The sequence below is a fragment of the Numenius arquata genome, chromosome 23, assembly GCF_964106895.1.
Source record: "Numenius arquata chromosome 23, bNumArq3.hap1.1, whole genome shotgun sequence".
Classification (NCBI taxonomy): domain Eukaryota; kingdom Metazoa; phylum Chordata; class Aves; order Charadriiformes; family Scolopacidae; genus Numenius; species Numenius arquata.
Window position 1 is genome coordinate 7807839 of NC_133598.1, and position 272893 is coordinate 8080731.

Consider the following 272893-nt stretch of genomic DNA (forward strand, 5'->3'; position numbering starts at 1 on the left):
TGCTGCCAGCACCCCTCGGTGGCGGTGGGTAACGTTCAGCCTGGACAAGATGCTGGAGTCCAGGCTGAGCCTGCAGGGCTGTGAAATTTAAATCTTTCCTTTTTGTAGCAGGAACCCATTGAGCCAAACTCCACCGGAGGTGCTGGCTTGATCTGGGCACGTTGCTCTGGTGGCTGGGGTCCCTCTGTGCTGGTGACAGCAGCGCTGCCAAGGAGTCCATGTGATCCCAAATAACCAGCCTTTAGCAGCCAGGCCCGGGACGTTCATGTTTCTTGCTCTCCGGAGATGTGACGCTGACCTCTCCACATTGTGTTCCGAGTCGCATGTGCTGTGTGTAACCTGGCTGTCCTTGAGTCAGTCTGTGTTCTTAATTAAATTTGCTCCCTTCTTAGGAAATGGCTGATGTGACATTAGATAAGCCTAAAACCAGCCTTTTTCTTTCCAAGGCGCTCCTGGCAGCGATTCCCTGTGCTTTTTTCAGCTTCCTACTTAGTTGCTTAATTACTGAGAGGAGGAGGAAGAGTACGTCCCCTGTTTGGAATGGACATGGTATAAAATTCCTTCTTCTGCACCCTCTCAGCCAGTTACAGGAGGTCACATCCAGCCATGCCTGTGAGGTCCCGGTGGCATCAGCTCCCTGTGCCGGGCTGTGCCGCAGTGTTGGCAGGCGCTGCCGTGGGGCAGTCCCAGGGATGGAAGAGCCGCTGGTGCTGCTGCCCTGGAGGGGACAGATGCTCTCCGGCTGTTCCCTCTGTGGGGGACAGGGCAGTTTGCAGCTTGCGGTGACGTAAGTTCCCCCCGGCAGGTGACACAGAGCCTTTGAATTGTCCCCTGAAACCGGCTTCCTTATCTTCATTCGTTGCTGCACAGCTTTGGGTGATGTAATGGTGGGATGGGGACACTGAAGCCAGCCCAGAGCTGCTGCGTGGGGCTGCTCCGCCATGAAAGCCCTGGGGTGCCGGCTAGATGAGGAGCCGTAATTAGACTGCTGTAATTAGACTGCTCTGAGGGACAGAGTGTGTGGCAGCCTCCAGCACCGCTTTCCCCTAAACTGCAGCACTCCCACCTCCCGGTGCTGCGGGCGCTCCTGGGGCGAAGGGACGGGTGGGGGGGCCTGTGTTCGTCAGGGGCTAAAACCCCCCCCAGCACCTCCCTCCCCTGCCTGCGCCAGGGATTGCCCGCCATCGTTGTGGGACGGCCGAGCCCTTCTGGTGGGGGTTCGGGCATCGCAGAGTTTAGAACCCCAAACCCAAACTCGCTGCGCTCCCCGATGCGCCGTCACGGGCACGGGGCTGCGGCACCCTGGGGTGCTGCCGAGCCTGGCCCCACGGAGGGGCTCGCCAGGGGAGGTGGCTTTTCTGCGGGGGGGCTGGTGTGGCCCCCTGCCTCCCGCCTGTGGCCACTCTGAGGCCGTTGCCACATCTGGCCACCGCGATTAGGGCTCGCTGGCTGGGGCGAGGCAGAGCCCCGGGGCTGGTGCTGCGATAAGGTGCTATCAGGCCCTGCACAGGCGGGTGCCGCTGCTCGGGGAAGGGGAAGCACCGAGAGGGTTTTTGTTGAATGCAGCTTGTTTGGAGCAAGGGTTGGTTCAGTTGATAAATTTATATGTTGGGATAAACTTGCAGATGGGTTACATCCGAGGATTTCCTCAGCCCAGAGTTACAGAAGTTATCTAGAGCTGTGGCTGAGGTTTGGGTGGCAGCTCCTCTCCCTGAACCACGTGTGTCAGGGCAGGGAGGGACTGGGCAGGAGGGGCCTGGGGGCTCCCATGGACACCGGGACACCCACGAAACAAGCCCTGGGTGGCTGCAGAGCCCTCCTGCTCTGACCCTTCCCGGGACAGCTGCCCTGTGCCTCCCACCCCCTCTGCGGGGACGCCTGCCTTTGGACCCCTCCCGGCCCCTCTGTTATCCCACCCCAAGCTCTGGGATGAAAACGGACAACTCCTGGCAGGGCTTGATGGAGCAAGGAGCTGAGCAGGGCTTTGATTCATGATCTAATCCTGAAGAGAGCAATTACGCAGTCCCCTGTTCTCTTCCTGGCAGCCAAATGCAAGTGAGAAATGGGTTGCGTTGCCTGATTGCGGCGGTTCCTCAAAGCGAAGGGCTGGCGCTGCCACCCGCAGCCCAGAAATGTCACCCTGATAACGGCCGGGGAGCTGCGGGCACCATGGCATGCTGCAACTGGCAGCTGATTGCGGAGCAGGAACCTTCGGATTTGGGGCCCAGCTGGCTCCAGCCGGGAGTCCCGGGCCGGGTCAGAAGGGGACCCACACCCCTGCCTGAGTTCTACCCCCCTGCCCCAAGCTCACGGCATGGGACAGCATCTGGGGGCAGGGGGGGGTCGGGGAACTTCTCAGGCCATTCACCAGGGGGGTGTGGGAGGGTGGCAGCCAGAGCAAACGCCACCCCGAATTTCCTCTCCTGTCTGTGGGGGCCTCGCCAGGACTGGGACACTCCTCTGCTCCTCTGGGATCCTCGTAGGCGTCTCGTTTCATGATGAAAACACTTGATAGTGGGGCAGGAGCCTACCAGAGACCGAGCCGAGATCCCTGCCCGGCTCCGTGTCTCTTGACGAAGGGCTGGGGCTCCCTGCCAGCCTGGGCAGCGCAGGGCTCCTGGCAGGGACCCCCGGAGGGGGGGGTGGCTGCAGAGCAGCCCGCGGGGGCTTGGGCAGTGTTTCGGCTGTCCAGGAGCCCTGCCGCTGCTCAGAGCTGCACTGGTTTGGTCTCACTGCCCAGCTCGGGGCTGGCCACCCCTGGGCCCCCATCACGGACGTGCTGGGTCCATCCTGCAGCTCCTGGGCCAAACTGGGACCAGTTTTCTCTCTTCAGGGTCCCCAGGGGGACAGTCCAGCTGGATGCCCCTGGAGCATGCGTGTGTCCCAGGGCAGTGGGAGCTCCTACCCCACCCAGTGCCAGTTATTGCCCAGGACAATCTGTTCTCTGGTTTAATTTGGGAAGCTGTCGGTGTGCACCAGCCGGTGCTGGGGTTGCTCCTCCGGCGGGTCCCACCGCAGCCCGAGACACTGGGTTCCTCCACTGCCGCAGCTGCAGAGCCAGACGCTGTGCTGCCCAACTTGTGGATCAGGCTGAGGAAGGACCGAAATCTCCACCTCTGCTGGAAACTGTAGTCAGGGCAGGATAAAAATAAAAGCAATTACTTTTTAAGCAGGGCGTTTTTTAAAGCTGACACATTACGTGAGCAAAAGCTGCAGCCTTGTGTCCTGTGACGGGTCTGGGGGAGAGGCCGAAGGGGCCAGGAGGATGGCTCTTCACACGCCTCCTCCCGCCCTCCTGGGCTGGGACAGGGATCACCTGGCTCCTGCACGGGCTCCTCAATTTGCGCAGCCAGCGAGATGCTGGAGGAGAGAGCTCAAAGAGAGTGGGAAAGCCCAAGAGATGCAGCATTGGAGGCAGGAGAGGGGGTATCAGGGGTGCACCCCTTTCTGGCGGTGGACCCAGTGAGAAGCTGCAGGTTCTGGGCAGGTCTGGGGCAAGGTGCATCCGAACAAAGCCCGTTACTTGGCAGAGCTGAGTCAAACTGTATCACATCCTACAACACCAGTGTCTCCTGTGGCCGGGCCAGCACCGCACCCATCTGCCCTGGCCTTTTGTCTCTGGCAGCCCCGGCCGCCCGGTGCCCTGGCCTCTCCCACAGGCAGAGCCCTGTGGCGTGGCCGGCACCAAACACATGTCTTTCAGCCGGCAGTGGCTCTTCCCCCGGGACCGTGCCCCCATGCACGCTCTGGGTAGCACTGGGCTGGGTGAGGATGCGGTCGCTGCTCTTGACTCATCAGCCCATGCTGCAGGCAAGTGGCTCAGCGGGGAGACGTGGGTCAAAGCCCTTCCTGGGAGGTGGCACCCGGCTCCTCGGGTGAGCCGGAGAGCAGGGCTGGGTAAGCGGGGTCACACAGGGGGAGCAGAGCCGGCCTGCATGGGGGATCGGCGCTGGGACACCCAGCCGGGCCAGGGCTTCCACAGGAACAACATTTCATTGAAAGCTTCTCCTTCCTCACGGTGGACAGGGGGGATTGTGGGGCTGCGGTGGTGGGGGATGTGTCCCACAGCAGTGCTGCAAGTCCAGCAGCCCCGGTCACCCAGTGTCACCCTGCGAGCACCAGGTCAGGGTTTGAGGAGGACTTGGCTGTGGTCCCAAGTCGATCCTCTCCTTAATGTTTCCTGTATCGTTGAGCAGAAACAATCTGACCTCAGGGAAAAGAAATTAGCGCCGGCCTCAATTGCTTTGTGTTTTGTGTAAACAGCCTCACCGGGTAGAACAACCTCCTCCTTTAACCTGGAGAGACAACAAGCTCTTGTCCGGGTCCTTGGCTCGCGCAGGGCTGACACACACCTTCGTATCTTCCTATTGCCATGACCCTAATTTCAGGATTTCGGACTGCAGTAAACCCGGAGAGGAACGGCTGCCGGGGCCGGCGCAGGCAGCGCCGGGGCGATCCCGCAGCCCGGGGCGCGGGACGGGGCTTCTTCCGGACGCGTTGCTCGGGACCCCCCAGGCGCTTTCCTGCGGCTGGTCTGAGGCTGTGTCACCCGCCCGGGGCTTCGGTCAGAGCGGCCACCTCGCCCGGAGCCCTGCAGGGAGAAGGGGCTGCCCTGCGGGGAGGGGGGTCTCGGAGCCCGCGGGTCAGCGCGGCGCCGGGGCTCGGGCGGGAGCTGGGCAGCGTCCCCCGGGGGTGCCCACGGTCCCCGCGGCCGGGACGGGGTGCGGGGGTCTCTGCCCGCAGCTCCTGTCTGCCGCCGCAGTGCTGGGCGCCGTCTCGGTGCCGGTGCCGGTGCCCGGTGGCGGGGCCGGTGGCGCAGCGCTGGCGGGGGGCGGTGGCCGCGCGGGGGCGGTCCCGGGCGGGGCGGGGGCGGTGCCGCCGGGCGGGGCCGCGGCGGGGTCGGGGCCGGTGCCCGGTGCGGGGCTCGGCGGTCGGCGCTGGCTGCGGGGCCGCGGCGGCACCAGGTGCGAAGCGGCGCGGGAGCGGCCGCCCCGGGCCGGGCTGAGCCGATGCTGGCGGCCGAGCCCGCCGGAGCCATGTCCCAGCCCGAGGCGGAGCGGGCGGGCGGCGGCTCCGCGCCGGAGCCAGAGCCGGAGCCGGGGCCGGGGCTCCCCGGGCGGGCCCCGCACCGCAGCCGCGGCCGGCGGCCCTCGGGGCGCGACTCCCGCCGCCCCTCCTTCCGCTTCAACCGGCGGAGCTCGGCCGAGCTGGAGCTGCTGGGCTACCCGGCGCCGGGCGGGGAGCGCGGGGGGTCGCCGCCGCCGATCGCCGCCGGTCGCCGGGAGCCGGAGGAGACGGAGAGCGAGGAGGTGGAGACGCGCGCGGTTGCCACCTCCCCCGACGGCCGGTTCCTCAAGTTCGACATCGAGATCGGCCGCGGCTCCTTCAAGACCGTCTACAAGGGGCTGGACACGGAGACCACCGTGGAGGTGGCCTGGTGTGAGCTGCAGGTATGGCCCCTCCCGGGAGAGGGGGCGGCGGTGGGGGCAGTTGGACCCTTCTCCGTCCAGTTTCCCTGGCGTGGGCAGAGCCCCAGCCCCCGGCCCGGCGCCCCTCTGCCCGCTGCTGCCTGCCCGGGCTGCCGTGCAGGAACTGCGGGGCATCTCCCCGGGGCTGGAGCTGATGCCAGAGCCCGCAGGGACCTGGGATCCCCCAGTTCTGCCAGGCATATCGGTGCCCTTCTGCAGTCGGGCTGCAGCGGCAGAGCAAAGCAGGGCAGCTTCAGCCGGGCTCGGGCCCCCCTCGCTGCCCTGTGCCCACCTCTGCGGGTGCCCGGGTGCTGCGCGGGGCTCTTGGCCCGGGCCCAGGCTCCTGCTCAGCGCTGCTGCTCCTGGCCCTCCTGCCCGTCACGTGCTGTTTTCCATTTGCCTCCTCGCTGCCTGCGCTCTGGAGCGCACCGAGGCGCTCGTGCTCCCGGTGCCAGTCCCCACTCCGGGGGTTCACAGGTGGATGCAGGACGGGCTGCTGGGGCCGAGCACCCCGCTGCCTTCTCCATGCCCATCAGGTTGCAGTTTTCCCTTTGGAAGGGCAGTGAGGGCAGGGGTGCCCTCTTCTGTGCCGACCTCCGTGTGCCAGCGCTGGAGCTGGCCCCGCGGTTTGCTGCGATAGCCCTCGGCATGCCCTGGGGCACGTGCCCGCAGTGCGCCTGGGGCTGGGCGTCAGTCGGGAGCTGGGTACGGCGCGACCTTGGTGCGCTCTGGCTGCTTGTCCTTGGCTGAAGCGGTGTCCATGGGCACCTGCATGTGGCTCCTGCGATGCTGCCAGGGGCTCTCTGCCGGGAGCACCTGGACCTGTGGTTTTCCAGGTCCCTGAGCAACGTCCCCATCTCCTCTCTGCCGCCACACTCCTCCATCCCCTTTGCTGCCCCACAGCCTGGCAGCAGGATGCTGAAAGCAGGATGCTGAGGGCAGCAATGAAGGTGTTGCCTCTGCAATGCCTTCTCCCTCTTGTTGCTTTTGATGGGCCTGATCTTGTCCATGGAGGCACAGAGTGAGGGCTGTGCTGTGGGGCTCCCGTTTCTCCTTGGAGCCCCTGGGGAGGGGCTTCAGCAAAGTCCAAAGTTTCCAACAGGCTCCTAACCCTGGGGTAGCTGCTGTGTCTGGAAGGTCCAAGTCCTTGTTTACACAGAAAAACGTGTTTTGTGAGTTTGTTGTCTCATTCCTAAAACCCTGGTGTGGCTGCAGGCGGGTGCCCGGGCCAGGTCCATGGGGTCCTGCAGCTCAGCAGTGCGAGGAGAGATCCTGAGACAGTGGCGGGGGATTTCTGAGGGGCCGATGGTGGCCTCTTGGTGAGGAAGGTGAGGTCTTGGGCCTCTGCCTGCCTTCGTGGTTTGCACAATTGCTTCGGCTGGCGGCCGAGAGGCGGCTCAGTGCTCCCTCCCTCCTGCGGCCCCACGGCTCCATCCGAGTGCCCCTGAGCTCCGTTTGAGTCCCATGTCCCTTCGGGCGGCAGGGGAAGCAGAAGCCCAGTGCTGGCAGGGAAGGGCTCTCCTTGGCGAGCCCAGGACCTCCTCTGGATGAGTCAGCTGTGCCCAGCGTTCCCCTCCTGGCCCTGCTCCGTGTCCCTCCCTGCAGGTCTCAGCCCTCGCTGTGGACGTGCCCCAGCTCCCTTGCGCTGGCAGCTGGCACGTGTGGCTCCCTCCCTGCCCTCCTGCTTGTCCCTGCAGCCGGACACTGCTGTCCTGCAGGGTCCCTGCCCCCAACTCGCTGCGTCAGAGCAGCTCCTGTGTCTCTGCTGGGGCTGGATGTGGTCCCTGGTGCCTGTCCTGAGGCCCAGGGCAGGGGCTGCCTGCACTCGGGGCTCTGTTTGGCAGCGGTGCAGGCAGCAGTGCAGGCAGGGCGCGCCTGTGGCTGCATGGGCAGCTCTGGTGTCTTGTGAGGTGGCTGCAGGGGGATGCGGCTGCACCCTCCTGGGTGGAGGGAAGGGGGTGAGGAAGCAAAAAGGTTCCTGTACCCCGAGTCCAGCGGGCACATGCCAGCCCTGCGAGCCTACCGGGCCGGCGGGGGCTGGAGCCACAGAAGCTGTTGGCCTGTCCCACAGGGAGCTGGTGGGGACCATCCCGTGAGGCTCCCCCAGGTCTGGGAGACCCGGCAGCCCTGGCTCTGCTTCGCCGCCTGCTGTCACCCTCCGGCTGTCGGTGAGAGCCCCTCGAGGGCAGCCAGCATGAGCAGCCCCGGCCCCACTCCCACCCCATGTAGCCCCAGTGCCAGCCCCCCATCACTCCCCCCAGCCCTCTCCTCTCCCCACCCGGCATTCAGCCCCGTCCCACTGACAGCTCTTTATCCAGTGTCTCTTGTCCCAAAATCCATGTCCCACGAGGGGCTGAGAGCACAGAAGCAGACTTTTGAAACTTTGGTTTTTTCAGCAATCATGCAAAGAATCAGACACTGTGACACAAATATGGGATTTGGAACCGCAAATAAAAATGGTTGTGGTTCTGCCCTTTTAAAAATAGCTTTGTCCTGTGTCTTTCACAGTTCTCCTTTTATTGCCTTTCAATTCTAAATGAATACCTAACCTCAGCCCTGACCTGTTCCGGTCTGGAGAGCCTCGTCCAGCTGCCGTGATGGCTCCTCATCCCAAATCCCAGTTCTCCGTGCCGTCCTTGCCCTGCCCTTCCCTCCCCAGTGCCTGGTGACCTGGAGGCCGTTTTTCCTGTCCCCTGCCTTCCTGCGGGACCCCTCTGGGGACCTGCCTGTCCCTGTCCCCCTGTGCCACTGCCCCCCAGTCCTGAATGTGGTGTCTGTCTCTGCCTCCTGTCCGCGTCCCGCAGCCTGGCCATGACCTGTTTGTGCTTTCCAGCTTTAGACTGGGACTATTTCTGTTGATAGATGCTGCGGGTGGCGGGGAAGGAGGAAGCAGGGAGGAAATTGGAGGCCCGGAGTGGGATTGAGCTGTAAATACCTGCCCGTGAGCGGTTTTCCTGTGGGTCCCCTCGGGCCTGGCCGGCGGGTGCTTTGTGTCCCCCCAGTCCCTTGCCCAGGTCGGGCAGGTCACCTTGGCCAGCCACCCCAGGGGCTGCGGGGCACATTTCTTCCCAAATTCCTGCCTCTTCCCCAAATCCTGTCCATAGCCTGCCCAGCCCATCCTGCCTGCGCTGTGTTTGGGAATCGTGCCGTGATGGAGCCTGGCTCAGCTCTGCTCGGGGCTGGGGGCTCCGTCTGTCCAGGAGAGGGACCAAGGAGACTGGGGGGATTTGCTCGACAGGATCCTGTGGGTTTGGGAACAAAAGTGTGAGCTCGAGCACCTGCGAGCGTGCACAAGAGGTCACTGCTGGCTGGGCAGTGTGGGGCAGACCCACGGGGAGCAGCGGTGGGGTGCAGGCACCCACTGCTGCTGTAGTGCCGGCTCCTCGGGCAGGGGCTCAGAGCCTCCCTGCGACTGGAGGTGCTGTGGCCGTGGCCAGAGGGAGGGCACAGGGTGATCTCCAGTGCCTGCCCCACGCCCACCATGGCGTCACTATGAATGTTCCTTCAGTGCATGAGTGTCCCCCTCTTTCCCGGTGCGACAACGGGGCTCGCACAGGCTGCCAGGGGCCACTGTGCCCAGCCCTCCCTCCTCCCGTGCTGGCCCTGGCTCCTGCCGCTGGCCGTGCTGGGCTCCCCAGCAGCCAGCTCCTGGCTGGGACGGGGCTGGACCGCTGCCACCCAGCTCCTCGCCGCCATCCCCAGCGTCCTCCTCTGCCCTGCACGAGGTGCTGCTCGGAAAGGACACGGTGTCCCTGCGTGCCATGCGGGGCAGCAGGGCTCTGCTGGCAGTGCTGCCTGCCCTGCCCTCCCTGCTGCCCACTCCCCATCTGGGGCCGGACTGGGCTCCGCTCCCCGCTGCTGGTGCTCAGTGGGGAGTGTCAGGCCAGCCAGCCACTGTACTGGTGGCCACTTTGGAACAGTGCTGGGCGAGCCCAGCAGTCCTGGCACAGGACGGGGGGTGAGCTCGGCTCCCCCAGCCCTTGCTGCAGGCACCAGGGGAGAGGTGGCCTTGTGCTGGGGGGTTCTGCCTGGGGTGGGGGGTGGCACAGCGGGGGCTGCACTGCCATGACTGCAGTCCCCTTTTGCCAAACTGGGAGAGCTGCGGCCACCTGTGACTCCCTCCTGCTGTTCATAGCCCATGTTGGCTTCCCTTGTGCCCTTGCAGCTTTGCGGGACACAGTGAAGCCTCTGGGCTCCTCAGTGGCGAGTGGGGGCCAGGGCATCCGAGGGTGGCCGTGGTGCAGGGCAGGGCAGCCGGTGTGCTGCTGGGCTGCACAGGGGCTTCGGCTGCTGTTTTCCTCCTCGGGAATGAAAGGTCCCATTCATCCCGCTGCAGCAGGGCTCAGGTTCTCATCCGGGCTGAGCCGGGTCCCTGAGCGTGCGTTAAAAGCAGAGGGGATTATGGAGCGGCTCCAGCCCGGCTGTGGGGCCGGCCGTGATGCAATGAAAATATTACGAAAGCTGCCGGGGCTGATGGATGGCGGCCGCCAGCCAAGGAGCTGAGCTCGGCTCTGGCAGTGCCTGGCGGTGGGAGCGTGGTGGCCGCCTGTGGCAGCTCCAGGTCCCTGGATGGGGGTCCCAGCTGGGCAGCCCCAGGGTCTGGAGTGGCCGGGCCCTGCGGGGTCCTGGGCTGCGGTGGAGTCATTGCAGGGGATGCCCCTGCCCTTGCCCAGGGCTCGGTGCTTGGAAGTGCCCAGGCTCGGGGAAGGACCTGGCTCCTTCTGGGTCTGGCCGGCTCCCCCCTTCCTGCATGACGGGGCCGTGTTGCCCCAGGATGAGGGGCCTGTGTCCTCCCCGCTGGCCCCAGCCCCAGCTCCACTCAGTGCCCGTGTCAGCACTTGGCTTCGGTTTCCACTTTAATTAACTCGAGCAGGAGGAACATGGAAAAACCTGCGCTGGAGCCTCCCCCGCCCGCTTTCCCCAACAAAGGCCCCATTGAGCTGGCCCGGCACCCTGCCATGCTGGTGCCCGGTGCTGGAGCCCGTGGTGCCCCGGCGGGGGGCAGGGCTGTCCTGGGGGGCAGAGGGGCCGTCGGGGCTGCAAGGGGCAGGCTGGCAGGCAGCGGGCACTGCAGAGCGTCCTCTTGGCTGGGGGGCTGCAGGCTGGGCATCCCTGTCCAGCAGAGGGGTGGTGGGCACTGGGGGTGAAGAGCAGCCAGAGCGGGAATGGGCAGCCCTGGCACAGGGCGACTTTCACAGCAGGGAAGGACACGGACGTCTTGGAGCACAGTCTGTTGCGGGAGACTTTGGCCGTTTCTCCCTAAACTAGAGCGGCTCCATCCAGAGCAGTGCTGCAGAGAGATGGGGTGAGGGGACCAGCCGGGTGGGGTGACACCATGAACTGGGATGGCCCCAGCCCCACCTGAGCCCCTGTGCTGGGGGGCAGCAGGTCTGACTGCGGCTCTGTGCTGCGGTCACAGCAGCCCCTGCTGCCTCATACGTAGGGAGTGGGGACATGAGGGTCTCTTGTAAGCCAGGGCATCCCCCTGTGTTCACTGGGGACTCCGCGTGCCCCCCTCACCTCCCCGCTGGCCCCTGCAGACACGGAAGCTGTCGAAGACGGAGCGACAGCGGTTCAGCGAGGAGGTGGAGATGCTGAAGGGGCTGCAGCATCCCAACATCGTCCGCTTCTACGACTCCTGGAAGTCATCCATCAAAGGCCAGATCTGCATCGTACTGGTCACAGAGCTCATGACGTCTGGCACCCTGAAAACGTGAGCAGGGACCAGGTCAGGGTGTGCAGGGGAGGGGACGGGGTCCCTGCGGTGACAGGGAGGTGAGGGACAGGTCTGCATCCCCAGCCTGGGCACTTAATGTGGGGATGACGGGCTGTGGTGGGCTCAGGTGGGATCTGGGCTGATGATGGGGCAGGGCTGGGAGCTGGAGACAGCCCCGTGGATTCTCCTGGCAGCTACCTGAAGCGGTTCAAGGAGATGAAGCTGAAGGTGTTGCAGCGCTGGAGCCGGCAGATCCTCAAGGGGCTGCATTTCCTGCACACCCGCTCGCCCCCCATCATCCACCGTGACCTCAAGTGTGACAACATCTTCATCACCGGCCCAACCGGCTCGGTCAAGATTGGGGACCTGGGCTTGGCCACGCTCAAGCGAGCCTCCTTCGCCAAGAGCGTCATAGGTGGGGTCCCGGCGCAGCTGCAGGGGCTGCGGGTGGGTGGGCACCCCAGGAGTGCTGAGCCCACTGCTCTCCCCAGGCACCCCCGAGTTCATGGCACCAGAGATGTACGAGGAGAAGTATGATGAGGCAGTGGATGTCTATGCCTTCGGGATGTGCATGCTGGAGATGGCCACCTCGGAGTACCCCTACTCCGAGTGCCAGAATGCTGCCCAGATCTACCGCAAGGTCACCTCGGTGAGCAGCCCCTCGGCTTGGGGTGGTGGGCCGGGGGCCGGGGTGCGGGGCTGGGGCCAGTCAGATGGCGCTGTCACCCTGCAGGCTGTGCCAGCAGCTAGAAATAGCCTGGGCGGTGAGAGGGAGCCAGGGTGGGGGGACATGGCTTGGCCAGACCCTTTGTCCCTCACCCCACGCCATGCGCTGCCAGTGTGTTAATGGGGTGGAACGGGAGCAGGTGGCTCGGTCACCCCCTGCCCCGGGGCACTGTGGCTGCCCTGGCCGGTCCTGGCTGCCTCCTGCCCACTGGGGTGGAAACTTAGAGCCCCGGGGCCTCCTGGCGTGGGTTCCCGTGCAGGAATGCATGGACTGGCCACAGGAGCCATGGCTGGCCAGTGGGGCCCTGGGCTGGGAGCCTTGTCCCCACGTGTCCCCCACGGCCAGAGAGGCTGTGGCTGGGGACACTGGGGGCTGCGGCTGCCTGGGGAGGGTCCGGTGGCCCCACAGAGCCGGGGTTCAGCCCCAGGCCCTGGGAACTGGGTGCTGCAGCAGGGTCTGGCACAGGAGACACTGACGGCGTCGCCCCCAGGGCCTGAAGCCCAGCAGCTTCTACAAGGTGAAGGTTCCGGAGCTGAAGGAGATCATCGAGGGCTGCATCCGCATGGACAAGAATGAGAGGTGGGGGGGAGTGGGGGCCTGGGAGGCAGAACCCCTTCTGGCCCCCAGCCCCGCACTGAGCTGTGCTCCCCGCAGGTACACCATCCAGGACCTGCTGGAGCACTCCTTCTTCCAGGAGGACACTGGGGTGCACGTGGAGCTGGCCGAGGAGGACGACGGTGTCAAGTCTGGGCTCAAGCTCTGGCTGCGCATGGATGACACGAAGAAGTTGCATGGCAAGTACAAAGACAACAACGCCATCGAGTTCCTCTTCGAGCTCTACAAGGATGTGGCGGAGGAGGTGGCCCAGGAGATGGTGGGTGCAGGGACGGAGGGACCCTGGGTGCCTCAGGGCCACAGTGCCCAACGTGATGAGCCCCCTCCCATGCAGGTAGTCCTGGGCTTCGTCTGTGAGGCCGACTACAAGCTGGTGGCCAAGGCGGTGCGGGACCGCGTGGTCGCCATCAAGCGCAAGCGGGAGAAGGTGAAGCGCACCCAGGATGTGCCATCACCTGCAGAGCCGGAGCAGCCGCCGGGCGTCCTGCGGCTGCTGGAGGAGCTCAAGTCCCCACTGCCACCTGGTGCCCCTGCGCCCACCGTGGCCACCCCCGGCTCCGGGGACTCCGTCTTCAGCAGCACCTTCCCCCCAGAGCCTGAGGAGCCCGAGGCTGACCAGCACTTCGCCTACCGGCACACCAGCTACTCCTCAGCCACCTGTGCGTGGGTGCCGGGCAGGGGGACAGCAGGGTGACATGGGGTGGGAGGTGGGCGGGGGGGGGTCCTTCCCCACTTCCAGCCACGCCACACAGCCAGCCCCAAAGTTGTTTCTCAGGGGTGCAAGCTGGGAAGGGGGCTCCAGCTCTGTCCGTGCTTATGTGAGCTCTTTTCCCACAGCTGACTGCGAGACGGATGGCTACCTGAGCTCCTCCGGCTTCCTGGACTCCCCGGCCCCGGCCCAGCGTAGCTCCTCAGCGGGGGACCCCACCAGCCCATCCCCTGCCCGTCCTGCACGCTGCTTCCCCACGGTGAGCAGGGTCCCATGGGGCTGGGGGGTCGCGGCAGCCATGGCGCCAGCTCACACCACTCTCTCCCTGCAGAGCATCGCAGTGCAGCTGCCCACCGAGCGCCTTCCCCCCGCCAGCGGCTTCTCCTCCCCAGTGGACAGGTTAGGCTGTGGGGGTCAGGCAGGGGCTGGGGGGAGTGCAGCAGGGAATGGCTGCACTGATGGTCTGGCACCGGGGCTTCCTGCAGCTACGCCTCAGACGTGGCGTCCGGCATGAGCGATGGCTACGAGGGGCTCTCGGCTAGCGAGCGGGGCACCGAGCTGCCGCCCAAGCGAGCCTCGGGGAAGCTGCTGCGGCGCCGAGCCCGGTCCCGGCTGCGCATCACCAACGTGAGTGCCATGGGTGGCAGGCGGGCGGGCAGGTGGGGGCTCCCCAGGCTGACCGGCCCTGCCACGCTCAGATCTCTGACAAGAATGACCGGGTGGTGGAGTGCCAGCTGCAGACCTACAACAACAAGATGGTGACCTTCAAGTTTGACCTGGATGGGGACAACCCGGAGGAGATCGCGGCCGTCATGGTGAGCATGGCCCGGGGGCATGGTGGGGGCTGCCTGCCGTGCCAGGCACTGACCGGCCCCTCTGCCCCCAGGTCCACAACGAGTTCATCCTCAAGTCAGAGCGGGACGGCTTCATCCACCGCATCCGGGACATCATCCACCGCGTGCAGACCCTGCTGTGCAAGGACGGCCGCAGCGCCGCCGAGCTGCCTGAGAGCCCCGAGGCTGAGCGCGGTGTGGGCAGCCCCGTGAGTGCCCACCCCGGCCCCGACAACCCCGGGGCAGCTCTCGATGCTGAGCGTGGCTGGGGGTGCTGGCTGGCCCCGGGGAGCTGAGTGGGGAGGGGGACGGGGAGCAGGGTCCTCCAGCCCTGTGCCTGCGGCTCCGGGTTGCTTGCTCCCTCCTGCAACAGGTTGTGGTGCCCCCCTGCTTGGCAGAGCTGCTGGCTCCTGTCCCTGCACGTGGTGGGGCTAGTCAGGGGGGCTTGGCTCAGCCTGTCCGGGGTCTCTGCCCCAGCACTGGGCTCAGCCACGTCCCCCTTGGCAGGCGGATCTGCAGCTGCAGGAGCTCTCGCGCTCCATCTCCTCCTCATCCTCGCTCAGTGGTACGTCCCTACTCCTCTGCGGCCCTTCCAATCCCCCCCAGCCCCATGCAGGGCGGGTGACAGCCCCAGCTGAGCCCGGGGGGTCCCATGGGGCACGTCCTGCCTCAGCTAAGCGTCGGCTCTCACCCCTGTGCCGCAGACCTGGGCTGCACCAGTCCCAGCCTCTTGGTCCAGTCGCCCATCCTGCTGTCGCGGAGCAGCTCCTCATTGGAAAACGATGGTGCCAGCCCCACGGGGCCACCGGCAGCTCCAGCCCAGGAGCTGCGGCCGATGCTGCCAGGCTCCCCCGCAGGTACCAGCCCTGGCAGGGCCAGGCACTGCCGTCCCTACGGGTCTGCTGGCTGCAGCCACCGTGCCTTGGCTGGCCCCTCGCCAGCATGGGGCTCGGAGCTGCCTGGGCAGAAGGCAAAGGGGGCTCGCAGAGGGGCCGCTCCTGACACTTCTCTTTCTGCAGGCTCCGTCCAGACCTGGCCCCTCGTCTCGACGGCTTCCTCTTGGCTGCCAGCATCGCCAGTGTTCCCGCAGACCCCCCCAAGCACCCCGGGGGGGCCCGTCCCACCGGCCCTGCCCCAAGCCCTCCTGTCCCCACTGCCGCTCCCCACATCCCCTGTGCCCAGTGAGCCCAGCAGCCCCCTGAGCCCCCCTGTGACCAGCGCGCCCTGGTCCCCCACTGCCCCCCTCCTGTCCCTGGCCAATGTCTTCTCCCTGGCAGTGATGAGTGTGGCGCACACGCTGCTGCCTGCCGTCTCCTCCATTGCCAGCTCGGGTGGGCACTTCTACCCCCCACTGCTGCCGCGGCCACAGAACCTCATCCTGGGGCCCCCGCGCTTTGTCTACCCTGACCCTGCCAGCATGACCAAGCCAGCCTCGGCCTCTGGTGGGACCCTACAGTCAGCAGGGGCCAATGTCCCTACTGCCGGGGGGCCCATGCCATTCCATCCCCCAGCACTGGCCCCACCATGCCCCACAGGCAGTGAGGCCATGGGGAGTCCCCTGCCATCGCTGACCACGTCCATGCCGGGGAGGCCAGAGGGCAGCATGGTGAGTACAGGGTGGCAGGGCCTCCCCGGGGCGGCTTGAGGTGGGGCTTGGTGCTGGGGGGACTGGGTTGTTGCTGCAGATGCTGCCCTGGGGTGGGACAGGGAGCCCCATGGTGTGGGGAGCCCCTGGGATGGAGGGGAGTGTTGAGCGGGTGGTGGGTCCTGGGGCACAGGAGCAGCCACGGGGGGCAGGAGACGTGGGGGGACCTGGGGTGGGGCGGCTGATGGTGCTCGGGTGCCTGCAGGTGCCACCAGGCTCCCCCAGACCCAGCCACCCCCTCATCATCTCGGAATCGCCAGCCCCCGGTGTGCCCAAGGCCCAGCTCTCGCCCATCAAGGAAGGTGAGGTGGGGAAGGGCCGAGGCTGTGCCACGTGGCCACAGCTATGCCGGGGCACCGCGATGTCCCCGCCAGCCCACATGCCCCGATCCCCACCAGCTGCCCCCTGTCCCCAGCAGAAGCCAAGCCCCAGATCCTGGGCCGGTTCCAAGTGATGCCGATCCGGGACGCAGCGGTGACCTCCCCGGTGCCGGGCAGCAGCGGGGGCAGCAGCGAGGGCGAGCAGCGTGGTGCGGAGCCAGCAACGAGCGGCTCCCCCCTGCCCGTGGCCCCCGACACCGAGAGCAGCTCCAGCAGCGACTCGGACTCGGCGCTGGAGCCAGCGCAGCAGGACGCCGAGGCCGAGGAAGGGACGGTGGCGCCAGCAGAGAGCGACCAGGAGGGTGGCGGGGAGGAGGGCACGGAGAGTACACCCCAGGCTGTGCTGAGCCAGGTGTGGCTGAACTACTCCCGCAGCTTGTCCTACCTGAGCAGTGACGACACTGAGAGCGAGGACGAGGAGATCTGGGAGGAGCTGCAGAACCTGCGCCAGAAGTGAGCAGCCCCACGGCAGGAGGGGGATGGGGTGGGGGGCTGCAGGAGGGGGACAGGACGGGGGGCTGCAGCAGAAGGCAGGAGGGGACAGACCTTCCCCCCTGCCCCAGGTGGGAGGACGGTGCCCCCTCCCCAGAGTCCCAGCTCGACTGCAGCCCCTTCTCCTCCCCAGGCACCTGGCTGAAGTGCAGCTGCTGCAGAGCGCCCAGAAGAAGGAGATCGAGGAGCTGTACCTGCGGCTGGGGAAGCAGCCGCCGCTAGGCATCGTCTCCCCCGCCGCCATGCTCTCCAGCCGCCAGCGACGCCTCTCCAAGGGCAGCTTCAACACCTCCCGCCGCAACAGCCTCCAGCGCCTGGAGCTGGCGCAGCCCCCAGGTGCCAGCCCCGCTGCCCCCCTCCCGGGCCCCGCGGGCTGGGCAGGGGGTGCGGGACGGGGACCGCTGGGGCTGGAGGGGGTCAGGCCTGCGTGGGGCACAGCTCTGCGCCCCTGCCAGTGCCCCCTGCTCAAGGCCGGTCTGTCTCCACAGGGATCATGCGCCGTAACTCACTGAGCGGCAGCAGCACGGGCTCGCAGGAGCAGCGGGTCAGCAAGGGGGTGACCTTTGCTGACGACTTCGGCCGGATGGTAAGGGATGGGGGGGCCAATCCTGCTGCCAGCAGCCCCATGGGGCTCCCAGCGGGCCCCAGCTCACTGCTGCTTCTCTCCCCAGTAGCCAGCTGGCCAGGAGTGACTTCATGAACTACCTCAACCAAGTGCCTGCTGCCCTGGGGGCGGGCAAGAGCCCCTGCAACCCCTGGGAGGGCAGCGCCAGCTGGGGGGCAGCCAGCACCCTCGGACGAGCCAGCTGGGTGCCCCCACCAGGAGCCCAGCTCCCCTCCTTGCCCCTGTGCCTCTGTCAGCAGGAGGGCAGGCCTGTCCCACGTTTGTCCTCCCATCCCCTCCCTCCTTGTGCCCCCAAGCCCCCTCCTGCTGTTCCCAGCCCATTTGCTGCCCCAGCTGCAGGATGCCTGTGAGGCGCTGCCATCCTCCACGGCTTTATCCGAGCTGAACCCATGCAGCCATCACCCCACCCTAAGCAGAACCAGCCCCTCTCCGCATCCCTGTCATGATACCTCCCCACCCTGCCACCATGCCGTCCTCCAGCTCCGCTCCCTGCGTGGGGCCTGACCCACCGCCCCGGGGCTGCCCTCACCGCTGCCCCTGTCCCACTCTGCGCAGGGAGAAGGAGCTGGCTGTGGAGCCCTGGGCCCCATCAGGTGATGGGGCTGGCGCAGCTGGAAGGGCAGTGGGTGCACTTTGTTACGAACTGATGCCTGGAAAGTGTTTTCATAAATACAAATTAAATACAAAAGGAGTCCGTCTGTGTGTGTTCAGTGGGATGTACGACACCATCCTTGCCATTGGCTCATGATAAAACAGAAAATTTGGGGGAATTTTCCACCCATTCAGCAGAGACCTGAGTGGGTGGAAAGACCCTGAGCTGGGCTCTGGCCACCAGCTGCTTTAACAACAGGCGTTGACAGGGTCTCCAGACAAGGTATTTATTGTGGAAAGCGACAGGCACCTGGGCACCCCTGCCCTTCCCTGGAGCAAGTCCCAGGCCGCTGTTCAGGAGAAAAGCAGCTGCCTGCAGGGGAGGAAGCCCTGCCTGCAGGGGAGCCCCCCAGTGCATCTCCCAGGACCACACCGAGCGCTGTGCAGGCCCAGACCCCGGCTAGGGCGGCTGCCCCATGCTCAGGGCCAGGTGATTCCCCAGTGCTTGAGGCCCGTCGTGCCCCGCGGGGGCTGCAGCTCGCTCGCGGGCTTTACCGGGGCTGGGCCGGGCGCTCGCCGCTCAACTCGCCGCGCTCTCGGCCCGCGCCTGTGCCCGTGCCCGCGCCGCCTCCGCCTCCTGCTCCAGCTCATCCAGAAACCGTTCCTGCGACACCGAGTAGAAGGTGTACCCGTCTGGGGGGGTTATGTTAAGGAAAACAGCGGGCGCAGCCCCGGCGCGGCCCCCCCGCCCCGCCGCGCTCCGGCACGGAGGATACAGATGCCAAACACCACCGCGCCGATGCCGAGCGCCAGCAGCGTGTTGCGGCCGCGGAGCCGCCGCTGCAGAGCGCGATGACGCTGGGCGCGCTCCACCTGCGCCATGAGCTGGCGCTGCTCGGGGCTGAGCCCCGGCTCCCGCGCAGGGTCGATGCGCCGCGCGAACGCAGCCTCCCCGCCCGGCTCCCCCGGCGCCGCCATCTTCCCTACCGCCACTTCCGCTCAGCGCGGCAACGTCACATCCGTCAGGGAGGCCGACCAATCGGAAGGGGGCGGGCGAGGCGGGCTCGTTACGCGCAGGCGCAGTGGGAGCGGGGCGTCGAGTGATTGGCTGGGGCCCGGCGCGTGGCTGGCCGCGCAGGAGGCGCGCTCTGATTGGTGGGGCGGGATCCCGTGACCAGAAGGCGCTGAGGTGGGGCGCGTCCCGCCCCCACGGCCCTGGCTTCCGCGGGGGTGCCGCGGTGGGGCCTGCCCTGTTGGCAGGCGGGCAGCGAGCGGGGCCCGTTCCTGACAGCAGCCTCGCTGCTGAGGGGTTGTGGCTTCCTGGTTGCGCCTCTCAGACCTGAAGGCCAGGCACTGCGGGGACTGTTGGGGCCCTTTCCCACCGGCGGTGAGGAAGCACCGTGCCGCCCCGGATTTAATTACTCTCATAAGGGTCTCTGACCTGAACTGCCAAATGGGGACTCAGGCGCGAGCAGCATCCCGGTACTGCGACCCAAGCCCCATCTTTGGCGAGGTCGCTCCTGAGGTTATTGAGGAGACGCTGATCCATCTGGCCACAGAAAATGAGCAATACCTGAGCGAGCTGTCAGATCAGGCCGGATGCTTCAAAGAGACACGGACAGTGGGTGAGGCTCTTTTTCTCAACTACAGCTAACTCCTGAGGCAGTTAACAGCTGTATAATTAGCTTCAGTTGACTGAATTGAGTGATTGTCCTCTTTTGCAGAATTTATATTCCTTTTGTCTGAAAAATGGCACTTGGACCAGTCAGCAAGGTACCAAGCGGTAGAGTTACTTGAAAGGTAATACATATCCCGAATGCTCAGTGCATTTCTCATTTCTCTCACGTGGTTACGCTGTGCATGCTCTGTACCACCCATTCAAACAATATATAATGGGTTTTTTGCCTATGTAGAGCTTTGTCTTTTTACTCATTTAATTCAAATTAGCAGCTATCCATATATTCTGAGTACATGCAGAATTGCTCTTCTTTTTTTTTTTTTTAGCAGAAGAGAACTGTTTTCTGATCAATTGTGGTTTTTGTAGGTTTATGATCAAGCAAGTAGAACAAATCTGTGAGTCCTCAAGAGAGAACGTTAAAAGCCATGAACAAGAACAAGGCAGCAGCAGGAGCTCTCTGAAAGATCAGATATATGACACATTTGTCCTGCGACTTGTGTCGTGCATTCAGCTTGCAAGCAAACTTTCCTTACACTATAATGTAAGCCAGCTAAACCTTGTCCTGTAGCATTTTTTAGCAGTGTAGTAAATTGTCTGGTGTATTAATCTCTCTTGAAGAAAAGATTTCCTCTCTGGAAAACACTAGTGATAATGAAATGCAAAGGATATTGAAATGGAGACCTAAATCTCTTCCATTTTTAATTAACTGTCACTCATCCAGTGGCAATTTGTCAGGAAATGTTCCCAGTACTGGGGAAAAAAGTGCAGGCAGCGGGGAAACTTGGCCTGTGGTTGTAAACAATTGTGTGGCTACAGCGGGTTCAGTCCTGTCTGGGGAAGGTTTGTGGAGCAGGGGAAACCTGTGGGAAAGAAGGTCCGGGCTGGATTTCTTGTCCCAGCTTAAAGGCCGAGTTGGGTTAAGGGGTTAGCGGGCAGCATCAGCACTGCGGGGCCTCACGCTTAAATTCGGTGGGAGGAGTAAAGCAAGAAGTGCTTTGTTCTTAGCAAGTTCCTTATTGCCTAGGAGATACTTTGTCTCTTTTTTTTCCTCTTTAGATAGTTAACAGTGACACGGCTTTAAAATTCCTACAGTCCTTAAAATACTCGTACACTAAACAGGAATTGCTGGAGTCAGAACTTGCCATTTTAAAAAGTCTGCACTTCCAGATCAACGTGTCAACTCCCTTGGCTTACGTGGAATTGCTTCTCGAGGTTTTAGGTAAGAGTATTAATAGGAGAGAATGAGAAAGAGTTTTTTAAGAGCATAATAGAGCTATTACTGATCTAAACCAGAATGTCTCATATTACAGATTTTTGCGTTCTGTGAAGGCACATGAAACTTCAGATTGTCCAGGGCTTTACTTTTCAGATGAGAACTTTGTCCTTAGTAGAATCTGATGAATGTTGTTGGAGAGTTTGTCGTGACTCATTCATTAAAAGAGTTTAAACCCCCCAAAATCTAGTGTAAGGCCACATTTTCTACAATGACTTACTGTTTTCTTTGCCCGGGTCTGACAACCTGAATTTCAGAATGAGTGAGATCATACTGAGATTGAGGAAGACCTGTGGTGTTCAGAGACAGAGGGCTGCTGTCACCAGAAATCTGCATCCCTCGCTGACAGTAACTAACGCTTCTTTCTAACTAGTGTAATGACTCAAAACGTACAGCTGATGATCTGTGATCTCTGTGCCAGGACACAACGGCTTCCTGCTTCCCACAAAGCCATTGCATCAGATGTGTTTGCAGCTCCTGGACTTCTCCTACCTTACCAGGGATTCCATCTACGACACTTTGTTGAAGGTTGCCATTGAGAATTCAACACCGAGCAAACTGCAGGTGTAAGTAGCTTACATGGCTGTTGCTTAAAATAACTAGTTTAAATTAAAACTCTAAAAATCCCTAAGAAATAGCAGCATGATTCCCAGTATGCCATTTTTAGGAGCATGTTTTAAAAAAAATTAATTTTGGGGTCTTTCAGCATTGTTTATTGATCTTAATACACCAGTTCAAAGGAACAAGCTTCACAACACTTGCTTTAGGGGCAAGCTAGGAGAGCGTTTAACTGAATTGTAAAAACCCAGCTTTAGTGCTGTCAGTTAAAGTTAACAGTCTCAGGCTTTATTTGGGCTGAATAAGCTAACCTGTCCATGGGCTGTATAGCCATTACAGGTCTAGGTGCTTTTCAACTGTAAAACTGGCATCATTTTACACCAGAAGATGCTTTTACTTCTGCAGAGCAAAGTTTTTGACCGTAAAGGAAGATTTCATGCTCTTGGCTGTTGGAATCATCAGCACAAGCGTGTTCATACTGAACCCTGGGCACTGGAAGCAGGTACAGTCGCTTCTAAACACATGAATTCTACATGTGAAATGGTGAAGTTGTTTGTATGTTTAAGCAGAGCAAGAAGAAGGGTAGGCTCTCCTGGGAGCAGCATGAGGGGGGTGACATCTGTCAGGTTTTTGAGTAGGAAGCACGTGTACTGTTGTAAGAGTGTTTTGGGGGTGCACGGGTAGTTGTGCAGGAGGGCTCGGGCTTGTACCAGTGCCAGCTTATCCTCGTGCCTCAGCTTCCTCGCAGCCAGAACAGCCCCCCGGCAGCCTTTCGTTGCCCAAACTGCTGCTGAATACTATAACAAACATCCTATTACAGATAGTAGCTTTTTCGTTTTACTTCTTTAGTGAAAGCAATTAAATTTAAAAAAAAAAAAGGTGCAAACCAAAGCCCCAAAAAAGCAAACAAAACCTAACCAAATAAAAACCATAGCGAGAGGCTTCCACTGTTGTTGAAGTATGCACATGGAACACTATTATTCTCATTAGATTTGAAGGGTTAAGAAGTATGTCTGCAAACTAATGTCTCTTAGGCACTCTATCTTAATTATTTTTTTTTTAAGGTTGTGGAGCATTTGAACTGTATCACTGGCATTACCTCACAAAGTATCTTAGAATTTTCTTATGCAGTGCTGAAACACATTGTTGGCAGCACCAGTCCAGAGCAGCACTATGGGAACTGTGGAACAAACCCCCCAGAGAACAGGATTCTGCCCCTTAAATAGAACTATCTTCTGTGACCAGTCACTGGCGTATCAGTAGCAAACTGTTACGCTGCTGATAATAGTCCCTCCTCTGGGGTTCTGCAGAGGGCACCCAACGCAATTTAGTTCTGCTTTTGGTTTTGAACACCAGCTGTTCTGTAACATTTTGTGTGTTAGGTATTAATTAGAAAAGCTTGTCCTTTCAGGCAGTGCTGTGAAGGGGGGCACAGAGGAGCCAAGTTGCATTTAGAAACACCTCTTTCAGCACTAAAAGATTTAAGACCTACATGTTTAAGTTATGAATATGTTTCCTTTGAATAAAGAGAAATCCTTAAGAAGAGTCATGTTTTGAGAAGGCATTAACGTGCGCAGTGTTCTGCTCGGCAGCTGGTATCGCTGGAAGCAGCTCGCAGGCCCAGCCGTTACAAACGGGCTGTACTTTTTCTCCACTTGCTGCTTTTTAAAAAAAATTAACAATTGTCTGGGGCAGCCTGCTGCAGCTGGGCTGCTTTTCCTGTGCTTTTTGCCTGCGCCCCAAGAGAGCTGGCAGCTGAGCTGTGAAAGGGACGGAATCCCACCTGTTTTGAAAACGATGCAATTGTTGGAACAGCAGGTGCCTCTTTGGCATGTCCCATAGGTGCCGAGGGCTGTCCATGCTCTGCCGGGTGTATGCCAGATGAGAGCACTCTTGGTGTAGAATAGTGTTTTATTATTTACTCAGCGCACCTCTGTGCGAGAACAGGCTGCAGGAAGTATTACAAATAGTTAATGTCATCAGAGCTAACAAGATTTTGAACACCGCCAAACCTTGTGAAGTTCAGTGGCACAAAGAAGTGCTCATAAGACTTAGAAAATACTTTATTTCAAGCTGTAGTTACCCTTTAACGACCAAGCAGAGCTTCTGCAAGTTCTGTCACGTTATTCCTGTTTGTAACACTTTGCTTTTCTAACCCCTGTGTAGCAGACCAGAATAGTATCAAAACTCACTGTTTTGATGATGCTAATTTATACACATATCTATAAACCCCAAAAGTATCAGTTTAGCATCTATTCAATAGCTGATTATTTTCTTTATTCTGTTCAGCTCAGTGATACAACTTTACATATTGCTTTTCCATATACTACTTGTAATAATGGTAATTTAAATAAAGTGTCATGTGGATTTTTGGTATTGTAAACATTTTGTACTGGTTAATATTAAGAGACATCTTAATTTGACTTTCTCCAACGAAAGGCAGACACTCTGCAGCTGCCAGGCCGAGTTCTTTACGTGGTTACTTGTTATAGAATTGGGATGAGACCCAGGCCAGACCCCACTTCAGGTTAGTCAGCATGAATTTTAGGGCTTTTGTCCATTGCTCCTCAGAGTTAAACTGCGTTTTAATAGAGTAAGAGCCACCACTGCCACCTGTATCTTCAATCTTTCCTTTCTCCACGTCCATCCTGTATCACACACAAAGTTTTGTTAGTGCATTAGTATGGCAAGCATTTAATCTCAATATGACATCAAGTACTACAATTTAAATCTGACGTTCATATTATTCTATGTAAGAATACTTAGTGTTTAACAGAAATATAGCAAGTCTCAGGACCACACCCGAGGCTCTAGTTTTAGATTTCACTTAAACTAAGAGCAGGTGTGGTAATCCCGTACGTTATAACGAACACGGGATGGTTCCAGGAGGACAGTGCTGTTGGCTGGTCCAGGGGAGCGTCAGCAGTGTGGGAGAGCACAGGAGGTGTCGATTTGACACGTTATACAGCAGCACTCACCTGTAAGGCAAACAAAACCGAGTTTCGCCTTTTTCCACTTCCTCTTTAAATTGCTGCACGCAGTCCAGGAAAGCCACCATCGCATGGTCGAACTTATTGTCCCAGAAGAACCTCAGGCCTCCAGAGCAGTACAGGGGGAGCTCCTGGAAAAGAGACTCGTTTCAGGCATGCCGAGCGCTCCAGCTCAGATAAGGTCACAGCAGCTCTTCAGTCTTGTGCCCGGCTTAAATTTGTCATAGGATGCTTAGAAATGGTTTGTGGCACAGAGTAAGTGTGACTTGTTTTGTGGCAAGTGCCTGCCGCGTGCAGGTGTGGGTTCCTGATCACCGACCATCACCCCAACGACACCACCTTCCTCTGGCCATGGGGTGTAGGTCCAGAGTCCTATTGGTTTTAACGCTACTGGATGGGGAGTGAGCGGCCTGACATAAGGTACTGAGCGAGATGCTGTTACATTGGAGAAGTCAGGGCAGCTCCTGTTCCATAAATTCCTGAAGAGCGGAGTTTGTCTTCTGCGTCCCCAGCGTGACTGGGGCTCTGTGACATTCAAGGTCAATGGCCTCCCATTTGTGCAGGGTCTCTTACCTTCGATTTGTCCGTGAGGGACTCTAGATAGGAGTGGTTGCCATACGGTACCAGACGGTATCTGAAAGGAGATGCGATTCACAGGCAGATGAGTCTGACTGTCTTTATCCGGGTGACAAGTGAGCTGTGCATTGTATTGCATGTACCTTTGGAACTTGAGGCCCATTTTGTTGGCCAGGGCGTGCAGCAGCAGCACTGTCTGCCCCCAGGCAGCGTTGATCTCGTTCCATTCCACGGGAACACTGGGGAGGCGGCCAAGTCTGAAGTTATTTATTGTGCCAAACTGCCCACTGTGCCTGCGATAAGAGGAATTATAAATAAGTACACGGGGGCAGGAACAGCTTCTCGCACTCAAACCAAACAAGGGCCCCGTGCTAACGAGTGCGGAGCACACCGCTCACCAGGCAGCAGCAGGGCTTGGGGGCTCTGTTTAAAAAGTCTGTATGAATACCAACCCGTTATTCTCTTTTTATGACAGTTAATTTAAAACCAACCAACCAACCCACCAAACCAAGCCCCCAGCCCCCTGAGCTACCTGCTCTGTGAAGCTCTGCCCTTGGCTGGCGCAGTGGGTCCTGGTTCATTAACAGCGTTAGTGACAGACCCGTTTCAGTTACACCTGGGCAGCGTCACAGACCTCTCCCAGTGCTGCCGGGAGCCATCACGAGCAGCTTTGCTGTGGGTAACTATGGCTTGGCTGCACCGCTCCTCCCAAACACAGCATTCCCTGAATGCTCCCATGCCGCAGATTCCCAGCGAACCGAGGCAGTTCCCAGTGTCTACGTTACCAGATGTGAAACGTTGCATTGAACACGTTAGTTTTCTTTAATTTATCCAGCTGCATCTGGGCATAGCGCATCTGGTTGTCCACGCTTTTCAGCTCGTCATCTAGCTCCAGCTGTTGCCTCTTGAATTCGCAGTATTCTTTCTGGTACCTTTTAATAAAAGCAAGAGGAGGAATGCTACGTGCAGGCTTTTACAGAAAAGCCATCGCTCACACGGTACACAGGCTTTTTTGGTCTGGCCAATTTCAGTTTTGCAAAGAACAAGCCGCTTGCATTGGGGATTATTTGCAGCTTTTCCTGGGTTGTAATCTCATTTGTCTGTTACCTAAAGTCCCTGCCATAACCTGCGGTTGTAGTTCACTCACTGAGCTTCTTCCTGCTCCAGCCGCTCCGCCTCTGCCCTCACTCTCTCGAAGTCTTCAGCCACCATCTTGCGGTTCTTCTCCACGTCCTCCAGCTCCTGAATCAGCTGCTCTTCCTCCAGCGCCAGCTCTTTCAGTTCTGTCTGCAGCTTCTCCTTGTCGTCCTCGTTCATTTGCTCCAGTATCTCCAGACACCTCCTGTGGGAGAGGGATGGGGTTACCCCCGCTGGAGCCCGGGAAGCCCCCGGTTCCGTGACAGCCCACGTGGAGCACAAGCGCAGACTGGGGCTCTGCTCTCACGTGCACCTCGTTTACCCCCAGCTCTCCACATCAATCCTGCACCGGGGCAGGAACGCGCAGGAGAACAGGGGAGCGCGAAGTGACCAAGGACTGTTGTTGCCCACCAGTAGCCATCGCTCTGAAGCCCTTGCCCACATAGGAACGCTGCCAGGCGGGTGCCATGGGCTGGTGTCAGCCGTTCTGAGGGGCTCACAGACCTCAGCTGGAGCAGCTGTGTACCACGGGATTCTCAAAAACACATTTTTCATCTCATTCAAACCAGGAAGCCCGAGCGCTGGTGTCGGGGCTGTCGCTGGCTGGTGACGAGGGCCAGATCGGGGCCGGCTCTCCCCCCAGGCCGCAAGGGACCGGCCACCCCATGTCACTCACTTGTAGTTCTGGCACTCGTTCTCGGTGATGTTCAGCTGCGTGTCCAGCTGGTCCAGCAGCGTGTCGGTGCACTCCTCGCACAGAGGGTGATCCACGTCCGTCTGCCCCGACATAATGTCAAAGAGGTCGCCAGTGACCTGCGGGAAGAGCCCCCCCTGAGTTCCCGGGGAGCCACGGCTGCTTTTCAACAGAGGGGTTTGTGCTGCTTGGACGGGGAGAGCATCCTTTGCAGGCCGAGTCTTGCTTTGAAACTGAAGGTTCAGATTTTACTGACATACTCCCCCGCAGGGCAGGCAAGGCCAGGGCCCCCCCGTGCCCCCACCCGCCTCTACTGGCGTCCGCAGAACTTGCCTTCAGTCTGCGGCTGAGGTTCTCCATGGTGCCGCCATCCGAGGCCTCCCCGATCAGCGTGAAGCTGTTGGCGCTCTCTGTTGACATCATTCTTGGAGAGAACGTGGTGGGGAGTTGAGTGCGGGGGCAGGGGGGGCAGGGAGGGGGACACGGGGGGCGGGCAGCCTGCGCTCCCGGGGGGCTCTGCCGGGACCGCGCTGGGCATCAGCCCGTGCCTATTAAGCAGCGTCCCGAATGCTGTGCATTTACATATATGCAAATGGCGGCGCCGCCTGCTGAGGAGCCGGGGGGGTCGGCAGAGGGGACGCCCCGCGGGGGCCGGTGCCCGGCGGTCGGGGTCGCGGCGGCGGCCGTACCTGGCGGGCGGGATGAACCGCCGGGAGACGCCATCCTGCCGGTTCTCGGCGAAGGCCTCCTGTGGGGCAAGCGGACACCGTCACCGGGGGGGCAGAGGGGGGAGCAGGGGTCCCGCCGCCGCCCCCGGCCCCGCCGTACCTCCGTCAGGGCGCTCTCCTCCTCCGGCGCGTCCCCGGGCCGGGCGGCGGCGGCGGCCAGCAGCGGGGCTGCGGGAGAGGAGGCGTCAGCCGGGCCCGGCCCCCCCCGCGCCCCCCGCCCGCCCGCGCCCCGGTACCGGTGAGCTCCTGGATAGTGAGGCGGTCGAGGATCTTGAAGGAGGTGTCGAGCTTCAGCGGCTGGCTGCAGCGCTGGCAGACGAAGCTGACCTGCGCCGTGCCGCCGCCCGCCCGCGGGCCCTCCATGCCGCCGCTCAGCCCCGCGCCCGCCCCGCCATCGCCGCGCGACGGACGTGACGCGGGCGGCGGGGCACGGTCCTGGCAGCGGTGTAGGGGGGAGGCGGCGGGGGCGGCCATTTTCCCTCGCCCCGCCCCGCGCGGGCCGCGTTGAGCGGCCAGGACCCGGCGGCGGCGGTCACGCGGGCGGCGGGCGCGCGCGGCATTGGCGGGCGCGCGGCGTGAGGTCAGTTCCGGTGGCGGCGACGCCGGTGGTGGGGCAGCGGCAGCGCGGCCCCGCGCAGAGCCCGCCCGGACGCGCCCGCTGCCGCCGCCGCCATGGCCTCGCTGCTCAAGGTGGACCCCGAGGTGAAGCTCAAGGTGCGCTCCCGCCCCGTCGCCGGTGCCGCACCGCGCCCCGGGCCGCCGCCCGGCCCTTCCGCCCTGGCCGTTGGTCCTGCGGGCGGCGAGCGCGGCCCGCCCGCCCGGCTCTGCTCCCCCGCCGCCCCCGCTGCGCCGCGGCTCCCCGGAGCGCCGGGGGGCGGGGACGGGGCCGCGCTGCGGCCGCCCCTGGGCCGTTCCCGGGCGGATGGTGGCTGCGGGCCCGAGAACGGCGGCCCTTTCTCCCCGCCCTGGGCGGGAGCCACTCGGTGTGCGGTTCCCCGCGTTCCTCCGCGCCTCTGGAGTGGCCTCCGGAGCCCGGGCTGTGGGCTGCTGCCGGTCGCGGTTCCCGGGAACCTCCCGCCGCCGGGGGCGTCTTGCCAGGCCCGGAGCGGCATCCGCGGAGATGAGGCAGAGCCCGCAGCGGCGGGGCGCGGTGCCGGCTTGTGCCGAGCCCAGCTTCGCGAGGGGGGGCTCTGAACTGTCCCTTTTGTTCCTCTGCAGGTTGACTCCTTCAGGGAGCGGATCACCAGCGAGGTGAGTGTCCCACTGCCCAGGGCAGGAGTCGCCGCTCGGCCGGGTCTGTCTGACAGACCTGAGTGTGATTGGAGCCTTTCCCGGGGGCTCAGCTGCGCTCAGAGCATCGGCCACCACCCGCAGTGGGGTTAGGCAGCCTCATGGCTCTCCTGGCACCTTCTCCCCTCGACTTGGCCTGAGGGTTGGAGCGGGCAGAGCGTGTGCTCTCCTGCTTCCTGCCCCGGCACAGTTGGTTTCCCCGGTGTTCTTTCCTGCTGGCAGGAACCTCACAGTGTGTTTCACGTCATCATCTGTTCTTTCCCTCACAGGCTGAAGACCTGGTGGCAAACTTTTTCCCAAAGAAGCTGCTGGAGCTCGATGGGTTCCTCAAGGTAAGGTGTACCCTGTCTGCTGTATCCTTTTTCATTTTCAAGCTTCCTGTTGAAAGCAACATGGCAGGTCGTGGCCTGTGTATTTTCTTGTGTATTTCACCTTGTTACAAAGGCCCGAAGTGGCAACTCATAGCTTGCGTGCATTTGAGCGCTGTTAGCTCTAGAGGGGGTGCTTGCTTTCTCAGTTTTCTTTGTGTGATCGCCACATTTATCTTTCTTAGGCATTCGGCAACTTGGGGCTGTCCTTGGCGATGCTGTGGTCTCGCAGGGCCTCCAGCATTGCGGGCCGTCGATAGCTTTGATCCCAGCCTGGAGCTGGCACGCTGTTCTTGGGTGGAGGGGGGGCTCGTCACAGGCCTATTGTTAGGCTTTTTTTGGTCTTTCATCCTTATTTTATGGTCGGATAAGAGGGAGGTCTGAATCTTTTGTCTGCTCATTGTGTTTGGTGTGACAGAACTTGTTAGTTTGTAATTAAATAACAAATCTGCTTTATTTTCCAGGAACCTATCCTGAATATTCACGATCTCACTCAGATCCATTCAGACATGAACCTCCCAGTGCCTGACCCAATTCTGCTCACGAACAGCCACGATGGACTGGACGGGGTAAGGTTACTCTCTTGGCTGCGGTCCCTGCTTTGGTTAATTAAAACTGCATGGCTTGCTCTGCGCTGGAGTAGGATATTCTTATTTAATAACAGGCTGTGGCCCTCCCAAAGCCTTTAGGAATTGGTCTCTCGAGCCTGGAAAGGCTGCTGGAGGTAGCGCCGTGCTCTGCAGGCCTCCTCTGTTTGTAAAGAAGGATGCTTAGAAACCAGGAGCATAGCAGGGGCTCTACACTTTTTCTTATTTCCTTTGCAACACTGTTATAGCTTACGACTAGTTTGTGAGTAAAACATTTTGTATATTTTAGCCAAATATGAAAAAGAGGAAGCTGGAAGACCGCGAAGAGACCTTTCAGGGTAAGAGTCCCCCAGTCTCTTGTGTTGCTGCCTGCCCCCTGAACCGGTGCTGTACCTTAGTGTGAAATCACACGAGCCCCACTTGTCCTGTCCCGAGAGCAGTTGCTGCTTGTGCAGGCCTGTCCCCGCAACTGCTCAGAGCCTGACCCACGGACATTCTGTTGGGGAGGAGTCAGGTTCCAGCTCTTAGAAGCATAATTAGGATTTCTCTGATAGACATAAGTAGTACTTGCTTGAGCTTGGCCTGTTGACAGAGGCAGCTGATCTCCCTGTGCTGAAAGCTCTCCTTGACTGGAGGAAGATGCCAGGCTTTGGATTAAGCTGCGGCAGAAACATCTCATACACGCGCATTGGGAAAATCCTTTGTGCCCAGCCTCAGCAGCCTGGAGCTCTTCAGCTCTTGTCTCCGCTCCGCGTTTTCTCTTTTCCCTCCTTTGTGGGAATCGCTGTTAGCCCATGTCAAATTTCCCCTTCCCCACAGGTTAGCTGTAGCCTGGCTCGGTGGCCACCGCTGGCCTTTGCGGGAGATATGATGCTCAGGTGGACCTTCAGGCTGATCCCCTGGTGTAGCCATTCCTATGAGTTGCTGATGTGGTGGTGTTCTCCTCTGCCACCAGGTACCAAAGTGTTCGTGATGCCCAATGGGATGCTGAAGAGCAACCAGCAGCTGGTGGACATCATTGAGAAAGTGAAACCCGAAATCAGGCTGCTCATTGAGAAGTGTAACACGGTGGGTATGAGCTCTGGAGCCAGCGGAGAGTCGGATGCTTTTGCTCCTGGAGAGGCAAAGCTGCTCTGGGTGGAAGGAGCGGGTTCCCCTGTGCTCGGTAGATGAGGAAGGGCAGGATTCGTAGTATGGTGTCTAGAAGCGGCTGGGAGGTAGGTGCAGGGAAATGATGCTTTCTGAGCCCTTGGGGAGCTCTGGAGTTCCCCTCCTGAAGGAGGATGCTGTCTGTTACACAGGGTCCTTCCTTGAGGCTCTTCTTCACCCTCCTTTGCACAGCCACAGAGACCTGCTGAGAGCTTCCCCTGGGGAGCTAGGCTCGTGGTGGCCCAGCCATGTGGGAAATGATCTCCTCGGGGGCATTGTGTCAGTGTGAAGGACCTGCAGGAGTTTATCATGAACTGCATGGAAAAGACAGCATCCTGGGGGGCTTTTGGTAAAACATTAAAGAGGTCTCTGTGGAGATGTTGGCACTGATCAGCGCTCTGATCTTTCAACTGCAGGTGAAAATGTGGGTGCAGCTTCTCATCCCCAGGATAGAAGATGGAAACAACTTCGGTGTTTCTATTCAGGTAAGGCAGCTGGCTCTGTGCCCTGCTGCGGAGACAGCTCTGCTCCAGGGACGTGGATCTCGGCTTCCTCTGAATCTTTCATTTGATGGTATCCAGCAGCTGCAGTCGTGGGGTTGGTTTAGGTTTTGATGCTGCTGAGACGTGTTGCTGTCAGAGCCCTGAGGCTGGCTGCAGTCGTGTGAAGCTGATGGCTTCCTTCTCTTCCCTGCAGGAGGAAACAGTTGCTGAGCTTCGAACTGTGGAGAGTGAGGCGGCGTCCTACCTGGACCAGATTTCTAGGTAGGCACGCAAGAACAGACCTCTTCTTTGGGATCCACTTGGGGAAGGTCCCCCAGCTTTTCTAGAGCTGCACGGGCCTGGAAGAAGTCTTGGTGCTGTCTATCTGACCTTTAGTCTCTCCCTTTTCCTACCAGATATTATATCACAAGAGCAAAGTTGGTTTCCAAAATAGCCAAGTACCCTCATGTGGTAAGTAAATGGGGAAGTGGAGGTTTACATGTTACACACTGCTGCTTTTGGAAACTCTTTGGGCCACTTGATCACTGTCCTTTTTGAGCTGAGGGTCCTGGGGGAAAAGGTTGGGGATCGTACAAGAATGCAGAATATCTGTGTTAGAGGAGGGTGAGCTGAAAGGGGGGGTTCCTTTGTAAAGGGACCTTCTCTTGGTGTGGGGGAGGCACAGTTGAGCTCAAGCCACTCAGCATCTGCTCTCTGCAGGAGGACTATCGCCGCACAGTGACAGAGATCGATGAAAAGGAGTACATTAGTCTGCGCCTGATCATTTCAGAGCTGAGGAATCAATATGTAAGTGAAAAATGGAGCTTGTGCTGGCTCCCCGCACAGCAGCGGAGAGAGCCCTTTCGACCCTGCTGCTGCTGCTCTCCCCATTCCCTCTGAGCACTCCTAGTCCTGGGAGGAAGCCGGTCTCCCCACTCCACTTTGGCTCTAACCAGAGGAGCCGGCTGGTGGCTCCTCACCATCTCCCAGAGGTGCAGGTGTCTCCATCTGAGCGGTCACAGGAGTCTGGCACAAAATACTCCTTCCACCCCCATGGGAACCTGTGATCCTAAACTCTTCATGCAGCCCAAATAATTCCTGGGATCTGTAAAGTAATCTCTTTTTGGCCTTACACGCAGTGGCTTCTGTAAAGTCTGGCTGAAGGAAGCCCCTGGTGTCACTAGCGTGTGGTGCTGAGGCAAGCCATGCTGCTGTCACCAGTGCTCCTGGTGAAAGCTGGACACCGGGTGACTTTGTCCTTCCTGTCTGAGGCCCATTCTTCCTTTTTGCAGGTCACTTTGCATGACATGATCCTTAAAAACATTGAGAAGATCAAGAGGCCTCGGAGCAGCAATGCTGAGACCCTCTATTAAGTGTCAACGTTTGAACTTGAGAACTGTTCAGTCAACTAAAGACCGTCATTGCCTTGGTTTGTTACGTGACTATCGAGATGGGAAACTGGCTGGAAATAGTATCGTATTCTTAGTTAAACTCTTAAGAAATTATCGCCTAGTTTTGTGATTGGTTTTGTTCAGGTCTCAGGAGCTCTCCCTCCCTCTAGTAACTGGTAACGAGAAGGTCGCGCTGCTGTGGGGTGCCCTAGAGGCTACTGCAGAGTGAGAGCAGCAGCCAGGCAGGAACATTCCTGATGCCTTTCTTCCTACCTGAGTGGGAAGGACACTAGAGACCAAGCCCTCATCCTGTCCCACCTTGGCTGGAGGCTTCTCGGGGGTCTCTGGGGCACGCGTCAGCAGGAGAGCGAGTGCGGGCGGTGGGGAAGGGGTGGAGAACCTGGTGCTCCTCCCTGCTACCCCTGCGAGGATGAGGGGACCTGTCGCTTCTGGGCTGGTGGCAGCTCTGGTGCTGCTGAGCGGTCTGCACTCCTTTCCTGGCTCTTCTGCCTCGGCAGGGCCTGCCCCGGCACCCTCTGTGTCAGTGCAGAGCGTAAGGTGCTGCTGGTGGCCATCCTGGCTGCTCCTGGGCTCAGGTGGCTTCGCTCCTGTTGGCGATTTGACTAGAGCCAGTTTCTTGGCTAAAACCAACGTTACTTCATGTATGTCCTAGTGCCCCTTCAGCATGAGATGCTTCTGCTCCAGCCGAGAGAAGGGGGTGGCCAGAGGTCCCCCACTAAAGCCCTGGCACACAGCCAGCCCGAGCCCTGCTGTCCCCGGGCAGAGTGGCCACGGTGCTCGGGGCGAGGGTGGCCGGTACCACGGCAGACCTGGTAGCCTTTCCCCTGCAAAGGGCACATTGCTGTGCCTGGTGACTCCTCTAAGCCGCCGGAACGTTTCATGGTCATTACAAACCCCTTTGGGAATGACAGGTTGTGTTGCGTCAGTTTTTGTGTGTGGCAGGTGGGCCCGCAACACTGCAGGCTCCAAAATTTTCTTATTTATAGTATTTCTACTTAAGTCCCCTGTTCAGGGAACATTAAATCATTTGTTTCAGGAACCTCGCTGTTTCCCGGGTCTTGCTGTTACACCCGTATATTCTTATTGTGCAGTAGCCTTAATAGTTGTGTTAATCTCATTGTAACAACAGTGACAAATGGAATGAACTCTCTCCCCTCCTTTTTTTTTTTTTTTTACTTTGTTTTTGTTTCTTCTGCTTCCACATCTAAGAGCCATGTTGTCTTTTGCTGGTTTCCCAGGGATCTGCCTGCAGTGTGGAGGGCCACGGCCCTTGCTATAGACTCTTCTGTTGTTGTTTGTAGTGAGTCAACTCTTAGTCTTCCCGCTAATAAATATTCAGTAACAAACCAACCGCGTTCTAGCTGCTGTCTGGAAGCAGCACTTCCCCTCGTGTTTCTTTGTATGGATTCCTTTTAATTTGTTCGGCTCTCTTTGCCAGATGGAAGTATGTAAACTTTTACCTTGTCAAGGAATTAAAATAAGGTACTTGGACTTCTTTTAAGGTAGCCCCTTGTGTGTCATGCTGAGCCCTGAGGCTGCGCAGTGTTAACGTCTGTTCCAGTCCTGCCTTTCTTGCGTCCCTGTGCTCCTTCCCCGCACGTTCCTGTCTCTGCTGTGAACCGGGTGCCGCTGTGTAGGTGTCTCGGTGCCTTTCCCGTGCCCTGCCTCGGGCCACGCTCCTGGCTTTGGTGTCACCCGTCCCGGCTCAGCCCGGCACTCCGGCCCTGGGTTAGAGCAGACCCTGGGGATGTGTGTGGGGTTTCTCCGAGTCTGCGGCGGCTCCCGCACCTCCCTCCCCCGCGCTCCCCGCCCGCAGCGTCCTCTGCTCTCCCCGGGGATCCTCCTCCTCCCGCCTGCGCTTCCTCCGGTCCCTGCTGCGCTCCAGCCCGGGGATCCGCCGTCACCCCCGTCGCTCCGGTGCCGCTAGGGGGGGCGCGGGAGCCGCCGCCGCGAACGGGGCTCGGACCGGCTCCCCCGGCCGCCCCGGAGTGCGGGCCGCCGCTTGCGGAGGGACTCTGCCTCCCGCAGCCCCGTTGCGGGGAACGTCCCGCCGGTGCCGCTGCGGGAAGGTGGGGGCCGAGGTGCCCGGAGCCAGAGCGGGAGGGAAGGAGCCGGTGGCAGGACGCGATGGGGCAGCACAGGGGGCTCCACGGGCAGAAGCAGCCCATCTCCCGGGAGGAGGGAGCACCCCGGGCGGTGGTGGCAGCAGCGTGGCTCTCCCGCGGGAGCAGGGGAGGGCTCGCTGTCACCCCGGGTCTCGGCGCAGGGGTTTCTCCTCTGCCCTCCAGAAGTGGCATCGCGCTGTCACAGGCTCTGGGGACGTCCCAGCTTGCATGCAGTGACCCATAAAACTCTGAGAGGAGGATGAAGGCACTTGGATGCAGGCGCAAACGCTGCCAGAAATGCAGCCAGCGCAGGTTTCCCACCTTCTGTTTGACACAAACTGAAGGTTTGCTGCCTGTGAGATGGGAGAGCGGGAGTCAGGGGTTTCTGAAGCCTGAGGTTTGCCTTGGGGAATGTTTAAGACTTTCCGGTGTCAGGAGAGCTGGCAGGGGGTGTCTGTACCGTGCTCTTTACCCAGCCGTCTGGCAGTCACTGACTCCGAGTTTCCATGAGCCAAAAGCTGTCTGTCTCTGGTTTTGGTTTCCATAAATTTCACAGACTATTTTTTGCCACCTCTACCTTTCTGTGCGAGGGAAAATCAGCAAGCTCCTCTCTTCCTTGCTTTGTTTGGGAGACGTGGGTAATTTAGCAAATATAAGATGTCCTGATGGGCAGTACCTAAAAGCAAGCATGTAGCCAAAATAAACACGGGTAGATGTGAATTTTCCGTGTGAGGTGCGGGATGGAGCAATGGGCTAATGGGGCCGGGGAGCCGAGCGGGGGGAAGGGGTTTGTGCACCAAACAGGCCATAAACAAGTCACGCTGCTGTTAGTGAAACGTGTAATTTCTTTAAATTCTAGGTTAGCTTTAAGCGGTTCCGGGCTTCTTTTGGAGAAGGTACACGAGAAATGCAGTGGTACGTGTGGCCCTGAACGATACCTGATCGCTTTCCATCAGTAAGGTATTGACACAGGCCTCCTGGCTCTGCGGGCTCAGTTAATTACTCTGCTTCCTGACATTTCTGCTGCAAGATGGAGACGGATTTAGGGCTGTTCTGTTTATTCTGAAACAGAGCTCCCAGAAAGCACAGGCTGATTCCTGTGTTGCTTGTAACAGGCTTTAAAAGTCCCCAGCTTGAAAAGTACAGCAGAAATGGATGGTGTTAAATAACGTGGTACTGGATGTGGCGTCCATGGACAGACCCAGCCGCGGGGCAGAGGCAGCGTGGGAAGTTCCGTTCATGTCCTCTGTACCCGCAGAGCTGGGGCGTGCGCTGTGGGGTGGTTTCTCCTGAGGCTGTCATTACATGTTAGGGCTTCTCTGCTCCCAAACGCCCGACATGCACAGAACTGAGAGTGTGCCCACACTTTATTTTCAGACGTCTCCCAGGGAAGCTGCAGGGTGAGTTGTGATTTGTGGGGCAGTAAGGCCTGTGGAGTTTGTCCAGTTCTCCCAAATGACTGCCGTGCTGCTTAGAAACTGACCGTCTGTAATTGCAGCCTTGACCTTTAGGGACTCGGGATGCAAAACCAAGAGGTGAAGTCAAAACTGAGTGATCTGCTCTTTTTGTACTTCTTTAAGGAAAGGTCACCGTGAGCGTTGTGCACAGCCGTCCCAGCTCAGGCGTCAGGCGCCTGGTGCAGCAGAAGGTTTGTTGGATTCTTGGGGGGCAGGTCCCATGTCTCCTCTGAACCTCAGCTGGGGCAACAGCGCTTTCTCTCTGAGGGAAACGGATGCCGTGTTCTAGGCTTACACCAAAAGGGAATTTTTCTTTCAAGCCTAGCCCCAAATAATCCTCGAAGCCTTGTTGACTTCATGGACTGAAATACTGACTTGGGAGCTGGGGCTCCTTTTCTTAATTTGGGGCTACTCAGAGGCATCTGATTGTTCCCCTGGGGGGATGTCGGTGAGAGCTGGGCACCTCTGAGACTCGTAGCTCTTGTGTCCCGTGTAGCCCAGGCTCTCTTCTCATCCGTCCTCCCTCCCCTGGTTTGTGTCTGTGCCATGAGCAAGCCCCTCTTTTGGCACAGTGGCCACCTGAACTGGCTGCTGTGGCCCCGCAGGCTTTGCTGGCAGCGATGGCGTGTGCTGGCATGGGGGGGACACGGGTGTCCCTGGCCTGTGCAGCCAGAGCCTGGGCTAAAGACGGTGGAGGCTGCCAGTGGTGGTGAGGATAATGGAGTGTGTCCTATGGCAACGTGGCCTTCTGCCTGCGGTGTGGTGTCTGGTGTGGCCGCAGACCACAGAGCGGCTGAGCCCAGGGCAAGATCTGCTGTGGAGGAAGAGCCGAGGCAGTGCTGAGGCTAGGGGGGTGTCTCCCACCAGGAAACTCTGACGGGAGGAGGAAGAGAAGGCCAGGGTGAGGTGAGGTGAGGCTGGCAGCAGGAGTGGAAATGTTGGGTTGACTCTCCAGCCCTGGTTCTCTTGGATGCCTCATGCCTCTCGGCACCGGCAGAGGGGCTGGCAGGGACTGCAGCTCACACCATCTCATCTACCCCCAGCATCCGCCGTGTGGCAGATGGAGCGCTGCATCCTCTCATCCAGCCACCTCCCTCTGCCCAGGCCTCTCAACAGCGCTGAGGGACCAGCAGGGACACCTTCGGTGGGTGGCAGAGGGCAGTTGTCACAACCTCTAGTAGGAATCCTGGCGGCGGCTGCTCAGCCCGGCAGCATGGGGACAGCGGGCACCGCCACGGCTGCTGCAGGTGGGGGTGGTTTTATCCTTGGGGGACCTTCTCAGAAGCTGCACCTCAGTTTATCTGTGAGTCGGAGGCAGAGACAAAAGCTGTGTGATCCTCTTTGGGGGGAACGCTGGGGGGTTAATTAGCTGATAGCTGCTCAGAGAGGCAAACCAAGAGCTGGTTATTCACGGCGCATTGGGGCCTGAATCTCACCCTGAACTGCATCTTTCCACGCCTGCCAAAGCTTCTCTGCTGCTACACAGATGGATGTGTTTTCAGAAAGGCTTCCGTGTGGAAGATTTAAAAAAATAAAATAAAAAGTAACTCCAAGCTTGGAATCGTGCTGCCAGGGAGAATGTTTACAAGGAAACAGCCTGATAAACAAGGATATTCGGTGAGTTGCAAAGAGGTGAAATTCTACAGTGTGGCAACAATTCCCAGTTTGTCAGAGCTTCACGCTGGTCGCAGCCACCTCAGGCTGACTACAGGATCTTCGTTTTTACAGGCAGCCTCAGGAAGCCAGGTTGGACTGAAAAAGTAACAGAATTATGTGAAACTTGTCTGAGTCACTGACCCTGCATCTCCACCAGTTCCTCCAGGGCACTGCTCGAGGAGGAGACGGAGAAGGCTGCAGCTGGGAGAGGAGATCTGCCCTTTCTGGTCACCACCAATTTCAGATCTCCTCCCCTTGCCTCTCCCAGTCTTTTGTACTTTCCGAGCTAATCCATCCAGCGCAGCGTGAACTGACAGCGGCAGCAGCTGGAAACCCTGCTCCGAAAGCTGCTGTGAATGCCCCAGGACCAGCAGCACCATGCACATGAAAACGCTGCTCATCCTCCTCGTTCTGGCATTAGCCACGATATTTGCCCTGGTCTGTGTGCTGCTGACCAGAGGAAGAGCCCCCAGCGCCTGCCAGCACCAGCCCCCAGGGCAGGAGGACACCGATGACGGCCAAAGCCTGGTCTTTGCCGACCTGAGCCCCGAGGAGATGGTGCAAGTGGTGCGGTACCTGCAGGGAAACCTTGGGGTGCAGCTGGTGGACGCCTCGCGTGCAAAGCCCTCGGACAACTGCATCGCCTCCGTGGATGTGCAGGTCCCCGCAAAGGCTGAGGTGCTGCGGTTCCTGGATGGTGGGGGGGCTCGCCCCCCCCGGGAGGCGCTGGCCGTGCTCTACTTCGGCAACCAGCCAGACCCCAACGTCACCGAGTACGTGGTGGGGCCGCTGCCGAGGCCGGTGTATCACCGGGACGTGACGGTGCAGAAGTACGGGGGGAAGGTGCCGTACCACCGCAGACCCACACTGGCAGTTGAGTACCAACAGATTGGAGGGTTTTTAAAAAGCCAAGTGTTCCCCACAGCTCCATCTTTCATGCATCAAGTCATGGAGTATGATGGAGCCAATCTAGCAGCCCTGACGGCTGCTCCCCGTGGATTCCAGTCTGGAGATCGGATCACCTGGTTTGTCTTGTTTCAGAATGTGAGCGGGTTCTTTGTGCACCCGGTGGGGCTGGAGGTGCTGGTGGACCACAGCAGCCTGGACACCTCCCGGTGGGCAGTGAGCAGGGTCTTCTACAATGGGCAGTACTACCGGGACATGGTCCAGCTGGAGAGCGCCTATGTCCAGGGTCGCATCAGTGTGGAGAAGGTGAGGAAGGCGCCGCAGGACGGGGACTTCTCATCCATGAAGCCCCGAGCATCTTCGGCTGCGCTGTTCCCTTTGCAGTACGAGCCCCAGGGTCCCCGCTACAGCATCAGGAACAACCATGTCCTCTTCCAGGCCTGGAGCTTCGCCTTTGGGATGAGCGTGAACACGGGCCTGCGTCTGTTTGATGTGCGACACAAGGGGGAGAGGGTCGCCTATGAAATCAGTGTCCAGGAGGCGATGTCAGTGTACGGCTCCAACTGCCCTGGAGGGATGTCGACGAGGTACATGGACGGGAGCTTTGGCATCGGGCGCTACACCTCCCCCTTGGTGCGAGGGGTTGACTGCCCCTATTTGGCCACGTACCGGGATGTGCACTACCTTGCTCATTCCCAGGTCTCTAGGATTACTAAAAATGCCCTTTGCATTTTTGAGCAGAACCTGGGCTCCCCACTGCGGCGCCACTTCTCCAACCTGCAGTCTCTCTACTATGGGGGGCTGGTCAACTCTGCTCTGGTCGTTCGCTCCATTGCCACTGTGGGTAACTACGACTATGTGTGGGACTTCATCTTCTACCAGAACGGGGCCATCGAAGGCAAGGTCCAGGCCACGGGGTACGCGAGCTCATCCTTTCTCCACGGGGATGGTCTGAGATACGGCAATCGGGTTTGGGAGCACACACTGGGAACGATACACACCCATTCCATCAACTATAAGGTGGACTTGGATGTGGGAGGTAGGTCTGGGTCTTCCTTTAATGTCTGCTGTTATACTGTAAACCCTGGAGCTCTGGGGGGATTGCCTCCCTTCTGTAGACTCCTTCATAACTGACACCAGAACTCTGCTTTTTCTCTCTCTTATCCTCTTTTTTAATTGGAAAATTATTTTTCTGTGTATAAAATAGTCCGTCAAGGTCATGCAGTTGAAGGCAGTGTGAATTGTCTGGGAGCTCTGTGTTCAGCCCAGGGAAAGTATGAAAGGTAGCAGCTGAAAAATGTTTGTGTTTCCTTGAGGCCTCCCGTCTGGCAGAGCCCGTGTTGCCTTGGGCATGGCCGGGCGGCGGGGAGCACGGCCCCGTCGCCGCCCCGGGCTGGGAGCCTGCTCCTGCGCCCGACGCCGGTCCCGGTGCTCCGCCGAACTCGGGCAAGTCCTTGTCGCTTCTCGGCTGCCCGGCACAAAGCAGGGCGTCGGGGCTGGTGTCCGCAGGGCTGAGCTCCTGCAGCTCCATCCCCGCTCCTCTTTTGAGGAAACGCTTGTACGTTGGATCCCGAGCCTGGGCTCCAGCGCGGCTGCAGAGAGCCCGTGAGTTCCCTGCTCCCGCACAGAGCCACGCTCTCTGGCACCGCAGCCCTCGGAGGGTTATTTGAGTCCAGGAGCAGCTCCCTCCGGCCGGGGAAGCGCCGGGATGCTCAGCCCAAAGCTTTGCTTCCCCGCAAAGGCCATTGCGGTAACTGCAGCCCGGGAAGGGGCAGGGGCAGCGCCGGGGACACCGACCGGCAGCGTCAGGTGCCTGTTACTGAGACCTGCTCCTGTAAAAAGTCGGGGAAAACTGTTTTACATGCGCGCAGGACCAGAGAGGTCGCTAGTAGGCAGCGGATGCGTCTGTACCAGCCCAGGAAATGCAGCTCCGGTAACCCCCGGTGTCCCCCGGGCTGCGGGGAGCCGTCACAGAACTCCCTACCTCGGGCTGCCGCTGGCGCCGGTGCCAGCTCCGGTACCGGCACGTGCCCTCTCTCGTACCCGCCTGTGTGGCCTCGAAAGGTGCTGGTGCTGTCGTTATGGCTGAAAACGGGGCTGATGCTGGTTCCCTTCCTGTAGGCAAGGCTTGAAAATGTGCTAAACTGCGTTTCCCACGTGGTGGCAAGGTTCTTCTCTGTGACTGCTGCACCCCTTGGTGCCCTGCTCTGTTTACACCCCCTGAGCCCTGGCTGCTGCAAAATGCTCTTGAGAAGAGCTCTATGAATTCCCAGACGTGTTCCCTTAGCGAGGGAGGGGGGCCCTGTCCCTGCAGCAGCGCCGGGGTGCTCCACAGGTGCTCTGCGGGATCCCTGCCTTCCGAGCGCAGGGAAGGCAAAACTGGGTCATCTCTCATGCAGGTTTCTTGGATGCTGGTCTGAAGCTGGCGTGGGACCTGCAGGGGAAAAGGGCAATTATTCCCTGGCTGGAAGTGAGAATGAAAACATAAGTTCCTAAATTAACATCATCGCGAGAGTGGCAAATGGCTCCAGCGCTGCAGTGATTTCAGCCCCTCCTGCCCGTGCCTCACACCGTCTCCACCAGAAGGGGACCACAGTCCCTGGACAGCCCTCCTCGGCTGTGGGTGATGTGTCGCTGCTGCCGCAACGGGGCCAGCCTTGCAGCAGTGGGTGGCCGTGCAGGAGGGATGGCCTCACAGCACAGTGAGGTGGCCCGGGTGCCCTGGCCCCGTGGTGGCTGCTACCAAAGGGCTGCTCCCTCCCTGGGGAGGTCCATGGCGTGGTCAGCAGTGATGAGCAGGACCCTGGCAGTAACCTTTTCTGTCCGTGACAGCTCTTGTTTGAGGCTCGTGTCCACTGGAGTGGGGTTGGGGTGGCTGAATGGGGACAGACATGTCCTGTTCATTGTCCTGCAGCCTCTGCTCTACTGGTGCAGCCACTCCAGGGCTGTCTGTAGCTTGCGGTTGCTGCCAGGGCTTTGGTGGGCACTGCCTGTTCTCCCCAGGGAGCTTCATCCCATCCCGTCTCATCCCCTCTGCCCACAGCTGGAGCCACCAGGTCCTTCTCTCAGGGCTGGGGAGGTGACAGGGAGAAGAGGCACATGGAAGTGCTGGGAGCCAGCAGGTCTTGGAGTCTCCTGGAGCTCCAGTCTTGACCAACCCTTCAGGGCAGAGGGGCTGGTCTCAGGGCAACAGGGTGCAGGAGGAGCGGGGGCTCCTACATGAGACAGGACAGGGTCACCTGGGAGAAGCAAAGGCGCTTTCAGCAGACCAAGGCTGGGACTCTTCGTGGTGTCACCCTGCAGCAGAGAAACCCATCAGTGGCTTTGGGGAGTGAGTCAGGCACCAGCTCCCCCACTGGATTCCTCGGAGTGTCTAGGGTGGGGAGGAAACAGGCTGAACTGGCTGGGGCCTGTGATCTGCTCCTGGAGTCCTATACAAGCTCCAGGCTCCCTCCCCACCTCGCCAGCGACGCCTTTACGCCTACAGTCGGGAAATTAATGAAGAGCCTGATCTGCGAGTGAGGAACACATTCTGGAGCCCGCCGCCAAACGCCACGCACGGTCTCTGACTGGAGAGATGAACCCCAAACTCCCCTACGTCCTCCTGATGGGGGCTGGGGTGATAATATTCATTCTCTCCTGCATGCTGCTGAGCAGGGGGAGGCGATCACCGAGCTGTGAGTCCCAGCCCCACATCGTGGAGAAGACTGGGTCCACAAGCCAGAGCCTGGTCTTTGCCGACCTGAGTCCTGAGGAGATGGTGCAAGTGGTGCGGTACCTGCAGGGAAACCTTGGGGTGCAGCTGGTGGACGCCTCGCGTGCAAAGCCCTCGGACAACTGCATCGCCTCCGTGGACGTGCAGGTCCCCGCCAAGGCCGAGGTGCTGCAGTTCCTGGATGGTGGGGGGGCTCGCCCCCCCCGGGAGGCGCTGGCCATGCTCTACTTCGGCAACCAGCCAGACCCCAACGTCACCGAGTACGTGGTGGGGCCGCTGCCGAGGCCGGTGTATCACCGGGACGTGACGGTGCAGAAGTACGGGGGGAAGGTGCCGTACCACCGCAGACCGATGCTGGGCAGTGAGTACGAGCAGCTGGGAGCATTCTTAGAGACAGTGGCCTTTGCTGCAGCCCCAACCTTCCTGACAGAAGTGTTTGAATATGACGGCACTAACATGGCGTTCCAGACCGCAGCCCCTCATGGGTTCCACTCTGGAGACCGTAAGTCCTGGTTCATCATATTTCAGAATGTGAGTGGGTTCTTTGTGCACCCGGTGGGGCTGGAGGTGCTGGTGGACCACAGCAGCCTGGACACCTCCCGGTGGGCAGTGAGCAGGGTCTTCTACAACGGACAGTACTACCGGGATATGGTCCAGCTGGAGAGCGCCTATGTGCAGGGTCGCATCAGTGTGGAGAAGGTGAGGAAGGCGCCGCAGGACGGGGACTTCTCGTCCATGAAGCCCCGAGCATCTTCGGCTGCGCTGTTCCCTTTGCAGTACGAGCCCCAGGGTCCCCGCTACAGCATCAGGAACAACCACGTCCTCTTCCAGGCCTGGAGCTTCGCCTTTGGGATGAGCGTGAACACGGGCCTGCGTCTGTTTGATGTGCGACACAAGGGGGAGAGGGTCGCCTATGAAATCAGTGTCCAGGAGGCGATGTCAGTGTACGGCTCCAACTGCCCTGGAGGGATGTCGACGAGGTACATGGACGGGAGCTTTGGCATCGGGCGCTACACCTCCCCCCTGGTGCGAGGGGTCGACTGCCCGTACTCAGCCACCTACGTTGACACACACTCTCTGTCCAAGACCCTGAGCCCCATCAAAAGAAAGGATTCTCTCTGCATTTTTGAGCAGAACCTGGGCTCCCCACTGCGGCGCCACTACTCCAACCTGCAGTCTCCCTACTACGGGGGGCTGGTCAACTCTGCTCTGGTCATTCGTTCCATTGCCACTGTGGGCAACCACAACTATGTATGGGACTTCATCTTCTACCAGAACGGGGCTATTGAAGGCAAGGTCCAGGCCACGGGGTACGCGAGCTCATCCTTTCTCCACGGGGATGGTCTGAGATACGGCAATCGGGTTTGGGAGCACACGCTGGGAACGATACGCACCCATTCCATCAACTATAAGGTGGACTTGGATGTGGGAGGTAGGTCTGTGTCTGTGTCTCTCTTTTATGCCCTCCCTGAGTACTTTTAGACTTCCCAAAGTTGATGTTTTTTGGTCCTTGTCCGGTTTTTTCATTCTGTGTGTGGGGTAGGATGCTGTGCTGGCACAGAGCTGCCTCCCTTATGTGTTTGGAGCAGTGAAAAGCTGTTGTCCCTCAGGGAGAGGTTCCCCCTCTGTCCCCTGCAGTTTCCCTGACGGGCCATGCAGAGCTGTGGCTGCCTGGGCTGGCTAAAGCCAGCACTGCCTTGTGCCTCCTGCCCCTAATGGGGAGGGTCCTTCCCCTCCTGCCCGGCAGGTGGACCCACTCCCATTCTGCCTCGATGCCCCCGGGGCTCTGCAGAGCTTGGGATTTTTCCTTCCGTGCCCTCCCCCTGTCCCGAGCCCCACATGACAGTTGGAGTCACTCAAGCTGGTTTGTTGGGATGTGGTTTCCAGCTCACATTCCTGCTTCCTCCAGTTTTGCCAAGCTGTTCCTGCTGCTCTTGTGTGAGCAGGGCTGGGGGCTGCCCCCCACCAGGGGCTGTGGGCTCAGGTGGGTGCTGGGCTGGTAGCCGAGTTAGGGCCGGGCTGCTTTGTGCCAGGGCATTGGGGAGTGGCGGCTGCGGTTTTCTTGGTCTTCCCCTACCATTTGTGCCATGAATCTCTCCTCACGCTGCTGCTGAAATTGCATTTGCTGCACGCTCCTGCCATCTGTTAAAAATACCCCAATTTCCTTTTAATTGGGAAACACCCAATTCCATGTGGTTTTAGGATGGGGTTTGAGTACTTAGGTAAAAATGGGGCATGGCAAAACCATGAGAACAGGGAAAAGGCAGATGAAGTCAGAGTGTGACTGCTGTCACTGGGAGGGGAGGTGTGGGGTTGGAAGTTTTTGGCACATTGGAAAAGGGAAGTGAGTGGCAGTTGCTGGATGTGGATCCTCGTCCATGGGGCTCGGGCTCTGGCGCTGCCTTGATGGCAGCCGCGGGGCTCAGGCCCAGGGGTGGCCAGATGTCCAGCTCCAGGATGGCCTTGGTGCGAGCTGGAAACTCGCCTGGGGCGAGGGCAGCGGAGCGGGGGGTGTTACTCCATTGCTGTGGCCAGGGCGGGCAGCGGGGGCCGAGCACTGGCCCCAGAGCTATGAGCGCTCTCAGCCAGCCCTTTGCCATCGCGTCCCCGGATTTCCTTGCTCTTGTGCCCCTCCGGCCACTCAGAGCCTCTGGCTCATGACTCTTTGCTGTGGAAGGACCTGAACATCGTGGCGCTGCTCCAGTTCTGTGATGTGCAAATGCGCTGGGAGCCTGCGCCCTCCCCAGCTCTCAGGACACAGGCTGATGAGCCCAAACACCATGTCTGGGCCATCACACGCTTGGGTTAATTAGGCTGTGCCTGCACTGGGGAGCAAACCTGTTCTTCTGCACTGGGACGAGGCTCTTGTCCCTCTCAGAGGACGAGAGTCTCCATGGATTGTGGTGTCTGCCACAGCGTGTTGTTGCCTGGCTTGGCCAAACAGTCCTACAGCCATGGATAAACGTACACGTACAGTCCTGCTGCCGTGGAGCTGCGGAGCAGTGGCTGCTCCCGTGGGCAGGAGCCGCTGCTCGGATTCAGAGTCTGGGAGGGGGGGATGGGGACAGCAAGCTCTGGCCGCAGTGATGTCCATGGGGAACAGGGGATACTCCTCAGTGATTTTGCTTTTTCTTCACAGGGGTGAAGAACTCCTTGGTGGCCCATGACATGGCGTTTGAGATGACACGGGCTCCCTGGAGCCCAGAGCAGCAGATAGAGCGGCCACGACTCACCAAGAAAGTCCTGGACACGGAGGACCAGGCTGCCTTCCGGCTCCAGTCGAAGATGCCCAGATACGTCTACTTTGCAGCCAACAGCAAAAATAAGTGGGGCCACCAGCGTGGTTACAGGATCCAGATCACCAGTTTTGCAGGGGATCACATCCCTGAAGCCAGCTCCATGGAGAGGGCCATCAGCTGGGCAAGGTCAGGCTGCTCGGATTGGGAGGGCGGGTTCTCAGAGATACCCCCAGCCTCACTGGGGAGGGAGCACATGGCTGTTCCTTGATGGGGAGGCACAGGGCAGGCACTTTCCTGGGCTGGGGTTACTCCATAAGAGCAGGCTTGTGCTCTGCAGGTTCTCTGGGGAGTTGGCTTCCAGCCCTGCCCTGCCCCGGGGGCTGCTCCCATCTCTCTCTTTGTCCTCAGGTACCAGCTGGCTGTCACCCGGCGCAAGGAGGAGGAGCCCACCAGCACCAGCATCTACAACCAGAACGACCCCTGGACGCCCACTGTTGCCTTCTCCGACTTCATCAACAACGAGACCATCACCAACGAGGTGAGCCAGAGTCCCCTGGGCTGGAGCTGGAATACCCAGCGCCGGGCGCAGCGGGGAGAGCAGCAGCCCCGGGGGAATGAGGGTTTGAGCATACCCTTTTCTGTGCATCTGCTCAGCGCGTGTAGATCAGAGTGCAGAGCAGGAGCTCGTTTCTCCCTACGGAGAAATGCTGGCAAAATGTCAGGAAAATGTCTGTGAGGCCAGGGCTTGGCCACAGGGGTCAGGGCAAGGGCCCTTCTGCAGGTCTTTGGGGAAGGGAGGGGATCTTTCCCAGGAGGGGGGAGCTCGGCATGTGAGGACGTGGCCAGGCTGGTGCCTGGGGAGGTCCCCCCCTGCTCTCCTGCATGGGTTTCGGTGTCTGAAATAACCATGGTCCTGTGGCTCTTCCCTGCCTAGGACCTGGTTGCCTGGATAACCGCTGGTTTCCTTCACATCCCACACTCAGAGGATATTCCCAACACTGTGACAGTGGGAAACTCAGTTGGCTTCCTCCTGAGACCCTACAACTACTATGACCTGGACCCCTCCATCTACTCGCACGATGGCGTGTTTTTCACCAGCGAGCAGGACGTCACAGCGTGTGAAGTCAACCCCATCGCGTGCCTGCCCAAAACCGCCTCTTGTTTGCCAAACTTCCCCCCATTCACCTTCGATGGTTTCCAAAATACGAGCAGGCTTTAACACTACAGGACGGTGTTAGGAGACACAGTCAGAGGCACCAGGTTGACTCTTCTGTCTCAGATTTTCAGTTTTTTAGTGAAGTTGTCTCCATTTCCAGTTGTGCAATGACTTCACTTCTTATCATTGCTTTTAAAATAGCGCTTTTTAAAAGGGAAGCATAATCTTCTTGGCATGATGCTAGATGGGAGTTTATGTTGCCTCTGTTAATTGCTGAATTTGAGTTTGTTGCAGGAGGAAGGTGAGGAGAAAATCCCATTCCTCTGCTGTAGAAGCAAGTGCTGTGTAGTGCCTGTCTCAGGTTAAAAAAAATGAAAGTTATTCTGGCCCAGTGCTCTCTTGAGTGTCTTCTTCTTATGACTTACAGCAGCATCTGCCCCGTCCGGGCACAGGGTGGGTCTGGCCGGAGGGCAGGAGGCTGGGGAGTCCTGGGGCTCGGGGGGACATGCAGGCGGGCACTGGCACCATGCTCTGGGTGCTCAGGGTGAGGCTGGGGACAGCCAGGACCTGCTTGGGCAGCAGCTCCCAGGCACTCGCCGCTGGGTGCAGGAGAGGGGAGTGGAGGGGACTATTGCGGGGAGGGGCCTTGCTGTCCCTGCGCCAGCGCTGTCCCCACATGTGCCTCTGCGTGAACCTGTGGGCCTGTGGCAGCCCCATCGATGGTGGCCAGGTTCACGCCAGAGCCTTTCCCCAGGCTCAAGCCAGAGCACCGGAGCCACGCAGCCACTGGCGGAGCCACAGGGCCAGTGCTGCCGCCTGTTTGCCAGGATGCTCGGTGGGCTCTGGAGCCCTCATCTCTCTCCTCACAGCCCCATCTGTGCCACGACATAGCCCAGGACCAGGGGACACCTTTGAGGGGGGGACAAGCATCCCCTGCTCCCGGCTGCAGGACTGGTGCGTGTGATGCTGCGATGTCTCTGCATAGGCTGCAGAGCCGTTGCTGGTGAAGGCAGAGCCGTGGCAGCATGGGGCCATGGTGCTGCGCTCAGTAGTGGTCTGCACCGAGGAGCATCATCCCTGTGGTCTCCGCTGCCTGCCTGGCTGTTTGCATCCGCAGGGTTAAGAGGAGGAGGTGGAGGGAGATGCATTTGTTTCCTCCAAGTGGCTGGATCTGTCCTCTCTAAGGTCTGCAGCATAGCATGTGGGAAAAGAGTGGAGGCACAGATGCAGAAGTATTAAGTTTACTTAAAATTATGACCCACTGGGGGAAGCAGAGCAAAGTTGCCTTTTATGGTTCCCAGCAAATCCCGGGCATGTCTGAGAACATCCCCCTGCACCCTCCCTGCAAGCTCCTCTGGACTGTTCCCTCTTGAGAAAACGAGGGAAAAAAACAACCCAACCAAACCCAGCCCCTTCTGCCGGCGGGTCCCTGGGAGGATTCTGCAGCTGGAAACTCGACTGCGGGAGCGCTCAGTGCCTCGGCAGACATGAACATGAAAACGCTGCTCATCCTCCTCGTTCTGGCATTAGCCACGATATTTGCCCTGGTCTGTGTGCTGCTGACCAGAGGAAGAGCCCCCAGCGCCTGCCAGCACCAGCCCCCAGGGCAGGAGGACACCGATGACGGCCAGAGCCTGGTCTTTGCCGACCTGAGCCCCGAGGAGATGGTGCAAGTGGTGCGGTACCTGCAGGGAAACCTTGGGGTGCAGCTGGTGGACGCCTCGCGTGCAAAGCCCTCGGACAACTGCATCGCCTCCGTGGACGTGCAGGTCCCTGCCAAGGCCGAGGTGCTGCAGTTCCTGGATGGTGGGGGGGCTCGCCCCCCCCGGGAGGCGCTGGCCGTGCTCTACTTCGGCAACCAGCCAGACCCCAACGTCACTGAGTACGTGGTGGGGCCGCTGCCGAGGCCGGTGTATCACCGGGACGTGACGGTGCAGAAGTACGGGGGGAAGGTGCCGTACCACCGCAGACCCGTTACCGGCAAGGAGTATGTGGACATCAGTGCTCTCATCCAGCGAGAGCTCAGAAAGGCACCACGCTTCCTTGCCGCCTGCTGCGAGTCTGATGGGACTGACCTGGCCATCCTCACGACGGCCCCACGGGGCTTCAAGTCTGGTGACCGTGCGACCTGGTTTGTCCTTTTCCACAGCGTGGCTGGTACTGGCTACTACCTCTCTCCGGTGGGGCTGGAGGTGCTGGTGGACCACAGGGACCTCCATGTCTCCCGCTGGCGGCTGCGCAAAGTCTTCTACAACGGCCGGTACTTTGCCAGCACGGGGGATCTGGAGGATGCATTTGTGGACAACTTGCTGGCTATGGTCAGGATCAAGAAGCCCCTGGCTGAGACGGTGCTGGGCTCGATGAGACCCCAGCGCCCCCCTGGCTCCCCAGGACCACTGCAGTACGAGCCCCAGGGTCCCCGCTACAGCATCAGGGACAACCGCGTCACCTTCCAGGGCTGGAGCATCGCCTTCGGCATGAACCCCAATTCCGGCCCGCGCCTCTTTGACATCAGGTTCCATGGGGAGAGGATTGTCTACGAGCTGAGCCTCCAGGAAGCCATAGCCCTGTACGGCTCCAACTGCCCTGGGGGGATGTCGACCCGCTACTTCGACGGGAGCTTCGGCATTGGCAGATTTGCCTATGAGCTGGTCCGGGGCCTTGACTGCCCCTACACGGCGACCTATGTGGACCGGTACTACCTGGCAGAGTCAGAGACCCCCAAAACCAACCAAAACTCACTTTGCATTTTTGAGCACGATGCTGGCCTCCCTCTGCGGCGCCACTTTTCCGACTCACAGTCCTTCTACTACGGCGGGCTGCGGAAAAACACGCTGGTCATCCGTGCAGTCTCCACTCTCATCAACTATGACTACATCTGGGACTTCATGTTCCACGGCAGCGGGGCTGTGGAGGTCCGGGTACACGCCACGGGCTACATCAGCTCCTCCTTCCTCCACGGCCGAGGCACTGACTATGGCAACAGGGTTGGGCCCCACACGTTGGGGACAATGCACCTCCACCATATCCACTACAAGGTGGACCTGGATGTCGACGGTAGGTCTGGGTTCCATCGTGCATGGCTGCAGTTCGCTGTGGGCTGCAGCTCTGCCTGGGGCACAGAGCTCGAGAGGGTTTCCCTTCTGCTTCGCAGGGCAGCTGAACTCTCTGGAGACCCAGGACATGGAGTATGAGCTCGTGAAAGACCCCTGGAGCATGCAGAACACCATTGAGCGGCCATACCTCCGCAGGGAGAGGCTGGAGAGGGAGGATGAGGCAGCGTTCCCCCTCAACACCCCCATGCCCCGCTACCTCTCCTTTGCCAGCTCCAAGCCCAACAAGTGGGGGCACCCGCGCAGCTACCGCATCCAGATCATCAGCTTCGCCGGGGAGCACCTACCCACCAGCAGCTCCATGGAGAGGTCCATCAGCTGGGGCAGGTGGGTGCTGGGGCTGGGGCATGTGTGGTTGTCCTGTCGTCCCCCCCTCCCCCACTGTGTCCCTGGCTGCTCCTGCCCCATGGCAGAGGGTGCAGGGAAGGGTTAAGCAGCAAACATGTGGGGTTTTTTTTGGGTCTGAACATCCCTTGAAAAGTTGCTCAATGACATCTGTTCATAATAGTTCACAGGCAGGAATCTGACCCCAGATAAGATTAATTTAGAGCAATCGTGCTTTTTCCCTGTGAGGGCAGCTGGGCTGTACGATGAACTCCCAAGGGAAGCACTGGCATCCCCAGGTCTTGACATCTTCTTGTAAGGACAGAATGTCTTTTGGAAAGTGCTTGGGACAGATGCAGAGCTGGCTCACTGCCAGGGAGACGTGAGGGCTCCCGTCCCAGGGGGGCTGCAGGAGTTAGCAATGGCTGTGGCCACAGCGAGTGTGTTGGGCAGAGAAGCAGCCTCTGTGCCTGTATGCATTCGTGTCTCTGGGCCGTGTCGGTACCGCACTGGCCTGTGCCAGCCCCTTCCCTCCCAATACAGGACACACCATGTCCCCGGGCACACGCCAAGGGTGCACCCAGCTCCGGTTTGCTGGGGCATCCCCTGGCAGCGATGCTGTGGTTGCCAGCCCCACGCCGGCATGGACGAGCCCTCTGTTCCCATGCTATCAGGTACCAGCTGGCTGTCACCCAGCGTAAGGAGGAGGAGCCCACCAGCACCAGCGTCTACAACCAGAACGACCCCTGGACGCCCACTGTCGTCTTTGCCGATTTCATTGACAATGAGACCATCACCAACGAGGTGAGCTGGGGTTCCCTGGGCTGAGGGGAGCCGAGCACCGTGGGCACCGCCCCGGCTCCTGCCTCGGCCAGAGACTTCACCCATCCCACGGCCAAACCGGGTGACCACTGGGCTGGAGGGTCCTGCTCAGCCTGACGGGGTGCCCGGCTCCCCTTCTGGCCAGGACCTGGTCGCCTGGATCTCTGTCGGGTTCCTGCATGTGCCCCATGCTGAAGATGTCCCCAACACGGTGACTGTGGGGAACGGTGTCGGCTTTTTCCTGAGACCCTACAACTACTTCGACAAGGACCCCTCGGTGGACTCGCCCGACAGTGTCTACTTCAGCAGTGAGCAGGACACTGGAGTGTGCGGGGCCAACCCCCTGGCCTGCCTGTCCCCTGCCGCTGCCTGTGCCCCCCACCTCCCCCCCTTCCACTACGGGGGCTTCCTCAACCTCAGCCTGGCCCCACCACCCGGTGGGCTCTGATGGGACGGGGCTGCCGCTGCTCCATCCCCAAGGGTGCGGGCGGTCAATGCCCGGCGTCGGGCGCATCCTCGGAGGGCTCCGGTGGCAGTGGGCTTGGGGGCTCTGCCACCGCACCGGGACCTACCCTCCCCATCCCTGGGACGTGACATGCTCAGGGTCAGGTTTTCAGGGGAGCTCGGCTCTAGTTTCAGGACCTCAGTGCTGCCAAAGGCAGACTCAAACCCTCTGAAAAACAGCCCCGAGGAGTGATTTTTGGAGACTGCATCCAGGAGGCTACCCAAAGGGCTGTGGGGTGCCCACGGCTGCTCTCCTCCACTGGGACCGGGGCTCCTACCGCCTCCCCGAGGTAGGTGGATGCACACAGGGCAATGGTGCCGGCAGGGCTGGGTGCTGCTCAAAGCTGCAGCTCCCTTGGGGCCGTGGTCTTCCCTGAGGTCTTGCCCAGGGTGGTGGGAGCGGGCAACGTGGCAGCCACCATGGCCTGGCCACAGCTCAGGGGCATTGAGCCGTAGGGAGCCCAACACACCCACCCTGGCCCCACGACCACCGCAGCTCCCGGGGCCCAGGACACGCTGAGCTCTGGCTGCTGCTGCGGCGCCGAGCCCTGGGGATGGGGATGGGGACGGGGACGGGGACAGTGCGCTGGGCAGCACCGGGAGCCCACGACAGACACTCCTGGGCTGAGCTGCCTGTGTCCACCCTTCCCCAATAAACGGGCACTCGGGTGCTTTTCCTGACCACACTGTTGTGTAGTTCATGGCTGCTGCTGCGGCTGCCGTGGCTGGTGCCCTGTGTTGGAGGGTCCTGGCTCGGCTCTGGTGCTCGCAGGGGTCCAAGGGCCACGGGGCTGGTTCAGCACCTGGCACGGCTGTGAGAGCGTGCTCCAGCCGTGCTCTTGGCCCCCGGGTGCTGGCAGGAGGCTCCTGATGGGGAATATGGGACAAACAAGGGAGTTAATGTGTAACGGCTGTTCTGAGCCGCATTAATCACTCCTGGCCTTGGCTGCTGCCCAGCTGCATGCACATCCCTGGGCTGCGGGATCCCACAGCCTCCAGCACCCATCCCTGCTGTGTCAGGGTCATGGAGGGGCTGCTGAGGGCGGTTCAGCTCCAGCCCCATGGCCCAGCCCTGGCATGTGGCTGTAAATGCCAAGTACTGGCCAACATGTCCCTGGGGGCATGGTGGGCATCCATCCCCTCTGAGCCCTCGCTGGAGGAGCTGGGTCTGCCCAGGGCCATGCTGCAATGGGCTCGAGAAGCCCTAATGGCAGCAGCGCGTCCCCCCAGGAGCTGGCTTGGCTCGCTGCAGCGCAGGGAGGGGGTGTTGGGCAGGAGTGGGCAACTCCGGGACATGGGTCAGTGCGAGGCTGCCGTGGTTCCTGGGGTGACAGCAGGAACCGTGCCCCAGAGGCACCTCCTGGGACTCGGGGGGAGCAGGTGGGATGGTCCCTGCGAGGAGGAGGTCGCCGCCAGCCGCTCTGAGCGTGTGTTTGCGAGCGCTGCCCGGACTCTGCCCCGGCGCTGACGCAGGCGGGGGCAGGCGCGCTCCTGCACTGGCAGTGTCACGGCTCGCTGGTGGCCACAGACCCTGCCGCAGGCTGGGAACTTTCTGGACGAAGCATTGGCACTGCGTGTGGCACACCACGTTACAGCACATGCGTGTGTCACGCCTCCGCAGCTGCATTCGGCACCTTGGGAACCGCAGGGACACCATGTCCTGGAGCCAGCTGCTGTCACCACTGGCACATGGCCCCTGGCCTGCCAGCCCATCCTGGGCTCGCTGCGCACAGACCCCCCCCGCAGAAATAAAGCCCCCCCAGCCTGGCCCCGTTCTTCCCCTGGAAAAGCCACCCTGGCCAGTGGTGCTGCCGGCGCAGCTGCCCGGTGCAGGTGACGAGCTGGAGCCTGGCACGGCGCTCCTAGAGCCAGTGGCCAAATTGGCCAGTTTGCAAAATCCCGTGGTGCCCAGGAGGTCAGCAGCCCCCACTGCCCCGGCTCCACATGGTGGCGACGAGACCAGGGATTCACCCGAAGCGTGGGGCACGGAGCTGGGAAACCTCTGCTGCGGGACCCTGGCAGCTCCGGCACAGACCTGCCCCACGGCACGTGTGGCCGGGCCACTGCGCAGGGGATGCTGGCACAGACTGTCACACCCTGGCTCCATCGGCGGCACCTCGTGCTCACTCTGGCCCCGGCCTCTGCCTGGCTGGAGGGAGGAGGCAGCCACTCCTGTCCTGTTTCCCAGACTCTTCCCGCTGTGGCCCCAGTTTTCCTGCAGCGACTTTTTCCAAGGCGACCAGAGCACATTTGTCCCCATCCCCCAATACCTTTTGCCCCTATTTTCTGCTGTGAAATCTCTCAGGGAGAATTTATTGCTGACTGTTTCAAAATATTTTTGAGGCGGAAGCCAAGTCTGTTGCATTCCTTCACGCTGTCCAAAGCCGCTCTGGGTTGAGGACCCTGGAATGAGCTGTTGGAGGATTTGTTTTGCAAGAGTAATTCCATTTCTGTGCAAATTTCTGCTTCGTTGGGTTTTTCTGTCAGTTGGGAGCTCAGCCTGGGGCTGGGACGCCTGGGTCCGTCTCCCCTGGTCGCAGCAATGCTGGGCTGGGAGGGACGGGGAAGGATGTGCCTGCGGCTGGGGCTGATCCTGCAGCGTTGGCACTGCTTCCTCTCCTTCACGTTCAGGCAGCTGGGAAATGGCACAGACTGGCGTGAATCCCCCCCAAGTGCTGCCTCCCCCCACGTGCTGCCCAGGGGCTCCCCCGGCCCCACTCCCCAGCACAGTGAGGATGCTCCGGCTGCACTCCAGCCCCAGGGATGGAGTTGGACCAGGTCAGCCTGGGACAAGGATGCTGGGCGCAGGGTCAGGCTTTGGCTGCGCCCACGTTTCCCCGTGCGCAGGAGCATCATCCCCACTGGGAAGCAGATGCCGGGAGGGGTCCTGGACACCTACAGAGCGCACGTGTTGCTGGTCAGTGCCTGCAGATCTGCCCTGGCTGCCCCAGCCCTTGTGGGGCAGAGCTCTAATCACTCAACGCTCTTCGGAGAGCAGGCATTTGCAAGTACCATCCCTCTTCCTCGGCCCAGCAGCTCCAAGAGCCTGTGCCTGTATTCCAGGGAGGAAGGTTTGCCATGTTTTTACCTTTCAGACCATGTTCTGGCAACGGGGCAGGATGGTGCCCGTGGCCCTGCTGTGCAGAGCTGCTGTTTGCTGGCAGGACATGGCGCTGGACACGACCTCCGCCTGCTCTGCACCCTGGCAAACAGCACAGGGGCAGCGGTTCAAGGATCTTGACCTGAACTTTCTCGAGGAGGGAGATAAGTGATGCATTTTCACTGGCTGCTAATCATTAACGCCTCCTTGCAGGGGCAGCTGCCTGTTTTGCTGCGGCGGGCGCTGCCTGGGCACCCCACGCCGCTGCTGTGGGGCTGCGTATCCAGAGCTGGGGAAGGAGGTTCCTCCTGCCAGGCTGACCCTGTGTCCTCGGGCTCCTGGAAATAGCTCTCCATGTTCCTTGTTCACCAGCACCTCCTGGGGAGGAGCAGGACGATGGAGCTGTGGTGCCGGTGCTGCTGCCAGTGACAGCGTGGCTGGGGTGGGGGGAAAGCCCACGGCAGGGATCCGGCACCGGTGGAACGGACAGCATGTTCAGCTCGGTCTCCGCAGCTTTGTGCAGGAGGGGGTTAACGGAGGGGAGCCACGCTGGGAGGAATGCCTTCCCTCCCAGGGGACCTCATTTGTAAAGGTCCTTTAACCCCGCACCAGAGATCAGAAGGAGGTGGCTGGCAGCTCCCCAAGCTTTGCTGCCTCAGGCTTTGAAAGTTTCCCATCACGCAGAGCCCGTGTAGATCAGCCTGGCGAGTGCCATGGCAGCAAGGTGCTTTTTCATCAGCTGGAGGTTTCAGCTGCTGTGGGGGTGGTGGGCAGCCTGCCCCCACCTCACACGCAGCCCAGTCCCTGCTCCTGGGCATCCTGTGATGCTCCGGTGGTGCCTGGGGTGATGGCCGAGGGATGGGAGAAGCATCACAGCTTGGGCTGTGGCAGCTCTGCAGTGCTGGTCATGCAGCGAGCGGGTGCTTCGGTCTCCGCCCCAGTAACAGCAGATGCTGGGGTGCAGCAGGAGCCGCTGAGCTGCTGTGTGGGACAGGGGCTGCAGGACCCCCCAGCACTGCGGGGAGGGGATGGTGTGGGGAAGGGTTAAGGTGCTGGGGCTGGAGCAGCCCATGCTCCACGTGCCCTCGAAGCCTGTTTTTCCCTTTTACGTAAGGTGTTCCAAACATGTTTGTAACAACCCCCCGGTGATGCACCTTTGGCAAAAGTGGTTTTGGGTCCAAAGATCGGTGCTGGGACAAGCGACCTGCCTGCGGCAAACAAGAGCCCGCAGAGTATAAAACCCCGGCGGCGCAGTGGAGTGCAGGGGAGACAGATCTGTTTCAAGGGGCAGCGGTGCAGGGGAGGATGGAGGCCAGCATGGACCTCCTGCACGACATGGGCATCCAGGCGACGCACTGGCTGCAGGAGCACTTCCAGGGCTCCCAGGACTGGTTCCTCTTCATCTCCTTCGCTGCCGACCTCAGGAATGCTTTCTTCGTCCTCTTCCCCATCTGGTTCCACTTCAGCGAGTCGGTGGGCATCAGGGTCATCTGGGTGGCTGTGATCGGCGACTGGCTCAACCTCGTCTTCAAGTGGTGAGTGGCCCCGTGCCACAGCTCCCTCCGGGCATGCTGGCACAGCTGGACTAATGTGGGCCAGATGTGCGCTCTCAGCCTGATGCTGGTGTAAAGCAAAGCCCAGAGTCGGTCCCCAGCTCGGCAGTGGGAATGGCCGAACAGCAGCGGCTCTTCCCCCTCCCCAGCAGCCAGGAAAGGACAGACCCTCCTGTGAACAGACCCCTTCACTGTCGGCTGGGGCTGCAGTTCCGCACAGGGGCTGCTCAGAGTGTCGCACCCTGGGAGGGCTGTGGGGGGCCTGGCATGGCTCTGACACGTGGGACGAGGGCTTGGTGCTCCCTGGATCTTTCAGGCCGGTGTTTCCCGTGGGTGAGCCAGGACACCAACATCCCCTTCCTTTCCATGGCTGGTAATGCTGACATTGCTGCTGCAAAGGGAGCCATGGTGGGGAACACATAAGGGTCCCACCACTGCTCCAGGCACAGGATGGCCTCGTTGGCAGCGCCATTTTGTACCATGGGGCTGATCCACCCTGGCACCATGGCCCGGCAGGGTTCAGTGCCAGCCGGTAGCCATGGGTGCCATCTCCACAGGTGCTGGGCTGTGGTATCGGTGGCCGCAGGGGCGTTGGGCCAGCACAGAGCCATCCCTGCAGCTACATTCCTGTGTCTTGAGGCTCTGGGGCTCCCTGCACCCCACAACACAGGCTGCACCCCACGTCCTGGCAGAAGGACCCCGCAGTGTGGTCGGGGCTGTACTGGCCCCCTCAGCTCTGTGTGTGCCCCCACTCACATCCCCTGGGATGCCCATGCTGCCAGTGCGTGTGGCAGGGAGGGGTGGCCTCTGCCTCTGGTGCCACCATGAGACAGCTGCTCTGTGCCTGAAAAAGACTCAGAGGGAGCAGACTCTGTTCCTCTTTCTCAGAGCATTGACTTGCTCCTGGGAAGTTCTTGCTCTTCCCCTGCAGGGGCCAGGGCTGGGGGGACGGACGGTGCCGGCTGCCGGGACCAAGAGACCAGCTGGATGCTGTGTCTGTCGGGACGCTCTGAGCCGTTCATGGGTCCTTTGCCTCTTCCAGCTCCCAGGCTGGAGCTGGAACTGCAGCTGTGCCCACCTGCTCCAGTGCCCAGGACCCCTACAGCCCCCGTTCTTTCTTTTCAGGATCCTCTTTGGGGAGAGACCGTACTGGTGGGTTCACGAGACGGACTATTACAGCAACACCTCCACCCCGGAGATCCAGCAGTTCCCGCTTACCTGCGAGACCGGCCCCGGTAGCGTCCCCCCAGCCCCAGTAGCATCCCCTGTCCCCAGTGCTTGCCCAGGGGACCTGCACAGGCAGCTCCCACCCTGGGTCTTGGTCCCCGCAGGGAGGGGGGTGCTGGCATGCCCATGGCTGTGGCTGGCAGCCCACCAGCAGCACAGGCCCCTGCCAGCTCTCGAGAGGAGGCCGTTATCTCCGCGCTGCTGGGGCCGCCAGCCATGCCGTGGCGGTGGAGGCAGGGCAGCCCCTGCGCAGACCTTGACCCTCGGTGCAGACGTGGCGGTTCAGCACAAACCCCAGCCCGTGCTCAGCTCAGCCCTGGCCCGTGCTAGGGCCACACTCAGCCCACAGCCCCAAACACGGGCAGCTGCTCCGTGGGGAAGGGGCTTGCCTGGTTCTGGAGCAGCTCTGTCTGTGCTTTGCCCACAGCATTCCATGGGAGCCAGGGAAGGGCTGCAGCATCCCTGGCACATTCAGCATGAGCCTCCAGGGATGGCCAGTGCCCTCTGCCCAGTCTTGCCACTGGGGGATGGGTGCCGTTTCCCATCCCAAACCCAAAACATAGCACTGTACTGGCTGCAAGTAACAGTTAATGTTCGTTAATTCCATCCCAACTGAAGCCATGGCTCCACGCTGAAGGAGGGATCTGACCTGGGTCTCCCTTCTCACCCAGGGAGCCCCTCCGGCCATGCCATGGGCGCAGCCGGCGTGTACTACACCATGGTGACGGCCCTCCTCTCTGCTGCCATGGGGAAGAAGCAGTCGAGGACACTTAAATACTGGTAAGCTGTGCCAAACCCTGCCGTGCTGGGCAGAGGCTGCTCCAGAGTCGACAGATGCGCAGCCGAGCCCATTGTGGCACAGGGCTGTGGGCAGAGCACCAGACCGTGGCACCCCAGGGTGGGGGGGTTGTGGGAGGATGGGCTCAGTGGGTGGCCAGGCACTGCTCAGGGTACATGACAGCGGTGGCCCGGGCAGCAGGAGCCGGCCCTGGCACCGATGTGGCTCCTGCCCCTCGCAGGGTGCTGTGGATAGTGCTTTGGACGGGGTTCTGGGCAGTTCAGGTCTGCGTCTGCCTCTCCCGCGTCTTCATTGCCGCCCACTTCCCCCATCAGGTCATCGCGGGGGTCATCTCAGGTGAGTGCCTCGGGCCCCCGTCCCCTTCTCACGGCACCCCCTGCAGGAAGGGTGCACCTCCTGTGCAGGGTCGTGACGCAAGCTGTGTCCCTGGCTCTGCAGTCACTGCCCCCATCGTCGCGAGCAGGATGCCCCCGAGGACGTGCCTTCTCCCTCCCATTTGAGGCAGGAGTCCCGGCCGGGCAGGGCAGTCCCGGCCACTGCTGGGCTCTGAGGGACAGAGCCTGAAGGCACAGGCAGGGCAGGCGTGGGCTGTGAAAGGGCCGTCACCGGCCGAGGGAGTAGAATCGGCCATGTGTGAGCAGCGGGGCGCAGCGGGGGTCATTGGGGCAGTTGGCACCGCTCAGGAGCACCCGGGTACCCAGGGCTGGGGGTCCACTCGGCTCCTCCACCCCGAGGCAGGCAATCCCTCACTGATAAGCGCCTCCTCGTCTCCTGTTTTGTTACCGTCAGGGATGGCTGTGGCCAAGACCTTCCAGCACATCCACTGCATCTACCATGCCAGCCTCCGCCGGTACCTGGGAATCACCTTCTTCCTCTTCAGCTTCGCCATGGGCTTCTACCTGCTGCTGCGAGCGCTTGGTGTGGATCTGCTCTGGACGCTGGAGAGGGCACAGAAGTGGTGCGCCCACCCCGAGTGGGTCCACATCGACACCACCCCCTTTGCCAGCCTCCTCCGTAACCTGGGCATCCTCTTCGGGCTGGGGCTGGCCCTGAACTCCCACATGTACCTGGAGAGCTGCCGGGGCAAGCAGGGCCGAAAGCTGCCCTTCCGCCTGGGCTGCGTTGCCGCCTCCCTCCTGGTCCTACACCTCTTTGATGCCTTCAGGCCACCCTCCCACATGCAGCTGCTCTTCTACATCCTCTCCTTCTGCAAGAGCGCGGCCGTGCCGCTGGCCACCGTCGGCCTCATCCCCTACTGCTTCTCCCAGCTCCTGGCCACACAGGACAAGAAGGCTGTCTAGGGGCGTCCCCACAGGTATCGCTGTGCCCGGGCTTGGGGGCCACCACTGGACCACGGGTGCACCCCAGGTACTGTTTGCTCCCTGCTGAACCCACAGAGACTCCACTTGGGAGCAGACCACGAGGGCCAGGCTGCCAGTGCTGCTGGGTGGCTCCCGCGGCACAGACCCACAGGGCCAGTCGTGCCGTAGGCTCAGGCGGTCTGTGCCCAGCTGATGGCACAGCGAGCCCCGTGCTCCAGGGGCTCCCCCGCTGCCCTTCCCGTGCCCATGGGCAGGGGTCATCAGCCCGGGACCCGGTGGCAGGAGGGGGAAGACCCTGCACTCCCCTGCAGCTCATGGGGATGTGCCACCTCCGTGCTGTGGGGCTGGGGACAGCACCGCCGGGAGCGGGGTGCTCCCCCGTGGGGGCGCACGGTCTGCTGGCACAGCGGCTGTCACAGGAACAGGTGGACACTGCCATGGGGAGACAAAGCACAGGCTTGTGGGACCCCCCAGCCCCGAGGTGTTGTGTTCACTGCGGTGCGAGGTGTGGGGCACACAGGGGGATGTGTGTGTATACATGTATGATGCGTATCTATATACACATATACATATGGGCATGTCTGTAAGCCAGGCATTTTATTAAAGCTGAGCCTGTCTTCAGCTGGTGAGTTTGACATCTCCCTGGCTGGCGGGATGGGGCATCGGCTCCCGGGCACAGGGGCTGCAGGGTGGGTGGCTTTGGGGGGGCAGCTCTCCCGGGGCTGCCCCACCATCACCCTCAAGGCACTGTCTCTGTTTGTTACCAACATCTTGCCATACCATCTCCAGCAAGAAGGGGGAAATTTCCCAAATTACCTGTGGTGCTTTGTCACGCTGTGGCTCCACAGCGCCCTGTAGTCTCTGCAGCTGAGATTGCAACAGCAAATTTCAGCAGCAAAAGCTTGATTCATTTTCTCTGCACTTGTTGGCAAACATCATACCCAAACCCTCTGTGTCTTACCAGTATTCTGATTTTTTTAAATGCATCCAGCTTATTATAAATAAATGTGCTCACAAAGCAGTCACTCCTCAGGAACTGGTACAAAGTAAAAAGCCACAATGTAAATTGCAAATGGGAGGACGCCCTCTTGGCTTTAGGAAGCCTATGAAATGGTTAAATAATGACTACTTTTAATCACTGAAGAACGTGTACCGTTTGTCTGGAGAAAGGGAAGAACCCCTGCAGCAAAGCGTGGATGGCAGACCCCCTCCCCGTTTTCCATGAGCACCAACAGAGCCTGTGCACACCCGCTGCTGGTTTAGCTCTTTATTCTCTGGGAAAACAGCCCTGCTTTGAGAATTGCTTCTCACGCTTCAGGGCTCCGGTGGCTGAGGAACTCCTGGAGCAGAGCCTGCACTTCTCCCCGCTGGCTCATCTTGGTCGCCTTGCCCTGGAAGCGGCCCTGCTTCCCGGCTCCTTTGCCCCCCAGCAGCTCCGCCACCCTGCGGGAACAGCAGGGGCTGGAGGCCACTCTCTCCCAGAGGGGAGAGCAGCCTGTCCTGAGCGTGCCCTAATCCTGCTGCTCGGCTGATCAGTCTGCAACACTAGAATTCTTACTAATTTTAAAGAAACCATAGAACGTGTTACCTGGGTCCTAAATTCTCAACTGCTTCAGCAGGTCCCGCGAGAAGGAAGAGTCCTGCTTCTTTTTCGTCTCCCACAGTCAGGAACAGCAGGGTCTCCTGCGGGCAGAGAGACGGACCTTGCTGCAGAATAACCAGTGCCCTCCTCCTCCAGGCAAAGGACACGGACACTGGCCACATGCAAACGATTCAGAAGTTTGTGTGCATTAGTGAAGCAGAGACTCAATTTGAAGCAAGTAAAAGGGAGGGGGGATTTTAACCATTTACGCTCAATCATATGTTGTGGGGGAGAGAACGGGCGCTGGGGCACCCTCAAGAAAGGACACGGTTGGCAGCTGGAGCAGATGATCACTGTAGGGCCCTTCCAACCCAAACAGTCTGTTCTACTCTATTCTAAAACAGCCGAGGAGGTTCTGCACAGCTCTTTGGTGGATAGGCTCTGAATTTTCACTGATGTACTTCTCGAGGGTTCCCCCACAGGCTGAGGCCGGGGACAATGACCTCGTGTAGCTGGTGACCAACAGGGGCCCGGCCCGTGCTAGAGCCAGAGTGAAAGGGCCCATGGTGTCGGGTCTTCCTCAGTGACTCACCTCTGTCCTGATCTCATTAGCGATGATATTCATAAATTCAGAGTCACCCTCTTTCCTGTATGGATGGGTAAAAAAAACACTTCAGAAAGAGCAAAAGTCCCCTCTAGAGTCCAAAATATCAACCAGAAACCAAAGGCCTGATCAGGCCTGGGGTTTTGGCCTCTTGCTGTTAGGATGGAGATTAGTTTTTTCAATATATATAAATCCTCATTGTGCATTTCTGCAGACTTATTAGGAATTATTTAAGTGTTTATCTTTAAGAAATAGAGCTCCTCAGTTTTATTTGAAAATACTAAGGGCTGGGAGAAATCAGACAGTTATTTCTTAGCTATAAAACCAGAAGAATTTGGTGACTGAATTACCAAAACACCCCTTTGACTATACAACCTTCCTGCAGGCTGAGGCAGTTTAATGTTCTGTTCACCTTGTTTATATTCCTCCTTGAGAAACAAGCCTGAATAGGTGTCAGAGAGGCACAACTGCCACAAAACGTCTAAGATTCCATTTTCCCTGAACTCCCATACCTGTGTAACACAAAGAGCTGACTTTGCACAGGTTTGCTCTTGAAGTCCCGGGCTATCAGAACAGCGATGTCTCTAAGCAGGTTCAAGTTATTCTGAAAGAAAAGGAAACGAGCTGTCCCACAGATGGAGGAGTGTGTGAAAACCGAGTCGTGTTCCCGGAGACGGAAGCAGTTTTCACAAAACCTGATGTCTGCAATTCAGTCCCCAGTTACCGTAACTAACGCTCAGGTTGACGGGAAGCAGCCAAAACGTGCTTTTCTCCGCCACCATCGTACCTTCTGAAGCAGCTTCACAGAGCTCTGCAGCCTCTTCACAGCCTCTACGTGCTCACCTGGGCCATTTCTGAAAGAACAAGGAGAATCTGGATGGCCGCTCTGAAGGACAAAGAAAGGATTTCTTAAAGGAGCAAAAGCAGGTAACATGATAAAAGCACCGCACAGAGGTACCCTGAGGCTTATGGGGTATTTGTTAGAAGGAACAGTAAAGACGAAATAATGAAAGTGGAAAGGGAATTACTTGAGCAGTGAGGTTAGAGCCTTCTCTGTACTGTGACTTTGCTCGATTGACTTCAGGACTCTGTTTCCTGCCAGGAAAACCAAGTTGGTTTTGTTCTTTTTCCCTTTTTCTGTGCCAAGGAGTTTAATAACCTTAAAAAGAAAATCACCCTGGTCAGAACAGTGCTTTGGTTACACTCACACAGAAGGTCAGTTCCTGCTAGACTAGTTGTGAATATTGGCTCTCTGCCAGGGAAGATAAACTGATTAAAATCAGCCATGAGGTCAACATACAAACACACACACATAAAGATGGTGATACAGTGGAATTAACACAATTTGCTAGTGAGGGGCTGCACTTTGCAGTGCATCTGGATGTCTCTGCTGGGACATGGACTCCAACCAATGACTGAAAAGACAGAAACACCAAGGCAGCTCAAGAGTTCTATCTCCACTCAAAAATGTCAGAGCTTTAAGTAGAGGGAACAAACAGCTACAACCCAGCAGTGCACCCCCAAACCAGCAAAGTACCAGGGCAGCTCAGGAAATGCCACAGACAAGGGCTGGGCTCTGTCACAAAGCAGGAAAGAGCCTGACTTGACACGGATGCCAGCCCGTGTGCGGCCCTGGGGGGGCTCGCCCTGCGTTGGGCTCCTGATGCCCCCTTTACCATGGGCACAATTTCCAGCAGACCCTGGATGCGCTGTGCCAGGGCTGAAGGGGTGGCACAAGGCTCTCACCTGCAGGTCACTCAGGTTGGAGACGTGAGTTCCACAGCACATGTTGGAGTCTATGCCTTCAATGTCAACCACTCGCACTGGCCCCGCGTGGTCATCAGGCAAGCCACGGCTTCTCACCTAGCAACAGGAGGGCAACGGCAAACAGGGTGACATCCTCGGCACAGTTATTTTGGTCCCACCGGTATCATCAGGTCTTTCCCCTCCACTCACCGTTTCAATTTCAGGGTCATCTGCAGCCAGTTCCCGCACCGTCACAGGCACCCTCTCCCGGATTTTCTCATTCACGCTCCTCTCCAGGGCCTCGACTTGCTCTGCTGTCATGGAGGGGGTGTCCAGCTCAATGATGCTTCGCTGGCGGCCCAGCTCCCTGCACCGATGGAGAACATCTGCTGCTGTGGCCAAGAGCAGCTGGAAGGTCCCTCTGTGCGGCACCATGTGCTGTCCCGCTGCTGGGAACGTGGTGACTGGAACAAAACACACTTCCCTCCTCCCCCTGGTATCTGCAGAGCACCAGACACTTGGAGGAGGACAAGACAGAGCCAATACTTTTGCACAGCTTCTCTCCACTTCAGTCGCCTCTCCCAGCCCCTCTGAATGAAATGTCCAAGGGCAAACTGCTTTTGCTTTACTCAGCTCCCTGTGGCCCAGCACGCCAGCACATGCCAAACAAGGTAAGGTTGGGGCCAAAAGGAGCCTTTTCCCTGCTCACCATGAGGTTGTCTTGAATCCAAACATCTGTTCTGCGATGGCAGTGATGAGATGCTGTCCTGGAAGAGATGTGCAAGCAACAGCTTTGAGTGCACTGGGCACGGGAAAAGAGGTTTTCACTCAGACTGTATTTTTTCTGCCAACAGGATGTTTGCAAAGGCCCAGCATGTGTTGGGAGCTGCAGAGCTCGTGCTTCGGAGCAGGCAGAGGAGACGGCCCCGGCCCCGGGACCCCGAGAGCACCACGGCCCCGCCAAAGACTTTGAAACAGGTTGAACACTTCCTTCTTGGGCTGTTTGCAGGGGATTTGGTCACAAGCCGAGGAGACCCGCAGGGGGGGCGCCTGCCGGGTCCAGCGCCCGGGACGGGCCTGCGGAGCTGTGGGGGTGTCCCCTCCCCCGGGCACCGGACACCCCTCCCCCGGGCACCGGCCGCCCCCCGGCGCGGTGCTCCCGTCACGCACCCGAGTGCTGCTGCATGTGGTCGAAGCGCCGGTCCCAGTCCAGCGACAGCAGAACGTCGGCGCCCGGTTCCAGCGGCGCCGGCACGAAGTGCACGGCCTCGGGGCCGCGCCGGGTCACGCGCAGCACCGGCACCTCGCCGATGAGGCCGCGGTCGTCCGGCTGCGGGCACGGGGCGGGGGGTCAGTGCCGCCGCCCCTCCCCGGGCCGGCCCCCCTCCCCGCCCGGCCGGCCCCTCTCCCCGCCCGGCCGGCCCGTACCTGCCCGCCGCCCTCGGGGAAGAGGATGGTGTCCTCCAGCACCACCTGGAACCCGCGCACCGGCGCCCCGCCGCCCTCGGGCCGCAGCTCCGCCGCCTGGCACGACACCACCCTGGTGGCGAACTGCAAAGGAGGCGGCGGGCGCCGTGAGGACCGGCCCGCGCCGCCCCCGCGCCCCGCCGCGCCCGCCCCGCCGCTACCTGCCGGGCCCAGCTGTCCCGCTGGCACCGGAACGCCATGGCCGCGCCGGCGGCGGGAGGCACGGGGCTGGCGGCGACGGCGGCCGCGGGGGGACACGGGGCTGGCGGCGACGGCCGTGCCGCAGGTGGGCGGGACCCGGGAAGTGACGCGCGGTGCGCGCGCTCCCGGTGGCGGTGGCGGTGGCGGGTCAGTCCGGCTCCCCGGCGGCCCGACAGACAGGAGACAGCGGCGGCGGCGGCAGCTCACGTTTATTGCCCCGTGCCCCGCGCGGGTAACGGGCACGGGGAGACCGGGCGGCTCCCGTCGCGCGCGGAGGGGAACCGGCGGGGGCGGCTCCACTGCCCCGGCGAGCCCCGTCTCGCCCCGTCTCGGCGGTGCGCGCTGCCGACACACCGGGCGGCCTTCCGCGGCGTCCCCGGCTTCACAGCTCGTCCTGCGGGAGGGAGGAGCGAGGTGCCAGGGAAGGGGCAGCCCCGGCACCGGGCGGACGGCCCCGGGGGGAGCCCCGGGTAGCACGGTCCCGGCTGGCTCCGGGCCGGGCTGCCCGAGGAGAGCAGCTGGAGCTGCTGCCGGTGGCCTGGGGCCAGCGGAGGCCTGAGGCTGGGCTCGACGGGGGTGCCAGGGAAGCAGCCGGTGGCAGTACTTACATCCAGGTCGTCCATGGCCGGTGGGGGGCCTTTGTCTGTCACCTTCTCCAGGAGCTGGATGTGAAGCAAACGGCTGTAGGAATGCCCAGCTCCCCCCATCCCGAGCACCCACACCCTGCACACCCCGGGACCCCGAGGGCTGCGGCTCACTGGCTCCCAGCTCACCTCTGCGTACTGCTCCACCATGGCCCTCTCCACCTCTTCATCCCCTTCCCAGTCTCGCCAGTTGTCGAAGTCCACAGAGAGCCAGGCTGGCTGCGGGCAGAGAGAGCATCTCCTGAGGGAAGAGCGGCACGGAGGGGACCGGGCAGCCCCGTCCTGGTGCTGGTCCCAACCCTGCCTGTGTCAAGGGAAAGGGGTGCCCCGTCCTTCCCAGAGGGCAGAGGTCTGTGAACTGGGGGTGACTGTGAGGTCGAGCTCTTTGGGAACTCTGTGTTGGGGTGTCCTGGGTGGTCCCTGGAAGCCCAAGGTGTGGCAGTGGGGACCGCACATGCGCTGCCAGGGCCCACACACACCTTGATGTTCTCCTTGGTGATGCGGGGCCAGGCCACTTTCTCCTTCCACTTTCTCATGAAGCACGTGATGGAGCGGTCGGAGCGCTTCTCCCGTGAGTCCTGCCAAGAGATTGAGGGTGCCTCACCTCCGTGTCTGCCCGAGTCCCCTCTGTAATCCACTGCAGACACGCACGGGATTCAAGCGGAGGCACATGCAGGCTGTGGGATGCACAGACCCGTGGAGACGAGCTGTTTCCGGCCCCAGGCAGCACTGCGAGTGCCAGGCCCAGGGTCAGGGATTGCGCTCACCCCACTCAGGCTCTCGGAAAATGGGCAGGATTCAACGCGAAGCGGCGTTGCTCAACCTGCACAGGCTGGGTTTAACTCTGAGCCTGATGCAGGCTCTCGGAGAACGTTTGTGGGGGGAAACCTCACCTTGGAGTTGACCCTGGCGTACAGGTTGATCTCGTTGTAGAACTCCATGCCGTCTGCATTTTTACAGCTGCCAAAACACAGTAACAGCCTGGCTTAGACAGGGCTGAGGCCACGTGTGCCCCGCTCTGACAGAGTCCTCCCTGTCCTCGGACCAACCCCCCGTTCAGGGCCATGTCCCCAGTCGCCGGGGCAGGCTCACCTGAACACCAGCCGCTGGTCCTCAATGACGACCTTAACATCCCTGCTGTCCTCGACGCAGAACTCCAGGTAGACGTACCGCGGCCGGTCGTACCACAGCGTCTTTGCCGGTTGCCTGGGGAAGGAGCGGAGCAGCGGGTGGGCGTGCGGTGCCAGCAGGGCCGGCGCCAGGCTGGGACCGGGCACCGGGGCTTGGAAGGAGCCCCCCGCATGTACCCCGCCTGGCCCCGGCCCTGCCCTCGCCCTCTCTTGCCGTTCCCGGCGCCATCGCCCCGCTGCCCGGGGCGGGGGGGGGGTCCTGGCCGGCAGTGCCTCAGGCTGCGGGCCCTGGGCGGGTGCCCGAGCCCCGACCGGGGACTGCCCCGGGACCGGCGACGCACAGGGGTGCCCGTCCCGTCCTCACCTCGCCATGGCGGTGCCGGCCCCGCCCCGCGCTATTTCGGGCCGGGGGCGCGGCTGTCGGAGGGGCCGGCCACAGCGCGGCCACCCCACCCCGCGGCCCGGTCGCCGGCCCAGCGCCGCCCCGTCGGGCCCCCGGTGGGCGCGCGCCGCAACGGGCCACGCGCCCCGAGACCCCGCGACCCCCGGGACCCCGCGACCCCCGCCCCCGCCGCGGCCGTCCCGCCGGGCCGCCAGGGGACGCGCTGGCGTCCCGCGGGCCCCGCCCCCGCCAGGCCCCGCCCCGCCCCCCGCCGCGCCGGCAAGATGGCGGCGATGTGGCGGCGCCGGTAGCGACGGCCATGGAGACGGAGGGCGGCCCGCTAGGCCCGGGGGAGCGCTGGGCGCCGGTGGGCGCCGTGTCGGCGGCGACGGCCGAGGAGGAGGAGGAAGAGGAGGAGGAGGCGGCGGAGGAGGAGGAGGAGTCGGGCGGCGGGTCGGTGCCGCGGCTGCGGGCGGAGCGGCGGCGCCTGCAGGGGGCGCTGCTGGCGCTGGCCTCGCACTTCGCGCAGGTGCAGTTCCGGCTGCGGCAGGTGGCGCGCGCCGCGCCCGGCGAGCAGCGCCGCCTCCTGCGCGAGCTGGAGGAGTTCGCCTTCCGCGCGTGCCCCGCGCCGCGCGCCGCGGTGAGTGCGCGCGCCCGGCGGGGGGCGGTGCTGGGGCGGGGGGGGAGAGAACAGCGCCCCCCCCTTCCCCCCCCGGGAGCGGCCCCGGCGCCGGGGCCGGACACGTACCGGGTGTCCGGGCGGCCGCAGCGGCGCTACCGGGTCCCCGCGGGGGGCTGGAGGGGCCCTGCCCGTGACAGCGAGAGGTGTCGGGGCTGTCACCGCCCCGCCGCGGGCAGCACGGCCCGTCCCCGCGGGGTGCTCGCGGGTGAAGGAGACGCCCCGCGCAGCGTGGCAGGGGTGGAGGGGACCCCTGGAGAGCATCCCGGCCCGTCCAGCCCCCCCTAAGGCAGGCTCACCCCGAGCAGGTGGCACAGGATCGTGTCGGTACCGTGGCCCCATTCTCTGGGAGGAGGCTTTACGGTGAATTTCCTGTCCTGTTTACGGGTGACTCTCTCTCAGAGTGAGCAGGAGAAGCAGGAGCAGACTGAGGTGCAGAAGGAGAAGCAGAGAGAGCTGATCCTGCAGCTCAAGACGCAGCTGGATGACCTGGAGACGTTTGCGTACCAGGAGGGCAGCTACGACTCCCTGCCACAGTCTGTGGTCATGGAAAGGCAACGGGTGAGGCTCCCAACCCCCTCCCGTCTGCTTCATAGAATCATAGAATCATCTGGGTTGGAAGGGACCTTCAAGATCATTTAGTCCAACCATCAACCTAACAAAAACCATCACTAAGCCATGTCCCCCAGCACCATGTCAACCTGCCCTTTGAACACCTCCAGGGATGGTGCCTCAACCACTTCCCTGGGCAGCCCATTCCAAGGCATGTGAAAATGCCTTTCAGTGTAAAAATTTTTCCTAATATCCAACCTGAACCTCCCCTGGTGCAACTTGAGGCCATTTCCTCTAGTCCTGTCGCCTGTGACTTGGGAGAAGAGACTGACCCCCCCCGGCTACACCCTCCTTTCAGGGAGTTGTAGAGAGCAATAAGGTCCCCCCTCAGCCTCCTCCAGGCTGAACACCCCCAGCTCCCTCAGCCTCTCCTCATAAGACTTGTTCTCCAGACCCCTCACCAGCTTCGTTGCCCTTCTCTGGACCCGCTCCAGCACCTCAATGTCTTTTTTGTGGTAAGAGGCTTAGTGTTCCTGAGCTCACGGACTGTAGGAGTCAGTCAGCCCTTATTTCTTGCCGGCAGCTGTAATAGAGTATCAGTAGTTCGTCTGCATGGTAAACCTGTCCCATGTCGTCTCTGGCAGGGTGGGCTGTTCCCGGGGTGATGGGGGGCAAAGGGGTACTTTGAAGCTCATGGGCAGCAGTGCCAGGCGGTGAGATCGTGCAGCCGCCTTGTGTTTTGCAGATGATTATAAATGAGCTGATAAAGAAGCTGGACATGGACCTGAGTGAAGACGTTGCAACGCTGTCTCCGGAGGAACTGCGGCAGCGTGTGGACGCTGCCATAGCACAGATCGTTAATCCAGCCAGGGTGAAGGAGCAGCTAGTGGAACAGCTGAAGACACAGATAAGGGACCTCGAGATGTTCATCAGCTTCATTCAGGGTCAGTGCTGAGTTTTCAGATGAGCAGATTGAACTGCTTTGTAATTCCTTGACAAAATTCTGAGACGGGATGTCACCGATGTCAGAGGATGCAGGAAGGGTTTCTGGGTCACGGGGAAGTACAGGTCTCTCTGAACTGGTGGTGGGGAGAATGAGAGACTTGCAAAAAAGATGCAGAGAAACATATTAAGGCATTGACCATGATACTTGGGATATGCAGCTTAATTTCACACGTGTGAAATAATACTGTGAAGTTCTTGTTGTAGATGAAGTTGGAACCTCTGGTAAGGCCGAAGACGGACACTGTGAATGTGCAGGCAGAAAAGATGGCGGTGGCTCCTACAAACCAAATGCACGTCCTTCTGGAAATCGAGGTGGGCACAGCTTGGCTCGGAGCTTCTGGCATGTCATTTTAGGCTCAGCAAGCACAATCCAGCCCCCAGCCACGCTAGGCCACTTTGCTTCTTTCTGGCAGGTGGTTTCTTTCCTGCTCCCGCTGACAGAAGGCCTGTGTATGGTTCCTTTACCCCTCCTCCGCGGGGTCGTTAGAGTAGTCACAGAACCTGAGCATGCGGCAGAGGGTGGGATTGGTCCTCAGCCAAGGTTGGGAGTAGAAGAGGCTTCTGATAGTGCAAAATTCTGACAGACTGAGCTGCCTTGTCTTGTATGCACCATGGGGCTGCGCTGTAATTAATGCTCTTTGAGTTCTTAGTTCTGTGAACGGATACAGGGAGCTGGATGGATCCAGTGTCTTTATAATGAGACTGGTCTGCTTACCACAGGAATTTATTGGCATCTGTCACTAGTCAGAGATAGGAGACTGGCCCAGACGGACTTTGGGTCTATACCCACTGTGGCTACTCTTGCAAATTGAATTGAATAATGGCATCAGGAGTAAGCAGTGCATGTCAGCCTGCTGAGACAAGGCACTTCTTGAAAGCAGGCAGTGATCTCCTTCAGCAGAGGTTTTGGTATCTCCTAATGACCTTGTGTGTGATATCACCATCTCTAAGGAATGATCTTTCCTCCCTGTGTGTGTGTCCACTAGGAAAGTTGCTGTCAAGATCAGGCCATGCAAATGCTTCCTTTTCTGGTTGGCTTCATTGCTTTGAAACTAGAAAAAGTAGCATCAGTTCTAGTGACAAAAGGAGACATTTGTGCTCCCTTTGTGTGCACAAAAGAGCAGAGCTGTTGATTCCTTAATAAGAGGTGGGTTTTTTTTCCTCTTTTCTGATCTGATCAGTGAACCCAGAAGATGCCAGAAGGATGCGAGAAACAGGCCTGCACCTCATGCGTCGCATGCTTGCTGTGCTGCAGATATTTGCTGTCAGCCAGTTTGGCTGTGCTACTGGTCAGATTCCTCGCACCCTCTGGCAGAAGGACCAAGCCAACAAGGACTATTCGCCCTTAATTAAGAAACTGGAGTTGTCCGTGGAGCGGGTGAGGCAGCTGGCTATGAAACACCAGCAGGAAGACCATGTTATCAGTTCCTCTGATCTGCAGGACATCCCTTTAGGAGGCAGAGATGAGCTGACTCTCGCTGTGCGGAAGGAGTTGACCATTGCTTTGCGAGACCTGATGGCTCACGGGCTCTACGCCTCGTCCCAAGGGATGAGCCTGGTGCTGGCACCCATCGCCTGCTTGATTCCTGCCTTCACCTCGTCGCCGCAGACCATGCACCCCTGGGAGCTCTTTGTGAAGTATTACAACACTAAGAACGGACAAGCCTTTGTGGAGTCCCCAGCTCGCAAGCTTTCCCAGTCCTTTGCCCTGCCCGTGACCGGAGGAGTGGCCATCACCCCCAAGCAGAGCCTGCTGACAGCCATCCACACGGTGCTCACGGAGCACGACCCCTTCAAGCGCAGTGCAGACTCGGAACTGAAAGCCCTGGTGTGTATGGCACTAAACGAGCAGCGCCTGGTCTCCTGGGTAAATCTGATCTGCAAGTCTGGAGCTCTGGTGCAGTCCCACTACCAGCCATGGAGCTACATGGCAAACACGGGCTTTGAGAGCGCCCTCAACGTCCTCAGTCGCCTGAGCAACTTGAAATTCAACCTCCCAGTTGACCTGGCTGTCCGGCAGCTGAAGAACATCAAAGACGCCTTTTGATGTATTTTTGTTGTAGTTCATCCGTTTTCCACAAATTAGGCAGCTGTTGGGCTCAAGAAGCCTGGCTTTTTTAAGACCAAGTTTGGCTCTTTCAAATTGATACTTGCTTTTAGGGAAATCTTATGGTGACTTGATGCTGGAAATCTGTGTTTTACAGGACTGTCAGTGGGAAGCTGTTGGGGGCTGTGCGCTGTGCAGCCCCTTGCCCTGCCCGTGGTGTGTGGCTCTGAGGAGCAGACCTGCCTCGCTGGTGAGCAGGTGCCAGCGAGTGTCCTGGCTGCCTCGGGGCGGCCCGAGGGACTTGCCCTCCGCAGCACAAATGTGTGAGAAAACGGGGGCAGATCTGCTGAGCACGGGTCAGGGGCTGCGCTGCTCCAGCCCCTTGGCCATCCGCAGCTGCGCTCCGCAGGCAGGTGGGTGAGGGGCTTCGCCCAGTGACCCCCGAGCTCCTTTTCTGAAGTTTTTGAGCGGTGGCCGGCACCGCGGCGGCCCGGTGCTGTAGAGGGGATGCATTAAAAGGCTTTGGCAAGTGTGTGGGAGACGCCGGCCCCGTGACCGTGTTGTTTGTGTTCGTCACTGACCTGTCTGCTGCGGCCTCTGCCGTGTGTAGTCGGCCTTGAGACGGCTGCCCCTCCCGCAGGGTCGGGGCCTGGCTCCGCGCGGGGGAGCAGCGGGGCCCGCCCTGCCGCCGCCACCGGGGGAGGCCGCGCGGCCGGGGTGTCCGGGGCGGGGGGCGGCCGGGACCGGGGGGGGTCTCCGGGACGGACGGACAGACTGACGCCCGGCGGCGGCGCCTGTCGCCCGGCAACGGCGGCCTCGCCCCGCGCATGCGCGAGCTCTCCGCGAGAACGGGGCGGAAGTGACGTCGGGTGACGCGAGGTGAAAGGTCGGAGGCGCGGCGGCCGCTTCCTTTTCCGGTCTGGGCGCCATCGCCGCGGGAGCCTCGGTGAGTTACCGGGACCGGCGATATCCGCCGCCATCGGCGGGCGCGGCGGGCCGGGGGCGGCCGGGGCCGGGCTGTGACCGCCGCGCGGTGTCTCCGCAGCCATGGGGAAGTTCATGAAGCCGGGGAAGGTGGTGCTGGTGCTGGCCGGCCGCTACTCGGGGCGCAAGGCCGTCATCGTGAAGGTGAGCGCGGGGCGGCCCCGCTGGGGCTCTCGGGGGGCGGCCCGGGGCGCTGCCCGTTTGCGGCGGCTCCCGCGGGGCTGCGCGGCGGCCGTCGCTCCGGTGCCAGCGCCGGCCGCGGTCCCTGTGTTCCAGAATATCGACGACGGCACCTCGGACCGGCCGTACAGCCACGCCTTGGTGGCGGGCATCGACCGGTACCCGCGGAAGGTGACGGCCGCCATGGGCAAGAAGAAGATCGCGAAGAGGTCCAAGATCAAGTCCTTCGTGAAGGTCTACAACTACAACCACCTGATGCCCACCCGGTGAGTGTGGCTGCCGGGAGCCGCCAGCGCCACCGGCTCTGCTGCTGGCGGGGCCGGAGGGATCTCCCCTGCTCTCGGTGGCCGTGGTTCCGGTGGTTGCTTGTCGGTGGGTGCTGGGAGGCACTCGGGTCTTTAGTTACGGGGCTGGATGAACCCGGGGCATCCGCTCTGCCGAGACGGGGAGGTGGGAGGTGTGAGGCTGAGGGGAAATGTCTGACTTTATGAAGTGAGGCAGCTGGCTTTTATTTCAGCCGCGCTCACTTTCCTTTTCGTGAGGGGGTGTCGGTAGATGAGCCTTTGGGACAGTGATGAGGGTCTGGGGGTGCTGGTGGAGCTGCTGTGCCCAGGGAGGTCTCTCCCACTCCCTGCGGAGCTCCTGCTGGCCCAGGCCACTAAGTGCGGCTTGTCTCTCATGAAGTCATTAGCCGTTTTTTTTGTAGTCTGAATTAAAAGCCTGAATTGTGCTTAGCCTTAATAGGTGCTGTAGCGCTTTGGTGATTTCCAGAGCCGAGGCTTTAAGAGCCCCGGTCCCTTAACCTGGCACCAGCACCTGCATTTGGCGGGTTCGGGCTGCTCTCTGGTTTCCTGCCTGAGCCGGGTACCGTGTCTGTCTCGAACCTCGCTGCTCTCTCGCCCAGGTATTCCGTCGATATTCCGCTGGACAAGACAGTGGTCAATAAGGATGTGTTCAGGGACCCCGCTCTAAAGCGCAAAGCCAGACGTGAGGCCAAGGTGAAATTTGAGGAAAGGTGAGTTGGAAGCTCCTCTCTTCAGTGGTGGCAACAAATGTCCCCGGGGCTGGGACTGGCTGCGGTTGTGCCATAGGATGGCTGAGCCCTGCGGTGGGCACTTCTGCCCTGGCTTTTTCGCTTTTTTGTATATGGTTTTGGTTAAGTGTATTCCTCCTCGCCGCCTGTGTGCGTCCACACAGCTGTCTGCCCGGGGAGTTGGTGGGATGAGATGGGAACAGTTTTCCAAGGGCCGTGGGCTCGGGCTGAGGGGGCCTTGCGGGCACCTGGTGGCGACGTGGTGTCACGCTGCCACTTCACCCGCTGCCTGTCATTGGGTGTAGCGGGACAGGGCAGCACTTTGCCCAGCAGTGTCAGGGTTAACGGACCTTCTGTTCAGTTTTCTGTTCAGAATCTCCTTCAGTGGCAGGAGCTGTGTGGCCGCGGCGGGTACAGACCCGTCTCTAACTTTTGCGCTTCTCTTTCAGATACAAGACGGGGAAGAATAAGTGGTTCTTCCAGAAGCTGCGATTCTAAAGGTGTAACAAGGTTGCATCAATAAATGTTTACTAAAAACCATTTTGTTTTGCTGTATGAAAGAGCGTTGCTGGTCTCTTTCCCTAGGGCGCGGAGGTTATGTTGTGTGTCCAGGAGCGGGGAGAGCCCTCTGTGGCCGGGGGGGATCCAGAGCATCTGCACAGCCCCCTGTGGCCCTGGCCCTGGGGCTGTCCCCAGCAGCTCCTGCTCGGCCCTGGGGCTGTGGCTGCTCCTGCCCCTCGAGGAGGGGTGATTCATGTCACCCCTGTTCCCACTGGAAATCTCTCATTCCCCAGAGAACGGGGGTGGGAGAGGGGAGGTGAATGGTTCCTGCAGCGACTGTCAGGGGCATGGGATGGTTGGTTGCCTTCTCACAAGCTCTTGGTGCCAGCGATGCCCTTCACCGGGCATGGGTGTCAAATCGAAGGTGGGTGCGTGGGGCAGGGGGGGGCAGACCCTTCGCTGGCTGGGGCTGAGGGGGGTTGGGGTGTTGTGGGGAGGGGAGCTCTGCGGGGGGGGGTGTCGGGTGGGAGCAGTGTCCTGGTGGGGAATAAGTGGAAAGATGGGGTTTTTTGAGCTGTGTTGGTGGGGATTGTGTGATGGTGCAGCACCTATCCACATGTTGAGTCTGTGTATCAGCCCTTTTGGGTGTGGGTGTCTGTATTTTACTGGATCCGACTATTTCTGTGTGGGGAGCGGAAGGGGTCCCTGCTGCCCCTCGGGGGGTGCCCACAGCAAAGGGACCCCTGTCCCCGCAGCCACAGACTCGGGTGGGGGGTGCGACTCCTCGCATGGGGCATTGGTACCGTCTGTGTTTGCACTTACGGACAGACAGATATCTGGATTTAGGAAACCCTGTAGTGAGTTAGTGTGAATCTTGTCATTCTGGAACCTGGTATTAAGTCGCTAATTGATTATTCTATTGAATCACTTTGTTAATCCTTAAATTGGTTAATGATTAAGTGCTGCTAAAATTCAACCTTGTGATCTACCTCCAATCATTAATAAATCTTAAATGGTTCCTAAATCAGACCGTGTCAGATAGTTCCGTTCCCGACAGGTCGCACTGAACGGGGCTCCCCCCCGCCCCGGGCCCGCGCTCGGGGACCGGGGGGGGCGGGGCCGGGGCGGGGCTGCGGGACCGAAAGCGAAAGCGAACGGCGGCGGCAGTCGCGAGGTCCCCCCGGGCCGGACTCTGGGCTCCCCGCTGCCGGCGATGGACTCGGAGGAGGCGAGTGAGGGGCTGAGCCCGCGGACCCGCGGGGCGGGGGCGAGGGGGGCGGGGGCGAGGGGAGCGGGGCCGGGCGGCGGGGGGGGTTGGCCGTGGCTGAGGACCCCTCCTACTCGTAGGACTCCTTCATCCGGCTGCCGCCCCCCGAGGACCTGCGGGACGGGACCCCCGAGTGCGTCCGGCGAGAGATCGAGCGGTGCCAGGTACGTCCCGCCGCGGCCGGGGGGGTCGGGGCCAAACAACCCCCCCCCCCCGGGACGCGCCCTGGGCCCGAGCTTGAGTTTCTTATTTTTTTTCTTGAGCTGTGAGTTTCTTATTTTTTCTTGGACTAAAAACCAGGAGTGGTGGAGAGGGGTTACCGGCAGGGAGGGGGTGTCTCGGGGTTTAATGGCGGGGAGGGGTGTCCCGGGGTTAACGGCGGGGTCTCGGGGTTAACGGCGGGGAGGGGATGTATCAGGGTTTAACGGCGGGGAGGGGGTGTCCCGGGGTTAGGAGAGCCTGTGCTGGGGTGCGGGGCTCGGCGGGGGGGCAGCCCCCCGTTCCCCAGGGAGCAGCGTGAGCCGGAGGGGGGGGGGGGCAGGCAGCAGGGAGGGGCCAGCACCCGCGGGGTCTCGCTCTCCGATGGTGCCTCTCGCAGGAGCTCTGTCGTGCTCTGGAGCAAGACCAGGAGAAGATACAGGCGGCCAAGGAGGATGTGGAGCAACGGACGCGGGAGCTGAGGGAAGAGGGAGAACTTCTTCATAAAAATCTTGAGCAGCAAATGTGTTTGAACATAGACAAAGAGCGGTCCTGCCAGGTTGGTGGTCGTCTTGGGCCAGGAAAGGTGGCGGTGGGTGGTGGGGCTCGCTGCCCCGAGACCCCTTTGCCCTGCGTTAACAGAGATGCTCGTGCGAAGGTGCTGGGAAAAGGCCTGAGTAACCATCCCGTCTGGTGCCAAACGTCGTGTGTGTGTGTCCCCGGAGTCTGTCACTGCTGGGACCGGGTGCCCTCGCAGCGGGGAGGGGACGAGCCCCCAGTGCCCCTTCCCCCTCCTCATACCCAGACTCTTGCTCTCCAGCGCGCTCCCTCCTTCCTCGGGCTCCACCCCCGCTTTCCCACAGCAGAGTTTCAGGAGTTGGGTTTTATAAAAGCAATGTAATTGGAAGGTGCAGCAGCGGGCTCAGCCCGGGCTGGGCGCCTCCAGGGAGCGACGAACAGAGAAATCCCTGGGAAATTACACCTTTGCTGTCTCTACACCTGCCCCTCACGCTGTTCACCTGTGCAACGGTGATTTTTGGTCTGGGGTCTCCTCACCCTGCTCTGTGCCCCGGCCGGCCCTCGGCTGCTCTTGTCTGGCGGGTTCCCAGTCACCGCCGAGGGCTGGAGCCTCCTTATCTCCTTATCTTTGTGCTTCTCGTGCACCTGTGCTCACTGCCAGAACACGGGGAACTGAAAAATCCCAGACTTAGGGAAAATGCTATCTAAACATGGGTGTGTTATCGACATTTTTCTCATGCTAAAAGGCCAAACACAGCTCGGCACCAGCTGCTGGGGAAATTACTGAGAAAAGTAGCTCTGTTGTGGCCTGAAGGCTTCAGCAAATCCAGCTGCTGGTGCTAAGCAGAGCCAGGCAAACAGCATCAATCACGCCATATTATAATCCTAAGTAATTTATTCTAACTAAAACCTTCTTATTTAAGTTAAACAACTAATACCTCTCAACCTCTGGACCCGGTGGAGGTTTCATGGGATGTCACATCAGGCCTGTGCCAAGAATTGAGCGTGCGCGGGGGGTGGAGGCTGTAAGGTGGGGGGCCGGGGCAGGGCTGGGGGCAGCCAGGAGCTGGGAAATGGGGCGTGAGGAGCCGTGTCCAAGAACTTGGTGCTGAGACGGGAGGACGTGCTGCAGCCCCTCGCCCCTCCTTACTGCCCCCTCTTTCTTTCCTTCCAGATGGACTTTATTTTAGCAAAGGAGGAGAATAACAGACTGAGGCAGGAGAAGCAGATGCTGAAAAAGAAACTGGAAGAACTGAGGAAGAGGGTTGTCGGGGAGGATCTGGTGATGGTAACGGAGTGTTTGGGCACCGGGGGCTGTCGCCAGCCTGGCTGGAGGGGCTGCAGCGAATGCAGCTGGGCACTGCATGACAACTGGCACCGCTCCTCTGCTGGGGCCGGGAGCTCCAGTTGTGGCTTTGGGACCCCAGGCACATCCAGGCCCCAGCAGAGACTCCACTGGGGCTCTCTGGCTGTTTGTTTTGAGCCATGAACTTGTTTCTAGTCCGTGGACTGGCAGGGACAGGCCCTCTGCAGGGTCTGGTCTCCTCCAGGCGCTGTCTCTGTACTTGAACCTAGATGCTGCCTGCCTTGCCGGAGAAGAAAATGGTGTTTAAGGGACTTGTGACAAACAAGGAGGACATGAACAAGCTGACGCTCACCCCACTGATCCGCTACCCTCTGCTGGGGGGCTCAGCTCTTGTCACCTTTGAGAAGGCAGAGGGTAAGAGCGAGAAGCGTGGTGCCACAGCCGGGTGTCCTGGGTGATGGACTCTGGGTCCTGCCCTGCATCCCCCTCCCCGGTCCAGGGCTTGGAGCTCTGCCCCCTCCACCGGTGCTGTGCAGGGTCTTGTCCCCTCCCCAAAGCTGCCCCATGTCCTTTCCCACGGCGTGCTCGGCCCGGTGTCAATCCCCGGTGCTGGGGGCTCTCCCTGCTTGCAGTGGCGCAGGGGATCGTGGAGGCAAAGGAGCACACGGTGGAGCTGAGCTTCGGGGAGGAGCTGGAGGAGCTTGACCGGTGCAGGGTGCGGGTGCAGGCGGCGCCGGTGGACCTGCTGCTGCCATCTGCCCTGGAGGTGGGTCCCAAAGGGCTGCTGCTCCCCCAAAGCACTGCAGAGCTGCCCTGGGCACGCACCAGCTTGGCTGTGCTCGGCCACTGCCCACACTCGCCACAGTGCTGCCCTGCTCCCCCAAGCCCTCGCTGACTGCCCCGTGGCACCCCCAGATCAGCCTGACGCAGAGCAGCAGGACTATCCTGGTGTCCGACCTGCCCCACCTGGGCATCCCCGACGAGGTGCTGCTGGACAAGCTGGAGCTCTTCTTTAGCAAGACCAAGAATGGGGGCGGCGAGGTAGAGAGCAGGGAGTTCCTGGACGACTCTGGCCAAGTGGTGCTGACCTTCGCGCAGGACGGGGGTGCGTGGGGCGAGGGGGGAGGTGCCCCACTGGCCTGGGGGGGCACAGGTCTCCTGGGAGCAGATGGAGCTGTGTCTGGGGGGAGCGGGGAAGGCAGGGTGAGCCCGGGCTGTCCCGTCTCCCCCGGGACTGTGCTGATGCAGGTGAGCCGGGGCTGGGCAGTGCCAGCCTTGGTGCCTGTGGCAGGGACACAGCCTCCCCTGGAGCTCAGTGGGGGCCCCGGGGGGCTCAGGGCTTCCCTCTCCATCTGCAGTTGCAGAGCCGCTAATTGCGAAGGGCCACATCCAGGTGCTTATTGGGAAAGGAAAATACGATCTCAAAATATCACCGTGCCTGAGTGGAGACGTCGCTAACCTGCAGGTAAGGACCCTGGTGCCAAGTGGCACCTGCCAGTACGGGGGGGGGCTCCTGAAGCGCCGCGCCCCCCTTGCCGTGCAGCCTGAGCCGAGTGAGTGCTCCCGGGGGCTCCCTCCCCTGCGGGGCCACCGCGGCTCACCCCGTCTCTGCCCAGCTCCAGCCCTGCCGCTGCCCCAGGACCGTCCTGCTCTCGGGGATCCCGGACGTGCTGGGCGCGGAGCCCATGAGGGACACCCTGGAGATCCACTTCCAGAAGGCCAGCCGCGGTGGGGGCGAGGTGGACGCCCTCGCCTACGTCCCGGCAGGACAGTGGGGGGTGGCCGTTTTCACGGAGGACGCGGGGTAGCCCCGGGCACTGCCATCAGTCGGTGTGGCCGCTGGCCCCTGGCCACGGTGGCAATTAAAGCATCTGCCGGGAGCGGCGTGTCTGTCGTGCGGGGACGGGACGGGGATGGGCGCTGCGCAAGAGCCGTGGGCGCGGATGGGCCCTTCCCGGGCCGGGGGCCGGCGGACACCGGGGGCGGGCGGCGGCGCGGAGCGGGGCCCGGCGGGGCGGGGCCGGCCGAGGCGGGGCGGCCCCGGTTTCGCTTTCGTTTCCCGGCGGCGGCGGCGGCGGCGGGGCCGGGCCGGGCCGCGGAGCCGGGGCCCGGCGGGAGCGGACAGGAAGGGCGTCCCCGGCGCGGTGAGGGGGGTCCCGGGCGGGTGCCGAGCCCCGCGGGCCGGGGGGGCTGCCGGGGCCCGGGCCGGGCATGGCGGGCCGCACGGTGCGGGTGCGGGGGCTCCCCGCCGAGCTGCCGCCCGACAGGGTGGCCGACAAACTGACCATCCACTTCCTGCGCTCCCGCAACGGCGGCGGCGAGATCGCCGACCTCCGGCTGCTGCCCGGGGACCCCCCCTGCGCCCTCATCACCTTCGAGGCGCCCGAAGGTAACGGCCGCCGCCAGCCCCGTGTCCCCGCCCGCCCCCGGCCCGTGTCCCCGCCGTGGGGAGGGCCGGGCCCCTCGCACCGGGCCCCTCGCACTGACGCCGGTGGCTACTGGCTTTTCCCATCCAGTGGCCCAGAGGATCCTGAAGGCAAAGAACCACACGCTGTCGGTCGGAGGGAAGAAGTACCCGCTGGAAGTGACGGCGCACGTCGCGGAGCCCAGCCTCGATGAGGTAGCCGGGAGCAGAGGGCTCCTGGCCACGCGGCGGCGACAGCTCGGGGCGGGAGACCTCGCTCTCTCCTTTAATCTTAATTAGACTTAAAACAAACCCATTCTTCTTCATATTCAAATGAGGAATTATTTTTTTTCAGTGCTAATAACACGGGGACAGCCCGGCAGGCTGTGCGTGCGGCTGTTTGGTTTGTGCCTTTCACAGCAAGGAACAGTCAGACTGGAGGGAAGGGGCACTTTTCCCCAGCCCATCTGGTGCCACACGAGGGATCCTGTTAATGGCTCTGCTGTGTCATTAGCTGGACACACACAGTGGATTTTTCCTCTCTCCTCAGGAGAGCTGAGGAGACAGACATGCTGATGTCTCGGAGGCTCTGGAGAGTTCTTCCGTCTTTCTCCAGTTTCAAGAGAGTATGGCAGTAGCCACGTCTCACGTTTTTGTGTCTGAGCACTGAAAACAAGGGCGTGGGAGTTGACCTGGCACAGCAGACCTTTCTGCGAGCCTGTAGTGTCAGACTGCTTGAAGCTCTGGGAGAGCAAGAGGGCGACTGCATGTCAGGTGCAGAAGGGATAGGGGGTTTCTTGGGTTTGGGCTGTTTGTAGAGCTCCCAGTATGTAGAAGTGGGGCCGCACCTCTGTGATTTTCCCCTCGCTTTCCTTGTTTGCAGAAAGCTTTTGACTACGTGAGCAATGTCCAAGAGTGGCTTGGGCTGGCTGGGTCTTTCGGTCCTGCCTGTGTGGTGCTCCCATCTCGTTTGAAAGCAGGATGCTGAGGGAGAGGTGGCGGATCATGTCATTTCTGCTGTCCTAATAACACAGGGGCTGTGGCAAGTGTCAGGTGCATTTGCTTCCCCCTGTGCCTTGGAGGGGGTTATTTTTGGTCCTTACTCTCTCACTCCCTTGCTCTCTACTTGCAGATCTTCATAGACGCTTGTGTGATAGTTGACTATGGCAAGCTTTCTGCTGGCAAAACCCTCCTGAGGAACTTGCATAAAGGCTACAGCAACGTGCAGTTAAACTTTGACTCCAAGAACACCCACTGCATTGTCAAGGGACCATTCACAGAGCTGCAGGCCTTCAGCAGAGACCTGCTGGGCAGCCTGAACCTCAGGAACCAAGCTGCTGGAGGGATCGTCCTGCCCGGTTCCAGCCATGAGGCCAAGGAAACTGGAACACATGACCACCAGGAAGTGCCTGACACGGCTGAGTCAGCCCAAGAGATGTCAAACCTGCCAAATTGGGACCAAGTGTGTGAAAAGGCAGCTAAAGTCCCATCACCTCGGGAGCCAGTGGATGGGGAAGCTGTGGAACAGCTGGAGGACTTTTCCCTGGTGATGGACTCGGACATTTACCTGTACATGCAGAGGTTCTGTGCTGCTGAATACCAAGGGGTGCTGCACCAGCATCACGTGGATGTGGTGGATATTAGCAGCGATGGCATCGCCATACTGTACCTCCAACCATCTGCGGGTACGTCGGGGGACATGGAGGCTTTGCGAGAGGCCCGCCTGGCCCTGCAGCAGCTTTACCAGCAGCTGGAGGTGAGCTTGCGCAAGGAGAAGATCACCAAGGGAGGAGTGTGTATGGACAGCCAGGCACTCAGGGCTCTGATGCACGAGCTGCGGGAGCTGTATCCCCAGTTGCTCTGCCATGAGGACGAGAAGCAGCTTTACCTTATCGGGAACCTCGTTGATGTGTCCCAGGCCAAGCAGTTCCTTCAGGGCTCCAACACCAGGAGGGGTGCACACGCGGTTGGCAGCTCCCTGCCCTCACACCCAGCGGCCTCCCGCCCCACAGGGGCTGCGCTGCACAAGCCCAAGGCACCCGTGGACCCCGCCAGGCTCAGCCCAGTCAGGCCGGAGCCGAGAGTTGAGCCCAAGCTGGCTGCCAACTTCAGCTCCCTGAAGGCTGACGGGGCTCGGGCCAGCCAGGGCCTCTTGCTGAATTGGGACTCGCCACCGGTGGGACAGGCACAGCTTTTTGGAAAGCACTTGTCCAAGAGCGATGCTCTCGGTCCAGCTGACCCAGCAGCACCCACCCCGCAGCACCAGCCCGATGTCGCTACCACAGATGTGGTTGTAGATGCAGAGTCTCAGCAGAAGGACCCTGAAGAATGGGACCATGTGAGAGGAGGTGTCAGGCTCACACGACACAGGGCTCTGTCTTCCGTTGGGGACAAAGAAAACAGCACTTTGCAGCATCCTGGGGACTCCGAAGGCTCAAGTCCCATCAAGCACCACCCACTCGCTACCACATCTTGTGCCTTTGCCACGACAAGGACCTCTTCGGATTTAGAGTCTAAACCCCCTGAATCCAGGCCTCTGCTGCGACGTTCCAGCAGCTTCTCCCTGCCAAGACCAAAGAACAGCGATAAGTCCCCGGCGGCAGGCAGGGCAGGCAGCGGGGTGAGCGAGGAGATGAGCCTGGACTCCCTGCAGTGGTCCTACCTGAGGGACGTTTGCGGCTCCGCCGTTGCGGAGCTGTGCGGGGATGGGGCAGTGCGGGTCTCGGAGCGTCGCGCTGGGGACTGCACGGTGCTGACGCTGCGGGCGGCCGACCCAAGCAAGCTTCTGCAGGCCAAGTGGAAGGTGGAAGCTCTTGTGCAGAAGTGTCCGGACCTTGTGTGCCAGAGCATGAGCTACGCCGAGCTGGCTGTGGAGGGCCCGGATGACAGTGCCCTGAGCGAACTGTGCAGCCTCGTGCGAGGACACTGCCCCCAGGTTGGGCTCAGCAAAGACAAGCACAGCCTGTATCTCGCCTGCCCCAAGGAGGTGCTGCCGGCAGTGGCTGAGGCCTTCCACGTGTTTTCCTCCAGGAGGCTCCGTGCCCTGAAGTCTTCATCCTTGTCCCCAGCACCAGAGAGCGCAGGGCTCTCGGGGGCCAGCCACTCGAGCAGAAGCCGGGACACGGCACTGGGTGCAGCCCTTCCCGGCAGCCTGGAGCCCCTGCACCTGGACATTAGCAACAGAGTAGACCCCACAGAGCTGCTAAGGGCTCCCCGGCTGCCAGAGGCTGAGGACAAGAGGTCCGGCAGCCCTTGGAGGTTCCAGCAGGCACTGGGTCAGGAGGAGGCCAGTGACCATGTTGATCCTGGGGCTGTGCAAGGAGGAAGCAGCCTTCTGAGCCCTAGTGTGGTGGATAAGCCGAGTCCTGCTGGCCTGAGGGCATCCCAGGAACAGACAAAGACAAAACTCTCTGCGGGGGAGCCCGACATTGCACGGCTGAAGCAGGTTTTGCCGGACAGATTCCAGTTTGCAAGGGACAAAAGCAGAGGAGGCCACACTGAAGCGATGGGTCAGCGGCGCTCACCCGTTCCCATGGCAGACGGAGCTCCTCGCTCCCTGCCCACGTGGCCGTACAGGGCTGCAGCTACTGAGCCACCCGCAGCTGCAGCCGAACCATCACCGGCAGCCAAGCCCGGGGGCCAGGAACAGGCCCTGCTCCCCCCGGGCAGGAGCGATGTGCAGGAGGAGCCCAACCCCTCCTCATGGCAGAGGGGCCCCAGCCTTGGACAGGAAAGCATCCAGACCCCTCTGGCCCGGTGTGACGCTTGCCAGGGCTCAGGTGTGACCTGCCAAGCCCCCTGCGGTCATGCCTTGTGCAGGACGTGTTTCGCAGCGGACAACACGCGGCCGGTTTGCTGCAGCTCCTCCTCGGTTGCCCCAAGCCGTAAGATCTCGGGGACGTTCAAGATCTCCTTCCTGTCTCAGAGTCTGCCTGGCTACTATCGCGACCTGACACTCCAGGTTGCCTACACCATCCCTGACGGCGTGCAAGGGGTAGGTACCCACCTTCTCTCGGGGGGTCTCGGAGGGCAGCTGCAGCTCCGTGCCACACAGGCAAAGCAGCAGAGGTGCTGACCTGGGGAAGGCAAAAAGCTCCACACCAGGTTTGGGGGCAGCTTGCTGCTATTGAACAGTGCGGGACCTCTGGTTTTGGTTCAAACAGACTGTCAGCCCACAGGGGCCACACTCAGTGCATCTTCAAACTGGACAGAGTCTCAGAAGGCAGCTCGGAGGCACAGCGCTCGGGTTGTTGTTTAAAACGCTTTCTTCCTGTTCTAAGGTTGGCGACCCCTGCCCAGGACAGCCTTACAAAGGGGGGAATTTCTGTGCCTTCCTGCCTGACAACAGGGAAGGGCAGAAGACGGCAGTGCTGCTGAAGAAAGCGTTTGAGCAGGGGTTGACGTTCCAGATCAAGTCCTTTAATGGAGAGGAGAGAGTGACGTGGGGCCTTATCCCACACAAAACCTCCTGGGATGGAGGCAAAGCCAGGTATGGCCCAGCTCACCCCAAGCTTCCAGGTGCAGGGTTGAATTTTTTTTTTTTTTTTCAGTAATTGCAGGAGGAGAACCATGGGCTCCGGCTAAACAAACCCTGGCATGGGTGGCTCTCCCAGGCCCTCGTGACGGCCGAGTTGGTGCCTCCCTTTGCTTCAGCTCCCAGGGCAGCTGTGGTATGGGAGACCAGCCCTGGCACCCTCCAGCTGGAGCCAAAGCCCTTGCCCATCCCACACCCATAAATTCCCTGTGGCCAAGAATTCTGGGCCCTGCTCCCTCACAGCTTTCCTGGCTTTTCCCGTGGCAGGGCTCTGCAGAGCAGGTCCCTGGGAGCAGGACTTCCACCCTCAGCCGCCGGTGAAGGGATGGGGCAAAAAATAAACAGCGGCTGTCCTCGGGGGGTTTTAGCACTGTCAGCAGGATTGACAGCACTTCCCTCTGCCCACAGGAACGGTTATCCAGACGCCCAGTATCTCCACGAGGTTTGCACGGTGCTGAAGAAACTGGGCATCGCCTGAGACTCCCTGCCTGAGCAGCCACAGCCCATGCCTTCGCTTCTCCTTCCTTCCCAGCTGGTAAAAACTGCAGCTTAACACAGCTCAGCAAAAAAGGAGGTGTTTGTCCAAGGAGCCCTTGTGTCCCCAGAGGCAGCCAGAAACCTGCACGTTAGCGACAGCAGCACCCCTGTCCCTGCCCCCCGAAAGCCTCAGCATGGACCAGAGCTCCCCTGGAACTCCAGCCCCTCCTGGACGCGTGTCCTCACCAGGCAGCTCATTCCCACGCCAGCTCCAGGCTGAGCTTTGGCTTTCAGCAGCATCACCCCAACCTGGGCAGGACCCCCCCCCCGGAGCTCAGCCCCATCTTCTGGAAGCCTCTTCCCCCTCTGGCCCCTACAGGCAGGTTCCAGCTCAGCCGCTGCCGGAGCCTGTGCTGGGGCCGGGCTGTCATTAGTGTCAGCTGCTCACCCAGAAATTTCCATCCTGGAGCCGGCAGCCCTGGGCTCCAGCCCCTCCCCAGCACCTGCTCCGGGGGCCGCAGGTGACCGGGTGGTCTCCTGGGGGGGACGAGCAGCTTCCAGTGCCGAGGGCAGCTGCCTCCCACCAGAACATGCTGCCGGGGATGGGCGCTAGTGAAGCAGCACAAATAAACACAATTTATTCCCCACATCTTTGAGTAGTGGTTGTTGATGCTTTGTCTTACCGTCACCCCAGTCCCCTGGTTCAATCCCAACTGGGTCCAGAGAAACCCTGACACAGAGCAAAGTGTGGGGGCCAGGGAAGGGCTTTGCAAACAAAAAATCACCATAGCTGCCCTCCAGGACAGGGTTTAGAAGATCAGTGCACCACTCGAGGCAACAATTAACAGTTGTCCTTGAGAGCAGAGGCATGTTCTCACCCTGGGAGAGTTGGAGTTTATAAACTGGATGTGTCCACCCACTGACCGCCCAGAGAAGCAACACGAGTGCCCCAGAGGCTGAGCTGGGGGCAGAGGGTTCCGTCTCAGCAGAAGACAGAGCAATACAGCACTGAGGGTTTTGTTATGCTTTTAATTAACATTTGACACACATAAGGCATATGGTAACATTAGACAGGAGCATTACACATTATAGTCATGTAAACAGCATTGGCACACGTGCTTTCTGTCCAACTTGGTTACACGCACAAAGCAGAATATATTTTTTAAACAAAGATTGTTGATGTGTCTGTAGGATGAGTATCACTCACGTCACAGATCTGCAAACGAACACGACTCAGACAGTACAGACCAGACCATATGTTGTAAGAGGCTCAGTCTAATGCGTGTCACATCACACTCACGTACTCCTTGCCAGCCACGCTTTGCCATCACCAGGGCTTCGCACACTAGAGACCTCATTAGGCAACAAGAGTGGTTTTACACCTATGACAGCAGCTGTACATGGGCCAGGATCCTGCACCAATTAAAGCCTGAGGCCCACAATGCTTCTTACTTCTCCCCAGTCAGTCAATTCCCAAATGAAATGTCCAGTTGAACTCCTTCCCCCGTCTCAAAGCCCTTGGCTGGGGTCATGCTCCCCTACGAAGCCCAGGCTGATTTGCAACACTGAGAGAAACCAGAGAGCCAAAAATGTGACAAAAACTGCCTAGTGATAGCAAAGGAGCTGTGTTTTGTCCAAGAGGCGACTTGGGAAGGCGACTGCAGTAACAACATGGGAGTCACTGGCCTGGGACCCCCTGTGCTGAGCAGCCCCCAGCCGCAGGCAGGGATAGGGACCAGGACCCCGCTCCTCTGCCTATGAGCTCCTCACTCACACTCTCCTTGGGACTCCTCACGGCACAACCTTGGGGTCAGACAATCAGTAAAATAAACATTAAATTGCACTTCTGAGAGATAGAATGGCACACGCAATTCAAGCACAGGAACCTCCCCTTTCCTCAAGAGCACAACTGCGCCCTGAACAGTTAAGCAACATTGAGTGGAATGATTTTATCCTAGGGTTTTTGTTGTTTTTTGCTTTGGTCCTTAGTATACAAACCTGCTGGTTAACTTTGAGTTAAGACACTTGAAGTTGTTTTACATAGGTTCTATACTTATTGGCCCATAAAATATTTGTTCATTAAAAAAAAAAAAGTAAAAAAAAAAAGCAGAACCAAAAAACTGACCAGCCACGACCACCTGGAGCAGAGCACTGACCAGGGAGGCAGAGAGGAGCAAGGTTAGGTTTAATCTCGGTTTTTCTGTAGAAAACATTGTTGCTACCAAGGGACATAAATCAGTCAGTGCTGAACTCTGAAGGGCAGTAACTGAGCCCCAACAAGGGCCCCAGGAATTCACAGGTAGAAGAAACAGGAGCTACCGCCCAGAGAGCATCAGGAGCCTGGGCTGTTTCCCAAGAGCCAAGGCAGGAGCAGATAAAGCCTTGGGAGCAGATAAAGCCTTGCTCGAGCACCGGCTGGAGCCACACGGCCACCCTGGGGGAGACAAGGGCTCTGCATGGGCTCTGATGGATGGGGGAGCCCAGAACCACCAGGACAGCCTGGGAAAGGCTGCGAGACATGGAAAGGGACCGTCTTATTCACAGTAAGGCAGACGACACCGGTGTTCACAGAACGGAGCTCACCAAAGTCATAGCAGGGTTTTGGCAATACTTTGAAAGGCCAGAATGGAAAAGGCTCCGCTGACTTCCCAGTGTTCCCGGGCGTGCAGAAGGCACTGAGATGCTGTTTTCTGCGGCACAGCAGAGGCAGTGTCAGGGTGTCCATGGGGGGCTGCGAGACCCCACACCCTGCTGCGGTGGGAGCCCAGCTGCGCCCCCTGACCCAAGGGCACCCACGTAAGGCACCAAGCACTCGGCTGAGAGCAAAGCAGGGGGAGGATGTTACTTGTGAAACAGTTTGATGGTTTTCCCCTTTACAAGTGTGCAGAACCTGGAGAGGCCCAGGGCTGTGTGCCGTTTGAGCATGCTGCTCTTTCATCAAGGTCAAGTCCAGTTTCTTGAAGGAACAGGTCCAGACTTCCCATTTCAGCAATTTAGACAATCCTGTTGTCAGACCTGGCAAAGCAGCATTAGACACTGTTGGATTTAATCTAAATTAGCAGGATAGGGCAGGTGGAGAGGAGGAGCAGTGAGATTCTGGATTCAGAAAGGTTAAGATTTCTGCTTGCGAGTGTCTTCAGACCACGTATCAAGTGTGAGAGACAGACTGACAGGGATCTGTGACAGGGCTCCAGCCTCCTCTGAAGCCGTAGGGAATGAGGTGGTTTAACACTTAAAGGTGCCCAGGGCAAGTCCCCTGGAGGCTGTGCCCACGTGTTTCTGAAAGGCGGCAGACCCAGGGGCAGACCCAGGCACCCGAAATACAAGCTGCGCTGACAGGAAGGAGCCCTGCTGGAGGATAGAGCGGGCTGAGGAAGGAGCCATGCTCCTCACCCCCACAGGAACCCCCTGCCCTGCGCGGAGCTTGGCTGCTCTCGAGCAGCAAAGGGGCTTCACACATGGGGCCTGTCGCCCACCCGGCGCCTTCCCTCCTGCAGACTCCTGGTAGTGAGGTTTGCTCCTGCAGCCTGAGCTCCTCCATGATGGGCAGCTCTTCTCAGCACCCTCAGGTTTACCTTTTCAAATCCAAAATGAAGTCTAAAAGCCTGACAGCACCCACAACCCATGACAAAGCCTCAAAGCAAGCACAAACAGCACCGCAGTCACCCAGGGCTGAACACGGAGTCCAGCAGGGACAGAGGGCACCACCCCGGACACAAAGTGCTCACAGAACTAGGTTTGGGTCTCTGCACAGCTACATTTCCAAATGCATGGAAGAAAAGAGGAAGAGAAACTGAGTTCTGGTCTGGGAAGAGCACCCCGAGCAGCTCTTAAACCTTTGGTGCTGGAAGAGAGCCCAGGGGTCCCAAGACTTGCAGTTTCAGGGGAAGAAGAGTCAAGCTTTTCTGCAGCACTGAACCACGAGGTGGGAGCTGGTCTGCGCTGACATCTACCGAGCTCGCTAGAGAGAACAGAAAGCACAACTTAAACTACTCAAGATGCCCAGGCCAAAAGTCTGACACAGCTGGGCATTTGCCCTCTACACTGGTGACAGCTTTGCTGGGTGCATGGCACAGAAAGACCCAGCCCAGGCTCCCGGGAAGCTCCGGGCTCACAGGACTGGCTCTTGCAAGTTCCTTCCCAAACCACAACAGGGCACAGCACAAAGCAAGCACTAACAGGGGCTTATTTTGTTCCCATCTTGCTGAAGTCTGATTCAACACTGCAGCCCTTGGAAATACAAACACGAAGGTGAAGTTCAGCCTTAACAATACCAATTGGAGCCCAACATTAATAAAGCACAGAGCCAACACCAATTGTTCCAGTCATTTGAGACACAGTTGAGTCCTTATGGTCTCTAGAAATCAGACACAGTTTAGGTCTCCCTATATGGTTTGGAATCAGAAAATGGACAAGATCAAGTTACCTAATTGAAACTTTTCTTCTGTGTTCAGACACAGCCCATCAGGTTATTTGCTGACTGCACAGAGAAGTGACTGTAAATTAAGTGCAATACGCCATAGACTCCAAAAAGCCAGGATGGTTATTCACAAGGCAAAGACAACGTGACCTGTTACTATCTGACTGGTGTTAGAGGCCAACAAAAGCAGAGGGGAAAGAGCAGCCCGTGCTAGAATTAAACCAGGCCAGCAGCTGAGGACACATCCTAAGGTGGGTCCATTCTCCTGCTGAACGAGTTCTCAACGGCGGCAGCACAACTGCTTCAGCAGGGCTGTGTGTGGGGAGATACTTGGCAGTTGGTACAGTATGTTTGTACAGTGAGAGGCTCTGCAGTTGTTAATCACCAACTGCCTGGAAGCTTCAGCTGCGCTGCCAGAGAAAAATCAGGTTAGTTTGGAAATTCAATAGAGAAACAAGTGATTAGAAAAACGTATGAAATAAACAGGCTTCAAAACAGAGAGCTAGGGCAGGAGGCATGTCTGGCAAAGGGTCAGTCACAGCGAGAGCATGCAAACCTCATCTGAACCTTAACCACGATGTTCTTGTACTGGTGAACTGAAGATGGAAGCTACTGATCTGTCCATTTCCAGGTCCCAAAGATCAGGGAGTTAAACCATGAATTCACAATCTGCACACATCTCTTCTCCTTAGTTCTCCTCTTTTTTGGATTCTTCCTTGGGTGCCTCAGGAACCAGGATGACCTTTCCAACATTCTTCTTCTCTTGCATCTGCCTCATGGCATCTGCCACCTGGAAGAACAGGGATCTGGTGAGACCCACACCCGTCACCCAGTGCGGTTATGCCCTTCCTGGGCCCCTTGGTCCACCCACACTAGCCCAGGGCTACTCAGGAGGCAGCTTTCCTGGCAGACCAAGGAAGTGCCAAGCATTTGGGTGCCTCTGCACGATGCATTTTGGACAGAGTTGGGCAGCTACCCCAGCCTGCCTCTGCCTGTGGGAAACTCTCCTCAAGAATTCACAGACCAACTGTGACATACACAAGAATGTTCTGCTACACAAACTGTGGAAGAATGAAGTGTGTCACCACAGGTTCCTCTCCAAACAGAGGAGAGCACTGCAGAAACCCAGTCAACATCCAGAAGGACAATGCTTCTACCACCTTCACAACCACAGAACAGATTTTTATTATATTATCATTATTTTTTAAGCAAAACAGCACCCGGGCCAGGCCTGGAATCAACAGTTTTCCTTCAGCATTTGTATCAGAGTAGTTCTCAGGTACTAAGAGCACCTGATCATTACCAAGTCCTTTGCTCCCCTGCAATTAGTCCTACCCCAGAAAGGATTTCCAAGAACCTGACTCTGCCTGGACACATCGATGGAACAACACTGAGCAGAACAGAGCTGCTGAAAAACCTGCCACTCCCTGCCATCATCCTCATTCTGCTTCACTGCCTGGGCTCTTTTTCACTCCTGGAAGGGCAGCAGCAACCTTCCCAGCCGTCTGCTTAATTACAAAGCGCAGACGCAGGCAGTCTCCAGCCTGATGCACAACCCAGCCCCTCCATGGGCAGCTGCCACCCCCAGAGCGCAGCTGAGCACCCCCCCTACTCCCCAGGGACGCTGTCTGGCATTGCCCAGCTCTGTGCACTGCAGCAGAAGAGCCCGGCCACTTCACTCCCCCTTAATATCTTAAAAGGAAAAAGGCACTGGATGTCTGAGAACAGATGGTTATTAAACATTTGCAACAGTTCAGCCTCCATGAACAAGGTGCTCACACCGATCCAGAGCTCACTGTGCAGAAAACAATCACCCAGTAATTTCTGGGTGCTGCCAGCCTATGCGTTAGCTCAGACTTACCTGATCAAAGGGCCACACAGAGTCTATTTTGGGCTTGATTTTGCCTTGACTGTACAGGCTAATCAGCTTGGCTACAACACCTCCGACAAGCTCAAATTCTTCATCCATATATCCAAGGTGGTAGCCACATACAGCCTTATTATGGTGGAGGAGCTGCAAGGCATTGATGCTGAACTGGTTCCACCAAGTTTTAGCCATAGCCATGAGGTTCTTTTTCTGCCCAGTGAGCAGGTTTGCTACCCCTAAAAAAGAAGACAAGCCGCAATGAGCTGGAATCAACACAGCCCGAGAGGCAGTGGGCATCCCAACAGCTCAGACAACACGCAGGGCAACAGCCGCTCACAGCGATGGAGGAGAGAGGCGAGAACTGGATCAGGATATGTCCAGTCAACCTTCAATGGAAGCAGGTACCTGCCTCAGCCTCAAGATATGCAGAATTTGGATTATCGGCACCCATATATTGCAAAAATATAGAGCAACAACTCTTAGGAGGGCAGCAGCAGCGCAGCTCGACTGGAGCGTGGGTAGAGGCAGGCAAGGGTTACAAGTCCCATCCAGGCTGTCGGGACAGCACTGCCCTTCTGCAGCCAGGCTTCTCCAGGGGAGCCACACGCCACAGTGCTGGGACAGCAGAGGCCACACAGTGGTGCAAGTGTCTGGAATCCCGCTGGGGGCTGTGTGAGGGCTTTGTCTACGGGACAAAATCACAGTGTTTCAGAGCTGGGGAATGGAGAGATAAGTATTCAGTAGCCTCAAACCTTGTCACCCACACATCCTCTAGGAGAAAAGCAAGGCTCTATTAGTGCTGTGCATTAAATCAGCCTGGACAAAGCAGCTGTGCCAGTGTTCCCCCGTGAGGACATTCCAGCTTCCCCTGTGGACACCGGCTCACACTCAGAGAGGGATCTCACCATGGGAGGGCAGAGCCTTGGGGCCCATGACCAGAGCTCTCAGGAGAAGGCACAAATCTCGTTCCCCTCGGTGCCTCACCCAGGCAAAGCATCCTAAAGCCTTTGGGAAATAACCGGACTACAGCACAGAGAGAGCAGTCAGCAGCAGCCCCGCTCCCTCACGGCTGCACGTGCAGGCACAAAGCGCTCCCATGCGGATCCACAGCCACCCTGCCACCACAGTCCCTCCTACGCTGGGGCTCGAGCAGCTGCTCACACTCACCGTACGTGATGAGTTTGCCCATCGGCTTCAACAGGTTAAATGCTTTGGAGGTATCGGATCCTCCCAGGGGGTCCAGGACAATGTCAACACCTGGAGGGAATTTAAAGTAACTAAAAGTTTCTTTCCACTTGAAAGAAATGCAGGACAGTTATAGTCCCCCACCACACAGTACCTTTGGGAGAGATTTTCCGGACCTCCTCTGCATAGTCCATTGTTCTGTAGTCAATGGGGTGATTGACTCCGCTCTCCTTGAGTGACTCGTGCTTGGAGGCAGATGCTGTGCCAAAAATGGTGACATTTTCTACAGTCTTGCACAGCTGGATGGCAGCAGTTCCCACACCACCTGAAAACCAGCAGTGAGAAAGACTTAGAAGCAAACAGCCCCAGCAGTCAGAAAAGCCTCTGGACAGGCAAATCACCCCTCTCTGTACCCATCACAGAGCCAGGAGGGTACAGAATAAAGGTTTTGTTGGGGCAGGCTGACACCTGGGACACGCTGGGGGAGACCGACCCCAGCTGCTGGGAAACGGGTTCAGCATTTGCCAGCGCCTGGATCAGCGTGAAGGCACCTGGCAGGTGACACTCTCCCAGTCCAGCCCCGCTCCGATCGCTCCCCCACCCATGTCACCCACTCAGAAGCTGCACGTTGAGACCAAGAGTCTTGGCACAGGCTGGGAAGAACTATTTACCTGCAGCCATGTGGATGAGGACGCTCTGGTTGGGTCTCAGGTTCCCAAAGTCAAACAGGATCATGTAGGCAGTGATGTAGTTGACAAGAAGAGCAGCCGCTTCCTCAAAGCTCATCCCCTCAGGCATCAGGAAAGTCTGACTGGCCGTCACGTTCACGACTTCTTGCCAGAGCCCTGATCTAGCCAGGACCATCACCTTATCACCAACCTAAAACCAAACAGAGGACAAGGCTGTCTGAAACAAGCCCCAGGTTAGCAGAAGTCATCACACCCATGCCCTCCGTAGGCCAGAGTGGGTACATATGGCCATTCTCTGTGCAGAGGGTCCGCAGGGACTCAGCGCCCCTGGGCTTGGGCAGGAGCCACAGCCTGTGCTCCGCTTGTGGGGCAAACCGCCCCACAGCACCTCTCCCCACAGACCTGGACACACACCAGGAGCCTTAGAGGAACCATGGACGCCCCAGGCTCCAGCTCTCACCCAGTGTGCTAACCCACTGCCAGCTGCCCCCCCAAGAGGGATGGGGCCCCTGTCCTGCCCTCCCTGCCCAAGCTGGGAGCAGGAGTCTGAACACCACGAAATATTACTGCTCCCCCCCCCCCCCCCCCCGGCAAGCATCATTCTGCCAACATGCAGGAGGCTCGGGGCAATGCTTAACAGGATCAGCCCTGGAAAAAGCATGTCCAGCCTGAGGAAAACCTCCCAAGTCTAAGCCTCAGACCTGAAGCGTGAGGCATCCCCCAAAATCTGTTCTTATCCCACTGGGCGAGGAACATCTGCTCTCTTTGTAATGGGAGGGAGAGAGCAAAACACCAAGCAGTCGTACCAGCGAGCAGAGCCAAGGCAGGGAGGAGAAAGGCTCCTCGGAGTGTGGGTTTGGCATTTACACTTGAATAAACCAAGATGTTTTCCTGGAGGGGAGGGAATCATCTTTGACACTGTTGCTTTTTTTGAGACACTTTGTTTTTCTAGTTGTGCACCCAGGAATCATCTTAAAGCCCCAAAATTGCAACAGCCATAAGACCCAAAGGTCTGGGACACACAAAGCCAACTCTGTCCTCCCGAGTTGGCAGAAATGCAGCAGCCAAAGGCTCGCGGCCCACAAACCCAGCACCAGGAGCATCCCACCTGCTGGTGCCCACCCCTTGCCACCCTCAGAGGGCTCTGGACAGCTCTGCAGCGGCTGGAGCCATTTCCTTTCATGTTCGTGCAGTTTAAGAGCTCGGTCACAAACGTGTCCAGAAACAGCTCAGTCACGCTTTGGGCCAACATCCCACCAGCTCTCGTTGCTGACACAAAAACGTTGTACACGCAGATACACCTGCCGGTCCCCGAGGAACACGATGGCATCCAGCTTGTCCCCACGACCACAGAGCCCGACAACCCCGGCCCTTAGTGCGGGCAGGCGGCGAGGGCAGCCGGGCCCCGGGAGGCTAGGCGGGACGGGACGGGCGGGGACGGGCAGGGACAGGGACGTGCAGGGACGTCCTGCCCACGCAGCCCAGCGGCCCCTTTGTCCGGGGGCTTTGTCCGCCGCCGCGGGGCTTCCGCGGGCGGGACCGCGACGGGCGCTCCCTGGACAGGGAGCGGGGCTCCGCCGCCCGCCCCGACGGGGACCCCGGCCGAGGGACGGTCACCCGAGCGCCGCCGCCTCCCGCGGTGGAGCGGCCGTGCCGGGGGTGCCGGCATCGGGCCCTCTGGGCGTGGGGGAACGACACGGGGGACGGGGCTCGGAGCCCGGCGGGGACGGGCGGGGCCCCCGCAGTGCGGCGGGGCCGGGCCGCCCCTCACCTGTCGGTCGCTGACGCCGTCGCCGACGGCGCGGACGGTGCCGGCGCACTCCATGCCGGGGCAGACGGGCGGCGGCGGCAGCCGGTCGTACAGCCCCTGCCGCGCCATCAGGTCGGCGAAGTTGAGGCCGCAGGCGCGGACCCGCACCGAGACCTCACCGGGCCGGGGGCCGGCGCCGCGCCGCGCCTGCACCTTCACCTTCTCGTAGCCGCCGAAGCCCGTCAGCACCAGCGCCCGGTGCTCGGCCGCCTCCCCGCCGCCCGCCGGGGGCTCGGGGGCCTGCTCGAGGGGGGCGGCGGCGGCGGCCGGGGCGGGCTCGGCGGACATGGCGGAGCGGCGGGAGCGGCGGCGGCGGCTGCGGGCGCGGGGCGGCGGCGGGCGGGGAAAAGCCGGGGCGCGGGGCGCGGCCGGGGGCGGGACGGGGCGGGCGGGGCCAGAGCGGAGCGGCGGGGGGGGGCGCGCCTTCCCCGGGCGCCTCCCCCTCCCGGCCCCGCTCCCGGCTCGACGGCGGCCGCCCCCCCGCAGCCCGGTGTCCCGGCGGAGGCCCTGCACCGCTCCCCCCCGCCGCTGCCCCTCCCGTTGTCGGTTCCCTGGCGGGTCTGAAGCTGATGCCGGGGGAGAGGAGCGGGGGGGATTTGCTCGTCCGGCCTCCGCCGGGCCGCCGCAGCAGCCTGGGCGTTAATTACTGCGTTAATTACTCAAGCTCCCGTAGGCCGCAGCCCTTGTCCTCTGCGCTGCGGCTGCAGCTTTGCGGAGCCTGCCCCCCCGGCCGCGCTGTCCTGCGCATCTTCCCCCACACCACCTTCTCTTTCTTTTTTTTTTTTTGGTTTTGCTTAATATTTCCTCTCAAGCAAAAAAACTGCTTGCATCTTCTCTGGAGACACGTTTGAAATGGCTGTTTGGCTGGAGTGTCATCTCGCTGAGTTACTTCTACAATTTATTGTAACTGATGTCACTTGCTGGGAGGTTTAATAAACATCTGTCCGCTCGTAGCCCTGAAATGGCTGCGTGCGGCAGAGATGAGGCAGGGACTGGCTCGCAGACAAGAGGGAGGAGTAGAGCTCTAGTCCTGTAACTAAAGACAGATAAATAAGGCAGGGTGCGGAGACAGATCAGTGCATCCAGCCTCTCTTCCTGCTCGCGAAGCATCCGCCAGCAGACAGCAGCCCCCGCCCTGGCTGGGATCGGTGCTGGGATCTGTGTCGGGTATCACACTTGCCATCAAGACTGCTGATTCAGTGCAGGTTTGCGTGTGAGGAGCGCAGTCAGATCCACGCCTTGTTTGTCCGCTGCTTGGTGATCACCTCCTCTTCCCTAACAGCCCCCAGCCATTGCAGAGTGACCACTAAGTCAAAGAGCCCCTGAAAAAGAAAACATCCACCCCAAAAAAGAAAGCAAAGACCACCTGCAGGGTAATCAGAACATGTACTGGGGAAGTTTCTGTGTCACTCCAGTGCTCCAGAACTCCCAATCCAAGCAAAACCCGGCATGATGCCCGCTCTGGGCAGGGCACTCCCAGCACTGCTGGCAGCGTTTTATGTAAGGCTCTGGCCAGCCTGCAGATTAGCCAGCCCCCGTGTTTCCAGGGGCTTTGTTTGCGACAGCAGCCCTGCTCGTCACACGAATGCAGTCTGCTGACCGAGGCCGGCAGGAGCTCTGCATGAATGTGGCCTTGTCCTGTGGAGCCACGCTCCAGGCTGGCCCTGGAGCTGTGCGAGCCAGGCTGGGGCTGCTCAGGAAGCGGAGCACAAAGGCAGGAAAGCAGCCAGGAGGGCAGGGGCCTGGGGCCGGCTGCATGTCGTCTGGCTCCGCCGGGTGGCAGATTTATGGGTGTCTGGGTGGCTGCAGTGGGAGCGCAGAGGAGGGTCACGTTCAGCTGCATGACAGGACCACAGCCCAGCTCCGACAGTTGCTTTACACCCTTGTTTGCTGTTGCCCAGCTCTGAGAAATACAGACGTGCCTTCCTGCTCTCTGGGCATCTCCCACGCCCCAAATTAGGAAGAAGCAGTCAAAGCACAACCCTCTGTCTCTTACTGCTCTTCCTACGACCTTTCATAGCATTTGCCCTATCAGTGAATTATTTTCACAGTTGTGAAAATAACAGCTCTTGTGGTGGATGAAAGGTGCTGGTTGGGAGGGAGCCCCTACGGACCCCTGAGATAAGGGGATGACTCCCAAAGGCTCAGAGAGTGGCAGACGAAGGCAGAGGGTTTGTGAGTCAGACTCCTCTTCTGCTAGACCGCTCCAGCTGTAGGCAGCTCCAAAGAGGATTAGTTTGGGGTATTTTTGCACAGTGGCAGGTCTGTTTGATTGGGCAGGCGGCTCTTGCTGCCTTTGTCTCTTTTGTGCTCCTGAGTCAATCTTTCGCTATCAGCTCAGTTTAGTAACATTTCCCTTGTAAGTCTCATGTTAGCCAGTTCAGTTTGTGTTCTGCTGTGGTAGTTTTCTCACTGTATTTAAGCTGCAGATTTGAGAGGGATAGTTTTGTCTGGTCACTGCCCTGTGGGGGTGTCGGTGGGGGGACGTGCTGCCGCTGTGGGAGCTGTCAGGGAGGTGCCGGTGTCAGTGCTGGGGCCGGGCACTCGCTGCTGCACACTCTGAGCTGCGGATCAGCGACCCCCAGCACAGCACGGCACTGGCCACTGCTCCCCAGGATGGGCCGCTGCCATGGACTACCAAGGGGAACCATCGGCCAGAGAAAACAGCAAGTTTTCCCAGTGGAATTGGTGCTCACTCCTCTGGCCCGTTTTTTCAGCCAGCTCTCCAGATGTGGGCTTTCATTGCGCAGGGGCACGCAGCCGAGGTGCTGGGGCCATCTGAACGGACCGGGTTTGTGATTTACAGCCAGAAGTAGGCACAGGCCACTGAGGGAACTCTTCTCACTATCTCTCCCCTAGGGCTCAGCCCCGTGCCTCCCCCTGAGATCCCTCCCTGCTTCCCCAGCCCCTGGCAGGGCCGAGGACGTGCCAGCCTGCCCTGCCCGGCTCCTTGTTCCACCTCCCTTTATTTTCACACAGGGCTCTAGCGGTCCCTCTCCTCTGCTCTCAAGGACACCGGAAAAATGAACAGGCAGGAGATAAAGCCTGGCAGCATTTGCCAGTCAGCAGCCTGTGGGAGCTCGGCCTTGGCCCCCAGGCTCACTTAGGATAGACCTTGGGAGCCCACAAAAGCCTTCCCTCACCAGGGAGGCTGCTGAGACCCCACTGGGGTCTGGAGGATGGCTGCCCACTGGCTGGCTGCCTGCCATGGCACCTCTCCACACCTGGATGCAGGCAAAGTGCTCGGAGATGAGGTTTCCCACTCCTGCGCAGGTCCTGAGCTGGTGCTGCCATCTCCCTGCTCTGCCCTGCTGGTGCTGCCCACGCTGCCTGGGACCACCCGCTCCAGTCCCCAGCCCAGCACAGGGGGTGGCTCTGGAAGGATCTGTGGGGCTGTGGTCAGACCCCACGGGCTGCCGGGGCCCACAGTGAAGTTTTCAGGGCTGTATGTCTGAGCATCCTGGATCTACAGCAAGTGTCGACCTCGATCCATCTATCTGGGTTTGTCGGGAAGTCAAGGGAAAGATTCCTCCTGCCTCTGTTCTGCCTTTTCCTCACCGGCATCTGCAGAGCGTTGGGATGCACACAGAGGCAGACACAGACGAGATCTCCCAGCTGCATCACACGTACCAGGAATGCTGTGCCTCCTGGGTGACACCGTGCCTGTATCACAGTAAATTACATTTAGATTTGACAGGTAGAGCAGTGGGTGGAAGAGATCTGACACAACCCCGCAGACGTACCTGCCACTCACAGCCACAGTTCCCCGCGTTGCTGTTTTGATCACAGAGACAATGGAGATGATTGTCAAGTGGTAACTGATGCTCAGTGAGTGTCAGCTCACTCTTGGTGGTGACAGCAGACTGGAGAAATCCTACCAGCGCTGACTATCATTCCCACAACGAACACCGCCGGGTTGGGGCTGCCCCAGCACCGTTCCCCGCACAACCCCAAACAGCGGAGCCTGGGGAAGCACAGCACAAATGCGCAGCGCAGCTGCTGCCGGGCCGGTTTCCAAGTGTGCACAGAAGAGCATCCCACCAGGTCCTCCTCAGGAGATGGGCACCTTCTGTACTGCGGTCTTCAGAGAAATCCTGTGAAATGAGAATCGTTCTCCTTAACTTCAACCTTCCACCACAGCATCAATAATTTGCTGACAATTATAGTCCCAAAATTACAGACTTGGCACATCCACATGCTGTGCACCCATTAGAAGCCGATTATTTGGTCAGCATGTCTCGCCTCGCTGAAAACACACAAACTCCCCTCAGTGTGCTCATCGTGGCTTTCAAGGGATCAGGTGACTGCAGGACACGCAGGACTGGGTCGCTCGGTGTGTGTGTTGCAGTGGGAGACGGTTTTCTCTGCGCCACTGAAATCTCTGCTGCTGGTTCCCAGCGCATCCCTGCAGTGCAGCGACAGTGCCATCTGCTCATCGCTCCCCCGGCTCAGCCTGGCACCAAAGCTGCTCTGCAAGGGAAAGCAGCCGCAGCACCCAAACACTTCAGGGTGCAGGAGCAGGGCCACAGAGCCCAAGACCCTCACCTGCACCCCCCCCCCGGGGCAGCCCCCTCCCTCAGCCCACGCAGGGACTGTCCCACAAAGGTGGTAAAGATCACTCCTACTGCTGGAGAAACCATTTCCACCGAGCACCTCTGCCAGGGAGCATCCAGCCGGGCTCGCTCCATCACCCCAATGGATGGCACTGTGTGCCAGAGCAACTGGTGCTGTGTGCCGCAGCTGCTGGCACTCTGTGCCGCAGCCGCTGGCAGCCCTGGCTTCGGGGGCGCAGTGGAAGGACGGAGTGGGTGCTGCACGGCCTCACCCAGAGCAGGGCGAGGGGAAGCCAGTGCCGCAGTGGAAGCTGCATTTCAAGTAGCTGGATCCGGCATGGGAGGGGACGTGTGTGACAAGGAGGTTTCCACACCCAAGGGGACAGAATGAGAGAATCAGCCATTTTCCTCCTCCCACCCTGACCCTCTTTGTGTGCCTTCGTGCCGCCAGTCCCTGCCCCTCCGCAGAGCCTCTTGCTCCCTGCAGCGGAGCCATCACCCGCAGCCAACCTGTGGAGCCCCCAGACGCGCCCCCCCCGATCTCCCAAGCTGGTGCTGGGGCTGATGAATCCTAAGTAGAAGTGTTCAGAGAGGAGGGGGGGAAATGGAGCTGCTCACCTCCAGAGGAGTGTTGTGGAGGCTCCAGCTCACTTTCCCATTACAGAGAAATCCGCAGCAGAAATGGAGGAATTGTGCCCCCTCAGCCTGTAACACACATGCTCTGACTGCAGTCTTTCCAGCAGAAGCCTTGTCAGTTGAATGCCTCCTTGCTTTAATCCCCAAGATTGCTGAGGGATGCTGCTTTCATCTGATAGCATTTATGGACTGCTATAATGAGCTTTGGCTTACTGAGATAAATTAAATTGCTCACCCAGAGGTGCAAACTTCATTAATGCCAGCAGTGAGTCAGATCAGCGTTATTCCAGCACAGAATGTAAACAGGATGGACACATGAAAGGGGATTTGGCTGGGATTTTTTTCTCTTTCGTTTAACCTTCCTAATTGCTGTTGATTTGTATCTTTTTGCTGTGTGTGTTCAAACTCTACTGTTTCTTCACCTCTTCGTCTTCTAGGGGGAACCATCAAATAACACACCATTCAGGGCTGAAGGATTTAACTGCCAAGTGTTAACAGTAAGCAATACTCGCTGCAGTTTTGCCTGGCAACCTTCTAGATCTTTCACGTATTTGACAAGTCCAAAAAGATACTTAAGAGTAGATCAGATGAGAAATTAAAGTGTGTCCCTTACTTCTGTCCCAGTTTAGAGGCTTACCAGTGGAAATAAGATGTTGCAGACCAAATGGCACAGAAAAGATAGGTATGAAGCTAACAATGCACCCACCATAAAAATCCAGAGAAAGTGTCACTGGACAATGTGACGGGCATGAGCTCTGCGTCCCCAGGGGTGACACTCAGGCACCTCTCAGTAGGTACATGCCTGCATCTTGCGGGGTCACAGCCATACGACAGAGTACAGGAGACTCCTCACTCCTTACATTCACCTGCTTTGTCACGTCTAAAATTCGGCTCGGAGCCTGTGACTGGCTGCAGAGACCAGACCCTGAGGCACAAGAACAGAGTGTCACAGGCTCCGGGGTTTCAGGTTGTGGGTCCTTCCGTAAAGGGTGGTTTCTCCGTGAATTTCTCTAGTACAGGTCCTGAGGATGTCTTGTAGCTTCTTTGTAACACAATAAAGTTACTTCATAACAGCAATTAAAATCCCTCAGAGCACAGACCAGCAAGAGAGGATCTAGCCACTGGAGAAGCATTTTCAGGAGCAAATGTGTGGGAGCCATCTGCTGCCTCACCAGACGTGGCGATAGTCACAGCATGTCTCTTTCTGCATCCTGCTCTGAACACTTACACCGCGGCTGGAGGTTGCCTGACATATTTTGCAAGTGTTGCCTGCCAAAAGGTGCATTGCACCAAATGGGACAGGAGGCTCAGAGTGACATTGCCCCAAGCGGCTCTGAGCAAAAGGCGCTCTCGGCTGCTTCCCCCCCGCACCCCACCCCCCGGGGAATCAAACGCCTCCGGCGGGTTTGCGAAGGTCCTGAATATTCACTACAGAAAGTTTCCTGCTTCAAAGGAAGCAGGGTCACAATAATATGTTGGTTGGCAGCAAAAAAAAATAATTCCTATTGAAGAATATGGTGAAAAGCTCCCAGAAGAAATGTATTGGCCGGGGGAACAGCCCGCTCCAGGTGACACCTACGGCCACCCAGCACTCCTCTACCTGCAGTCGCAACACAATGAACTTTTCTTTCCCTTCCTTCACATAAAAGTTGAGCGACACACGCATATAAGGCGGCCAAAAAACCCTACAGGGTTTACAAAACATGACACACTGCTGCACAAGCTCCTTTCCCTGGGGAGGGTGGAAGGAAACGAGCATGTGACAGTTACTCATCATCGCTTAAGGCAAGGCTGGGAGGCACAGAGATGCTGCAGCAATGCACATCGCAAAGCTACAGAAGGAGGAATTGACTGACAGCAGTTTCCTGGCCCTTATAATGCAGGAGCCAGAGCAGGCGAGGACATGAGCTACACTACCGTGGTTCCAGGACAGCCTCGTCCCCTCAGCGCACCCTGACTGGGGCTGATGTGTCCCCGACGGTGCTCGGCTGGCAGGCCCAGCAGGAAGCGAAGCAGCGCTCAGAACCGCTGGGTACCTGTGTGGCACCATGCCTTGCACCTCGTCTCTGTTCTTCGCTCATCCCAACTTCATGCACAGCACCAATATTTATGTATGAAAAATGGCTGCGACTTCAGCAAAAACAAACTGCCCCCTCAGTCCATTAATAAATCCGGTTTCACTGCCAAAACGCTTTAATTTTCACTTCTTCCGACTTGCTTTGTCTTCGGTGTTTCTATTTTTACTACATTTTGTGACAGACAGCTTTTCTATGACAAATGAAAGTTTGCCATTACAGTAAATCTTCCTCCAGGGTGGCCAGCAAAATATTAGCAGTAGAGGAGCCTTTCCTTTTTCAATAATTCTGCTAATTAAAATCACTGTCTGTAATTTATAGATGCACTGTCAGTGCTCAGGGGGAACGGAAAGCAGGAACCGCTGCCCACTTTGCAGGAGGCTGCGCCGCCAGGCCCGGGGGGGGCAGCCTGCACAAGACGGGGCTCCTGCCCCCCGCGATGTAACCTGGTCCTGGACACTGGAGATAAAGGATCCTCAAAACTCCCGTAAAATGCTGGGTGTTCCCATTTCTGCCAAATTCCTCAGGGGAACGAGTCCCGTTCCAGCAGTGCCGGGCTGGGAGGCAGGAAGGGGGCACCTCCCGTGCGGGGAACGGCAGCGGCCGCGGCCGGTTTCCTCCCCCGTCGGTCCGGAGACGGGCCCTGCCGGGGGTGGGTGCCGGGGGGCGCCAGCCGGGGGTGGGCTCTGGCCGCCCCGGGCCTCCGAGCTGAGCCCTCTCGCCGCGATGCGGTGGGAGGTGCCGGGCAGGGCCGGTGGGGCGGCGGGGGCAGCCCCTGGCGGGGCCGTGCCGGGTCCCGGTCCCGGCTCCGCTCCGGCCTCCGCGGGGCTGGCGAGGAGCCGCGGCCGCCGGCGGGGGGACGCCCCGAAGGGGCGGCAGGGCCGGCGGGGGGCGGCTCCCGGGGCCGCGGCCGGGGGCGGCCGTGTCGGCGCGGCCCTGCCCAGCGCCGGCTCCGCTCCGCGCCTGGTTGGTGCCGTCGGGGCCGGGGGCGCGGCCAGGCCGGGGCCGTCCCGGTAAAGCGGCGGCGCGGGCGGCGCGGCCCCGCACCATGGAGGGGCACCTGGCGCGCTGCAAGATCGTGGTGGTGGGGGACACGCAGTGCGGCAAGACCGCGCTGCTGCACGTCTTCGCCAAGGACTGCTACCCCGAGGTGCGGCGGCGGCGGCGGCGGCGGCGGGCGGGCGGGCGGGGCCGGGCCGCGCTCACCTCTGATCTCCCTCCCTCCCCAGAGCTACGTGCCCACCGTCTTCGAGAACTACACGGCCAGCTTCGAGATCGACAAGCAGCGCACCGAGCTCAACATGTGGGACACCTCAGGTGGGCCGGGGGCGGCGCGGGGGGCGGTGGGGCCGCGATCGTCCCTGCGGCCGAGGGTCTCCCCCTCCCCGGAGCTCCGGGGCCGGGCAGGGGCTGGAGCAGCGGCCCCGCAGCCCGCCGCCGCGCCCGTGCTCCATCCCGCATCCCGCGGGCTCCCCGGGCGAGTACCGGCCGGTCCCGGGGTGGTTCCCAGGCACGTCCGCGCCGGTCTCCGCTCCGGCAGCCGTGCGGCCCCCCCGGGGCGGCTCCCTCCCTGCCCGAACGGCCCCCCCGGGACATCTCCATCCCTGCCCGTGTGCGGCCCCATCCCTGCCCGGGCGGGCACAACCGGCTCCGGGGTGCGCGGCGAGGGCGGGGAGGAACGGGGAAGCGGCAAAGGAGCAGGTTGGGAACGAAGACCTCACCTTGGGGAGGAATGCGCTGTGGGAATGCGCTGTCCTTTCATCACTCTCTGACAGAGCATCTAGGGTTCTTTGGGGTTTTTTTGTTGTTTTGGTTTTGGCTCTGTGTGTCCTCAGCTGTGATTCTGCATGAAGGTGTCCCAGCCCATCGAGACCCTTCCCATACTTAATGCTGTCTTTCTGTGAAGGTGCGAGTTGCAAGTGAAGTGCTTGATGCAGAGTTAATAAAAATATTGGCACCCAGCAAAGTTCACGTGCACCTTTTAATTTACCTCTGAGAAGCTTTTTGGACCGCAGTGCACACACGGTGCCTCTGAACGCTGTGTATGTGGTGTGCCTACATCACAGCCTTGCTGATGCTGTTTCCCCATAATTTCTGGAGTCCTTATGACAAATGAAGTCCTCTCAGTGTCCAAGAGCAATAATAAATTAAAACATGACCTAGGACTTTCTTTGCTGTTGTACTCTCAAATTCCTTGCTATAATTTTACATCCATCAAATTACAGCTGTAGGATCAGCACAGCTCTGCAGTGAGTAGTGGCTTTACTGAGTCTTGGACTAGCTCTAATGTTTGAAATTCATTTACTGAGTCTTCTCTGGAGCTTCCTGACCCAGGAGATCTTGCTTTTGCTGCTTTTGTTTCCCTGAGACGAAAAGGAGCCTTTTGCTTTGCCCACACGATCTGTGCTGTGCTGTGAGCCACAGGGATGCTGGCTTGTGGGGCAGCTCTTGGTGCTGGAGCTGTGGATGGAGCGTTGGCTCTCAGCGCTTGCCTGGCAACTGGGCTTGAAGCACAGAATGGTGGCTACGGTGTGAAAGCATTGCATGGTGGATGGTGCTGGGCAGACGTGTCTATGTGAAGTCCCTCAGGCATGGTGACAGCGGAGCCATCCTGGGTGACCGGGGCCTTCCCTGTAGAGGGTCCCTGGAGCTGCTCCGAGGGGGTGAGTCCAGACCGGGGTGCACTGGGAGCAAGGGGTGGCTGACCCTGTGTGTCACTGTCGTGCTTGTCGTACACCCGCAGCGTGATCCCCCCCATGGCCGTGGGGGGCTCTGAACCAAAGGCAGCCTGTGAAAAGGGACAGGGTGGGGTATCTTTGTTGGGCACCGAATGGCTTTGCTCTGGGTGTCTGTATTTGACATGAAAAACTTCACCTTTTGAGGGTGCGGAAGCATGTTTGGTGCATTGTCTGCTTTTTAGGAATTCTCCAGAGTGTTTGGCTTTGATCTTACAAATGTTTAAAAAAAAAAAGACATGATAAATAGTCTTTAACACTGTGTATATGTATCCGATACCTGCATCTGATGCTGTCACGTGTTCATTTTTACCCTTTTCAACAAAAGATAGAAGTTTGTCTAACGTTTATCTCTAGAGCCAAGAGGAAACCTACTTTGATTCTTTCTCCCTTTTCCTTATGAAAAATGTAAGACCTTTTTAACAGCTTTGTTGTAGATAGAGTTTGCTAGATAGTTTTCCAGATAAATTCCCTTCTATTACAGCTTTGATTTGAAATACACAGGAGCTAGTTCTTCAATAAACAGTCCTGCCAAGCAATATACAGTGATTTTCCCTGGTAATCAAACTGGTATTTTCAGCTGTAGACTGCAAGCTGCTGTTGAGTTTTCACTACCCTTCAGAGTCACTTGTAAACAGGAGCTTTGGTGGTAAAAGAAGTTCTGCACAATAGCGAATTGAGCAGCTGAGCTGAAGGGATTGAGTGTGGCCAATTGCCCTCCTCATGCAAAATGACGGGCACTGGGGTGCACTTTCCCTTGTCTCTGTGCTGCCTCCTGTCTCTTTTCAGCAGCCTCGAACTCAGGGGCTTATTGTTCATGATAAATTCCATCCCAGCAGGAGCGGGGAGGGAGGTGCTGGGAAACTGCTCCCCTCCTCCTGTCAAGATCACCCTTTATATTTTAAATACCATCTCTTAGATAAGTAGTTGGAACTGAAGGTCTCCTCCTGAAATCAGAGGAGCTGGCTATTGATTTATTTAATTTTTTTTAATTCCCCCCCGCCCCATAGTTAGTTGTGAAAGTGGTCAGAGACTCTGGAAACTGCGCAGGGTGAGCTGAGCATCCTCCAGCAATGAGCCGTCTGCCTGGAAAACTCCCTTTATTGTGACCGAGCGTGGCCACGGCCTACCTGGCCACTCGGAAGTCCGGTTGATGGTCTCTGTGCAAACCGGGATGTTTTCTGATCCCCAGAGCTTGTGGCACCAGCTGATAGAAGTGCGTTGGAAAATGCAGCCTTTCAGGGTGAACTTGCCCCTGGTGCTAAGTGGCAAATGCAGGCTGTGCCATCAGCAGCTGGCAGGCAGGAAATCTAGTTAGAGAAATACTGCCATAGGGTGGACAGAAGTGATGGAGAGCTGAATGGCTCCCAAATTGTATTGGGACCTCTGATTTCCTTTAAATGTCTTTTATCCCTTTGTCCATTGATTAGTTTTTCTGAGGCTGGAGGGTGACTCTGGAGAGTTTCCAGCACTGAGAGTTCTTCACAAGGATGAAATCTGTGCTCAGGGCAAACGCAAGGACTTCGTACTGTCTGAAGTGCCTTAGATCTCAGAACCTGCCGGGGAGAAAAGTGAACCAAGTTTGAGATTGACCCCTTGTCCATCACCTGCAGGTGCTGGTTGCATTTCATGTTTGTTTCTGTTTAAGTGGGTCCCACCTCGGGGCACACTGCAGGAGTGAAGTGGCTTCAGGTGCCATGTCCCATCCCTCCTGTTCCCCTGGAAGCCTGCACTACGTGCCATTTTCTAAAGCCTCCATTAGAAGCAGTTTGACATCTTTGTGTGTGAGGCAAGGGGTGCGGAGCCTGCCCGCCGTACAAGGCTCCGGGAGCGGCCGTGCCCTGGCACCTCTGCTTGTCAGCCTGACGGAGGACACGGCGCTTTGCTGCTCTTCCTGCTCCCGTTCTGGCAAATTCTTTCTTTGCTGCCTGTGCTCGGCACAGAAACAACTCCTCTGCATGGCGGGGGGAAACTCCTGTTGGATGAGATGCCTGGTGGCTTGGGAGTGCTGCTCCCCAAGGGCTGGGTGCTCCCGGACCTGCCGTGCCGGTGCCCCAGACCTGTCAGAAGAGCTTTCTTCCTCCTGGCCAGGTGGAGGAAGGGCGGGTGGTTTGTCGATCGCTGGCAACGCTTTGCGAAGAGTAGGCGAGTTTCATCTCCGTGCTTCAGAGGTGTCAAAGGGGTGCAGTTACCACGAGAGCTGCCCGTTTCTGGTAGGGGCATCTGTGTCACCTGTGCCTAGGCCTGGCATTGTGCCTTGCACATGATCTCTGCCCTCTTGGAGAGCTGCTGGAGGGGACTTTTCTGTCCTTTGTGCCACGCTGCCCCTCTGTGCTGCAGCTCGCAGCAGGGGAGTTGCACGGCTGCCGGCCCTTTGCTGGGGCTTCTGTCTCTTAAGCAGATGTGCTTTTGAGACAAGAATAACATTGTGAGTTGTAGATCCCCCTCTGCCTCCCTCTTTGCCTGTACTCAGCAAACAGTCTGCCTTGGTATGGCCTGTGTGGGAACCTACAGGCTGCGATAACAGATCCTTCTTTAGGGGAACTGCCCAGGAATGTTGATGAGATTAGAGAGCTGAAAGGGCCGAGTTTAGCAATGGCATCTCCATGGATGCTGAGGCTGTCTGTGCCTGGATTCCCAGCGTGCGGCTCCGGGATTGCCATGGCTGCCTCTTCCAAAGTGCAAGAGCAAGTTCTGTCTTGGGAAGAGTTCAATGCCACTTGCACTCTGAGGCAGAGAAAAAATGTGGAGCTGCCCTTTCCATACCAAAATAGCTCCTCCCATGCTCCCTGTAGAGGCTGGGAGCCTGAAACCAGCATACTTGTGTTCTGCCTCAGCACAAATACGTAGTTAAGCCTAAAAATATGTGCAGCTGGGTCACATTCTCAGGCAGGTCAGTAACCAGTTGAACAGAGGTTTGAAGAATTGCAGCAGAAGCAGCATCAGAAATGCTTATGGTGGAGTGGGTGGAGGATGGACCTGAGAAGACATGACATGACATGACATGACATGACATGACAGTCCCTGGGAGGACCATCTCGCTGGGCTGGGTGCAGGGTGGGGGTGCTGCGGTGCTGTGTGGCTCAGGAACGGAGGTGGCTTCTCCTGCAGCAAGGGCAGGTGCCCCATGGCAGCATCCGTCCTTTCTTCCCTGTGGGTTCGGGAGGCTCAGCCTCTGCAGGGCTGTGGAGTGTCCTGGCAGTCACGGGTGTGCTGAGCAGGAGCAGTGCCATTAGCGACAACCGGCCAACCCTGCGACCTTGTAGGCAGGGAAAGGCTTTTGCGGGGTGGGTTTGTTCCTGGTTCAGACCCTGAACATCATTTGTTCTGATGCAGACCCTTCCCCGCAGGAGGGGACCCGCTCTCTCCTGAGGGCCAGGACAGCACCGCTCTGCTCTCCCTGTTTCTTCTGCCAGTCTGGCTGCTGTGTGGCACCTTCTGATACCACTTTAATGCATGTTTAGGGCGAGTGGAAGCTGCTTATTGGGGTGGTCACATAGACCTGCAGAAACTCCCTGGTGCAGGCAGTCATGCCCTGTCCTCAGCCAGCGCGGTGCCAAGGAAGCCTCTCGCCCCCCCCATGCCATGCTGGTGTGCTTTGGGATGGCGGATGGGGACAGCAGGAGGCTTTGTGGGAGGGAGAGCTCTGAAGGAGCCGGTTGGCGTGTGCCCCAGGCGCTGTGTGTGCACTGAGGACGTGGATCCAGCTTTCCTTTTGCCCCAGATTCTGATGATAAAATCTCTACTCAATGAAACTTCACAAGTGTGCGGGCCCAGCCTTCCCTGTGGGGAGAAACCTTATCTGGCACAGAGCAGTCAGGGAGGGATGTGCTGCTCATGCACAGCAAACCTGAAATGTGCAACGCTGCATAAAGATAATTGTGTTCGCTCAGCCCTCGGACCTGTTCCCCGGAGCCGGAGTGTGTGCTGGCTGCGCCGTGGGAATCTTCTGCCGCTCCCAGTCCTTGTGCCCCGTGGGAAGGATGACGGGCAGGTCGTGGCAATGCCAACTGCCCTTGTGACATGTCAAGAGTGCCAGGAAGGGACTCCTGGCTCCCATTTGTCTCCCTTGTCAGCTGCACAGGTGTGATTTCCAGCACACTGTGGGCAGCCCCAGCCCTCCCACCCCAACACTCAGGGATGCCCCCCCAGAGGTGCCACCAGGGACCTCCACAAGGAGCCCAGGGACTTCCAGAGTGGCCTCTGGAAGCGAGGTCTGGATCTGACCTCACTGCTGCTGGAGTGAGGACTGGATCTGAGCAAGCTCCTCTGAACCCCTGCAAGCCACGTGTGTGAGACAGGGCACAGGGACTGGGTAAGGCAGCAGCACCCCGTGCCTGCCCGGGTGGGGGATTCCTCTGCCGGTAAATCCAGCAGAACAGCCTCCTCCTGGGTGACAGGTTTCCAGAAATAAGGTCTGGAGAGAGGCCCGGAAATGCCATCTCAGCCCGTGCAAATACCATTCCCTTCATCCTGATCATGTCTGTCCTGAAGGTATGCCAGCTGGGCTGTTTAGTAACGTACACGTTTTTGTATGTGCATCATAAGAATTAGGAGCAGAGGTTAATTGTCGAAGCTGATTAGCTGTTGTTTCAGTCATGCACTTTCCACACGATTGCTTGTTCCATGTCATGGAACTGTTTCCTCCTTTACTACACTTCAGGGGTTTGCAGTGATGTTGGACAAGCAAGAGAAATGTCACGGTCCAGTCATGAGACTTGTGAAAGTCCTAGGCCTGATGGCCGTGCCATGTTTGGTCCCTCGGAGCAGTGGCCGGCAGGTCTCTGGTGCTTTCTGTCTCCCTCCAGCTTTGGTGGGATGCCTCGTCTCCTTGTTTTTCCCACTTTTTCACTGGCAGGCAGGGATTTGTGTCATTTCACGACAGCTCTGCTGCCCGTCAGGGTCAGAGTGTTGGGGCTCTCCCCATGGTGCGGCTCTCTCCTGCTCTGACTTCTGAAGAACAAATTGTGACCTTCACTTGGGCAAAGCCTTCCCGAGGCTTTGCCTGTGGGGCAGCTCCTGGTTATCAGCCCGGTTGTGCCACAACAGCCAGGTCTGAGCTGCGGGGTGGAACCTGGCACCATGGCAGCTCTGACTCTATTTTGCCAGGTCTGTTTTGCTCTCAGTGCCACTTACTGTAATCTCTCATGTCACTAATTGCTGCTTCTTCTGTAATGGTGACCCTGGAGTTATCGAGTCTGGGGTTCGGACTGCTGCATTGCCAGAGCCCGTCGTCACCAGTGCTTTAATTCCTGTCTCTGCCACTTGTCACTCTTCTGGGCTGGACTCTAATGAGCACTACATTACTGTCAGAAACATGTTTTTTTATATCAGTGGGATCTGCATTGTCCTTCCCTTCCAGACAGTGACCAGCCAGGCAGGGTCAGGGATCCTTAACCTGTCTCCGAGCCCTGGCTGAGCGGGTCCTGCAGGTGCTCAGGAATATTGCTGCAGTTTATCAAGCTTCAAACAAAAAATTCCTCTGATTTTCTCTCAGGAGAGAGGGTCTGATTTCACACTTGGAGGATGAAGTCGGTCTCTGAACTTGTGATGGTTCAGATCATTGTCTCCCCGATGTGCAGCTATTGCAGTCTGGGAGGCTGCAATGGCCAATTTCCTGGTCTCCTGTTTATAAAGCCCATCAGCATTAATGATACCAGGAATGAGGAGGGCATTTGCATATTCTGGTCTGTCCTATGCTGGGCACCACGAGGTATTGCTCGTTGCCTTCTGCCTTTACAAAGGCAACTAAAATCCTCAAGGCAAGGAGCTTGCCTTGAGCTTGCAAGGAGCTGTGTCTGCAGAGCTGACCGTGCTCGTGGCTCCTCCTGGGTGAGAGATGGTTGACGCCTGTTCCTGGGCTCTGGGGGGCCCTGTCTCCAGCAGGTGCCTTGCAGAGGAGATGGCCGGGGAACAGTGCAAGCAGGAGGCACCCACAGAAACCCGGGAGCCACTGGGGCCACGCCGCGGGCCACACCGGAGGTGGAGGTGGCCGTGGACATGGCAGCTCCAGTGGACATGAGTGACGGGTTTTGTCAGCGTGGGCAGCTTCATCCTGGCAAGGGAAGATCTGGCCCAAGGTGTCCCCACTCGGGGGGCTCCTGGCCAGGTCCCTGACCTGCCCCTTCCCACAGGCACTGGCTGGCCCTGGTGCAGTCGCTGAGTTGAGGACCACAGAAGAAAAACTCCCTTCCTGGTCTACCCGCAGCAGGATAAAGGGACTGGGCATGACCTTTGGGGCTGTTTAACTGCTGCTCTTCTGTGTTCCCTGAGGCCAAATTCCTCTTTGCCCACTGCCATAAACTCTGCCATTGTTTCTCTGGGCTGATTTCCCCTTTTCTAGCAGTGGGAAATATTTTAGGGTGACTCCATGCCCTCTTCTTGCATCTGCAGAGGAAGCAGCAGCTCTGGAGTGTCCTGGACATCTCAGAAAACCAGCTGAGATTTTTGCGCCTCACCATGGGGACCGGCCTCTGCAGCGGGCGGCTGGGACGGCTGCCACTTCGGGCCTTTCATGCACAGCCAGGGTTTCCATCAGCACTTTTATGCTTCCCCTCGGTGGGCCCTGGGAGGGGACAATGGCTGGGCTGTAGTGGGGGCTGTGGGCTTTTCTGATGCAAATGGTGCCTGCGCTGGAGACCCCACTGGTACGGGGCTGGGCCAGTGCTGCTGGGCTCCTCCTGGCCCCTTCCCCGGCCGCAGCTTTGCCCATGGCTGCGGATCCATCCAGGAGCAGCCGTGTGGGTTGTTCCCTGCCCAGCACCTCTGTGAACCAGACAGAGATTTCATTTTCAGTCTTAAAGGCGTGATATAAATAAAACATATTATTATTATTGTTATGAACACTTTCATCATCTGCCGTAGCAGAGGAACAACTGATTGTAAAAGCTGTCACATGGAGTGGCTCCTCATGTAGCATTAACTGGTCCTGGAGCAGTGGCGTGGGGGGGAGCACATGGTGGTGGGACACGGGCATCAGCTCCCACACCGAGATGCTGCAGCTGCAGGGGCAGCCCCTGCCCGGCCGGGGCGGTGACGGGGGGCTCAGAGCCATGGCCTCTGCCTTTGCCTCTGGTAAGCAGTCACTTGGATAAATTTCTCTGCAACAAAAGGCCATTGGAGCTGTGAATTCAGCTCCAGAAAGCTCTGGTTCACCTCGGTAAATGCTGAGCACATGCTGGTGCGCGGCAGCTCCAAAGGGATGGAGCCCCCGTGTTGGGGAGCGCTGGGAGGACACGCGGCTGGGAAAACTCGGTGATGTGGACCCCCGGCAACGGACGGGAAGGTCTCCTCGTGTCTGATGTTGTCTGAGAGGCGGTACAGGCTCCTTGCCATGCATGGGGAGAGGATACTGAGACAGACACACCGCGGTCCTCCTTTGACAGCTCTGTCCTCTGGACAAAGGCTTGGCTGAACTGGCAGTGGGGTTTGTCCTGCAAAGAAAACACCCTCTGTAGTCTCCAATGGCCGTTGCTCATCTGGCACCATGGTGCAGGGAGGTAACACCAGCCTCTTTGAGCTTGTCGATGCAACACTCCAGAAAGCTGGGATGAATTTCTGCTTCATTCTGTGAAGGATGTTCTTGGCTGTCCCTGCAGAAAGCAGCGTGCGCCGCAGTGTTGCTGGCTCCATGGGGAGGGTTACAGTGAGCCCTCCGAGACAAGTGCGATGCAGAAAAATTCAGGTCTTGGCAGTGCTCGTCTCCGTTTCGAGCCAGAGCTGGCTGGGGCTGCAGGAGCCCCTTGCCGAGCAGATCATGGCTCTGCATGCCTATTTGCTTTCCTGGTTTGTAATGTGCTGTTGTTGGATGGAGGGTGCCCATGTGAGGAGGCTCATTATCACCCAGAACAGCTAATAAGGAACAAATGAAGATGAACACTATGTTGGTATAGATGAAACAGCACATTTCAATCCCCTGCCTGAGAGCTGGGTCTCTGAGTCACAGTGCCAGGCGCTTCACGGGGCTGCCAGCTGATAAGGAAGGGGCAGTATCTGCCCCCGAATTTCAGACAACAACCACATGGATTTTATTTTTAAGCTGTTTTCTGGCTTGCTCCAGTTTTCTCTCTTTAATCACAAACAGATGCACGTAGGTCCTGTTTCTTGCAAACTTGGGTGCCAAGTGGGAGAGCAATTCATGCGGTAAAGGAAGGCTGGGTCTGCAGACACACAACCTTGGGTGCCTCTGTGTTTGGAAGTGCCAGACTGGGTCTCTGGGGTGTCTTGCTGGATTATCTGAAAGGTGGTGAGCAGTCAGAATCAATAAAGCTCAAGACCTGGAGCTGAGGAAACTGAGACTGTTTTGGGTATTTTTTTTTCAATTGTTGTACTCAATGAAAAAGTAATAGATGCAAAAACCAGAAGAATAGAAATTTGCTGCAAACAGAATTTGCTGATTCAGTAACGACATCTCCAAAGCAAGCCAGAGGTTACCTATGTTTGGAGGACACAGCTCTCCTGCCCTGCTGGGCAGCACTGGCCGTGCGTCTCCAGTGGCCGAGGCCAAGAGCCCTGGCTGTTTCCTGCTGCCAGAGCAGCTGGTGGGTTGAAATACCAGCGAAGGTGCCAGGGGCGGCTCCTGTGCTTTGGAGTTGGAGCAGAAAGTTAATGAATGTGAAGGCAATTTTGATCTCATTAACAAAATTAGGTTCTTGACCCAGTGCATCCCTTCCATCAGCTCCTCCCACCAGTACAGGGGTCTTTCCTCCCATGGTCCCAAGTGGTGAGAGCTCGGTTGCTGGCACCGGGGTGGGGGCGATGGTGGTTTTGGGGGGTGACTGAGGGGCTTGCTCAGCTGCAGATCGGTGGCGAGGAGCGGTGGCGAGGAGCAGTGGCTGCGGAAGGGAGCAGCAGGTTGCTATGATACAGTTTGCTGTGGCAATGTCTGTGCTGAATGGAGCCAAAACCACCTCTACAAAAGGAGCATTCCTGGGCTGGGAGGGGGCAGATTTATCTGCAGTGTTTATGTAAAACTGAGGAGCTGCAGGGAGAGGATGTGTGTGGGAACGCTCTCCTCCAGCATGTGCCGGGGCCCCTGTCTGCAGGCAGATGCCCTTGTGTGCATGGGGGAGAGGGCATGGCTTGGATAAAGCACACAGCAAATCCAAGCCTGCAGACCAGTCCTGGATCTCACATCCCGGCCGGTAAACCCACACCGGGCACGGGACTGAAAACGGCCCAAAAGGGAGATCTGCGCTGCTGAGCTTGGTTCTGCTTCGGAAGCGGCCCTGTCCCCGGCGGGAGCTGCGTCCTGGCTGTGCTGCGGGAGCACGGAGGGAGCGTCGGCAGTGCCAGCGCTGCCAGTCCTGAGCTGAAGCAGGGTCAGAAATCTCCTGGGATGCAGGGTCGCCCTTGGTCACTGTGCCACCTTGTGCACCAGCCCCCATCCCCAGAACTGGCCAAGGCACCGTGGGGACTGGCTCCTTTCCATGCAGGGAACATGACTTTCCCTCTGGGAAGGTGGCCGGGCTCTGCAGAAGATCAGGGTCTGATTTTTCTGTGCTGGATCCTAGCTGCTTCTGGTCCCAGTGACTTTGCAGGGACAGAGACCGGGGCTGCGGCTTCTCTCGCTGCTGGGAGCAGGGGATGCAGGTGCCTTTGCTCCCAGGGCTGGCAGCAGCGTGGCTGCCTGTAAGAGCTGCAGATGCCTGTAGACGATTTTGCTGTGAATCCAAATGCGTGTCGAATCCCTGGTGCCTGCCCCAGGCCCCGTGAGAGCGGTGGGGGCTGTGGGGGCACGGCGGGGGCTGAGGGTGCCCTGAGCTCTGTGCTGTGGCGGTCCCTGTGGGGGCTGCTCTTGGGACCTGCTGTGAGCTGGTGTCAAGGGGATAGTGCCTGGCCAGTCTCTGGAGCCACGCAGGGTTTGGGACGGCAGCGCATCTCCTCTGCCTGCCCTGTGGGCTCTGGGCAGCCGCGGCCAGGTCTGCTCTCCTGGACGAGTCCTGCAGAGGGCCCCAGGGTGTTTGCAAAGCACCCGCCGTGCAGAGCTGTGCTGGAGGGGCTGTGCCCCCTCTGTGCTGAACATCAGCTGTGAGCCCCCCTGCAGACAAGAGCCAGAGTTGGAGCCCCTGTGGAGAATCAGCCTGTTCTCCTCTCACGCTTATTCCAGACAGATTCCCATCCTCCTGGAAACATAAGCCACCATCATCCATAACTCATCAGGTGCTGAACTCCATCAAGGAGCCACCTGACACCCGGCCGGGTCCCCCACCCTCCTGCTGGGGTGGGAACGCGACGGGGCCGGGGCAGGATGCGCGTCCGGTTCCCTCGGCCTCCGGGTGGGCAATCCTTCCTTCGGAGGAGGCGGATTCAACAAGGACTCTGGTGTCTCTGCTTCCCCTTTTCATAAATAAACATCTGCTTCTCATCCCTCCAGGAAGTTTAAGCCATTGTAAAGCCAAATACAAAACTGAAACAGTGTTTTTAAGTAGCAATGAGCTGATTGCTCCATTACTGTTTACTGAGGCATCTACAATTGCACACAGAATGCACTTCAAAAAAACTCCATTATGGGACAATGACTTTAATGCCTGAAATTTGCATCAAAGGTGCGTGTGTGTGTGTGTTTGTGCGCATGTGTACGGCAGGAGCTGTGCAGGATCCAGGCTGGGCTCTCTGCCTGCTCTCTGAGAAATCCTGCAGAATATGAAATCATCCCCTCCAATTTACAGCTTGCTCACCGAATCCTGTCATATCTTTTATGCACAAAAAAGAATCTGCCTGCCTTCTTCCATCACAAATCTAGAGCAAAAAGCAATTCTTTTTTTACCTGCCTTAAATTCTCACAATCCATGTGAGCAAGCTCTCCTGTATAAAGATATCAGAAGAGGATAAAAAAATAGCAGCAGCACTCCCTGTCTTCTCTCAGCCACACCTTTCACTGTCAGTGGTGCAGCGCCGGCGTGACGAGCTGTGGGATACAGGCGCAAGTGGCGGAGAGGGATATGCTGCTCCGCAGTGTCACAGCCCCGGCAGCACAGCTCCAGCTCGTACGTGCCAATTTGTACTAGGGAGAGGGATGCAAAACTCACATTTATTTCCACTCTGCAAAGGGATAAATGTAAGAGCACAAGGACAAAACTTTTGATTCTCATGCCTAAACAAAGGGACCAAATCCTCAGCAAACCAAACTTTGCTGAACCTGGTGGTGTTTGGTCACTGGTCGAAAGCTTGGGTCAACATTCTTTATTTCTGACAGAGCGTTGCATTGTGTGGCAACATCTCCAGGTCTCCAGTTCTTACTGGAATTAAAGATCTCTGCTTGGCAGAGAGGGCTGGGGTCCTACCCTGCCCCTCCGGGTGGGACAGGAATTCCTGCTCACCGCTCCCCTCCCACTCCTCTCTGCAGGCTCGGCGTACTATGATAACGTCCGTCCCTTGGCCTACCCGGACTCGGATGCTGTGCTCATTTGCTTTGACATCAGCCGCCCAGAGACCCTGGACAGTGTGCTCAAGAAGGTGAGTGCCCGGCGCACCTTCCAATGGAGATGGTCCCCTGCAGCGGCTGCCCTGGGGCCCCGGCTCCCTGCAGCTGTCGTCAGGGCTAAAAGCTCTGGCCCTGTGGCCAAGCCATGGCTGGAGTGTGTGTGCTCAGGTGAGGATGGTCAGCTGCTGCTGATCCCTATCTGGTCTGTGCAGAAAGCAAGGTACTTCTGTTTGAAAGGAGCCCAGTGAGCGGTGCAGCTCGTGGTCCCTTGCAGCATGGGGGGGGGTGGTCTGTGTGTCTGCACGTACAAATGTGGGGACAGAGAGAAATGTAGGGCATTTGTTCTGTTTTTCATTAAGACCTTGGGAAGTGTTGTGCACCTCTCGTTAGCAGAACCAGTGTGTGTGCCATGGGTTGCTTGCAGCAGTCGAGACGTGGCCCCTGGTGCCTGTTTCCATGCAAGTAGAGAATTTTGAGTAGAGAGTATTTTGGCTCTTCCCTCAGTTCAGCATCTGCACAGTAAGAAAGACAGCAATTGGTTCCCTGTGGCTTGACAACAAGAATAATGAGCCGTGGCGCTGAATTTCAAGCTCATGAATGAAAAAAATGAGATGGCAGAATGCCACTGGCCTGGGCAGCACGCGGGGCCCCGAGCACCAGCCGCCCCGCAGAGCTGCCCAGCCATGCTCCACGCACGCAACTGAGAGTTTTCTACCGGCAACTTTGCGCCTTTCAGCAAAGCAGATGTTTCCAGCTGATGGGTCTGGCGGGTTCTGGGGAGCCCCACAGGGCTGGGGGTCCGCCGTGGAGCACCACTGGCTGGTGTCCCAGCAGGTCCCTGCCTGCCACGCTCTGGGGGAGTAGGTGGCTCCCGGGGAGAGATTCCCAAGCAAGGCTTTACCCCAAGATGGCGTCAAGTCCAGCAACTTAGGAAGCTGCACGGGGAGAGGGTAAAAGGCCTTCTGGCCATCTGCATCCCTTGGTCCTGGCCGTTCCCTGCCTCCTTCCATGGAATTCAGGGCGCCCTCACCGCTGTGCAGCAAAGCTGCAGAGAGCTCATGGCGGCTGCATCCTGTCCCAGAGGCAAGTCTTGGCTGGCATCTCGTTTGTGAAGCTCTCTGAGACACCGAGGCGTGAAAAGCACTACAGAACAGTGACTCCTGTCGCTGCCCTCCCCAGAGAGCCCGGAGCTGCTGGCACTGGACTGGCCACTGTCTGAACAAGTCACATTGTACTGACTGCCCTCTTGGCCTCTCCACGTTTTGCCAAATGTTGTGCCGAAGCAAGTGCCTCTTACTCAGCTGCTGGGAGGGCTGAGAAGTGGGTCTGTGTCTCAGCAGTGTCCTGGTGAGGGGACAAAGACCCTTCAGATAACGCGGTCAATGGCTCAGTGTTCGTTTCCAAAGCAGGTCCCGGGTACCAGGCGTGCCGGGTGGAGGGAGGCGTGTTTCACGGGGACTGAAAGAATTCACAGCTCAGCTTGGGAGTCAGCAGAATAATAATGCAAGCAAATCACTTATACCTTAATGAGATGCAAACCCATCAATAATTAGCTGGGGTTGGGATTTGTTTATGTCTCTGCACACACTTGGTGTGAGTCCGCCCTGCTCAGTGTCTTCCCTGTGCAGCCCCACAGATGCTTTGAGCACTGTTAGGCAATGTCTTTTTGATACGGTGACTTAAAATAAACCCTAAATCACAGGGGATTTCTTAAGTGCCTCTGAGTAGATGCCATGTTTCCTTTGGTGCAGGCTTGCAGCCTATGGAGGTGAAGAAAATTCCTAAGACACCATGAAGTTGAAATGGGTTTTAGTTTTTAATATAAGGCAAATAAGTAAAATAACACTACCTATTCAAGCCTCAGGCAAAAATGCTAATTCAGCAGTGGAAATCTTTATTATTGCTGCCCTTCTGATGCCTAGGCTGCCTGTACGGCATGCACAGTTGAAGGGAAGGAGCCATCTGAGAGAACACAAACAAGCAGCTCCTCATTTCATATAAAGCGGGTTTTCGTGGGGTGGTGCCTTCATTCTGACAAGCCTTGATAGTGCAGCCAGGGCTAATCGCTATTTATCATCTGCCTCCTACTGCAGACACACGAGCTAAGTAGCCAGGGTGTGGACACGCTGATGGGGCTGTACTGGGAAGGCGATGGTTTTATTTACTGCCACGGACACTTAGCTGCACCCTGGGCATTCATTTCTGGAGCTTTGAAAGGGACCGTTAGTGCAAAGGATGTGGATGTTTGCCCTGGCCTTCTCCTTCCACTGCTTCAACTCTTTATCTGCCTGGCTGCAGCTATGCTTTGAATCTCTTAATGTTTTTGACATGTGGCTCCCAATAATAAGCAAATAATGAGTGTGCTGTGCAGAGAGCTCCCCGCTGACCGTGGTTCAAGAAGTCCAGCGAGGTTGACCTTTGCAGTCCCAGATGTGTGCACCAGACTGTGCTGTCATTATTTTTCCGCTGTCGTACCCAGGAGGGGTCTCCTCTCCCCTGGCCCAGCGCAGGGACTGCGATTCAGGTTTGGCAGGTTTGCAGGGCATGTCTGGAACAAGAGAGCATAAAGTTATCCGGAGGCACTCTGGCCATTCCCATCCTTGCCTGCGGCAGTAATTAAAGTGCCCTGATGAGCTAATCAGTCTCGAAACAGCTGTGACCCCTGTTTGGAAAAGTCACACACACCAGAGTGCATGGTCTGAAGCCTGCTTTCCAGCCTGGTCCCATGAGAGCCTCGTGTTCTATTCCCAACACCGAAGGCAGCCATCCCTGTGCTTCCACCTTGAGCTCAGCCTCCAGAGCTGCTCCTGGCTGTGTCCTCACTGGGAGCCCCTCACCCTGACCATGGTGACCGCCGTTGCCTGTGCCCGGCCCCTGCTCCTGAAGCCTGGGCTGCAGCCATTGTCCACTGTGGCAGAGGGAAGAGCCGGTTGCTGGTGGGAGCAGGAGAAGCTGGTGGGCTCTGCTGTGGCAGTGGGCAATGGAGGTGCTGGCTGAATGATGCTGTCTGGTAGGAACTGATGGCATGACTTTCCTGGCCCATCCTCCCATCCAGGGCTGGGGGGTCTTGGATGGGGTCTTGGCCTGGTTGGACAGGCTTGGGAGCGACGAGCTGAGACCCTGTGATTGCCTTTGTTGTTCCAGCCTTGACCCTTTTCCAGGCTGCCTGCTGCCAAAATCAACCTGACGTGGAGGTGCCACTGGGCCCCCTGAGCACCTTCTCCCTCTTGTCTCCTCCACAGTGGCAAGGGGAAACGCAGGAGTTCTGCCCCAACGCGAAGATTGTGCTGGTCGGCTGCAAGCTGGACATGCGGACAGACTTGAACACACTGCGGGAGCTTTCCAAGCAGCGCCTCATCCCCGTGACGCACGAGCAGGTCTGTCTGAGCAGCCATCCTGGGGGCTCGGGGAGATGAGGAGGGGCATTTCTGCAGGAGCTACTAGTGAAGGAAGCTCAGCGGCAAATGACCCACTGTGCCCAGGTCTTGGTCTGAAGCTGGTTTAATCTTGGCTCATGGACTCTGAGCTGCTTGTGCATACAGCACTCTTTTCCCAGCTCTGGCAGACCTTGACTTATTCCTGATGCTCCACTGAACAGCCTCCTGGCTAGTAATTGAGCAGTCTTTCCTCAAAGGTGGTGGAGATGCCTGATTTGACAAGTTGGACTGGTGAAAGGAGGGTGTTGTGCTACTGCATCTCCTAGTTCAGTGCTTCTCTTTCTGCTCCAAGTGACTCTCCTGCTGGGGTTCTGTGTTGGGGGAACACTGTGAGGGGGAGAAGCCACAGCTGGGGGATCTGAGGGGCTGCTGTGGCCACCGGGGACCCAGCAGTATCCAGGCTGGCCCAGAGACCCAGTCTCGGGTGCAGTGCAGAGGCGGCTGCGCTCTGAGCTGCTCAGTGCCCAGCTCCGTGCTGCACTTCAGATGTTTGCACTTTATTTTCAGAGGTGATGAGTGAACATTGTGAGGGAGCTGCTCCTGTCTCTGCCATGGAGATCTGACAGGGCTGACCGTGATGTGAAGGGATGCTCCTTGCAGACGCAGTCTCCTAACCTTCTTCCCTTTTCCTCCACTCTCTGGCCCGCAGGGCAGCGCACTGGCGCGGCAGATCGGGGCAGTGGCCTACGCAGAGTGCTCCTCCAAGGTCTCGGAGAACAGCGTGCGGGATGTGTTTCACGTCACCACACTTGCCTCCGTCAACAGGGTGCACAAGAACCTGAAGCGCAGCAACTCCAAACGGGGACTGAAGCGGGTGTCACAGATGCCTGGCAGAACGGACTTACTGAGTGACACAGAGATCAGGAAAGACCGAGCCAAGAGCTGCTCCATCATGTGAAAAACAGGCTGTAAATAATGTGTATGTGTTGTCCATTTTGTACAGTAACTGGCTGAGACAAGGGCATGGTGCTGGCTGTGGGAGCCAGCCCCCCCTTTCCAAAGCCTTTCTCTCAGTCTCTAGGGCTGAGCAAAGGTCCCAGCTGCAAACGGGGGTGCACGAGTCACCCCCACCGTGGAGACTTCTGGGCTGGCTGGTGCTGTGCAGATTGCTTGGGGTGAAGGAACCACTTGGCAGAGTGCTGGAAGGTCTGTGGCTGGGTGAAAAAAAAAACGCAAAAGGGAGCAATCTTGTGTGTGCCACCCTCTGGTATCCGTGGCCCAGCCCCTGCGCAGCGACACGGCACGCACAGCGTGGGGACACGGGCTGTGTGGGACCTGGGCTGGGGGTGGGGGGGAGGAGGTGTTGTAGCAGCAGAGTGGGATCAGGAGAAGGTATTCTTCCAATCTTCCTTTAGAAGAGAAATGATGATTGAGGTGGTGCTGCCTTCAGCTGGGTGGGACAGTAAGTCATCATGGAAGGTGAAGGTCTGGGCCGGAGCTGGGAGGGAAGGCACCTGGGAAGGAACCTTACCCTGTCAAGACACCATGGTAGTCCACCTCCTGCAAAGAAAATAGGTAGGTGGCTCTTACATGGTATTTTGGATACTTGAACTCCACTTGAAATGCAGCAGAGTGGATCTGGCTCCAAGGGAGAGGTCTATCCCAGTAGATGCATCCTGAGAATTGTGGTTCCCTTCAGCAAGCAAATGCGACTCAGGAGCTCGTGTCCCGCTGCCGGCAGCCTGGTCACTCGTCAGGCTGCTCCCTGCCACGGGCAGCTGCGCATCCCAAACAGCAGACTGCAATAACTACCCATATCCTGCTTTCCACCCATTCCCAGCTGCAGATTGTGTTGCATGGTGCTGTCTTTGTCTAGTACAGAAAACCAAAAAGATGATGTGCGCGTCTGCACCCTGTCCCGGCTGTGGCAGCGGGAGGGAAGGTGCCCCCTGCCCCTCTTGCCTGGCTGCACAGCCTCCTCCAACACCTCCCATTGCTTCTGCTGCTGCCCTCTCTAAATGCCTTTGACTACAGTGTTAGCCTTGACTTAATGTCACATAGACACTTTAAGGAAAAAGGAATCTGCTCCATTTCCAGATCCAGCTATGTCAGTGGGCTACAGAAACAAATAAACATCGTTGGAAAATGCATAATGCTCGACTCTGTTCATTTTTATAGTCAAACCAGGCATCCCCTCAAAATGTCATACTGCCTAACTTCTGTTTGTGTCCTAATGTGTCTCTCTAGCTCTTGAAATACACTCAAACATATACTTGAGTGAAAAATGCAGAGGACTTGGCTGCATGTATTCCTTTTGGAGCTGAAACACCTCTCACTCCATCCTGAATCCTGAAACACTGCGGAGCCTTTGCGGGTTGTCTGTGCCTGACCTACCAGTCTGAGCTGGCATGAGCTGCCCAAGTCCTCACTGTGTCAATAGCTGCAAGTTAATACAGCCTTTGACTTAATATTTTGTGTCTGCTCTCCCTCCCAGGTCTTAGACTTCAGCTGCACCATGAAGAATCTTTGGGGAGTGGGAGCAGCTGAGTAGTTACCAGCATGAGAAAAGCTCAGGCAATGGCTGAGAGCTGCTGTGGGGCTGCAGGAGCGTGAAAATGCCCATCTGCAGTCTGGGAGGGAGGAAACTGAGCAAGGCACGATGCCAAGAGCAGCCTTCAGCACCGTACTACTTTTCTTGCTCTGCAGGGTCCCCAGAGCCTTTGCAAATGTTATGAACAAAACCGTGTTCCTGCTTGATCAGTAGCAACCAGTGGCTCCCAAGTGTCACTGCCGAGTCCTCTCGACCCACATTTGTTCTCGTCATCCTCATGAGGTATAATCACTCTGTCTTCCTTCTCTCCACGTAAGCACAGCAGTATTTGGCAAGCACATCTCCCTTCTATCATCCAGCATCTTTTAGACTTTTGAATCTTATCTGGCAGTCTATACAAATCCAGTTTCTGGTCCACCGGTTAGTTTAAACTGCCAGTGGCCCTATATCACCTTGCTAGGTCACCCTATAAGCAAATCTCCAGCACTGGATGGCAGTTGTCAAACCTGAGGCATGCTGAGTGTAGATATATGAAGGAGTGACATCCTCGCTGGGACGTCAGCTGGGTGCCTGTCCCCCTCCAGCTCCTGCAGGTCTGGAGAGATGCAAGAAACCTGGCAAAGCCTGCGGCTGCACTGCGGGTGTCATGCTGTCTAACTAGGGTGGCCATAAGCAGGAGGGGTGACGACCAAACAGACAAGTTTGGCAGGAGAGAGAACACCCCATTTGCCTGCAGAGTGGGCTGGGAAGCTGCAGGACTGAGGTGCCAGGGCTGGCGGCTCACCCCACTGCCAGGGGCGGCAGCACAAATCCTCCCCTCCCGGGCTTTGGAGGAGATGCTGCTGCTGACGGCTCTGGGATGGTCCTCAACGGGGACAGGCTGGAGAGGCCCCGCAGTTCCCCAATGCTCTCCTGTTCCCCTGGGGCATTGGTGTGGAAAGATACCTTGGCTGTTAGCTCTGCTGCAACCACAACGGTGTCTCCCTTGCTGCTGCTGCTGATTCTCTTTTTGTACACTGAACTTCCCAGGCTCTTCCTGCTCAAATGGCCCTCGGGGATGGATTGTGGCAGTGTAAAGACACAAGTCCCAGCAGCAGCTCTAGAAGAATGAGTCAGAATTAATGGCAACCAAAACCTCTCAAGAGGCTAAGGCAAGTGAAACAGCCTCCAAGACCATTTGTCATGAAGTATCTGAGCTGGATCCTTGTGCAGGGTGAAGCAGAGATGTTAAAGCCCATGGGGGCAAGCCCTTATATCCTCAGTTTCCATCAGCAGGCTCCTTTCTTGCAGGCACATGAGCATTTCTGCTGCTGGGTCACTGCTGACAAGCAAAGCTTTATAGAGCAAAAGCAGCAGGCAGGAAAGAGCCTGACCTCTGTGAATCAGGGATGGGGCTGGGAGGGCAGAGGGTGGTGGGAGCCAGCCATAATAACAGCTTTCAGACAGCAGCCTGTCTTTCCACAGCCACAGAAATCTGGAGAAGGAAGGATGCCAGTGGTCCTTCCCACCTCGTGGCAAGCAGTCAATACTCTGCTGCCACCTCTACAGCATGTCGAGTGCCTCTTTGCCCCCTAAGTGGGAGGGAGCAGGGAGGAGAACTGTGGGGCTGTAGCGGAGGGGCACGAGAGCATTTAGAGGGAGCCTGAGCCCCTCGACTCCCCCAGTGCTGCTGCTGCCTGCAGGCACCGTGTTTTCAGAGCACTGCAAAGGCTGCATGGGTGAGTGCCTGAATGTGTTGCACTGGACAGAAGGGACTAAACTCACGGGTCGTCCATCAGCTCTTGCCCCTGTGCTTTGGAGTGGGATGGGGGAGCAGCATCCACCCCCGCTGCTCCGAAGCAGCCTCAGCAGGAGCAACTCAGGCTTATTTCCGCACTTGGAAGTGATGGTGGGGCTGTGGCGGGGACATCATCCCCTGTGAGCTGTGACAAAGGGACAGCGTGACGCTTCCTGGGATCTGTCCTGAGGGGCCACAGCTGACAGCGGGGTTGCACAGGGCAGCTTCCCTCCACCAAGGCTTCAACCACATGCATTGCTGCAGTGTTTGTGCAGCACAACAGACTAAACTGCCCAAAATAAGCCTCCCAAAGCACACCTTGTGGAGATGTGGGGGCCACAGCATCACCTGCCTCAATTTACGGAGCCGTTTCCAGTGTGCTGGATGCCATGCTGGTATGGGCACAGTGTTTACAGTGCTGTCAAGACTGGAGAAAACAGAACAAATGTGCTGATGAAGACTTGCAGCTCAGAAGCAGTGGGCTGCATGAACAAGGTTTGTTACAGTCAGGGGAATCTACAGTGCCCACCCTCGCAAGATCCCCCCATGTGAGGGAAGGAGGACATGAAACTCAGAATTGCCTCTGCAAACAGGCAGCTGTATTATATATGGTCTCCCCTCTGCTTTGCACAAGACACATTCAGGTGACATCTCCCAGGTGAAGCTGCAGTGCCAGAGAAGCAGCTGGTGTTTGGGGTTACACAAAAGTGACAGAATCTTTCTTGAGAGCTTCTGGTTCTGGTTTTGTGTGTTTATTTTCTGTACTGAAGGGAAATGTCATTGCTATCCCCCCCGCACTCCTCACTATAGCACTAACTAGCTGGAGGCCTGTGGTATGAAAATAATGATATTGGAATGAAAGTAATTTGTGCCCAGCTGCTTCTAGAACAGACAAAAAAGACTAAAATGAAAAAACATGTAACAGCCAAAAAAACATGCATTCTGGCAGAGCAAGCAGGACCAGAGCTCAGCTGCAGACCTTGCCGGAGTGGAGCAAGGCACAGAAATGTACAGCCTGCTAGAAACTAATGAAACTCAAACTGTAGATGCTGCCACAGCTGAACTGAACCCAAAACATGCGTCTGCCACGCTCATATACAACCCAGACATCAACCGTTTGAAGCCTTCTTTGAAGGCTTGGGCTTGTGTCTTCAGAGTGGGACTGAATTCTGTGCAAATGAGCATCCTGTCCCCTTCTCGCCTCCGAAGAGGGCTGTAGGGGCTGCTCTTTGCAGTCTCCATTCAGTCTGCAGCTTAATATTCTGGCACTCGCTTCTCCACCAGCTTGCTTGACTATAAAGAGTATTTGGACTCCCACAGTGGTTCATTTAACCAGACTTTTCAAAAGAATCCCTCTCCCTCACTCTCCTTCTCTGCAGAGGAATAAACAAGATAAAACAGGAAGCAAAATCAAAAGAAGTAGAGAAAAGGAAAAAAAAGCATGAAGGAGAGCTACAGACACAGAACAGACCAAATAAAACCATTGTTGGGTCCCTGCTCCTCCAAGCCAAGCCAGCAGCTGGCCTGGGAGCAGTTTGAGAGGTTTCTTTTGGATATATAAAAGTGAGTAGATGGCTCCAGCAGGTGTGAGGAGGGCAGGACCGGTGCTGACCGTGAGCTGGATGACCTCACGGTCGGGTGGGGAGGGGGATGACTTAGGAGCTGGGAAATGCCAGACTCCTGGAGGAAATCAGGTTCCCTGAAAGACTCAACTCACCGAAGCTGCTTCTGGTCTAAACAACAGCACAGAGACCTCTTAGTCAGCTGGGGGAGCTGGACCTTGTGAGAGCTGTCTCTTACACGGCTCCCTTGATGAACACCAGCTTCACACCTCGCCCGCTCACCCAGCACAGACCTTGGGCTCACGGCGTGGAGCCGCCAGAGCCCCCAACACGCGCTGCAGGACAGTGGCCACCGGCCACCCCAGGGGTCTCCAACACAGGGGGGTGGATTCCGCAGAGGAGTCAGCACCGAACAGAGAGAAACAAAAACAAGCAGATGAAAGAAGTGGAACTGACACATGAAAGACATAGCAAGTGAGGAGGACTTGGGGCCCCTAATTAGTGCCTGCAGAAGAATTAATGAGCAACACTGCCAGTGCAGGTGTCCTGCCTAAAAAAGCATTCCGTATCCACAGGGTATGATGAGCAGAGAGCTGTCTGGGACAGACAGCTCCGTCAGTCTGCATCATGGCAGAAAAACTTTCTTGTCTTGAGAGTGGTGACTTGATAATTCTCTTAAAGCCCAGATCCCTCCCAGGAGAGCTCTGCACCAGCTGCTTCTGCAAGGACGGAGCCCCACCACAGGAGCTGCAGCTTCTAATGCCCACCAGGGGAGGATGCATTCCGGATGCATCCGCTGCACGGACCCCGAGGCTAGGGCACGGAGGGATGGCTCAGGTGACTGAGGAGCAAGAACTGGCAGCTGCTGGATCCCACACTCCTGTGACCAACTGCAGTAACTGCACGGCCAGGGAGGAATGGGTGCCTCTTGCCAGCCTGCATTAGTAACCTCGGCTGCCTGCCCATCTCCACAGCAGGTCTGTTTTCCTGTTGGGGTGGTTTCTGCATAGCCGCAGTATCTAGGAGTAAATTAACTTCCTCACAAAATATGTTTATACCCTGTGTACGTAACTGTCTCATTGCTCTTGTAATTAGGATCTTACTACAGGGAACAGTCACAGCTCAGAAAAATAAGGCCAATTAGGTCTGCTAAAGAAAAGGCAAGATCCCACCTGTAGGAAAGGAGAGGACATCTATACCAACAAATGGCCCATAACTATTAACGTCCTGTTACTGAGAACACCTGAGAGGTAAATGGGTTCCTTGCTCCTCATTATGTATCACTATTTTATATTACTGAGCATCAATATTGATCTCTGAGATTTTCACAGTCCCAAGCCTGTAAATGAATTAGTGTGTGCACCGGTATACATGGAAACAGGCCCTGTCCCCAAAAGCAATCCTCTTTTATGAATGTGTAGAGACTTGGAGGAATTTTATGCTGTGTTAACAGAACCCTGAGGGTCTAGTCTTTCCTGAGGGATCTGGGTGAATGTTGTCCTCTGGCTTCTTCTGTGTCAGCACAGAGATGGATCTTTTAATTTGTTCTTGGAGCTGTGGGAACACAGGTAAGTCAAAGGTGCTTAACGCTGCCAAGAAACAGAAGGGAGTTTCAGCACGTACTGATGGATGAAGGAGGAGTTGCAGAGAGAAAATCTGATTTCAGGTCACGAGCATGTGTATGGCAGAGCCAGGAGAAGAAACTCTGTCCCCAGAGTCAGCCCTCCCCAGTCCAGCACAACACCCTGTGGTTTCTCACTCCCGCGTGTGGCTGAGCCCGGACCGTGTCCCCAGACCCCAGCAGGTACCAGTGCACAGCTCGGCCAGCGAGGCTGGGACAGGGGAATTTCAGGCTGATCAGTGGCGGTGCTTGTCGGGGAGCCCTGAGCTCCACTGGACTGTCTGCAGACATTCTTTGGAGCACAGACCGGGCAGTGGGGTGGCCCCGCTCCTCCCACCCGAGTTCTGCAGAGCTGGAAGCCTGTGGCTCGTCCCAGGGACAGACCCAGCACTTGGCCACCGGACCCGCAGGTTCCCAGGGCTTCATCACTGAAGCACTTTTACCAGGCACAGGATGCTGCTTCTCTCGTCTCACGGTATAAGACTGGCAGGTATATAAATAGTTAATTATTGCAAGTAATGGGAAGCCTGATGTGAGAAGTCTGGGAGCAGGGAGCTGCCGGGGTCCCTCCCGCGCAGGGGGCAGAGCGCACCCCCTCCAGATAACAGCCCTTGGCTGCTGATGGGCAAAGGCTGCGAGCTCTCTCTCACGCTGAGAAGAGCCCGTTTGTGTGAGCTGGACTCATTCACAACAGCCCTATTGTCCGCAGCCCCCAAGCCCAGGCTGCCGGAGCTAATTAGCATGTAGAAATCAGCATTCTTGCTCTACCCCTAACGTCACCCCGGGAGGAGGGACACTCTGCAGAGCAGCTTCCCAGCGCTGTTCCTGCCCCCAGCCGGGAGCCAGGTCTTTTCTCCCTGCCTTTGTGCAGCACAGGAGCTCCTTAGGCACACTAGAAGCAGGTTGATTAGGACAAGCTGCTGGTGCATCAGTGGGGGGGGGGGGGTTTCACCGAGCTGCTCCCCAGACACCTGACCCAGAACACATACTGCAGCCAGCCATGCAAGTGGGGAACCTCTAGCCCTTGTTTTCCCTTTGTCAGTCCACTACTGCTGACGCCCCAACTCTTATCGGACATCAGGATGGCTGCTGCAGTCTGCCAAATATGTTTCTTTTTTATCCCAACTGCATTCTGCTTATTTAGCTTCTGCTGGGGATGCACAGATCCGAAAACAGTTGATAAAGCATTGCAGCACCTATAGGTGGATTCAGAAGCTGGCAAGGTCACAAGAAAAGCACAGCTGCAGGTTTCCATAAGATTTCTACTTCCTAAAAAGACTGAAAACAGGGAACGTAGGAAGAAAAAAATTTTTTCTTCCAAAAAGAGAAGCTCCTAAACCTCCACAAGCCACTAAGAAACTTGCAGCTCCGTTTAAGCATTAGGCTGGTATTTTATCTAATTCCGAACATCTCCGTTCCCTTTACCAACCACCTCTTCCCACAAGGGCCCCAAAGAGCTGGAAGGACACATGACAGCTCATGGAGGACCTGTGCTGCAGCCCACCTGTTTAATAAGTCAGAGCAGCTGCAAGACATTTTAATTGCAAAATCAGGTGATACTGATTTTCTTATAAACTCAAATAACAGGGTTCCTATGGGTTTACAAATACTTTGATCATCATCATCTGAGTTCCAGACGACCCTGGGCTGAATCTTAAGTTTTCTGTCTAAAACACAGTATTTTTTGAGGAATTCACAAAGACAGCAGCCTATCTCTCCATTGAAAAGCAATGGAAATCAGCCGCCTTCTGCATCAACAGATGCGCTGTGTCCGCAAGCCCTTTTCCAGGAGCACCTTCTTTGCTGTTCACAAGCTCTCAAAGTATCTTTCTTTTACCAGAATCTCCAAGGGCCTACCAATATGGCTCATAATAATAAAAAACTATTTTTCTCCTACAGAAAAAGCAGCAAGGTGTTATGAACAATCAACAAAGAGGTGTTTTGATCCATCTGGTTTGGACTAGTAAATAAAAGGTCCTAAGGACAATTAAGGGTATATTCCTGACACACAAAACCACCAAACTTCCTAATAGTGTGTCAGCTGATATGGTAAGGAGAAACCCATAATTCTGTCTGATATCCACAGCCTTTAGGAAGCCCTAAATAAAAAATAATGGATATTTCCTTCAATATTAAAGACCTATGACGCACATTGCACATCTCAATCTGACCCTAAGTAATAATGAAAATAGAGATTCCAAAGAGAAAGAGTTAAATCACTGGATTAAACACCAGAGATATAATTAAATCTGACACAATGTAGCAATTGAAAACAATTATTGGATTATAAAGACACCGTGAATGAGTCACCAGGAAAGATACTACCGGAAAATGGTAGTAAATGGTAGGGACATCATTCGTTTGGTGAATTACTAAAGAATTTTGATGGAGAACACGAAAAGAAACTCTGATGTACATTGGATTTCTGAGGCTCAAAATGTTGCACTGTTTCTCGGTACAATACAGGATGGTTCCAGACCCCACGTGGCTGTGAACAGGACAAAATGGTATATTCACTTTCAGAAACCAACCTGAATTTTACCATTATTTTCAGTTAGGCCTAAGAATGAACCCTAAGGGTGTGATGTCCTGCCTGGCAGCCAGTTCTGCAGCAAAGAAATGTCATGGGTTTGTCCAGAGTTAAGTTGGCATTGTTCAATGAAACTCTGCTTTAAAAGCTAAACATCACTGAGTTAATAGATCAGTATCTGCCATTATCTGACACATACGTTAAATACAGCTCTAAAAATCATTTAGGACTGTAACATACTGGAAATATTTCTCTCATGAAATTTCACTATTTCCATAGACTTTGGAAAAGGTGATATTGTAAAGACACTGATTCAACAATTGGGGCTTGTTAAAAGGTGTCTCTGCCATTTTCAACAGGGTTACTTGTTTTTAACAGTTCTGGACACTCACTGAAAGAGATTATAAATATAACAGGTTCCTTGACGATGAGGTTAAGTGCAGTTAATGAATAATCACATTCCAGGGCAGTAATGGGTTTTATCTGCAGGGCCCCAGTCACTTGATAATTTCCTGTGCGGCAACATTTTTCTGGCTCGTGCCTAGAATGTGAATTTCAATGTCAGAGCAGCTCTTGAGCTGCCACATGCGCTTGGGTTCATTCCCTGTCTGTGCACCCAGTGCAACTCATCCCGTGCAATTAATTGTACAGGATTTAAGTTTGGCCACAAAAGCCATGCAAATTTCTCCACTGGGAAAGGCAGGAAAAAAAAAAATCAACTCCCCGTGGTTAGTCTGGATGGGAGCGAATATGACCTTAAGGTTTGCTTTGATAAGCCCACGTTACTCTGGAAGCCCTCCGAGACCTCTTCTAATGGCGAAGTCCATCACCAAGAGACTCAGAGCAAACCTGTTGTGAGCTTCATCAGGACTCCAAGTTTCCTCAAGGACGAGTTTATGGTCTCTGGAATGAGCTCAGGTGATCTTTACTTCCGAAAAGAAAGAAGAAAGAAAATGCCAATTTAAGGCAAAGAAAAGAGCTTGAGATAAAGGTGCCTCGAGCTGTCTGAACCCTGCCTTGGTGCTCCTGCTGACTGGGACACCGAGGTCCTCCTCGGGCTGACGCTGCCACCAGCCCAGCGAGCGGCAGCTGTGTGGCGCGTGCCACTGAGGACGGGGCCAGAGCAGCTCCCGACCCCTTGACGGGGGCCAGTGAAATGTCTGTGCTGGCAGCAGTGGGTCATCTGCTCTGCAACAGCCCTTCCAGTCACTTTGTTGATGAGAGATAATTAATCAGTATAAGTGAGAATGGCAAGAACCATAATAAAACTCTTATGATTCCAAGTTGGGATTTAAGTGGTAATTAATGGGCACCTTCCAAGGCAGGATAAAGTTACAGTGACCATTTCCTGTCAGCAATCCCATCTTTACTAATTAATCTGGTATTTAGTGTAATAGTATTGACCATAATGAACTTACATCATCGAAAAGAAATATATAAAGCCTTTATTAATTATTAATACCATCTTCCTGGTGTATTATTTTAATAAAGTTCCATGACCTGTAAGGTTAACAATGAGAGGACCCAAGGGAAAAGGAAGAATGGATGCTCAAATAGAAAGAAATGAAAAGCATTTGAAGAGTTCATGTCTTCTGTTTCAGTTTACTTTCAGGCTCATGAATTTTATACCTCTTTATGAAGTCTTAAAGTCTTTCCAGATTTGACCACTAAGTTAGGGTCCCATTGCATCAGGAGGAGATGCTACAGTGGGACTGCTGAGTTGCAGCACACCTAATGTCTATTTGAATATAAAATGTCTTTTTGCTTCTGATAGTGAAGTGAAACTCTCACAAACTCTTCAAAGGGAAATCTCTCACAGCTCACGTGCAGCCAGTCGTCCCTCTTGACATCACACACACAGCTCTTTATGGCAGATCCTATGTTTTAAGCACGCTATTCTCTCAGTACAAGAATCCATTTGCCTTCAGTATATTTTGTAATGTTTATATCCACTTCCAGACTGTTTAGACCTCCACCCTTCCAGGAATGAAATGAGATCATTCGCTCCAAAACCATCAGCCTCACATCTTTTGCTCTGATTTGACCTTGCAATCTCCAAACTCTGTTATTTAGTGATGTATTTTTCAGTAGGGGCACTGTGAGCAGATGCCCACACGTTTCTGGACACATGCATTACTGTAAGTTTTTATTAGTCCAATTATTACAATACCTGGACAAATCAGTTTTGTTATGCAGTGTCCCAGTTTTTCAATTTTTGCATGGCAAAGTGTATATGTTTTATAAAAGCACATTATTGTTATTTCTTTGGAACTCTGTGGTCTCCAGGTGAAAGTAATAGTGCCTTGATTTTCCCTGCTTGGTGTGTGTAACGTCTATGGTTGTTGCTTTACCTCTATTAGGCATTCTGCCTTTTTTGGAGCACTAGTGCACTTTTGAATTAAACATTACCAATTTTTAAATATGCAAGTGTCCAGGTTCCCTTAAGCTAAGACATCTGAAAAAACATCACATTTTCAGCAGCCACTGGCCCCCTGCCTTGCAAAGCAGCATTTTCTCAGTTATTCTGCTCCACTTTGCAAGGATTGTGTCAGGAAACGTCCCATTTCAGCTCTGCCCTTTGCTCACTGCCTGAATGATCCGATTTCCTTTGGCCAAAGCGTTATATCATTATGTACAAATTGACTACATACTGCTGTTTAAGGGACAGACATACAGTGCTTTTACAAGGAGTAAACAATCTGGAAATGTTGAATTCCCCTAAGTATTTAAAAGAATCAACACGGAGACAGGAAAACAAATGAGCTAGCACAGAACACAGAGATGCTTCACGCTCAGCTGCCCGTGGGCTCACCAGTGAGAAACAGATAATTACCAACAATCTTTGTCTCTATAAAATATTTCACAAGTAACAGGAGAAAATAATCTCTGACAGATCCAAGCAAAACACTGATATCTGTACCCCCGGTACACAAATACCCACACCCTCTCACAGGGTCTCCATCTCCATCCAAAGAGAGACAGACCTGTCACATTCCGCAGAGTGGCACCGATGCAAACCTTTGTACTCAACAAGCATGTTCAGTCTTTGACACTCAAGCAGGAAACAGCCAAGGCGTGACATTTCCTCCCTGTCAGCCTCCCAGTTTGTATTTCATTGGTATTTCTCAACACACTCCAAGCAAATTATTCAACAAGCCAGAAGCCTGTGGAGAGAGGGTGTATGAAACACCTCCCTCGCCGGGGGACCATCAATAACATCCCATGTGGATCAATGAGTATTTTTCATTAGTGTCAGTCAGCCTGTGATGAGGAATGGAAGGAGAACAAGGATATTAAAATTATTTTCTCAAGCAGTGTGTGACACGGAGCATTGCTGAAGGGCTGTCTCCTCGCTCGACCCACTCACCCGGGCACAGGAGTACAAAGACAGTGCAAGGCCTGGGCTCTGTTTCGAGAGTCCAAAGGGTCAGAGAAAAAGCTTACTACATCATTTCCTCCAGATATTTTGATTTGAAATCTTAGTAAGCAACTCATCCTGGCCTCAGGTTAACACATTCATCTATCAGCTGCCACCGTTCCTATTTAACGAGATCACAAGAACCAGAAATGGAAAACCTGAGGACTTCATTCTTATATGTGCTAATTCCTGCTTATGATTCTCTGACATAAAACCACACCTATAGCCCATCTGAGCCTCTCTGATTCTACAGGAGAGCTGTCATGCAAATGTAATTCAGACCCGATTTGAACACGCGCAGTCACCTTTGCTGCTGTGGCAGGATTGTGCCCCTCGGCGTTCCCGCACCCACCAGGGGTCCCTACTTTGGGGGCAGCTGCACGGGGATGTTCCTGCTGCGGAGAGATGATGGGGTGACACGGAGCAAGTGCAGGCTGATCCGCAGAGCACAAAGCACCCTCTCTGCAGCACAAGGCAGTTCTGAAAACATGTTAGTGATTCAGAAGTCAATATTTATTACCGGTGATCAGCACAGCAAAGTACAGGCAGCAAAAATCACAGATGGAAGACTCAATTATTTGCGAGTTGTTTGCTTTATCTCTTTAGTTTATAACAGAACAGCCTTTTGAGCAGTTTCCAAGTGTAACAAGCATCAATAGTGTGCCTCGGTCGAAATGCAAGAAAATATAACTGAAGTCAGGCGTCCCGCTGCATCCCACTCATATGGGATCCCTGATAAGCTTTAATTATGGATTTGACCTCGGTCTTTGTCTAAAGAAGGAATATAAGTATGAGATGCTGTGTAATTGGTGTCAGAAGTCATTTAACTCATCAAATGTCTACATGAGGAACCTTCTTCAGTTCCTGATGTTGCCTAGTGGGCTTTAAGGAAATTAAAATCCTAGTTTTTGTAATCAGCCTTATAGCCAGTTGGGTGATAACTAATGAATGTATCTGACATCATTAAGCCAGTATGTATTCCTCTGCATGGCTAGTCAGCATTAATTGTAAAGGTGGCATAAAGAACAGCACTGGAGCATTTGAGCAGGAGCTGCTGGAACAAGGAGAGAGCGGAGGGCTGCAGGAACCCCATGGACTGGAAAACACCCAGCGCTTTCTGCTGATGAACGGGCAGCGTCCTCTGGAATGTACCCAAATCACTGAATTTGTTTACAGATGTCAGTGGCCCCTGCTGCTGACCATTGCAAAACCATGAATTTATCCTCACAAACCATCCTAAAGGTCAGGAAATACAAGTGAGAATGGATGCACATAAGGACGTGCTCAGAGTCAAAAGAAGAATTAGCGTAAGAATTAGAAACAAAAATAATTATTTTTTTCCCCACACAATTGAAGTCTTCCCCGCAAAGATAAAGCTGGTTTCAGCATGAGATTTTCAGGAACTTGCCCGAGACCTTTGGAAAGCCCCCAGAGATAACAGTGAAGGGTGGTGTAACAACCTGAGCCGCGTCCCAGGGATGTGCTGTTCACCAGACCCATCTCATTGTACCCCCAGCTTGCAGGATCCACCCGGCTGCAGCCGGGACATCCCGCAGTGCCGTGTCTGTGCAAGTCTCCTCTCTGCACGGAGCAGCCCATCTGAAACCCCAGGGAACAGCTACGGCCGGTGCCTCTTCTCTACCCGTTGTGCTCAGCGGCAGTGCTGGTGTTTCTCCAGCCCCGAGTGTCTGCTCCCAGTGAGCAGAGAGCACAATTTCAAAGGGTTGCCTGTAATTCATTAAACCAAGAGTTGTGCTATTGGATCTGACAATAAGGAATAACATGGTGATTGTTTTTATACAGTAGCTTGGAAGTGAGCTAAATCAAAGAGAATTCTGACATAGATGAGGTGATCCCTGAGATAATTACTGAGTATACTGAACAGAATACTGTTTACCTACATATTAATTTGTCTACCCATATATTTATCTGTGAGATTACCAGACACTCTCACACTGCCCTCTGCTTCTTCTAGGTTCGTGCCTGACAGTTAATGCTTGCTCATTATGCAGTTTCTCAAGCTGGACTTTTACCTTTCCACCCAGCCTACCTTAGGACTTAATTCTGGGGCCAAGGTCTCTAATTAGCCAGCGGTAATTTGACATTTACATTAAAAATGCCTAATTTTCTATCAGAACGAAAACATTTCTATTCCATTCTAGTGGTAGGAAAGCTCTTCAGGCAAAGATGGGCAGCGCTGAGGTTCCCACTCTCACAATTCATTTCATGGCCTCTTTGAGGGGCGGGGGGTGGGGTTCACTGCCATTACCCCTTACAGCCAGGGCTTTCACTCCTGGAAAATGGCAAGTTCAGAGACACCGACCTGGCTGCCACCCCCAGGAGCGGGGCCGTTGCTCAGCTCTGCCAGCTTCAGTAAAAAGCCCAATCTTACTCCAAGGTTTCTTCCTGCTCTCGCCTCTCCAGCACCCAGGCTCCCTGAGCCGCAGGAGCAAAGCCAGCCCCCAACGCAGCCAATGCTGGCACCTCGGCACCACGCAAAGGAGCCAACTCCGAGCAGCAGGAGTGCAGTATAGTGCTGTGCACCAACACCAGCCTGAGCTGAAATGGTGCTGTTATCGAGCTTACAAACTGCATTTCAGCCAGGTTCATTAGCAGGACACAGCCACACACCAATCTTTGGCTCTCCATTCGGTTTGTGAGGGCTTTCTGCTCAGTAAAACCTGGCACAACGTGACACGTCCAACTTCCCAGCCTAACACAGACCCGCTACAGCGTACCCTGACAGCGCTTCACCCGCTCTAAATTCGGTACCACCCCTTCAAATCTTCAACAGCCTGCTAGAACAGAGCCCACAGACAAACCAGCCACAGCCTCCACCCAAGTCCAGCCAGGAGAACTGTCCCCGGCTCCAGGACAGGGCACTGGTGTGAGTCTCTGGTGCAGACGTGTCTTCATCAGCTCGCCTGGAAACTGCACGGAAACACTGTGAACTGACTGCTGTACACATCTGCAAGGTGCACACATGGAAACTCTTTGGTAATGATGCAGCATTAGTATTTATGGACATTTTGGTTCACAGGGAAGAGAATTTAGAGGTTGCTTGAGAAATGTCTCAACAGACACAGTCTCAGATTTCATTACCTGATAAATCCACAGCATCCAGGAATCCATCTGCTGCGTGGATTGTGACTAACAGAAACAGAAGGGACTGTAACGAGCGTGAGTGTACAGGCGACGTGCCCACCCTGTCTGACGGGCCTGGGAACCTGTGCATGGTGGGCACAGCAGCCAGGACCACCAGCACTCCAAAGGCAGCAGAATCAGCTGTGCACCCCAAGAGCAGCTGTGTTCAGCAGGTACAGGGAAGCCATCTCTCATTGTTGGGTACCATCCCCACAGGGAACTGGAAGGAAAGAACTGTTTCGCTGTGCAGCTTGGTCCAACTGAGCCCAGTCTTTTTGTGCTTTTCATCCAGGAATTGGGTACTGATCAGGGAAGGAGAAATAAAACAAACCACCAACCAGTCAGACCAAAGTTTGCTTTTCACAGAAAGAACTTGTCAAATCTCTGTACAACTCAGTACTCCATTTCAAAGCCTGCAATAACCAGACTTGCAGCCCATGAAAAAAACCAATAATGAAATCCCAGCAAGTTTCTCCTGCGACGTTTTGACTTCAAACAGCAACTTCAGTACTGGAGTTATTCAGCTGCAGGCAGCCAGCATTTCTCCTCAACACCAAAAATCCATGTCAAGCCAGATGCCCATCTTGAGTTGCATTCAGATCTCCTGCCTCTCAGGGCTAAGCCTAGCTATTTAGCAGGCACGGCAGCGAAAAATGTAGAACGAAGAGCCTGGTTACTGATTTGACCAGGTACGTGAAGATATGATTGTTTTGCATTCTGCTTTAGGGAAAAAGACTGTATTCTAAAAATTTGAACTTTACAGTAAATCATCTCCTGAAAGCTTTTTTTTTTTTTAATTAGATGTTGCAGCAGCAGCACTCAACACATGAATAAGTCACAGCCTGCAGAATCTGCCTCCCTCATGTGCCTGTGAAGATAAGTACCTGTTGCCTGCCAAATACTATCATTCCAGCATTCTGCACATTAAAGACTCAGAGCCTGATGAGCTGTGAATGTGTTTGCTCCACAGCAGAACAAGGAACTGCTTTGGAGAAGTGCTCTTTACATCAAAGAAACAAGCAAACAAGAATTGATGCTTTTCAAGTCTAAGCTAAGGCTTATGAGCTGCTGGTAGGCACATAATAAATAGCACATCCTTTCAAATAGAGAGGAACCTGCATAGATGAGTTCAGCGTCTGATGTGTGTGTGACTGGAGAGCGGCTGTACCACCCTCCTCTAGTCTGTAACCTCCTGGTAACATGCTGGTCCAAGGCGACAACTACCTGCCTCAGATCCTGCCCCTTTCATAGACTGCAAGGAATAAAAAAATCATCTTCAGCCCTCACCTTGCTGCTACCCAGCCATGAGCTGCGACTGAAGGTGGACTGTCCCCAGGCTTTGGGCAAAAGACAAAGCAAGAGACACTCTGGCGCTCCTGCCCAGGGCCGGACGGAGAGACCAGTTCACACACAAATGCTTAGAAGGACTGTCAGCACCAACTGCTTCTCTGCTTTCCTTAAGCTCTCCTACACTCAGACCATTGCTTGTGGGAGAGGTGGCTGAGGATCAACCAGCCTTCTTTGTGTGTTGGCATCTACTGCATGTTGGCTGTTCTATCTATGGCAATGGCCCGAGAATCAGATGGGCAGCACAAGTGACAATCCACAGTTTTGCTTTGCTCCAGAAGCTTTTACAGGATACGGTCACACTGCCACCACAGAAATCAAGATTTCTTGACCTTTGGACAACACGCTGCTGTGCTTCCCGGGTGAATGACTTGTTAAAGCAAAGACCTGGTGTGCAGACATTCTTATACAAGACCAACACGGCACCTTCCAAACTCACCCCTAAACTGCAGAAGGGTCTCTAGCTGCCCCTAGCACCCAGACGAGCCAAGCCCATTCCCTGCCCCGCAGGCAGCCCCTGCGCATCCCCCACCGTAAGAACGAGTCTCGCAATCCCTTCAGAAAAGCCCTTCTCACCTCTTTCTGGTGAGGTGACTGGTCTTACTGCCTGTTCAAGAAAATTTATCACCTATAACTTCAAACAATTAACATTATATCAAATTCATCTTCTTCAGCAGACTCCGCTTTGAGCCAAGCTAGATGCTTAACACACATCTTCAGCAAAGGCCGGCGCGCAGAGCAACTTGCGGTAAAGAATCCCTGCACAAAACCTGGGGAGTCTGAACAGCCCTTTTGCAGCCTCAGGATCACATTTAAGATTCTAGAGGAGAGCCAGCAAACACCCAGAACAATGAGGGGGAGGAGGACGAGCCCGTTCCTTCACTGATTGCCTCAGCTCGCATCATCTGTCCTGTGAACCAGGTGAGTTCATGGGCGTTTTCTACCAAGATGGATTTTATCCTTTATGCACAAGGTTTTTATTCATAATATCAGCAAAATAAAACTGTCACCAGATCCAAGACGAAAACAATCCAGCAAATCACCAAGAATAATTATAGGAACATACTGAATATTTCTTTGATTTACCATTAACTCTAGTAATGAGTCAGACAAGTGTCCTAATTGCATTCATGAATAAGCTGCTCTCTTATAAATGGCTTCAGATCTGCAAGGAAATAACTCTCAGTCTATGGATCCAAATGCAGAGGGAGGATTTTAAAGAGTAAACTACTTCAGCAAAAAGCTACACATGTAGTCATTGCTGCTCTTCAGCAGTATTAGTAGGTCAGGTACCGAAATACGTGCAACTTTACAGAATTCAAAGGGAACGCTACTTCAAATTTAAGGCACCCACAGAAAAGTCAGCCTAAGGCAGCAGAATAAAGTTGTTGCAAAATATACCTTTGTTGAACAAAGCCCTACCGTCCCAAGCCATCACCAAGCCCTTGTCAGACTCCTTTCACGGGGAAGGAGCAGTTGGTCCCTGTCTCAGGCTGGGATGCCTCCAGCCTCTACACAAAGATGCTCCTGGTTTACCTAGGACCAGAAAGAACTCAAAGTAGGGGCACCGATATCTAGCCTCAAGCAGAAAGAGAGAAGAGGATCAGTCATATCTAATGGAGATCCACCATTCCATGTGGTTGCTGCAGGACTGACCCTTGTTGCCTGGGCAGAGCCCGTGGTCCGTGAGCCAGCGTGCACCAGCCCCAGTGGGGAAAAGGCTCAGGCACTCTATAAACCAGTGAGGTCTCCTGAATCTGTGGGGCTGTGCAGAGAACGGCCCTGGCCAGACAATGCTGCAGCCCCCCTGGAGCCCAGCCTTCCCTCTGGCAGCCACACCAACACCCCAACCTCTGCCACCGGTCCCGTGTGCGGGGAGCTACAGCCCCTTTGGGGAAGGAGGAGACAAGCTGGAGTTCCAATAAATTAAAGATGAGATGCACTTTTGCAATACAGTCCCTTTCCAAACAATAATGACAAAGTGAAGGGGCAAGGTGGGGAGCACAGGCTGAAGAGCTGCCCCCCTCCAAAACCCCGAGTAGGAAGGAATGAGGGAGATTCTGTACAGCCCCCTCAGAGCAGAGCCTGCGGTGGGAATCCCAGCTGCCCTCTCCTTCCTTCGCCTCCTACATGTTAAATGGATTTGCCACTAATACTCTTTTAGAGCAAGCCTCAAAGAAGTTCACTTAAAATGCACAACTACAGGGCTCTGCTAGTAGATGCATTTAAAATCTCCACATTATAGCACAGGCAGCAAGCCCCACTTCACCTCTTTCTCGAGCAGAAGCTGCCATCCATAACCTGTCAGGAACATAAAGGGTGTCCCAGGCACCACCAGCACCAATCACCCAGGGTAGGGGAGTCTGCAAATCAGGATGCAGAGCCAGAGGTGGAAAAGGCAGTGTGCTGGCACCATCCTGCACGTTCAGGTTGTAGTAAAAACTGACATAATTTGGCAGCTGTAATAAAGGGGATTCTCAATTATACCCCAGCCCCTACTGCTTTGCCTTCTTCAGGCGAAATAAACCCAGTTGGAATTTCTAGCATGTGGACTCTTCCAGCATTTCAGTCTTCAACATGCCATGCAGGTATTTCCAGTATCAGCAGCAGCTGTGGTGGCCCCAGACTCTTGCACTTTAAAGAGTCCTGGGAACTGGACCAAGGAGGGACCAAGAGGAGTGACAATATGGTTCAGTCTCACCCCTTATGCGGGAAGTGTCTGGTAAAGCAAGGAGAAAGGCATCAGAGACACTGCACGAGTATTTTAGATACACATGTGCTGCACCGTGTCCCGGGAGAAAGTCTGCTGTTTTGTTTTCTTAAGGACCAGAAACTCCCTTTGAGAAGCAATAGAATTCTACATCAAAATTCAGTATTGCCAAATGCAAAGGGCTTTTAACTATTGAGTAATATTTTCACTTTGATGACTAATTACACCCTACAGTCCACAAACCTCTCCCCGTTGCTTCAGTCTGCAGCCGCTGCAGTAGCTATGAAGCAAACAGCAATTACAAATTTAATCCAACATTAGTGTAAGCCGAGTGGGCTCTGTCAATGCATAACTCCCTGCTGCCTAGCAGCAAATGTAAAGGACAGTCTGAATTGGTACCAGGCTGCTTGCTCTCTGCTGACCGCCGCATCAGCATGGCTGATAAGGATGCAAGACAAAGCTATACCTAATTAACATACATGAATTTTAACCAGGAATCCATTCCCATATGTTAGAAAATAAGCCCTGGACAGCTTCTGCCCCCCCATGGCTTGTTAACAGTTTCTCTGGTGAGACAAGGCAGCCCAGCAGAAATCCACCTCAGGATGGCTGGTGAAAAGGCAGGAGCCCCAGAGCAGCTCTGGGGGCACGAGGCTCTGGGCTGTGCCTGCCCCGGGCGCTGCAGGGACACGACGATGACCCCGACACATCGATGCTCTCAATGACCCTGAATGGTGCTGCGGCTGCGACTCCTGCGCTACACAGCTGAGGGCTTGGTGACCTAAAGAACAACAGAGGCCGTGTGTGGCACAGCCGGGCGTCAGGCAAAAGGTACCACCCAGAACCAGATGCTAAGGATTCCCAGCCACCCCTCACGGGGAAAAAGGGACGGGCTGCAACAACAGCAGTGCAGGGCTGCCAGAAAAGCCAGGCTGCTACTGCCCCAGAGCAAGGTCAGCTCTCATTGCACAGGATGCACTTTGTTCCCCAAGAGGAGTAAATTCCTCTCCTTTGCATTAGGAGTTAGTTAGCATTTAACAGCCTTGAGAAAAGGGGAAGGAAAGAATTCGATTGCCCCAACCCCTCACGTAGCTTTGAAAACTTCCGTACAGTAAAGCATCAGGCTCCTACCAATTCAGAGAGCACGGCCAGAACAACGTGGAGAAGGCAGGGACCAGAGAGAGGGGTGAAAGCTGCGCCCCAGGGTCCCTCCTGCAGCCAGAGAGTGCAGGGGCTCCCCGAACAGCAGAGCTCTGCTTTCTTCCAAGTTGACCCTGCTGCATTGAGAAAAGCTCCTGTTAAGTTACAAAAGCAGAGCAGTTTTAATTACAAATATAGTACTTCCCTGATGGCAAAGCCTCAGGCAGACCTGCAGCAAGCGCCAGCCTCCCCTTTGCTTCTTCCCTCGCTGCAGTGAGTAGGATGAAAGGCACGTGCTGCTGATCGAGGATGGTGTGCACGCAGCCCCCTTCACTAGCTCTCTAATGATGTTTGATTCTGCTACTCATTACCCTCAGGTAATTACTGCAGAAGGCACAGCATGGCCTAGTCACCTCTCAAACATGCATTCACCTCAGAGGCTTCCTACCCTGGGAAGTGTCATAAAACAAGCGGCTCTCATGTATGAGTGAACAGGGAGGAAATGCAGCTTGATCCTCATGTATAAAATGGCATTTCCGACCCATGCAGTGGCTGTGAAGCTCCAAGAGCTGGGGCTCTATTACTGAAGCCAGAGCTCAGACCGGGGAAGTCAGCATGGATTCCATGACAGAGCCACCTCTGCTCCCCTCAGACTGCCTCCCTCTGGAAGCACAGCCTTCCTTTCTCTGGCTATTTATTCAAACTGTTTCATTTCCCTCAAATCTTAAATGAGATGCAGGTTACTACAGAAGTCCACAGATGATACTAAATGAAAAAGGGAGTTTCTGCAGATCCAGCCTGGTCACCTCCAGGGAAGGGCAGTGTCAGCAGTGCCGTTCCTCCAGACAATTAGCCAGAGCGAGATCCTTACCTGCTAGAAAGGGCAAGCTTTGTACCAAGATCTGAGGGACAATTTCTCAGTGGCAGATGCAAAACAGATGCTGGGCCTCTTACTTGCATCTAACAGGCAGCATTTACCCGCCCCCTCCAGCTATCTTCCGAAATGTAGGTTTAAAAAAAAAAATAAAAAATACCCACCCACCCCCCAACCAACATGGGCTCTAGAGGCAAGAGACATCAGTCTGAAGGTGAGGCTGTGTTGAACAGTCTCAATAGTTATGAAATATTGTCACATAAAAGAAAACAGTAACGTACGTCAATTAAGCAAGTGCTTCCAGCACTTACGCTACCAGTAGCAATCCCAGTTAGACCAGCTGCCTCCACTTGGCAACTGCAAGATGCTTGATAACACATTCGCTTCTCAGGTTGATGGAAATTACAATTCTGATTCCAGCTCCGAAATTCTAATTTACATTTTTGACCTCCTCCACTAAGTCTCCACTCTCCCCATTGCAAGAGGATGGACTTCAGGTATTTTTTTTTTTCATACAGACCTCAATGCAGAGAATGAGTGACTGATTCACGTAAGAAGAGCTAAACAATTAAGTAAAATGCTTGCCAAAATAATTTTATTTCCTTTGAGCATTCCAATATTTATAAACACACTTTTTATAACTTTCCAAGACAACCTAGCAGCATCTGCGCACCAAACAATCCTCTGAACTTAGCTGCTTTTTTTTTTTTAAACAACAGCTTTATGAGAACAGGTTCTCTTTCTGCTCTGAAAGTACAAAATTATTTATGAAGTTGAATTGCTTGGCACCAGAAACAAGCAACATATTTTCTTCCATAAAAAACAATTTCTTTTCTTTGCAGTCTCATTTTGCAGACAGGGACTATTAGGAAGCAGATTCTTCTACGGCTTATTACAGGTCACTGGGATACTAAAGTGCATCTGTTTATTGCCTCTTCATAGGTGCCATGAATGCTTCTCAGAAACAAGACCCAAAAAACACTGTTATAGGCTGGTGCTTTTAAGGACTGGTTTAAGTTGAGAATCAAGTGTTGGCTTTCCAGGGGCTGCACTTGTGGGTGATTTTCCTGGTTAGGGCGAGTTGGCACTTTTGTATACAACAGGAGAGCTGTTCATATAGTTTAACACAACTACATCCATGGCCTGAGACTAACCAGGCTGATGCATTAGTAATTACAAAATAATATTCCATCGTATTGGTATACACCCTTATCCAGGGTATGTATTTATGCAAAATGAAAATGTGGAGGTTACTTGGGAGCACAAGTACATTTTAATTCAAGCCCTGAGCCAAATATTACTCTTTTAAATGACTGTCCCCAAAATGTCCTCAAGTATATAAACAGGAACTGGCTGCAATGGTAAATAATACATCACCATTTCTTTGAGGAGGCTGTTCTACATTTTCTAACTTTTAAAATTTGACATTAATTTAAAGGACTATTTTGAAATTAGAAATGTTAATTTTCAAAGAACAGTGGGTAATTCTGTCTTCATATGGTAATGCTGTTTAAGTAACTTTATTGTTAAAAAAAAGTAGTTATTTTACCCTGAACAAGAACACCACATGCACATAATCTCTGCATGAGTGACTTAATTCTCACTCCTTAAAATAATTACCAAACTCTCAGCACTGATGAGACTTTCTGAGCAGTGGAAAGAGAAGCGCAGCTGACCCTCAGGACACAAGGTAAGCTTCCAGCTCCTGGCACTGGTAGCAGGCAACACTGTCCAACACCCACTCTCGAGTCACCATGGCAACGTTGTTCTTTCGCTGGATTGCTGCAAGACAAAGACACAAACGATAAAACTGTTATCAATGACTCAAAGCAAGCTTAAGGTGAGCTTACTGATGTCTTTCTAAAGCTATTTGCTTTATCTCTGACATTTTGAAGGCCTTGATAAAAAACAAGAGTCTAAAACCAGGAATGTGGCACTACTATTCCTTTTAACAATGCAGATAATATTGCTGCTCCTAAAAGAATAGCTCTTTGGCAAATGGTCAGGCAGGAAGTTATGAACCCCACAGAATAAACACTAAAAGCAAAGAGTCCTTGATATCTTCTAATTTAGGACCTCGGTGACAGAGCCTCAGTTCCTGTCTGCTCACGCACACAAGTATGTGACAAGCAATGAATCTCATTAAGAGAAGCAACAGAAAATTACTGAAGTGCTCCCAGACTGTTCTTCATGATTTCAGGGTCTTTTCCTTTATCTTCTCATTTTCCCAGTGCCATGGAAACAGCTGTTGTTTTTACATCATCCTCCTGTTCCATTTCTTTGTTGAATTCCACTACAGCCTAACTAGCTCTCATCCATCCCATAACTCCCACTATTTCACTTAAAAGTTTAGTCTGGAACACTTGCACTTTCAAAGTCTCATGGTTTCTCTGGAGCACATTGAAAGGGGGGGGGCGGAAGGCAAAGCTGTAACAGTCAACACCTTGTAGCCAGATATTCTTGTCCCATTTGAGGCTTTTCTCCTAGATCTTACTGGTCCTCCAAAGGCATGCTTCCCCACCTTTTAGAAACTATCTGCAATCAGAAAAGTTTCTGTAAAGCTGATGATATGCAGGGCAACTGAGCCAAGAATAGGATTTGCCTGCCAGACTACCATTTAAGACTCTACCGCTGATTCTTCAGATAATACACTTGTCCTTCCAGATTTTTCTTCCAAGACATACCTCCATCTCCAGATGTAGTTGGATTTTATTTCAACTCCTCTACAAACCTCTCTGATATTTAACTATTGAAACGACTGAGATGATAAAGACACTCAGTGTGTATTATAAAACAGTTCATGACTGTGTGTTGTTTTACCTCTATTATAATTTGTGTTTTCCATCCAAGCATCTGGCTGAACAACCACGACAGCAGTAGAATTCTAGGATTTCAAGATAAGAAGATGAAAATGCTAGTTATCTGTTTGTCATTAAATCACTCTCACACCTACCTGCAGAGAGCAGTCACTGGGCTAACTCTGCTTCGGTGCGTCACTTCAGGGAGGACTTGTAAGCAGTAGTAGAGGGACAAAGACATCTGTTTCTAAGATTTTTCTCTGATTTCTCTTCAGGAATGCTGTGACCAAGCTAAGGCGCTAAAGGCTTTTTGCACTGGAAAGTGAGGCTCAGTGCAGATTTCAGGAGAGATCAGCTGTCTGGCCCACACAGAGCACTCTGACAGCTTTGCAGGCAAGTCAGCCTGTCTTCTCATCCAGAGCGGCCAGCACCAAGAGCAGAACTGCTGCCCTGCAGTTTGGCATTGTTACTGAGCACACAGTTCTAACACACTTGTCTGCATCAACCTCTGACAAGCCCGTAAAGGCCAGGAAATCCTTCAACGTGATGTGTAGCTCCAGACCGTTCACCACGTGAAGTGCAACGCTCGTTAGCACTCACCGCTGTGTGTGTGAAGAGATGAAGCTGCTTCACCACAGAGGCACCACAAAGCTCCACCATCCATTCCAGATGTTCTGAAGAAATCAGATAAACAATGTATTACTTAAATGTTTTATATCACATTGAAACTGATACTGTTCCCTAAGCCCTCGTGTGTTTGTTCCACGATACAAACTATTTGAATGAAATGGAAACCTTAGGAGAGAGTAAGTCCTTTCACTTTCTAGCCTGCTGAGGAACAGCCACTCGCTCACACTCTGGTCAGGGCTAATCAAAACACAACACAAAGCCCTGAAAAAGCAAAACACCACATACCCAAAACTTAAGAGAAAGTCACTACTAACAATTTATTTCCTCTTATCATAAGGAGTTAAGACATGAAATTAAAATTAAAAATCAGAAGTTAGAACTGTGTTATCTCTCATTAAAATAGTAGCCAAAGTATTTAATTCCCACCAATTTGCTGAATTGATAGTGAAGAAGATAAATAAGTCTCTCAAGTGTAAGAGCTGTAATAGATGATCACTGCAGCAGGTGAAAGCACTGCATCCTCTGAAGTAATTACTGTAAATGTCAAGAGATGTGAGGATATTTCACCCAGTCAAAAATAAAGTTATGTTGGACAAATCAGAAAGTACCTGCTGAATAAGACATGAAAATGGAACGAGAGGTACAAATATTTTAAGTAGAAAAATTCTAGCTTAAATTTTCAAAACTTCTACTATACTTTATTCAATTTTAAACTAGCAAAAAGAAGGTATTCTGCCCAGCTTTTTCTTTGTGTATAAACTTCTTTGTTGTGCGTTTCATTTTTAACATCATCTGCTAGAGAGAGGAAATTACACTGAGGATGTGCCAACTGCTGGAAAAATGATACTTGGGAACTGTTTACTAAGACAGAAGAAAAAATGCTCAAATACAAGTGTTCAATAGCACCTAAAGCAACTACCAGACAGCAAGATATTAATACTTTTCCTTCATGGGTAGAGAATCTGAGATAAACTAGATAAAAGGCCTGTTTTGACATAGAGCAAAATTGCCAGAACAGTTCCTGTTCTCTCTGAAGATAGAACCAGATAAAATTCTTTACCTACATTATACCTCATGTAGGTATTCTGAAAGTTTCAGAGTAAAAGAGGTACAAGAGTATCCTAGAAGAGGCCAAATGTAGAACTGGTGAATACACACAAGCTCCCTCAAAATATTTTCTATGCTAAGAGTTCATTTAATTCCGCTAAAATGACACACCTGTAGTCATATCAGTGAAAGGCCCATAGCAACAGATCTCAAAGCCTTTAAAGATCTGAAAAACAAGGAACACGTTAACAGAGTACATATGGTATCTTTAAGGACACTGGTCTCACTGCACTTCTAGGACTGGTTATCAAGCTATCACTGTTTCACAAAGTGTATCTGAAGCTCTTTGTAACCTACAAAACAAAAGAATATTAGCAAAAACCCCCAGCCCTACATTATCCCATCCTGATGGTATAAAAAAAGATAACATTCACTCTAAGCATAGCGAGCGTATCTGCTCTGCTGCTGGCAGAGCTCACCTTTCATGTATAAAAACGCTTAATTTGCTGCTCTGAATATGGAGTTGCACAGAGAAATGGGAAGAATTAAATCCAGATATCCAGCTAGCACAGCCATAATACCTGAAACGGTCCCAGCAGGACAAGATTTTCATCCCTGACATACTCATACCTTTTCAGTCAGAGACTGCCTAGCCCTCTTAGGACCTTGGTGGTTTCTCCCATTGATTACATCTCCTTGAACTTCGAAGTTCTCCTGGAACACAGCACAAACAAGCAATCACAAGTTAGAGACTGAGAACACTCTCCTGGTCAGAGTTCTGCATCACAACAGGAAGAAGTTGTTAGATTTCAGAACTGGAAATCCTACAATTAAATGTCTGCCGAAAATTAATTGAAAGGCTTTTCAAGAAAAACAGTGAGGAGCAGTAATGAAACCCCTGCAGCATCAGACAATTTTTAAAGAAACAAAGTTATAGTCAAACTATATAGTCTAGCAAACTGCATAAAAGAAGGGGCATGCTCCAAGACTATAATTAACTTACCAGTAGAGTCTCATTTGATAGAAATTAATTATCAATACATAAGCTCTAGATCTTCAACATCTATTTTATTTCAATGCATTCACTTTTTATATAGATTAATAAAATAGTGCTGCATTTGATAATTTCAGGCCTACGTCTCAAACTCCCACATCTCCAACACCCTCTCAAAGATTCTCCAAAAATTCCATGCGGTCTAACCTGCTACAAGAACACCTGCATATTTTCGGTTTACTTGAAAAAAATTTGGTTTTCATTATAATTGGAGGCTCTTCTTCATGCTTAAAGCAATGTGAGAGCATATGATAATGTTAACAGCTGTCCCATGTTCCAGCATTCCCAGTCAATGCTGTAGCAGCTTCCTCGTGTCACCCCAGCACAGGAGGGTTTGTCACCCCCCTTTCCTGGGGCCTTGTTGGGGCCAAGATTTTTCTTCTTCACCGTTGGCTTGGCAAAGAGGCATATGGATTTCATACGAAAAAGTGGGCATTTCCGCTTATTAGATGTATGAAATCCATGCTGTGTCACTAATATGACATTGTCCAAAAATCTCTACTAGAGAATGAAATTCCAAATACTACCCAGGAACACAAAAATCCACCTAAATCGGAGTCATCTCAAATAAGCCATTTCTACTAGGAAAGGTAGTAAATGCTGGAATGAGTTTTCAGTAGTTCGCTATTCTAAAGTTTAAAAAACAAAACAAAACTATATATAGAGATAAGTTCCAACATTATTTCCTTAAGCAAACAATAGATAGTTTCCTCTATGCTGTAATATATCAATATTAGTAGGAACACTTATAAAAAACCATGCCTATAACCTGTTCCAAAAAACAATAGGTACCCATTATGTCTTCAATAACAATGACTACATATAGTCTACAGACTACTATATGTAGTCTATAGACTACACATGACTCGTGGCTTTTGGTCCTAGCATTTGGTAAAACTAGAATCCCAGTTTCCAGAGCCAAATCTCTGTCTATTAAGTGGTCAGAGAATATCTGAGGCTACTAATAGGTCTCTCAATGTAACAACATTGCTTACACATTTGACATTTCACTCTGAAGATAAAAGACCTACCTCATCCAGTATCCTTCCTTCCTTAAAAGACTGAATTACCCCTAAATAAAAAGAGTAGAACAGGACAAGTCATTTTATCCAGCAAAATTATTCTTCCACTGCCAATACTCTGACTCCATTGCTATATTAAACTGAAGGTATTTGTACTACGGGAAACTGAACAGTGTATGATGCCTGAAAAACCTTAAACTTTTTGCACTAACTGATGTATGTGTCTCAAATACTTAAATTAAGAGGGAGGAAAGACTTTGGTCAGGGTGGGGAGAAATCCAATGTGGTTATTTGAAAGCAGGGAAGTATTCAGAAAAGAAAGAAGCTTGATGCTGCTGTTTGTTTGGGTTTATAAAATAATATTGTTTATTTAAAAGTATTTAGAAGAAACTCTGCAAAACATCAGATACCAAGACATGAAGAGATCCTTTTTTTTTTTCCCCTGGAACAAGCGAGGACTACGTTTGTGGTAAAAAGGCAGAGACCACTTAGGCCCAAAACAAGTTATACTTACACTGATAACTAACTACCCATTTTCTTCCTGCAATACCCAGAAAGTACTTCAGTGTCCGTTCACACACGAGCTCCTTATCTGCAGAGCGAACAAGAATAATATCTCTCTCAGTTATGCCATTAATGAAAAAAAAACACAGCTCAGGTTATTTGTACCTAAAAGCAAAAGTTTTTTGCCAAGTGCAGCAGCAAAATATCAAGACCATTTATAGAAAGATTCAGAAATTCTAATGTCCTCTAAACATACCCTCACTCTAATTCTGTGAAATAGAATAATAAATATTCCCAAGTTTAAACAAAAAAAAATATGATAGTGAAGAACACAATTCATACCTTCTCTTCAAACTTAATCAAATTTATTGCTGAACTGTCTGCTTACTGGTCAGCCTAGAGGTGAAGATCTATATGGTGTGTAAGCACAGGATTTGTTCACAAAGCTCCCAACAAACCTGTTTTCATTATGACATGGGTTGTTTCCTCAGTAATGTGATTAGATAAAGTGCTGTGAGTTTTTCTCGCAAACTTCTGGACCACCAACTGAAAAGTAGTTAAGAAAATTAATAGCTAGTAAAACACATTAAAACACAACAACTCCAGTTTACAGGAGTATAATGTAATAAGATAGTTACTTTAAAGTAATGGTTAAATTTGTGTTGGCACAGGATGCACATTTCCTTAAAAGTCAGTAATTTTGGCACTATTCAATAGGCTAAAGAGCTCTTGGTCAGCAATTTATAACCCAAAAGCCATATCCTCCTAGAAATGGATTATAGAAACAGGTTTATTAGCAATTCTGAATAGATTAATTACAGAAATGCTCACTATGGACTAGAACTTGGGTAAAGCAGCAGCATCTGAGAACATTAAGGGAACCAACCAACCAGTCCCCTCCCCTCCAAGGTTTTCTAGAAATAAAGTCCTCTTTGGAATAATGTGTTTTTTCCCCCAGACAGTAGGCAGTAATTTAAAAAGCTCAAAACTTCACTAAGCTTAATAGTGCTTTTTACAGGCAAAATTCTTAGTATTGTTAGGAGTGAAAAAGTTTGACTTGGGTTGCTGTATTACTAATCTGCAATTTCTGTAGGATTAGTTCCATTATACTTTGATCCATGCTGAGGACTATAGTGGTAATCAGGAACAATTAACAAGTGATCTCTAAAACTTCTGAAATATACTCACATGTTCACTTTGGTTCAAACCCGATGCCACAATTGACATTTCTTTCCTGTTAGTCACAACTGGACTTGTAGCATTTTCTTTCCCAGCCGCATTGTGCGGAACAGATATCGGAAAACAAACATTTCTCTTCGATGTACATTCCCGAGCGCAGCTTTTCTCAGCATTCTGAGCTGCAACAGAACGATTCACTGCTGCCGCAGTTGGAGGGTTAAGCAGCCTTACAGAGGAGGGAGAGTTATTTGGACTCCTGGTCACATTTCCAGAGAGATTTGATAAGACAGATGCACTGTTTAGCCTGGTCCCAAATTTCTGCTCATCTGCATTTTCTGAAGGAAAAGAGAAATTACCCTTTGAAACAATTTCATAATTCTTGCGGTCACGGTGGAAGGCTTTTAAGTTTAAATGCTGCAGTCACTTCCTCTCCTTATTTGTTTATTACTCCACCTTTGCCTCTATCATTACTTTTTCCTGATCCATAGCTGAGACACTAGAACACCTGTGAAACTGTTGGTAGCGTATCTGCCAAGAAGTACCAATTTATACGTGAGACAGATAATAACTGCCATTGCTGTCAAAATGCTATCCAGCCCAGTCATGATGGGCTACCAAACAAAACCAGCCAAACAAGTAACATCTTTTTAAATTGATCAGGAATATATAAATTAAAACTCTTAATTTACAAGAAAAAGTTGTATTTTGCCGATACGTGAAAATATGAAAAAAGCAGGAAAAGAGCAGAAATAAAACTGTGTTGCATCCCTCTTAAACATTACCTGCTTCAAGCTGACACTGACTATATTCTTGCATTGCTTCCTGCACAGGTTTTGTCTTTTCGGAAGGAGCTTTGCTCTTCAGAACTTTGTCACTCTGAAAACCTTTCTCCGAATCTGGTCTCTTTAATGAACTGGATTTAGAAGATGGAAGCAACAATTCTGGAGACCTTGAGAGAGGGAAATTGGTTTTAATACCTTTTTTTACTCTTCTAAATATCAGAACCATATAGAAACAGCTAAGCTATTGTCATTGCTCAAAACCTGAGAGGCATTTATTTCAAGATTTTTAGGGAGGTCTTTTTTCTTTTTTTTTTTTTTTTTTTCAAATACAAGATTAGAAATAAAAGTTAAAAAAAAACCCCAAAACCAAAAACATTTACCTTTCTTTTTCTAACTCTTTGATTTTACTGTCGAGACAATCACTTGCCATAACATTGGATGAAAATCCCTTTGAACTTCTGCATTGACGATTCTCAAAGTTTCCTTCAGAGGTTGACTCTGCCCCTTTAAAAAAGAAAAACAATTCTTAAACAAGTGAAATAAAAGCAACTGTTCTTAGTTGTTTCTTCAGGTAAGAAGTCAAGCATCTGAATCCAGATACACTTTAGAGAGGGAAGTGTCCCAAAACAGAAACCTACACAAAACACTAAGCCGTTTGAAGCACGGCTAACAACCACATTTTATTTCACATATTAAATCTACAAAACGTGCTCATTTTACACCCCACTGCGGGCACCGTCCTCTCCCACCCATCAGCCCCCGTGCACGGGGTGTTGCTGCTGGCAGCCAGGGGACACCTCACCTCCTTCCCATCTCCTTCCTCAATATGATAAAGTACAGTTTCTGCCACAGCAACAGACGCCAAGTCCCAAAGGGTGTTCAGCCATGCTCGCAGTCCCTCACCCATTCCAGCAACAGAAAACGAGCACAACTAGAGCTGCCAGAACAGCGAGGTGAGGTACTGCCACGCCACGAGGCTACTCACTACAACTACACCATGTAATCTCACACGGAACTGTAACTGGAGCTTTTTTTAGACTAGGCATAGTACCTAAGTTATAAATAAAACATGTATGTCTCACTGAACAGCTGAATTTCGGTAAAATTCTGCTATTGTATCAATTGTAAATAAACACTGTAATTTGTAGTAGAGGGAAAAAAAAAAGAAGTAGTAATAGTCACACTAGTCTTTGTAAGAAAGCTGAGAAAGGTTTTTATTGCTATTTACCTCTTTCTTGTCTCATTTGTTCCATTCCAAGTGTTCCTTCACTACTGGAATGTGGCAGTTTCCTATGGATAGGTAGAAATTCCTGACTTCCGTGCTGCTTTAGCACTGCTTCAAGTGCAGCCATTTCTTGCTGAAGTTTTTTTAGGTTACTTTGCATAGCATTCTTCTGCTGAAAGGATACACAATTATGTCAACATTAGCAAAGCCAGTTTTAAAAAGTAAGATTAATTTCTTTTACAAACACCAGAGTTTAATCACCAGAAAAAAAAAAGAACTTCTGCACACATTTCTTTAAAAGTCATTTTGCTCCAAAAATGCATTAGTTTGCATTAGCCACTTAATTTAAAATTTAATACTGATCATCAAGTATTGAGCTTCCGTACTTCCCACCATTACTAAAAGCCCCAAAGACTGTTTAAAAGGAAAAAAATATTTCATCCTATTCATCCTTACTTTCTCTCTCAAAAATACCCTCTATTAAAAACATGCCATTTACACCTTCATAAGAAGGGCTCAGGGCTTCCAAGGATCCTTTTAAAAACCAGAACCTTCACCACACAGGATAAAGCCCTTTCCGCGGCACTGAGTACTACATTTGTAGCTCTAGCACTGGCACCATGTGGAACTTCCTTGTTACTAAAGCAATAAAAAAAATCCCAACCAAACAGAAAACTGCCACCACACAACAAATAAAATACTCCCCACCAAGCCATGCTGCCATGATTCCATTCAACCCAGAACCTCTGCCAACGAAGCTACGCCAGGGAGCAATGTCCTGCCAGCTGACCGCGTTCTGCACTGATGCAGTAAGCAGAACCACCCATAAAGCACAGAAATGACATTCAGTCGTCTTTGACGTACATGAAAACCCATAGGGCCGTTAATGCTGAAGAGAGATTTGGCATAAGACCTATCTTGAAGTTACAGAGGACAAGAAAAACCCCACCCACCAAACAAGACAAAACCCAAAACACACACCAAAAGCCCCCAAACAACCGGAAGCCCCCCCACTAATCACTCAAATACATAATGTCAGGCCATTAAGCAGTAGCCAGGAAATTAATAGTAGAGAAAACATATTGCACTAGACACACCTTTAATTGGACACTGCCTGCTAGGTCTTAGATCTATAATATTCTAATATGGAATGATTTGATTTAATCTTTACCCTTATAAGGCAATTCTCCGTGCTTCTAAATATCATAACGTAGCAAATCCAATCCTTACCACCAATCACTATAAATGCCTATCAAGGAAGGTTTTAAAAACAAGAAGCTGAGGTTTCCAGCATTGGTCAAGTGTGGAGATTCATTAACTAGCATCTCCCACAATTAAGCACTGTAATCAATACTAGGAAATGAGTTCCGGCCATTAGAATGTAATGTTTCCATGGGAGGCAAAGTTGGACAAATAATGTCATAGAAGCAGTTCTACAATTCTTCATTAATTATGCTCTTGGAAGTAATCTAGCGACACAAAGAACTATGATGAAAGCGGTTTCTCACTACACTGACTTCACAGCTTTCATGTAATTGCTTATAAGCTAGAATGCAAACTACTTTTAGAATTCAGTGCATACTCACGTACCTGTGTAGTAAGGATTTCACCCTGAGAGAACGGTCCACATGAATCTTCTACATTACTGGTTTCACTATCATAGCCAGATGCTTCACCTTGAAGGTGGAAGAAAAGCTGAGTTAGTTAAAGAAAAAAACCAAACCAACAAACATTATCCATAATCTCTTACCACACAGACCTTTTAGCCAACTGTCAACTATAATAAAGTGACAAGTTTTGAAAACACTGAAGTTAGAAGCACAGAACATTTTGAAGAATACCATGTCACACATGGCAAAGTAAATAGAACTCGAAGTGTTCCAATAGTGATGAGACAGTCCTTAATATTTATGAAAGCCATAAAGAGGTCAAAATAAGCACTACAGAATTCTACAGCCAATTTAAATAAACATTTCCCAAACCTGGGAAACAGCTTTATGAGATTTTGCTAACAGATGCACGTATCACATTGCAGTAAGAAAGCTGGCATTTCACTCAAGAATTAATGTCCATCAGACACAGTCCGGCCTCTACTGCCCAGTTTGCTCAGCTTTGCTCTGAACACAGAATACTGGGAGAAATTAATTTTCAGGAAATAAACCACTGAGGGTTTTTTGTTTGATTGTTTAGGGCCGATGCATTCCTTTGAAAGAGCAAGCACCACAAACAGAGAACCAAGTTCCCATGCAGACACCAAAAGCCTAAGCGCAATGACATTACACACACAGCTGCAGAGAGAAAAATCGTGGTTTGTACCTAGGTTGGCTCCCACATGTGGGTCTTCTTGGCAGTCATCTTTGAAGTTAGTTTTGCTTCTCTTCAGCCCTCCATCACAACTTCGAGAAGTTTCTTTACTCTCATTCACATTGGTCACTTGTTTGGGGGTATGAACTTGTATTAGAGGTTTTTTCAGCTCTTGTGCTCCATCAACTGATTCTTCAGACACATTGGACTGGGAAGAAAATAAGTTGACAGAACATTCTGACTCCTGGCTTGGTGAAACACACCCACTGCTTAGAGCAGCTTCAGGCACTTCCTGCATATTATTGTCATTATGACTTTCATTGTGAGGCGACGTGACAGGACTTACTGAAGACTCTACCACAGATGTCCCTTGTTTATTGATCTGCAAAGGTGTGCTTACTGATTTGCCAAATATTAAAGTTTGAAAACATGGTAAATCTTCATCCTCGCTAGATTCTTCATCTGAAGATTGCAATTTCTGCGCTCTTCTTCGAGATCTTTGAACACCTCTTGGCTTAGAACTAACATTTCTATAGTGTGGTTTTTTGACCAGGGCATCGTCGTCACTTCTCTTTACAAACACAGCAGATCTCTCTCTCCTGTCAGTTTCAGAAAAGCTGTTGTTCTCTTTAATATCATCCTCAGAGCACAGTAAGCCATCAGGGGTTTCAGACAAACCTGTAAAATCACTGTTCCCTTTCAGAGGTTCCTCTAGAGCCTCTGTAACTAAACACTCGGGCACCCCTGTACTAGCAGTTTGTGTTGCTTGCTCCTCATTCCCCTTTACTTGTTTTCTTTCTCTTTTGCTACTTTTTTCCCCAGTGACTTCACTGCTGAATTCAGCGGGCCTTTGCTGACAAGCTGCAGGAGAAATCATTGATCTGGACTGAAAACGTAGTATTGGTCCTTCGCTGTCAACTTCTTTGGCCTTTCCTGCTTGATTGTTTTCTGAACTGAAGCATATTTCATCAACTGTGTTTAAATCAGTTCTTTTGAAAACGTGCTCCTCTGTATCACTCTGATCACTTTGGCTTCTATTACTTTTGATTGGATTATGTCCCAACTCGCTTTCTACCCGTACGTCAGTTAACACTGTCTCTTCGTCTCCCCGCGCTCCTTTTTGTGATCTGTTTTTGCCCTCAGTCCTAGCAGTACCAATTCTTATTGGTGTCAGATTCCCTTGATTTGCAACCTGTGAAACATCTTCCTGGTGTTCCCCTGTGTGCACGCACTCGGTGCTGCTAACAACACAAGTCACAGGACTAACACAAGCAGATTCATACCTCCTAAGCTCCTCCTTCTCACAAACCCTACTCAAGCTTTCAACAGTTTTCTTTTCTTTTTCACTTGAAAACTTTTTCAGCAAGTTTTCTGTTTCTAAATATTTGTTATGCTTATTTTCTACCTGATCACTACATGGTATCTTTAAAGTTTCAGAAGTGGCATCTTCTACTGCACAGGCCTTCGTGGCAGTAGGATAGAGGCTAAATGATTGGCGTTTTGAATGCCTAAATATATTTCGCAGAATCTGTGTGTCTAATTCACTATCTTCAGCTTCCTTGGTCAATTCCAAAACATTTTTAGCCGTTGGCAACTCTTCAGTTCCAAAGTCCCCTGGAACATTTTGTCTATCATGTGTGCTATCCTGGGGAAAAGCAGTACCTGATTCAGGGCTCTCTCCAGCTGGGCGGGAAGCAGTTTGCACAACAGTCCCTGAAGGAGACTGCAGGAGGAAACAGCTACCGAGTATTTCACCTTCTTGAGAACCTGCATCAGGTGCGAAAGAACTACAATTTGAACGCTGACATGAAGATGTAGGATTGAAGAGACTTTTCCCAGTTTCTGCAGTGTCAGATGAATTCTTTAGACTAATCTGTATTTCATTTGCTTCCAGATCACCACCCTTCAGATTAGCGAGTGGCTTGTAACTCGGCGAACCCTGGGGCTCACACAGGTTCCTGCATTCAGAAGTGTGAACTAACACATTTCTTTGGACTCCAAAGAAAGACCCTTCATGATCGCTGTCACGCTTTCTTGCTCTCGTAATTACTACTCCTTTTCCTGTCTCTTTTGTCATTTCTTCAGAAAGTAACTGAAGCCTCCGGCTTCGCCTGACTTGTCTTTGCTCAGAATCAGCATTTCTTGGTTCTTCGCTGCTTGGATAGCTTTCAATCTGAGGCTCAGCGGGATCAGGTGAAACTGAGTTTCTATCCACTACTAACTGTAGAGCACACTTGGTTCTAGAATGTCTGCATCTTTTTGCTGCAGAACTTCTTTTTTTAGTGCTTTTCTGATGAGAGTTATTCAGTTCAAACTCCCCATCACAGTGCTTGCCAGTCACCTTTTCAGTAGCTTTTTTCCACATGGATCCTCCTCCTTCCTCAAGTTCCACTTGTGCATTATCCTCTCTGTTCTCAGCGAGGAGACTCTCACTAGCAGCAGGACTTTCATCACACCTTTTCCTTTCAGCATCTTCAAGGCACCAGTTAACACTCTGAGGGCACCCACCTGCCTCTTCTACATCTTTTTTCTGAATGAAATCCTCAGGTTGCAGGACACAGGCAGTCTTCCTTTTTCGTTTTAGTCCGCCTTTGCTGGAATCAATCAAGCACTTCTCATCAGCAGTCACATATTCCTTTTTTGTAGCAGGTAAAACGTCTCTCAAGGTAACAGGGGGATTTGACTTTCTCTCTCTCTTGTATGTTTTCCCAAATATTTTTTCTTTGATGCTGTCTACTGTTTGTTTTGACTGTCTCTTGTTTCCTTCAACCACTGCCATTTCCATAGAATCTACCATAGGGTCAGTCTTTCCTGAAACACAGGAATCTTTATCTGATAAACACGTATCTCCTTCACCTGAAACATCAGATGCTCCAGCAGAATCATCCTGGGAAGAACTGGAAGACAGAATCTCATTGCGTTTTGAAAACCATTCATTAACTTTCTGAATGCTTCGCTTCAGTCTCTTCCTAGAGACTGGATTCATGGTAACAGAGTGAAGTGTCTCTGGCTGACACAGTTTCTCCAGGGGAAGTTCTTTTTCATGGACAGAATCGTTCCCAGGTTCATACATTTCAACAGCTTCCACGTTTTGTTCAACAATATCTATTTCCTTGCTTTTATCCAACCTGCTCTCTGAGCTATCTTTTAAGTCAAACTCTTTGCTTTTACTACTGCACTGAGTTCGCTCTGCATCCATTTCTTCTGTGTGCTTAAAGACAGACATGTCCCCATTGCTTGAGGGACTGCCATCCCCTGTTCTGTCACAATGCTCTGTGAGCAGGTCCACAGCAAGAACATTTAAAGGAGAACTCTGGTATTTGCTCATATCCACTTGGCCAGGTTTGGCATATTCAGTGATGCTCCAAGTGCTTTTCTTGCTCAAGCCTTCCTTTGAGAAATCACTTTCACCTGGAGATTTATAAGTATTATAAATTATTAAGCCCTATTTTACAAGCACAAAAACAATGATAAGCCTAATGGATACTTTTTTCCCCCCAAAAACCAGAACGTTACACTGCACAAATATCCCTCTACAGAAAGGGAGAAAGATCAAATTACAGATGACATGTTCACCCAGCTTCTTACACGAATTACCAGACAGTGCTTTCAACTTGTATTATAAGGGATAATATGGCTTACGTAGAACATAAGTTTTGCACTTTGATGAAGTTACTTTTTCCCCTTCTGTTCCTGTGCACAGAATATTCACATTTTAAGTATTTAGTCTACAGGTACAGTCTTGTATTATACTGACACTAGCTTTAGGCAGAAATAATATACAGGACTGCAAATATATACATTTAATCACGTGAAATCAAAATGTTAAGTTGTGGTCTTTCCTTCAAGCTTAATCATTTTTGTCACTAAAATAAGAGACATACCTCCGTCATTCGGTAGAATTACTTCTTTAGCACTCAGCTTGCCAGGCTGTGTATTGCAAGAATACTCATTCCCCTTCTCAGCACTCTGAAGTTCTTCCAGCTTTTCTTGAGATGAAACCTGAAGTGTTGCTTTGTTTTCTAACCTGTTGGGAAGGGAAATCTACTTTCATTACAGAGAAAACCACAATAGACATAATAGAAGACGATACTTGATTTTCCCTTTTTGCTCTCTGACATTGTTTTTGGAGAAGTCAGGCTGCACGACTGACACTCGCCCCATCTAGATCCCTTGAGTTTCAGGCCATTTCTTTAAAAGATCCCCTCCCACATTCCTGAATTTGACATTAACTTTCTAGAGCATAGTACATGCTTTTCTCTTGAAGATCTACTGTCTGTGTAAGCAATAAAACATTTAGAAAGCAGCCTTAAAGCCTATTATACAACAAACTCATGGGAGTCAGCTACCCATTCTACCCTGATGCACCCGAAGTTGAAAATCACTTGTTAGCTTGAAAAATTGAGTCCTATGCTAAGAAACTAAAAGACAGGAATGAGAATAGCAAACTATTGTCTTTAGAAAATATTAATACCTTAATCACCTTTACTTACCCAGTATTGCTGGCCTGTTTAAAAATCTCTTCAGATGAATCGGAACCTAAAACCAAATCAGCTGTTACTCTGGTTGAAATGATTCAGAGGAAGATGACTTGCCAGATTCAGTGTTTATTATCACAAAAGCATTCACGCTTTCCAGAGGTAAATGTCTTCAACTTTTATCAGATTAAATCAATTCCAATTGTGCAGTATTTTACCTAGATACAATGATTTCTATGTATAAATATCTACATGGCTCCAGCGTAAAATTCTGCTTAACAGAGAGCTACTACAAGTTAGTTTCTAATTTCTAAATTTTTACATGAAACAGCTGCTAGTATTTAGAATTTTGAACTGGAAGTCAGAGCAAAATATCCAAATATCTGTCCCAGATTCTATGATTGATCTTCGCAGAAGCAATACGGAAAAAGGAGGCACTGAACACTGCCTGTTAAAAGGAACAATTTCTTCCTTAAAGAAACAGGGAGAAAATAAACCAGTCACAGTACCTATCTTCTTTCTCACAGCAGTCAGCACCAGATAAAGAAGGAGTTGTGAAAAGCTAGAATAGAGAGAAATTAAATATTCTTTTCTCAAATAGGTTTCATTCTTATCTCTGATTATTAACTAGAGCCTCAAGGACTGATGACAAGGCTTAATATTTTTTAGAAAACAGCAGTTATCATTAGTTATAACAACTATAACTTTTTTCACATCTGTAAGCATCTTCTCTTCTTTGGATCTTGTACCCTGAGGCTTAAAGGTTTACTACAGCGGTGTCATTTCCTACAATGTAATAAATTATGTTAAAACCCCTTTGATTTACCAATTTTAAATTGTTCATCATTTGTCCCTTTGTTCCCATTTTGGGGAAGTTAGTGTTTATAAAGACCGTGAACTTCATCACCTTTCATTACGTTGCAAGCGTTATACATAAGCTCAACTAGTGGGGATCTACAGCAGACCTTACCAAATTCTATATAAATCCCTTTTTCAGAGTCACATTCCTGGGGTTTGTTTCTCAGGGGACACCTTTTGACCCTGGTATCTGTAAGCTGTGTATCCACGTTAGCTTCCTGCTGACAGAAGAACACAAAGGAACAGTTATTTATAACAGTAGGTTATTTCAAAAAAATAAGTAGTAATTACTTCAACTACAGCAGGGGGCGCAGGTCCTTTTACGCAAAACCTTTTAAAGTAGCATAGGAAAACAAATAAACTTATTGTCCTTGTCTGGAATAATATTCAAGTCAAGCAGTGATCTGAAAGCAACCCAAAATCTCTTATTCCGTTCGTTTATGTACATACATGTACACACATTCCAAATAAAACACTAAACAGTGCACAAAAATAATTTGGGGGGAAACAAATAAATACCAAGGTGCAGTTCTCTTGTCCATTTTCTTTAGCACTTTTTTTCCTGTTTCTGAAGCCCTTACTTTGGATGACAGAACTTTCTTTACATGGGAGCTCAGCAGCAGTGGCTTCTATGGATGTTTTAGGAAAGTGATGATGATTTAAAACTGAAAAATATCAATAGGAGAAAAAAGCAAACATATTTTCTTACACTGGGCATGACGACAGGTATTATGTATTAATCAAACAGCCTTGCATAGACCCAATGCAACCAGCACATACACAGCTAAAATACAATTGTCAAAGAAAAATCTGATTGAATTATTAGTCTAGTTGTTCTTTATGAGTACTCTTCAAGTACTAAGTAAAATCTTGATCTTGCCAACTAATTTTTCCAACCAATTTTGCTTATATGGATCATCTAACAAGAACAGGATTTAACACTAGTGATTTTAGAATGACTGAACAAGTTGAAAAACATTTGAAAAGAAAACATATTTTTTATAGCACAATATAGTAAAAGAAAACCACAAACCAAAACCCACAAACCACCACCTGCTCACAACAGTATTTTGTTTCCCAAAATATAAACAACAATCTAATTTTTTAAAAAGTGGGGGTATACATTCACAACACTTACACTTTACTCCAGTGTCAAGCTCAAATGCATGGATAGCTTCCAACAATCCTTCAATTAGTTGCTTAAATCTGGAATTTTCTTTCAGACTTCTGAAATAACATCACAACATGAATTGTTTTAAGACAAACGTGTGGGTTAACTATTAACAGTTCTCCTGGAACTTAGGCTGAACAAAAAAAGGAATAAAACTCCGAAATCGAAGATGAGACAATGAGGAATTGTTGCTAAGGAATAACACCACAATTCCCCAAAACAATCATTACTATGGGAATTAAAACTATCACAAAATGAAAAAATCATATTTTTCCTCCTGTAGGTTTAGCACAGACAATCCAGTTGTAACAACTGAACAATAATACAGTCTATACTTGATAGCACAAACGTTTGCTGAGGACGGTGTCTTCACCTGCGATCCCTCGAAAAAAGTTTATATTGATGTAAAGCACTAAAGCGTTACTCCTTTACAAAGTGACAGTCTACTTAATAATCACATTTTCTTCTTTATTTTAGTCTTCTGCCAAGACACTTTTGAGATAATGATTACCTTTGTCTTAGATTTCAAACTTCTCATCCTCAAAATGCAAAAATGCATTATTACCTCTTGGTAACTTCAGTCTTACACAGAGGACACTGGGTGACACCTTTTTTCTTCTTGCTGAGGAGTTTGAACATGCAGAACCTAGGACAAAACAATAATCACAATGGGAACAAAAGGGATTTTATTTTCTTTAAAACTGCCCCATGGCATTCAGTGGAAAAACTTTGTTATCAAGTTGAATGCCTGTATTCTTGTTCTGGTGTTACAATGAATTAATCAATCCCCTTTGACACTTCTGTGAAACTGCAGTTATTTCTTATTCAGAATTAATTTTTCCCCTAATATAGCTACACATTAAGTTATCAAAACACAGTATACATCACTAGCACTAAAGAGAAGTAGTATATGTGGAGAGTAAGAAAGACTGACTAAGCATTGCAATTATGAATTTTCAAACTTACCTACAGAATATGTGATCACATTTTGTTGAAACTGGCTCTTTTACCACATCCAAGCTACAAAAAGAAAAATGAAGGAACACAAGAACACAGAAGTTACATATAAAATAGGAGCAACAAAGTAAGATTCAGAAATACAGCCACCTTTCTGAACTTAAAAAAAAAAAATTAAAAAATCTTGGTGGGGAGGAGAAGTAGGACACACCTGACAATTTTTCATTTCAGCACTTGTTTGCATTAAAAAACTACAGACCTCACTTACCTTTTAGAGACAAAGCGTAAAGATCCAGGCTGCTTTACAAACAGTCTAATCCAGCAGCTACATTTTTCTTAACTGAATCAAGGACCAAAACATTTAGGTTGTACTAGTAAATTTTATTTTTTTATAACATAAGAGCAAAATATAGGTTTTGTCTAGCACTTTCTCACTCGAGCCTTACGAAACATCAACATACATAGCCTTAAAATACAATTATTTTTGCTTTCTGATAACCCATAGAACTGACAAAGCATTTGAAAATAAAGAGAAAACCAAAAGGCTAAAAGAGAGTTCTGGTTATTCTCCTAGCATACCATATTGGGCACTCCAAGTTCTTCTGCATGGCCGAAAGCACGCTCTGTACCTCTCCGGCAGCCGTCACCGAGAAGTCCATCCTTCACAGCCAAAGGTACTCTACAGAAAAAAAAAAGGAAAAAAAAAGCAATCCCCTTGGTTTCCGGTCTCCTGCATCCCATGCCCCCGGCTCCTCCAGACCCTGCTGACGGCACCCAACGCTTCGCTGCTACTTCCGAGGCGAGGCCGGAGGGCAGCGCTGCTCCCGCGCCGAGCGCTGACGGACACCCGCTGCCGAGTCCCTGCAGGGTCACAGAAGCACCCAGCGGAAACTCAGCGAGGGCGCACCAACAGCGGGGAAAGGGGCGTTTCTCGGCGGGAAAGGGCGCGGAGGGGACAGCAGAGGGGCTCGCGCCAAGGGCCCCGGGGACCGCACGCACCCACCGGCGCGGGGAGGGCCCGCGGCGACCGTCGCAAACAAAGAGAACCCCCCTCACCTTCACGCGGCGGCAGCGCGGGCGCAGGGACGGGACGGAACGGACGAGGACCCGGCTCATGGCCCTCAGGGGCCGCCCGCCGCAACCGCATTTCGCGCCTTTGCCATCACCCCCAGAAGCCGCGCGCCCAGCAGCCAATCGCGCGCGCCCCAGTCGCAGCACGTGAGCCGAGAAGCGTCCTCTTATTAGCTCCTTCCTGTCGCGTGACGCTCCGCCCCCGCCGCGGCGTGGTGGGGCAGGAAAGAGCACAGCTGATTGGCTCTGCCGCTGCCGCGTGACCCCACCGCACGTATTGCGTCAGAGTGCGCAGGGGCCGGCGGGGTGCATTGTGGGAGGCGCGGCGCAGCTGCGGAAGTGCGTGTCTGTTGGCGGCGCGCCCCCGCGTGCGCGCTCCCCGGTCTGTTTGTTGTTGTGGTTCCACAGCGCCTGGCCCCGCCCCCGCCGGCCAATCAGGGCGGCGGGGCAGGTGAGTGGCAGGCATTGCTGCCAATAGTGCCGCGCGGAGGGCGCGGGGCAGGCCCGGCTCGGTCCGCCATGTTAGGCTCGTCGGGCCGGCTGACAGGGCTTCCCTCGCCTCCTCGGGAGCGCGGTATGGAGCCGCAGGTGAATCTCCGCGTCACCTGCTGCGGGGAGACCCAGAGCTTCCTGGTGTCAGACTCGGCGCACACGACGTGGGCGGACGTGGAGGCCATGGTGAGCGCGGCAGCAGCCCTAGGGAGCTGTCGCGGTGAGGCGCTGGGAGCGTAAGCGCCTCTCCAAGGGCCCGGCGTCTTCTCTCTCGAGTTCCTAAGCTGTGTTCCCTGTTTCACAGACTGTTAGAACTGTTGTTTTATTCTGCTGCGGTCTCAGTTTCGCTTTTAGCGTTAACGGTGACTTTTACTCCTGTTGTATACTTAGAGTGGCGTGAGAAGCTGTTTTGGATAAAGTTTCTTATGGGTCTCTTGTTTTTCTGTGTGAGCAGGTGGCCTTAGCTGTGTGCTTTGCCCTCTCCCGCAGTTGTGGATACTTGATTTTGGCACTTTACTCCTGTAAAGTACAGTCTGTGCCTCTTGTCTCCCGTTCTGTACTCTCTGAAGTATATGTGGTGAAGTCATACGCCTCTGTTGCTTATAGAGTGTTTTCCTGAAGACTTATCTGTGCTCTCTGGGATGCTGAATCACTAACATACGTTTTTGATTTTTTTTTTTTTTTTCCTGGTACCTTGTGTGTGCTAGTTGGGATATAGCTGGATGTGTTAGTGGGCTATACACGGGTAGACGGCTACTTATGAAGGTGTGTGTATCATGCGCTTGATATATTTGAAGAGTTTTTGTTTGAATGTTTATTTCCAGTGTTATTTAGTGCAAATTCCTGCATTAGCTGAAGTTGAAATTGTGTAGTAAGGATTCTCTCGGCTATGATGAAGCTGCAGTGATTTTTTTTTTTTAATTTTTTTTTCTTTAAATTTAGTAGCAGCTGTTCTGGTTTGGTTTTTTTTTTTATAGCTTGCTCTCAAAGTTGCATCTTAAGAGATCTTTACCATATTTTATTTTCTCTCTTTCAGTTCTTTTTTTAGCCAACATATTCCATTGTACCTTGTAGGAGGTTCCTGCATTGTGAATTACTCAAATTTAAAGTTCGAACTGCTTCATTTTAGCTCATCGTATTTTGGTCTTCTAGGAGAGGGGTTAGTTCAGGTTTAAAACGGTTGTTGACAAGTGGACGCTGCAGGAATGTCTGAACTAGTCAGAATCCTGCTTGCATCAAAGTTGGAAGCAGATTGCTATGTAAGCATGGTGTTGCCCTTAATCCTAAATAGTCTGAGAGTGAGGGTGTGTTTGTTCAAGGCGTGGTGTTCCATTACAATAATGTTTCTCTAACCAAGGTAGTACCACTGGGTGTCTCTGCATTAGGTTGTGTGAATATCTGTTTCAAGATAGTATCCGTTAAACTGAGTCTTTCCTATGTTTTAATGTATTATTAAATGTGTCTGATGTTTATAAGGCATAACCCAATCTCTGGTTCTGGTTTGAGTTTAACAGGAACAATTTGTGGTATTAGGTGATGTAGATGCAGATCACTGCTTCATCTTGACAAACTGAGTTGATTCCCTTGCTGCACTCCCCAAATTAATTTGGGATATATCACTGGAAGAACCTGCCTGTTGCACGTTCATTGCAGGATGTATGTTGCTATGTCGTTGTGCTCTTACGGCGCTGTGTAAGTCCCAGCCATCTGCTGGCTTCTAGCACTGCTTCTGTTAGGCCTGGGCTAGTAGAATGTGTCTCGCAAAAAGCAGTTTTTCAGAGAGAGTGTCTGTCGAGAAAAATACAGTGTGTGTAGGTAAATGATGCAAAAAATGCACATGAGCAGCAAAGACTGTTGTTACTCAACACAGGGAAGCAACCACCATCATTTATGGTTAATTTGATGCTGTTCTTTCTGCCCTGTTAAGGCAAAATACAAAATAGCTGCTCAGCTTTATTCTCCAAATTCTGATCTGTGTAATGGATTTATATGTTCTGATATACAGTGAGCGGTATAATGAGATACTTTGCTCTTTTTAGTACTTGAATTAATCCTAGTTTCTCAAAATACAAATAGGTTTGTGGGAAGAAGGCTGATCACCCATGTGAGCTGTCTCCCTTGTGCTTTATAACTGGAAGCTAGCATTTGGTGATTGTTGGCTTTAACCTTTGTATGTTGCAGTGTTTACCATGCCTGAGTTCGTTAACCCTGAGCTAGTCCTCTTATAATGGAAAGGTTATTATTATTTATTTTGGGGTAAACATTAAATAGGGGCGGTGAAACATGGAAAAAAAAGCATTTTTTTCTTTTCATTATAGAAAGTTAGCAAAGGTTGGAGGCAAGGCACTGGGGAGAGTTGTTCAACTTCAGAAGAATGAGTTTTGTAAAACAGGTTTTTTTCAACTGAGAAACTGGAGGGGGGCAGAAGGGTTAAAACATTTTCTTGACTAATAATCATGATTAACTGACAATATCTGTAGTCCTGTCTCACTGCGGTTGTGTGTTCTTTTTGCCTTGCAGGTTAAAGTTTCATTTGACCTGGACAATATTCAGATCAAATACATTGATGAGGATAATGATGAGGTAAAATACTCCCTACCCTCCCAACGGGCCTACCAAAATATGTCTGGTGTGAACCTTTCTGCCTCTTGGTAATTTGTAGCAGGTCCTTCAGGAGTGTCTATATTGCAGATTGGAGGTGATGTTTTTGCCCCTTTGATAAGAAAATAGTTAGTCTTGTGATTTTACTGTTAAGGTGGCATACTTATTTTAAAATATTATTCTAGGAGCTTCTGCCTTTCTTTTCGCCACCCCATAGAAACAGCCAGTGGTTCTGTGTGCTCTGAGGTCGGGATGCGTCTGTTAAGGGATTTCTCATTTTTCATTTTATCAGGATTAGGTAGTTGTAACTATTTGTGTTTGCAGCCATGGTAAAGCCCTGTCTCTTCAATCTACACTCCTTCCTCTGAAAAATGTAAATCCCCTGTCATTAGCACATGTTTACTTCAGTGGTCTGGTGTACTCAAATCCTCTGCTTGTTTTATGCAAATGCTATAATCTCCAAGCAGATTACTGACTTAGAAAACAAATTAGTTACTTCTAGTTGTCCTTGTTGAGTAACTTCCTGCTTGGCGTAACCTCACGCTCTCGTATTCTTTCTATTTATGTAGAGATTTGGAGTAGAATGTAGCTCTCAAATAGAACGTAACTTTTGCAAACTCTTGTGTTTTACTACTTGATTTGTAGCTCTACTAAATTGCAGAGATGGGTGTCTTTGAGTGTTTGGTTTTGTGGGTTTTTTTTTTGCTTCTATGGGGAAATGTCAAGATGCTTCCACCAACATTATGAGAAAGACTCTCCTCTTATTTTCCAGCCTGTATCTATATAAATTTATAGATGCATCCGTTAGAGGTCTTTTTCAAATACTAACGGAGCAGGCATTGTTCACAATCATGCAGTGCTGTAGTGATTAAATAGCTTCTTGTATTAGTAACTTCTACATGCAAAATTTATAAATGAGCACCTGTGGAAGATGGGCTTGGCTTGTATCTAAATCAAAAAAGTAGTTAAGTGTTTTAAGTTGGATGTTAAGAGCAGCTGGGTCCAACCTCTGTGTACTTGTGTAGTGAACCCAGCAGTACTGGCGCCAGGTGACTTCCAGTTGATGAGCCCACACTTGTTTTGGATGCTGGTGGGTGCCAGAGACCTTGCTTGTTGTGCAAACCTAATAAAGAACACCCCAACACTGACTAATGATTAAACAAGGCAGCAATGACAAATATCTGAAGGAGTGGCATTTTGGAAACTCTGGATAAAAGTACAGTTATTCTGAAAGCGTGTTAATTTTAAGAGAAACACAAAAATATATTGGTGGCTATTACTCACTACTATTTCTCTTTGCAGGTCTCTGTGAATAGCAAAGGTGAGCTGCTACTTTACTGAAGTGAAATCACTAAAGAGACCCCAACTGTCATACAAGTTTTTGGAAAAGCAGTTGAGAATGCTTACTTCTTGATTTTTTTTTTTTTTTATTTATTTTTTTGATTTTATGTATGGTTGGGTATCAAATTCTTCCCAAAGGAAGGAGGTTTTGATCTATAGGAACAAGTTGGAAATTACTAAATTAATGAAATGTTAAGTCTCTAGGCTGTGAGGACATTTGCTTGTGCTATATATACAACTTCTTCCTTCAGTAGCACTATTTTAAAAGACTTTACTGAAGTTATGGGAGACGCTCCTTGATGTAAGGGTCCCTAAATACTGTGTGCTAAATTTACATCTGTTGTTTGACATGGGAAAAATTCACATTTCTTTCCCTTTTTCTTTAGAGGAATATGAAGAAGCTCTGAAGGTAACTGCGCTCTTTGACTTCTTTCAATATATTCATCCTTCTCCAATTAAATTCGGTGTAGCTGAGAAAAAAAGCAGCATTACCGGGCGCATGGAAGTCTGAATGGCTCAGTTTATAGCTTTGAACACTACCTTGAATGTTTTGCTACAATTTTTTTCCATACAGGCTAATCTTGATTTGTATAAATGAGTTGAATAGGCAGTTGTAGTTCAGGGCCCTGAGCAGCCAGTTCATTGGTTAAATGTCTGTCTTTCTCAAACACTTAAACAGTAATCCCACGATTGGAGATACTGGGCTCTAGTGGGATCCTTTAAAGATCTTGCCATGTAGACTCTAATGTTGTACTCTCTGGCAGTAAAATTTTAATTGGTATCAGTGCTTAATTACTTCATGAGCAGTTAGTTTTACTTAGACAAAATAAGAATTGTATTCCTTTAAATTTCATTTGTACAGTACTAATGCTTTCTGAACTTTTTGTTCATGGTCTGAATTTCAAATCTGATAACAATTTAAAAATAAAAACAAATTGAAATTTACTGTAAGTTCCTGGACAGAAGCTCTGTTGTTTACTGCCTCATATGAACAGCTTTATTGCAGATTGAAAAAAATCTGCAGAATATCTGGATAATTAACCTTTTGCTTTTAGTAAACTTTCTAATAAGCATATTGGTAAACTTTAAGAAAGGCAGAATAGACTATCAGCTGACTGTACCTTGGTGTTTCTCTCAGTTTTTGTGTATGTTAGTATTTCCCTAACCTCTCCAGTTTAGTGTTGTATTTTTACAGGATTTTGTATGTTGGTTTCAAGTGGAGTACATATGTATCTATGTATGTACTGTTTGTTTAGATTGCAGTTAAACAAGGAAATCAACTTCAGATGAATGTGTATGAAGAAAACTCTTCTCTGAAAGAAACTTCGTATTCTTGTTCCTCGCAACTACATGAAAAAAGTGTGACAGAAAAGTTAGCACTTCTTAAAGATGAGAAGAAGCCTCTTTCGCACTATTCCATGCTAGCTCAGGGGTTAGAGGAAGACTTAAAAAATGAAATGGAGCTGACAATGCAGGTAGGATGCAGAAATTGATTATATATTCATTAAAACAAAGAGTTCATAAGTGTAATTCACTTTATAGACTGATCATCATCTTTAGCCTTACATGAAGACCAACTTCTAAACTCAGAGTTTTCATTTTCAGCTACCTGTACCAGTTGAAGCTTGTAAAATTGAATGTCTTCAAGAGGATATTTTGATGCTACATTTAGAAATACAGATTTTTTTTCCTGTTGACCATTCTTAAGTATTGGTCTCCTGAAGCCCTGATTGCCATGTAGTAACTTCTAGTTGACTTAATTTCTTTGGCTTTGATGTGTAATTACACTCAAATGCTAATAAGGCAGAAATCTTTCAGGAAAATGTCAGTGACTTCCTTGTGTTGCTTTTCCACTGTTTTCCAAAGAACTTGAGTTGTTTTGGTTTTTTTTGTAAAGGCACTCGAGGGGAGAGATATTTGAAAGTGGTTGACTTGGTGTATCGAGGTGTTTTGCAGATTTGCACACTTAAGGTTTGTGACTTATTTTTGTGGTGTGTTTGTTTTGTTTGTTTTTCCCACAGCAAAAGTTAAATCACACTAGAATAGGAAGAACAAATGAAAATCCTCCTGAATGGTTTACTAGCTACTTGGAAACAGTAAGTACGTTTTCTTCTGTATTTCAGTATTCTTAAAGGAATACGTAAGAAGCTGTGGGTAGAAAAGATACCTGTGATGCCTAACTCTGTACATCTGACCACACTTGCTCTTGGAACTGGTGACCAAGATTTTAAAGTGCATTTAGGCATCTAATGGCTTTGCTTTTGTGATGATAAATGGATACTAGATATCCACGAATGTACAGCGTAGGTGTTCTCTTGAGTTTGATACATGCCACTTCTTGTCAAAAGTGGATTGTTTGGTTTATGGACTTAATTGAGTGTAGTTTTAAGTAGCCCCCGTGCTAGAATCCTTGTTGCACTCCAGATAGTTGTAGGAACTTCAGGGCACTCATGATGAGAGTGGGCATGAAATATAGTGTTGCTGTTGGAGACTCTCATTTGACAAGTTTAAGTAGGGTAATACTTAGGGTTTCCTGGGATTTGATGCATTTGATGACCTTGCTTTTCTTGATTGTTCAGTTTAAGAAAATACTTTCAGGAGGCCAATGAGTATAACCTATAGATTATTAAGATGTGGATGTTAACTTGTTTTGAACAGCTGATAAATATCACTGAGAAGCAGTTGTATACGAATGCTAAGAACTAATTAGCTAGTGAGTTCTTGAAACTAAAAGGTACAGTGGTGCACTAGTATATGCGTTTATGTTGAAGCTTTTTTTTCTAGCATCTCCCTTCCTTTGCCACTTCTTTACACAAAGTGAAGGTAGGGAACTTAATGGTTGTATTTAAAACATCCCTAGTGGACAAAATCAGGACTTGATGATAGAGACTCCAGAGGGATTTGTTAGGACTTGTGTTAATTGCATCAGAGATTAATTTCTTTGCCCTTATGCAAGGTTATGGAAGAACTTTAATATTGTCAACATGAATATATGATTTTTAATTTTCCTTGTTAAAACCAATGGGCTGGTATTCTCTAAAATACAAATCCTCTTTGAGGAATGTGATACTTGTTTAGTTTCATCTGGAATGTGCTGAGAGGATGGGAAGTGGATTCTGAGCTTCTTTGTGATTTATAGATTGGGAGACTTGGGATGAGTAATTGAACTTTTGAAGCCATGTGGGTCAGTCTCATCCATGACTGCTTTAATTTTTTTCCAGTTCAGGGAACAAGTAGTTAAGGAAACTGTTGAGAAACTGGAACAGAAGCTGTATGAAAAGCTCGTTCATCAGAATCAGCCTCCAGATTTTTCCGAGAGCTCTATTACAGCAGCACCTCCAGCTTCAGAGAGCCAGTCAGTGAATGGAAACCAGTGTGACTGGCTGATCTCCTGCTGCAACTGCCAGGCCCGAATTGTTGGAGTTCGCTACCAGTGCAGGTAGCGTATGCTGAGAGCTGGGAGTGTTGGAAACCGAATGTGTAGGGCATGGGAAAGAGTCTGAGAAACTATCTTGATGTCCTAGACTTCAAGATTTCTGATCTGCAGCGTGCTGTACATTTCAGAACCTCTATATGTGTCTCTCAAACAGCTTGTGTTCTTGGCAGTGGGTAGACCTTATCTGCATAAGAGCAGGATTAATGCTATTCTGAGAAAGTGTGGTTGTTAAAACAGAGTGAGAGAACTTCACTGCACTTGCTATGCTTGCTTCTCAAACACTTTTTGTCTTTTTTTGATATAGCATGCAATAATTGTAAAGGAAAATGTTTCCATTCAGTTAACTAAACAAAAAAGCAAAACTTATAACCATGAGTCTGTAGTAGTCCTTTAGTTCTGACAGTCAATGAGACTAAGGCAGGTTGTGCTTTTTTTGGATGATCTTACTGTTGTCAGTTTAATAATATGAAATAGGTTTTGAGGAGTGTCTCAAATGAGGTGTCAAAAGTGAGGTTTTTATTTTTAGGATAGTATTTTAGGACTAGACAGCAGCAGTGAATGTAATGCCAACAGGGATTTTTCTTTGGATGTTTCTTTTTCTTGCTGGCAGGAGCTGACGGTCTGTTTTTTACCAGCCCTGTTCCTGCAGGAGCAACCTGCTTTGCATCCCTGAGTACTTCAGTTGACTTACCCTCTATTTTCATAAGTGTGCTTTCATAAGATGCTGTTTCTGGCATTGGATTTCAGTATAATGTTTTATCCTTTATAGCAACAATTGTTAGTCACTTGTGATAAAGGAAGCACCAGGTTTTTTCCATGTGTGTTCAAGATGGAAGCGACAAGTGCGTTGCAGTTTTGCCAAGAAGAGAGATACTGATCTAGATATTCCAGATGGCCCCAAATACTGATGTATAAGTGAGAGGACCAGCTTCTGTTTAACTCGGGCACTGTTTACAATGTTACAGTGGTAGTATGACACAGTTGTTTCTGTGCAGAAATGTAAGGATTAATTAACTTTCAGTGTCTTTTTCTAGTGCATTAATTCTTTGCCTGCTTTGCAGCCTTTGTCCAGCCTACAATATTTGTGAACAGTGTGAAGCAGGAACATACGCACATGATCCTAATCACGTCTTGTTGAAGCTGCGGAGGCCTGTGCTATGTGTTGCTGAGAATTACAACCTGGCAGAGTTCTCACCTTGCCTGCCTGCTACTCTGGAGCAAGTTAGGTAAATGGTGGCATCTGTCAGTACCTGAGAGGATTATCCTGATAGCAAAGTGGCAACACCTGTATTGGGGTTGATGTTCAGCTTTTATTTTAGCTTTAGAGATAACAAGAAATGTAAATGGTACTCAAACTTTATTGCAAGTAGCTAAAAATAGCTATATGCCTATAAGTGGCCCAAGTCATAAATCTTACAGCATTTTTAATAACAAAGTAGAAAAGACAAAATTTTGTGTCATAGGTGGGTAGCAAACTTTGAGAGCTTGCTTTTTCTTTGAGCATACCGTAGTCTGCCTTTAAGTTTGCTCTTTCACTGAGACCATTCAAAATATCTTCACAAGCAACTATAAAGGTGTTCTTTTAAAATCATCTGTTTTCCAGTCTAAAAGTGTGAGAGAATGCCAGGAGTGTTCCTTTTGAGACTAAGACTCTGTTGGCTAAAGCTGAATTCTAATCAATTTAATGTATTGTAGCAAGGTGGCTTATTCTCTCTGCAGGCTTCAGAAACAGATGGACAAAAGATTTCTGAAGGCAGAAAAGCAAAGATTACGAGCAGAGAAGAAACAGCGAAAGGCAGAGGTCCGAGAGCTCAAAAAGCAGCTAAAACTGCACAGGAAAATTCATCTGTGGAACTCTGTCCATGTGTTGGAAACTGGTGGCTCACCAACTCTGAAATCTGAGAGTCTCCAGCTGAATACCTTCACGTAAGAGATGTTGTTTGCTGAGCGCTCCTTAGTTGTGCTGTCTGTCCTTTGCTGTGAGCTAAGTTAAAGTAACAGGAGGAAGGTTACGAAATGGCTCATTTAAAGTATCATTTGTCATTGGACTCTGTGAGGATTTTGTCTAACTGAAACTTGCAAAGTGGAGGGTTTTTTTATTGTTTTTACTTGGGAGGAGAGTAGAAGAAAAAAAGAGACTGATGGTTTATATAGATTAGGAGGAAGGGGACTGCCAAGGATTTACATATATACATATGCATGCATGTGCATACAGTGTAAATTAACATTACTGCCAGTTTCAAAAAAGCCTGTGTCTTCCTGCTTTGTTAAGTGTCTCTGCATAACATCAAGTACGTTCTGTGTACTTATGTTCAGTGCTCTTTTTTTTTATTATTATTTTTTATGCGATCTTAGGCTGAGGCTCACTAGACAGCAGCCTTTGCAGGCAGCCACTTTGCCTTTTCTGCTCACTTTGGTTTTATGAATGAACAGGCGTAAAACTTATATAGTTCTTGTTTATTTAATTCATTCCATCCATTTAGGGCACTTAAATGTCAAATTAACATTAATCAGTTACTTTACGTTTGTGGGGAGCTTGAAATAGCTATCTTTGCTTCCTTTTTGCTGAACAGGCATCTTACAGGAACAAAACCAATGAGCTGCTTCACCAGTCCCCTCTGTGTGCCCAAATTAACAGTAAAGCTTTGGATTAAATCTCTTTGAGCCCCTTTCAGGAAAAAACCTGCAGTATCTTGCTGAAAAAATTGTTTGTAAGGCCAAATAAGACACTAGCATTAAACTATAGCATAATCTTTATTGATTCAACATCATAAACATGACAATTTTGTTCTCTAGTAGAATAGCAGAGCCCAAAGTTCTGTGAGACTAAACCAAAGTAAGTGAAGAACAGTGAACTTTTCTCTGTTAAAACCGAGTTCTGTAATTATAATAGCACTCTTCCAAACATGCAAATCTTGGTTTGATGTGTTTCTTTTTTCCTTAAGCAAAGGAAAGCAAACAGCTATGTGGTGTTGAGACTTAAGATGAAAACAGTAGCTAAAATGTTAGAATTTTGAAACACTTCTAGAGATAAGAAAACAAACTAAACGGCCTCTTCCATTTTTAGCCAGTAAAAATAGCAGCGGAAGGAATTCCTCAATCTTGGTGGTTTCTTGGTGTATTTTTTTGTTTGTTTCCTCCCCTTCAATCCCAGGAGTCCTAGTCAACCCTGCCAAGCAATTGTCCCAACACTGAGTGCGGTATTTGTGGATGAGAATTTGCCAGATGGGACTCACTTGCAACCAGGAACAAAGTTTATCAAACACTGGCGAATGAAAAATACTGGCAATGTGGAATGGAGCTCAGACACAAAGGTATCTTTCCTTTGCTATTATTTTACACACTAAAATAGTCCTGGAAGATAATATTTATATCCATTAGGAATCTGAATTCTCTGTCACAACCCGTTTAGCATTCCATTTGGTGTGTTAATTCACAAACTGGGCATTCTGGGACAATAAGCTGTCTGGGACAGCAATCAAGATTGACATCACTGAACATGTCTTCCAGTGCTGTTAAAATGTTAGAGTTCCCCCTTGTTTACAAGGGATGTGTTCCTTTTCTGACTTCAAAAAGCCTTTCCTGTGTGAGTGACTGATTTCATGTTGAAAGATGGGAAGTTGTGGCGATAGTGGCTAGTGTGAGAATGTCCACTAGCAGCCGCTCTTTGCCAGGCCTAGCATCTGCAGGGCCTTTCAGCAGAGGAACTTTGAGTGCCCAACCTTGCTGCCCACAGTTTGCAAAGAAGCTTGTGAAGTTAATTTCTGTTTTTTCTGTTGTATGTTTCAGCTGAAACTTATGTGGGGAAATCTGACCTTGGCATCTTCTGAAAAAAAAGATGTGTTAGTGCCATCCCTTCCATCGGGACAAGTAGGAACTGTTTCAGTTGAGTTTGTAGCTCCTAACATAGAAGGAACTTACACCTCTCACTGGCGACTGTCGCACAGAGGGGAACAGTTTGGGCCCAGGATTTGGTGCAGTATTGTTGTGGATCCCTCACCAGCTACTGACTATCTAGAAAGCAACTGGAAGGATTCCAGCTGCTGTCAGAAGGATAACGCTTCCAGCACCAAACAGGCAAGTAACTCGTATGGCGTTTGGGGTTTGAGTTGCCTAGTAGAAGGAGCAAAGAGTATTGTTTGGCGCAATGGCGTAGTGTCCCTAACTATATTGATTTCCAGGAGGTTCTTTTAGTTGTTTGCTTCTAATTTTTATTTTTAATAGAAAAGAAGCACAACGTTTATTGCATTTGTGAGTTCTAAGATGGTTGTTCGTTTTGATAGGTGCAACAGGCTGATATCTAATCCCATGCCTATTTGTTTAGTTCTTTGATTGAACTGAAACACTGCAGGATTTCTCTATGTTAGATCTTGTCTTTTTGGATCTAAAATGAGTTAAATCTCTTTTCAAGTTACTTGTGTTCTTGTACACAATATTCAGGCTTTGCATTTCATGTAACTGTTGTATTTGCTGCCTGCCTAAGGGGCTTCTGGGGCATTATTTTTTTGCTTTGGCAGGATGCTTCCTTAAAGACAGAAGCAGGTGCTCAGCTGATGGGTGAAATCGTGGAGCAGGCTGAAATACCTCTGCCAACTATTCCTTTAAAGATCAAAAATCTGCCAAGTGAGAGAGAATTTTATATCCCATCCGTTGATCTTCTCACCGCACAGGTAAAGTGCTAAAATTCAAGTAGAGATGAAACAAAACCACCTTGAGTCTGATACCTAGATACGTAGACATCTATAAGAAGCTTCTGGGCTCTAGAATAGCCACTATATTTTAAGGAAGAGTTTATTGCATTTTATATAGCAGAACTAGTTTTTTTTCGAATTGGTATTGGGGGCTGTCACTGTACAGAAGGTGTGCAGGACAGATTCTCAATAAGGAGTCACAGGGTTGAGTCTTTGGCCCCTAGCAAGGGAGTACTGACCTTTGCCTCTTGCTAACCTCTTTTGTGTCCGATATTCCACAACATGGATATCCATTATGGGAAAAGTGACCTCTCAGATCATGCTGAGTAACTACCAAAGTGGAGAAGATTATTTGCAAGTTAATGGAATCTGATGCTGGGAAGTACAGCATAAGATTCCGTTTCGGGGTTTGCTGAGGAAAACTGTGTGCTGTTTCTTTGTGTAGGATTTGCTGTCCTTTGAGCTGCTGGATATTAATATTGTGCAGGAATTGGAGCGAGTGCCACACAATACTCCTGTTGGTAAGGTTCTTCTGATACTCTATGTGCTGTCTCTAGCATTCCGAGTTAACTGTTTACCCAATGAAAAGCTGAACTTACTTGTGCAAAAGACTATTTGATCTTCAGGCTAGAGTGTCTTCCCAGCTCTTCTGTCTTTTCATTTAAATTCTTGCTGTAGTCTTAGAGGATATATTTGATAGTGCTTTGTATTTTTCAGTCTTGGCTTCTTTTCAGCTTCACATCCCCAAGACCATGAGACTCCAGACACTGAAGAAGGCTGCCATTTTCTTGGGTCAGCCAGTGCCAGTGTAATGCAAAGCTAGTTGTTTATTTCTCCAAATTATCCTGTAAGATAACTGGGTTTCTTCAGTCTTGGAAGAATATCCCTTAAAAAAGGATAACTTCTAGACAGGTTGCTTGCTGGAGGAAGGAAGGTTCCTACTCCTTTAGTGCCAATTATCTTTGCTGCCTTTGTTTTTCAGACATGACTCCATGCATGTCCCCTTTGCCACATGACAGCCCCTTGCTGGAGAAACCTGGCTTAGGGCAGATAGAGGAGGAGAACGAGGGGAGTGCGTTTAAACCAGTGCCTGGTAAGCAGTAGTTGTGGGGAGCCTGGAGGTGAGGGGAGGAGGATGTTGTCACTTTTGTGCGGTCAGCAGTCTTGATGTCTAAAAAGAACTTTAACTCCTGTCTTTCCCTTGGGTGGAAAAACAAGCAGTTGTTTGGCTCGTAAACCTGTAGTGTGATTCTACTCTCTGATTGTAGAGGTTGGAATGTAATATATGTAGAATTCAGAAATACAAATGCTTCCTTTGGTTTGTCCAACCACTAGAATTGTTGGGAGAATTGACAACTTGCCTTTTATAGACTAGATTATACTCGCACACTCCAGGTGAGGCCCTCACTTCTCAATCACTTTCACATTCAACTTGAACTGAGTTCCAAAATCTTTCAGTTTTTAAAAGAATTAACACATAGAGTCGATATTAGCCTTGGCTAGCCTAAAAAAATTCTTCTTATGCTTACATTTCCTTGTAGTGGTATTAAAATCTGATACGTTTCCATTTCAAAGGAACGGCGGAAGCTTGCTTTCCTGCAGACTCTTGCATAGTGAAAGTGAAAGCTGAACATCCATTGAACCAGGAAGAAGGGGAAGAAGATATGAGCGGGACTCAGTTTGTCTGCGAAACTGTCATTCGCTCTCTCACCCTAGATGCTGCACCTGACCATAAGCCCCCACAAAAAAAGAAAATCCTGAAGAGTAAGTGCTGTCTTTAGCTGGCTTCTGTGGCTTTACTTTTTAGCAGTCAGACATTGGCCACCAATTGCCAATGCAATTGCAGTTGGTGATATCGTTCTAATTGTTTTTCTGATTGTTGTATTAGACTCTTTACAAGCATTGCAAGACACCTTCAGTGGCAATACGGTAAATGAAGAATCTCCTAGGATAAAAACTAAATACACTTCCAAAAAGGAAGCAGAGATTGATCAGTCAGAGGCAACGAGAGAAATTGACTGTGGTAAGTAAAATAGGTTTGAATTTAAGATAAAGCTGTAATAAGGGCTACCAAAAAAATCAGCTGTAAAAAGATCTGACACAGTTCTAGGAAATTGATCCTTATTAGATTGAGAGAAACAATATTACATCAGAAAATTGGTGTCAGGACTCTGAACAAGCAGCTAGTTTAACAGCTGCTTTAAAAAAGAAAAAGTTAAATTGAGACGTAAAGGTTCCAGTGGGATATTCAAATAAGTGCTTATGTGTTGTGCATGGCTGGTGCTTTTTCAAAGTAGGTGCTTTGGACTTTGTGATGCACATACTTTAGGAGCTGAAAGCTACTGTTTAACTTCTTGGTGTAGCTCTTATTCCTGTTTTTATTATAAGCTTTACTATCAGTAGCATATCTGCATAGGCTTAATAGAAACATCTATTGCTCTTTCACGCTGCACCCCCACCTCCCCCCAATAGACAAAGAAAATTATACCATTAATATCGGCAGCAAAGGTTTACAGCTGTTTCTGAATATTTGCCTTTTATATGTGAGACAGTACGGTCGTTGGTGTTATCCATACGAAATGGACAATTGTTAATGCTTCACTTTTTTCTTTTCCTGTTAGGGGACATTCCCCTGCCTGATGAGAGAGCAATCCCCTGTAGCGATACTGGCAATTCTGACAAAGAGGAAGATGATGATAAAGATGATGTTCAAAGTCAAGGCTCCTCTGCTTCATCGGAGGATTATATCATTATTCTCCCTGAGTGCTTTGACACCAGTCGTCCTTTAGGGGAGTCCATGTATAGTTCAGCTCTTTCTCAGCCCAGTCTGGAAAAGGCAGGAGAACCTGAAAGAGGAGCAGAGAATCCTGAAGGGGGAAGCCAGCCGCAGACCCACAGTGTCAGTGATATTTTGTCAATGTCACAAACACTGGCTGTAGTGCCATTAACCCCAGAGATTGCGGACACCGTACACCAGACAGAGAGGTATGCTGCTTGGGCAAGAACAAAACTGTTACGGTGGGGTTGCTCCAGAGTCTGCAGGGTGTGGTGCTTAAGTTCAGTATCCAAACAGAAACTGTTGGAACAAAAGCTTTATCACATTCTGGAGTGAATTCCCTGAATTCTGCAACTCTTGGTAAAGCCTGTGCTTACTGGTTAGGTGAGTGCGAGAGAGGGAAGGAGGGGAGCATGCGAAGCTTTTTCTCTTGTCATCTGACCTTGACTTACCTACATGTGTACGTGTAGAATGAAAGTAATAAAAGTAATTTTTTTTGCTCTATATTCTCAGGAATCTTGCATCTCTTCAGAATCATGTCTTCCAGGAACCAAACATACCAGCTTCAGAGAATATCTCTTCCACTCCTCATAATCAAATAAGAGAAGGTATTGACAGTACTTAATGAAGGGTGCATTCACAGTTGTCATCACCTATTCCTTATGCCTAGTATTGTATTTAATGTCTTGTCATTCTTGAGGAGAGCAGAAATCTACCAAGTTGTGATTGTTTTTTTTTCTCTGGGTGTTGGAATTTTGCTATATAGAAGATTTGAATAAAGAAATAATTGGCTTTGTGGATCAGCTAAGAGCATCTATTAATTAGAAAGTGTAGGAGAGTACTCGGAAGTATTTGTAGACATCTGGATGATTACCTCGCTCTGGAATTAATGAGCTGTTGTTACAGTCACTGGGAGCTCAGACAGCAGTTCGTGTCATGTTAAAATAAACACCCACTGACTAAGGAGCCAAATTACTTTGGAAATTCTTTTGTTTTGACTGCAGTGAGAACCATGTATACCTATTTTGTGTCTGGATGACTAAATTATTAGGATTAATATTGGTCTGAGTCCTACTGCCTTCTGCTTATGTCTATGTTGCATCTCTTCAGCTTCTCATTAACTGGACATGTTGATATGGTATTTTTTCTTCCTGTTCCAGAACCCAGTGGTGAAGACAGTCATGAACCAGGATCTTCTGGGGTTCTAACTAGTAAACAGAGGTGCTCGGAATATCCACGGTAACAAAGCTGTGACTTCACAAATACTGTTTTAAACTAAGAACTGCTAAATTAGTGATCTAGCAAAAAGCACTGGCTTACAGGTGTAGTCAATATTTTGGTAGAAAGGCCTCCCTTCTTAAAGGAAACATGCTGAATTATATAATGCTATATTTTCATAAGATCTTGATTTCTACTTAGGCACAAATTTGAAGGATGCAGAATTGGCAAACAAAAGTGTCCTGGGAGCTCAAGCTGAATCTTTCTAAAATTCTATGGTTTTCCTCTGGAAAATCTCAGGATTCTTAGAATAGGGGTTTCCTAAGTCAGCTATAAAGTTAAGCATCTTGAGATACTGAGGCTGGAGGAATAAGACAAAACATTGAGCAGAATATTAAGTGACTGAAGAATTGATGGAAAACAAGGGGGAGTTACTCTGGCTTGAATGGATGTCTCACAGTGCGCACCTTTCAGGTAGAGGTGTACCCTGCTGGGTGAGAATATTTGATTCTTTACAAATCCCTCTATGTTATGGAAAGCAAACTTATGTACTTTAGCATAAAACCACGATTTAATAGAAGGTATCAAGAAAGAAGGAATGAGCTTCCTGGATAGCTCATTTCTTGAACAGTAGTGATTCCTTTGGATCATAGGTTGTTCTCTCCAATGAGAGCTACATCTTATCAAAGGGAGAGACTTGCACTTCATGTGAAACATGCACTTGGCTTTATTGCCCTAACGTAACATCCGACTTCTCTGCAGATACCCTCCAGGAAGCAGCATTGCAGGAGAACTGGTTAAAGGAGCTTTGTCAGTTGCTGCTTCTGCCTACAAAGCATTATTTGCTGGACCACCTATTATAGAGCAGGTAAGTGTCTTCCCTGGATATTATGTGAGTTTCATAGAATGGCAGCCTTAAAACTATAGGTCTGTGTTTTATAAAGTCAATATTCTATGTAGGACTTCGTGCAACAGTGGAGCATTAAGCTTGGGGGCATACCTTTGACATATGCTGCTCCACCAGCAGACAGGGAAATCTATACCCCGGGGACAGAAGGATGGCTCTTACAGCAGTGTGTAAGAGTAGCAATTGACCTTTAAGTGAACGGTGAAATTGAATAGAAACAGCTTAATTGTGGACAAAAGGGCCAGTATAATGCAGGACGACTGCTTCAAATGGCAAAAATAAATTATCTTTTCATAGCTTATCATTCTGTCTCTTTTCCAGCAGCCTGAAGCCAGGGAAGAGCACACCGCCGCTCTTCTGTCCAGTCTGTGCGAGATGGGGTTCTGCGACAGGCAGTTAAACCTGCAGCTGCTGAAGAAGCACAACAACAATATGGTCCAAGTGGTGACTGAATTGCTCCAGATCAGTAACACTGACTGGTACAGCAGCAGATGCTAAACCTTCCTGGTGGAGGGAGGAATCCTCTTCATTGAGTAAACTCACATTAAACACTGCAACAGTAACGGGCTGCTCCTCAGCTGCTTTCTCTTTGGAGGTGTGACTAAAACTTTGGCTTTTCTTTGAGCTTTTGACTCTTTTCTGATGGAAATGTCGAACAGTGATTGTCACAGCATCTTAGGAATTGGAGGCGAGAATTTCGACTGTTATTTGGAACTCACAGTTACAGTCTTTAAGTTTCTAATTTCGTACTGAATCCTTTTGTCATGGAATCCTGTAGAATTAATTTAAACTTCCACCCAGATGAGAACTTCCCCTTTTGTTGTGTGCAAATTTTTTTTAGGCAGCTGGAAACTTCTTTTGTTGACTTTTAACAAGCTTTGGAATAGGAACCAATGTAAAATGCTGCTGTAAAATGTAGTCTTGCCTAATTTACAAGAGATCCCTATAACTAGCAAGTTACTTCTGATACGATTTAGTAATTGATTTGTCCAATGCATGACAGTAATGTAACAGACTTAAACCTTACAAATGATTCTTAGAAGAAAAAGGTTGCTCGTACACAAAAGCCATCTTGAACAACCAGCTTTTGAAAAGTCTGAGAGCGTAACCACTGCTAAACTCATGAACACCAGGAAAGTCATTGTTTCTTGTAGCAGAATGAAGCAGGAGAGTGGATTTACCAGCAGCGATTGAACCATCTCTAGTAATGATAGTGCAAAACATATCTCTAACAGGAAAATACAGCCTATGTAAAATATCTTATTAAAAATGGAGTGTAAGGGTAGAAAGACCTTTCTAAGAATCTTTACAGGCTCTTTGTAAAAGTGTTAAAGAATTGACTGCTTTCTTTTTTTTCACTATAGTGCAAACCTCTTACTTTAAGACCACATAGAAGAGAATGTGTGGAAACCTAGACCTAAATTGGAGTACAAATTCTAGTCATGTTTAGGAACGAGAAGAGTGCTCGAGGTAGGGATTGCGTGACTTGCACTGTAGTGTGAAAAATGCATTAACTGCAGTAGATTTCAGTGTACAGTCTCCTCTTTCTGTCTGCTCCTGTGCTTCTGTAGACAAATCTTTAAGATTAATTTTTCTCACAAGTTCTTGCTTTGAGATGCGTGTATTTAATTTGGAAATCCAAGAATTCCCTTCAAAATGTGCGGAGAGAGATTTGATTCTGAAGAATCACAAGAAACGAGCAACTTCCCCTGCTGTGCAGTGGTGTATCCATAGGTACCTTTTCAGAGTCCAGTCCCGCTGAAGGTGGCAGTTGGTGGATACGGTCTTACCTTCAAGCAAACTTTTTTCTTGCTGCAGTAAGAGACCCTTGATCCTAAAATATTTTATTACTGCTGCTTCAAACTAAGGTGTTACTGTTTTGTCATGAGGTACCTGAAGCAGTATCAGTATTGTGACTGACCTGGTGATCAGTAGTAGTCATTTTTTTAAAAGACGTAATAACCTTAGAGGTAAGATACCATTAAAATAATTGAAGAAAAAAAAATGTATCATACCATTTTTGTTTTAAACCTATTTTTATAGATTGTGGAAGATATACTCTTAAATGTTTATTTTGAAATACAGTAGAACTATTTTGCAGTGTTTCCCATCTCTCTGTACTCCCGTACAACTCTCTGCTGTGGACCAGGTGAAGATCTTTCTGTAACATGAAACTTCTGTTTTTTCCCCCCACCTGAACTTACACACACAGTTTTGAGTACCTTTGGGCTTGTGTAGCTCTGGGAGGAGGAGGAGGAGGATGGACATGGAAGGAGCTGGTGGAGTTTCCCAGCACAGCCTGTGTGTCTGCTCTGCGCTGGGCTGGGCGGGACCCCCCTGCCTTCATCCCTGGAGTGTTGACGTGTTCTATAAACTAACAAAACACTACACCCTTTGTGGAGGAACGCTTCATTGCAGGTTGAAAGGTGAAGTGTGAAATGCTGTTTTCTGTAGGTTACTTTTTACTAGGGTTTAGATAATGTATGCCCAAGCTTCGGATAGAGATATTTCTGTTGGCTTTGTATATTTTGTTAATGGATGCATGGTATAATTTATAATATATTCTATAGTGCAGACGTGGCCTCTGTGTGTTCTTTCGGGTGCCGTGGGGGGTTACGGTGCCTCGGGCTCCCCCGCGCGCCCGCCCCGCTCCCTTCCGCCACCGCTTTCGGTTCCGTTCGGCCGCCGCGGGCGCCCGGTAAGCGGGGTCGGGGGTCCCGGGGGCGGCGGGCGAGGGGCTGGGCCTGGAGAGCGCGGCGGGGTCCAGCCGGGGCCGCCCCCGACCGCCCCGGCGCTTCCCGGCAGCGTTTCGCTTCCCCTCGCGGAGCGGGGCCTCCCGGGGCTCGGGGCGGGGTGTCGGGGTCCTGGCGAACGGAAGGACCCCGAAGGGCAGCACACGGAGGGGCAGAACTCCCCCCGCTGCGCCTGTGGCAGGGTCCCGGTGCCCGCTCGGTGGAGGGGCCGCGCCTCGGGGCTCCTTCCTGGAGAGCCAGAAACGGGCACCGGGGGCGCGGGCGGAGCTGCAGCCTCGCCCCCGGGTTCCTCGGGCGACGGCGGAGCTGGGGACGGGGGTGGGACACCATAAGGCCCTTTCGGTGTCGGAGGAACCCAGATCCTCCAGGGATTCTTGTCCTTCCCTGCCCCCCCGGGCTTTTGGGAGCGTTACTGGGAGCTGATGGAAAAGACTTTGACTGTCAAAAGCCTGGGAAAATTATTTCAACTGTATTTTTAACTTTTAAAAATAGACTGTCTTTAGACTCTGTTATTTTATTTTGTCTATTTTTAGCTTTTTTTAGCTTCTGTTTGCACACTTTGATTTTAGTCCGGCTGCTGTCACTGTTGGTGACGCTGTGCTTGGCTGGGAGTGCCAAGGCCTTGATGCTCAGGTGAGTTTCCCGTTGGATGCTAGAAGATTGAATGTTTACAAGAGGGAGTTACTTGCAGTAACTCAGCTTTTAAAGCAATTTCAGAGCTGGGCTTTAAGAAACTTGCTAAATGTGAGGATACCTGTGATCTACTACAAATACTGATGGTGCTGCTCTTGGAGGTTGGTTGACAGAAACAATTTTCTTAATGCATTTTTGTGTTGGACACCTAGTGAGAATCCTTCCTTCAACCATGGGTGGAAAACTTTCACGGTTCTGGAAAACAACTGCCCAAAAGGAGAGTGAAGACAAACTGATCTTGCCCAGGCCACTGGAGGCTGAAGATGAAATTGCTAATTACGCCAGTATTAATGACTCTGTCGCGTCCTGCGCAGGCATTGCTCGTCGAAGCTGTGTCAACTGTCCAACGTGTCAGGGAACAGGAAGGGTCCCCAGGGGTAGGTGATGCTTGTGTGTGCTGTGTCAGTGCTTTCTGAGCGTTCTGAGGTCGGTACATGTCTCTTTGCCTAGAGACCTTGGTTGAACCAGTTGGTCTTTATTTTATTCAGTCTAGGACTGTCCTGTCTTGGTGCCTCCAGCTCGCTTGTGACTGCCGTGGGCTGCCTTTTCTGGGGAAGGGTGGGGTGGAAAGGCAGGTAGTGCTGTTTCTAGATGATTACTCAAATCCCACCCAGGAGCCCCCCGGGAGTTGTTGCTGCCCAGAGATGGGAACGCTCAAACTGAGATCTTAGCTGCATCACACCTGCCTTCTAATTGGGCACTGCCCCTGCCTGTGGGTGGAGACGGGGCTGCTGAGCGATGTCCCGCAATGCAATTTGCTTTATTTACTCATGCACTTAGTGTGGCCTCTGATCTGCTGCCACTCCTTTCAGAGCAAGAGAAGCAGTTGGTGGCTCTGATTCCATATGGTGACCAGAGGCTGAAGCCTAGACGAACGTAAGTCCTGTTAAATTTTGCCCTTTTCTCATCTTTTGAATGTTTCTTCTGCATATGAAGGAAAGCCTCAGTCCTTTGGGTGTTTTGCTCTTTGTGGTCTGCCTGGCGGTAAGTTTGGTGTTTACTGTGTCTCCAGCAATAGCAGATGTTGGACAGTCTTCTGTCTGCAGTTGTTGGGATCTCCAGCGGTTTGTTCTGTAATGCACCATGTCAGCAGTGGGACTCGACCCTGCTGCTGCTGCGATTCAGGAGCTGGCAAATAATTCTACACAAACCCATCCCAGTTCTCTGGCACCCAAGCTTTTATTGCCTTTTATTGCCTCTGTGCTGGAGCAGAACTGCAGGTGCTTGCGCTGACAAACCAAGAGAATGATTGTGGCCCTGGTGCTGTTTTGCAGGAAACTCTATGTATGTCTTGCCGTGACAATCTGCCTGCTGACAACATCCCTCAGTATTTTCTTCCTGTTCCCTCGCTCCGTCACCGTGCTGCCTGCGGGGCTGAATGCCTCCTCCATTGCCTTTAATGCCACCACCACCACTGTGTACCTCAACATGACGGTGAGCGCTCAGTTCACAAAGGGTGGATCTGAAGGTCTCCCTGACTGTCTCCTGTGCAGCTCCATGTGTAGGCTAATGAACTGATCACTCTCTGAAGTTAGTCTTACCATTTCCACCATCTCAAACCGCTCTCTGGCTGCTTGGAATCAATGTCCAGAGCGTGTTACAGCATCAGAGGTGCCCTGACTGCGAGCGAGGCACACAAAGGGGCTAAATGGGCTGTGTAGAAGCAGCACTGTGATTAATTCTGGGAATCTGCTTTCTTTTGCATCCTTGAGATGCTTGGTTGTCCCCTTTTGACCATGGGAGACAATGCAGCTTACATGCTTCTGTGGCCAGGCTGGATGTACCTCTGAGGGTTTGAAAGGGACGATGTGGTCTCGTGTTGCTGTAAGGTCACAGGAGTATATTTAAAGTAGCTTTGCAACGGTAACATGTGGCCATGCTGCAAGGTGATACGTGTTTTGCATTTGTTTTCTTTCTGTTTCTCTCCCTAGAATGTGCTGAACATAACTAATAACAACTTCTACCTGGTCACGGCAGTGCAGCTGGACATAGAGGTTTTGCACCAGTCCCTGGTAGTTGGGAAGACCACCATGAAAACCCTGCTGAAGATGAGCCCTTTGCAGAGCGACCAGGTGAGCCCTGCTGCTGCTTGCACTTTCTCCTAAACTAATCTGGATGTCCTGGAGAGGGAGGTGCTTATTGTATCCTTGATCCGCTCCCCTGTTATCTGTCTGCCAAACACTCAAAGCTCTTCCACGTGCAGCTTCCCACATCCCGCTTCAGGAAGGGGTGCTGTAAGACTTTACATGTTGCTGAGTTTGAAGCTCACACGTTCCTGGGCAAGGAACATGTGTCTGCTCGTCCGATAGCGGGCTGGGTTGTGTGCTTGTCTTAAAATGATGGCAAGCTTATAAACAGGTTAAATAAAACCCTGGTGGGAACAGTTTGAGCACAGATGATCCATTCTTGGTGTAAAGGTCAGGTGCGTGGCCTAGATGACCTTTTTAGGGCCTTTTTAGATCTAATTTCTGATTTTATTTTCTTACCTACTGTTGAAAACAATTGTTAGGCTAGACCTTGAAATTCAGGTTCAGACACCTAACAAGAGTCCAGTTCTCCCTACTTCAGATCTCGGAATTGTATACAAACGTAACTAGTTCTTCTATGCTTTCTGCTTTCTCTGCTGTTCACATTTGCAGATCTATTATATGGTGGCCAGTAGGATATTGGACAACAACACCTAGTGAGTAATTCTTGAAGATTTCTTTCCTTGGTTAGTAAGTAGCTCTAATGCTTATAGGCTTTCCGTGACTAGATTTCTTGTGCTGGTCCTGTCTGTAGTGCAAAGCTGAGTGAGTGTGTCATTTTCAGTTTAACGTGTGGAGCTGATCTGGGTACAATTCTGGCACATCCATTTTAAAGTCATTTCCTTTCCCATTTATTGGTGTTCTTTGCATAGAGTTGGCTCAACAACGTCATTTTCCGTACATTCTGATGAGTAAATGATGATATCGGTTTAATGTCTAGGTTGTGGACTTTAAATGCTCCATTTGTGAGCTGCTAAAAGTACCTTGTACAAACTGCATTTCTCTGCAGATGACTGCAAACTGTGTGAAGTTCACAGCAACCAAAGCTGCTGTGCAGACAGGGTGGTGCGTTGCGTATTTCGAGGCCCATGATTACTTGATCCACAGTTACAGTTAGACCAGCAAAAGCATGTTCTACTGATGTAGATACTGTTGTGCTTGAAGAACTTTGCCTGCATGGCTGTTGTCAGAATATTGCAAAGACAACCTTTTTGGAGACCTTTTGGAGAAGCAGAGAAGCAATGGAATAATTGAGGACAGGAGACTTGGTGCAGGCCGCTCCTGTGAAATTAACTCTCTCTCTTCTTTTGTAGTAACATTTGCACCTGGACAAAAGTCAAAGTTCACAACATTCTGCTGCATATACAGTAAGTGATGCCTGGTTCAGAGCTATGACTAACATCCATGTCACCTACATTGCTTCTCAACTCCCTTCAAGAAGGTTGGCACTGTTCTTGGAGACCAGGACTACCTGCTGTGTGAACATGCTGTTACCCAGATAGGTGTGCTGGGGTGTGAGGAGGAGATAATTCTTCTCCAAAGCCATCGCTGTCCTCAGAAGTCCCTGGATTCAGGCTTACTGACAGCTCAGGCTGTCGCTGTTACTTAAGGCCAGCTGAATACAGCTCCTGCTGGGACAGGTTGCTGCTGTTCTGGTCCAAGTTAGAGCTGAAATGGGTGTGTGAGACCGGGGAGCTCTTATGAGATACAGCAGTGCTAGAATACCTCCATGCAGCCATGAAAGAGTGGTCTTTATTAGCTGAGTTTAAGCCAATTTGGAAAAACACAGCAGAAATTGTCTCCTAGTGTAGCCTATGCCCACTAGAGGGGTCTCCCTGCTCATCTGTGTGACAGACTCCAGGTTGTGAGCCTACTTCTGGAGGATGGACCTCTAGGTTCACCACCTGCAGACTGTTGTCACTGAGTCCATAATTCCTTCAGGAAGGAGGAACTGCTTTTGCATCATTGTCCGTTGTGCTGATCTAAAGCCAGGGCTTCACCTGCTGTATCTGGAAATGGACTGTGAATATTAGGAAGAGCATTTGATTGGAGAAAGTATGTGAATCTCTTGGAGGCATGCCAGGCTGGAATTCTTCCAAGTCACTGAAGAAATGTCAGTGGTGATCTCCCGAAACACAGCTGTTTAAGTCTTGGTCTCCTGTTGCAATTTGAAGGGCTGTGTTGTCAAGTTTTTTGTTTTATGGGTCTTAATGGAGGTTTTAACTGTAATCAGTGCTGAGTGATGTGAAGTTTGAACAGGTAAAGTATACAGAGAAGCCCCACGCTACTTGAAGCACGGTAAAAATGGTGTGTTTTGAACAGCATGGAGAATGTGGCTGTTAAGGCAACTTTGTCCTCTATAGCTGATGCTCTGGGCTGATGGTACCTTTGCACTCTCGACCTGCAAGCTATTAGCCAGAAGCTGAAGATGATTCCAGCTCTCTCCACACTTTTCTGCACCACATCTTCTCCTGCCAGTGTCACCCACTGATGGATTGCATAGGGTTAGGAGAAAATACTTGATGCAGAAAGGTAGTGATAGAAAGATAAATGCTTTTGTCTAGCTAACTCCATAAACAGCCACCCACTGTGACTTGCACTAGCACTTTGGGAACAAGTAAATGGTGAAATGGTACAGGAGTGTCGTACTGGGGTAGGAAGCCTTAATTGGCTTCTGGAATGGCCAAAGCATCTGTTGTGATGGTAGTGATTTTGTAAAGCCTTTCTTTAATGCAGTCTGAAAGATGCCTTCCCTCTCCAACATGTGATTGAGCTGAGGGTATCTTGCCTGTGTTGTGTTCTGGGGCTACGTGATAAGGGACAAAACAGGATGGCGGTGGGAGCTCACCATAGGATCTTTACATTTTGGGAAGTCTCATCTGGGACAATCACAACCACAGTTCTGCTCTGCTTCTGCCTTGCAGGGGTACCCTGACCTGCACGTACCTGAGCCATTCAGAGCAGCTGGCGTTTGAGGACTACCAGTACGTGGACTGCCGGGGGAACGCCACGCTACCTCACCCGTCGTACCACCGCCTGCCATGACAGGGCCGGGCTGGCAGACCTTTTGGGTGCACAGAGGAAAGTCACAGGGAGACAAACCCCTGGGGCTTCTTCTCAATCTGCGCCTTAAACAAGAGACTCGTTGTGTCCTGGGTAAGACTTCCATCTCTCATGCAAAGATGGTAACATCCCTGGCCCTATGCATGCGGACTCTGCTGCCCTCAGGTTGCAGCTTGCTTTTCTCAGCGCCTTTCCATGGTTGACGCTCCAGCAGAGACCAGGGGTGTCTCTGTGCGGCTGATCGGAGTGTGCCACACTCTGTCTCAGTGCTGCTTCGGAGGCAGTGCCTCATTAGTTGGACTAACTCTAGTTGTTTCCTCCTTGCATAATTTTGCACTTCTGTCCTGAAATTGAGTATTTCAAAACTTGAAAGAGACTGCAATGACAATTTTTGGGTGGATTGCAGCTACATCACCAGAACCTAATGACACTTGCCAAACTTCCACAAGAGCAAGAAACGGGATTGATGTGTCTCTCTGAGTCTTAAGAAAAACTGCATGTCGTGCCAAAACACTTTGTGAGCATGACCCTTGGGTGACTGCTGTGTTATGCTGTCCAGTATAGTGGGTGAGAATATGCATTTTTTAATACAGGTATTTTTAAAACAACCTCATCCAGTAGCTGTTCCTTATTGGCATCCATTTCGGCGAGAAGAAAATGCATTTTGTATCGTGAAGCAAAAAGATTGCTGCTTTCCAGCCAGTGGTGTTTGGTGGCCAGAACACACAGTTTGTTATATTGTTTTCTTGTGTACTTTAGCATTTAATGCTTTCAACTTGAACAAGCCTGAGAGTTCATCTCTGACTGGAAAAGCTTAGTTTGCACAAATACCAGGAATCAGCTGGTTTTGAACTACCCAACAGCATTTGCAGGAGGAGCAGCCCTGCCAGCTCCCCTCCTCCCAGGACGGGCACCTGGATCCCTCGAACCACGGCGGCGTTGACCATCCGTCCTCGGGTTCCGGGTTGCCCGGCGCCCTTCAGGCGGCGAGGCAGGAGCCCGGGAGCTGCCGGACCAAGGCTTTCACTCAGCAGTTCAGCATTTTCCCGTATCTGAAGGAGAGAACCAAAGGTCACAGCAGTTGAAGGCTGTTGAAGAAAGGCTCTGACCCCGTCTTCAAAACGCGCCTCCTGCACCCGCCGGGCGCTGCTCCTCGGCCGCGCCGGGCGGTCACCGGGCAGCGCCCTCCCTGAAAAAGGGTTTGAAGCTCCACGTCCCCCTCGTCACATCCTCGCAGCGCCGTGCGCTCCCCTCCCCGCTGCCGCGCTCCCGGCTGCGCTTCAGTCCCGCTGTCACCGCTCATACTGGCGCCATCACAAATAACGGCTCTTCCGCAGCTTCCTCCTCCGCCACAAACCACAGAGCTGGTGTCATAGACCGGCCTCAGCGCCGAGTCGCTCTAGTACCCCCCGCCCTCTCCGTGCTCGGCGGCGCGTCCGCCGTCACTCGCCACTTCCGCCGCGCCCCGGATGCGGAAGTGGTGCCGGGTGTACGCGAGCGGGGGTGGAGTCATGGCGGACGTGGGGACGCTGGAGGAGCTCGCGAAGCTCGAGTACTTGTCGCTGGTCTCCAAGGTGTGCACCGAGCTCGATAATCACCTGGGCATCAACGACAAGGACCTGGGTGAGTGTGGTGGGCCCGGCCCGCGGTTGGGCCTCTCCGTGGCGAGCGCGGCCCGGGCGCTCCTGTGGCGCGGCAGGCGGCGGCCGTCGCGTTGCGGGCCTGAGGGCTGTTGTCGGACAGGACGCGTTTTGCGAAGGGGCTTTTCGAATTCAGAAAAAAACCCTCTGTGATTTTCCTTCAAAAAATATTGTGAGCGTGAGAGAACGCTCCGATTTGGGCTCTTGGGAAGGGAGGCGAGAAGGAACCAGAGGGCCACAGGCGAGCAGCCACGCAGCTTTTCCGTGGGTAGATGGACCCAGTTGGTGACTGTGTTGCCGGGAGAACAGCCTTTATCCAATCATAAAGTATTTATACTCCCTTTTTATTATTTGTTCTAATTTACTGTCTGCTTTTTCTTCGCAGCCGAGTTTGTGATAAATCTTGCTGAGAAAAATACTACATTTGACACATTTAAAGCAGTTCTTCTAAAGAATGGTGCCGAGTTCACTGTAAGTGAACGTTATTTACCTCTTTTCTTGTCCCGGTGTGTTTTATAAAGCTTTTTGTTTTAAAGAGAATGGTGGGAGGGATAATTATTGGCTTTCTCCAATTGGAAAACTATGCACTAATTATCTTTTGAGTATCTGTCTTATCAAGCCGTCTCCCTCTCTCTTCTTTTTTTGTTTTATTTTTAAACTTTTGTAGTTTCTGTGAGGCATCCTTCTGAGGTTCTGAACTGCTTATTGTCTCGTTGCACATATCAAATATGGAAGAAACAACTTTTCACAAAGGCAAATGTTGTCATAAGTCCTTTCATGATACTTAGATGCTGGATTCATGAGTTCCTCAGAAACAACTGTAGTTGGATTAAATAGATGATTGAAAATAACAAGTAGAAAAGTCACTTAAATGGAACTTTCATAATCATTTTCAGATTCAATTTATTATATATTTTTAGGATGTACACAAAGTCCAGTGATACCTTCTTAAAATTAATCTGCATCTTCAGAATTGAGCATTTTTTTGGTCCTGCTAATAAACCCTCACTTTTGCCTTCTAATAGTGGAAATCAGTATTGCAGTCATTTCTTAGATTAAAGTATTTTATTAAATTTTTCAGGATTCCCTTATTAGTAATTTGTTGCGTCTCATACAGACAATGCGGCCTCCACCAAAACCATCTACGAGCAAAGGTACGCGTAATCTTGTTTCTCCTATCAGTTCAGTGTAAAAAGGAAAACAAAACTCTTAGTCTTCTGTAGATTTTTGCCGTGTTTGGTGAGATTGATGTAGTTATTCTAGTCTTGCAAGGCAAGACTTTGTGTCTTACTGTGGCAGTAGGAGCCTCTCTGTTGTTAGTGGGAGATTAGCAAAGCTGTTTAGGCACTAAAAATTTACTGAGTACACTATTTTGAGTGTTTATGTATTTCACAGATTCACTAATAATCATAATTGTATTTGTAGGAAGGTAACATCGTAATCTTTGAATTGAATCTCTGTAACATCTGTATCAACCTTTGCATTCAGATGAAAGTTAAACTTACAGAAAAATCAAGAGTGAATCATTCTAGCTCTTCTAAGTTTGGGTGGTTTTGTTTGTTTTTTTGTTTTAAATCTCAAAATCAGAGACAGTTGTCAAACCCAAATCGGAGAAGGAAAAGTTGAAGGAATTGTTTCCAGCCCTTTGCAGGCCAGACAATCCCAACGTCAGGGTAAGGTCATAATTTCAGATTTCTTTTGTATGTGAAAACGTAATTTTTTTAAATCTTTTTTTTTTTTTTTTCTGTTTCGCCTTAATGTGAGTGTCTCCTGCTAGTGCATGGATAAAAGTGGACTATGAGAAATGAAATATAGAAGAGGCAGAAGGCTGGTATTATTGCATGTAGTTATCAGGAAGAGCTGTTACAGCAATTGCTACGTTGATGCTGTTCTGCAGAATACCTGGAAGATGAGGTTTTTGTGACATGAAATTGTTGCCTTACGTAATGTTCAAAGCAATGATGGATTACAAATTAGATAAAAATTTTGGACGTTCATATGCTACGAGGGACTTGCTCTTTATATTTCTGTAATAATTTGAAGTGTTGAGATGAAGCTGTCTTTTGTATAAAAGCAAAATTGTCTCAATATTGTAGCAAAATATAGGGGAAGCTTTTTTTTTTCCTTATTTTCTATATGCTTTCTGATCTTTTTTTTATCGTGCATTCTTTCTAAATAGATATGCTTGTGCATGTTCTTTCTGTAGATTAATTTTCTGTCACAGACTTTTTATCAGCCTTCTTATAGAACTCTTCTCTGATCCTGCAGAATATGTTGGATGAAGATGATGTGAAAGTGGCGGCTGATGCACTTAAAGAACTTGAAGCTCTGATGCCTAGTGTGGACAGGCAAGGCAAGCAACGGAGCAGCGACCACCGGTGGGTTTCCAGTGTGTCTTTGGGGGAGGGGTATTACCTGTTGTTCTGTTCTTACATGGAATTTCACTGCAAATACGTAATGTTTGTTTGTTAGGGCGAAGAAAAAGAGGAAGAGTCGAAGTCGTAGCAGGGATGGGAGACGAAGGCACAGATCTCGCTCTAGGTCTCGTTCTAGGACTTGGGATAAGAACAGGGGAAAATCCAGATACCGGTCAAGGAGCAGGAGTCGGAGTCCCAGTAGGGACCGTAGGGATCGAGAGAAGTATGTTGAGAAGAGCAACGAGAGATGGAGAGACAAACACATCGACCGTCCACCACCTGAGGAGCCTTCCATCGGAGACATTTACAATGGCAAAGTCACAAGTATAATGCAATTTGGATGCTTTGTGCAGCTGGAAGGACTAAGGTACCTTCTGATGTTCACAGTAAATCCGGTACTATTCCATCTGAGTTCTCTTGTCTGCCAGTATCTTAAAGAGGTGCTGAGGCTGGAATAAGGTATTCTGGGTTTTGATGCCAAAGTGAAGATCTGTTTCAGAAAAATGAATTCAACAGCAGAGAATGTTCTCTTTATAAAAAACAGTTTATGAATGTACACAATCAATCAGTTGACAACAAAATATTTTAATGCAGACTCATAACGATGTGAAGGACTGTCAGAGTAATAAAGCACAACATCTCATGCCCTCCTGATTGTTTTGCCTACAGGAAGCGTTGGGAGGGCTTGGTCCACATCTCAGAGCTTCGAAGAGAAGGACGGGTTGCCAATGTTGCCGATGTTGTGAGCAAAGGACAGAGAGTAAAAGTCAAAGTGTTATCCTTTACTGGATCCAAAACCAGCCTGAGCATGAAGGTATGGAAAACATAATATAGTGCTTATAATAGTTTGTGGTGCCAAAATTTTTAAAGATTACTCCTCTTGCTGCTTTTTTCTCTTTGTGATGAAAATTGATACCCTTCAAGTGGGAGTTAAAAAAATTGTTACTGTTCTGTGTTTGTGACCTATTACTTTTTACTCATTTTCTGTAGGTTCTTGTTTTTGATGTAAAGTTCCTAACAATTTTTTGACTTGATGCATTAGCTAAATGACAGGGCAAACCTCAAGTGGTTGCTATGTTTGTCTTCCTCTTTCAGTATGAGAGAAGCATTTCATTTTAAATGAAATCGCTGCCATTGCCAAAGCAGATCAGTGTTCCAGGCCTTGGGTTGTACTTACCTCATAATGCCAGCTGGAAAAAAAAAAAAGCAAGCATGCAAAATAGCATTTTCTGTGTATGGGCTGCTGTTGCCAGTAGTCTCCATGAGTAATGTACTCTGCATTTTCTCTTGTGGTAGAAGAAGCACCAGTGTTAATAAATAAGGAGAAGCGCAATGTAGTTATAGCTGATTGATTAATCTAATGTAGGATGTTGATCAAAACACTGGGGAAGACTTGAACCCAAACCGGAGGAGAAACCTGGTTGGAGAAACTAACGAAGAAACCTCTATGAGAAACCCAGACAGACCCAGTCACCTGTCCCTGGTGAATGCTCCAGAGGTGGAGGATGACAGCCTTGAACGAAAACGCCTTACCCGAATTTCAGACCCAGAGAAATGGGAAATTAAACAGGTGGGTTTTCTGTTCAGGGAAGTAGGATGTCAGTCAGTAAAATTGCTAGGGAGTTTCATGAACTAGAATATAGCTCCTTGATTGTTTGTGTAACTTACTTCTTACCTCTACATTGCTGCCTTCTTGTGATTTGGGACTCCTAGCTTAATGCAAACTATGAAGTTATCCCTGCTTTTTTGCAGAAGGTTGGACCAGGTAACCAGAGATCATTCTGAGCTGGGGGATCGTGACCTTTATTCAGGGACACTTTGGTGGTATTTGATTATCGATGTGGCCCTGCACGAGCCAGCTGTCTCACACTGACGGTATTTAGAATAACAAAAGGACTGTTTGCTTAGAGGCTGGATGACTTGGGGAGACTGTGCCAGAATGCAGGACCATTCCTTTGTTCTGAGATCACAACATTCCTTTGTTCCTGTTTTACAAGTCTGGCAATAGCATTAGAACTGAGACCTCTTACTCATGAGTTGTGTTGTGTTCGTTAGTGGGGACAAATTAATGTTGTATTCATTCTGTTTCCAGATGATTGCAGCTAATGTGCTTTCCAAGGAAGAGTTTCCTGACTTTGATGAGGAGACTGGGATTCTTCCTAAAGTTGATGATGAAGAAGGTAGTGTTTCCAAGTAGTCTTATTTTATTGTAAATTCCTTGTGTTTCTGGATGCGTTTTGATTTAAAAAGAGATGATGATAAAAGTGCATGTTAAGCGTCTCACAACTTGCTGTCATCTGAAACATTAGGTACTAGTGTTGCTCTGGCCTTATTATTAATGACATTTGGATGTGCTCTGTTTGTGCATTCATTTTATTTGTGGTGTTTTCACTTTTAAAACTATTAAATTACATTATAATCAAGAATACACAGGAAGCACCATTTGAAGAGGTACTTTTATGTACCTGGAAGAAGATGTTTAACTTTTCCATAAAAGTTGTCACTTGTGAATTTTAGATGAGGACCTTGAGATTGAGTTAGTTGAAGAAGAGCCACCGTTCCTTCGAGGTCATACTAAACAGAGCATGGATATGAGTCCCATCAAAATAGTAAAGGTAAGATATTTCCAGGACTAAAACAAATATTCTTGATTTAATTAAATAAATATTTGGGATTTTAACAACCAGTTTTCCACCTGGACATTACTGAGAGCCCTGAAAAACATTACCAATGGACTGAGGATTCTTTCTTTACTTATAAAGCTGGTTTCTTTAACTGGTGACAGTGAAGTGGAATAATTGAGCCAAAATGCACATCAGCCTGCAGCAGCAACTGTTTCACACAAGCATGTTAGAATATGCTTTCTCTTTTCTGCTTTTTCTTAATTTTGAAAGTAGAAGGTGGTAGAGAAATACTTATTTTTCATTGGCTGTACCCATAGTCCTTCTGACTGGACAGTGTGGGGATGCTCCATATTAGTCATGACCGCGGAAGTTCATGAGGCTGGGCTAATGGAAATATCCTGGAACTCAAAGAGATAAAAAGTTAACATCTTTTAAAACATCTTCAGAAGAGGCTTCTAAAGGACAGTGGCGACAAAGAGATAATTGAAGGATTTTGAGTGCTTGAAATCTTAACTTTTTTGTTGCTTTCCAGAATCCAGATGGTTCCTTGTCCCAGGCTGCAATGATGCAGAGTGCTTTAGCTAAAGAAAGACGAGAACTTAAACAAGCTCAGAGAGAAGCAGAGATGGATTCTATCCCCATGGGACTGAACACACACTGGGTGGATCCTCTCCCTGATGGTATGTCTGAACACATCTAAGTCTAAACTGAGCCTTTTTTGTGACAGTTGAGTAAGCCAGGAGAAACATCTTGACGTAGTGTTTGTCTGCCTTACTTTAAAAGGAAGGCAGAGAAGAAATGCTTTTCCACTGTAGTGGAAATAGGAATGTCAAGGGAAATGTGCAGATATATCCTGCTGTCCTTCAAGGATGCACTACTAAAAGGTGCGATGGATAGTGAAGCAATTTTTTTACATGGAAATTAATGTAATAGTGGGGGTATACATGTAGGAACTCAGAAAATACTTAAACACACGTGTGTGGAAGTCTTGAATAATGGAACAGTAGGAGCAGGATCCATCAGAGTCTGTGGTGTGTGAACCTGAATGTAATGGTGAAATTATTCCTTTTCTAGTGGATGGAAGACAAATTGCTGCAAACATGCGGGGTATTGGGATGATGCCCAATGATATCCCAGAGTGGAAGAAACATGCATTTGGTGGCAACAAAGCTTCTTACGGTAAGAAGACCCAGCTTTCCATCATTGAGCAGAGAGAGAGTCTCCCAATCTTCAGACTGAAGGAGCAGCTGATACAAGTAAGACTCTTGAAATGGCATTCTTGCTTGAGCAAGCGACAATTTAAAATCACAGAATGGTTTGAGTTGGAAGGGACCTTAAAGATCATCTAGTTCCAACCCCCTGCCCTGGGCAGGAACACCTCCCACCAGACCAGGTTGCTCAAAGCCTGGCCTTGAACCCCTTCAGGTTGGATGGGGCAGCCACAGTTTCCCTGGGCAACCTGGGCCAGGGTCTCGCCACCCTCACAGCAAAGAGTTTCTTCCTGAGATCTCATCTCAATCTCCCCTCTTTTAGTGTAAAACCATTACCCCTCATCCTATGACTACTCTCACTGATCAAGAGTCCCTCCCCAGCTTTCCTGGAGCCCCTTTAGGGACTGGAAGGGGCTCTAAGTTCTCCCCAGAGCCTTTTCTTCTCCCAGCTGAACAGCCCCAGCTCTCTCAGCATGTCCCTGTAGGAGAGATGCTCCAGCCCTCAAAGCATCTTTGTGGCCTCCTCTGGACCCACTCAAACACATCCATGTTCTCCTTATGTTGGGGGTCTCATGAGAGAAGAGTAGAGAGGGGTAGAATCACCTCCCTTGCCCTGCTGACCACGCTTCTTTTGATGTAGCCAAGGATGCAGTTGGCTTTCAAAGAGTCCACAACTCTTTGATTGTGACTATCCAGCCAATTCCTTAGCCACCGAGTGGTCCATCCATCAAATCCATGTCTCCCCGATTTAGAGACAAGGATGTTGTGCAAGACAGCATCAAATGCTTTGCACAAGTCCAGGTAGAAGATGTCAGTAAAAATATTCTTGGTTCAGCTTATTGACGTATGAATAGCCAATTGATAATTTTAAGTGCAGAACTGTAGTTCACAATAATTATTTTAAATTATTATATATACCTGTATATTTTAATCAAGCTCCAGATATTTATTGACATAAATAAAAATTGAAACTGGGATCGTGTTGCAAGGGATGAGTCAGCCAAACAGTTAAGCAGTTCGCTGACTTGATCAGTAGGAACACTTGTATGGCTTGGTCTGGGTCAGCTGGAGCAAGAGCAGGAGATGCTCAGTTTACTCCTAGATGTACTGTGTTGATTTTCTTGTTGTTGTTTTTAAATTTTGACAAGTGTATTATGATTTTTTTAGGCTGTGCATGACAACCAGATTCTGATTGTTATTGGAGAGACGGGATCTGGGAAAACAACGCAGATTACCCAATACCTGGCTGAGGCAGGTTACACATCAAGAGGAAAGATTGGATGTACTCAGCCTCGCAGAGTGGCCGCAATGTCTGTTGCGAAGAGGGTGTCCGAGGAGTTTGGTTGCTGCTTGGGACAAGAGGTGAATTTCCATGCCAAAGAACATGTCAAAAATAAGCATGAGGAGAAGTAGGAAAAATCAGTACTGGAGCTAGTTTGCTCGTTTGTCCATGTGTCTGTTCCCTTGTAGGCTGTAAAATGAGCTTGCAGAATTAAAGGTGCTAATAACTTAATTCTGTAGCTTCAGTTTCGATGCAACTCTTCTTCCTAGGTTGGCTACACCATTCGATTTGAAGACTGTACTAGCCCCGAAACTGTTATCAAATACATGACAGATGGTATGTTATTGAGGGAGTGCTTGATAGATCCTGATCTGACTCAGTATGCCATTATCATGCTGGATGAAGCCCATGAGAGGACCATACATACAGATGTGCTCTTTGGGCTACTAAAAAAGGTAATGTAGCATTTGATTTATTTTTATTGCTTCGGTGTCTTCTGTATGCTGTGTATGGGTAGGAGCACACAGGGAAAGGCGAGGCTGCACAAGTCAAGTTCATTCATGTGCTCAAAGAGTCTCTTCTGAAACAAAGCAAACGCTCCTAGGGGTTTATAGTCCAAATTTTCATGAGATGAGCCTCTGTGCGAACACAAAGCCAGCAAAATTCAGCAGAAACAATGAGAATTGGCAGTCCAGAATGCTCATAATGAGGGATGAGCAGAGGAGTGTTCTTGCATTGCTCTTCCTTCTCTGACAAAGGCTTTCTGTGATAGGTGCTGCTAAGAAAGGTTTGAAATGTGACCTTAGTGGTCAATTGTTTGAAATTCTGGCTACTGGGATGAGCTGCCCCTCTACTCAGACATCAGAATGCCTGATATTACTGGTTGTATTTCTCTGACTTAATTCAAGTGCCATATGTTAATAGTCCCAAAGGCAACAAATGACGTGAACTTTCTATCCTGCTATAGACAGTGCAGAAACGGCAGGATATGAAGCTGATAGTGACGTCAGCAACGCTGGATGCTGTGAAATTCTCTCAGTATTTCTACGAAGCACCGATCTTCACAATTCCTGGCAGAACATACCCAGTAGAAATTCTGTACACAAAAGAGCCAGAAACAGATTATTTGGATGCCAGTCTTATTACAGTAATGCAGATCCACTTAACAGAGCCACCAGGTGAGTGTGGAATGGTCAGGGGTAGCTGGTGATTCAGGACTCTAATACCTGTGAGCAAAGTCTTTCTATAAGTCATGGGTTGTGTATTAGTAACGTGAGCAAAATGCTCTCAGCACTATCCTCCGTTGTTTGCAAATAGGGTAAATAAAATGCTGAAAAAGTTGGGTGAAACTGAAGTTGAAGAGCGGGGGGTTATTGGAAGTGGGCAACATGGGTTTACCAAGGGTAAATCATGTTTGACCAATCTGATAGCTTTCTATGATGCTATAACTGGTTGGTTGGATGAGAGGAGGGCAGCAGATGTCATCTACCTTGACTTCAGCAAGGCTTTTGACACTGTCTCCCATAACATCCTCGTTGGGAAACTAAGGAAGTGTGGGCTGGATGAGGGGACAGTGAGGTGGATTGGTAACTGGCTGTATGACAGGACCCAAAGGGTAATGATTAATGGAGCGGGTTCAAGCTGGAGGCCTGTAACCAGTGGTGTCCCCTAGGTGTCAATACTTGGTCCAGTCCTGTTCAACATATTCATCAGTGACCTGGACGAGGGGACAGAGAGTATCCTTAGCAAGTTTGCTGATGATACCAAACTGGGAGGGGTGGCTGACACCCCGGAGGGCCGTGCTGCCATCCAGCGAGACCTGGACAGGCTGGAGAGCTGGGCAAGGAAGAACCTCATGAGGTTCAACAGGGAAAAGTGTAGGGTCCTGCACCTGGGGAAGAAGAATGTCAGGCACCAATACAGGTTAGGTGTGGACCTGCTGGAGACAAGTTCCGAAGAGAAAGATCTGGGGGTCCTGGTAGACAGCAAAATGACAATGAGCAAGCAGTGTGCTCTTGTGGCCAGGAAGGCCAATGGAATCCTGGGCTGCATAGGGAAGACTGTGGCTAGTAGGTCGAGGGAAGTCATTCTCCCCCTCTATTCTGCACTGGTGATGCCACAACTGGAATACTGCATCCAGTTCTGGGCTCCGCAATTCAACAGGGACAGGGAACTACTGGAAAGAGTCCAGCGGAGGGCAATGAAGATGATTCAAGGATTGGAGCATCTCCCTTATGAAGAAGGGCTGAGAGAGCTGGGACTCTCTAGTCTGGAGAAGAGAAGGCTGAGGGGGAGACCTTATCAATGCTTATAAGTATCTAAAGGGTGGGTTGAAGGAGGAGGGAGCCAGACTCTTTTCAGTGGTTGCCAGTGAGAGGACGAGGGGCAACGGGCACAAGTTGGAACATAGGAGGTTCCACTCAGATATGAGAAAAAACTTCTTCACGGTGAGGGTGACAGAGCCCTGGAACAGGCTGCCCAGGGAGGGTGTGGAGTCCCCTTCTTTGGAGATTTTCAAGACCCGCCTGGATGCAGTCCTGAGTAACATGCTGTAACATGCTCTAGGCAATCCTGCTTCAGCAGGGGAGTTGGACTAGATGATCTCTATGGTCCCTTCCAACTCTAAAAATTCAGTGAAATTCAGTGAAAGACTGAAGTATGTTGCTTCTGGCTAAGAGTTGTTGCCCAGGGGCTAGCAAAAGTTGGGTATTCTCTGCTTTAAATGGAGAAAGTGAGGGATGGCAATGTGGTAGTGCGGGAGCTGTACTAAACAGAATTCATTCTGTGGATGATTTAATTTACTTCCTGTGTAGGTGACATTCTGGTGTTTCTGACTGGTCAGGAAGAGATTGACACAGCCTGTGAAATCCTCTATGAGAGGATGAAATCTCTAGGACCTGATGTTCCAGAGTTAATTATCCTACCTGTATATTCAGCTTTACCCAGTGAAATGCAAACCAGGATTTTTGACCCAGCCCCGCCAGGAAGCAGAAAGGTAATTTCAGCTAAGTATGGCTTCATCTTCACCTGACACGTTTTAATAGCGGGCTGTATTACACTGCTAATCAGATGTCTTTTTTTTTTTTTTTTTTTGGCACTTCTGATTCTGGTAGTTACAACTGCAGACAAAATGAAGTAGTTTTGTAGAAACAGTGGTTTATGTAGCTTAGAGCACATTTTGGTTGCATACGTGCCTATAAGTGTTATCTAAGCCTTTGAATGTACATAAAAGTGTCTGGGTTAGCAGACCTCTGTGTGGGATGCTCTTGGTGTGTTTTTTAATGCTGCCTTTAAAGGATATTAACTTCAGTGAAATCTAAATGCAGTTCTTGTTGGATGGATGTAAATTTCCTACCAAACAGCTAATGAATATCCAGAGATACATTCTCTAGAAGATTGTTCTCTACATATGGACTGTGTTTGAGTGATAGGCAAAAATTCTCCCTGAAGTCAGTGCAGTCTGCTTACAAACGTGTAATAATCTTTCAATTGCTTTTAATTATGGATTTTATCATACTCTTTTCTCATATTGTCCAAATCTAAACCAAATGTAGATACTTAAAACCTATCAATCTCTGACTGTAGCATGTTTCTTCTTTCAGTGTTAAATGATAGTAGTTGTATTTATAACAAATTGCTGGTATTATGTAGAATGGATTATTTAAGTTTAGCAGCATGGTTGGCTTGGCAACCAGAGACAGAACTGGTACTGAATCAGACTGTTGTTTGCAGGTTGTCATCGCTACTAACATTGCCGAGACATCTTTGACTATTGATGGGATATATTACGTAGTTGATCCTGGCTTTGTGAAGCAGAAAGTTTATAATTCGAAGACTGGAATTGACCAGCTGGTTGTTACACCAATTTCACAGGTAGGCATTCTGTATTTGACAACTTTTTTTTTTTTTTTTTTTTTTTTCCTGCTGGTAATGTGTGTCTTGATGTGGTGTCCAAGCACATGGAAGCAAAGTGAGACAATGATAAAACCACATTTCTGATAACTCCCTGAGACTCCTTGAGGCTGTGCCTGAGGAATATGTACTCTGCTGGGTTGCACTGAAATCTCTATTAACATAATTAAAATTGTGAATAATTATTTTATTCTACTTGTTTTCACCTGTGCCTGTTTGCACCTGTTCATTGAGATGCCTTTTTATCTTTAGGCTCAAGCAAAGCAACGAGCGGGAAGGGCTGGGAGAACAGGACCAGGAAAATGCTATAGGTTATATACAGAGCGTGCTTATCGAGATGAAATGCTAACCACCAATGTGCCTGAAATCCAGAGGACAAATCTGGCCAGTACAGTACTTTCCCTGAAGGTGGGTATTTCACCAATGTGTAGCAAGCCAACATCATCGTGTTTCGGTAAATTGAGTCTCTGCCTTTATGAGCCTCATGAAGTACTTCTGTAATTTCAGATCCTTCCAGTGCACAGAGGTATTTTGAGTGGGAGACTGCATCAAATGCAGTTCTCGGGCACTGGAGCTTGCCCCTGTGTTTTTGTATTGAGGGTTATAATGTTGAATATCCACCTAAATTACAAGTCTCAGCTGCGCAGAACAGTTAGTTGCAGGAGGTTTGAGAAACAGGAATCTTATGGGCAGTACACGTCCTATGTAAGGTACATTTATATTCTTAACAGATAGGACACTATTTTAGGGTGGTTTTTGATCTCCAAACATATGTGTACCACCCCTCTGGGAGTCTGCAAACTGGATCTAACCCAGTACATAGCAGCTGGGGAAGCTGCTGCCTATCCCCCTTTTTGGGAACAAGAGGGAAGGTGGAGACGTGTTCAGTGTCCATTGGAGCTGTCAAGCCACACTGGTTTATAAGGCAGGATTCCTCAAAACTGGCATGTGTCTCCTTGATGGAATCATCTTGCTTGAGAGGTATGGAACAGTACCAAAGAAACAGACTGGAAAACTGGATGGTGGGTGAAAGCCATGGGCCAATGTGGATTATCTCAAGTGTAGAAATACAGCCATGTATTCATGACTGCGGTTACAGTTGAGATAACAACATGAGACTAGGGTTGCTTAAAGTTCTGTAGTGCCTCGTTGTTTGATGGTTATATGTCTCTCGCTGGAGTTTGGTGTCTTCCTTCTCAGTGTTTTAGCTGGGGTTTTCTCCGCTCCCTCTGTTCAGGCCATGGGCATCAATGATTTGCTCTCCTTTGACTTTATGGATGCTCCCCCAATGGAAACTCTTATAACAGCCATGGAGCAGCTCTACACCTTGGGAGCTCTGGATGACGAGGGACTGCTCACGCGACTTGGGCGCAGGGTAGGCAAAATAGAATACTTCTGAGTGCTGGTGGGGTTGCAAATATTTAGGGGGTGACGTAAGAGTAGTTGTAAAGCACTATTGCCTAGCACTATGGGTTTCTTTTTCCCATTATTCTCGTGTGGTAGCTTTTCACATACTGCTTACGTATCTTCTGCTTTTTAAGGAGCAGCTATTTATTACTCCTTATTCCTAAGGTTACTTTTATTAATGTCTAGACATTTCCTGTAATTATTAGGATATTCTTCTGGTAGTGAATATAGACAAATAATTTGTGTCATGGTGAGTAAAGTTATTTTGGGTAAAACATACTGCATGGAAGCATGGAAGAGAGGGCTTTGCTGTCTTTTGCACTGAGAGCTCAAGATTTTTCCAAGATGCTGCAGGGTACCCTGAATCGGGTTTCTTGCAGATGGCGGAATTCCCTTTGGAGCCTATGTTGTGTAAGATGTTGATCATGTCTGTACATCTGGGATGCAGTGAGGAAATGTTGACAATAGTCTCCATGCTGTCCGTACAGAACGTGTTCTACAGGCCAAAGGTAAGGAACGTGGCCAAGGAGCTGCAGTGTCACTGTTTGGGTGGGTTTTGTGTGCTTGCCTCAGGTGATAGAGAGTGAGAGTATGTGCCAAAATGAACCTGTAGGTCATTTTGAGACTGGTCATATATCATACGTTTCTGATGTACCTTTTGGTTACACACCCTGTAGATGAGGGTGTTGGTAGTTTCTTCGTAGACGGGAAGATGGCAATTAGAAGTCTCACATTCTCTTTTGTATTTCCTGGTAAACACATACAATCCTAAGCCACGTCCGTCCCAGCTCTGGAGTTCGCAATGCCTTTGTCATTTTCAGATACAGAGAATGTATTTCTCCATGACAGTCCTATCCTGTGCTGATTTCTTTTAAGTCAGCAAGCAGCAGACTATGGTATGGTAGTATTCCTCAACAGCAGGCTCCCCTTGAATCCATTATTGCTTCATTATGATGGCTATAGTTTTGGCTCAGTGAGAGCAGTCCCAGTGACCTTTCTCATCACTTGGTCCTAGTCACTCACCACTCAAAATTTTGTGTTATCTTCTCGGTCTTACATCATGTTTTTTGGTAGCCTTAAAAAATCATGGTATGAGTGACAAGGAGTCCGTGTCCTCCTTCACGTTGCACAAGGATTGTCTCTACAATGTAGATACCCGATTGATTTGTATTTTATATGTTAGGATAAACAAGCACTTGCTGATCAAAAGAAAGCCAAGTTCCATCAGACAGAAGGGGACCACCTCACTCTGCTGGCTGTGTACAATTCCTGGAAGAATAATAAGTTTTCAAATCCCTGGTGCTATGAGAATTTTATCCAGGCCCGATCCTTACGCAGGGCACAGGACATCCGCAAGCAGATGCTGGGCATTATGGACAGGTGAGCATGTCAAGAAGGACAAGTAGTGACTTCGTTTTCTTAGAGTTCTTGCGCTGTAGTAGCTAAACTAAATTTATTAATCTAATGTTGGTAGCTGCACCCAAATCTGGAGGACTCTAATTTTTTTCTCTCTAACTCTTGTCTGGCAGGCACAAGCTGGATGTGGTATCCTGTGGGAAGGCAACAGTTCGAGTCCAGAAGGCCATCTGTAGTGGTTTCTTCAGAAACGCAGCAAAGAAGGATCCGCAGGAAGGTTATCGGACACTCATTGATCAACAAGTAGTTTATATCCACCCGTCCAGTGCTCTCTTCAACAGGCAGCCGGAATGGTAAGGAAGGCAATATCATGTAATTTTCTATTACAGTTCAGACTTCGTAAGTGAAAAGCTTGTGGTGTGCACTATTTGTGGAGTATAGATCAAAGTATAGGCTGCTGATTTCTCAGCAATGAGCAGAGGGAGTAAAGTTTCAAGTCTGCTTTTGGCTCTTTCTGCTGCTATAATTAGTGCCTGTGCAGAGATGAGATTCACTGTTTGAGCCAAGGCCAGGCCTGGAGCCTGCGGTTCTGTGTTTCTGTATTGTGGAATTGAGTTTAAAACACTGAGTATTGAGGGTGGGAGTGAGTAGAGAGAGAATTATTTTAAATCAGATGAAGTAGTTCTGTGCTGAAGAGTAGTTGTGAAGTAGGAGAGGGGAAAAAAAAAATGGTAGCTCTTCTGGATGGTTCTTTTGGACCCTGCATTGGAGTTTATAAGGAACTTACGCTGAAGGAGGGTGAAATGGAGGTAAAGGAGCAAGCTCAGATACTCCAGGCCTTGCCTTATCTCTTTTTTTGTTGGGAAAAACTAATTTCCAGAGTTGCGGTCCCTTTTCACAGGGTGGTGTATCATGAACTAGTGCTGACCACCAAGGAATATATGCGTGAAGTGACAACTATCGATCCTCGCTGGCTGGTGGAATTTGCGCCAGCTTTCTTCAAGGTTTCTGATCCAACCAAGCTGAGCAAACAGAAGAAGCAGCAGCGGCTGGAGCCCCTGTACAATCGCTATGAGGAGCCCAATGCTTGGAGGATATCGCGTGCATTCAGACGACGATGAGCCTGGTTCCCTCGTGGACTCTTACTCATTTTATATTTGTGGGACTGTGATTTTTGCACTGCTGCAAGTGCTTCCTGAAAGAAAGGACACTGAGTTGAAGCTTACCTACAAAATGAACAGAAAATAAGTATTTTCTGAGCAAAAGCACAAGGGGGCGATGTGTGCTCATGTCAGCTACCCCTCAGATGCCACGGCTCCATGAAAAACATCTTGAGTCTCCTCGGTGTGTTGCATCATTTCAGAAATGGTTCTTGGAGCGCTTCTTTAGTCATTCCCCTTTTAAGAGACAAAACCTGAGACTCGGAAATCTGGGCACTGTGCTGAACAACAAAAAGATAACGATTTCAAAATAGTTGTCCACCAACCTAACTGTGTTCTGAATGACCAGACAAGTACAGGCTGGAATAGTTCACCCCGCTAAAAGGGATTTATTTCTACTTATATTCTTGGACAGTGGCTGCTTTTTTGGGAGCTGCTTGTTCTCCTTTTTTCCTATTTTATGCATTTTCCTGTTAAGTGTAACTATTTTACGCGAGCCTTCTGTGGTGAGATATTTAGTATCTGTGGCGTTGGGATAAGGCAGGAAAGATCCCTCGAAGCCCAGCTAGAATGTCAGTTATACTTGGACAATGGCACAGGTCAGACTGTGAGTCTTATCCTTCATCACCATCTCCTGCGTGCTGAAGGCTAATATATCAACCGGTAATTAACCACATCCACTCTGGAGCACGGCTCTGTCTGTGAATGTAAGTGGTTACAGATGTTTAGACTTTCTATACAATGTGTCATGTGTTTTATTTCCACTTGCAATGTTTGGTGACATCACGACTGTTTTTTTTTTTTAATAGAGTATGCTCTTACAGCTAAAATGTCTGTAAAACATTGTGTAACAGTTTCTTGTTAAAAAAAGCAATTGACTATTCAGTGTGTGCTATGTCATGCTGAAGCTATCTGTAAATTATTTTTCCTGTTGCAAGCAGATGAAACTTATTTGACTCCATAGCTGCAGATACTTTTTTTTTGTTTGTTTCTTTCCAAATTGGGAAATTTGCTAAAATTCTTGTTGAAATGAGTAGAATGAAGTTGGCTGGTTGTTTTACACTCAGTGAATTTGAAGAACGTTTCGCACAGAAAAGTAGTTACAGTAGAAATCTGTACATATGTACAAAGGTGGGCAGGAATGTTGTATATACTGTTTTACTATGTTGTATAAATGTCTTCAACTTCCCTGTGGTGTTACATTTTCTTAAAGATAAATAGAATTAAAAAGTTCCTACGTTTGGAAGCTTTTTACATCATGGCATTAGGCAGAGAAGGTTTGTCCTATTGACTGCTCTTCTGAGCATATTCTCCTTCCACAAACTCTGCAGCTGCATCTGTTACTGTTTTCTATGAAAATTTGCACTTGACTTTCAAAAGTCAAATGAAAGATGTACAAGAGAAAATGTGCACCGTGGAAGTCCTGGTTGTACAGCATACTTTAAGGTATTTCTGTTCCAAATTAATTTTGTATTTGCTTTCTGACTTACGGTAGCAGAAAACATCAACAGCAAGGACTTTCTTTTTTTAAGTGAATGATTATCATCTATGTGTGTTTTTTCTTTCCTTGTGTAATTTCTTCAGTAATTTCCTTTAATTCATTTACAAAAACTTTTCCATGTCGACCTCGGCTGCATCAACCTGTTACTGCCCTGAGGTTTCTGAGAGTAACATCCTAATGTCTTCTCCTGTTTATGTGATTTTTAGTTGGTTTATCGTGTATAAAAATCTGAAAATAAGCTGCCTGATCCCAGGGTAGAGCCACAGACTGTTCTGTCAGTACTTACATGACTGAAAGTGTTCCTTGAGCTCTCCTGTGTGAGGTGCTTGTGTAAGCGCTTCCCAACCTGCCTCTGTCTAAACGAGCTGCGTTGTTTTAAATGGTATAAATTGTAGAACTTTGGTTCATTTTGACTGCACTGAGTTAATGCACTAGAACTGGTAACACAAGTTCCTTACCTAAAGGAAAAAATTCTGCCAACAGAGGCCATGTCCCTACTCCCGAATGTTTTCAGATGTGTTATGTTTAGCATAACTGCTAAAAAGTTCCTGAGTAATACAAGTAGTATGTGTGTGCGTGCACAATCTTTGTGTGTCCCTTTGTCAGCAATAAATTGCCTCCTTGCCTTGAGCAGGACCTTGTGCTGCAGGCTCTGCTGGCGGCGGGTGGAGTTTTCTGTGCCAGAGGCGATGCACTGGCCCTGTCTCCAGTCTCACAGGCCAGGAGAGAGATGCCCTTGCCCCATCTCCCATCTCATTACTGCCAGCAGCAGCAGCAAATACAGGGGCTGAAAGGCCCATCCTCAGGCTTGGGTGGCTCCCTGCTTCCAGTAACACTTGGTTAAGGTGTTGGAAAGAAGCTTCAGCTGTAATAAAGGGGGAAAGCTTGGGCTGGTGAAGCACTGGGGTTACTCTTGCACCTGCTGACAGAGACCAAACTAACAGTAGTTAGCCACAAGTGAACAGCAGGGAAAAGCGGGGGTACAGGCAAAGTGAGAATAACTGAGCAAGAATAAACTGAAGGATCACGAGTGTGGTTCCCACAAGAAGTTGGTGATATGGCACCAGCCTTCACGGGGAGGGGGGAAGGAGCTGTAGGTGAAGGCTGAAGCTAGGGTTGCTTTTTTTTTTTCCCCTTCTAGAAGACCAAGGAGCAATGTGAAATGCTGAATGGTTCTCTGAGGAATTCCAAGCCATCTGTGAACCTCTCTACTCCTTAAATGTTGTGGAACATTAATGCAAGTAGTGTGACTAAGCGTTGCTGGTTCCTGTCCCCTCTCTGGTCTCCCGGAGGTTAACATGGTGTCCTTGGCCTGCTGGGGACCTCACTCTGCTTGTGGAGACGTGAATCTTTCTGAACAGACGGAGCAAACAATCCTCAGTCTCAAACTCCAGTAGTGTGTGCCATGGGCCAGTTTGCACATGTTGGTTGATGGTCAAAAGCTAAAAATTCATAGCAAAAGAATACCTGACACATTGGCGTGTACACATACATTTGCACACATCCAAAACCAACCTTTTGCCCTAATACAGGAAAGACAAATAAGATTTTTACAGCCATCCCCACATATGCCCCATCTGTTACAGTAACTACCTTAACCTCATTAATGGGCTTGTTACTAGAGCGGGTGTGACAGCAATGTGCTACTTACACAATGGGAGGTTTGTTTTTTAGTAATTCGGTTTTCATGAGATTCCTGTGACAATTGCAGAAGGCCGTGATACTGACCCATTAGGAGTTTAATGGAATTTTTCATTTATGAATGTATTGTTCTTTCAAGCCAGCTGGGAATACAGTGAGTAAGTGTCTGATTTTAGCAAATGTGTTTTGTATGTGTATGTTCTGTAACCTGCATAAATCCTCTGGCTGGTCTGTCCGTACACTGGAGGTGGAAGAGCAGGGCTGTGCTGATCTGAATATGCTGGTTTATGTGGATCAAAACTGATCTTGTAGTTCTTGTAGCTGGTAGGCCTGTCCATCTGTCCAAACGCAGGTCTGTGCTGCCAGCTACACCGACAGCACTGCTTTTTTGTTGAGTGTAGAAAGGTCTCCTATTTGAATTTAATACTGGTCCACTTCTAGAAAAAAGGCAAGGAGGTGGAAGTGAACTGGATTGTACTCAGTCAGTGGCAAATCCTGGCTATTTTGAAACCTGAATGTTAGTTTCTACCATTTAGGTCTGCCACAGCAACAGTGTCTGAAAAGCCTGTTGATGGAAATCCAGTGTTAGATTTTCTTCAAGTTTAGGAAACATAAAATCTATCACAGGTGTGGGGAAAAGCCTTATAAATTCTTATGCCTCTCTTGATTAATTCTCCACCGTGTCCATTTAGGACTTAAACACTCCCACTCTGCCCTATCCCCCTACACATAAGCCTGCCTCCCTGAAAAGTTGAGGGGGACTCATGGCCCTCAGGTGGATTTGATTTTTACTTAATTAAAATGCCGTGTCTCCCTCCCCCACCCCCTGTGGTGTGCTGTTCGAGCTCTTCTCTGCAGCTGTGAAGTTCTTGCCTTGCCGAGGAGCAGGATCAGCGAGAACTCCCTGGCCACTTTTGCGTCTAGGCTCTAGGGTGTTCAGGGAAACGCCAGCTGCCACTAGCCCCAGGGCTGCCGGGGGCTGCCCTCCGGGGATTGCGTGGCCGCGGACACGCCGGGTGCAGCTAAGGTAAGGAGCACTCGTCTGCGCAGTTGAGTTGGGCAGAGCTGGAGAAGGGTGAGGACCTGCTGGGTGACACAGGACTTAGCTGTGCCCCGAGAGCAGGCAGGTGGCCGCTGCCTGCGTGGAAAGCTGAGCTCCTTGCCCTCTGTTTGAGGGGAATGGTTGGCGGCTGTTCTCTGTGCCTCTCGTCTCGGGGGCTTGTTGGGTCTCTAGGGTCATTTCTGCATTTAATTACCCTTAGGATCTGGGGGCAGTCAGGGCAGGACATGCCCTACCTTGGCAGCGTTTGGTTCACAGGCGGTATGGAGCCTGCTGGGCCTGCCATCCTGCAGCACAGGCCTTGGGCCTGGCCCCCAGCTCCTGAGACCCTGCTGCTGGCAGGGTCTGCCTGCTGCTGTTTGCTGCTGGCAAACATGAGCGGGTGGCTGATGGCAGGACCGACAGCAGCTGGCAGAGCACGAGGCACTCGGGACTGTGTGTGTTGTGTGTTGAGACGTTCAGCTGGAAACGCTGGTGCTGAGCCAAAGGCACCCGGCTGCCCCTGTTCCCGTGGCAGGGCTGGGCCGAGGTGGCGGGTGGTGCCTGGGCAAGCTAGGGTGAAGTGGTCTCCAGGACCCCAACCTGGCAAGGCGCTGGACTGACCTCTTTCTCTAGGAACAGCCCCTGAGGAAACCTCCCCAGAGTCGGTGCCTGGGAGACCTCCCAGGGACTGTGGCAGTCTCTTGGTCCCTGCAGACATAAATGGTCAGAAAAGGCGCTCCTCAGCTTCTGCTGGTACGTCAGTGCAGTTTGCTGTGCTGATTTCTTGCTGTGTTTCTCCTAACAGAAGTAAGCAGGCTTCATAATTTCTCTGTTACGTGTTCTTGCAGGCGCTTTTAAAACACCTTTACCTGTGGGTCTGTTTATAAGCATTTTTTCCTGCAACAAATCTTCCCCTTTGTGGTGTTTAGTTAATTTGCATTGGAATACTTTAATTATGTGGAAATCTTCAAATAGGTAGGAATAGTTTAGTAGATGCAGTGACAACCAGCGGGCCATGCCTCGGTCACCCTGGCTGAGGGGGATCCGTGTTTCTGTCTCACAGAATCAAAGCAAAAAGGACAGCAATGGTAGTGCCTCCAAAACATGCTTGAGGCTAATTCAGGCAAATGGAAACAGGTGCCACAAAGCAGTAGCTCAGCAAGAACGTCAGAGGCACGTCAGGTGCCATTAGCTATTTCGGCTAATAAGCTCTCCTGAGATACCTCCCTTTCCACTGCTTTACTTTCTCACCTGATACCTGTCTGTAGGTCCATAATGGCCAAGAAAATGGTTACTAATCTCCTAAGCAGAGGCCCTGACTAAGCAGTGACTGTGTGCAGTGCAGAGGAATGTTTGTTCAGCTACTTGTTCTGAAGAGACCAGACGCAGGAAAGCCTTTAAGTAGTTTACAGCTATATAGGCTGGTACCTGTCGTGTTGTTCAGAAAGGGGAGCGGGCTGCAGAGGGGGGATGTGCATGGCTGCCGCCCCCCCCCCCCCCCAGCTGCAGGGAGGGGAATGTGCTTCTTTGCCAGCCTGAGGGGTGGATGCTGCTCTGGGGCAGTAAATGCTGCCCTCAGGGTTGACTGAATGGTGGTCTCCTGCTGAGGCCTCCATTGATTTCAGCGTGGCTCTTCTCTGTGTTCAGCGTGCTGGTGGGCACTTCCCCCTCTGCCGTCTCATTAATGTGTCAGCCATCAAGGCATAAAGAGATCGATATTCATTGTGCAAAATGGTTTTGCACGTTACGGTACATTACAACGTGTCTGTGATTCAAATGCAGAGGAGAATGGGGAGATGTGTATAGGTGTCATTAGGGCTGATTCATTTATGGGAATGAATCTCCTGAGCATACCAAGAAAACTTCTCGGGAGTGTTATACCTCCATAAAACATTACGAGGAGTCAAATGTCATGGTGTTAATGCCATTGGAGTTACCTGTGCTCCCCCGTGGCTAGCTTAATGGTATAAACGACAGACTGCTCCTCTTGAGGGATGCTCACCTCATCCCCAAGCCTGAATGCTGAGCAGAGCAAGCACAAGTTCTTCCTAAGACTGTCTTATGGAGACTTCCATGGGAGCGTTTTACAGGGTTGTGGGGGAGCTGCTTATCTCCCTCCTGGAAGCTCAGCTGTGACAAAGACAAAGGTTTGTGGCTCACCAGAGCAGGGAGCTGGCGAGTCCCAGGCTACCTCTGCACCATAAGCGACAGGCTTAGTGCTAAGGAAACAAGACCCTCCTGGGCTCAGGTTAAAAGTACTGACCAGAAGGGGTCATGGCCGGCTCTGGTTTTCTTTGCTCTGCTGAGCCTCTTAAATAGGTGTGAATGAGAATATGCTGTACACGGGAGTGTCTGCCTGGCACAGAGCGCTCAGTGTTCCCACCAGGGTCTGTGTGGTGGACAAGAATGGCACCAAAGGGGCAAAAGGGTATCTGCTGCTCTCCTCATCTTTTGAGGTGACAGTGCTCATTTCCTCTGGCTTCTGGAGTCTTGACCTGGCTAGGCCAGAATTTATTCCTGGCAGATCTCATCCTGGCTCTCTTCCCAGCACTGCTAGGAATGATGCATCACCCCTTCTGACCTGCCCACAGGCCTGACGCATGTTGTCAAGGCTCGGCCTAGCCAGGTGACATCAACTGTGTTGTATACAGCCTCAAAAAGATGAATGCACTTTCTAATAACTGTCTTGCCTTCCTGTTCAGTGTTCAACCCATAAAGTGAGATTTGCTGCTGTCCTTGTTCTTCATTATCACTGTTCATACTTATTTCCAGGTATCTGGTAACAGAAATATTTCCTGGGTTAGCATCAGATAGTTCAGCTCTGCTCAGCAGCTCGTTAATAATAGGGGTAACTCTTTTGCCCTAGACACTACACTCTAAGGGTACATCTGGGACATGCTGTAATGTTACATGTTAATTGTTTACTATGACCAGAAAGGAAGTTTGCATCATGTTCTGAGTAATAGGTTTATGGTGTTTCCTGCTGGGCTTTGTACCGTTGATGTAGCAGGAGTAACAAAGCCATTGCAACAATAGCAACCACACGGGGAAAAAGAAATACAGAAAAAATTACATTAGGAAGAAGTGACTGCTTAGAATTTATTTCTGGCTGGTCCTAAAGCATCATCATATCCTGAGGAATAACCTGCTAGGATAAATCTTGAATATAATGAGTAAACAATAGTAAAAAGTGTGACAATGTTAAGTAAATTTTTATCCAGATGTCAGTGCTTGTCATGAGCAGAACTCTGTCTTTAGAGGGTTTTCCATTAAGAATTGTGTTGTTCTTACCTTTCTTACCTGCCTAATGTAGAGCAAAGCTCAGCTGTGAATTTGTATGGTGAAGGGTTACTGACTTAAAGGCATATTGCACTGGCTGTACATTCTCTCACAGAGTAACATGCACTTCTCCCCACTCAAGTGCCAAAAGCATTAGCTCGGGAAAAGACAGCTCTGCCGTCTGTATCAAGAGTGGTTGCAATTTTGCTGTATGACCAGGAATGTGAGTGACTAGATCACAAAGGTGAAACACCTTCTGTGTGGTGGGATGGGGCTGGCACTTTCAGGATGACCATGAGAAATTTATGACACTTTTCTGTTACCTCCAACATCTTTCCCTAATCAGCTGCCTCTCTGTCTTGCTGAACTGGAAACACAGAGTGTATATATTCACTCTCAACTCTCTGATCTGGTTATTGTAAATCTCTGCCCTTTGGAGGTCGCTGACCCTCAATTATGAGAACCTGATCTTGCTCATTTCCAGAACTGCACTGCAGCTACTGATCTGTTGCACTGACTTGACAAGCCTGAGTGAAACATGGAGCTAAAATTTCATCCAAATGCCAACTGTCTCCCTAATTCCCTTTCTGGAGGGAAGATTTGCTGGGCAGAGGCTAGCCCAAAGAGTACTGGATAAATGTAAAATCTGTGGGAACCCTTCAGATTGAGATATCAAATAAAAGCAAGCTACTAGTGTCATTAATTAGAAACACAGTGTTGCAACAGGGTACAGCCCACACCTACATTTTGCCTCCACAAGGCAAAAGGACTTGCCTTAGGAGGTACCTGACTCTTGGGGAAGGTGCAGTGTGAATCAGGGTGGCTCCTGTCCCTGCTGCAGCCTCTACTGGGGCTCAGGGGGGTGGCCTCCACAAGGCATAAGGACTTGCCTTAGGAGGTACCTGACTCTTGGGGAAGGTGCAGTGTGAATCAGGGTGGCTCCTGTCCCTGCTGCAGCCTCTACTGGGGCTCAGGGGGGTGGCCTCCACAAGGCATAAGGACTTGCCTTAGGAGGTACCTGACTCTTGGGGAAGGTGCAGTGTGAATCAGGGTGGTTCCTGTCCCTGCTGCAGCCTCTACTGGGGCTCAGGGGGGTGGCCATGTCTGGGCAGGGCTCTGCCGCTCTCAGGGCTGGCGTGCCCTGCACTGCCCCGATCACTGTACCAGCTCAGCAGGTGGTAACACACTCACTTTCCTTGCAAGCAACTTGATGTGCCACTGCTCAAGACAGAGATGATTCAGGGAAAAGTTAATTAAAACCATGGAGCTTGGCTCAGTGGCCAGTGTACGGTAGTGCGGGAGCGTGGGCGATGTTCTCTGCAGCTGCAGAGAGCTGTTCGCCTGACACTAGGTACAGCTGGAGGTTACATATTTCATGGTGATCTTTCAGTCCTGGTTGTACGACTTGGTTGTGAAGATATCAAGGGAGTGAAGTATTCATTTATTGAACTCCACCAAGATTCAGAAGTAAACACGCATCCCTGAACCCTCTGGATCAGCTACCCAAAGCTGCAAGCTGGTGCTGAGGAGATGGGCAAAGCAAGCGCAGAAGGTAAGGGAGGTCTAGCCAGGAGCTGAATGAAGGTGCGCTGGCCAAAGACATAGACCAATTTATTAATTATAGTATTTTTACACTCATAAATAGTAAAGGCAGCTTATACCAGTGGAAGGGTTCCCCTTCACCCTCATTTCTGGGACACCAGAGGAAGTGTGCTTGCCAGGTGGGAGCAGGGCAAGACAGGAAGGCCAGGAGCTGCCAGAACAGCAAGTCTCTGGAACCACACAGGGATCAGCAGAGCAGGCTGCTCCGAGTACCTGGCCTCTTCCTGGGCAGGGAGAGCTGTCTTTCCTGGCCCTCATGCCCAGGGACAAGGCTGGAAGAGCTGGCATTAGCCATGCAGGGGAGAGTCCTGGGGGGAAATCAGGCTTTCAATCAATATACAGAACTTCCTCTAGAGGTTACCACAGTGGCAGCATTGGCAATGCTCTGTATTCAGCAGCTGGAACATCAACCTGAAGCAGTAGGAAACAGGCTTTTTCTGTATGGGTATACTATACTGCTCCTTGTCTAACTGGGTATGTGGTCAGAGCTGCTAAGTAAAAAGTGAGGCACCTCTCAATGAGGACGTGGTGCCCATTATAAAGGTTCACTATTGTGGAAAATCAGTCAAAGTCTAGTTATGTTGTATGTGCTCCATTGGGCTGCAGAGATAGTTGCCTTTAAACACATCAGGATTTCCCTAAAACATGCAAACATTTGTGGAGGTAAAGTCTAAATTCAGACATTAAGAACTACATATGGTTTAGGTTACTTTGTAAAGCATTTTCTTAACACACCTCCACCAGGTTCTTTTCTTGCCTCAAATGATTTTCTAGCCAAGCCCAGGATGGCCACACTCAAGAGCCTGACAGGTCTTCAAAGATCTTGAGGATGTTTGTTGAAGAAGTTGTTCAGTTTGGAAAAGCTACAACACTACAATGAACTGGTGGCTCAGGCCTTGCTGCCTCCTGCAATCCATCTACCTGAAAGTGACATTGGCTTTGACCTGTGCCCCAGACCAATGCAATCAGGTAGCTCTGTAGTTCCCCTAAATCGTATGTTGTGCCATGTACTGCAGGACTGCTCTAATCCTGGCCAGAGCCCCCAGCTACCCAGCTCAGACAGGGTGCCCAAATACCAGAGAGCCCTGGCACAAAGAGTTACGAGCAAGGAGGTGGTAAGGCTGGAGCATGTACATACAAGACAGCAAGTATTCTCCATTCCCACAAAGCAGTTCACAGGGAAGACAAGACTGGTCTTGCAGAGGTGAGTCCATGTGGGTGAGAGCCCTCCCTTGCTGAGGGCAGGTTATACAGAGGTTCAGTACTGGAGGAATCGAGTCAGAGCAGCATTGTAGGATCCTCATATCTGAAAAAAAAGCCCAATAGGACAGCATCTCCACCCTCACCAATGAGAGGGACTGACAGGCTCGTTTGTTCCAGCTGGAGGCAGCAATTATCCAATACACTGCTGAAGCTGCAGCTCGGCTGCTCAGATGTCTGCATCGCTGAGAATGAGTTCCATCCTGACAAATGAGGGTACTGTCACAAGCACACGAGAGCCCTGTCAGGTGATTATCCACATGTGTACCTGAACAGTCTTCTTGACCAAAGCAGGTATTCATAGTCTAGTGCTGCTCTAGGCTAGCCTGGAAAAATGCTTGTACTGATTGAATACGAACCAGATATCTCCTTATATACACGAGCAAGGGTGGGACAGTGTGCCCCCAGCAGTGCTAGTACGGGTAGCCTTTGCTGTAAAGCTGTGGAGGGAGGCTCCCAAGGTCTGGCAGATAAGCGGTGTTCTCATCCAGGTGAGAAAGGGGCACTGTGTCCTCCTCGCTGATCTGCCGGTCAAACTCTGCCTTCAGAGTTGGCCGCTGGTTATCAGGGAAGGCCAGAGAGAACAAGGCTTCAGGCTCACACACAAACTTGTACACGTAGCGCTCTCCAGCCACCTGCAGGGAAGATATGAGATGGACGCTGCAGGCACACAAGCAGCACTAGGCAATGCTCCTCAGCAGTGGAGAAGGCTTGCAAAAACATTTGGCTGCACTGGCCCATCTGGTCTCCTGTGGAACAGCTCCTGGGAAATGGGATGCTGCCAGCTGACTCTTTGTCCAGGTAGCAACAGCATCGACAGTCCCTGACATGTCTGTGCTGTGACATAGCTACACTAACAATTATCCTCTCCAGTGTCCTGGATCTGGAAGAGACCATCCCTGCCACACAGGACCAACCCCCAGGCAGCCTTTCTCTCACCAACAGCAAGTCTAGACTATATGTTCCTGCAGCTGCACAAATTCCAACTCTCCTGACTGCAGACATATACAGAAAAAGACAGAAATCACGATTCCCCTTTGTTTTATTTCCTGTATGTTGCCTAGATTCAGTTCCTTTACACCTTCTTGTTTTAAGTGCTGTAAAGAGAAGTTATGGGGAAAGAAAGCTCAGGATGCCTGGCTAGCTCAAGTGCATTCTGTATCTATCTAAAGGCATAAAAACTCCATCTGCTTTGCAAACTGACCTTCTGCATGATGCCTTTCTCGTAATAGTAGCGAAGGGATCGGCTCAGCTTGTCATAGTTCATGGCCGGACGGTTCTTTTGGATACCCCACAGCCTGGCTACCTGTAGAATAAAGCACCCCAGCGCGTGAGTCTGTGAACCAACCCAAAGGCAAAAGAACATTATCCAGCTGATTTTCTTTTGAGGAATGGTACCATGGCCCATAGAAATATTTACAACATTTAAATTATAGACTCAAACAATAATTATTTAGGAACTTTTCAACAAGAAGAGTAGAACTCAAACTGAAGCACCCTGTATCACAGAGAGGCGTTCTCCTTGCCCACTACAGACCTCATTTTCTGTCACTACTTCTCCTTAATGTCCAGTACTCTGAAAGCTTGAGGTTGCTAAAGCTGTTTCATCCTATATGACACTTAATATATTGTCAAGGATGACATTTTTACCAGGAGCCCAAGTATAAGGGAACATCTTCACTGGAAGACCTATGTGCCTTTCTTCCTCCTACTACGTGATTTTCAGCTTTGTCCATGAGACTCAGAAATCTGTTGTAATCATATGTCAGCCCACCAAAACAACTCATCTGCACTGAAAGCGCCCATAAAGATTGATGTGTAGCAAGAACAGTGCTAAATGCAACTCTAATTGGAGCAAGATATGAACACATACTACAGGTGCATCTGCCGGATATTGTCAGATATCATTGGGTTTTTTGGAACATGGCAGCATCAGAAATTACACCTTAGTTAATGTAATTTTGATATACAAATATATTTAGACTAGGACATAGTTTCTTCCAGATTTTTATGAAAACTTCTGTGATCTGTAGGGCTCAAAACTCCAAACCTCACTGTCAGCCTCGAGTATGGAATGTGATAAGGCAGCACAAGTCACTGCAAGCTTGAGAGTGAAGTGTCTAGGGAAATGGAGGCAGTGGGTAATTTGACTCACTGCATTGCTGAGACTCTAAACTTACAAGCAGCCTTTCTTAAAACTGATATTTTTGACCTCTTTTAAAAACCTTGACTTGCTGCAGGGTCCACCGAGTACCACTGGTAGGCAGGAGCCTTCACAGGGCAGAGGAAAAGTCACTTGGGAATTTGCAGCCTCAGAAATGCTGGCTGCTCCCCCGGAGCCTGTAGAGAAGCTAAATGGTTTCACCTCTTCTGGCTCAATGAGCTTGAACTCCATCCCTCTACCAGTCCAGGCAATGAAGTGGGAGTTGGTTGGATCATCTAATAAAGCCACAAGAAATTGCCAGAGCTGGAGAGATCCCCGTCTCTGGTATGGAGGTCCTTCCCGGTACCCTCCGGCTTCCTGCTTGATGTCTCCTGCTGAGAAGAACAAACAAGGTGTCTCTAAGGGTAACAGTGCAAAAACAGTTGCAAAAAAAAATGCACATCTCACAAATGTTTACCTGGAATATTTCAGATCACATAAAACAGAGTGGCTAGTTCACCAGCAGCTCTTCCAAGAGGAGCTCTGGTGAACATCACAATTAAGCTACTTATGCTAGATGGCCTTTTTGCCGTTAAAAAAGCTCAAGAAATGGGATACCAAAAAGTCAGGTATGAACCACAGCTAACACACCTGCAAGAACACAGTGTAACGAACTATGTAGACAGTGGCCAAGTGGCTAGCAAAGATGATGGGTAACCCTATCTTACACCCAAACTGCAGGCCATTCTTTCTCCAACCTTCAAATTTTTCTGGAACAACACAGACATCATCAGTAAAGGACCTCATCTGCTTGTCATAGCTGCAGCCTGAAAGAGAAAGCCACATAGTCATAGGCAGTCACAGACAAAGACAGGATGGTGCCAGAGGGCAATGCAATGCAGGGAAAAGAAGAGAGTCACTGAGTTTCTTACCTAATGTATCTTCTGTAGTTGAATGGCTTGGATAACTCTCAACATTTATGTACATGGAAGGACAGCCGGGAACATCTACAGAACAAGCAACAAATGCGTTTAATTAAAAAGCAGAGGAGGCAGAATGATCTTGCTCTCCGTAGGTGGATAGGTAAGTGCAGCTGTCTAACCAACGTCCTCTTAGAGCCCTGTGAAAGGGTTAGCGGCAGACTGATAACTTTATGTATCAGCCATCCCACCACAACTTCATCATGCAGATGGAGCACAAGTCTTATGAGGAGTGGCTGAGGGAACTGGGATTTTTTTCCAGGACTACTATGATGGTGTTAATGGAGAGCAGCAGCATTTGAATGTTTACTACAGCCAGTGTCTCACAAATGTCTTTTCATATGTGTTAAGTCTCTCTGGCTTTTTCACATCGTGATAGGGCATTCTCACAAACAGTTGCGAAAACATAAAGGAAAAAATAGCCTGAGTTTGAAAAGAAGCAGGAAGTCTTTTCATTATCTCTGTGCAGCATATATTGTTGTCTGGGCACTGCAATTTGTATCTTCTGTATCTTGCATTTTCTGAATCAAACTTATTTTCCATCCGCAGCTGAAATGGAAACTGTAACTGGGAGCTTTGGAAAGATTTACCTTACATTTCCCTCATACTCCTGTGTATAGCCATTGCTTTCTGTAGACATTTTGCTGATGCTAAGGGCAGAAGGGGACTCTGAGCTGACAGACTGTGTATTATTACAATCGTAAAGCATTCTTCTGGGCTTGCACATTTTCTTCCCCTGTCTGGACAGAAGGACCCAGTGGAAGTGTAATATCAGCATAGTCACAGTGGTGGATTCTACACCCTCATAGGAGCTTTTTATTTGTTTCTGCTAAAGGAAACAATTCAAAATGTCCATTAACACACCATGAAACCAGAAGTAACATTCCCTCTAGAACAGGGTATTGTGATGTCAGGGTAGCAAGTCTTTGGACAGATCAGCTGAAAAAAGAATATTTATCCCTTGTGGAAAAATAAGAGGATTACCTGATTGGTCTGGTATCTAGAAAGCTACTTTTGGAATCATAAACTTTTTTCTCTTGTGATCCTCTGAAATCTCTGCTGTCTGCTCTGTGTACCCTGTTTCTATGGGAAGCAGAAGGTGGAGGTTGACACTACAAGAGACACAGAGCAGCACTTTTGCACGTGGCTGAGTGCTCTGTGCTTATGCCTGTCCTTGGAATTGGCCAGTTTATTGTTAGCCACTCAAGTCTCTTTAGACTGTTTTAGTTTTAGACTTTTAGATCTGTTAGAACAAAGCTGGTTTATCTTCTGTGGTAAGCTCCAAAGTGGAGCATCAGGTGTCTCTGTGACCTGCTGCAGCCAATTTCCAGTGGGTGTCAGCTGCCGGTGAGAGACCTCAGCAGCAAGAGCTGACACCCACCAGCGGGGCTGGGCGAGCAGCATCTTTGCCTCCATTTTGTGAATTAAATTCTTCTGCCTCCAGTCAGGGAAAAGGCACAGGGCCAGACAGCGTCAGGAGCTGCAGCTCAGGGCTGTGCAGTGCAATCTGTACACCCAGAGCAGTTTTCTTCTGCCAGCGCTTGAAGGTCCCCTCCTGTTGCAGAGACCCAAGGCAGTTTTTCTGTACAAGCACCAACATATTTGATTCCTTCCTTTCTGCTGCCATTTACAGAACGTTTCAGTATAATTTCTTCAAAGTTGACCTCACTTCTTTCCCTTTCTACAACCTACCAGCTCACACATCTACCTGAAGACAAAAACTCCCTGTGAAACTGGGAATGCCTTTTTCTTTATTTCTGATGGCATGAGTGGGCTAATTACGAATATTGAGAGTCTCCCCAATGGCTACTTATTCCCTTGGAAAAAAATGCATGCCTTTAATCTAATGGGTTTATCATCACCTGCTAGCTCTTATATCTTATTAAACCTTTCCAATATATACCACGAAGTCCTTCTCAGAACACAATATGGAAAGTGAATGCCCCAGCCTTCTCTTGGATGCAGTTTCAGCGGACAGTCTGGCCCAAGCCATGGCACAGACAGAACTGTTCACATTTCCTGCCCCACGGCCAGTTTCCCAGATCACACACACTCCTGAAGATGAACTAGTATTGTTTCAAAGCCCGAAGACCACCACTGTTCACCCAGGAGGTTGGTCACCCTCACTGATGCCTGGTTTATGCAGTCAGGAAGATCTAGTTCTGCCTACCTGAGTCATAGATGTAGTCCACCTGCTCCTGCTTGACCACCACAGCTGCTGGGTACTGACGGCTGCTGCCTGCCCGGTTTGCTTGCTCATACTGTGAGTCGTGGTACTCCTGTTTGAAGCCCTGGTGAGGGTACTGGAGGCAGGGCTCAGACATCGGGCACTGGTGGGCAACAGGATCTTCCTGGGCCATGCCCTGGGAGGAGGGGAAGGAACAGCACATCTCCACAGGTGGCTGGTATGCAGAGCTAGAAGAGGGGAGAGGACATGGGATGGCTGCTTTCTTGGCCCTTTGATCTCAGCCTGGATGCAGGGCTGGCTGAGAGACAGAAAATTCCTCGGCCTCAGCCTGTGTCTAGGGCTGTAGGAGCTGCACACAAAGCTGGGGAAAGGAAGTGACCCCAAAGAAAGATGTTTCTGAGAGCAGCTACACAGCCCATCATTCACAGAATCTGATGGGCTTAAGGTTAGAGACTTCTTCAAAACCTAGGCAGCAGTGGTGGGTCCCATGTACTTCGGGGGGATCCTGTGATTGCTGGAAACTGAGCACTTTAATCTGGATGCTGCAGCCCCTCCTCCCTGAGTCACCAAGGAGGGCAATCCTTCTTGCCAATGGCTGCCTGCTCCTGGCAATAACTCACCTGTTTTGTTTGAGGTATCCACAGCTGGATATGGGGTGGGATGGCCCCGCAAGGGTCAGGAAGCTCCTGTCCTGCCTAGGGAACTGTTGGACCGGTGACTGTATCGGGGTTCCTGGATTGGGGGACTTGATTCCAACTTGTCTGGGTTGATCATAGGCACTGGGACAGTCAAACAGATATTGGAGCATTACAGTTCTCCAAGAAGGACTTGTGGCAGCACCTGGGGAGAACGCGTCACAGGCAGACACGCTGTCCCTCTGTGCAGCCACCTAGGCCAGAAAACTCCCAGCATAAACTCCTTCCTTTCTGATTATTAGTTGCCTTCATGCACAATAGCAATAACCCTTCAAGCAGAAAACTGCGGAAGGTGTCTGTGCTGAAGAAGCCATACTATAACTCAAGCAAGTAGCTGGGACTGTGGGCAACAGCATCAGGAATCTCCTTGCGGGACAGATTTTGGAAAGCAATGGAGAAAGAGGCACGTGACAGATATCAAGGCTGGTCTTAGCATCAGGACAGTGAGGAACAGCACTAGGGAGAAGAAAAAAGAGGCAAGCCCAGATCTACTCTGCACAGGTCTGAGCTGACCCACTGGTTAATTTGTGTTGCAGCCCATGTGCAGCCCTTACCCAGCAGACAGACCAGGTTGTTGTCATAACACTTCACTATTAGATAATGCAGTAGCACTTGATTTCGTAACAACTCCTGTCCCTCCCCTGTGTAAGCTGCCTTACCTGGCGTAAAGGCAGTGCTCGCCATTGTGGTACTGGAATGGCTGCTTGTGGTTGCAGGACAGCTTGGGGTCTGAGGAGGGACTCTGCGGCTCCTTTTTAATCTTAGCAGGACTGTGAAAAGCTACTGAGGGAGAGAAATGAAAGACCAAGTTGGCACTTTTCTTGTTTACGGAGATATTTTTATCAGCCAGTAAAAAGTCAGTTGAGATGCCACCACCTCACCCTTGTTGAGGTGGCTCTGAGAGAAACAAAATACCGATATGCAGAACTGTTCACTGGACTGTTCTGAGCTCTGCCCTTGATTTAGTAAGGTCTGTATAATACATCAACCTTAAAAGACCAAATCTAAGGTAGTGTTAACATGCTCCACGATAATCCAGAGCACTTTGAAAAGGATTTAGAGTGGGTATTTCCTAACCTGCTCAGGGCTGGGACAGACATTTTCTGTTATTTCATAAGGGGGCGCACACACATACTCTATTTTTCATCACGTAAAAGCAAAGTTTTGATTTGCATCACACAAAATACTTTTTCATTGACATACCTGGCAAGCGCGTCTTGTGAGTAGTATTACCATGTAGCACTGCATTGAATTATAATGCACTAATATGATGACACATTTTGTAGACGTAGCTACAAAAGCTGAAGGTTTTCTGTGGGGAAAATACTATTATATGTATTGCATACTATTACAGGCTGACACCGGGCTAACTTGCTCACAAACACATCACACAATTAGCGCTTTAAGAAGCACCTAACCAATTCAGATAGGTAAAATCGCTTTTCCAAAGGAATTGCATCAGTGTTACAGCACAGTTCAAAACAGAATTCTGACTTCTAAATCCTTGCTTTCACTATAATATACCTCAAAGTTTGAAGAGCAGCTTGCAGTCCTCTCAGTAGCCTCCCTTTGAAGAGTCTAATTTCATTAATTGTATCAGGTTTATATTTCAGCACTCAGGAAAAAGGCCAGGCCCTTTTACAGGATACTGTGATTCCTGGGCAGGAGGCTGCCATACTCAGCAGCTGCCTGTTTCATCTCCAAACGCAGTTTTCCCTTTGTTGGATCTCTTCTGTGTTAACAGTACAACATCCCTGAATGTGGGACTGGGAGAATCTCGTACCTGTTGCGCTCATCCAAACCACCAGTGACAGTCCAGAAAAAAAGTTAAAAGGTTCCTTTTCATTTTCAGTGCACTGTTCTGTGGTCGTAGCCTGATGCAGATGAGGAGCAATATTTCTGGGCTGGTTAGGATTTCATGAATAACAAGTGTGGGTTGCAGTTTACAGCACAAGGAAGTAGGATGTGGGTATTGTTACTTCTTATGCTTAATTAAATCCAGCAGGGAGCAAAACTTCCTTCACTAGTTCCTGAGAAAATCTTATCCTGGCTGAAGGACACGGTAAGCATCTTCTACTTTGCCTCTGGGCTCTGCTGCTGCTGTTAGGTCACTGACATTTAGGAAGGAAAGAAAAGTAACCCGAGAAAGGTACATAGGTCTAGGCTTGTTTTTCAAACAAGGGAAATACCTGCCCTCCAAATCAAAACTGTAAGCTTTTAATAAGGCTTGCTCCAGTCCTCCTCGGCTTACTCCCACCTCTTCAAGCTGACACGATGCTGCTTACAAAGCCTGGGATGTTCAGAGCTGTGGTTACAGTTTAAGGATGGAAAGTAACATCCTCATCTGTTAATACCTCATATTTTTGCTGACTTTATTTTGGGACTGACCTGAACTGTGTATGCACCAGCTGTCCTCAAGCCATTCTCCTTCACATAAAGCTCTAATTGTCCCTTCAGAAGTGCTGCAGCAAGCAGCTGTCAGAAGGGCTGCTGCAGTCTCTATTAGCACAGGATATTAAGGCCGCTTTCTATTGTCACCATCCCTCGCCAAAATTAATTTTCTCAGCCAGAGGGGAAAAAACCCAACCAAACCAACCCAAACCTGACTCCTTTTGCCTGCCTTCGGTTTGAGCCTACACTAGAAAAGCCCATCTTTACGTCATGCCAGCACCCAAAGGGACTCAAACTGCTTGACAGAATCAATATAAATAAACGAATTCATAAGATACCAGAGCATTATTTTGTTTCTGGCTCCTAGTCCTTCTCAGGGACAAATGGCTCAGCCAATTCTGGGGCTGCCTGTTCACAAACAACTCTTGGCACCATCCAAGCTGATGGCAGGTGTGAGTGTGCTGACCCGGTGGGGCTGCCCCACGCCAGGTTGCATTCAGTATCCCAAGCATGACACTACTGCATCTGTGCAAACAGCCCACGCCCAGGGAAGGGCTAAAAGATAAAAGAGTCTTTCTATGTCTGGGGCATCCATTTCCCTTCTGTCTGCAGCAGTTCTTTACAACGTGTAGAGTAAACATATATAGAACCCATCTAAAAGTACTGATGTGTCAGCTGAGTCTCAGGGGAAAAAAAAATAATAAATTGCTCTGTCCTGTACACTGAACTCCACTGAAGTGTCAAGAAGCTAGATGTGCTGGGAGCAGCCAATTCTTTGCAGCCCCTAGTAGGTGGAACAGGCTATCTCATTCAACTGGCTCATTCATTCATTTATTCAAAGTGAAACACGGGACCAGCCCTCTCCTCAGTTCTAGGTCAAAAAGAGGAAGAAACAAGATATATGACTGAGAACAAGCCCAGCTGTGCTGCAGGGGAGAGCCCAGGGGAAGGAGATAGACAAGAACAACCAGTAAAAGTGCTTCATTTTAGTTTTCATGGGGAAAAGTGCCCTTGGGCAGAGAGGGGTATCAGCATAGGAAGGGCACCAAAGTTGACTGCACCAGCTTTAAGTGGACATCTCTACTCTCAGTTAGTTGCCAGACACGTATATACCCAGGGAACCATAAGGCATCTTCTTGTAGCATTGACATGCTTGGCAAAAGTCAGGCAAAAGTCATGCTTGGGAAAAGTCAGGCTTGCAACACAGAGCTATTCAGAATAGTCTGTATTTACTTCAGGCGCGTAGTCTTAGCTCACCATCAGCTTCCAAATGAAACGGTGGCATGCTGTGAGGTCTGGCTTAAGCAGGACTGGTGTGAAAAAAGCAGAGCTGTGTGGCCATTGAGTGGAAGGTTCCTATACATACACTTGTACCTGTGCAACGTTCAGCTCCTTTGTAAGGTGAAGTGCTTTGACCAGTTGTACAGCCTGTACACTCCTGTGCGAACACACACAATCTGTCCAGTGGACAGTTCCTAAGAACAGAGAGCAAACAGGCTAGCGAGCACAACTCTTCAGGGATATTTTGCCCTTGTGCTATGCCAGGCAGCAGACAGGCCCATCATCTCACAGAGGCCCTGCTGGCAGCAGATGCTCAGCCAGAGGCCACATAGGTGAGTGGAGCCCCCAAAAAAGCACCTGCAAGGAGACACAGCACCAATAATTGCATGTACAGTCTAATTCCTTTTGCTTTGGGAGGAGTAATAGCACAAATTTTACCTTTGATTGTCACAGTAATGCATTTTCTCAGCTGTTCAGGGGTGTCTAATTATTCACGCGTACACCTACTAAAATACACATCTGTTGAAATCACTCTGCGTAAGGGACTGTGGTAGTTACCACCTCACAAAGATACTTTTGTATTGTCCGGATGTAGACAGCCTGGTTTTTTGTCACCATCACGAGTACCTTAGTCTCAATGTCTGTGTGTTGCATTTATTTATTTGTTTGGTTTAAGTGTATCCTGCCCTTCTCCCCTGAGATGTGCGACCGCCCCCATGCTACTTACAGTTTTCTGAATGAAAGTCAGGCACAAATTGCTCATCACTGTCTGGAACCTGAGCTGCCAGGGGAGAAAGGGAAGGCGGGAGGAGGGAGGAAAGAGGGAGGGGGAGAGAGAAAGGGGAGATTTAGATTTGGCACTTTGTATGGTATAATTAACAGTAAGGCAGAAATAAGTCTATGCTGGAAAGATCTGAGCTATGTGCTGGGATGCACTTTAGTGACTAAGGATAGTTTCCCTCTGGGATTAATGATTACAGTTCTTCTGCCTGCAGATTTACCCCTTAACAGCCTGCCAGTTTCTTTCTTCCTTACCTTGGAAATAAGAACAGCAGCAAGTTTATTAGCTCAGGGTTCACAGTTTTCATTAGAAACATAACATGCAGGGATTTTTAAGCATTTAGCATAGGAAAAACAACTAATACATTTGGAAAGGCTATGCCAAAGTGATGAGTAGAACAGGAAACATCTATGCCTTCATATACAATCTTTTCAGTAGCTCCAGCAGCAGTGAATGGCTTGGCACTAGCGGAATAGGCTACAGCTTGTAAATCAGCAGAAAGAGAACATTTCAGAAGAAAAAAAATAAAATTATCCAGTAGCAGGAGGGGGAAGTTGTTAATAGTGTCTTGCATGTATGTGTCATTTCGCAAATGGGAAATGTAAGAGGAAGTGCTGGCGTAGTCACAGAGAACGTGACAGCAAATAGCTGCTCTTTCCCCACAAATCAGTGCAGTAAAGCTTATTTCTAGGTGCCTGCCCTGTGGACAGCACTGTTAGTACAGCTCCAGTATAACAGCAATGTCTAGGATATTTGAGTATTTCCAAGGTTGTCTAAAAAAGATATCTGAAAGTCGGCAGAGGCCTCATTTGCCTTGGAACAGCCTACCTCACTGGAACAAGTTGTCCCTGAATGTGGTAAGCAGTGAAATAGTTAACAACATTAGCTTCTTAGTATTAAGAAGCTTCAGGCTTAATACTTCCGTTAGACAAACTGGTGAGGCTCTTGTGTGTTTGCTGACTTGAAGAGTCAGCAACACACTTTATAAGTTGAGCCTCTTCGTGACTCAGGGGTTCATATTTATTCTGGCGGAAGTGGCAGTTGCAAGAAGAAAATTTAAATTTTTGTATTAATTATCTACTTCATATAGTTGCAATACAGGTAGACATTTTCTTGTTCTCCCCAAACCAGCATCTATACTTAAAACAAGTGGGATACCTAATCAGACATTTAAAGCCCAGCCCCAGGTTTATTTTAGTCACTCAGACTGCATGCATCAATGTGTGCCTTGCCATCTCCCACACGGCTTTCAAGATCTGGAGCACCATAGCTAAGCCTTTCTGACTAAGGATACACATTTTACACATCATTTACTAATCATGTATAATAGCAGATTAGCTCTTCCTATACAGTGCTCTGAGACAATGTGTGACCTTCCCTTCACCCCAGGATACTTATGAATTCATTCTACAACACTTTGCTGTATATTGTAAGAGATTCTACACAAATTCTTTAGAATAGTGAGCTAGAAATATTAGAAAGCCTATAACTGAAAGTCCACCAGAAATCAATTCTGAGGCAAATTTATCTCATTGGCAGCTCAAGGTTTTTGAAGATTTAAGAGAAACCAGTCTCAAGCACGTGCGCGTGTTTAGCAGATCTATTAGATGACCCACAATTAATACCTATTTTTCACTATAGCAAATTCACTGTACTGTTTAAAACTAGTTTCACTTGGAATTAACAGGACTCCGTGGGATTTGAAGTTTTCTCTTCCTTGAGGTCAAAAAGCAAAACAATTTAGACACCAAACTGAACAGTATGTAAATTCCGGGAAGGTCCTTTCAAAGAATTAACTTAAAAAGAGAAATTAAAAAAAAACAAACTTGAGAAGCACTTTATTCCCCAAATTAAAAGAATAGCTTATTGTTTGTTTAAGAAAATATCGACGTTCTGGCAAGCAACAAAGATAAGTGACAAACGAGCATAAAATTCAACCAGTTACAAGTAGCCTGAAACGAAAATTGTAACCAGGAAAGTGGGCCAGTTGCCAAGTTGCATTCATAAGCAAATACCCAGTACAATAGTGTGATTCATGCGTCTTCATTTACACAAGCCAGAGGTTGGCGAGTCTGAAAAAAATACTTAGTGTTTGGAGCTAGGCAAACAAAGCAAAGGATCAGTACAAACATCAAAAGACAAACAACTGAAATTCCAATAAAAGAAAACAGAGCAGGGGGAAGGACCCTACCTTCTGTCAGCCAAGTCTCCTGGAACTGGCTCAAGTCCTGGAAGAGGTCTGCATGAAAAGTGAAAGGTTTCCTCAATGGAGCGCCGGGGAGGGACAGCGGGATGCTCCAGCGACGGAGATGCCGGGCGGAAGGAGGAGGTGGGGGTGGAGGCGCAGGGGGAGGACTTGGTCGCTGCCCAGAAGCCTTCCCGTCCCCATCCCTCCCTCCACCCCGGCGCCCCTTACCTTCCGAATCCCGTGCCGGCGGCAGCCCTGGCTCCACGGGTCTCTTCCTAGCGCCCATCAGAGCTCCGCCACCCGGAGCCTGGCCCGGAGGCTGCTGCGGAAGGAGCAGATCAGCGCGCGGTCCCTGACCGGAGCGGGCCCCGGCCCGGAGCACCCCGCGCCCGGCGGAGCCGCCGCTCACCTGAGGGAAAGTGAACGGCACCTGCTGGTCCAGGTACCCCTTCATCCTGCCGCCTGGACGCTGCCTCCGCGGGCGCGGGGCCAGCGCCTCTCGGCGGGCACCTGCGGAAGGCAGCGGCCGGGCCGGCCCCGAGAGGCGGCCGCCTCCCGCCGAGGTCAGCAGCGGGACGGCCGGCGGGCGGGCAGCGCGGCTCCCCGGCGCTCCCGCCGACCCTGAGAGGCGGTGATCGCGCCGCAGCTGCCGAAAGTTGGGATACGAGGCGGGACCGGTCCCGCCGGCGCCCAGCCGGGCCGAGCCCCCGCCGCCCCGGGCCGGCGGGTCCCCGCCCCTCGCCCGCGGCCCGCGCGGAGCCCGGGGCCGCCCCGCCCCGCCGCACCCTCAGGCCGCCGCGCGCCCCGGGGCGGGCTCCCATTGGCGCATCGCCGCGCTCGGGGACCCGGCGCGGGGCTCCTTTGTTTCATTCACTTCGTGAATGGAGCTCGGCGTTGGGACACGCCCGCCAATCCCAGCTCTTTTTGGCCCGCACTCAGTCAGAAGTGGGAGTAGCTTTAGCCTTCAGGGCCAATCGCATCGCAGTACTCTGGAATTCATTCAAGGCCGGAGCTCCCATTCATAAGAAAACCTCCCGAAGTTCATTCATGAAAGGCGGCAAAGGCGCTCCGGCCGTGCCTGCTGTGCATGGCAGAAGTGTGCTTAGCCTGCACCCTCAGGCTCCCTCCCAGCGTGGCACACGACCGGGCCTGCCCGTTCTCACGCACGCTGCAGTCGTTTAAAAACAGTCTTAAGGTACGTTCAGTTCTGTTCTGGGGAAGTTCTTTAAGTTTCAACAAGATTTGGAAAAAATCTCACTCGTGCATCTGGAGTGAAAGCAATTAAAGCCCTGGCTTCCAAGATCAGTTTTACTCTTACAAATGTTTAGGGACAAGAACATATAGTAAAAACCTAGTCCTGGGATTTGTACACCAAAATAGTGGTTTTGCATGCTTTAGTGCCCAGCAGGTGCTGTCTTCTGTGCTATATACATGCATCCTGTTATTTTTTCAAATTTCTCCTTTAAATTTCCATGCTCGTATTTAACATCTATTGATCCTGTTTATCCTACAAAAAATACCAGTAATAGTTGGGACCTGGTGATAATGAGATAATCATTCATGGAATGTCATTTTCTGGAAGAGAAAAAGCAGGAAAGGAGAAAGTTATCCCTAAAGCTAAGTGGAAATTGTACATCTTGGACATGTTTTCTCTATAGCTAACACCACCAGTGTGATCTACTTATATGCTTGCTATGAAAGGGGTATCTGTTATGCAGAATAACATGTTTAAATATCTAGACATATATTTTGATCTTCATGCTAGCAGGCTACAACTCCAGTGTTCTCAGGACCCCACTCCGTTAGGAAGCCTGACTGAAACACAGTTCTAACCTGTCCATGAGAGCAGAAGGAAAATATGCTAATTGTCAGGAACTTTACATCCAGCAACTGCTCCCACATCCACAAACATTGTAGACGTGGTTAAATACAGCACTGGAATTTAAACTTACTCTGGTTTGAGAAGATCACTGAAGTATATGAGTTAATCTTTTGAATTTTCAGCTTTACCGAACTTGTTTCTGCTCCATATATTTTGTAACAATCTATTCAGGCTGTTAACTTTAATCTAGTTTTATTGGAGAACTGGAAGAGAATATTTCTCCCAGTTAGATTGTTGTTAGGCAATTTATACTTTAAATGTCTTACAAAGTTGAAGTGTCGACAGATACTCATGCTTTGCACTTCTACCTATACACATCATAGCAAAAATGGCAGTTTGACTCTCATTTATTAGTGCTACATTTCCTGGATAAGAGATACCGCAACCTTTTTTACTTTAGATGTGATTTCAATACATGGCTGCGCTCTGAACTCTAAAGTGGATGAGATTTTCTACTGCAGTGTTTGTTTACTTTGTGATGTCCTAATTTCCCATCCAACTGGCAGTAACGAAACTGCTGATGTAGGAGGACCCTGGGGTCTTGGCACAGTTCCCTGTCGCTATGAAGAGAGACTAGAGACTCTCTAAAGAACAAGTCTTATGAGGAGCAGCTGAGGGAGCTGGGGTTGTTCAGCCTGGAGAAAAGGAGGCTGAGGGGAGACCTTCTCACTCTCTACAACTGCCTGAAAGAAGGGTGTAGCAAGGATGGAGTCAGTCTCTTCTCCCAAGTAATGAGTGGTAGGACAAGAGGAAATGGCCTCAAGTTGTGCCAGGGGAGGTTTAGATTGGATATTAGGAAAAATTTCTTCACTGAAAGGGTTATCAAGCATTGGAACAGGCTGCCCAGGGAAGTGGTTGAGTCACCATCCCTGGAGGTACTTAAAAGGCATGTGAACGTGGTGCTGAGGGACATGGTTCAGCGGTGGACTTGGCAGTGTTAGATTTATGGTTGGGCTCAATGATCTTAAAGTGTTTTCCAACCTAAATGATTCTATGATTCCTGATACAAGTGGTCACTACAGTTAATGAGTGCAGCGTACGTGTGAATGAAAAAGCAGAAGGGCACAGTGTAGATATGAGCTACAGTGACTGACTGTGTGCATTTGACACAGCAAAGTTACCATTTGTACTAACCAGGCAGTAATACTATGGGTTTTTTGCTCTGACTGAGATGCGTTGCCAGTACTATCAATTATTTTTTCTATTTATTTGAATTAAATTAAGATCAACTCATTCCTGTTTGTATTGGTACCCTTCTGTAATGTGAATGTATATACGTCTATATATGTGTGTGTATTTATATCTGTGCATACCTATATAGGGTACCTGAAATTTTTATGACACCCATAAAAGTACTCTGCAGAAGACAAACTACATAAAAGGTTATTGAGGTCTGCAAAGAGGCAGGATCTGGGACAAACTTTGCAGATTTTTTATTGCTTTTGAGGCTGTAAAAAATGCCATACAGCCTAATTAGGAGGACAGTATTAATTAGGGCTAGACATACCGGCCACTTTTGTTTGTCAAAGCAATTTACTAGCAATAAAGAGCTAGAAAGATTGAATCCTAATGCTAAGAAAGTTAGAAAGCAAATGGACACATGGAACTAAATTGCTAAATTTATCATCTAAAGTACCTCATGATTTTGAGTCGTTTTCAAGAGATTTGGGGAAGAGTTTTTTTTATCATTTTAGTTTCAGTTAGCTGGGTTTGACATTAATATAAACTGATATATTGTTCCTTTTGTCTCTAGGAAACATTCTGACTCCACCGAGTAGGATTCAGTAGGCTACTTCTGGGTCCCAGTATCCAGGCAGTAATTAGTGATAAAAAGAGAAGAAGCATAAAATTCACAAAAAAAAAAAAAAAAAAAAATTTCTGTTGCCCACTGGTCTGGGCAACTTAGTCCAATTATTTGACACATTTCATTTATATTACGAGCTCTTAGGCTGGAAACAAAAAGCACACAGTGCATCACCTTAAAAGCAAAGAAACCATTAAGAAACAGTACACGAGATGCAGCAGTAGAACGGGGCAGTCATTATGGTGGCACAGCTGATCTTGGTGCTGAGTTAAGTGTCACAAGGTGAAACTGATGCTGTCGACAACGAGCAAAGCCTGTTTCTGATTATCCCTTGATGACAACAATGGCCTTGGGGGGATGAATCATGCTATAAATCAGTTTGCCTGTCCACCTACCTCTTTCTGTGTCCTGTACTCCTCTTGGTGATCTATGTGAATCCTTCTTTCTGTTTTCATAAAATTGAAATAGTGAAAATATTGTTGGTAAATAATTTGGAGGATCCAGAGTTTATAAACAGGACGTAAGAGAGGAGAGATAGCTTGGATTCCTGCAAAAGCTACTGACTTCACATCAGAAAATATTCAGGATAAACAAAAGGTTAGTAGAAATTATAAATAACAAATTACATAACTTGCTTGCTTGATAGCTTCTCCTCTGTTCTGCATGTACTTGCTTTTTTAAAAAAAAGGCACGTTTGTTTTCAAAAGCTGACTAACAGATCATGGAATCATAGAACGGTTAGAGTTGGAAGGGACCTTAAAGATCATTGAGTTCCAACCCCCCTGCCCTGGGCAGGGACACCTCCACTAGAGCAGGTTGCTCAAAGCCCCATCTAGCCTGGTCTTAAACACTTCCAGGGATGGGGCATCCACAACTTCCCTGGGCAACCTGTTCCAGTGCTTCACTACCCTTACGGTATGTGGGAATACAATTCTGGAGTTTCTCTTTGCAAACTCAGCAATTAATATTCAGGGTGATTAATTACCTTCTGTTACTTTTTTCTTAAAGTGTAGAGTGCATGAAGAGTTCGGAAGTGATATATGAACCAGAGGAGAAATGATTATTTCTTATAAAGTATTAGCAATATATTTATTCCAACATTGTAATCCATACTACCCAAGATGTTGCATTCTACTGTCACTGCAGCCCAATAACCCATAGAACTTTGCTTATGAGATTTGCCATGTTTTTCATCTCTGGGTGACTTTCTATAGTGAAAGTGGTCCCACTATGCGAGGAATTGTCTGGGTAGGTTTCTATAACTTTTGTGGTTGTCTGAGATGCAACACAGAGACTCTGGAGAAAGCAGTCTTCTAGAAGGCCTTGTGAACAAAATACCCCTTTTAGGTATTCATGCCAGCTACTTTTTATAATGTTCTGAATGAGGGAAGACAGTTCAGGCACTTTGTCTGCAGGAAGGAAGCAATTAAATTATTAGCACTTTGAGAAATTAAATGATGTAAGTTATGGCAGAATAAGTTTAGCAAAATGTCATAATGTAAGAAAACAATTAAAAAGAATTATATAAGGTTGGGTGGCTTCTTTATTGTGATAGAGTGAGCAGTTAATTGATTTTCACACTGCTATAATGTATCAGGGCAGTTGTGAGAGCAAACAGAGAAATCTCTGCTCAGGTTGTAGGAGACGAAGTGTAGACAGAGGGACATGGATTCTAGGGAAACGGGAATGAGCAGCAGTCTCCTACTCTCAATTCCTTTTCCCTGTATCCTGTCAAGAGACATGAAGTACAGAGAAATTCCCTATCATTCTCTTCAGTTTCCAAGGCCTATTGCTGCAAGATTACATTTAGCTCTCCTCCCGACAGTGAAGTGTGATGCCGAAGTACTTCAGAATTAGATTCCCAAAATGGGAGCAGCACAGAGGTTGCTCTATCAGCACCGGTAATGAAGTCCTGCAGCTTTGTACAAGCCCTGCCACCAGCATCCTGTTTCTTTCTGAGAGTACTCATGAATCTACAAACCCTCCTGGGCTGTTAGTCGGATGTTTTCTGAAAGAAGCTGGAAGAAAATTATATCCTTTCCCACAAGCCCACTGCACTTTGTTTAGCACAAAGAGAAGCATGTAGTTTCTGGCCAGGAAAGCAGCTGTTTTAGAGGAAAGGAAATTAGGCTAGAAGTAGCAAGTTGCAAATCACTTGTTGTATTGTTGCTCTGAAGAATCAGTTTTTTAAAATCTTTGAAGATAACTGTGCTTGCTGGTACTCATAGATTTTACAGTACGCACAGGCAATACCGCCTCTTCTGCTTCATTTTTAGTATGGCTCGTACCTTTGCTGTGACTACTTGGGTCCTGCCCTGCAGCTGCATGAAGCTGGGAAACAAAACCAAAAAACCTAAACTAGTATCAGTCATAGATGGCATTCCCTAGGGCAGATCAGGAGCATGTGTGAACACAGGTGACTCCCCAGTCTGTCTCTGGGGCTGGGATGAGCATTTGGGCAGGGGACTGACAGGGAGGAGTCCTGTTTTCAACTCCACCACTGTCTGGATCTGAGTGAGAGCTCTCAACTTCTGTGCCTCAGTTTCTCATCTGCAGAGGGGCGAGGTATTTGTATACCTCATGGGTGCTGGGGGAGCATCATTAATTAGCGCGTGCAGAGTACTGAAGTTGACTAGAAAAGGGAAAGGATTGGGTTAAATCTGTTGCAATGAAGGTTATAATAATTATAAGCATAATAATCGCTTTCTTATAATACAGTTTGGCATTTTCATTGCTCTAATTGCAGAAATCAAAGTAACTTCCCCCTAAATGTCTATGTTACCACTTAAAACAAAGGCATATGCAGGTGAAAGGTATTCATAGGCCATCACTCTGCAAAGTGTTATGAATTTGGGGAAAAGTCGGGAAGGCTGGAAGAGAGTCACACAGCTTGAGCAGCATGAAGAATATGATGCTGAGAAAAGCTTAGAGGAGCTTAGAACATGGAGCCTGCATTGTTCAGGAGTCAAAAGGGAGCTGTACCTTTTTTGTAGGGCATTTGAAGAAATGCCTGCCTTGATTACCAATTTGTGCTTCTAACAGATGTGACCTTAAGACTCCCAACCTTTCTTTCATATTGGGTGAGGCAACAGTATGAAGCATTAAAAGTCAAAAGTATGAGGAGAGGGCCCCTTAATGTAGTCAGGTCTGCAAGCTCTGCTCTCTTTCCCTTTCTTTGCTCTACTCCTCAGTTTTCACAGTTTAATAAAAAAGTAATTCCGCCCTAAAACACTGCTCAGTTTTGTCTTGAGAGTAGTGATCTCCTAGCTTCATCTGCTCTTGTGATGCTGGCTGTTATGCAGCTCTTCAGTTGGGGGATATTTGTGTGAACTGCAGGGGTGCCCAGGGACGAATGCAGAGACACCACTGGAATAAGGTGCCACATGGAAAAAGTAGGGGATTTTGTCAGCAACGTTTGGCCGTGCAGCTGACTTGTACTGAAATGAAAAAGGACAAAAGCAACTGAGGTAGTAAGGAGGTAAAGAAGATGCTAGTAATTACTTTGCACTCGATCAAGGCAGGAGAGAGCAACCCAGACTTCACCTGCAGATGTACAGAGCCAGGTTACCAAAGCAAGACACATAGCTGTTAGCAGGTACTAGCAACTTATCCCATTATGGTTGAGGTAACCACCAATAAAACCTAATCAATGAAATCCCTTTTAAGTTGGTTGGATCAGTGACCCAGAAAATAGCTCCCCTGCAGAAAAGGAAATGATAGTCTATAAAGTGAGAAGTCAATGGGAAAAATCTATTAAAGTGAGTGAGCTCTAAGGAGACCTTTGGTGTTAACTGAAACCTTTTGGAAAGAAGCCACAAAACTCACAGCAGATTATTAACCCTCCAAATGCTGTCATGCCAGAAAAGGGCCATCTGTCCTGTTGTAGTCCCGTAGAGGGCACTGCAGAGAGCCCCACTCCCACCTTGGTAATTTGCTTATTTGCAAGGAGATGCTTATCAGGTGGAAAGAGCTGCAGCAGAAATACCAGGGCAATCAGCCAGGTGTTCAGACTCAGCTGAGAAGTTCTATGACGGAGAATTGCAGAGTACCCAACAGTGTGGGTGGTGATAATGGCTCATCTTGCAAGACTTCGAACTAAATTCTCCCAAACAGTCAATTCACAGTAAACCTATCACTAAGCTTTTTTTTTTTTTTTTTTTTTTTTTGTATTAAAGAAGTTAACTATCACTCAGCTTTTTTGTATTAAAGAAGTCAGCCAGAAGCATAAGACAGTAGAGAAGATGGATCTGCTAAACCCAAGAGTGAAGGAAAGGGTTTTCTGGCACCCAAATTCAAAATAACCCACCTAACAAAAGAAGCTGGGGAAAAAAAAAAAATTCCATTTCTCATAGGATTCTTTTTTTGGTTCCAAAAGCAGCCTTCTGTTGTCTAGCTTTAGACAGTATTGATTGATTGTTAAGGCTAGAAGACAAAAAGCAGAGTCTCTGCCTTGCTACTGCCTCTTATCAGGAAATTGTTCTGTTACGTCAGAAACTAAACAGGGATCCAACAGACATGGGAACATAATAAAATCGCAACAAAACTGGGAAAAGCATCTTGAAAGAGGTTACTAATATGGACCTCCTGAAAATCTAATTGTTCAGATTAAGCTTAGCTGGAATTTAATGCATAGCATGATTTGTCTCCATTAACTCGTAAAATATTTTTATGAAGTGCTAGATAATCCACATTCATTACATAAAAATGAAGAGAAATTCAGTGATGAAAAATAAGTCAGGTATCTAGGAAAATTAGTTATCCAGAGCTAGATCTTGATCAATCAATACAGACTTTATCCTTGCACATGAATCACTGTAAAGAAGCTAAGAACATCCATGTGGAAAAAGAACTATCAGTCAAATCTGTTTCCACATTTTCAGTTTTAAAAGTATTGGAAGTAATACAGCAAATCTGCCCCCCGGGACACTTAGCCCCTTCTGCTTTTCCCCACTTGCTGCCTGTGACTTTTTTATTACATGTAAGAAGAAAAGAGTGAGGGCAGGGGAAAAAAGCTTGTAAACACCAGGAGACCGGGTGAAAAACATAATGTAACCCCTGCATACCCTTTTTAAAAGCAGTAAGAAAAATCTATAGAATTACAATTTGAGAAAACTTATTTTCTACAGATGCTGCCTTGGGACTGGAAGGTCATAGAGCTGCAGGAGCTGAGATTTTTCGTCTTGTAGAGACCGTTATGTTAAAAGTCCAGATTCTGAAAGCCTGAAAAGAGGATCAGATTTTTACCTTGTTTTCTTCATAAACTGTTTAGTCCTGGTTTTCAGCCAAGTAGGTTTGCCAGAGAGAACTTGGTGCTTAGTGAGAGGAAGAAGTAATTCGTTTACAGCACAACACATTTTTTGAATGAAGCCCCTGATGGGGTGAGGTTCATGCTTTGCCAGACAAACTGGTATACTGAAAACCTAAAGATATACAAATATAATATGTATTTTATATGAAATTAATTTAAAATTCACTATTTAAAAGCCATTTTAAGTCTGCATAAATGTGCCTCCGAATAATCCACTCTTGGTCTTGGAGGAGTAAATAGTGTCTTCTTTTTCTGACTGTGGATATATTTATATGGGGAAGCTAGGAAAATCCCCTTCCAAACCCCACTGTGAGTAAAGGTAAAAGAAATGAGGAGATGCCGCTGATCAAGATGTGTGCCCTCAAGATGTATACCAGCCAAGATGCTGCTTGATTTGTTGGGAGGGATAGCAAGGAGTTGCTTGGACCATTGCTCAATCCCGTTTTGCACTCCCTTTATCAACTGTAGTCACCCCAGCTCATCTTCCTATCCTGCCAGGGAAGGAACTTTGTGCTATTTTAGTGAAGGTGTCCCTTTCAGCAAACCCTATGCATTGCAGGACCTCCTGAGCAAAGACAGCCCCCTGTGGCTCCTCCTGTTTACTCCAGCAAAGAACGAAGTGATTAATGAGGCCAGAACATATCTTCTCTCCCCAGATCCGCAAGAGAGTCACAGCTGAGTAAATATGCCGTGTTATTGTGGTCTGCTTGGTTGGGAGTTAAACTGCAGGTAGCAAAGAGCACTGCCAAATGTAGTTATTGCCACACTCTGCATTCACTGACAATCTCGCAGATGAGAGCAAGTCAGAAAGATTTATAGCAACTAAGTTATGTTCCTGTGCTGGAACTGGAGCGTTTTGGGCTTCTACTGGGGGCATGGAATGACTCGGTCTCATGCCCTTTTGCTCTTTCAGCATGTGCCTTTAGATGAAGTCTCTGAGATGTAGCATAGATGATACAATGCAGGCTGGTTTTTGCATTGTCAGTCATCCCTGCCCTTGTACAGTATTCTGCACTGCTCCATAGTGATAATTCATTTTCCTAAGAAGCTTTATATGTTTTGGGCTCATATCTCTGTCTAACAGTATGCAAAGACCCTCTTATGGCCCACAAAGGTAAAGAGTTAATGCACTCTCCAATTAGCCAGCAGGTGAGGGTATGTGTAAGCAAGACTGGGTTAAATAAGAAGCCCAGGATCCTATGAAGAGTTCTTGTAACCACTGCTCCTGGGCTTTTAACAAATTTTCTTTCTCTCTTTCCCTTTCTCTGCCTATTTTGATAGACGTTGGCAGAATAGAGCTGATTTTTCTGCTTTAAAAAAGCATTAGTATCTTTGGCCAAAATTTTCCCATGCAATGACTTCTGTGCTGATGAAATCTTTCCATTTCAAAGCTAGGGAAGTGGGAGCATAGAAAAAGGTGAGCATGCTGGAATGAGTTTACTTAATTTTAATTATTTTTTTTGGTCTTGAATAACATGAGTTCCAAAACAATGAGTTCAGCTGTGTTGCTTACTTTCAGGTGGACTAGCCTTCTGAGTGGTCTGTATTTTCCTGTGACTCCTGTCTTCTCTTGGTGCTATTCTCGTCCAGTTCAAGGTGCTCCTCTGAACTTTGTAGCTCTAGAATAATTGTGAATTTGTCTTCCTAAATGGACTATCAAATCCTTTTTGCTGAGGCTAACGTTATTTAACACAAAGCTATTAAACCTATGAAAATGCTTTTCTGTATGTCAGTCAATATGGTGGCTAAAGCAACATGAGTGCTTCGACCCACATGCTATAATTTGGGGCTTGTTTTACTTTTGTTCTTAAAAGACCCAAACAAACAAAAAAGCAGCAAAAAAGCCCAAGATAATCATATAAGACCTGCAGTATAACATCTTATTCCTGCTGTCTGGGAGGTATGCGAGTGCTGGGAGTATGAAAGTGTTTTCTGTGCGATTTTCAATCTTTGTTAGTGCTTTTGCTCTCCACAGTTTGTTTCATAGACTTTTGTCTGAATGCCAACAAAAAAATGGGGATTAAAACCTAAACCAAAACAACGAAAAGGGAACAAAGCTAATTCTACAGGATGTGTACATTGCTAAGGTGTAATAACACGCTACCCGGAGACAACTTCTTCCTTTCCTGTCCAAAATTAGCAGGAACAGAGAAGCAGTCTCATAACTAAAAAAGAAAACACCAGTGTATTTTGTTTTTTTCAAAGACAATCAGTGTTGAATGAATTTATTTTCATGTTGGTATTTAACTTCTGAATTGTGTTAAAGTTCCTCAGACTTGAAAATAGAGTAAATCTTCTGTAATCCTTTTCTAATGCCCATAGACAAAAGATAGATGTTGATTTAAGATATATACAGCAAAAGGCATGGGGGTAATCCTGGAGGCTCCTGCTGTTTAGGTTCACAGGTTACACTGCCCAGCCTGCTGACTTGGGATCAAGCTTAAGGTTCTTGAGCGATGGAAAAACGTTTTACACTATTTTTCAGTGAGCCTAACTTGCTAATGTGAGCCGGCTGAGTGAACACAGAGACACTGTAACTAGGACTAATCCCACCTTCCTCTGAAATTTCCAAACCTTTTTTTTTTTTTCTTCTTCCCTGTCAGATTCCAGACACATGAAATTTTCTTGGCATAGACCCATTCCTGGCAACATCTCTCCTCTGAATTGAGATAAATCGGGACTTGAAGGTTAAATGATTGGCAGTGTGGAAAGAGAAGGTGTCTGGCTTTGTAGTTCAAATGCAGCCTCATCTGTCCACTTCTCTGCTTTCTCCCTCAGGTCTTGCTTGTGCTATTTCTCTTTTTCTGGAAAATCCCAATTTTCATTTGATTCCAAAGGGTGCTAAGCCCAGCTGATACTGTTGTTAGTATGATAGTGTCAAGAGTGAGTACATTCCTTAGATCCTAAATCATCTGAACCTGACCCCAATTAATTACAGACCCTGGATTTCATTTCTCTCAGTTCTTACCAGCCATAACAAATTAGGTCATTCTGTGTCAGTGAGACATTGGAGCAGACACCACCGGGAAAGTCACAGGGGACTCTGTGATCCACTTATGTTGCAGGAAGAGTGAAGGAGATGGAATGGGTCATATCTTCCTATTGCTTTCTAAATAGGAGCCATGGGATACTTGGCAGCATAGCTAAAGGATTTTCATAAGGATACAGGAAAACCTTTAAGTTTTGTTTAAATTTTGGTCACGTAGAGAATGAGGCAATGTTTGACACCTATTGCTGCCTATCTTTCATAAAATGATTTAGTTGTACCTGTACAAGCCCTTTGTGCAAAAATCCAGCCAACCAGTCAAACGCATCATGAGCTCAGATTTACATTATAGGCATCTGAACTGTCTTTCCCTCTTGAAGACTCCCTCTTTTTTTATGCAACATGCTGCAAAGATTGCATGGGGCTTGTATAAGAGACTGTGCCTCTGGCACTTAATGCACTTAGAAAATGCGCTGCTGGAGAGGTGATGGTTGATAGATCTCTCAGCTCTGAGAGATTCTTCTGAACTAGTACGGCGCCACTGAGAAGGATTCATTGTTTTGTGGAATAATAAGTTTTTGAGCTCAGTGCAATCCAGAATAAACAAGGTGTGCATCCGTCACTCCAGAGGCTCAGATTTATACCTTGGATTTGAACAGAAAAATCCAAATGACTTTTTTTTTTTATAATTCATTGTTATCACTATGTTGCTTTACCAATAACGTTTATCTTGGTCATTTAATATTGTCATAAAAGTGTAGTAAAAATACAACAATGGTGAATAATCAGAAATGCCATCCCTGTGGAAGGGCAATCAGATCAGCTCTCTAAGGGCAACTAGCAGGAGAAATGTTCTAGGTACTCGAGATCCCTTCTCCTTTAAAAAGCCCATGTGATAACATGCAAAGAGGTGCAGAATTGAATCACAGTTGCACAAGCCCTTTTGAGGAAAGATCTAGCTAAGGAAACGTCTATATTGCCTGTGACTCCCTGAAGTTCAACATTTCTAATGCCTCTACCTCACAGACAGCTTGTATCCTAGACTGGAGCAGACCAGTGAAATCCTTTATAAATATATTATTGGTTATGGCATAGACACTACAAAGCAAGGAAAAATGGAGGCTTTTGCAGAATGGGCCTTTGCAAACTGGAAGCAGGTTAGAAATATAGAGCTTACATTTTGGATTTGTAATTTGTTTATAGGCAAGTCCTAAAACTAGAAAACTTTCAGGCTGAATGTGAATAGATAATTGTGTCTTCTGACATAATTCTTGGCGTGCAGCAGCGGTGCTGTATGCTACCATTTCCTCACCTGCTGCATAGGGAGTTGGAAGTTAGCAATTTGAACTCATAACTTACTCTGCAAACACTGGTCACTTGCATTTGCCTTCACCTCTGCTGGGGTGGGAACAATCAACCTTAAAGGGAATATTTAGCTTGTGCAACAGAAGATATAAGTCACCACAGGCAGGAAATCTCAGAGATGAGAGCAGGGGCTGAACTGAGCAATAGTATGCACTTAAATGCTAATTCCAGTATCAAGGCAGGTGCTCAGTCCGCCTTCTTCCTGTTGTGCCTGAACAGTTCTTGCAAAGTCCCGGATGTTCTACTCATGGTCTGCATTCTGCAGTCCTGCACCTAAAGCCCAGTGGATACCCTAGAGCAAGAGAAAAGCTCTGCTGGCAATGGAGGTTTGGGCATCTCAAGCACTGCAGCATTTACACTCCTGACCAGACTTTAGATTCTAGGGCTTAATCTGTGTGTAGGGTACACAGGTGTGTTTTAAAATATATGCATCATCTTCTCACATGCCCTTATAATTATATCTTCACTGACTTCAGCAGTGGCCTGATTTCAAATTATATAAAACGGGAACAAATGTCATGAAAACAAGTCAGAGCTGCCAACACTCAGTGCGATTGAACATCATTCTCCCATAAGTAGCTGTAGGACAGAAAAAATACGGCTGTTAATGAGTGGTGTGCCAGTCTAGCAAGTCGTGGGGTAGGTTATTTAGTATTTCAAGAAATGCACTCTCAACATTGGCAGCCAGTTTCATACTTGAAGAATAAAGACTTTTCTGTTTGTTTCAATAAAAATTACCTGCCTTTAACCCTGTTGTATACCATTGCCTACTCCTCAATAGAGTAATGTAGTTTTTATTTGTGAAACCTCATACCATTAAATGAAATGAGCTCATCCTTTTTCTTGGCATCATCTCATCTTGATTCTGGCAGAGACACAATGAAATTACAGCAGAGAGAAGACTGTAAAAAGAGCTCTCATTTTTCTCCTAAAAATAATGCTAGTCAAGTTGGCCCTAGCAACTGTGAAGGAAAGTGAAAATTCAAGCCAAGTTTCATATTTGGTTATACAGAAATTCCAAATCCAACATTATTATCCTTGCATTGTTTTCCACATGGTGAGTTATATTCTTCATATATGTAAAAGATGGCACAGCAACTGCATCTAGAATAGAATAGTTCAGTTGGAAGGGACCTGCAATGATCATCTAGTCCAACTGCCTGACCGCTTCAGGGCTGACAAAAAGTATATTGTTAATGGCATTGTCCAAATGCCTTTTAAACATTGACAGGTTTGGGGCATTGACCACCTCTCTAGGAAGCTTGTTCCAGGGTTTTATCACCCTCTTGGTAAAGAAATGCTTTCTCATGTCCTGTCTGAACCTCCCCGGCACAGCTTTGAGCCATCCCCAGGCATCCTGTCCCTGGATCCCAAGGAGAAGAGCTCAGCGCCTCCTTCTCCACGTCCCTCCTTAGAGAGCCATGAGATCACCCCTCCAAACTAGACAATCCCAGGGTCCTCAGCCGCTCCTTAGAGGACATGCATTCCAGCCCTTCACCAGCTTGGTTGCCCTTCTCTGGACGGTTCAAGCACCTTAACATCCTTAAGCGACGGGGCCCAGAATTGCACACAGTACTCGAGGTGAGGCTGTGCCAATGCTAAATGCAGCAGGATAATTACCTCTTTGGGCTGGCTGGTTGTACTATGTTTGATGCACCCCAGGATGTGGTTTGCTCTCTTGGCTGCCAGGGTGCACTCCTGGTTCCTCTCCCAATTTATACTTGTGTCTGGTGTTACTTCCTCCCAGGTGTAGCACGTGGTTTCATCTTCAGCTCAGGAAAGTTTCAGGTACAACTTCCTCTCTAGCTGCTCTCTCAACTTGTTACTGGCTGAGAAGTTCTCACAATGCAAAAAAAAAAAAAAAAAAATTATTATGGAGAAGCAGTAATGAGATGCTGTGGGCCAGACTATCTCTCAAAGATTATTCCTTATAATAGTATCAGGATAAGAATGGTGTCATTGATCTACCAGATGAGGGCTCCAGATGTCTCAGGTCCCCAAATCCTCACTTTACAGTTAGAGAAGGAGAGTACATAGGACTAATTTTACTTTCTTCTTGATACTTACCCATTTTAAATGAAAAAATGCCTTTGAGACAAGGCCTGCTCCGAGCTGAACACTGTGAGGCTCTGATCTTAACTAGTAGTATTTTGTAGTGCTACAAAATGCAGAGAGTAAATGACTTGGAGTGTTTTCCACTGAGTTGTTTCCCTTATGTCTCTCGTGGACTTCATGAACTACTCTGCTAGAATTGCGAGGATCGTTCTCTAAGAAATCTTGAAAAAGCACAAGAAGAATTTTGATTATTGCAGTAAAACAACTTTTTTCATGCTTATTTATCTAATGTTTGAATGGTTGGAAATGTCTTCTCAGTATGTGCATTAAGGACTTCCTGCCTGGAGTGTACAAAGGACTCTGAGCATTCACAGGATATTAAACAGATTCATAATGGAACCTAACAGTATAAACATGTCTTTGGTGCAGACAGGAATGCCACAAACCCTTATGTTGTGTAATGTAAAACATACCTCAGTTGTGTCTGTGTTCTCTTCTGCAAATAAACAAGGGAGAGAAGTGCCTAGAACATTTTCCTGAGACAGACAATTTCTCATCTCATTATTTCATTCTCTTTTTAATAGATTTTTTTTTTTTTTAAGGTGGTACTTTAAAGAACTTTATTATAACTTTGCTATAACTCAGTCCAGCTAAATTAAGGCCTCCTGAAGGCAGCGAGTAGCCTGACACAAGTTCACACTGCTAGTCCTTTTAAAATAAGAAGCCTTATTTTACACTTTGTGTCATTTTCTGGGTAGAATCCATAGAATAGATTATTGGATATGTATCTAACATATTCTGGACATGTTTACACAAGAACAGTCCTATGACTAAGAATATATTTTGGAATTATTTTTCTTCTTTTTATTTGCAAAATCCTTCATGGAGATTCTTTTCCTTCACCTTCTCTGTGGTGCCTGACATCGCTTTTTTTCCTTTTTAAATCCCCTAGCCATTTCCTGGAGCTGCACGTAGCTGTCTTTGCTCTGCACTTTCTGGCAGGGCTGACGAGCGGTTATTGTACAGTTAGGGGAGAGGTTCCATCTTTGCAGCCAGCATCCAATTACATACACATCATGCAAAAGAAAGGGGGACTGTGGTCCTTCTCCTTGTGTATAAGACTGACCCTATAAGCTATTTAGAAACTGATGTGAAGTGTACAAGAAGAATATATCGATAATTGAAATCTGACATAAAGAAACTGAGCTAGTGCTGTTGCAGAAAGATAGAAACAGCTCTGTGCTGGTACAGGAGTGTAGGCTCTTAAAAATGAGAGTTCAGTTTGTTAAAAGTTTTTTCTTATTGCCACCTAATGCCAGAATTCTCTTAAACTTTGTCGTTCTCCTTCCCAATGTATGGGAATGCCCTCCCAAGTCCAATCAGACTATTCTGTTTGACTTATCTTCTTTCCAGCATGTCTAGCACAGGCCCTACACAGCCCCCTGGTCGTGCCTGTAAGCAGATCTCTACATGCCCACAACCACAGTGCACTGGCACGGTACCTGAGCGTGTCCAGTGAGCGCCTGGGGCAGGCTGTGTGCATTTCGAGTGCTTATGGTGGCAGTTGTATCTCAGAGGAGCTGTGAGGCTTGCTAACCCTAAGGGCTCACACAGAGAGGGTAGCGTATGAACCTGCCTGCCTGAGGACAAAAGTAGTAGCAGGTTCCTCTCATGCTTGTGTTTGGGTTCTGTTCCAGACTCCACCTGTCACAAATAAGGGTAGCAACCATTAGAACACTTAAATTGGAATAATCAGGGAATGCAACTTTTGGGTCTTTCCTGTTGGGAATGTAGTATTCTTTATTTTTACTTACTCTTGTCTTGTTTGAAAGTCTGCTTCCAGCTTTCTGTGAAAATCAGGAGTTTCCCTGCCATAAATTTCATGGAAATGCTGTATAATTTCCTCTCTTAATGATATGTAAAGCTGGAGATTGCAATCAGGTCTGGGTACATTAAATTAGATACCTTGAGAAAAATCAGCTAATGATACACAAGCACAGACTGAAGTTAGCCTAAATAGTCACACTGAAGGAAAGAAGAGTAGGGCTGACCTTGGGTGCGAGCAGAACTTGACCTGAGCAAAAAAATCTCAAAACACTTGAATGAAGCTCAATTTCTTGAGCTACACTTTATTCCCAGAATCTCCTTTTCAATTAACTTCAGACAGAAATAATCATGAATAATTATCATGGAGATGGATACTTCTTTTCCCTGGAAAATAACTTCCTGGCCAGATCTGTTAGTGACCCTGGCTCTGGGAACAGAGGTCTGTCCTCTTCCCTCCCTGCAGCTAAGGAAGGTGGATGGAGCAATGAAGTCAGATCTGATAGATTTTATGTTTTTTCTTTATCTGAGTTGGAAATTGTGCACAGGTCCCCTCAGTTACACCACTTTTCTTGATCATCTCTCATGAGAGAAATATAGAATGGAAAGGGTTGAAATGTAGATATATAGAAAAGAGTCAGAATATAGAAATATAAAATGAAAAGTAGATGAAAGTATAAAACGATAAGGATGTTTGTGATGAGTATTGAAAGGAGGAAACAATCCTTTCTCTGCTGTCTCTTCCATCATCGACTTCGCTGTAGCATTGCTGCGCTAACGCTCAACTGGTGATAAATTCTCAAGTGTAGGAAATACTCTGCATGTGGGATTCTGGGTTACAGATGACGGGGTATGAGTGCGGGGCATTGGAAACTTTCACTGAATTAGAAATTAAAGCCTGTAAGAAAGCATGCCTGTTTCACATGCCTGTTTCCTGCTCCAAAGCCAAGAACCTATGGTGTAATTGAGGGAGGCTTGAAAAATGTTTCTTCTCTAAAAAGGAAAGACAGAAATATGACTCAAACCTCCATGGTATGAAGTCACCATCCTCTGTTACTCACTCATGTTATCTCTTTCCAATCTGTTCCCAAAGGAGCTTCCGGACAACCAGCTGCTTACCCTTGTGTAAAAGTTATTAAAAAAATAAAAAATTACAGTATAGAAGGAGGGACTAGTGGTGGAAAGTCTGGTCCTGGATGAAAATCCTTCCTTTGTGTAGGAATTAAAACAATGTGGCATTGTGTGTGAGGAGGGTGAGGATAAGAAGCTGTCGGGCTCTGCAAGACACCTGCCCATACCCAGTACTATAGTGGAAACTGCCCCATCGTAATTCACAAATATAGCCTGAAAAGTGATAGCCTGATGCTGAGATTATTTTACAGCCACACCAGGCAAGTTCCAGTCAGACAGAAGCTCTTCTACTGTAATCATTGGAAGAAAATGGATTTCCTGTCTATCTGCCTAGAAGTGCTGCACGGATCCAGTATTCAGAGCTCAGTCACTAACACAGACATATAATATTTCTTGAAGGGGCTGTACAATTCCTCAAGGGAAGAGAATTACCCAAATATGAGATAGTGGCTGATGAAACTTAATATGAGCACTGCTAGAGGCAGGGGAATAAAGTGGGGTAATTGAAAAATTGTGTGTCTGTTCTGTAAGCTGCCCTGATCCGTTGTGTGTGCTTGTCTCCGTGCATAGGAAATTCTACTGGAAGTAGGATTTGTAAGATTGGTTTACGTAGAATATGACCCAGTCAAAATTTCTGGCTGTGAAGTGTTTCCTAAAAGGGCTCTCTTGTTTTCCAGACAGTGTGACCTGAAAAGTTTGATTCCTTAGTTGCCCCATGCATCCCCAATCAGGAGGACTGTACATGTGGGGTCTTTAAGGACTCTCCTCATTAGCTCATGATAGGGTGGGAGGTTGGAGAACTGGAGGGGAAACATGCACTTTCAATAGCTATCAGGCACCTCATGTGCCACCCATGTACTCTGGGAGTTTCCTGCAGCACCCTGTGTGCAGCGAGGATGTGTGCCAAGCAGGGAGCATCACGACACCTCTGTGACCACAGACCTGTTTCATCTGTGAATGGAAAGAAATTAGTCATTTCCCAGAGGCTGGGATGAAGGTGAAAGACTATTGAAAGGTGGGAACATAGGAGTCTTGGCTAGGGGAGGAAGTCTCTTTTGGATGACAAGATAAACATGAGATAAAGGTGATCAAGTGGACCTCTTGCCACCCCCAAGTCCACTGCTTTTGTGTCAGTAGTAACGGCTCACTCTCCCTAAAAATCTAGTCATTGCTAAACATGAGCACATAATTTCCACTACTCTTTTGGTAAGGCTAAAATGGCTGTGTGTGAGCTCAGTAGCTAGCACAATGCCCTAAGTGAGGGCTTTATGTGTCTCCACAGCGTCATGCACGTGCAAATTCTCAAGCTGCCCATAGACCTATCACGGAATTGCCAGAGTTGGAAGGGACCTCTAGAGATCATCTAGTCCAACTACTCTGCTAAAGCAGGATCACCCAGAGCACATCACTCGGGACTGCATCCAGGCGGGTCTTGAAAATCTCCAGAGAAGGGGACTCCATGACCTCCCTGGGCAGCCTGTTCCAGGGCTCTGTCACCCTCACTGTAAAGAAGTTTTTTCTCATATTTGAATAGAACTTCCTACGTTCCAGCTTGTGCCTGTTGCCCCTCATCCTGTCACTGGGAACCACTGAAAAGAGTCTGGCTCCATTATCCTTCAACCCACCCTTTAGATACTTGTCCTTCCTTGACCTATGTTATATAAAATGTATGTGATGCTCCATGAGACATGGCAGCTCTAGAGACCTTTAAGAGGTGGTAGGACTTTCACTTGTTTGTGTTTGGTCCAGGTTTTTTTGTTGTGTAAAATGCTGAGAAATCTCTGATAGTTCTTCCCTAGATTTCCAACCTGATGTATTTTCCGCTGAACACTTCTCCAGCTTCCACAGAAATACATTTCTTTGCCATCTGGTGTGCGTTAACCTTTGCACTCCTTAGAAAACACTAGGCTTTTCTGGCTATGTGATAAGGTGTATCCAGTGAAAAGAGAAAAATGGCAGACTAGGTTTTTTCCGCATTACATTGACAAGAGACTTGTTTCTACAGCCGAGCAGCATCTCAGCAGAGATTAATGTTTGGTGTCACTCCCCTAGACCCAGGAAGACATGATCATACCTGGCCTTAGGAGGTGGAAAGGGAGAGCTTCTAATTCTGAAAGAAACTGCAGGACTGCTTTCATAATGGGTAAGAAGGAAACACCAGCCAGGGGAGTTGCAGGGCAACACTCTCAGATGACAACACTGGACATATGCATGTCTGTATCCAGGCTCAACATGTGTGCCAAAGACTTCTCCCTTTCTGTCCACACTGGCACAGATCATATACACAGACAGTGCTCAGTAGCTGTAAAGTATCTGTGTCAGAATTTCTGCAACATTTATTTATTAGTGTAAGATATCTGCTTCGCTCAGCTAGGTCTAGGAAAGATGTCTATTACTCCTGGATATGGAAAAAGCAATATCCCAATTGCTTTTATAGGGACTGTGGGATTTGACAATAAAATATAGGATATTCTAAACTGTATGGGATATCTAAACATGCTATCTGGGGCATCTACCTTATCTCCTAATATCACACAGCTAATCAAAGAACAGTGGTAGCTTCCTCTAGAAGACATAGGTTGCCTGTATCTTTTCAGTGCACGTATATAGTTGGCTATAGCATGCTTGCCTATGTTTATCACTTAAGCTGAGAATTCAGACATAGCTCTTCTAGCAGGGTTTACGGTGTCAGGCAACAGTCCTGTGGCATTACCATAAGCTGTGTATTTTGTTGAAGCTGGTACTGTTCTACCCTACGCTAACAACCCACGATATGCAGAAACCAAATATGGAACAGTTGAGACAGTAATTCTCTTCAACTAAAGATTTAGATGATGTCTCGGCCAAGATGAACACTGAAATACAGTTTGACAGAACACAGCCGTATCCCGTGTGGGACTCCTCTCCATCTCATTACTCAGTAAAATAAGGTTGCAATGTGAGGCTTGATCCAAGTATTTCCTGTCACAGGAGCTTAGGCTAGTGTTGCCGGTGCATCTCTAGAGGCCCACCTTACCACGGCAATAAATGGTGCAGAGAGGGGCTGCCCACACAAAGAGTAACGCTAAGCAATGAGAAAAGGCCCGGCTGTTGGAAAATTCATACAGGTAGTGACCCTAGATTCGTGTAACTCGTCTTGAAAGGATCTCTTTATGCTCCAAACAGCTGAAACAAGGCGCTACAATGTCTGAAAGTACAAAATTCAATCCCCTTTCTCAAGGGAATTTGTCAAGAGTGAATAATAGGGAATCATGTATTTTGCTGGAAGACCCTTTAACTGTGTCCTTTGAATCACCATAACATATGATTGTTAAAAAAACCCTAATGAGTAAATACACATTCACGTATGAGTTGGATAGCTCACTTCAGAAGTTTAGATCTGCAGTTTTGTCCATTAAAAACATTGCAATGGTATTCTTGGATAACAACTAGAAACTAGATCAGGAATTCATAGTAGCATTGTCTTCTAAAATCATACCATTGCTGGTAAGTCTTCTGATCTCTACTAACCTGATTTAGCTGGAGGGGGTTGGGGGCAGTGATGGTGTAGCTAACACTGAAAATCAGTCATTATTTAAAGTAATGGACTGTCTAAAGCTTTTGTAGTGGGGTTGTGGACCTGTTGAAGACTTCAAGTGTACACACACATGAGTATATGCTTTCTTAGTCACCCTTGGGTTATTTTTAAGTTGTCCAAGTAGCTCCATTGACTGGAAAAATCACTAGCTTAATGCTGTAGAAAGATGCAGAGAACTGTGGGCTAACAACAGAGGAGTCACAGGATACAGAAACTATGTAAAACAAATTAGGGCCTGTGCTATATTGGCATCTGGCTAGGTAGATAAAATGTCCATAAAATCTGTGACTCTAAGGAAAATGCTTCTCTTCCTGTATTTAGAAGAGACAGCACAGATATAAAGGGCTACAGCACATATTTTTGTTTTTATACAGATATCCCCAATCCCTGTGGGTTACTTGCACTGGCCTTGTATGGGAAGAAAGTCTTGCTTCTCTGCCTGTGTGTGCTTCCTGTGGAAGACCTGCCAGGCCTTTCCGATGTTATGTGGATGATTGTGTGCTCAGATTATTTATTGAGAATCGGGCATGGGAAATATTGCCAAACATCCCCAGGTAGTTTGCTTCCCTTCTGAGGGGAGAATAAAGCCTGATGTGTATTTCTGCGAAAAATAATTGCAGGTCAGAGATTTTGCTCCCAGACAACAGACTTTGCCTGAAGATTCTTGGCACCAGAGGTTCAGGGGTCAAATGCTTTGATGTCAGGAGTGAAATGTTCCTTCACAAAACTCTAAACTCTTAGAATAAGCAGATGGTTTCATGTGGAAACTGCCTAAGCATAAAATGATCTCACAGGTGACTTGTACCTTATTTCTCAAAAGCCAGAGCAAGAACTGTTTAGCACCTGTAGTTATGGGTGCGGACTGAGATCCCATTGACTAGCTTTTAAGTGAATGAGGATGCAACATGCTACCGTTGACAGCTTCCTTGACAGGGAAGATTTATTAGCCTTCTTTCTGGGTGAGGATCTGATTTTGGTTTATGTTGGTAGCCAAGACCCCAAAAGTTTCCATCACAAAATAAGCTACTTCTGCAGCCTGTAAACTTTCTAACCATAAAGATGGTTAGTGGGTAATCGGCTTAAGAGTTTACAAGAAAATAAGCAGCAAAGAACTCCTGCCCCATGGTATTTTGCATTCCTGGAGATGAGAGTAGGATGTCTGAGTTAGCACCAGAGTTCTTCACAAAAACAGCTTTCCTCAGTGTTTGCCAAGAGCTAAATTAGTGAGTTTAATCAGCAGCTTAATCAGAAGGCACCAAGGTTTAAGCAGAGCCACAGACATTTATTGCTCTTAAATTTACAGTAAACTGTAGTGTCTTCTCATCTGTGCATAGGCAAATTTTTAGCCAACTAGTTTTGTGTAACTTGAATAGTGATGTTATTAACCTATTATTAATAACAGGTTTGTAACCCAAATAATAGTGCTCTGTCACAGTACACCTCAGTTTATTGCTGCTGGAGTAATTGGGATCTGGCCATAGCTGCCTGTCTGCAAGGTCTCCCATCAAAATACTGCACCGTTCACCCACAAATGTCCTGGGAGGAAACAGAGGGTAGTGTTTCCTTACCATAAAGATCTGAAGAGACACGGGTAGATCTAGCTCAGAGAGGGGACGTGCATACCCCTAGTTATTTTAACTGATTATTTATTAATTATTAATTTGCATCAAATGCAGCATTCATTTAAGCTTATGATGGCTAAGTGCACACTTGTTTTGCAGATAGGTGGATTCTTCAGGGGTAAGAGTGCTTGCTGAATACCTGTGCAGCTGGTCTGAGAAGTAATAGGATACCCATCTGTGAATGCACTCACAGGACTTGCATATGTTTGTATCCATGCGGTAATCACAGGGTAGTCTGTGCGGGAACATCAGTGATGCAATTTTCTTCTCTTCTTTTTTTTCTCCTCTCTCCTGTTTTGGGAAGGGTTGTTTTGTTTTGTTCATAGTGTAGTGGGTAAGAGCTGTAGGCGTGCTGCAAGCAGGATGGTGTGGGAAACCACACGGTAACACAGCTCCCTTGTCCTGCTGGCTGGTGGGTGGCCAGGAGCTGCGGCTGCAGAGCGCTGGCTGGAAGGTGCCTTGTCCCTCAAGTCAATAAGGAATGTCCTGCAAAGCAATGCCCTTGCGCATAAACATCAGTAAGGACATCCTGATGTTTCATTGTTGCCATATAAGACTGAAAGAATTCTCAGTCTTCAGTTTGTCAAATACGTAATAGAGTTAATGACTCTTTTTTTTAATGAGACATTCTCCTTTCTCCATTCCACCCCTGGGTTTGGTTTGAAGTGGTATACAAAGGTAAACAAATACCTTGTATAGCTTTTCAATTCTCAAGTTTCTTTATTTTTAAATATTTTAAGAAATATTTATTTGTTTTTAATTGGTTTTGCACAAATATATACTCTAAACTTTTATACTCAATTTTTTCATCTGTCAAATACAGTTTGGAAATGTTAAAGAAGGAATGTAATGAATGTTTTCTCCTAGTAGATAGAGTAATCAGCTCTTCAAAAAGAATACAGCAACTCTGTTTCAAAGAAAAAAATTGATATTTATCTATTTTGAGGTCTTTTACAAGTGGGATAACCACAGATAACTCTATAAACACATCATCCAGATATGCAACTTTATATCCAGCATATCTGCAGTCCACGTTAAACCCTGATAACAATGCATCAGAGTAAGATGAAAGGAAGCTATAGGTGGAAATAATGATACCTTTCAAATATTTAAACTGAAGTTTCAGTGTTCTCAATAGTCATAATGGGATATGCTAGTCTAAAATTCTGTTTAAAATATGGCCTTAGTACATTACATAAAAAGACAAATGAAATGGAAACAGACACTATGTTGTTCTAAAACTTAATAACTTGATATACTACAAATTTTGGCTGAAAGAGGGAATAATTTCAAGTGGAAGTGTTCTTAAGATTTCTGGTGGTGCCATGGCAGTTTGTGATTCTCTATTGGAAAGCTGCTTTTACATATTATTTATGACAGAAATATGGGCAGTTGGCTGTGTCAGCTCTCGTAGCTTTAAAGATCGCTGGTAAAGTCTCTTGGTGTCCTCAAACTCTGTCAAAGGCAGAGGTGATCAAAGACAAAGTATGTTTATGTTTTGAAAAGCACAGCTTTTCACATACTATTTGTTTGTATGAAATATTTGATCAGTTCCAAACACACACAAAAAAAAAAAATCACAAAAATAACCTATTAATAGGAAGTTTGTAAAAAGGGCTAAGTTGGTCACCTAACTGTAGATTTCATAAATCCAGACATTGATTTAGAAGACAGTAAGTAATGAGTGTAAATCCACACAATATCTAGACTAGCAGATGTTTTTATATGTATTCACTCAGATGAAAGTTTTGTCTCTATTGAAAAATGACATGAGAATTTGTAGACAGTAAACTCAGTCAAATCACTCCAAATAACATTGTTTTCTGCTTCTCCTGACAATCCTGAATTCACAAAGAAAACCACGGGTCTTCAGAGAGATTCCATAAATCCAAAAGAAATGCAGCACTAAAGAGTAGATTTCCTTTAGTTATATAGACTTAAGTGTTGAAAAAACCCCAGTGATAGCTATTGTGCTGAGGGCTTAATCTCTGCTGTACCTGCTGTGACGTTTGATAATTATTGCTTTGAAAAGATATTTGAAATTGAGATATAGCAATTTAATTTCAGGATTTACAGTCAGCTTGGAAGAATTCTTCCTCTGCAAATTGTTACCATCAACAAGGCACCTGTCGTCTTGGACTGTCACAACATGAAAGCCATCTCTTCTCTTCTGAAACTGGTAAGCAGAATCCTGTGTATATACTTTTGGTCTCAAATTTTTATTTTGTGATCTTATGGCTTAGCCATACAGGTGTTCAATGCATATTGCAAGAAAAACAGTGGCTATCAAACTATTTCTCTTAAAGTAAGGCACAAGGAAAACGTGCCTTGTCAAGTCCAAATGTAGAATGAATAGATGTGACCAGGGAAATGCTGGATAAGAATGCAGTTGCATTATCACTTGCTGCCTGACAACCTGTATTTTCTGAGTGTTTGAGAGCCTAGACAATATTATTCCTGTTTTATCTTCAGTGTTTGTTAGCTTTTATTCTGAAGACACACCTGTGGTAGTAAGACAATTCCAGAGAAAGTTAAATTCATTCAGACAAAAATCAAAACCATGCCCTCCTGTGGCGCTTTCCCCCCCCTTTTTTCCTTTAATCGCCTCTGTAGCCTAAAGCATCATACATCTTTTAAAGATTAAGGGCTACAGGTTTTGCAAGCAGGCTCATCTCATGGCGTAGCTGACCCTGACCAGTGTTGCATCCACTTTCTGATCAATTACTTTCTCCATGCTCCTCTCCCATTGCTGCGAGAACTAGTCAGAGCTGGGGGAGGCAGCAGAGTCCACATCTTCTGTGTCACGTTCATGTGGGGACACTGGTTGCCCACCTTTAACACGCTTCCACTTCATCCTTCTGTTTTGAAACCATACTTTGACCTGGGTGATAGAAAGGAAATAATTACTTATTGCCTCAATCTGAGCTGTATAAGTAGACCTATGCATATATGTGTGTATCAATAGACAGATGTTTTGTGGAGTTCTAGAAGAAAAGGTGAAAGGAACCCCACAAGTTAAAGTAATCCATTTCTCTAACAAAGGCAGGAACAAATCTTTCTAAACTGTTCCAGAGAGATGTTTCTCTGAGACCCGCAAAGGTATTACAAGTACTTTGCCTAGAATCTGTCTTTATGTCACCTTAGCGTGTTAATCCAATGGGCACAGTGCATCTAATGTCTTTTAACATCTAGTCCATCTAATCTAATGCTGCAGGAGACTGAGATCACAAAGAGGGAACAGAAATATCTCTCTCCACAGAACTTTGCATTTTTCCTTATCACCTCAAAATACTATCTGACCCAGGAAGAATGCATGCATCAAATATATATCATTCTAATAACTTCCTGGTAATCGCAGTCTAAGGTGATATCCATATTCCATCTGTAAGCCTTGACATATCAGCATGTACCAATGAGTGGTGGTAAACAACAGCTTGGTAAATATCAGTTATTCCCAAATGTGTCTTTAGTTTAGATAAATATAATTGCATTTATTAACTAATTAAAGAAATTTGTAACAAATGTGTTTTAAAAGAATGCGGAGGCTTTGTATCAAAATACTTCTGTGCCATTGCAAAAGTACACCTTGACTAACATATCTGGTGTTTAGCTTTAGGGAGAAGTTGTAGGGGAGGAAGAAGAAGCTAGGGAGGCAGGGATTCAGGAAGTACTTGTCTCTCGGTGAGATCCAGGTTCACAGCTATCTCATATCTCCTGAGCCTTGTCAAGTAGTTATGGTGGGCAAATTCAGCTTCCAGCTCCCGTAGCTGCTCCTTTGTGAAAGCTGTCCTTTCCTTCCGTGATTTGCTGCTTGTTTCTGCCTTGTTGCTTGAGTTCTGGTTTTCTAAGAGGCAAGCACACATGTTGTGTAATTTGTAGTTATGCTGATCTGTGTGAATGTGTGTATTGCAGAGGTCTGATATAAAGTACTAATTGAAGTGCGAAGTGGAAGTTTTAAGACGTTTGTGTTATGTTCCCGCAAGCTCAGCATGACTTAATGGTGTTGCCAGTCTTGGGTTCCAGGGGGCAACGGTGGGACAGCTCAGGGTCAGGAAGGGGTGGGTTGTCAAACCTGCAGAAGCGCAGGCCTAGGTCTGCAAGGTCAGAAATGAGCAGCTATGGGAAGGAAGCTCTCATTCCTTGCTATCGTTGCATTGAAATAATTTCCTTCCCCACATCTTTACTTTCATTCCTTTATATACATATTATCCGTTTTCCCTGATCCGCCAAGCAACAGGCAGCAAAGCTAGTGCTACTTTGTGTATATGATGTGCAATGTCTTATGAGTGCACAGAAAGGACTTCTGGTGCAGGGTGTAAGGTGAAGTCACTTAGTGAGCACCCTATGCCAACGTACAGCCTGGAGATCTTGTGCATGTTTGGGCGGTTGGGGAACATGGTCAAAGAAGCAAGACCAGAGAACCAGTGCAGGGTTCTTTGAATTGGCACACGATACTCCAGACTTTGAGCTTCTTCTAATCTTTGCTAAATGGAAACTACACAAAGATCTGGTATCTGCGTGCATGATTGGCCTCAGTATCACCCTCGTCACTGTGCTGCCCTGAAAAACTTTTATGCTATTTGTGCACTTGACTGCGATGTGGTCAAGTCTCATATTTCAAAGCCAAATCTCAAGCCATAGCCAAAGGGATGCTGCACCCTAAAAAGCGCTAAAAAGCACTAAAAAGCAAACAGAAACTGACTTTGCCTGAGACTGTGGCAATCTTTTTTCCTTTTCTTTTTCTCTTTTCCTTTTTTCCTTTTCTTTTTTCTTCTCTCTCTTTTTTTAAATTTTTTCTCCTGTGTTTTTAAAACTGGTGCTTGTGAAGAATCTCCAAGCAATGCACATAAAATGCACTTGTTTCAGTGAGCAAATCCCAAACTGCCAATCTTTCAGGGAGCTAGTTTTACAAGTTTCTCTATTCTTTCTCCCCTCCTCCTATGGTTGGCTAGGTTCCCTGAACTGTTGAGGATTAATTACTTAATTTTTGTGTGTAACCAGTGTGCAACAAAGTTCTGTGTGTCCTAGCATAATATTTCTACATAGAAATGATATACAAAATGGTAGCAATGAGCACAACACACAGCAGCATCTTCTAGATATCCCTTTGGTTGCCACACTAATAAAGCCGGAAAAATCTAACAGGTGTGGCTGTAGGCTTCATGATTGATCTGCTCTTAGCTCTGTCCATCAGAAATAGAGAAATCAAACACAGCTCCTGTTAGTGATAGTGTGCACAGGGACCAGTGTATCACATGCTGCAGTGGTACTGCTCTCCTTTTTGAGGAAATTAGTCTTGTTTGCATCAACATTGTTCTTGCTACTTATACTTCAAAAATCCCCAAATAAATGTGGGGAAAGTATGAAACCAAAACCCCAGAAGTTTCTCCTCGTGCTTTTGGCCATAGTTGTACGATCCCCTTCATTCTCATCTCTTACTGAACAAACACACCATTACATGTTTTCCAAAGGCTAACAAATGTGACTTCTGAGAGAGTGATGGGGAAATGGGATTTGAAGTGTGGTTCCCCTGCTGGGAACTTTGCCACCAGCTTCTGGGAGCCTTGCTCTCAAGGGCTTCCCCCTGGGTCTCTGCTCCCCTAGCAAACACACGGAGGGGTGAAGCAGCGCTTCAATACCAGTAACACGCTGCAGCAACTAAAGCCACCTCTGTCAAATTAACCTGGGATAAAAACAGCTAACGCAGAGCAGGATGTGTAGCTTGGATCCTGTCACCCAGGCTGCATGCCACATGGTGTTGTAGAGAGACATACGGTTATTCATGGCTGAAGGTTCTGTGATATTCCAAAAGTGGAAATTGGACCTGGTTGCTTCAGAGTTTTGCCAACAGAATGTGGAAAATGGCAAATGTTGTGTGAAAGAACAAATCAGCTTGGAAAGATTTTCCTACTGTACTGCCAGTGGTATTTTGTTTCATTGTTTGTTGGCTTGGGGTTGTTTTTTTTTTTAAAAAAAAAAAAAAGGCTGCTCAGGAATCACAGGAAGATCTGTCTCTACCACGATGCATGCATACTTCCAGGACCCCAACCAGTTTCATTCTGTGGTTGAACTGAACAGCTGCTTTTCGCCAGGGCTGCAGCAAAATATGTGTAGAAACCCAAATGGTAAATGTTCCTACGCTATAAAGTTTCCAAACCAAAACCGGTGTCAGGCACTAATACATACATGTGTGTATGAAGAGGCAACCTGTTCCCTGTAAAACAATGGGCCAAATTCAGCATTTGGAGCTGGTCAACAGAAGTCAGCTTTGCTTTGTGCTTACAACTAGCATAACTGAATCAGAATCTGGTCTCACAAAGTAGCACTGACTCTCTCTCACTGGGTTGAGCTGGTCTACTAACAATAGCCAGTAAACAGTGCTTTGGAGGAAGGTGTAAGGGCTCTGCACTGTGCAGATACAGGATTTTTGCATCACAGAGGGTACTGGTATTGCCCAGACAGCAGCTTAGGCACAGAAGTGTGGGGATTGCTAATGCCTGTACATGGAGGATCCTACTTGCTTCTTAAATATTTGTGGTGATCCACAGCCCACATCAATGCACCTGGTGTTTGTTACTCTGCAAACTACTGTCGATATCTGCAATTTTTCCCTCAGTAGAAGTAAAATAAAAATACAAAGCCTCTTCACAATGTTACTTTTTTCCCCATATTAAAGATTTTGAGAGCATATTTGTTCTAAGTGGTTAAATCAAGTAGTAAGACACTGATAGATTTTGCTATTATGGAAGATAAAATTCTGAAGGCTATCAGGAACATTAGCCAAGTAAAGCAACCTCATAAACAGTAGTTTCGTCTGGCAGCTGATGATAAAGTATCCAGAAGTTACTTCAATGTGCACTTTGTGGAATAATGCTCAATGCAGGGTGCATACAGAGGGCTATGACACATGACGCTCTGCACCCAGACACCACTTTAAACTGATCAGGGACTTGCCTGTACTTTGCTTTTCAGTCCTTCTCAGATTATCTGCTGCTACCTACTTTTACCTACTGCTTTTTCATAGAATCGTAGAGTGGCTTGGGTTGGAAGGGACCTTAAAGATCATCTAGTTCCAACCCCCCTGCCCTGGGTAGGGACACCTCCCTCTAGACCAGGTTGCTCAAAGCCCCATCCACCTAACCCCATTTTGATGTCACCATGACTGTAAATGGGAATCACAAGCTTAGAAAATCGTCTTTGCAGCTAGTGGCAAAGCAGGAAGACTGGCAGGCAGGAGTTCAGTTCAGCTCTACCCATTCTAATACAAAGCTTTCCAGAATTCATCAGTCAAGGGACGTTGTATGTCTACCGTTGTTAGGGGAGTCATTACGCGCTGTTATCACATTCTTGTTTCTATTGCAATCTCACTAACTTTCTGTATTGTTTCATTCACATAAAATATAGCTGTCTGAATTCTATTATGTATTATATTACTATTGTTGGAGATCTGGGGACTTCAAGTGCGTAATAACGCAGGTACAACTTAGGACAGGTCAGACAGAAACTTTATTTGAAAATGTTAATGGCTGTGGCTGGTGAATGGACAGCAGAGGCAGCTGTGAAAGCTAACACTAGGTTAACTTCTATCTTCAGGTAATTTGGTGAGCCTGTGAAGTCAAGACTGAATATGGCATCTAAGTAACTCAAGTCTGTAGAGGAAGGGAAAGGTGTGTGCGTGTTTATCCATGAGTACTTGTAGTCATAGATGCCACTGTTATTATTGTCATAACAAAGCCATTCTTTACATGTTTTTAATATATCCATGTTTCAAAGAAAGTTTTAAAGACTGACAAGGTTTATTATTTTTACAGCATTCTGCTTATTTGTCAGAGAAATTAGCTTATTTTAGACTAAGAATATTCTGCAAAGAGCCATGTTCCAAGATCTTCCCTGTGTATATTGTAATAACTAGGGTCTTCACAAGAACCAAATGTTTTTGCATGCACCACTACAAGACATGGTAATTCTGTATCTATATTGCAGTTCAGGTAAAATTGTGGTGGATAAGGGACCAACTAAAAGAAAACAGTTTATTTTGTAGTTTTTGCCTTCAAGTGATTTTAATATATTATTCTTTACTAGCCCAATCTCTGAAGAGAAGGAATTGGGTACCTAGGTTTTTCTAAAGAAGTCAAGGAAAATTCTGAAGAGAAGACAGACTTATGTTCTACTTAGCATAAACAATCAGGATGTGATAGGTCCAGCTGCATTTCTGGAATTGCTGTAAAAGTGAAGGAAATCACAATAAAATTGCTCACAGACTTCCCCCTCATTTGTTTTATTTTGTCTGGGGACAGAAGGAAGGAAAAGCTTGCAGGAGGGATATAAAATAATTCTATCTGCTGTCTGGTAAGCAAAGATGGGAGTGAAATGAAAAGCCATGGAATTCCCCTTTGGGATGTTTTCATTATTCTGCATTTGCTAGAATAACAACTTGTACAGACAGCAACAGTTGCTAAAAAGTAGGAAACACCATGCCTTTCAGTGATGTCATTGTTTGCAGTTCCCCTGTAAGGAAACGTATATGGGACAGCAGCAAGTATGAAAACAAAATGTCAAAGGTGCTGGTAATAGAGAATAGAATGAACATTTGTCTTCTACTTAGAACAGGTAGATGTGCTTTGGAATCAGTCCCTTTAAGAATATCAGTCTGAGTATACTGAAATCTGCTGTTTACTTATGACTAGCAAATGTTATACTAAAAGCATCGTTCCCTGACAACCTATTCATATTGGAAGATTAGGACTAATTGTGTGACAGCGAGAGCACGAATACAAGCTTGTTGTTTAAACTGCAAAATGAAAGTTGTATTAGAGGTGGCTTTTCTCTAGCCAACCTGTAAAACCTAAAAATAAATAAGTATTTTTATTGCTGTGTTGTCTACCTGTAAAATGTGGATAGTGGAAAACATTTCCCGCTTCATAGCAGTGTTGTGGGGAAAAGCACTCTGTAGCTTGTAAATGAATACTATAGCAAATGAATGCATATAAGCATCTTAATTTTTAACAGCTTCCTTAGGAGAAAACAATTTTATGCATATTTCACATACCTGGATTTGAGACAGCAACAGAAGTTATGTAACTATGAAATAATTGAATATTGCGCTGTAGAAAGAATGTGTTTTGTTAATGAGGATGGCACAATGAAAACGATGTACATTTTCTGCATTGTTGGACATTGTATCAATGTGGACACTTTTAGTAGCGCCTGTTTTGAGGTAAAAACTTTTAATATTTAGTGAAGCCAAATAGAATTTATATCTAAAGAGACTTTGTATCTTGTACTTCTTACCATAAACTGAAATGTCAAAATCCTCGTATATTTCCAACTAGCACAAGCAGCTCAAGATGACTGCCATTCTCTTATGCTTGGACAAATAGCAGCTATGCAATATATAACTCCACATCCTAGGACTTCCAGCTCAGTTTATACATGCCATGTGATTCCTGTTTAGTTTACAGCAAATGTGCATCGTGCTGGTGAGTAAAATGCCTGGTTCAGTAAATGAGATCTTCAGGAGTGAAATACAAACACCAGAGGTCATCAAGGAATAAGTCATTTAATTTCAGTGTTATTGTGTAAGATTCCCCTGTCAAGAATTACAAAATGTTTTCCTCATCAGCTTTATTTCTTAATTCCTGATGCTACAGGGGCTCTCATTCTATAGCCTGTACTATCCCACAACCCTGATTTCATATCACCTACCTGAGTTTTCCTTTTTTCTTTTGGATGACTTTTTCTCAGTCTCATTTGTAGCATTTACTGGTACCTCATCATCTTCATTCATACCCACTGCCGCACTCACTAGATTTGGGCTGCTGCCTTCTGACTCCCCAGAACCCAAGGCCAGTCCTGGGTTTAGTCGTCTTCTGGCCTCAGTTGCTGCAAAATGCCAGTCAGAGTGTTGGAAGGAGGGGTGCTGCTCCACAAATGCCCGCTCCTCACATGGGAAGCTATGTGGAGTAGTTACCAGGCAGGAGGTGGAGAAATCAGGGTAAGTAGCAAAATCTGATTTTTGATGGAAGGAGAATGGTGCTGGCGGGTAGTGGTTCAGCCCTGAAGCTGTGGTGACGTCCGCATGGGTGCTCCGCAGGCACCCCCAGAGCGGGGCAGGAGGCTGTGGGCTGCGCATGCAGCTGCTGCTGGTGGGATCCATTCGCTTCCAGTCCTGTCCACACTCCAGTGTTTGTGACTAGTTATAGCTCAGGCTTCAAAAATCAGAAGAGGAGTAGATGGGAAATCTTCCAAATTTTACGGAATAGATTTCCTTCCTAAACAACAGTTTGTTTGTGGGTTTTATGCTGTTGCAGGTTTGTTACTTTGGGAACTCTTCTAAATGTCTTCATTGTCCAGATTGGAAAACAGTAACCAGATCCATGCAGCGTTTGCCCTTTGCTTCCCAAGGCCTGAAGCTTGTTCCTTGTGAAGTGCTGGACATGAGCGAAACAATTTTTAAATACTGTGCTGGGGAGAGAGTGACAAGTTTGTGAAGTGAAATGTGAGAGAGGGGAGGGAGGGGTTAACGTACATACACTCAGTCCCTCCAACCAAAGCAAAGCAGGCAACTATTAATCATCCGAAACCTTATATGCACATCTAATGGGATTTGCAGATGGAGCCTTTTAAAGAAACAATGTCTGTATTTTTTTTTAAAGGGAAAGAGCAGCACACAAAAAAGGCTTTAATGTTTCCCTGTAACACTATGAAGTTATTTTTATTGCACTGTTAACAAAATTCCCCAAGTCCTGGATTTGGAAAAAGCCCTAACACAGAATTCAACAGATGCCAAATTTCAAGAGCTAAAGTAGGAAATAAAAGTAAGAAAGGACTTCACTGATTATATATAATTTAAGCCCCAATCCCAAGTTTAGGAAAAAAAAGTAAACCTGCCTTGTTCACACAGGCAAGGTCTTGAATGTTTTTTGTTTGTTTGTTTGTTTTGTTAGCTTTGTAACACATGTATTTGCCAAATTTGCTGCCAGTGGCAGTTATACTTTCTGTATTCTACTTTACAGGGAATTTTCAATATGCCACTCCTTCCTGCAAGGAAATCTCCTGCTTTTATGCCAATGGAAGGCATGTTTTTCATCTTTTGTTGAAAGTTTTATAGTTTTTCCTAACAGAAAGCAGATTCTTAGACCCTAGAGCCATCACAGTTGAAAAGACATTAACAGGGAATCTGTTCTCAATCCCTTTTTCGCAGAAGTGTGGCAGCTGGGAATGCCCACAACCCTGCTACACTAGGGTTACTGCAACTTCTCTCAAGGTTGTTCTCTGTGTTTTTAATGACAATCTATATGTGCATGTGTTCCATGTTTCCATAATCTGCTTGCGACCGTTTCCAATACTTATTCCCCAAGGCCTTGCTATACGTTGTGTGCGCCTCTTTCCCTTCTCCCACCTTTTGTGCTGGATTTTGTGTTCTCTCATAGACACAGAGATTTAGCAGATGGACATGGAGCCTTCATTTTCACAGCAGCTTAAGTGATACTTTTATTTGGCTTCTGTATAATTCAGAATTGTAACATTGCCAGGAATCAGAGAGAAAAAAAAAAAAAAAAAAAAAAAAAAAGAAAAGAAAAAGGTGTGCTTATCCTGATGCCTCTGTTGGTTCTTGAGCTTCGCTTTTTCCAAGGAATCAAATGTGTTTAGTCCAGATCTTTCGGAAAAAGAACATCAAATTCTGTTCTATCACGTGAATCCTGACTTTCTTGCAAAATACTAAATATTTGATACCTAATTCATTCTCTAGGAAGAACTCTCCTAAATATTTAAATCTGTTGCTGTGTTATATGAGAGGATAAACATTAAAACATATTTCATACTCACTGGCAGGAGGAAAATCCTCAGACTGCCCTTTTTCTGAAAGGCCAGGTTATAATGAATTCATGAATGCTGCAAATGTTCCAGGCACTGGCAGAATCTAAGTCAGAGTCCAGAACTTTTTGCCAAAGCAAAGTATTTCATTTACATTCTCTGTGTGTGTGTGTGTGTGTTGTCATACACACAACACTCATGCACTTCCATCACACAGGTTATTAGGGGTTTGTATGGATTCAAGCCTAGGTCTGTTGTTTTTTAATCCTACTGTCAGTCTACAAAATGATCTAGCTAATTATGCAAGCATTTATGTTCTTGCGCATGTACCTGGGGGGACAGAAGGGAAGGGAGGATTGCCCATTACTCCAGTATTCACTGCAGCCAGGAGTGGCTTTAGGCTCCCACTCAGGATCCCCACGAGGCCTGAGCAGAGGCCTGTCTCTAGGGCATGGCTCAGTTCCTGCACATCACTTCACACTCCGAGTTAAACTGGTTGGACCCTGTCTTCCCAAGGGAGGTCTCGCTGTTATTCCTCCAGCTCCAGCTGTGGGAAAAGGAGAGGGCGTCCCCTTCCCAAACGTGAGACCCTGCGGGCCTTGCCCCACTCCAGCACCCTCTGCAGCTGGTGCTGCCACTCAGCCGCTCTGCAGGGGCCTGCCTGGCCTCCACGTCCTCCTGACACCTCATTCCTGAAAGAAGAAAGAACAACAACTCTCCCCTCCTGCTAAAACCCATTTGTTGGTCAAGGCAGCCACCTTTAACCTTCATAAAGTCAACATCTCTTCAGTCAAGCACTTTGTTGGGTAGAAAAAAAAGGCAGGGATGGAGATCAGTTTTTGTAATGAATGCTCCCATAACAAACTGAAGTCTGGCAAGTGTGGATTTATCTTTGAGCTTTCTATCAGTTCATTCTGTGACTCCCTCGGGAAAGCATTTCTCAGCCATCTCACAGATTGAGAAGCCTCTGAGCTCTGGCTCTCCTTGAGACCTTGCACAGTAATTTGCATAACTTCATGAAGGTGAAATGACACAACTTGTACCATGTCTTCACCTCCTTGTCTGGCAAGGCAATTTCCTTTCTCAATAGAGAAAGACCTGAACCATCTCGTGCCACTTTAATATAGCCGCCGCCTTAATCTCCTTCAAGCTTTCTTGGCACACGGGAGCTCTCTGGGGCAGCAGCCCTGGTCCTACTCTGCTTTAGCTGCACCTTGACCCAATACAACTTTGTCTGGTGCTTTTGCACTTGAAATCCAAAGTGATTTCTTAGATTACAGATTCTACTCTGATCACAAGGCAAAGGAAGATTTAGCTTTGCAACAGAGAGACACTGGCTGATGCTTATCTTGTCAGACATTTAAGAAAAATTTACAAGCTTGTGATGGAGAAAACTGTAGGCACCAAAGTCTACTCTTGAAATTTTATGACCTAGTAAATTGCGAGTTAATAACACCCTTCATTAAAAAAGGTGTGCTCTCTAAGTTTTTTTTTTTATATAAATAAATCCTATGACTTGCCATGTGTGCAACTGAAGTATCTGGGAAAGTTTTCCTCCACGTGGGTATTGGACCAAGACTGGGGAATTCTTCATACATGGAAGAACACTTATTAACTCCATTGAGCATTTTAGCACTGATGAAAGAAAGCTGTAGAGCAACAAATAGCCAATACTAAAATCAGGAAGCTGCTGCTTAGTTGCAGAAGTTATAGCTGGAAAAAGTGTATTGGTTACTTAGTCTCCCTACAGATAGTTATGCTATTGTTCTCTACTAGACATTTCCATAGAGTTGTAGGATGGTTTGGGTTGGAAGGGACTTTAAAGATCATCTAGTTCCACCCGCCCTGTCCTGGACAGAGACACCTTCCACTAGACGAGGTTGCTCAAAGCCCTATCCAACCTAGCCTTGAACACTTCCAGGAATGGGGCATCCACAGCTTCTCTGGGCAACCTGGGCTAGTGTCGTTTTCTAAGATATTGCCCAAACCCAAGTAACTGTCACAGTTTTGGTCTTCCACTTTCCTTTTGGGGAAGACAATTCTTTACTCTTCCCTTGTGTCTAGGCTCAGTTCTCATTTTTACTGACTCCATCTCATTATTCTGAGTAACAGCCTGTTGGCACTGCACAGGTGGAGAGCAATTATTCTAGTGAGTTTTAAAATTGTTTGGTATCTGTAATAAGCCATCTTAAACACAAGCCAGATGTATTTCAGACTTTTAATCTTTCCTCTGAGTCAATTGGTATAGCCTCTTAATCATGTTTCTGGTGTTCTGAATTCTCTCCAAGTTGGAGTGCTAGGAATGAACACTCACTAGCACCAAGCTGAGATTGTTGGTACAGTTTCTCTCAGCGAAGAAGGGAGAATAATTTCTGAAGGAAACTGCAGTGCTGTAGGATTGCAAAGCTCAGTTTTCAGGGGATTATGTGTGAGAGGTGGTACATAGAACCTCCCTTGCAAATGCTCCCAAATGCTGCATATCTGCTGAACAGCAACATTTTCCTAAAGAATGAATGTAATGTTAGGCTAAAAGCTATTGCAGAGAGACACTCAGAAATAGAGATGAAAAAAACTATACTGCCTTAAGCTACTGTATCAGCAAAGACCCAGTAATAAGTGCACTGATGCTGGTATAAGATTATGCTCATTGGCATGGTGCTCCAGGTGCTCCTGGAGACGGTTCAATACTCCATTACGAAGTAATCTTCTGCCACACAAAAGTCATTGCAATGTGAGGAAAAATTTGTTGTTGACTATTCACTGAGCTACTTCTCCTGAGCAGTTCTCGTATACAGGATTGGTCATTTGGCAGTCTCATATTTGTTCTACTTTCATGAGACGGTGAAATTAAAATAATGTGTTGGCATTGACATGTGAACAGGGAAGGGGTGGGTGGGGAGTCTAAATAAAAGACTGGAGCTGGGCCCAGGTTTGCCTCATCTGCAGGGAATTTTTGATGTGTTAAAGTATTGCAAGAATGGATCGTAATACCCACCATCTCTGAGGTTCATTTCCAGAGGCATTTTGCAGACATGCTTCATGAATATTTACAGTTCTTATTCTTACTGGGCAGGAACAAGTTAAATAGCTTTTCTGAGGCTGAAGTAGACCCATTGTCAGAGACTGTAGTTCTATTTTACAGCTGAGTAAAAGCCTAGCCAGTATGACCCGAGGCAGAAACTTGGTCCCAAATAGGTGATGTCTCCTACGTCTGATTGCTTAAGCTTACAGGTGCTGAAGTCAGTAGGACATAGCTGTTCATTCACGTGGGCTAAAGCATGGACTGAAGAATTATATTTGCTAGTTATTTACTCTTTGTTGTGCTGAGTCATTTGCAAATTGAATCTGACAATCTTCTGACAATATGCTTGTAATGTTCACGGTTCCAGACTGGAGTGACTTTCTGATTGATTTGTCCTTTCCTTTTCTACAAAAGCACTTGTACGTGCTCACGTTTGTCAGCCTCTCTACTTAATTTTCTACAAATTGAAGTACATGCAATAACATCCCACTCTGAACATAACAGTATTTTAAAATACCTTGCTTTTTTCCTCCATTTATATCTCTTCATTCCCTACTCTGTTTCAGTTCATCTAGTCAGGTTTTTTTGCAGTCTTCAACTTCTATCCTTTTTCTGGTGCTTGAATTTTTCACTGTGCTTAACTTTCTCAGGTTTCCCCCTAAATTTTTAAAGGTGTCTCTATAACTTTAGCAGTATGATTCCCTGTGAGATTGGAGGGTGCTAGCGTAGCCTTCGTTAGTTGGCAGGAGCTGTAGTCAAACCACTGAGCAGAGCTATTAAGGCTTTTTTCCTTCCACAATCTCATCTGATACTTTTACTGAGATTCAGTGTCTGACTTGCTCTGCAGATGGAGAGCTGGCATCACTACCACAGGAATTTCTAATTTAATGATAATGTTTCTCTTAGCACTAAGTCAATATATCCGGCACTAATTAAATTTGATGGCTTCACAGTAGTGAAAAAAACCCACCCTGCTTCAGGTACAGGAAACATCAAGATGTGTTCAGAGACGCTTACGTGATAATTTATCTTAGGTCAGAGAGAGGCAGAAGCAAAAAGCAGAAGAAAGAGGCGGCCAGCTTTAAGTTTGCAGAAATACTAAAAGGAAAAAACACTAGCTGGAAACTGCTTAATCACATTACACAATGCATAATCTGTCAGTTTTAACACTTTTTGGTTGAAAGATTACTGTTTTGGGTTTTAGTTGGTTTTATTACTGTGTTTACTACAACAAGGAGTTTGGGGTTTAGAAATGAGAGGTGTGATAGGAGTTACAGGCAAATGATGGCAAACTTGGGTTTGTTCGCAAGAAAAACTCAGTTGCATCTGCAATAATTATATTGGATAAATGAGCTTTATCTTTATCTTCTCGTTTCTCAGTTTGTTTTCTCTAGTACTTTTCTTGTACCAGGGTAAAAACAATATCCCAGCTCTTTTCTCTGAAGTAGTTACTTCCTCATCCAACTGTGTAAGCAGATAAGAAAGCTGATGATCAAAAAAATGAAGTCTGCAGAAGATGAGTAAAGCAACTAGCAATACTATCTGAGCTCTGGAGAAAGAAGCCCTAACAGAGAGACATTGGCAATGTCTTGCTGTTAAAAATTTAACATGAAAGCCTCAAAAATATTGGTGGTGGTGCTGACGTTGAAAATGGGAAATTTGGTGCAGTAAATTCTAGATAGATGTGTACACATCTGTTCCCACCTAACTGGAATTTTCTTGTGCGATTTGTTTAAAACATTGTCTTTTGGGTTCTCTCTGCTATTAATTAAGAAATGAATATGAATGAAAATATATATCCATGTCTTGAGAATTAGCAATTGCAGGAGGCAAAGTAGTTTTCAGCAGCTTTGTGCTAAGGGAGCAAAGATCTCTGCTTGCAAGCCTAGACACCAGCTTCTGTATATTCTGTATTCCTTGCTTGACTCTCCTCTTTCAGGTTTTTTTCTGGATTTGAGGCCCCGTGCCATGTAAAGATGAGGAATATCCTTTCTTTGAAAGGTCATAAAAGCAAGCAGTGTCTCAGCTACAACATTAATCCTTAAGACAGGAAAGACCATTTGCCAAAATCTTTGATATATCATCTTTTTTAACATAAAGAGACCTGTCTTTACATTGTGTGTATGGTTGTGACTATTTCATGAAGAGCTGAATGTCCTGAACAAGGTCCAAGACAATAGAAGCTTTCTATTAAAACAATTATATTTTTTAGAATCAGCAAAGGAACAGTTAAATAGTTTGACAGGCAAGTATTTTGAAAAATAGAAAATTAACTCAGCTTTTGGCAGATTGCAAAACTCATCTGTTGTTTTCATCAGATCACACGAAACAGGAACCATGGCATCCCCAAGGAACAGATAGGAACAGAACACTGAACCTTTCAAAATGTTTTTGTGGGTATAGATTAACAAATCTATACTTATACTTCAGTGCATGGTTCATGCATTTTGAGGTGGGACAGTGTGCAACATTGTCATTTTGAGTTTTTGTTATCATAAGAATCCCATAGGTTTCTGACGATCCTAATAAATAAATTTATAGGATTAGCTACAAAGTTATAAGCTTTTAAATTTCTTCAGTGCTAAGACTTATGCACTACTTTTCTTGCATCCATCCCTTGCTACTGCTTTTGTCATTGTGCTCTATGTGCTCTTTTCACTGGAACTAGCTGAACTAAATACAATTAAATTAAAATTCTGGAAAAGATTTTCAGAAAAGCCAGAATTCATTCCTATGCTGAATGACTGTTATGGACACTGAAATTATTATTTTTTTTTTTTAAATTGCCTAAATTTAAAAAGTAGTCTTTTAATTCTTATTATTTGGAACATAGTTGCAGGGCATTCATAGTTTTGAAGAGGTCAGCATAAATTCTGGTATTTAAAATGTTCTATGGAATCCCATATAGTAATTAAAGTTCAGTCAGTTACCATTTTTCATTTCGTTAAGGAATTCTGCTGAAACGACACAACACTTATAGCTATTGTATTGTATTGTCTTACACCTGGAACTAGAGCAATGAGGACCTACTCCTGTTCCATTAAACTCTCCTCCCCGTAATTTCTGCTGCAGAGGAATTAATTGTTAGTGGTGGAGTATCTCCCTCTACTGGTAGCCTTTGTAAATGCAATGTAACCGTGGCTTCCATTTAATTGCGCACTGACTCCTCTGTTTTCAAAACATCTTAAGTTACGTAGCCCTTGAAAAGCAAATTTAATTTGCTAAGCAGCGCTTCAGCACGCGTACTGTACGCGAAACTACAGCCCCTGATGGACGCAGATCGTGTCTGCTCGTGAGAGCAGAGGTTGCGCACTGGCTTCCTCGTGGTATTTTTGTCTGTAGCCAAAGCCTTGAATTGTACTCTCCTTGTTCCGTTGCCTGATAATCTATACTCCAAGAGGTTCTTTCCAAATGAGTGATATCTAAAGGAAACTCAGAGGAAGTTTCTCAGGTACATATAATGAAAAGGCTGTTTTTCATATTTTTGGAGTATCAGGTAGAAAATTAGGAGATATTGTGGGACCCTTCTACAGCCTGTCATCTTACATGGGAAAAGTATGTTTTTGAAAGTCACTAAGACTGACAAAAATGTATTTTTGATTTTTTTTTTGATAATTACTTTTGAATTATCTTTTTTTCCCAGTGGTATTTGCAACTAACCGATAGTTAATCAGGCTATACCTTATTAAAAGCTTAAATACTTAAGTAACAGTGACTTGATATAGATGTGGTCAATTTTCCATAACATCTTTTTCCTCCCTGCCTTTTGTGCTTGTCAGTAGTGTGCTTATGCAAGTTTACCTTGAAAAATAATTTACAAAGGTGTGTTTAACATGTTGCCTTTTCATAAAATAGTATTTCAGAATTTTTCTAAAGATACTTCAATTTCATACCATGAGGTGGAGACATCTGCCTCCAATTTTTGGTAAAATGACCCTAATTTTTAACTGTAAAGTTGTAGCTAAGGTTTAAATAAAATGCTGCCTTCCCTCTCCCCTCCTTCCACTTAAATAAATAAAACAGAATAAAAGTATGCAGATATTTTATCAAGAAGCTCCATTATTATTTTGTTTTAAAAAAATCTCTTAATTGTAGCAGCAGCTGGGTGGATGTGAGCATTTCCATGTAATTTTGCAGTGTCTGTTCCGTAGATCCGTAGGCAAGATTTGCTTGCACAACCCCCAGACTGCAGCTGAGAGCCAGGGAGCACGCTTTCAAACTGAGAGGCAAGGAAAAACAGCGAGGAACTCTTTCGCATTAAAGAATTCCGCCCCTAAACATATGAAGAAGTTAATAAGTTCCCAGCTGGACCAATTCTTGTAGGAAAGGCTGATGCCTTGGTGTTCAGTTAGCAAAAGCAAACCAGTTCAGACACCTTACACTGCAGCTAATGGCAAAGGGTGAGGGAAACCATGGCTTCAGACAGGACAGTTATTCTGGGTTACTCAGAAGAGGAATGTGAAGGCTTGTTTTTGCAACAGGAAAAAAAGGGCAAGCTCAGGAGCTGGTACACTTTCAGGTTCCTTGTGTGGCTCTTGGGTCCAGGGATAAGGCCCTCCACAGATTTGCTGAGTTCATGTTCCCCTCTCTCTAGCTACAACCTTTGCCTCCTGACTGTATCCTCGTTTGGTTGTATTTTATGTTTATAACATACACTCCAGGCCCCTTCAGCAAATTATAAGTGTGTTTGCCAGATTGTTGTCTGGGAGTAAGGGAAGAAGCTATTTTTTTTCCTGTCATTGGACTGTTGCTATTGTGGGAGAAATGTGTCTGAGGAACAAAATCCTTTGCTAGAAGGTGACCACGACAGTCACTCCTGTTGTTCATTGCTC

At 50.2% G+C, this 272893-nt stretch overlaps 22 protein-coding genes and 1 pseudogene across 26 annotated transcripts; 15 read left to right on the forward strand and 8 right to left on the reverse strand.

Annotated features, from left to right (window-relative positions):
* Positions 1-5009: 5009 nt before the first annotated feature.
* WNK4 (WNK lysine deficient protein kinase 4) lies at positions 5010-17888 on the forward strand. Its single transcript, XM_074162706.1, has 20 exons — positions 5010-5450; positions 11009-11181; positions 11379-11599; positions 11676-11833; positions 12402-12490; positions 12566-12785; positions 12861-13185; positions 13364-13494; positions 13567-13634; positions 13721-13862; positions 13934-14050; positions 14122-14277; positions 14576-14633; positions 14773-14925; positions 15088-15674; positions 15919-16015; positions 16132-16546; positions 16719-16921; positions 17074-17171; positions 17257-17888. The coding sequence occupies exons 1-20, from the start codon at positions 5010-5012 to the stop codon at positions 17257-17259; spliced, it is 3855 nt and encodes a 1284-aa protein (XP_074018807.1). The 3' UTR covers positions 17260-17888.
* Positions 17889-18075: 187 nt separating this feature from the next.
* On the reverse strand, positions 18076-18796 carry COA3 (cytochrome c oxidase assembly factor 3). Its single transcript, XM_074162707.1, has 2 exons — positions 18578-18796; positions 18076-18494 (listed from the first exon to the last, which is right to left on the reverse strand). The coding sequence occupies exons 1-2, from the start codon at positions 18777-18779 to the stop codon at positions 18382-18384; spliced, it is 315 nt and encodes a 104-aa protein (XP_074018808.1). The 5' UTR covers positions 18780-18796; the 3' UTR covers positions 18076-18381.
* A 458-nt stretch (positions 18797-19254) lies between these two features.
* CNTD1 (cyclin N-terminal domain containing 1) lies at positions 19255-22536 on the forward strand. The gene is made up of 7 exons (XM_074163086.1): positions 19255-19426; positions 19526-19601; positions 19846-20020; positions 20536-20698; positions 21174-21318; positions 21716-21812; positions 22375-22536. The coding sequence occupies exons 1-7, from the start codon at positions 19255-19257 to the stop codon at positions 22534-22536; spliced, it is 990 nt and encodes a 329-aa protein (XP_074019187.1).
* On the reverse strand, positions 22150-27909 carry BECN1 (beclin 1). Of its 3 annotated transcripts, XM_074163083.1 has the most exons (11): positions 27672-27909; positions 27536-27603; positions 27397-27455; positions 27041-27131; positions 26690-26826; positions 26024-26218; positions 25662-25808; positions 25020-25169; positions 24874-24934; positions 24289-24431; positions 22150-23958 (listed from the first exon to the last, which is right to left on the reverse strand). In XM_074163083.1, exons 1-11 carry the CDS (start codon positions 27907-27909, stop codon positions 23790-23792), a joined length of 1458 nt encoding a protein of 485 aa, XP_074019184.1. In that variant the 3' UTR covers positions 22150-23789. The 3 variants fall into 3 exon arrangements, with proteins under 3 accessions (XP_074019184.1, XP_074019185.1, XP_074019186.1); XM_074163084.1 differs by lacking the exon at positions 24289-24431 and having other exon boundaries at positions 23212-23958; positions 27672-27825; XM_074163085.1 differs by lacking the exons at positions 24289-24431; positions 26690-26826; positions 27041-27131 and having other exon boundaries at positions 23212-23958; positions 27672-27825.
* Positions 27910-28024: 115 nt separating this feature from the next.
* On the forward strand, positions 28025-34218 carry PSME3 (proteasome activator subunit 3). Of its 2 annotated transcripts, none has more exons than XM_074162727.1 (11): positions 28025-28149; positions 28654-28686; positions 28995-29057; positions 29558-29662; positions 29970-30018; positions 30636-30748; positions 31246-31314; positions 31526-31593; positions 31728-31782; positions 32032-32118; positions 32604-34218. In XM_074162727.1, the coding sequence occupies exons 1-11, from the start codon at positions 28108-28110 to the stop codon at positions 32682-32684; spliced, it is 765 nt and encodes a 254-aa protein (XP_074018828.1). In that variant the 5' UTR covers positions 28025-28107; the 3' UTR covers positions 32685-34218. The 2 variants fall into 2 exon arrangements, with proteins under 2 accessions (XP_074018828.1, XP_074018827.1); XM_074162726.1 differs by having other exon boundaries at positions 28029-28149; positions 30636-30777; positions 31224-31314.
* A 4101-nt stretch (positions 34219-38319) lies between these two features.
* Positions 38320-40049, forward strand: LOC141474778 (amine oxidase [copper-containing] 3 pseudogene; annotated as a pseudogene).
* Positions 40050-42424: 2375 nt separating this feature from the next.
* On the forward strand, positions 42425-47020 carry LOC141474738 (amine oxidase [copper-containing] 3-like). The gene is made up of 4 exons (XM_074162805.1): positions 42425-43994; positions 45702-45987; positions 46210-46339; positions 46736-47020. Exons 1-4 carry the CDS (start codon positions 42425-42427, stop codon positions 47018-47020), a joined length of 2271 nt encoding a protein of 756 aa, XP_074018906.1.
* Positions 47021-48444: 1424 nt separating this feature from the next.
* LOC141474726 (amine oxidase [copper-containing] 3-like) lies at positions 48445-52405 on the forward strand. 2 transcript variants are annotated; one of them, XM_074162786.1, is made up of 5 exons: positions 48445-50014; positions 50112-50312; positions 50398-50401; positions 51069-51198; positions 51362-52394. In XM_074162786.1, exons 1-5 carry the CDS (start codon positions 48445-48447, stop codon positions 51662-51664), a joined length of 2208 nt encoding a protein of 735 aa, XP_074018887.1. In that variant the 3' UTR covers positions 51665-52394. The 2 variants fall into 2 exon arrangements, with proteins under 2 accessions (XP_074018887.1, XP_074018886.1); XM_074162785.1 differs by lacking the exon at positions 50398-50401 and having other exon boundaries at positions 50112-50397; positions 51362-52405.
* Positions 52406-55964: 3559 nt separating this feature from the next.
* G6PC1 (glucose-6-phosphatase catalytic subunit 1) lies at positions 55965-59700 on the forward strand. The gene is made up of 5 exons (XM_074162830.1): positions 55965-56355; positions 57499-57608; positions 58272-58380; positions 58620-58735; positions 59189-59700. Exons 1-5 carry the CDS (start codon positions 56126-56128, stop codon positions 59698-59700), a joined length of 1077 nt encoding a protein of 358 aa, XP_074018931.1. The 5' UTR covers positions 55965-56125.
* Positions 59701-60297: 597 nt separating this feature from the next.
* Positions 60298-65362, reverse strand: AARSD1 (alanyl-tRNA synthetase domain containing 1). The gene is made up of 12 exons (XM_074162580.1): positions 65282-65362; positions 65082-65204; positions 64824-64983; positions 64363-64420; positions 63864-64020; positions 63654-63770; positions 62936-63066; positions 62695-62761; positions 62420-62511; positions 61896-61950; positions 61310-61404; positions 60298-61164 (listed from the first exon to the last, which is right to left on the reverse strand). The coding sequence occupies exons 1-12, from the start codon at positions 65318-65320 to the stop codon at positions 61029-61031; spliced, it is 1230 nt and encodes a 409-aa protein (XP_074018681.1). The 5' UTR covers positions 65321-65362; the 3' UTR covers positions 60298-61028.
* Positions 65363-65512: 150 nt separating this feature from the next.
* PTGES3L (prostaglandin E synthase 3 like) lies at positions 65513-67467 on the reverse strand. Its single transcript, XM_074163082.1, has 7 exons — positions 67460-67467; positions 67058-67354; positions 66859-66925; positions 66445-66543; positions 66095-66184; positions 65930-65983; positions 65513-65715 (listed from the first exon to the last, which is right to left on the reverse strand). Exons 1-7 carry the CDS (start codon positions 67465-67467, stop codon positions 65704-65706), a joined length of 627 nt encoding a protein of 208 aa, XP_074019183.1. The 3' UTR covers positions 65513-65703.
* A 329-nt stretch (positions 67468-67796) lies between these two features.
* On the forward strand, positions 67797-72300 carry RUNDC1 (RUN domain containing 1). Its single transcript, XM_074162912.1, has 5 exons — positions 67797-68144; positions 68559-68717; positions 69454-69652; positions 69918-70025; positions 70895-72300. Exons 1-5 carry the CDS (start codon positions 67797-67799, stop codon positions 71758-71760), a joined length of 1680 nt encoding a protein of 559 aa, XP_074019013.1. The 3' UTR covers positions 71761-72300.
* A 337-nt stretch (positions 72301-72637) lies between these two features.
* Positions 72638-74511, forward strand: RPL27 (ribosomal protein L27). Its single transcript, XM_074162813.1, has 5 exons — positions 72638-72706; positions 72806-72888; positions 73021-73190; positions 73829-73939; positions 74407-74511. Exons 2-5 carry the CDS (start codon positions 72808-72810, stop codon positions 74453-74455), a joined length of 411 nt encoding a protein of 136 aa, XP_074018914.1. The 5' UTR covers positions 72638-72706; positions 72806-72807; the 3' UTR covers positions 74456-74511.
* A 1074-nt stretch (positions 74512-75585) lies between these two features.
* IFI35 (interferon induced protein 35) lies at positions 75586-79627 on the forward strand. The gene is made up of 9 exons (XM_074162870.1): positions 75586-75686; positions 75806-75889; positions 76324-76482; positions 77617-77730; positions 78018-78162; positions 78381-78514; positions 78664-78853; positions 79107-79213; positions 79365-79627. The coding sequence occupies exons 1-9, from the start codon at positions 75672-75674 to the stop codon at positions 79554-79556; spliced, it is 1140 nt and encodes a 379-aa protein (XP_074018971.1). The 5' UTR covers positions 75586-75671; the 3' UTR covers positions 79557-79627.
* Positions 79628-82496: 2869 nt separating this feature from the next.
* Positions 82497-86327, forward strand: LOC141474759 (uncharacterized). Its single transcript, XM_074162832.1, has 3 exons — positions 82497-84146; positions 84433-84641; positions 85095-86327. Exons 1-3 carry the CDS (start codon positions 82785-82787, stop codon positions 85162-85164), a joined length of 1641 nt encoding a protein of 546 aa, XP_074018933.1. The 5' UTR covers positions 82497-82784; the 3' UTR covers positions 85165-86327.
* A 3008-nt stretch (positions 86328-89335) lies between these two features.
* Positions 89336-95422, reverse strand: VAT1 (vesicle amine transport 1). Its single transcript, XM_074162833.1, has 6 exons — positions 95096-95422; positions 93307-93514; positions 92790-92960; positions 92618-92707; positions 91445-91686; positions 89336-90373 (listed from the first exon to the last, which is right to left on the reverse strand). The coding sequence occupies exons 1-6, from the start codon at positions 95420-95422 to the stop codon at positions 90272-90274; spliced, it is 1140 nt and encodes a 379-aa protein (XP_074018934.1). The 3' UTR covers positions 89336-90271.
* Positions 95423-103400: 7978 nt separating this feature from the next.
* RND2 (Rho family GTPase 2) lies at positions 103401-122084 on the forward strand. The gene is made up of 5 exons (XM_074162770.1): positions 103401-103548; positions 103628-103715; positions 116481-116590; positions 119801-119935; positions 120645-122084. Exons 1-5 carry the CDS (start codon positions 103447-103449, stop codon positions 120891-120893), a joined length of 684 nt encoding a protein of 227 aa, XP_074018871.1. The 5' UTR covers positions 103401-103446; the 3' UTR covers positions 120894-122084.
* A 21099-nt stretch (positions 122085-143183) lies between these two features.
* On the reverse strand, positions 143184-163825 carry BRCA1 (BRCA1 DNA repair associated). Its single transcript, XM_074162774.1, has 23 exons — positions 163675-163825; positions 163198-163297; positions 162628-162681; positions 162227-162307; positions 161629-161717; positions 161010-161155; positions 160603-160711; positions 159648-159693; positions 159039-159181; positions 155167-158565; positions 154441-154526; positions 152854-153022; positions 152006-152129; positions 151626-151792; positions 150853-151178; positions 150123-150210; positions 149675-149752; positions 149170-149210; positions 147715-147798; positions 147256-147310; positions 146008-146081; positions 145430-145493; positions 143184-144391 (listed from the first exon to the last, which is right to left on the reverse strand). Exons 2-23 carry the CDS (start codon positions 163275-163277, stop codon positions 144288-144290), a joined length of 5607 nt encoding a protein of 1868 aa, XP_074018875.1. The 5' UTR covers positions 163278-163297; positions 163675-163825; the 3' UTR covers positions 143184-144287.
* Positions 163826-164208: 383 nt separating this feature from the next.
* NBR1 (NBR1 autophagy cargo receptor) lies at positions 164209-183720 on the forward strand. Its single transcript, XM_074162622.1, has 21 exons — positions 164209-164367; positions 166702-166764; positions 168085-168103; positions 168510-168532; positions 169380-169598; positions 170145-170219; positions 171345-171562; positions 172621-172785; positions 173279-173485; positions 174714-174873; positions 175349-175636; positions 176077-176229; positions 176696-176771; positions 177233-177343; positions 177826-178014; positions 178139-178273; positions 178872-179235; positions 179540-179634; positions 180187-180265; positions 181007-181112; positions 181473-183720. The coding sequence occupies exons 1-21, from the start codon at positions 164209-164211 to the stop codon at positions 181647-181649; spliced, it is 3081 nt and encodes a 1026-aa protein (XP_074018723.1). The 3' UTR covers positions 181650-183720.
* A 1049-nt stretch (positions 183721-184769) lies between these two features.
* On the forward strand, positions 184770-189669 carry TMEM106A (transmembrane protein 106A). The gene is made up of 7 exons (XM_074162980.1): positions 184770-184974; positions 185410-185473; positions 185872-186031; positions 186529-186669; positions 187237-187280; positions 187938-187991; positions 189549-189669. Exons 1-7 carry the CDS (start codon positions 184770-184772, stop codon positions 189667-189669), a joined length of 789 nt encoding a protein of 262 aa, XP_074019081.1.
* A 1487-nt stretch (positions 189670-191156) lies between these two features.
* Positions 191157-208823, forward strand: DHX8 (DEAH-box helicase 8). Its single transcript, XM_074162998.1, has 23 exons — positions 191157-191310; positions 191713-191798; positions 192409-192481; positions 192915-193000; positions 193596-193705; positions 193800-194111; positions 194414-194558; positions 195111-195314; positions 195837-195924; positions 196262-196359; positions 196901-197048; positions 197443-197624; positions 198747-198941; positions 199131-199316; positions 199829-200039; positions 201675-201856; positions 202594-202734; positions 203026-203181; positions 204011-204148; positions 204561-204689; positions 205364-205560; positions 205710-205889; positions 206438-208823. Exons 1-23 carry the CDS (start codon positions 191157-191159, stop codon positions 206655-206657), a joined length of 3621 nt encoding a protein of 1206 aa, XP_074019099.1. The 3' UTR covers positions 206658-208823.
* An 8611-nt stretch (positions 208824-217434) lies between these two features.
* ETV4 (ETS variant transcription factor 4) lies at positions 217435-230122 on the reverse strand. Its single transcript, XM_074162709.1, has 12 exons — positions 230078-230122; positions 229897-229990; positions 229672-229719; positions 227427-227480; positions 223687-223810; positions 222953-223111; positions 222315-222559; positions 220097-220171; positions 219923-219991; positions 219387-219556; positions 218226-218327; positions 217435-217656 (listed from the first exon to the last, which is right to left on the reverse strand). Exons 1-12 carry the CDS (start codon positions 230120-230122, stop codon positions 217435-217437), a joined length of 1407 nt encoding a protein of 468 aa, XP_074018810.1.
* A 23677-nt stretch (positions 230123-253799) lies between these two features.
* Positions 253800-263380, reverse strand: MEOX1 (mesenchyme homeobox 1). The gene is made up of 3 exons (XM_074162936.1): positions 262928-263380; positions 256894-257066; positions 253800-256103 (listed from the first exon to the last, which is right to left on the reverse strand). Exons 1-3 carry the CDS (start codon positions 263376-263378, stop codon positions 255981-255983), a joined length of 747 nt encoding a protein of 248 aa, XP_074019037.1. The 5' UTR covers positions 263379-263380; the 3' UTR covers positions 253800-255980.
* Between the last annotated feature and the right edge of the window lie 9513 nt (positions 263381-272893).

Excerpts from the sequence above, each read along its gene's own strand:
- WNK4 (XM_074162706.1), top strand. The coding sequence starts at position 5,010 with ATGCTGGCGGCCGAGCCCGCCGGAGCCATGTCCCAGCCCGAGGCGGAG. Across the intron at positions 12,491-12,565 it reads CGCATGGACAAGAATGAGAG|GTACACCATCCAGGACCTGC; the intron begins GTGGGGGGGAGT and ends TGCTCCCCGCAG. Across the intron at positions 16,016-16,131 it reads GCTCTCGCCCATCAAGGAAG|AAGCCAAGCCCCAGATCCTG; the intron begins GTGAGGTGGGGA and ends TGTCCCCAGCAG.
- COA3 (XM_074162707.1), bottom strand. The coding sequence starts at position 18,779 with ATGGCGGCGCCGGGGGAGCCGGGCGGGGAGGCTGCGTTCGCGCGGCGC. Across the intron at positions 18,495-18,577 it reads CGCGGTGGTGTTTGGCATCT|ACGGGTACACCTTCTACTCG; the intron begins GTATCCTCCGTG and ends TAACCCCCCCAG.
- CNTD1 (XM_074163086.1), top strand. The coding sequence starts at position 19,255 with ATGGGGACTCAGGCGCGAGCAGCATCCCGGTACTGCGACCCAAGCCCC. Across the intron at positions 19,427-19,525 it reads CAAAGAGACACGGACAGTGG|AATTTATATTCCTTTTGTCT; the intron begins GTGAGGCTCTTT and ends CCTCTTTTGCAG. Across the intron at positions 21,813-22,374 it reads ACCCTGGGCACTGGAAGCAG|GTTGTGGAGCATTTGAACTG; the intron begins GTACAGTCGCTT and ends TTTTTTTTTAAG.
- BECN1 (XM_074163083.1), bottom strand. The coding sequence starts at position 27,909 with ATGGCCGCCCCCGCCGCCTCCCCCCTACACCGCTGCCAGGACCGTGCC. Across the intron at positions 27,456-27,535 it reads AGGAGAGCGCCCTGACGGAG|GAGGCCTTCGCCGAGAACCG; the intron begins GTACGGCGGGGC and ends CTTGCCCCACAG. Across the intron at positions 27,132-27,396 it reads CGGTTCATCCCGCCCGCCAG|AATGATGTCAACAGAGAGCG; the intron begins GTACGGCCGCCG and ends GTTCTCTCCAAG.
- PSME3 (XM_074162726.1), top strand. The coding sequence starts at position 28,108 with ATGGCCTCGCTGCTCAAGGTGGACCCCGAGGTGAAGCTCAAG. Across the intron at positions 28,150-28,653 it reads ACCCCGAGGTGAAGCTCAAG|GTTGACTCCTTCAGGGAGCG; the intron begins GTGCGCTCCCGC and ends GTTCCTCTGCAG. Across the intron at positions 32,119-32,603 it reads CAGAGCTGAGGAATCAATAT|GTCACTTTGCATGACATGAT; the intron begins GTAAGTGAAAAA and ends TCCTTTTTGCAG.
- LOC141474738 (XM_074162805.1), top strand. The coding sequence starts at position 42,425 with ATGAACCCCAAACTCCCCTACGTCCTCCTGATGGGGGCTGGGGTGATA. Across the intron at positions 45,988-46,209 it reads AGGGCCATCAGCTGGGCAAG|GTACCAGCTGGCTGTCACCC; the intron begins GTCAGGCTGCTC and ends CTTTGTCCTCAG. Across the intron at positions 46,340-46,735 it reads ACGAGACCATCACCAACGAG|GACCTGGTTGCCTGGATAAC; the intron begins GTGAGCCAGAGT and ends TTCCCTGCCTAG.
- LOC141474726 (XM_074162785.1), top strand. The coding sequence starts at position 48,445 with ATGAACATGAAAACGCTGCTCATCCTCCTCGTTCTGGCATTAGCCACG. Across the intron at positions 50,015-50,111 it reads GGTGGACCTGGATGTCGACG|GGCAGCTGAACTCTCTGGAG; the intron begins GTAGGTCTGGGT and ends TCTGCTTCGCAG. Across the intron at positions 50,398-51,068 it reads AGGTCCATCAGCTGGGGCAG|GTACCAGCTGGCTGTCACCC; the intron begins GTGGGTGCTGGG and ends CCATGCTATCAG.
- G6PC1 (XM_074162830.1), top strand. The coding sequence starts at position 56,126 with ATGGAGGCCAGCATGGACCTCCTGCACGACATGGGCATCCAGGCGACG. Across the intron at positions 56,356-57,498 it reads CTCAACCTCGTCTTCAAGTG|GATCCTCTTTGGGGAGAGAC; the intron begins GTGAGTGGCCCC and ends CTTTCTTTTCAG. Across the intron at positions 58,381-58,619 it reads TCGAGGACACTTAAATACTG|GGTGCTGTGGATAGTGCTTT; the intron begins GTAAGCTGTGCC and ends TGCCCCTCGCAG.
- AARSD1 (XM_074162580.1), bottom strand. The coding sequence starts at position 65,320 with ATGGCGTTCCGGTGCCAGCGGGACAGCTGGGCCCGGCAG. Across the intron at positions 64,984-65,081 it reads TCCCCGAGGGCGGCGGGCAG|CCGGACGACCGCGGCCTCAT; the intron begins GTACGGGCCGGC and ends CCGTGCCCGCAG. Across the intron at positions 62,762-62,935 it reads GCTCTAACCTCACTGCTCAA|AAATGGCCCAGGTGAGCACG; the intron begins GTAATTCCCTTT and ends TTGTTCTTTCAG.
- PTGES3L (XM_074163082.1), bottom strand. Across the intron at positions 66,185-66,444 it reads TCACCAAGGAGAACATCAAG|CCAGCCTGGCTCTCTGTGGA; the intron begins GTGTGTGTGGGC and ends CTCTGCCCGCAG. Across the intron at positions 65,984-66,094 it reads TGGTGGAGCAGTACGCAGAG|CTCCTGGAGAAGGTGACAGA; the intron begins GTGAGCTGGGAG and ends CTTCACATCCAG.
- RUNDC1 (XM_074162912.1), top strand. The coding sequence starts at position 67,797 with ATGGAGACGGAGGGCGGCCCGCTAGGCCCGGGGGAGCGCTGGGCGCCG. Across the intron at positions 68,718-69,453 it reads TGGTCATGGAAAGGCAACGG|ATGATTATAAATGAGCTGAT; the intron begins GTGAGGCTCCCA and ends TGTGTTTTGCAG. Across the intron at positions 70,026-70,894 it reads ACGTCCTTCTGGAAATCGAG|TGAACCCAGAAGATGCCAGA; the intron begins GTGGGCACAGCT and ends TGATCTGATCAG.
- RPL27 (XM_074162813.1), top strand. The coding sequence starts at position 72,808 with ATGGGGAAGTTCATGAAGCCGGGGAAGGTGGTGCTGGTGCTGGCCGGC. Across the intron at positions 73,191-73,828 it reads AACCACCTGATGCCCACCCG|GTATTCCGTCGATATTCCGC; the intron begins GTGAGTGTGGCT and ends TCTCTCGCCCAG. Across the intron at positions 73,940-74,406 it reads AAGGTGAAATTTGAGGAAAG|ATACAAGACGGGGAAGAATA; the intron begins GTGAGTTGGAAG and ends CTTCTCTTTCAG.
- IFI35 (XM_074162870.1), top strand. Across the intron at positions 76,483-77,616 it reads ACAAAGAGCGGTCCTGCCAG|ATGGACTTTATTTTAGCAAA; the intron begins GTTGGTGGTCGT and ends CTTTCCTTCCAG. Across the intron at positions 78,163-78,380 it reads CACCTTTGAGAAGGCAGAGG|TGGCGCAGGGGATCGTGGAG; the intron begins GTAAGAGCGAGA and ends CCCTGCTTGCAG.
- LOC141474759 (XM_074162832.1), top strand. The coding sequence starts at position 82,785 with ATGAGCCTGGACTCCCTGCAGTGGTCCTACCTGAGGGACGTTTGCGGC. Across the intron at positions 84,147-84,432 it reads TCCCTGACGGCGTGCAAGGG|GTTGGCGACCCCTGCCCAGG; the intron begins GTAGGTACCCAC and ends TCCTGTTCTAAG. Across the intron at positions 84,642-85,094 it reads TGGGATGGAGGCAAAGCCAG|GAACGGTTATCCAGACGCCC; the intron begins GTATGGCCCAGC and ends CTCTGCCCACAG.
- VAT1 (XM_074162833.1), bottom strand. The coding sequence starts at position 95,422 with ATGTCCGCCGAGCCCGCCCCGGCCGCCGCCGCCGCCCCCCTCGAGCAG. Across the intron at positions 92,961-93,306 it reads CCTCATCCACATGGCTGCAG|GTGGTGTGGGAACTGCTGCC; the intron begins GTAAATAGTTCT and ends GCTGGTTTTCAG. Across the intron at positions 90,374-91,444 it reads CTGTGTGGCCCTTTGATCAG|GTGGCAGATGCCATGAGGCA; the intron begins GTAAGTCTGAGC and ends CTGTTCTTCCAG.
- RND2 (XM_074162770.1), top strand. The coding sequence starts at position 103,447 with ATGGAGGGGCACCTGGCGCGCTGCAAGATCGTGGTGGTGGGGGACACG. Across the intron at positions 116,591-119,800 it reads TGGACAGTGTGCTCAAGAAG|TGGCAAGGGGAAACGCAGGA; the intron begins GTGAGTGCCCGG and ends TCTCCTCCACAG. Across the intron at positions 119,936-120,644 it reads TCCCCGTGACGCACGAGCAG|GGCAGCGCACTGGCGCGGCA; the intron begins GTCTGTCTGAGC and ends TCTGGCCCGCAG.
- BRCA1 (XM_074162774.1), bottom strand. The coding sequence starts at position 163,277 with ATGGACTTCTCGGTGACGGCTGCCGGAGAGGTACAGAGCGTGCTTTCG. Across the intron at positions 161,718-162,226 it reads AAGACTGAAGTTACCAAGAG|AAGTCTGAAAGAAAATTCCA; the intron begins GTAATAATGCAT and ends ATGTTATTTCAG. Across the intron at positions 151,793-152,005 it reads AAAGAGTTAGAAAAAGAAAG|GTCTCCAGAATTGTTGCTTC; the intron begins GTAAATGTTTTT and ends CCCTCTCTCAAG.
- NBR1 (XM_074162622.1), top strand. The coding sequence starts at position 164,209 with ATGTTAGGCTCGTCGGGCCGGCTGACAGGGCTTCCCTCGCCTCCTCGG. Across the intron at positions 176,230-176,695 it reads TTGATCTTCTCACCGCACAG|GATTTGCTGTCCTTTGAGCT; the intron begins GTAAAGTGCTAA and ends TTCTTTGTGTAG. Across the intron at positions 179,236-179,539 it reads ACCGTACACCAGACAGAGAG|GAATCTTGCATCTCTTCAGA; the intron begins GTATGCTGCTTG and ends CTATATTCTCAG.
- TMEM106A (XM_074162980.1), top strand. The coding sequence starts at position 184,770 with ATGGGTGGAAAACTTTCACGGTTCTGGAAAACAACTGCCCAAAAGGAG. Across the intron at positions 184,975-185,409 it reads AACAGGAAGGGTCCCCAGGG|AGCAAGAGAAGCAGTTGGTG; the intron begins GTAGGTGATGCT and ends CACTCCTTTCAG. Across the intron at positions 187,992-189,548 it reads AACATTCTGCTGCATATACA|GGGTACCCTGACCTGCACGT; the intron begins GTAAGTGATGCC and ends TCTGCCTTGCAG.
- DHX8 (XM_074162998.1), top strand. The coding sequence starts at position 191,157 with ATGCGGAAGTGGTGCCGGGTGTACGCGAGCGGGGGTGGAGTCATGGCG. Across the intron at positions 193,706-193,799 it reads CAACGGAGCAGCGACCACCG|GGCGAAGAAAAAGAGGAAGA; the intron begins GTGGGTTTCCAG and ends TTTGTTTGTTAG. Across the intron at positions 204,149-204,560 it reads TCACGCGACTTGGGCGCAGG|ATGGCGGAATTCCCTTTGGA; the intron begins GTAGGCAAAATA and ends GGTTTCTTGCAG.
- ETV4 (XM_074162709.1), bottom strand. The coding sequence starts at position 230,122 with ATGAAGGGGTACCTGGACCAGCAGGTGCCGTTCACTTTCCCTCAG. Across the intron at positions 223,811-227,426 it reads TGACTTTCATTCAGAAAACT|TAGCTTTTCACAGTCCTGCT; the intron begins GTAAGTAGCATG and ends TCTCTCCCTCAG. Across the intron at positions 222,560-222,952 it reads GGATACCTCAAACAAAACAG|CTCTGCATACCAGCCACCTG; the intron begins GTGAGTTATTGC and ends CCCCTCTTCTAG.
- MEOX1 (XM_074162936.1), bottom strand. The coding sequence starts at position 263,378 with ATGGATCCCACCAGCAGCAGCTGCATGCGCAGCCCACAGCCTCCTGCC. Across the intron at positions 257,067-262,927 it reads AAGAAAAAAGGAAAACTCAG|AAAACCAGAACTCAAGCAAC; the intron begins GTAGGTGATATG and ends CTTGCCTCTTAG. Across the intron at positions 256,104-256,893 it reads TGGATCTCACCGAGAGACAA|GTCAAAGTATGGTTTCAAAA; the intron begins GTACTTCCTGAA and ends TCTATCACCCAG.